This window comes from Mercenaria mercenaria, chromosome 2, assembly GCF_021730395.1.
Source record: "Mercenaria mercenaria strain notata chromosome 2, MADL_Memer_1, whole genome shotgun sequence".
Classification (NCBI taxonomy): domain Eukaryota; kingdom Metazoa; phylum Mollusca; class Bivalvia; order Venerida; family Veneridae; genus Mercenaria; species Mercenaria mercenaria.
In genome coordinates, this window is record NC_069362.1 from 97,551,342 (window position 1) to 97,799,201 (window position 247,860).

At 35.1% G+C, this 247,860-nt stretch overlaps 7 protein-coding genes across 16 annotated transcripts in view; 4 read left to right on the top strand and 3 right to left on the bottom strand.

The window, feature by feature from the left end:
* Positions 1-997, top strand: part of LOC123562918 (collagen alpha-1(X) chain-like) — a 1,401-nt gene extending 404 nt beyond the window's left edge. The window contains exon 2 of the mRNA XM_045355504.2: positions 515-997. Coding sequence (XP_045211439.2) covers positions 515-927 — 413 coding nt within the window. The 3' untranslated portion in view covers positions 928-997. The remainder of the gene's footprint in view (positions 1-514) is intronic.
* Positions 998-10,870: 9,873 nt separating this feature from the next.
* Positions 10,871-240,249, bottom strand: LOC123564663 (zinc finger protein OZF-like). 9 transcript variants are annotated; one of them, XM_053537335.1, is made up of 4 exons: positions 240,114-240,249; positions 26,561-26,607; positions 22,793-22,938; positions 10,871-17,830 (listed from the first exon to the last, which is right to left on the bottom strand). In XM_053537335.1, the coding sequence occupies exon 4, from the start codon at positions 17,390-17,392 to the stop codon at positions 16,166-16,168; it is 1,227 nt and encodes a 408-aa protein (XP_053393310.1). In that variant the 5' UTR covers positions 17,393-17,830; positions 22,793-22,938; positions 26,561-26,607; positions 240,114-240,249; the 3' UTR covers positions 10,871-16,165. The 9 variants fall into 9 exon arrangements, with proteins under 9 accessions (XP_053393310.1, XP_053393306.1, XP_053393309.1 ...); XM_053537331.1 differs by having other exon boundaries at positions 26,437-26,607; XM_053537334.1 differs by lacking the exon at positions 26,561-26,607 and having other exon boundaries at positions 240,114-240,244.
* LOC123564652 (neurotrypsin-like) lies at positions 68,614-105,188 on the top strand. The gene is made up of 12 exons (XM_045358389.2): positions 68,614-68,768; positions 69,151-69,245; positions 69,717-69,901; positions 74,346-74,480; positions 76,170-76,379; positions 79,906-80,043; positions 82,204-82,342; positions 87,697-87,902; positions 95,941-96,130; positions 98,061-98,218; positions 102,994-103,173; positions 104,629-105,188. The coding sequence occupies exons 1-12, from the start codon at positions 68,703-68,705 to the stop codon at positions 104,925-104,927; spliced, it is 2,001 nt and encodes a 666-aa protein (XP_045214324.2). The 5' UTR covers positions 68,614-68,702; the 3' UTR covers positions 104,928-105,188.
* Positions 117,627-133,813, bottom strand: LOC123564659 (uncharacterized). Its single transcript, XM_053537338.1, has 3 exons — positions 133,641-133,813; positions 128,269-128,580; positions 117,627-118,298 (listed from the first exon to the last, which is right to left on the bottom strand). Exons 2-3 carry the CDS (start codon positions 128,494-128,496, stop codon positions 118,146-118,148), a joined length of 381 nt encoding a protein of 126 aa, XP_053393313.1. The 5' UTR covers positions 128,497-128,580; positions 133,641-133,813; the 3' UTR covers positions 117,627-118,145.
* Positions 159,302-165,135, bottom strand: LOC123562916 (proprotein convertase subtilisin/kexin type 5-like). 2 transcript variants are annotated; one of them, XM_053537328.1, is made up of 3 exons: positions 165,047-165,135; positions 161,654-164,524; positions 159,302-160,058 (listed from the first exon to the last, which is right to left on the bottom strand). In XM_053537328.1, the coding sequence occupies exons 1-3, from the start codon at positions 165,083-165,085 to the stop codon at positions 159,939-159,941; spliced, it is 3,030 nt and encodes a 1,009-aa protein (XP_053393303.1). In that variant the 5' UTR covers positions 165,086-165,135; the 3' UTR covers positions 159,302-159,938. The 2 variants fall into 2 exon arrangements, with proteins under 2 accessions (XP_053393303.1, XP_053393304.1); XM_053537329.1 differs by having other exon boundaries at positions 159,965-160,058; positions 164,314-164,524.
* LOC123564653 (stimulator of interferon genes protein-like) lies at positions 165,208-190,091 on the top strand. The gene is made up of 8 exons (XM_045358390.2): positions 165,208-165,753; positions 166,033-166,056; positions 171,283-171,383; positions 177,304-177,603; positions 178,390-178,491; positions 179,087-179,134; positions 179,618-179,689; positions 189,441-190,091. The coding sequence occupies exons 1-4, from the start codon at positions 165,330-165,332 to the stop codon at positions 177,520-177,522; spliced, it is 768 nt and encodes a 255-aa protein (XP_045214325.2). The 5' UTR covers positions 165,208-165,329; the 3' UTR covers positions 177,523-177,603; positions 178,390-178,491; positions 179,087-179,134; positions 179,618-179,689; positions 189,441-190,091.
* On the top strand, positions 199,637-236,906 carry LOC128549793 (lethal(2) giant larvae protein homolog 1-like). Its single transcript, XM_053527385.1, has 7 exons — positions 199,637-199,686; positions 199,908-200,015; positions 201,434-201,531; positions 220,523-220,604; positions 223,670-223,785; positions 225,562-225,708; positions 236,822-236,906. The coding sequence occupies exons 2-7, from the start codon at positions 199,932-199,934 to the stop codon at positions 236,904-236,906; spliced, it is 612 nt and encodes a 203-aa protein (XP_053383360.1). The 5' UTR covers positions 199,637-199,686; positions 199,908-199,931.
* Positions 240,250-247,860: the final 7,611 nt, after the last annotated feature.

The following is a 247,860-nucleotide window of genomic DNA, read 5'->3' on the forward strand; positions in this document are numbered from 1 at the left end:
TTCCTAGGTAGATTCTCTACCAGTACAAACATGTTCTCCGCAAGTAACTGCCAACTTCCCCACATGAATCAGAAGCGGAGGACGAATTATTTCAGACACAATGTATTTTATCAAATCGTCACGGAGAACATACGGTCCGCCCGGGGATCGAACTCACGACCCCGTGATCCGTAGACCTGCGTGTAGAACTCATTACACTTGTAAACTTTTTCTTTGTTTGCCTTATATTTTTTTTTTAATTTTTATGATACTCTGCTTTCCTAGAATATTATGATTGATACATCCCAATAATGATTTAAGTGTCTTGCTTCAGACAAATTCTAATAGTACTGATGTGTGAACCAAACATTACGTTCTACATTAGTTGTCAAATGCAGACAGTATACTCATGTGCTGTTTTGACTTACGATGTAATTACGATGTAATTTCCATTAACCTAAAAGTATTGCCTTTTTACAGAGGACAGGAATGGCTTTCTACAGTTTTTTTATCAAATGATATTTTCTCTTTACAGCTTTCCTTCAAAGTTCTATGGCAGCATTTACGGTTCTCATGGACCATGTGATTCTTGCCCAGCCCGCAAATACTCCTCTGGTTTTCAACCGAGTTATAACCAATCTAGGAATTGCTTACAACAGTCACACTGGGAAATTCACAGCCCCTCAAGATGGGGTTTACTTGTTCTCTTACTCAATGCACGTCAATAGGATCGGCCAGTCCTTTTTGCAACTAGTTAGAAACGGTGTGCAGATTGTTGGCTCCGTGACCGAGTCGACCAATGACTACGGAGACACGCAGGGCGGAAGTACGGCTGTGATTGATTTATTCGCGGGTGATCAAGTTTGGGTCGAAGTGTTCTATGATGAGAATGACAGACTTGAAGGAAAATATGGCGGAACGTCCTTCACTGGGGCGTTGCTTGCGTAAAACGAGTTGACATTTTTATTATTATGTTCTTGTAAATATTTCACTTTATTAAATAACTATTATATTTTAATTGTTTATGGTTATTTGTAAATATAATCGTGCTAGATCTCCTTTTGGTAATAAAAAACGTCCATCTTAAATGATACAATATCAGGCCGATATCAAATTGATATCAGTTTAGCAGAGATGACGTAATATCGGTCCGAAATATGCAGTTATAGATATAGGTATCTGAAATCAGTTTGCCAACATTTGTCCGATATACAAATGGTTGCTGGTTTGGGGAAATTTAGATCTTTTGCAATATAGTAAATTCTTTCAACTTGGTGCTTATAAACGGAAACTTTATCTATGTCATTGCTGTTGAACCTTCTTGTCTGCAAGTGGACGGTATATATTTATGTAAAGTTGAGATATTTACATGGTTAAACGTTTGCATATTTTGATATGGAGTTTACACGAAATCACGCCAAAATCGAAATCATGTGATCACAAACACTGACCATCTTCCAGTAAGACAAGTAAACCTGTATTAAAGGATAATGAATGGTTAATTTTGTTTTTGAATGTCTGCTAGTAAAATGCAAACGTGCAGGTTAAAGTCACACCTGAACTTAAACGCCACGCTTATGAATGTCAACATAATGGTTATTTCCCGCGCGTTTAAGTTGCCTGGCTAAAAATTGTCATTTCCTGTATTTTCTTTTTACAATAAATACTGACCTTTCCCTCTCAAATGAATCTTCAACGAAACATTTGTATTGCGTGTGTTACAATTCTTCCAAACGTAACTTGCACTCGTGAAAATATTGCATAATATGGGTTTTTCACTCGGTGAAACATATTTCAATCGTAAACAAATATTCTCTATGCATTCTATATAAAATGGAACTGTCACACATAGCTAAACCAATTTCATAGTACAAATGCTTGCCTCATTTTGAAGAATTGTCCTAAAACAGACTTAAAATGAAGAAAAGGGTATGGGACTTGTACCTTCTAAGTCAGATTAAAATAAAACATAATAAATAATAATGAATTTAAAAAAAAAACTAGCATTAATTTAGACTTCTGTGACCAGCTTAAGTGAAAAGTTTGCGTCTAATAACCTCTCCGCCATTATGCGATAGCAGAGATGCTGGCTTTGTTTCAGTCTCCTTTGAAATTAATACTTCTCGTGTGGGACTATTTTTCATGGATTTCGCGGTTGTGACCATCCATCATATCAAATCCCAAAGAACACAAATAATTTCCATTCGTTTTATCTTCATAATTTAAACACAATTCATCATAACCCCATGACCTAGCCGTTTTGTTCAAAATCATGAAATTCATCATTCAGTAATCGCCTCACTCTAGAAGAGAATACTCGCGAATTGACTGATCTGATTCGGAAAACAGTTATAATAGATATAACAGTTATAACAGTTCTGTATATTTAACAGTTATAATAGATACAAGATCAAGTTTTATAACCACTAACATCGGAAAAATATCGACAATTTACCGATTTAGTTGAAAAAAATGCAGGAATTCTGTCGGCCGTAAGATCTGTAAAAAGCCGACTAATAATAAAACAACACAATAAATTTATTTATTTATTTGGGTTTTACGGCGCACCAACACAGTATAGGTTATATGGCGCCAAACAGGACTACAAATTTTGGTTTCATATATCATATACATCGAAATAAAAACAGGAGGTATGGAACAATAAACGTACTGATGTACATGTGTACTGAAATTCAAAAGGGATGTGTAACCTCCAATTTCTTGTAATTTCATCGGCGGGCAATTTTAATTAAACGAATTTGCTTGTTGTTTTTAAAATGGAAAATCAGTATGATTTAGTGTCGACATCACATGTAAATCACGTACGTATATCTCCGTTCCATGCGTTTATATATGGTAACAAACTGCTTCTTTCTTGCTGGGTTTAAAGACACCGACCTCCAGGTTTCGGCTGAAAATTTTCTTTCTTTAAAATTGAACTTTGATCATATAATATTATGAACATTCGAATACGAGTTTTTTTGTGCTCAGGTGCGACTTGAGCATTTTGTGCTCATGTGAGCTAGTATCATTATTTCCACCATAATTAAGTCTGTTAGATATAGTCAAACCTTACATAGAACCTTAATGCTACCATTTGAGACCTAGATCAGGTCCATACTGATTTAACCTTAGAAAATATATTTTAAGTATGAAAAGGGTCATTTTTGGGTAAGAACTTTCGTTGGAAAATATGTGATAGGATAAAATTATCTATATGGTCTCATTAAAATAAAATCTCAGTAAAATGAAACAAAAATAGATATTTATATAATTGTCTTCAATAGCTGTGTGGAAAAGGAATATGCTGTCCCCTTACCGCAACCCACACATCTGATATTAATTTAAATGACGAATGTATAATATGAATGATATTGCCCACATCAATTTAAATTGTGTATAATATGAACGGTATTGTCTAACATCAATTTAAATGATGTATGATATGAATGATATTGCCTACATAAATCTAAGTGATGTGTCTGTAATATGAATGGTATTCTCTAATATTATCTTTTAAATGAGGTGTGTATAATACCAATGGTATTGTCTGATATTAATTCAAAGAGAAATCGAGGGAAAACCTTGTTGCAGAATAAACCAAACAGTAAATAGCAACAAACAACAAGACTAGAATATAGTATACAGAACCTTTAATATATTATCTAGCAAAAATATAATATAATTCACTATACTAAGCTAAAAATGTTTTGTTTCATAAAATGGTTTCAAAAATAACAAAAATGCATAACATATCTGTAAGTATTTGATACGTTATAATGTAATATTATGCTCTAATATCTACAATAATATATAACTATAAATCATTCAAAATTTTAAAACAGCCCATGGAATGTAGAGTGAACATTTGAACAAATACGAAGGCCCATACTATAACACTATAGGCCCAGTGTAGTGAACATCAATCAAGCTGTTTATTTAGCTCTGGCAGCCCCTAAATGGGGTAATATACCCCCATGTATCCACATTTGGGACAGAACACAGGCCAAGTTTGCTGAAGATTCATCATGCAAAGCATGAGAAGTAATTTTTCTATTTTTAGCTCTAGCTGCCACTCAAAGGGGCCAAGTGTCCCAATCTGGATAAAATTTAAAGAGAACCTTAAAATGATGGTACAGACCGAGTCTGGTGAATATCCATCCATCTTTTCACTAAAAGAAGTTGTTTAAAGTTATTTCTATTTATAGCTCTAGCAGCTCCTTAAATGGGCTAAGTGTCCTTATTTAAACAAACTTAGGAGAGGACATTGTAATGATGCCCAAGACCATTTATTTATTTATTTGGGTTTTACGGCGCACCAACACAGTATAGGTTATATGGCGCCAAACAGGACTACAAATTTTGGTTCCACATCTCATTTACATCGAAATAAAAACATGAGGTATGGAATCAAAATTTGCATACCTGCTGGAATCACAGAGTTACTGCAAAACCAAGTGTTAAAACCCTATTAGACCAAGTTTGATGAAGTTTCACAAGAAGTTGTTTAAAGGTCTTCCTATTTTTAGTGACTCCTAAAAAGTAGCCAAGCTGAATTATGCAATTTGATAAAGGTCCATGCCAGGATGCTTCTGACTAAGTTTGGTCTAACTCTGACCAGTAGTTTGAAAGATGAGGATATTTTAAGTAAAGATATTGATGCATGATGACAGTCGATGGCTGACAGACCTATACTAACATTTGTAATAGCTCACTCTGAACAAAGTTCAGGTGAGCTAAAAACACTATCATAATGGTAGGGCCCTTTCATGTGAAAGAAATTTCTTTTCTGCACAAATTGTCATAAAATGGAATGTACACAAAGTAACAAATATAAAATTACTTTTCTGCACAAATTGTCATAAAATGGAATGTTAATACAAAGTAACAAATATAAAATTACTTTTCTGCACAAATTGTCATAAAATGGAATGTACACAAAGTAACAAATATAAAATTACTTTTCTGCACAAATTGTCATAAAATGGAATGTTAATACAAAGTAACAAATATAAAATTACTTTTCTGCACAAATTGTCATAAAATGGAATGTACACAAAGTAACAAATATAAAATTACTTTTCTGCACAAATTGTCATAAAATGGAATGTACACAAAGTAACAAATATAAAATTACTTTTCTGCACAAATTGTCATAAAATGGGATGTTAATACAAAGTAACAAATATAAAATTACATGGCACTGCTTTTACAGTCTTTTTCAGACTTAAAGAAGTATTTTAAAGACAGAATGAATTCAAGGGTCTTCCACAAAATTAATATCTTCACCAGAAAGTATATTAATATAACACTTCTTTCAGAAAGGCATAAATATTTTCCACATAGGAAAATACTGTGTAATATTTTTCGGTCTCTGCTGAAATTTTAATATCAATTTTACTAAAACTTCAAGGTTAAAATTCCAACTCAGACTGACCATCAATACTGAATAGCCACTTGAAAATAGTTATTAACATTAAATTTAGTCTTAAACATGCTATTTAGATATTAATGACAAATACAATTTCATTGTCAAACTCAGCTGAGACTGAAAAAGTTTTGTGAACACCAGACCTGGAATTCATCATTCCACTACCTTAGATAATTGTCTGATTATGTACATGTTATTTGGAACATATATAATATGCATTATTCATTATTACTGCTGCATATGTTACTTAACATAGTAATAAATCTGCACTGAATTTAAACGTATATGAGCAGCATGGCACCTATATCAGAGGTCATGTGACCCAGAGCTCTAAATATCAATATATGGCACAGTTTCAGCAATATTTGGCACACCTCTGGGTGAGCAACATCGCAACTTTATACTTACAATGACATGATGACAAGTAACTAGAAACATATATATCACAAAACAAAACCAGATATAATTTTACAACCATGATTAAATAAGATAAACACGATAAGAGAGCCATAGTTGCACTAAGTCGCTCACCTGAAATTGACTATTTGACCTTGAATATATGTATGGCACACTGAATTGTGAATGACAACATCAGTAAGGATAAACAATCTGACCCTGAAGGACCTGTATTGCTCACCTGACCTAGTCCTTAACCCAGATATCCTAGTGTCTGAGTTGACCTAGATTTCATTGACACAAACATTTTGACCAGGTTTTTTCAATGTTTTTGACCTACTGACACAGTTTTTGACCACAGGTACCCCACTGTTGAAATGGGCCCAGGTACAGACAAATATTCTGTCAAAGATTTATGAGGATCAAGTTGAAAAAGTGGCAACTGAAGTTATATGATGTGAGCTATAATGACCTAGTTTTTTTCTCCAAGTGACACAGTTATAAATTTATCCTAGATTTTAAACAGTTAAACATTCCTATCAAGTCTCATATTGATCAGGTAGAAAATTGGGCCTTCTGAGTGATAACAATGTCTTTCTTTGATCTGACCTAGTGACATAGTTTTTTGTTTAGATAATTCAGTATCGAACTTGACCTAGATTTCATTGAGACATACATTTGGACTAAGTCTTATGGAAATCAACAAGAACATGCAGCCTCTAGAATGATAACAAGGTATTTTTATGATTCGACCAAGTGACCTACCGGTTGTTAAGACCTCATGAAACCCAGTTTTGAACCTGACTTAGATTTCAAAAAGACAAACATTCTGAGAGTTTTATGAAATTCAAGTAGTAAATATAGCCTCTAGAGAGAGAACAATGTTTTTTCTATGATCTGACCCAGTCACCTAGGTTAAGACCTGGATGAACAAAGTATTAAACTTAATCTAGATTTTATAGAGACAAAGATTCTGACAAAGATTTATGATGATCAAGTTGAAAATGTGGCCTCTAGAGTATTAACAATGGTTTGATCTCATTTCCGATCTCGTGCAACTCAATTCTGAACTCAAATCTAGATTCAATAAAGAAAAAGATTCTTACAAAGTTTTAGGAAGATCAAACAGAAAAGGTGGCCTCTAGTGTAAACAAAGTTTTTCTATGATTTAACCTAGTGTCCCAGTTTTTGTCTACTGGTAACCTTGTTCTAAACTTGACCTAGATTTAATAAAGTAAAACATTCTGAGGAAGCTTTAATACGATCAATCATAAAATGTGGCCTCAAGAGTGTTAACAAGGTTTTCTATGACTTTTCCTAGTGACCTAGTTTTTGATCTCAGATAACTCAATTTTGAAATTGTCCTAGATTTCATAGAGACAAACATTTTGACAAAGTTTTATAGGTTAGGTAAAAATGTAGCCTCCTGAGTGTTAACAAGGTTTTCCTATTAAATGACCTAGTGACCTAGTTTTTGGTTTAAACATGTTCTTTGTTCAAGTCATTAGATGAACAATTTACAATAACAGTAATTAGGGAATTGGACAGAAAGGTTGTTCTTTCCCTAAAAAAAGATGTACTTTTTTATCCAGCCAGAGAGCGTTTTTTTTTTTTTTAACATCAAACATTTTAGCGATTTCTGTTTTTGATTTCAGCCCTTTTAACATTCGTTGATGGCGTTATATTTTGTTTCTAAAGTTTTTGGATCTAATTTTCGTTTTGTTCCTTGCTTTTCAGTAGCCGACTTAGCTATCCCACTGTTCCGGGTCCTTTAGTAAGTTGTTCAGCCATGCTAAAACAGTATGGAAGTTGACTTCGGATCTCCCGTTTCTATGCAGAAAAAATAAAGACAGACATTGCTCAATTATTTTAAATAATCTTATTTGTATTCATCAAAGCCCAATAAAGCATTGCATTGAACGAAAGTCACTTTCTTTAATTTGTTTATCGAATACCGACGCTAATTACATAAGCATGTGAAAATTACGCACGCGTCGGTTAAAGGGGAAGCTTGGCAAAAGTCAGGAAGAGGTGTGAAAAACGTTGTAAACACATGCCATTCCGGCGACAAATTGTCTGTTCGACTGAATAGGTGTAATTATCACTGTAACTGAGCCGAGGGGACCACCAAATGAGTTCGAGTGTTCAAATTATATAGAATAAAGAAGGAATTAATTTGGAACCGGGTGAAGACTTCGAGCAATCCCGGGTGTTCGAAAGATCCGAGTTCGAGCCATTGAAGTTCAACTGTATATAAACTAGAAGATGCTTTTGTAAAAAAGTGCATGTCTCCCCCAATGCAAAGTCGTATAGGCAAGAAGTCAATAGGGGTCAGGAGCGAAAGTCAAAGAGGCACTGATGGTTGGCTGCAATAGGGATCATCTACTTGGCATGTCCAGTCATCCCGCTAAGTTTCAACATTCTTGGCCTAGTGGTTCTCAAGTCACTGTTCAGGCTCCTGTGACCTTGACCTTTCATCAAGTGACCCCAAAATGAATAGGGGTCATCTACTCTGCATGTCCAATCATCCTATTAAGTTTCAACATTCTAGGTCAAGTGGTTCTCAAGTTATTTTCCGGAAATGATTTTACATGACAAGGCCCCTGTGACCTTGACCTTTAATAGACTGACCCAAAAATCAATAGGGGTCATCTACTCTGCATGTTCAATCATCCTATGAAGTTTCAACATTCTGGGTCAAGTGGTTCTCAAGTTATTGATCGGAAATTGTTTTCCATGATCAGGCTCCTGTGATCCTGACCTTTAACAGAGTGACCCCAAAATCGATAGGGGTCATCTACTCTACATGTTCAATCATCCTATGAAGTTCAAACATTCTGGATCAAGAGGTTCTCAAGTTATTGATCGGAAATGGTTATCAATGTTCAGGCCTCTGTGACCTTGACCTTTAACGGAGTGACCCTAAAAACAATAGGGGTCATTTACTCTGCATGACCAATCATCCTAATAATAGTATGAAGTTTCAACATTCTGGGTCGAGTGGTTCTCAAGTTACTGACCGGAAATGGTTTTCCATGTCCAGGCCCCTGTGACCTTGACCTTTAATAGAGTGACCCCAAAATTAATTGGGGTCATTTACTCTGCATGTCCAATTACCCTATGAAGTTTTAACATTCTGGGTCAAGTGGTTCTCAAGTTATTGATCGGAAATGGTTTTCCATGTTCAGGCCCGTGACCTTGACCTTTAACAGAGTGACCCCAAAATCGATAGGGGTTATCTACTCTGCATGACCAATCATCCTATTAAGTTTCAACATTCTGGGTCAAGTGGTTCTCAAGTTACTGACCAGAAATGGTTTTTAATGTTCAGGCCCCTGTGACCTTGACCTTTAATGGAGTGACCCCAAAAACAACAGGGGTCATCTACTCTACATGACCAATCATCCTTTGAAGTTTCAACATTCTGGGTCAAGTGGTTCTCTAGTTATTGATCGGAAATGGTTTTCAATGTTCAGGCCCCTGTGACCTTGACCTTTGATGGAGTGACCCCGAAAACAATAGGGGTCGTCTACTCCAGCAGCCCTACAACCCTATGAAGTTTGAAGGTTCTAGATCAAATGGTTCTCCAGTTATTGATCGGAAATGAAGTGTGACGTACGTACGTACGGACAGACAGGGCAAAAACAATATAATAAGCATTCATGGCACGACTGTTTACAAAATATGTGTGTGTTCGGGTTTAACGTCTTTTTCAACAATTTTTCAGTCATATAAACGACGGTTTACAAAATAAGCATAGTAATTAAATCATAAGAAAAATTAGAGATAAATTAATAACGTAGTTAAGCAATCAAGGAATAAAAGCAAATGAAATAACTTTACTATATTGTTGTCAATGTTTGACTCTGAGTGGAAAGAAGTTTTTGACTTCAGATGACCAAGAAGTGAGTTCATCTGAGAGAAATATTGTGACCAAGTTTAATTACTAGTAAGATCAGGCTAAAATTGTGACCTCTAGAGTTTAAACAGTCAAATTGTTGACGATGCTCCCAGACCTTAAAATGAAGCTACTGATAAAATTGTTGAAGATCCATCAAGCAGTTCATGAGAAGCAGTTGTTTAAATGTTTTTTCTATTTTTAGCACTAGTACCAGCCTCCATTTGAAAACATCTGAGAGAGGACCTTATAGTGATGCTTCAGACCAAATATGATGAAGATCCATGAAGCAATTTATGAAAAGAATAGTTTGAAAGTGTTTTTTTTCTTTTTCTTCAGCTCTGCCTACTCCTAAAAGGGACACAGGGCCCCCATTTGAATAAAAATTGGGGAGAAATCTTGCTACATGCTAAGTTTGAAGATCCATAAGTGGTTCATTTAAAGGTTTGTATTTTTAGCTCTAGCGGCCCTAAAAGGGACACAGAGCCCCCATTTGAGTAAAATTGGAAGAAAATCTTACTACAGACTAAGTTTGATGAAGATCCATCAAGTGGTTCATTTAAAGGTTTTTGTATTTTAGCTCTAGGGACCCTAAAAGTGGGCAAACGCCCCCATTTAAAAATTTGGAAGAAACCTTATAATGATGCAATAGACCAAATTTCATGACGATCCCAAAGGCCTTTCATGAGAAGAAGTTATTTTAAAGATTTTTTTTTATTTTTAGCTCCAGCAACACCTAAAAGGGACTAAGTACCCCCATTTAAACAAAATTGAGACAGGGCCTTGCCAGAATTGCTACTGACCAAGTTTGGTATAACTGTGACCAGTAGTCTCAGGGAAGATGTTTATGTAAACTGAGGATGATGGACACCAGACAAACACTTCTCTATACTACAAGCTCACCCTAAACCTTCAGGAAACTAAAAATCTTTTTGTAACACCATAATATTCCAACTTTATACACAATTTGGCCCAACATTATAGCTACTATAAAGTTTGGAGGAATTCCAACCAGTGGGAGAAGTAGCAGAGATATCATAGAATATGGCAAATCATGGACAATAACTCCGTTGAAAATCAATGAACCGAAACATTCAGATACCATGCACAACTAGGCCGAGATACTATGCCCATAAACATTCTGACCATGGTTGGCAAACACTGGGTAAGATTTGTTCATTTATTTTTGAAATACCTATGACACAATAGAATCCTTATGCATATAGGGCTGTAACTCTGGTCTGACAGAGGAAAAACCTTGTGTACAACTTTACAAGCTGAATAACAGTTCTATAATATTTTACATATAATTGTTGACGACTCTAGGTCATACACTTTTTGAAATATGAACATGTGCATAACACAAGAAACAACAACTGTCTCATGACAGCATGCTCAACTATTTAAGGGCTTGTCAGTACATTGGATTTTATATCTAAACATACGTATAATTGTCCAACTGCACCAAACATCTGTGTGAAGTTTCAGTCAAGAAACTATCGGTACATTAGTTTTGGAGATAATAATTTCCATTCAAAACTTAACCCACGTTTTCCAAAATCAAACAGGTGCATAACTTTGCCAAATAAAGTTCAGAGTTATGGGACATGCACCTTTTACCATATCTTATTCACCTCAACTTGTATAAGGTTTCAATTCAATATCTGCATTGACTTTGGATGTATGCAAAACTTCAAGCTAGGTTTTCTTAAGTCCAAGAACAGGGATAAAACTCGTGTAAGACTTATAGCACTTGATGCCGTAAATTTGTGTTGCTACCTAAAAGATGAGTGTGAAGATTTAACAAAGTATCTGTAATGGTTAAAAACATGGTACTGTACTCTTTGAAAAACTTTAACCAATTTTGAAAGTTAAAAATGGGTATAACTCTGGCAATACTGCAGGTACTGTTACTCACATTGTCACACTAATGTACACTGTCACTACGAGCCAATTCAGCAAGTTTCAACTGAATATCTTAAGTTATAAAAGATATAATTGGACTTCATAAACAAGAGGGCCAAGATGGCCCTAGGTCGCTCACCTGAGAAACACACTCTAACAGTGTAAACATGTTTAACCTAGTGATTTCATGAAAACAAATATTTTGGTCAAATTTCATTAAGATTGGACTAAAAATGTGGTCTCTTGAATTTAAACAAGTATTTTCTTAGATATGACCTAGTTTTTGACCCCAGATGACCCATTTTCGAACTCGGCCTAGATTTCATCAAAGCAATCATTCTGACCAATATTCATGAAGATCAATTGAAAAATACAGCCTCTATCGCATACACAAGTTTTTTCCTTGATTTGACCTAGTGACCTAGTTTTTGACCCCAGATGACCCATTTTCGAACTCGGCCTAGAATTCATTAAAGTTATCATTTTGACTTAATTTCAGGAAGATCTATTGAAAAATACAGCCTCTATGGCATATACAAGCTTTTCCTTTGATTTGACCTAGTGACCTTCTTTTTGACCCCAGATGACCCATATTCGAACTTGACCTAGATTTCATCAAGGCAATCATCCTGACCAAAATTCATGAAGATTAATTGAAAAATACAGCATCTATCGCATACACAAGGTTTTTCCTTGATTTGACCTAGTGACCTAGTTTCTGACCCCAGTTGACCTTTTTTTGAACTCGGCCTAGATTTTATGAAGGTAATCATTCTGACCAATATTCATGAAGATCAGTTGAAAAATACAGCCTCTATCGCATACACAAGGTTTTTCTTTGATTTGACCTAGTGACCTAGTTTTTGACCCCAGATGATCCCTTTTCGCACTCGGCCTAGATTTCATCAAGGCAATCATTCTGACCAATATTCATGAAGATCAATTGAAAAATACAGCCTCTATCGCATACACAAGGTTTTTCTTTGATTTGACCTAGTGACCTAGTTTTTGACCCCAGAAGACCCATTTTCAAACTCGGCCTAGATTTCATCAAGGCAATCATTCTGACCAAGTTTCATGAAGATCAGTTGAAAAATACAGCCTCTATCGCATACACAAGCTAAATGTTGACAGACAGACAGACGACAGACAGACGACGGACGCCGGACATCGAGCGATCAGAAAAACTAACCCAACATGGATGCAGAGCCCTTGTTACTCTTTGAACAGTCGAGATAAAAATAAACAGTCAAAAAAGTCCAGAAAATATGCACATGCCCACTTGATGTTGTTTGTTTGTTTGTTTTGGATTTAAAGCCATTTTTCAACAGTATTTCAGTCATGTAACGGCGGGCAGTTAACCTAACCAGTGTTCCTGGATTCTGTACCAGTACAAATCTGTTCTCCGCAAGTTACTGTCAACTTCCCCACATGAATCAGAGGTGGAGGACTAATGATTTCAAACACAATGTTGTTTATCAAATAGTCATGGAGAACATACGCCCCGCCCGAGGATAGAACTCACAACCCCGCGATCCGTAGACCAACGCTCTTACCTACTGAGTTAAGCGGGCAGGTGGTCCGCTTGATATTGATGGTATATACAAGCTTTCATTTGAAATACATGGAAACTGTAGTAGGGTTGAGTAAACAAGATACTGTGACAGATGAACTATCAGACAGTTCAAATACTATCTGCCTAATGGGTTTTCAGCATTGGGGGGAAAGATGGGGGCATAACTAAAAATAAAAACCCTTGTTTCCTAGACAAAAATGCTCATGGCTACCTCAGTACTGATTACCCTTACCGCGTTTCATTTGACTAGATAGAAACTGTAGACAAAATATTTTAAATCCTGAAAATGGGCCATAACTCAAACAAGAGCTGTCCGTAAGACAGCCAGTGCTTGACTATTCGAATCGTTGTCCCTGAAGCAGGAATATTACCCTAATGTTAAAATATCTATAGAGTTTCAATCCAGTATCTGCATTAGTTTTGGAGTAACTTGCATGTAAAACTTAACCAAAAGTTTTCTAAGTCCAAAAGGGGGCATAATTTGTCCAAAATACATGTCAGAGTTATGAGACTTGATGCTATCAACTAGTTTTATAACCCCAAAGATACATGTGAAGTTTCATTTCAATATCTGCATTAGTTATGGAGATAGTAACTTGCATGTAAAACTTTAACCAGAATTTTCTAAGTCCAATAGGGGGCATAATTTGCCGAAATACATGTCAGAGTTATGGGACTTGACCCTGTGAGGATGGTAATTGACCTAGAAAAAGAAAAAATGAAATTTTAAAGCTATATGCCTTTAAATGATAGCCATAATTATGTACTTGCATCCTAAAGGGGGCAAAATTTGGCCAAGAAGTATGTCAGGGTTATGGGACTTGATGCTATCAGAATATCCCCTAGTTTCATAACCACGAAGACACGTGAAGTTTCAATTCAATATCTGCATTAGTTTTGGAGATAGTTACTTGCATGTAAAACTATAGATGTTTTTGAGAAAAGCGCATGTCTCCCACAAATGCCCCTATGAAAAATGTCTAGTTTCTCTAGATGGTTTAGACGAGTGGATCCAATTATATGGTCTGGACAAGTGGATCCAATCAGTAATTCAAGGGCCATAAATCAAAAGTGCCTGGGCTGATTTGGCTAGTTATCGAACTTGGCTCACATTTTGTTCAAGTTTGGTGAAGATGGGATGAGAAATGTTCGACTTAGGGTGCGGACAAGAGTAAAAAGGCAGATTTTTCAGTAATTCAAGGGCCGTAACTCCAAAATGCCTGGACCGATTTGGCTAGTTAGCGAACTTGGCCGAGGTCTTATTGTCAAACACATATTGTTCAAGTTTGGTGAAGATCGGATGAGAAATGTTCGACTTAGAGTGCGGACAAGTGTAAAAAGGCCGATTTTTCGGTAATTCAAGGGCCGTAACTCCAAAATGCATGGACCTATTTGGCTAGTTATCGAACTTGGCCAAGGTCTCATGGTCAAACATATTTTGTTCAAGTTTAGTGAAGATCGGATGAGAAATGTTCGACTTAGCGTGCGGACAAGAGTTAAAAGGCCGATTTTTGGTAATTCAAGGGCCATAACTCCAATACGCCTAGACCGATTTGGCTATTTATCGAACTTGGCCAAGGTCTTATGATCAAACACATTTTGTTTAAGTTTGGTGAAAATCGGATGAGAAATGTTCGACTTAAGAGTGCGGACAAGCTTTGTGACAGACAGACACACACACACACACACACTGGAGTAAATCAATATGTCTCCCACAGAACTGTGTGGTGGGAGACATAACTTTAACTAGAATTTTCTAAGTCCAAAACGGGGCATAATTTGGCCAAAATACATCAGAGTTGTGTGACTTGACCCAGTGAGGTCGATAAATGACCTGGAAAAAGAAACAAGGAGCTGCGTTCAATAAACGCTTGATGCCCCCGGTGGCATCCTTGTCAATACAAAGCAACCTAAGTCCAAAACGAGGTCAAGGTCAAACTGAGGTCAGGTGATGTTTGAAGATGAGGAATGGTCACAGGTTACATCTGTTTTAGTATAAATTCATTCTTGTAAGCGGTATTGATGCTAGACGAAACGGTCCCATTTGGTTAACCAAGAGATGGCCCATATAAAGCAACCTAAGTCCAAAATGAGGTCAAGGTCAAACTGAGGTCAGGTGATGTCTGAAGATGAGGAATGGTCACAGGTTACATCTGCATTAGTATCAAGTCATTATAGTAAGGGGTATTGATGCTAGACGAAATGGTCCCATTTGGTTAACCTTGTACGGACGGACGAACGAACGAACAGACGGACAGGACAATCATAAAAATAAATTTCAAAGCTATAAGCATTTAAATGTTAGCCATATGTACTTGCATGCAAAACTTTAACCAAGGTGTGACGCCGACGCCAGTGTGAGTAGAATAGCTAGACTATTCTTCGAATAGTCGAGCTAAAAATAATTTCGGACATGAAACTACCAAAATTATGCATACTGGTATGTCCAATTTATTTTAATTATATATACCATATATCTATTGGATGGAAACTGTAAGAGAAGTTGAATACACAATGCTCTGATGTGTCTGAATAAAGGCCACAACTCAAGAAAAAATAATTGGACAATATGCACAAGTCCATCTTATTTCAATAGTGTATATCAAGTTTCATTTGAAGCTGTAGGAGAAGTTGGTTATACAATGTTTTGATGCAGATGTAATATTGCAAAGTCCAAAAAGGTCTATAGCTTCACCAAAAATAAGTGGACATAAAAGTCCCAAAAATATGCCCATGTCCACTTCATGTTTATAATGTAAACAAACATTCATTTGAATGAGATGAAAACTACTGGAGGTGAGTATACAAATGTGTGATGGAAAGATGGTTCAAACACTATTATGAATCCATGGTCTTCACAGAGACATAAAAAACACTTGTCAATGATTTACAAGAACTTGTGTACACTTTGGTGAACTTTTAAAACCTGTCCATCTCCAAAGGTTTTACTGCATATGTCACATTTGTATGGACTATGATACTATGGGCGTTCTGCTGTATGAAGAACCTTGTGTCTTTTGAAATTTGATGCCTGTTTAAACTTTTTATTACATACTTTACATTCATACGGACATTCACCTGTATGAATTCGTTTATGAATTTTTAAATGTGTTTGTTGTCTGAAGGATGCATTACAAGTATCGCAGTGGTAAGGACGTTCATTAGTATGCAAACGTTTATGACATTTTAATGTTCTAGATTCAGCAAAAGTTTTCTGACATATGTTACAACTGAAAGGACGCTCCCCCAAATGAATGTTACGCTCATGAGTTTGCAAGAGAAACTTACGTTTGAACGTTTTCTCACAATATTTACACTGATATGCACGATGGTCAGAATGAGAAACCATATGGCTCTTTAAAGCCATTGTAGTGCTAAATGACTTGTTACATAAATCACACTTGTAACGACACTCACCTGAGTGAATAAACTCATGGCATTTTAAATGATACTTCTTTTTGAAAGAATCATTACATGTTCCACATTTATATGGACGTTCATTTGTGTGAACACGCTTGTGAGTTTCTAAATTAACTTTTTGACAAAAAGTCTTTTTACATACATCACACTCAAAAGGGCGTTCTTGGCTATGAGTTATTCTGTGTTTCTTTAAACTATTCTTCGTTTTGAACTGTTTCAGACATACTGCACACTGAAAACATCTTTCACCACTATGAGTAACCTGATGATATTTTAAATTCCATTTAACAGAAAATGTCTTGTTACACTTGTGACATCTATAAGGCCTTTCCCCAGAATGAATATGCTCATGAACCTCTAAATGCGTTTTCTGCCTAAAACTTTTAAAACAAATGACACACTGGTACGGTCGTAACTTTAAGTGAACACGTATATGTCTTTCTAAATTTGCTTTTTGATTAAAAGTCTTTTCACATATATCACACAGAAAAGGGCATTCTCCACTGTGAACTAGTCTATGCATCTGTAACTGATGCTTTAGTTTGAACTGTTTCAGACATACTGCACACTGATAAATTCCACCGAAATGGATGCGCTCGTGTGTTTTCAGATTGGCTTCAATGCTGAATTTCATGTTGCATATGTCACATTTGTAGGGGCACTCCTCAAAATGAATATTCTCATGCTTATCTAAATGTCCTTTCTGTGTAAAACTTTTAAAACAGACATCACATTGGTACAGTCGCACTCCAACACAACTGACTTTCCGTACATTTTCTTCCTCCATTAATGTTTTCTAACTGGTTTTGCATCCATAAACATGTTTGAGGTATGAATGCTTTCCATGAAGAATTAAACCATGACTGACCCCTATGAATACATAGTTCTTGAATACACCATACTACTTTTCAGAAAGTCATAAATTACTCTGGCATTTGTGACATTCAGCTGCAATTTCATCAATTTGTAAGCTCATGTATATTACATGTTTCTATGAATATTAAAATGACATAATCCATCTGTGTATTGTATTTCCTCCGACTATATGTATATTTTTTTAGTTATATCAAATGTACTCTGGCACTGCATGTAACTTTTATCTGCCTGTTTCTGTAATGCACAATCTGTTGTTAATGGTAGTGTCCTTTCTTTTAAATAATATCCACTCAACAAATATCAGTCTTCTAAACCATAATCACACAACACAATCTGGAAATGTTTAGGCCTGAAAGTGTATAAGGAGTATTATATATACAGAAATTCAATGTACTATGTATAACTTAATAAATCATGAGCAGCACCATGTTTGTTGGTGGCATTATTATATTATATCAAACTGAAAAATTTATCAGTCGCATACAAGTGCTAAGTTGATAAACAAACAATATGGATGTGCACTGATCTGGGTCCTTGCTGGTCGCAAATGTTGGTTTTCCCACAGTGGCACTCAATCAGTCAGTGCTTAAGTTTAATAACGGCCCTTTCAGACACAATGAAGCATAGAAATTTCCTGTAGAGTATAGACCACAGCGGCACTCAGTTACTCTTGCATGACTTACATAGCTATCAAGCACAGTCATATATTAGTTATTACATTTCTGACAGAATTTCTGAAATTAACCGTTTGAATGTTAAAAGATGCCCGATATTTATAAAAACATAGTTGTGTTGTATAAAACAGTCCACACATTCAGTGATACATGAATACGAGTTAATGACTTTTAAATATCTAAAGAATGGAAAGTTTAACTCGGCTTGTCACTCTTATATAACAGACAACGATATTTAGTCACTTTCCCAATTGAAAATAAGGTCCAATTTTTTATCTTACTTCAAAGAAACTTCCCAATTTGTAAAAATGTTTCAGTTTGGGTCAGTTTCAGTTTGTACAACAACCAGATTCAGGCCTCTGTTAAGGCCACACCAAATTGATAAGTTGTTCATCGGATTTTTTTCTGAAAAAATTGAGGCGGCGAGCGAAAAAATAATTTAAATATTTTTTTAGGTTTTGAGAAAATCAGGAGCGAGCGACGAGCGTTGAAATATATTTGTCTTCATTTGGCTCTCGACTGACTAATAAAAACCTTAAAATAGAATGTATAGCCCTTTTATATTAAAAAGTAAGTCCCCAGGGATTGAGAAAATCAGACCTGCAGACGCACAACAAAGCGAACTCGTGAAAAAAAGGTAATAACAGTCATACAGTACACTGTAATCTAATAATGCATGCTTTTGAAAATGCTGTAAGAAAATATGTAATAAACAACAATGCATAGTCTTACACCATACTTATCACATACATATGTGACTTGAATATTTACTGCTATGAACATGTAGCATTCTTAGCTGACTTTACAAAGTTTTTGATACATCAAATATCTATGTGAGTGTTACTAGATCTATTAAAGCTTCTGATTTGACACTTAGAACAGTTATTTACTGTCAAAGTCTACACCTGGAGAAACAATACTCTTAAGTCTGAATCTAGACAGAGTTACGCCCCTTTTTAACATAGAATATTTTTAATTAAGTTTTATATAATGACCAATAGCTCTGTACTTTCAAAGCTTCTGACTATTATGCCCCTTTTACTGGCAAAGATCTGATTTAGAAAAGTCGAGCATGATGTCTATGTACAGCTGTTTTTCTAACTTTAAACTTTCATAACATATTAAATTTGTTGAAACAAAGTCTCAATTAAAGTCTGAAATGGAAATTAACGTGCATTAACATTAGTTTACTAAATGATTGGAAAATTTGAAAACTGTTCTGAAAACAACTCATAATGTAAATTCCTTACCCCACCAACTTTCGTATGCAAATGCTGATCATTTGGACAGGAAAACAGAAAACAGATAAGTGACATGCATCAATAAGTATTTACCCTTACCAAAATAATGAAGATTGATGTTATCAAATAAATTAGTATGTTTTTCTTCATCCAGTTTTCAATGAAATAAATCGATTTTGTAGCATGTAATTTGGTAAACAGGCTGGGCACATCTCCCAATCGGGGTAAATTACCTCGTTCGGGGTAATATACCCCGATCGGGGTAAAAGAAGAACAATAGAAAAGTGCAAAATTTTTGATAACTTTTTTATTAAGGAAGTGCTAATGCTCATATTTTCGGGTCAACTTCGTATGATATAAACAGTTGACAATATGATAATTTTTCAACAGATTTTTGTCAGAATTTCACCATTTTTTAACATGTGCAAAATTGACAAAATGGTACATAGGCATGTTTGTAATGATGATATAAAGCTTTAGTAAAAATATTTATGTTAGCACTTTAAAGAAAAAAGAAATATCAAATTTTTTGTGCTTTTCTATTGTTCTAGTTGTACCCCGATCGGGGTACATTACCCCGAACGAGGTAATTTACCCCGATTGGGAGATGTGCCCAGCCTGGTAAACATTTGAAGAAAATGGCGTAACTGCATCAAGGGGAAACAACTTTAATGCAACTAAATGTAAGTGTTATGATTTATTATAGACGATGTGTGCGTAGTATGTATTTATTTTGATTAAAATCCATTTGAGAACAATCTAGGACTAGAATAATAAGCATTTATACACTTTTACGTCCGTAAAAAGTAGCGCACCAAAAAATTTTGGATTGATTTTTTTCAATGGGGCGTGCGCAAGCCAAAAACAAAAAAAAATATTTTTTTTGTGTTTCTGAAAATATACGAGCGGCAAATCCGATGAACAACTTTTTAATTTGGTGAGGCCTAAAGACTTTTGTCTAGAAGGAAAAAGAATGATGACAGCACTGATGACACATGCCCTCTGACAATGCTTGATAGACTTATATTTCAAGTCCAAAAAGTTGGCTAACTCTAAAAAGAGAGACATAGAACTCTAAACAATATACACATGTCCAATTGAGGTTTATAATGTATACCAATATTCATTTGAACTTATTGCTTATAAATGGAAGGTTGGTGGCTCTACCCAGGTGCCCGCCCATGATGAAATAATGCACAAAAGGGCACCTGGAGTTTTCCTCAACCATCAAAGCTAGAAAGTCACCATATGACCTATAATTGTGTCAGTGCAATGCTGAACCCAACAACAAGAAGAAAATCATTTGGGTCAATTTGAATTGAATGGAAACTAAAGGAGGAGTTGAGTACACAAGGTATAAATATGTGTGTGTGTGTGTGTATTCGGGTTTAACGTCTTTTTCAACAATTTTTCAGTCATATAAACGACGGAGGTATAAATGTATTTGTAACATTGTTAAGTCTACAAAAGAGGCCTAACTCAATAAAATATAATCAGACATGAAAGTTTTGACAATATGCACATGAGTGTGCACTTCATGTTGATGATTTATACTAAGCTTCATTTTGAATCAGATGGAAAACTGCAAGAGTTGATTAAACATACATGTAGCATAAATGTTATTTTAACATTTGACACAGGAGGCATACAAGGGGGCCAAGATGGCCCTACATCGCTTACCTGAGTAACACATAATAACAGTGTAAACATGTTTTACCTAGTGATTTCATGGAGACAAATACACTGACCAATTTTCATTAAGACTGAACCAAAAAACGTGGCCTCTTGTGGGTAAACAAGCTTATTCTTTGATTTGACCTGGTGACCTATTTTTTTAACCTACATGACCCAGATAAAAATTCATTCGATATTTCATGCACACAAACATTCTGACCAAGTTTCATGCACATCAAATGAACAAGAGTGTTAACATGCTTTTCCTTTGATCTGACGTGGTGACCTAGTTTTTGACCCGACATGACCCAGTTTCGATCCAGGCCTAGAAGTCATCAACATAATCATTCTATGCAAGTCTATATCAAATCAAAGCATAAATGAAACCTCTATATATATGGCTGAAAGGGCCAAACTAGAAAATTTTGCCCCTTTCAGGGGCAGTAACTCCAGAACCCATGATTGAATCCAGTTGGTTTTCGAAAGGAACTGAGATCTTATTGTGACTTAAGTTGTGTGTAAGTGTGGTTAAAATCAAATATAAAATGTCACTTCTGTTGTGTTCACAAGGTAAAAATTAACAAATTTTGGCTCTTTCAGGGGTCAATCTATGGCTGTAACTCCGGAACCTATGATTGGATTTGACAGATTCATCATGGAATCCAAGATTTATTGTTGTTGAAGATATTTTGCAAGTTTTTATCAAATCAAACCATAAATGAAGTCTCTATATGGCTGCAAAAGCCAAAATAGCAAATTTTGGCCATTTAAGGGGCCATAACTCATGTTCTGATTACATCCTTCTACTGGCTATCATTTGCCAATCAACATACAGATCATAAAAATGCTGGATATGAAAGGATGGTAAAATGACAATTAGTTATCTTTCTATCCTACAAGACCACCAGCCTACCAATATGCTGTCTTACCACAACACTTTAATTTGTCATTTGATACAATGTGCGGTGTAGTAATTCAAGACTTCAGTGTAACCAGGAGCCAAGAGAACTCAGTCGGTAGAGCCTACATGGCACTTGAAGATACAATCATGGCGACAAGAAAAATTGGAATGTTGTAGGCAAAAGTGGTCAGGTCATGTTAAGCATATTATGGCATTTGCAGTGGCTATATTCTGTTGGAAGCTGAACAATAATTGATTCCACTTTACGTTAAGCTTTTAAAATCAAAATGAGGACTTTAGTGATTTGTAGTTTCTGTGTAACTAGGAGCCTGTTTAGTTCAGTTGGTAGAACAGATGACTAATGCAATTAGGGGACCATGAGTTTGAGTCCAATACTAGGTAGATGTTATGTTTTCTTCTTGAAAATAGAACAGTGGAATAATCTATGCACCCTGTATGGCTGTAGACACAAGCAAGTCATGATTAAAAAAGACTGTAAGTTCATTTATAGAATAAGGGAGAATTGTGTAAGCAAACAGTTAGCTTAGTCATTAGAACATCAGAAGACATGTGACGTAGGCTCCCAAATCAACAAGGTGATACTTGACTTCTTGAAGGATATGACACAGTCACCAATACAAAGGTCCTTGACAAGATGGGACTGCTATCAAAGGCAAGATCAACTCCTGGCTGTGTGACTTCCTCACGAACCAACACACGAGTACCAGGTAGTCAATGGCAAATATTTGGACACAGTCACTGTAGCATCTCCACGGATACTGTTATAGGCCTCTTCCTCTTCTTATACATCAATGACCTACCTGACTATGTAAGTTCACAGTCCCTCTTATAAAGGCTCTTTTGTCAAAGATTTTCTGACCACTTGCCCTTTGTAGTTCATGATGGATGAAGATATTACCAACTGTCTGCAAAATATACCATTTGTGTCCCAGCTCTATTAGTAAATCTGAAAGCACAGGTCAATTCTTGTATTCCTTCAACCTTGTGTTCCAAATCTTAAATTGATAATTAAAATGTAAATAAGGAAATTTTAAAACTTGCTGAAATTATATAAACAAAACATATGTGTTGTGATGTGAAATATGTTTTCTTTGTTTTTAAAGGCTAAATATTATTGGCTGACAGCCGGCCGGTGCAGAGATGAGAAGGGGGCTGACACCTCTCACAGAAATATGTGGCCCAGGTTTTTTTTTTCAGGTTTGGTTACCATGGTTACGGCACTGCTCAGTCTGGATACAAAGTAGGTAATCTTTTAAATATATATAGCCTTGGAAAAGTACAGCTCTGCACCTAAACTAATTCAAAAACAGATAATCATGTCTAAGGAAGTGGTATGTTTACAGATAATTCTACAAATTTTTCCATCTATAAATTTACAGAACTGCTGAAATTACATTAGTGATGTTATGCATAAATTAAGATTTACTTTGTGTTTCAGTCATTCCTGATTACTTTACTTTTTTCTGAAACGGTAAAAAATGTGAACAAAAATTGCTGACACTTACAAATGTCCTTAATTTATGCATACTATAAACACGGGTGGTAAACGCGCAATCCAATTCCCACTGGGAATATGCTTAAAATGGGTTGTGCGACTTCCGGTGCTGGTGTTGCGCATCAATCTATACAAAATCGAGGTAGGTGGGTTTTTGCTTTTGTAAATAATGACACATTTACGAGTGTTTTCGAAAAAAAGCAAATTGCTATTCGCCACAAAAATGAATAAAGATCATATGTTTGAAATACCAACTTATTGATTTAAGAATCAGCCCTGTTATCACGAAAACTCTGCTGGCTCGAATTATCAAAAAAGTATGGAATCATGAAAAATGAAAATTTTCTAACTGCTGTGCTTTCTTTCTGGAAATGTGACGCTTCTAATGATCAAACACGTATAAAACAGTCATGAATATTACATACACTTGAATGAAATGTTGCTTTTGGGGGAAAGATTGGCAAAAAAACAATGGGGAATGGGGTTGCGCCCCGGGAATGGAGGTGCGCGTATAGGTTTTATACATTATGATGTATACGAGCAACTCCATTCCCGGTGCGCAACCCCATTCCCAATGATTTTTTGTCAATTAAGTCCCCGTAAGCAGGATTTGAAGCAAATGATTTTGATATCCATTACTTTATAACAGTTGGGTTATCATAAAATGCATCAGATGTCCTCAGATAAGGCATATGCAGCCAGAAACTGCCATTTTCTTTGATTTCATACATTTTTCATGTTTCGTGTCACCAGAGTTTTAATGATAATAGAGCCGAATCATAAATTACAAACCAGATATTTTACATAATTATATGATGTATCATTATATTTGTGTCGAATAGCATTTTGCTTTTGGCAGAGGCTAGAGAACCGGAATCGGTTCCCTAGACAGCGGACTTATTTGTCCGGAACCGGTTCTCTAGCCAAAGTACCGTGCATAGGCTCGAGAACCGGAATTTCATTTTTATGCATAACTTAGCTGCCGAAATTCACTTTGTTTCTTTTGGTAAGTATCATGCATTTATTATCTTAATTATTTTTACCATTTCAGCAAGCCAAGCCCTTGCATTTACCTGCGCGTTTACTGTGTCTATTCGTCGCATACTATCCGCCATATTGGAATGATATAAAATGCGAAAATCTTTCGGCATGGAGCAAGCCGAACTAAACTTGAAATTTAAACTCAAAGGTACAACAGAGTAAAAGAAACAATCTAAACAAATTAAGTCATTACTGTTAATAAGTATTGATTACATGTTTTTGTTTTTTTCCAATTTGCTAATCACTTGCAAACTTTAATCCAACAAAGACTGATGCATGTGAAATACCGAGGTGTTATAAACCAGTATTTAAAGTGAGCAAAGAATCCGCTGGAATCTATCACGGCAATTTAATTATTTTGTACATCCGTTAGTTTTACTTCTAATGACACATATACAAAACAATACAATTTTACATTTAAATAATTTAAATATAATACATGTTTAAAGCAAATAACAATTTAAAAATGGCAAAGTAGTTTTCATGCATTCATTTGTTTTAGTTATATATCATTCCAATATGGTGGACACTGTATGCTGCGAGAAACTTCTGAAGACACAGTAAATGCAGATAAATACAAGGGTATGGTAAAATTAACATATATGGCCCAAAAACACAACACTTTCCACACCCTTCGTTTTTTGTATCCTGGTTACATAGGGATACACTGTATGTGCAGATTTTTTGTTGTTACCATTATAACATTATATTATTATTCTATCAGTTTATTATTTTTATTATGTTTTATTTCATTCAAACATTATATTATTATTTTATTATCATTTTATTATTATGTTTTATTTCATTCAAACATTATATTATTATTTTAAGCCATACATTTCTAGTTCTTACTTTATTCTTCATTCATTTAAATACTTTATTTTACATTTGGCATATTATTGTCTTTCTGACTTTAATCTTCATTTACTTTACACTTGCCACTAATGGTAAAAGGTGTCAACATTCTGTAACTTCTGTCTGATGTTGCACTAATTAGTTGTAGAACAGTCATAAATCACAAGTGGGGGTTTGGCCATAAATCACCAGGTGGGGTCAGCCAATCAGAACATTAGTTGATATCTCAGCTGATAAGGATTTTTAAGAATAATTACTGAGTTCAAAGAGCTATAAATTTATAGTTCTTTGCTGAGTTTAATTAGCAGAGTGTGTGTTGTCAGCAGGTAAAAATTAATTAAGATTATAATATGCATGATACGTACCAAAAGAAACGAAGTGAATTTCAGCAGCTTTATGCATAAAAATAAAATTCCGGTTCTCTAGCCTATGCACGGTACTTTGGCTAGAGAACCGGTTCCGGACCAATAAGTCTGCTGTCTAGGGAACCGATTCCGGTTCTCTAGCCACTGCCTTTGCTTTTTTGAGAAAAATTATTCTTTTCTCATACTAAGCAAAATTATAACTTCAAATACCTCAATTTCGTCGTTTTTTACGCGCAACACCAGCACCGGACGTCGCGCAACCCATTTTAAGCTTATTCCCAGCGGGAACTGGATTGCGCGTTTACCACCCTGATAAATCAATCCATCTAGATGTGATTTGAAGCCAACTGATATTTTCAGCAGTTTTTGTTCACCCTGTCTGTAAATTCCTTAATTGAAAAATATAAAGATATTCTGCAATTATCCGACTTTCATATACCTAATAATACAGTTATAATTAAAGTTGATTGTTGGAAGAAACGCTGTTAAAGACTGTTGACATTTTTGTCCGAATAAATTGTTTAGACGAACTTCGAGCCAGAGTAATTGACCGATCATTTCCGTTTTGCTGTAGCTATAATGCAATTCATTATTAGATAAATATTATTTAAAAAAACATATTTCTACGGCTTTTAGCGGCCTTTTACTGTGCAAATTTCCTCGAACTTAGGCTTCTGTTTGTGTTTACTTGTCTTGATCTTGATTTCGAAGCCTTCCGGCCGCAATAACTCATCATTGTCGTCCCGATCTCCGGTAAATATTTCTTACAATGTAAATGTCTCTCAGGTAGTGTTTTGAAATTAAACTTTTACATTTAAGCATTTATATGGAGTCCGCTTGTGTTATCAGTCGGCCAGAACTGTGTGAGCATAGGCACCCGCTTTTTTTTTTTTGGGAGTTGCAGTTTGTAGCCGTAATGTTCATTGCGGGAGATTGCACGCGCGATGTTATTTTTAGCGTGACGTCATTACAGTTTTATGTTACGAAGCTAAATATCGTTGTCATCTAGACGTTATATATTCGTCGTTGTGCGGCCTAAATACATAAGCGTACCTTGTGGGGGCGGGGGGGGGGGGGGGGGGGGGGGGGGCGGAGGGGTATATGAACTCGTCTGTGTATGGCCTAAATACAGGGGCGGTGCAGTGAACTGTCATTCTGCGGCCTGAATACACAGCTTTAGCAAAAAGACATGTTGGGAGAGTGGGTCTGGGAAAATACATAAGCGTACCTAGGCCGGCTGGGGTGTACCTCAGGGGAGGAGGTTTATGTGAACTCGTCTGTTTTTGGCCTAAGTACAGGGGCGGAGCAGTGAACAGGTCATTGTGCTTCTTGAATACACAACTTGAGCAGAAAGGTGGGAGAGGGGCTGGGAGAGTACATAAGCGTACCGGGGGGTGGGGGGGGGGGGGGGGTATGTGAACTCGTCTGGTTATGGCCTAAATACAGGGGCGGAGCAGTGAAGACAGGGGGAGGGGGTAGGGGTCTGGGAGATTAAATACAGTGTGTAGCTTAAATACAGGAGGGGTATGAGAACTCTTTACGGCCCAAATGTTATCTGCACATTATATACTTGTCGTTGTGTGGCCTAAATACATAAGTGTATACATGGGGTATGTGAATTTGTCTGTTTATGGCTTAAATACAGGGGCGGAGCAGTGAGCAGCCTTAATACACAGCTTGAGCAGAAAGACAGGGTGGGGTACGGGTCTGGGATACTAAATAGAGTGTGGAACTTAAATACATTAATGGAGCTGGGGGGAGTGAACTAGTGTGGCCTGAATACACTGCTTGAGCTTCCAGAGATGTGGGGGTGGGGGTGGGGTAAAGTAAATTTGTCTGTGTGCAGCATAAATACATTGATGAAGCAGGTTGCGGGAGGATGGGCAGCCTAAATACACACATGGAGCAGGTTGGGGAAGGTGTCTGGATCATCTCTCCCCACCCACCCCAAATTTGCAAGGGGGCTGGATATGCTCCCACCACCCCTATATTTCAACCAAAAAACTGATTTGTCTCTGAACGACAGTATATAACTGATCAGAAATTAACGTGATGTCTCGCCTCCTCAAACGCCCAACGATGAGATATCTGTTACAATAATGAAATGTGATTATGCAATTCCTGTAACTGTTTAAGGAGCTCAACACCATCTTCTTTCTAAGGATGTCATAAAATAGACATATTTAGTATTAATATACTTCCATTATATTATATTATATAAGTAATTTTTACTACCCCAAGACCAATTTTCTCATTAAATACTTTTTAAGAAATCATAAAAAGATTGATATGAAAAAGGAAATACAGATGTCACAGCATGAGAAAATGACCCCTCTGATACATTGAAAGTACTCTTATCAACTGCATGAGTAGAGAAAGTTGGACACTGGACACGTATACTTTCCACTAATGTGACCAATAGCATACAAAATACATTTGTTTATATTTTTAAAAAACTGATATAAAACCAAAAAATTGTAGATATCACAGCGTGAGAAAATGTGTCCAACACAGGACCCCTTGCCTACAAGGAAAGTACTCTACGGACTGTGCAAAGTGGTTACTGGACACATACTTTCTCCTAATGTGACCAATAGCATAGCATGACTTCATATAATAAAATATAACAAATATTTCAACTACCGCCCTTAGAGAACTGTAATAACAAAACTGAGCATGAAATCTTTAAATATCAGCTACATGCTGCACCACAATTTATGAAATATCTATCAAGTATGTGTACAACAGATTATTCTAAAAGCAGCATGAAAGCTCATTGTATTTTTTCTATCTCCTTTCCTGAAAATTAAAACTTGGGAAACACCTTATGACATTTTTCAGATTTTACATATTATGTTAGAGAATTATTATTATAAGGACTATTGGGAATGTATATTTTACTACTTTTTATAAAATTACGTAATTACCTCCATTAAATATTAAAAAAAACTTCAAAAGTGGACTAGTTCTTTTGATTTTTTTACAATTTCTAGTTTTAAATTTGCATTTGTAACATATAGGGATTTTTCAACAACCAGAAACAAAAGACAAGTTTAAAAACAGTTTTTAGCTTCAGTAATGTGCGGGAATTAATCTATTCCCAAGCACCCAAGAATAACAATGGGACTTAATAATAATTTAAAAGACTTGCATTTCTTATTTATTCTGTCCAAATATGTATTTGCCAATGCAATATTTTACAACTTTAATACAATAGTGCTTAGATTCATAGAACCTCTTGCAAAATATGTTAAATTAATTTATACTCATGCTAGACAAACGCTTTCTTAGTCTGGCAAACAGGAAAGGGAAATAAAATACTGAAAATACTTTCAGTAAAATCTGATTTGTATCAAGGAATAGGTGCCACAATAAAATGTAAATGACCAGTTATTTAAGTTTGAAATAAATGTATTGCCTGAGCAAAATCAGATTTGTACTTCTCCTCTTCGTAGACCTATCTGTATGTTTTCATAGCATACCCTGGCTTGCTCTGATGTACGATTCTGTAGCATCATACAGTTATGGTTATATTCATATTCATGTAAAAGAAAACATGAATAATGTACATATATTTCATATTTAGTTCATACAACTACCAAAAGTTCATACCATATCCATTTAATTAAGCCCAAATTTACATTTTGTAATTGTTTTTGTATTTGTTAATCTTACAATTGTATCACTTAGTCAGGAAATACAATAATTAAAAGCTCTTCCAGGAACTGAAATGACATCTTCATGAAATATTTCACAACATACACGTAGATCTAGGCCCCCGAACCAACGTCAAGGTGGGAGATTCTTATCGGGGGATTTTAGAACCTTATGCTGCGGATGAGTTTGTAACTGTTTGAATGAATAAATTTGCTTGTTTCAAATTTGTTCATTTTGAAAGAAGGATATATATTATAAATTCATGATAACTATACTTCATAAATGTTCTAAGTGTGAGCATACCAAATTTCAAAATACTTCATACAGACAATTCTACAGTGCAATTTTCAAAGTACTGGTATAATAGTATGAAAGGGAATTACAGGTTGCATTATTTTACAAATTCACTGGTAACATTTCAGCTCCTAAATGAACATACCAATTTCCTACCCTGTAATTAATTTAACAAACAGGATTACAACATTAATGGAGAGTTGTGAATGTGTTGATGCTTTTTTATTGTGGCTACATGTACTAATCGTGGTTATTTGTAATATATTTTCTCTCTTGTAACATACTCAGGATAGCAGAGTTGACGAACTCACAACTGCTACTGATATAATACAGTTGGAACATTCCAAGATACTTGAAAGTGAATGCATGATGAAATACTTTTAACCTATGTAAACGTAACTCAACCACAGCAGAAGGTGAACCCAAAGTGCGTGTTAGAAATTTTAAATCAAAATACTAGTTTGTGGCTCTTTATACAAAAAATTAAGATTTTCCAAGGTAAGATGTGATTTTTTTTTCTTATGGTACAGAGCAAAACCTGACAAACAAAGATAATAAGTGTAAGTCTGATCATTTACATCATTGCAGTAATCCAGCAGTATGATTTATCTTTTTCTTCATATGGATTAAGGAGGTAGGTTACCTTCATATTTGTATGTGCGCATGTCCAACCGGAAGCTAACGTGACGATTTACGACGACGTTTACGACAAACTAAATGTGTTGGTATATTCATTCTTCTGAAAACAAATCATGAACTTGTCTTCGATCTGATGCTTTATGGTTTAATAATGCAGAAATAATGAATAAATTGCCGCAGAAACGCTTCAAAACTATGTTGCCTTAAAATGACGTCATTGACGTCATGACGTTACGTGTCAGTTACCGCGCAAAATTAATAGCTTTTATCTTGAAAGTACGTAATTCTGTACATTTTCTTTATTTTAACTATTTTCAAGTAACCATTATTTGCTGAAATATTTTTTATGAGTCTTTTGCTCTGAATAATAATCAATATTTTGCTTCTTTTATGTGGTTATATTGAAATGTTATGCGGAATGTAAGAAAATGGATGATGGCAACCAATGTTATTTGGAATATAGTTGGGTGAAAGGTTACTTGTTACGGCCATTTTCAAATACAAAGTCTAGCAGTTTGATTTTTAATACCTATTTTTCAGGTTCCATTGATAATTTGTTACTTACATACTAAAACTAAGATCTAAAATTGTTCAAATTTCAGTAGAAAATTGTGGTTTCTTGAATTGAATTGATGTTACCATGGAAACGAAGCCCGTGACCTATGTATCTAAATGTAAAATTCAAAAGCGTTGACACTGGTCTATTTAAGAAACACAGCTTCGGCTTTTTATTTTCATTTCAACAATATCCATGAGAATAATAGCAGCACGCTGAACGATTTTTCCATGAAAAATGGCAGACGAGGGGTACTGCTGTACGTATTCTAAGCTGTGAAATTTGTTTGAATAAATGCAAATAACACGAAAATGTAACCTACGTTAGAAATAATATGTTTTAAAGCTTCATCAACTAGAAAGATAATCTTATTCAATATTTTTTTTAAAGAAATTACGACAAACAGCAAGATATAAGCTATTTTAAACATCTCTGTTGCCATGGTTACTTTAAAATTTAAGAAAAATAGAGTACCATGTAAAGTGCTTGGTATTTTGCTAATAATATTACCCAAATATTTCATGTTGGTCATTAACAGAATGGCACTGAAGCCGTCGAAAACCCCTATTTTTATACATAGTTGTTTAAAAATGAGAGAAAATGCGCTACCATGGAAACACGAGCCCCGCGACATATACATTTTAAGCTTATATTAGAAAGATAACGTGCATACCAGTAAAATTATCAATTATGCAGACTTCTACGGATATCAATGAATCTAAAATACACTGAAAAGTGTTAAATATTCGTATTTTCCTTCTTCTTTCAATATGAAATACTTTTGGAGGGTCATGTTCTTCTAACCTGGATAAAAATTGAACTTGAAGGGACAGAGACAAACGAAATTGAGATTGTAGCAGTTAAAACTTCATATTACACGAAATACAAAAAAATGCTGCAGTTCAACTAATTTGAATTTACCCTTGTACCAAGGTAACCTACCTCCTTAAGTTGTAACACCTTACATCCCTCTTTACAATGACTTATTTGCATTCATATTGTATGCAAATGTATTTCTTAAGTGTTAACTTGTTATTTTTTTTAAACCATTTTGTACACTGTTTCTTTTCTTCTAAATCTTAAATATCATTCTCCACAGTGGACTACTTTTCCAAGGAATATAGCTATTACAAAATGACAGTTAAGTTAAAAGCATTTAAACTGTATTACAATACTTATACCACCGCCCAGTAGTATAAACACACACATGTCTGAATGAAACATGTTTCATGGACTTTTAAGCAGAGCCAAAAAAACAAAAAAACAAACAAAGAAACATGTCTTCCAGCTAGATGTTTGTGAAAAATTGCATTATTTAGAATTTGATACAGTACTAATAATAAAGGTCACATCTTCTATCAATCAAATGAATATGCTACATTACTGTAGAGATTGTCTTGAAAATCAAAGACAATTGCTATGGTTTGGTTGTTTTGCTTTACTTATAAATGTTAATAAACAAAACAATTTGTCAGGTAGAGTTCTATATAATTAAGCCAAAAGTACACGCTTTCGTTAAAAAAAAAAGCCACTTTTTTGCAGACAGAAACAGTCACAATACAACAGAAATGATGAACTACAAAAGCGTCAGTTCGACTTGCAACCTTCTGCAGTCCAACAAAACAGTCAAACCAACAAGACACTTACAAAGTCACAGTATACTAGTAACAGAAACAAGAGCTGTCACAGGAGACAACGTGCTCGACTATTTCGATACTTAATAGTGAAACTGGGCACATATGAGGAAGATGAAGCTGTCACCAGAGTGTTTAATGACTCCAATGTGGATGAAGCTCTTACAAAATAGCTTCATTCTATGTAAAAATATTCAGTGATAAGAGAGATAAAAATTAATTGTATCAAAACACAAATTAAATATAAGTCTAATCAAAAAAGAGGCATAATTCATTAAATATTGTTGCAACAGTTGTGTCATATGATGTGGGTGATAATGTGGAACAACTACTTCTTCAAGTTTGAATCAGAACCATTCAGAAGTATTTGAGATACAGTGAAAATGCATTAAAATTACCCTTAAATTATAAGTGAAAGGTGCCAAAATTCATGAAAAATTGGTGCCAGAGTTATGTACCTTTTGTCATATGATGTAGGTGGTAAGATGGAACAACTATTTTAAGTTTTAAATCAAATCCATTTAGTAATAACTGATATAGAGTGAAAATGCATCTGAAATCTGAAATAGTAAGTGAAAAGGGGAATAATTCATGAAAAATTGGTGTCAGAGTTATGACCCTTGTGCCATATGCTGGAGTGATTATACTGAACAATTTGTTTTATGTTTGAATCAAATCCATTTAGTAATAAGAGTGAAAGCGCACCAAACCTTTAACCTTATGAACCCTGTGTCATATGTGGGTGATGATGTGGAAACAATTATTTTCAGTTTGTACGAAATCCATTTAATGATAACTGAAATAGAATGAAAGTACATAAATACTTTAACCTGAAACTCTAAGTAAAAAGGGGGATAATTCATAAAATATTGGTGTGAGAGTTATGGGACTTATGCCAGATGATATGGGTGATGATGTAGAATAACTATTTAAAGTTTAAAGCAAATCCATCTAGCAATTACAAAGATAAAGAGAAAAAAAAGAAAGTATACAAATACTTGAACCAAGGTGAGGACGCAATAGATGCCGACGCCAGGGTGAGTAGGATAGATCTCCATATACTTCGTAGTCAAGCTAATGATGAACTACAAAAGCAAGTTTTGTAGTATATCATGACAACATGGACAACATGAATCACATTTTTTTTTTTTTTTTTTTTTTTATATACACACAAACATATAGCTTCCTTAAGTAAACTGTCACTCCAGTAAGTGTTATATTAATCTGGTTGAAACTGAAGTATGTAATGAATTTGTGGAACCAGTCAAGCCATTTCATAGGTCCAATGGAACTTAAAGGTCTAACTACGAATCACTAATAAACACAAGGAAACCCATAACATTTGCAGTGATAAAACATTGACTACTATCATTATTTTATTTATTTTTATATTTGGGTTTTACGGCGCACAAACACAGTATAGGTTATATGGTGCCAAACAGGACTACAAATTTTGGTTTCACATTTCATTTACATCGAAATAAAAACATGAGGTATGGAATCAAAATCTGCATACCTGCTGGATTCACAGCGTTACAGCAAAACCAAGTGTTAAGACCCTATTAGTCGCCTCTTACGCTCATGCAAGGGTAAGGCAGTGGTTCCAATTCTTTTCATACACAGATCGTCCCAGAACCACATGGGGCACTATCATTATTTGAAAAGTCTGAAAAGTCTTCAATTCTCTACCATAAAACTACTTTGCAAAAGTTTTCAGAATGAAGAAGGTTCATGCCAAACTAGGAATAAACTGGTTTTAGTATTTTTTTTTTCTAGTAAGTTGAACAATTTTTTTTTATACTATTGCCTTATCATAAACAAGAGGACCATGATGGTCCTGAATCGCTCACCTATCTCCACATGACCCAGTGTTCAACTGAGTATGACATCGTTATTTCTATTATTTGACATAGTGACCTAGTTTTTGAGCACATGTGACCTAGATATCATCAAGATAAAAAATTCTGACCAATTTTCATGAAGATCCATTGAAAAATATGGCCTCTAGAGAGGTCACAAGGTTTTTCTATTATTTGACCTAATGACCTAGTTTTTGAAGGCACGTGACCCACTTTTAAACTTGACCTAGATATCATCAAGGTGAACATTCTCACCAATTTTCATGAAGATCTCGTGAAAAATATGGCCTCTAGAGAGGTCACAAGGTTTTTCTATTTTTCGACCTACTGACCTAGTTTTTGACTGCACATGACCCAGTTAGGAACCTGACCTAGATATCATCAAGCTGAACATTCTCACCAATTTTCATGAAGATCCATTGAGAAATATGCCTCTAGAGAGGTCACAAGGTTTTTTTCTATTTTTAGACCTCCTGACCTAGTTTTTGACCCCACGTGACCCATTTCGAATCTGACTTAGATATCATCAAGATGAACATTCTGACCAATATTCATGAAGATCTCATGAAAAATATGGCCTCTAGAGAGGTCACAAGGTTTTTCTATTTTTAGATCTACTGACCTAGTTTTTAACCCCACGTGACCCAGTTTCGAAGTTGTCCTAGATATCATCAAGATGAACATTCTGACCAATTTTCATGAAGATCCATTGAGAAATATGGCCACTAGAGAGGTCACAAGGTTTTTCTATTTTTAGATCTACTGACCTAGTTTTTGACCCCACATGACCCAGTTTCGAACTTGACCTAGATATCATCAAGATGAACATTCTGACCAATATTCATGAAGATCTCATGAAAAATATGGCCTCTAGAGAGGTCACAAGGTTTTTCTATTTTAGATCTACTGACCTAGTTTTTAACCCCACGTGACCCAGTTTCGAACCTGACCTAGATATCATCAAGATGAACATTCTGACCAATTTTCATGAAGATGCATTGAGAATATGGCCTCTAGAGAGGTCACAAGGTTTTTCTATTTTTAGACCTAATGACCTAGTTTTTGACCCTACTGACCCAGTTTCAAACTTGACCTAGATATCATCAAGATAAACATTCTGACCAATATTCATGAAGATCTCATGAAAAATATGGCCTCTAGAGAGGTCACAAGGTTTTTCTATTTTTAGACCTACTGACCTAGTTTTTGACCCCGTGACCCAGTTTCGAATCTGACTTAGATATCATCAAGATGAACATTCTGACCAATATTCATGAAGATCTCATGAAAAATATGGCCTCTAGAGAGGTCACAAGTTTTTTCTATTTTTAGATCTACTGACCTATTTTTAACCCAAAGTGACCCATTTCGAACTTTACCTAGATATCATCAAGTGAACATTGACCAATTTTCATGAAGATCCATTGAGAATTTGCCCCTAAAAGGTCACAAGGGTTTTTTCTATTTTCTTCAAACTTCAGTCTATATCTCGTGAACGAGAAACAGCTCGGTTTGTATGGTTGCAATTTAAACTGTTTAGATTTCCCATTTCTTTCTGTAAATACAATAAGACAATATACACATAAAAGAGATAAAAGCGGTTGTTAACACAATGTTTATTTTGCAATTTAAAGTTGTAGACGTAAAACACATATTAACTATCCGTTTTACAAGGATTATCAACAATATAAAATAGAGACCAATCAAATCTCAGTAGAGGAGCGGGGCAATACGCCCGTCTAAGACCTGCTTAAGAAGATCACTTTAGTTATAACATTTATTCAAGAAAAATAAAGAACAATTAACAGCTATCCCCTTCTTGTCCTACCCAGATCCAAACAAGCCGTATACATTGTACACAGATGCCAGCGATAGTCATGTGGCAGTGTGCTTAACCCAAGGATGTAATTCACCAGAATAAGATGAAAATAAAGAAAGACCTATATATATATTTTCTGTCTCATAAACTAAGTGAAACACAAAAGAAATACACCACTTTTGAGGAAGAGGCATATGCCATCTTTTATTCTTTGCAACGTCTAGATTTTTTTACACAATGCTGAATTTACAATCAAATGAGACCATTCTCCGCTCCAGTATTTATTAAAAAGTCCAATGCAAAACAAGAAAATTCAGTTATGGGCATTGTCTATTAGTGGTTACAACTGTAAGATTAAGTATCTTCCAGGAAAAGCAAATGTTATTGCTGATTTCTTTTCACGACCACCAGAATCTGAAAATAAACAAACAGAAAGTGAGCAAGAAATTGAACCAGATATTAATGACAATACCTACAAAGTAACTGACAAATATGCAGTTAAAAGTATAAATGTTATAGATTCTAACAATTTAAACCCGAAAGAAGTAGCTAATAAAGTGTATCAAAAACGAGATTCTTTAGTAGAAACTGTCACAGAATTTGCTGATTTAGATATGAGACCAGAACAAGATAAAGATCCTGCAATTGTTCAGATGAAAATGCAACTTAAGCATGGTGACCCAAATAAGGCTGAATTGAAGAAGTATTTAGAAGAAGACAATGTTCTATACTATACTTCAAACCAAAATGAAGAACCAGTTATGTGTCTGTATGTTCCTAGCTATTTGAAATCATTAGTTATAACAGAATATCACAACAATGGTCACCCTGGCACACAACGTATGTTTGCAACTATAAAAACAAAGTACTACTGGCCAAATATGTTTAAAGAACTTCACAGGTTTGTAACAACTTGTGTTGTTTGCCAAGCTAGACATTTGACAAAGGTTAAAGCGCCCTTAAGAGAAACAAATATTGCACCATTTCCATTTGCTATTGTTTCAATAGACATATGTGGTCTTTATGAGAAAACACTTAGTGGCAATCGTTACATCATTTGCTTTGTTGACACGTTCAGTGGTTTTCCAGAAGCTTTCGCAGCTCCTGATAAAAGTACAAATACAGTAATAGACTTACTTTTGAATGAGATATATTCTAGATATGGATGTCCTCTCCTTATAATTCATGACCGAGGGTCAGAATTTACAAGTTCTGCCTTCAGGGAGGTCCTGAAAGAGTTAAATATTGACAATGTATCATGTACAGCGTACCACCCTGAAAGTAATGCAAAACAAGAACGAATGCACAGAGTTCTGCATGATATTTTAGCAAAAAGAGTTCAAGGTAATACACGAGAATGGGATCTCCATCTTAATATGTCTTTAACAGGCATACGTCACAATGTTTCTTCAAGTTCAAAGTTTACACCTTTCTATTTAGTTTATAACAGAGACCCGATTTTACCTATAGATAATTTGCTAAAGCCTAGAGCTAAATACCATGGCAAAGAGTTTCACGAGATAGTTGTTCAAGAACAACATTCAAGTTTCCTTACAGCTTATAGACATTTAAAACGCTCAAAACAAAAACATAAGGCACACTAGACAAAAAAGCAAAAGACATTAAGTTCGAAATAAATGATCCTGTCTATTATAAGAACTATCAAAGAAAAAACAAGCTTGAAGATCGTTGGAAATCACATTACAGAATCCTTGAACAAAAATGTCCAGTAACATACCTTATTAAGAACCAGCTTGACAACTCTGTTGTTCAAGTACATGCAGATCAGATAAGGCTTGCTGACATTGCTGAATGGCCCGAACGCAAAGCTGTTAAAGGTTATCCAAGACGAAGGGTTAATTATGTAATACCTCCAGATGATTCTAGCTCAAGCAGTAATGATGAATCTGTTGTTTCTGATACTGAAATATCAAACAAAATCAGAAAAGCTAAAATGTCTAAAAGCACAAATAGGGTCCGTCAAGAACGTGGAAATTCTTCTTCAGAAGATTACATTCCTTTAGCTCAGTTAAGAAAACATTTATGAGAACAGAGTAGGGAACAAAATGACTCAGAAACTGAACAAAAAGCAAGCAATACTGGCGAAAATTCAGCTGGTATAGGTAACAATACAGAAGAAAACAACTACCTTGATAATGAATCCCGTATGGAATCAGATGCTTCGCATTCTGATCAGTACATAGAGACGGATGACATGGCTACACAGGCTTTGTCAAACGAATCTGAAAATAATCAAAGTAACATGGTTATTGAAAATGTTACAAGACACACAAAGATACCTAGTCCTGTAAACAAACATGAAGATGATGACAAACAAAAATATCTGCAAATGATATTAAGTCACATGGCTGAGAGTGAAAAAAGCAAAAATGACATGATGCAATGTCTGATAAGAAATTGTTTTAGGCCTAACGGCTAGACAATTATTTAAGGACTTACGCGGAGGTCCTATCTTAGAGAATATTTTGCTCTTTTATAGCATAAAAAGATTTAACAAGAGATTGGTACGAAAAGTAGCGCTATATGATAATGCTGATAAATCAAAATGACTTCACCAAGGTTTATTTACATATACCCTGCATTGTTTTTGTAAATATCTTCGATTAACGTTATTGTTCATACATTTATTATAATTGTTTGATGTTGGTTACATTCCTCATGCAAAGGTTATATATTCTGCATAGTAAAAGGCCTTCCTCTTGTCCATTGTTATATCCTTTTAATATTATATCTGAGTGCTGGTATTACGGTGGAATTTTAATTAAATTTCAAACAAAATTTCTAAAACACGTCTGCACACAATACAAGCAAAAGTACAATGGCCAGTTAGTAACAGTTTCTGCCACGAATGCAAAAAGGGACTGACAAATTCACGGTTGAACGCACGATATTGACCAATCAGAGACAGCGTAACAATAACAGCCCTTAAGGACTTATTATCAGTCAACTATATCAGCAACTTCCTGGTGGAAAGATAAAATCATGAACAATCAACAAAACATGACCTCGAGCAATAATGATATATCAATCTTTCTCTCCATCTATAGTTAAAGAAACTAAGACAGAATTTATGAACAATGTTAAAATGAAAAAAAATCTGAAATTCTGTGTAGAAAACAACAAAGAAACAAGACAAACAAGAAACATTTTAGCAACAGATATATTTACACGATGCCAGATTCTCGTCAGTGTATTATACCTTTAATTACCCATGCTAATTCTTATTGAAAATACCCGACACAGTTTGCAAATAAATTAATTATGAAGACTATATTACCCAGCTGATATAAAGACTTTATTTTGCCCTAGCTGAAAATTGCAAAGATTCAACATATTTAAACTAACTGGTATTTTAGACAATTCTAATGATTAGCAAATTCAGGATGTCACAGACTGCTCTACTACGCCGCAACGAGATGTATGCATATAGAATTCAACAACAACAGAGAATTATTACGGAACTATGGGTCGCCGATGTGAACAACGCGAAACAGCAGACTTGGTACCACTTGCGGACAATTGATGTTTGTACAGTGCAGAGAATTGGCTGATGTTGGAGGCAGATTTGTTTAAAACTTGTATCATTTATTGTTTATTTCATTTGAATATTTAAAAGAAAGAAAGGAAATTTATTAAAAAAATGTTTTCGATGCATACAAATGTATTTATAAAATGTATACTCTAGATACAAGTCTTTCAGAATTTATACTTTTGAAAGTGTGTTTTAAATGTGTGCTTTAGATATCCGACTTTTGGCGTATACACTTGTAGCATGAGCGCAATTAAAAACAAATACATGTTCAAGGCATATAAATACCTTGATCTATTAGCATGTTTCAAAAGATATATCGTATCTATAGAAGGTGTGATTTTACGGCTGTTGATATCTATAAACATGTACATGTAAAAGTTAAAACGAGATATGTAATTTTGCTTTCTAATTTCAGAACCACTTATGTTATATGTGTATGGCAAGCTCTGACAGATGCATCAGAAAGACAGAATTTCCACAAAATGAATGAAAAACGAAACAAACAGACGCTTAGCTGACAAACGTGATACTGTACACTTATATATATTATATTTATATTCTGTTATATACATGTAATTGTGAAAATATAGACAGATGTGACTTTCGCAAATGAAATACTATTTAATTTCAATGTGTAATGTTGTACTATTGTAAAATACAGACGAATGTTTTAAAAGATATATAATGCACTTTATTTATATGAAAGAAATCATCATGATTAAGGAAATTCCACGTTTATATTTGTATTATACTTGCACTAACTATTCTGATGCCTATATACTGAGAAAATTGTAACTATCTGTAATATTATGTACTTTAAATTGTCTTTTAATATGTATGTGTAAAACTACCCACTGTTTAAGTCGTGCATTCAAAAATCTAATTCTGTTTACTAAATAATACCTGGAGAACCCTCGGCGACATTTCTAAACAATCAGTATAAAGGAATTGTTATAGCTAAGATTTACTATTAATCTTTTTTTATTATTTTTTTTGTGGAAGAAATGAAGGGATTTGTAATGTAACAGGTCTGAAAGGTTCGAAATATTGTATATTCTATAAATCATTGTTTAATATGTTACGGAGAAAGATGATAAGCCGTAATGCTTGAATCTAAATAAATATTCTATTCTTTTCTGATCAATAAATTGAAAATATTGAAAGCTTGCTGAATTATCACACCTGGCACAAAATATGTAGCCCAAGGGTTAAACAGGTATACTTAGTTGTTTATATCATATACTTCCGGGATCAAAGTAAATATGTTTAAGGAAAAAGGCACGATGAATTGCGTAATTTTACATAGCGGCTAGACTGCTTGTTTGATATATATGATGAAACATAATTATCTAGAGTTAGAGTTGGAGAGAGAGAGAGAGAGAGCGAGAGAGAGAGAGAGAGATGGGGTAGAAATGCTAGATTGATAAGGTCACATTCACTTGATAATATCTACGTAAAAATGTTATGTTTAAAATAATAAAGACTATTGCTTTGCTTTGTTGTATTTGTTGTATTAAATGGCCACGCTACGTTACATTCTTGACCGGTCAGGCTGTTTTTACAAAACACTTATATCAAATTTCGAATACCTACTATAATTATTTTTGACAATAGAAATGATATTCGACTTCAAGTAACTGACTTAAGCATACTTTACAGACAAGATGTCTATCAATTCCAGTGCAACAACCAGCTTTGCCCTCCAGGCTATGTGATGTAGTTATAAAACTCGTGTATTGTTGTTTTCTCTTTAAATATTTTCTAAATTATTTAAATGAATTCAAAATTGAATCGACGCTTTACTGATTAGTAAGACACCTGATCGCTATCCAAACATACCATAATGATAATAGTTTCAGTTTGAATCGGTATTCAACAAGACATCACAAACCTAAACTGTTTAACATGCATATCATTTTATGAGTCCGTGATTAAACATTTTGGCCATTGCATTGCTCAGTAAAATTCTATGCATGGGTTTGATTCATACTGTTTAGTTTACATTTTAGCTTCTCCCCGAGTCAAAAAGCAACATTGTTATCATAGTCACGTATGCCCTTTTAAAAATACGGACTACTTTGAATATTTCAATAACTGTATATTGATAGCTCATGTGTGTGTGTAAGCTATCCATAGGACCAATATCATCTTAAACAGTCGTACTTATTAGCGTTCGAAAACGTTTGAAATATTCACTTAATATTAGCAGAACCTTGAATGGTTTTATTTTTGAACGTTTTAATATTTGCACAGCTTATGTATTTAAGTGTCTTTGTCTGATTCCTTAGATGCCAGTTTGTTTAAAATTTCATCAAAACATTATTTTCATTAAGAACATCATTCAATACAAAAGTGTTCATTTTGTTTCCAGATAATTCATATTAAATTTTGAAATACCAATAAAATTTATATAACTTGTATTCAAATTATTAAACAACACTTGCGGACTTCAAGCTACGAGATGTATTGTAATATATAAATCTATATATAAAGACATCAATCTCGATCCGAATTAGTTAACATAAATGTCTTGCAAAACTCATGATGGTATCTAATATGATCATATTAGATATCGAAAAGGAAAAAGAACAATAGACATCAATATCAATATTGCTTGATTTGAAGTTCCGTGTCTGACTGAACAGTAAAATGTCACAATTGTTTGTACAAGTCAAGCAGTTAAATTATTAAATTATTTATTTACAAACTCTTTCATGTTCCAAATAAGGAAATCAAACCGTCCCTGACCTTTTTATTTGCCCCCAGTGCTTTTCGCGGAACAAACTATCAACAATATTGTTCCGCCGGCACTCCTGCCTAGGACCGGGAACAGTTGTTGAGTTGGGTTCGGACAAAGAGTGATGACATTGTACCTAAATCTCTAGCAAAGAGGCAAAATCAGTGTTCAGTCACACATCTTTTATTCAGATATAAAGTTCTAGCAGTTCCAGTATAATTTATTCAGTAGTTTTCAGAGTATTCATAAATTCCACATATCTCCAGAAGTTACTGTTCTATGACTATTATACAGTATGCTTATGTCAGGATAAATTGATATTTGTGGAGCCGATTTTTATGCATTTAACATATGGGTTACTGTCTTCAGGGTGGAGGAAAGATTGACAAATGAGGAGCCGAAAAACGGGCCTTTTATAGTTTTAGCACAGCCCCGCATACGACAACGGTACGTGAACGGTACGTGACGTACGTGGAGATAGCTACTATCCAATCGAAAATGACGTTACATAAAACGTACAGTGACACCGGATCAACCGGAAGTAAACAAATGTCGCGGAGCAAAAGACCGATATAAGCGATGTATTTCTCGCATATCTTTCTAAATAACAATATTCAAAGCGAATCACCGATATAGATTGATCAAGAACAGGTAGGGCTACCGATTAATACCGTGTTTTAGGTCTGACATAAAATACGTGCGTCGAAATTGTTGATGTAACTTCTGGTTCTATGCGATCAAAAATATACATGTACAAGTCTAATGTTACTAATCGTGTTTAGATCAGTTGGACGGCCTAACATTGCACCCTCCCCTAAAAGAAATTCAGTCCCTGAATCGGAGTGAAAATGATAGAACTCAGTAAGGAAATCTTATCTAATAGATAAAAGATGATGGGGGAGTCTAACTGATCAAAACTAGATTGACTATAACATTCATGTTATCATGAAATTAAGAATGGCATGCATGTTAAATCACACAAATATACAATATTGTAATAATGGTAAAAGATAGCGACTGTTTTTCAAATATTTTATACAAAATCCGCGGCTAAACATTTTACTGAACTACCTAAACTTGCCCAACTATGACAACAAACAAGTAATAATACAACTAGCAAATTCAGCAACGTATAAGTCTGTAATTTCTTACTATTCTTAGAACTATGTTTATCAAAAGTAATAAGTAAGTATCCTATCCTCGGCCGAAAGAATAGTTTTCTTTAAAACAAGGCATAAGGTTAATATTAAATTTATGGTTACAATTTGACGAGATACTTTTACAACTTAAATATGTCTTGCTCACTAAAACTATCACACTAAAGGTATTCTGCTTTAAAATAATCACATAAACAGATTAACAAAACTACACCGTATAACCAAATTACACTGTATAACAAAATTACACCGTATAACAAAATTACACTGTACCCAATGTAAACTTACTCTTATATTCCTCCATATTATTTCTTGGTATTCTCATTTATATTCATACTAAACTCTAAACACGGTATCCTTATCCTAAGTGCCAGGCCTACTATAAACTGATTTGTAAACTAAAAAAGGAATGTTAATGTTCCAAAATAAAAATCTCAATCACAGTGGCACATTAAAAGTACAAAAAGAGTGGGGAGACAAAAGGGCTTGCACGACCCTGGGCGCCAATATAATAATACAGTAATAATACCTGTCGGGATCCCAAAAAGTGACTGCCTATTAAAGGAGGAAACGGAGTTTTAACCCCCGGCCCACCGGCGTATGTCAAACAACACATGTAAAGGTGTGTGAAATGGCACATGTAAAGGTGTGCAAGGTACATGTAAAAGGTGTACCCGCAGGGCCTCCAGTCGGATATTCTTAATCAACTTACATACCGAGAACCCTGCTAAGGCTCAGGAGCAAATAACAACAGGACAGGATTTAAGTCAGCAATAGGTGTAGGCCTAAAAGTAGTAACATCTCCTGGTTACCATAAACAAGTCTCCCATAATATTTAAGTATTCTATTAGTAATAGCAAAAATAACGCATGTGCTGACAATGATTTATATGCATATAAAAATGTGCAATAAACAACTGACCGTACGGAACCTTTACACATTTCATATAAAGTTGACTCATGGATACCTTTAATAATATTCAACATCTATATACTGCAAAATCCCATATACATTTCTAATATAGCTATAGCAATATGATCTTTAAGTAATAGTGCACTATTAACAGAATGAACATTTCAGATGGTAGTTAGGGTACAGTTTCAAAATAAAACAATACAGACTAATGGCTAAAAATTAAAATCAATTAGTGATTAAGAAATAGCATTTAATTAATAGGAAAAGTTATATACTGTAGTTTAGTTTAAATAGACATTTATGTATAAACTAGACTGTATACTGGTAACACTATTTTAGCATAAAACATTAACTATAATTAAACTTCTATTTTCACAAATTTTAAGAACAGTATAACACCAATAGTAATACCAAAAGTTGATTACACTACTTAATTCTATTACATAACAGTTCATCAGACAATCCTCTTCTTCTGTTTCTTAGTCGTAGTACGTCCTCCGTGGTGTGTTTTGTGTGTGGTCGTCATTCTCGACAGTGCACTGGTCAATAAATAAATCCTCGTCTAGGTTAGCCTCTGGATACTGGGCCATAAATGAGTATTCACATGGAAATTGGGAGTTAAGTATCTGTAACTGTTCATGGCATCCAGTAAAGGCACTGTAATTTCCGTGATCATTGCCCTTCAATAAAGGGTCTGGGAGTTCATTCTAGGAACTGTCATTTTCACGTCCATCATACGTATTTGTGGCAGTTATGGGTATCATCCGTTGTCAGAGGGTTTCAGCTATGCGTAAAGCTTCAAACCTGGTTGCGGTTATCTCAGCTTCCTTTAAATTTTTAGGTAGCCGCTCCAGTAAACGTAATCGAATGTCGGAATCACTGATAGCTTCAATGAATTTGTCTATTGCAAAAGTTTCAGTCAAGCCCATGGAAAAATTAGGATGTGCCAGTTTGGTCAATTTCATAATATCTTGAGCTAAGTCTGAGATAGACTCTCCTGGAAATTGTCTTCTGTTTCTCAGTTTGACTTTAAATATCTCTTTCTGGTTAAAGGTTCCGTAGTGTTCATTCATTGTTTTTACTAAGGTGTTATAGTCCGATTTCTCATTCTGGTCTAGTTCTAGAAGAACTGAGCTAGCACTTTTGGTAAGACAACTTGCTAAATAAAGTCCCTTTGTCTTTTGATCCCAGCTGTTTATTTGGCAGATTATGGTAAATGATTCAAGGAATTCTTGTAAATCTTCTTTTCCATCATAAGTAGGTGGTTTAAGAACTACATTACAGTTTGAATTTGTACTGCTATCTTCTTCTTGGTTTACTGATTGGTAGTCATTTTCTGTCTCAGACATCGTGTTATCTATATAGTGCATATGAAGAAGTGAATTTCGATTTGCTTCTGGTACGGCATTCTCACAAGGATATTTCCTCATACTGTTCTGTTGTAACTCTTTAATACTCTGAAGGTCATGTTCTAGGACTCTTAATTGTTCATGGATTTCATAATGGTATTTTCTATGGGCTTCAATACTACTGGAAAGATCTTCCACCAATTTCTCAAGTCTCTGTTCAATCTTAATCATTACAGAAGTTTCTGGGTTTCCACCAAGTTTCCACCAAGGCGCATTCCTCCTTCTCCTACGCTTTCATATGGATTAATATCTTTTTCATGATTTAGGTATGTATTTTCATATTCAAGCTGAAGATCATCATCAACTGCTTTCTCCATTTCAGTTGTGTTACATTTCAATGTATTGGAACAAGCCATCACTTTTGTCTATTTCAAGGTAATTTTCAGGTATTGTGATGTAGAGATTCTCTTATATTTGTTAACAGCGGTCCCCCTAACAAATGGTCCTTGGATCTAATGGAACCAGCCAATAGAATCCGTGGAGCTAAATTCTATCACCCAGGAGTGTCGACTTAAACTAGTAATAGGGTGATAGAATGGTCACTCATTCCTTTAATGTACTGTATTATACTCGAGGTAGATGGTTGCTTATGGTTTCTGCGGAGCTAATGTCTTCATCGGAGTTGATTGTGGAGCTTCATTCCTTGTGGAGCCAAAATACAAATGCTGTGGAGCTATTTCTGTGTGGAGCCACTTTATGGCTATGCAGCAATATTATTGTTACGGAGCTATTTTTTACTGGTCGCTTTGTTTGTTGTGTTGATTCTCTACAGTCAGTCTTGAAATAAATATCCTGCACTTCTGACACCAGTTGTTCCGCCGGTGTAATGAAGTATTTCGACCCCCCATAGAATAATGACCCCCCGGTCATTATTCTATAGAAAAAGTGACCCCCCGGTCATAGTATTATGACCTCCAGATCATAGTACTATGACCCCCCACGTGAAGTAAACTGAACCTCACGAAGAATATTGACTCCCATAAAAAAAACGACCCCCGGTCATTTGGTCAAATTTAGTGATAACTCATGTATCTAAGGCCTAATTGCTGGATTTTATAGGGGGGAGGGGGACATATAGATTTGCCCTTGTCCGTCCGTCCGTCCGTCCTTCCGTTTGACAATTAGCCCCAGATACCCTCACTTGAAACAGAAATCAGAGCATTCCGCAACGGGAAAAGGGATTCTATTCTAGACGCTGTATCTTGGTGTATACATTTTGTTCAGGAAAATAACAATTCACAATACGTTCACAAAACACACCAGTGTCAATAATCCCTGCAAACTTCGGTATGAAGTAATTCTTCAGAAGAAAACTGCACAAGAAACTGCTAGCATAGAACTTAGTATTAATAGAAGTTGCAATACTTAGCAGTGGCAGTAAAGTACGGTAGCGGCAACAATAGAAAGTAGTAGTAGTAGTAGTAGTAGTAGTGGCAGCAGCAGCAGAGGAATAAGTGACAGCAACAACAGCAGCAGGAGAAGAAGAGGTAGATGTACAAGACGTATTAGTGGAAGCAGGTATAGTAGTATCAGTAGTAGCAGTTGTAGTAGTAGTAGTAGAAGTAGTAGTAGTAGTAGTAGTAGTAGAAAAAGAAGAAGTACATGTAGTAATAGCAATAGAAGTAGCGGCACCAGTAGTAGTAGTACAATCAAAATGTTAACTATTGGCAATGGAGGGTATTAGAGTTGTAGATCTAGTAAAATTGTCCGTTAGGTTTGGTGGGGATCACTTTTTAATAGATATTATCGTCTAAGTCATTTTAGGAGCTGGTGTTTTACACGGAAATAGTAACTTTTTTTAAATAAAATAATGTCCGGGAATCGATATTGTATGAGAGTTCAAATGTAGTAATTTCGGCAGTGAGTATTTTACATGGAAGGAGTCACTTTTTCTATAGAATAATAACCGGGGTCGTTATTCTATGAGATTCGAAGGGTGTCATCTTTAGGAAGTCAGTATTTTACTTGGAGGGGTCAGTTTTTCTATAGAATAATGACCGGGGGGTCGTTATTCTATAGAGTTTTCAAAGGGAGTCAGTATTTTATAAGGGGAGTCAATATTTTACAGGAAAGGAGTCACATTTTCTATAAAATAATGACCGGGGGGTCGTTATTCTATGGGGGTCAAAATACTTCATTACACCGGCACTCCTGCCTAGGACCGGGAACAGTTGTTGAGTTGGGTTCGGACAAAGAGTGATGACATTGTACCTAAATCTCTAGCAAAGAGGCAAAATCAGTGTTCAGTCACACATCTTTTATTCAGATATAAAGTTCTAGCAGTTCCAGTATAATTTATTCAGTAGTTTACAGAGTATTCATAAATTCCACATATCTCCAGAAGTTACTGTTCTATGACTCTTATACAGTATGCTTATGTCAGGATAAATTGATATTTGTGGAGCCAATTTTTATGCATTTAACATAGGGGTTACTGTCTTCAGGGTGGAGGAAAGATTGACAAATGAGGAGCCGAAAAACGGGCCTTTTATAGTTTTAGCACAGCTCCGCATACGACAACGGTACGTGAACGGTACGTGACGTACGTGGAGATAGCTACTATCCAATCGAAAATGACGTTACATAAAACGTACAGTGACACCGGATCAACCGGAAGTAAACAAATGTCGCGGAGCGAAAGACCGATATAAGCGATATACGAGTGTAAAATAATCAAGGATTATTTTATTTGTTTTAAATTGTTATATAAGGTTAGACAGTACACCAGCTACACATCTGTCAAGTTGATAAATGATGCATTTATGTAATAGTTTATTATATCAAACCAACACGTTTTATACGTCAAATTGTCAGACAGTGCATATAACTGACGCTACAGAATTGCTATATATTGCTGTTTTAGATATCTCGGATGGTCAGAAAAGGGTCGAAGGGTCGAAGAGAGACCAGGTTTAGGCCGGTTGTCCGGCCTGAGACCTAGGAAATGGGTCTGGTAGATATTAAGATTAAGTTAGGCTTTAGATATGACACTTGTTAAGATCAGACTTAAGAAGTTACAAAATGAATTATGAAAGTTATGTACGAAATATTCTACTGTGTAAATAAACATCAAAAAGGTTCAGACTCGTGTTGTGTTACGTTACAATGGCCAGTCCAACTGGCTTAATTCAAATATCAAATATATTCTTACAGTACTCCAGTTGGGACTACTTTAAATATATTTCCCCTTAGTGTGCCCTAGATACTGTCACTCATTGCGATAATAAATTCAGTAAGAGAAGTTTCGGGTGTACAAATAAAATTCAGATTGAAACCAAGTTTTCCTTAGTTTTTAGCTTCCGCCTCGCTGTGCGCCGTATATGAACAGAAACAAATAGTATTGTAAGGACCTACCCCCTGGGTAGTTGCACATCCTTATTAATCAGGATACCGATCTATTTAGTAATAACTGGTATTTGCACATCAACATCTACCCTTGATAAAGCATGCAAATACAAGTGTATGTTGCGATTAACACCAGATGCGTTGAAATATATACCTGGGACAACCTCTTTGGATGCGTCGATATTGGACAATCTCTGTAGATGCGTCAATATATATATCATATACCTTGGGAATACCTTTTCGGTCCTATCTAGTCAGGATATCGGACCATAATGATAACCAGTATACATACATCACCATCAGTTTAGATGAAGTGCATATATACAGGTACTCCTTTCTGGTTTACATCAATACCTTCCAATTTACCACAGGAACTCGGATGAACGGTTAAAAATAGCTCTTTAATATTGCGACATCATAATAATCGTGTAACGCTTGTAAACATAACACAAAAGTACGTTCCAGAAGTTGACAATAGGGCATCGTAAAAATGTTTTTACACCGGAGAAATAAATACATCGTCATAGATTAACAATGGAGGACCTAGGCCTATGCAATGGGATCTTCTTCAGTCAAAGCAGTTATATATAGAATCTACATCAGTACAAAGCATTATAATATGTGAATATAAGTAGAATTACGGAGACCAATGCATCTCTTTGGTTCTGCCATAACGTGGTAGTTCAGACTAGGCATACTGCAAGGTTCGGTTTTACATGGTTTTGTATTTACTTCATAATATTGTTGTTGTTGTTGTTGTTCTGTAAGGCTAAAAGTGCCTATTCTATGAATTTGACTTTCTGCTCTTTAAAATAAAGTTAAGACTGCCTAATAAGTGTTTCTTTTACCTTGCTAAAGAGCTTTTTATGTATTTCTTAATAGAAAATGTATTTCTGAATAGAAATGTCTCGTCTGTGAGTTTTACTTCTCAAGGTTTTACAGTTGAGAAGAAGATAACCGACTGAACGCAGACACCCGTATTTATAGCCTTTGGAGTGCCAATGGCAACGGCTTTGACCAATGAAAATCCCGGCTTAAGACTAGGTAATGTGATACGCCCAAAGCAACAATTAACAATGAGAGCAATAAAAGTGCATTACATTTCAGGCTCGAGTATTTCAAGCACGGCTTAAAAGAAAAGCCACATAATTATACATGATATACATTATGAAATAACATATCGACAAAAAGCCGGAGCATTATATGCTAAGCGTAGTGATACATGTAGACGAAATTTGTTACGCTAACAATATATAGTACATACATAGTAAAATGTTAGAATTGATGTGAAATATCCGGCTTACATCAGGCTTTAAGTTATTTAAGCATAAATATGAATCCCTAAAAGTTTCATTCATAACAAAGATACATTCACGAAAAGCCGGACCCTAAAAAGGTAGAAGTAGTCCAAAGTTCCGTGTCCGCCATTTTTAAATACCGTAAATGGCACAAGGCAGCATCGTCAGAAATGTTCCAATACGTCTGTAGATAGTCTGATGTGGTAAAAATCTCTTCCTGTACGTGTCGGGAGTAATTAAATTTATTCGTTAGAAGAACCATCTGCCTCCTGTACTAATTATGACAAGAGTTACGTATCCTAATGTAGAGTACTCTCTCACAAGGAGAAATGTCAACAATGATGACATTCTAATTTTTATGAAGAATCTTTGTAGGAAACAGTCCATTTGAAGGAAATTTACTTAGGTATGACGTATATAAACACTTTATATATTGAAAACAGTCCTGTATTAAGTTAGATTACTCTAGTTCAGCAGTTACTTGTATGCTAAATGTTTATTTGTCACATAATTTCATGACGTTCATTTTGTAAGGGAGAATTCCTTACACGCTCCCCACCTTAAAGAATTAGATCTCCTGTATCTGACAAAGTCCCTAATAAACTTGATAATGTAACTACGTAATAAATTACGTCGCCTTTAAAACTTTTATTTCAGGCTGAAATGTTCATATTCGAACTGGAATATGGCTCAAGCTGGCAAGGAAGTCGCGATAAGGTCCTGGCTGTGCACTGAAACTGTTTGGATATCCGGACTCGTAGATAGCGATAAGAGAAATGGATCCAGTGACGGGTTTCTTCTGAGAAATTTTCCTTACAATGGAGAAGTTCGCATGACGAAGACGGGATTCAACTGAAGTAAGATCAGACTCCTTCGTTCCTGGAAGGGCGAGAAACTGGAAGGCATCCATGATGAAGCTTCGGTCTAAAGGCATGTCCCATTGAACAGCTAATGATGTAGAAACTGTCTGCCACATAAGAAGGCGGTTGTCGGGTGAGAGGGTTCTCCAGTCGGCAGGTGGCCAAGTTCTTATTGGTCCTGGTATTGGTAAGTCGATGGATGGTGCAGTGTCCCAGTCACGTCGGGCAGGAGGGAAAAGCGGCATCTCACCAGAAAGAAGAAGCAGAGATGCTAACTCAGCAGTAGGTATCTCACCGTCGGAATCTGTGGTAGTAGGAGTGGCAGTATAAATTTCTGGTTCCTTCGTCACATCATTTGGTAGGAAAACTGAGGAAGATAATCTTGGCAGAGAGACAGTAGGAAGGAAAAGTCCTGAAGCGCTGTCCATGGAAGAAATGACTTCGGTCTTCTTGCCAGAAACAGATGATGATGAAACAGTGGAAGTTACAGACTTCTGTCTAACTGATGAAGTACGGGGTGTTGTTCCAGATGAAGAAGAGCACACGGTTGTTGTAGTAGTAACTGTAGAAGTAGCTGTGGTCAGTAGCCCAGTAGTACCAGAAGTTGAGAAGACGGCAGATATGGATGAACAGACAGAAGGAGACGTTGTACAATAAGATGACTGAGTGGTTCCAGAGGATGATGAGGATGTAGTTGATGGAGAAGACATCGTCATACTTGAAGAAGTCGATCCTGAGAGAGCAGTGGTTGAAGTGCTTGAAGAAAGGGGACGGATGAACACACAGAAGACGTTACACAAGAAGATGACTGTGTGGTACCAGACGATGATGTGGACGCAGCTGATGAAGAAGACATTGTTGTACCCGTGGCAGTTGTTCCTGTGAGAGCAGTAGTTAAAGTACTAGATGTAGTGATGGATGAAGTGTTGGTTGCTGTAGAGGTCGTAGTGGTGGCATCAGGAGACTCACTGAAACTGTAGTCCAGGTCCGGCTCATGCAAAGGAGAAAGAAGAGTCGGCATAGACAGCATTGGTGATGTGAAGGATAATGCAGGTGAAAAACGCTAGCCTTTTTCTAGGTGGGCTGGAGCTCAAGTCTGCCGGCTTCCAACGGTTGACCTCAGTTTTTATCACCGTCATCCCATCGAGTCCAACCGCCTTGAGGATCTTGCCCACTTCCGGTGTTACTTCAGATGTCGACCACTGCTTGGGCTGGAGGTTTGGTATCTCCCTGATCGCTCCCATAACTCTCATCAGTCTGTCCCGGCACCTTTGCTCCGCACTTTCCAGGGTAAGACGATGATGCAGCCCACTTCCACCATATGCAACTACCTTGGAAACGAAGCCTCCAATTTCCACTGACTGGACCGTCCAAATCTCAGGCTTTGTTGGAGAGTAAGATCCAGCCTCTGGCTTACTGACTTCAGTGGTGCTGTATCTTACTGTAGAGTGGGGACCATGCTCTCCCAACCTCGCTGCCACTCGTCAGGTGTTCGAGCGTTACCCTTCAAATGCTGCTCCTTCATGATCAGGACGTTTGGGAGACTCGACAGGGACTCCTTTCATACATGTCCGGAAGGCCCTAGGTTCAACCGCTGCGTAGAACGCTTCTCCAACTGATGGAAAGTCATTTCCATGCTCTTTCGCCACAGCTCGATGCTTGGAGACAATGTGTGCACGCAGATCTATGGGTCTTCTAATTCTGGCAGAGCACCACGCACAGACGACCTCCAAAAAGCGATGAGGCTTACTCATAAAGTGGTTCCTCAAGCGGTCCTTTTTTGGGAAAACCCCTAGGCCACACGACCAGCAGTTGAGTACCATACTGAAAATATAGTGGTAAAAGAACTTTGTTACTTGGGCCATCCTTTACTCATTAAAGGATCCACATTGCATAGGCCTTTATGGTCACTGACTCTGTCATCCAAATGGTTAAGATTGGTATTATTGTTATGGATTCGCTGAACGTTTATTGACTGAAGTGTGCTACCGAAGCAGTTTCGCAGGAAACGAAAAATACGCGTCGCCTATAAACGTCGAAAGTATTTCCGCTGCGATAACTAATGATGTTAAGACTTGTATATATCATCTAAGAGTTTTATTGGTTACCTCATCTACCCAACCTATCACAACCGTGAGGTAATTAACAGTCTTACTTTTGCGCAACAAGTAAGACTAACACATGTATATTTCCAATATACATAAATGACACAGAACCCACCCTGGGCTCTGTTACTCATATATTCCAAATATATGAAACACAAAGGCGAATCCAACATCAGCCTTTAAATCACCGTACGCTACCAAGCGTATGAAACATAGGCGAGTTAAAACCATATCATTTAGAGCATATATATAAGAAAAATATAAGGCAACTAAAGCTTGCAACAGTAAATATCATCATTTTGTCTTCTGCCTCATGTCTGTTCAAGTAATCTGTTTCAAGTCTCGAATCCACCGTGGTAGATTTGTGCCTCGGTAGGGAAGAAGTCTGTCAATGTGTACCGCCTTCGGTACCATTTTAGTTGAAGTGCGAATCAGGTACGTCAAATCATCAAGTCGTCTCACCACTAGATACGGACCTTTCCAATTGTTTGTAAGTTTGTTACACACACCTGCTTCTAGTTGTATCATGCAACCAGACAGGCTGGTTTTCTTCTAGTCTCCTAGATTTGGCTTTGGAATCATAGTATTTCTTCCTGTATTTTGCTTGTTTTTTAAGTTTTCTTCTTGCTATGTTGTGACAATCACGAAGTGTGTCCTGTAGATCAGATACATACTCATTGCTATCTAATTCATCTATCTTTTCCATATCTGGTCTCCCAATAACAGCTTGGCCGGGTAAAATGACATTGCGTCCCAGTACCATCATATTATATTTGGTGAAATATTTGTAGTAGAATGCTCAGTAGCTCGGTAAGCCATCATCCCCTGTGGAAGATGAACGTCACTAGCTTTTGGTTCGACTGGCAGTATGCTGCCAACATAGTTGTAAGAGTTCTATTGAACCGTTCGACTGTACCATTGGCTTGCGGTCTGAAGCTGTAGTTCTTGTCTTATGAAGTTTAAACAGGTCACACATCTGTTTAAATAGGTTGGACTCAAAGTTCCTGCCTTGGTCTGTATGAAGTTGTAACGGTGTTCCAAAACCTGCATATGAATTCGTTAACAAACGCTTTTGCTACTGTAAGAGCTTCTTGATCTGGTAGGGCTACGGCCTCTGTCCATTTTGTGAATTCATCACACATCACCAAGACATACCTGTTTCCTTTCTCTGATATTACAAAGGGAAACCCAGTATGTCCATTGACACCTTTTCCATTGGACCACCTGTGATGCGCTTACCGAGAGGAGCCTTGTTTGATGCTCTGCTTGGTTTTCTTGCACTACATATGTCACAGCGTTGACAATAGTTTTGAACGTCGGTTTTCATTTCTGGCCAAAAGAAGTCTTGTTGTACTCTCTTCAGTGTAGGCTTTTGTCCTAAATGAGCTGCAGTAGGTATGTCATGGTTGAGTGTAATGACTTCATTTCTATACTTTTCAGGTACTATCAGCTGTATAGATTTCCTCTGAGCAGTTTCTATTGTACGGTATAACATACCTGCATTGATGAAAGTCTGTTCCATTGCGCCCATAATATTTTCGTATGTGGTGAAGCGTCTGATATGTCCCGCCAGGCAGGCTTGTCTTGTTGACTCTCTATTAAGTTGTAGATTGGACCAATGTCGTCATCATTGATCTGTTCCTGTCGTAGTGTTTGAGAATCCCACCCATCTAACAATTCTGGCATATGTTTTGTTTTCTGTCTGTGATCTAGTGACTACCCTCAGATGATTGCTGGGCCAAAGCATGGAAATCTGAGTCATTTGAGCATTGCTCGAGCTCTTCAATTTCTTTAATGTCTTTGGTTTAGCAGCATACTTATGACACACCTTGCATGGTACCCTCGATAGAGCATCGGCGTTTGAATGTTTCTTTCCCTTCCGGTGAACTATTGTAAGGTCATAAACACCTAGCTCTTGAATCCATCTTGCCATTTGTCCTGTAGGTGTCTTCAGGTTTTTCATCCAGCTTACAGCCGAATTGTCAGTACGCAAGAGAACCTTCGACCGTAAAGGTATGTATGAAATTTCTTGAGTGCTACAACAACTGCCAGCAATTCCTTTCTTGTTACGCAATATGCCCTTTCATGAACATTCAGACTTTTGCTCATATATGCTATTACTCGCTCGGTCCCATCATACTCTTGTGACAGCACGGCTCCTGATGCAAATTCACTAGAATCAGTGTCTAAAATAAATGGTTGTCCAAGTTTTGGATATGCTAATACAGGAGAAGTTGTAAGTGCTGCTTTCAGTCTTCTAAATGCTTCTTCAGCCTCATCTGACCATTGGTACTTTACATTTTTTCACAGAGTTTGTGCAAAGGTCTGGCAATTGAAGCAAAGTCATGAACAAAACGTCTATAATATGAGCATAAACCGAGAAAACTTCTCACTTGCTTTTTGCTTGTCGGGCGACTCCAGTCCTTTACAGCTTCAAGTTTGTCAGGATCTGTTTCAACACCTTCTCTGAAACTACATGACCAAGAAACTTGACACTTTTCTAAAGAACACGCATTTTGATGGTTTAAGCTTTAAATTGGCCTCTTCCAGTCTGTGGAAAACATGTTCCAACCTTCTAATTCCTCTTCAAATGTTTTTGCTGGAACAATGATATCGTCCATATATACCAAACACTCCTCCCAGTGAAGGCCTCTGAGAACGTTCTCCATCAGACGCTCAAATGTAGATGGCGAGTTGGCTAATCCGAATGGCATAACTGAAAACTGGTATAATCCAAGGCATGTAGAAAATGCTGTTTTGTGCATATCATCAGGGTCTAGTCCAACCTGCCAAAAACCACTATTCAAATCCATGCAACTGTACCACTTGGAACCTGAAAGAGCATCTAAACATTCATCAACACGGGGTATAGGGTACGCATCTTTAACGGTGACGTCATTCAGTTTTCTATAATCGACACAAAAGCGTGTTGAACCATCTTTCTTTGTTACTAAGACTATTGGAGAAGACCAGCTACTCGTCGAAGGCTCGATAACGCCTCTTTCTAACATTTTATTTACTTCTTGCTTTTCTATTTCTCTTTTGCCTAATGGTTGACGTCTTGGTGGTTGGCGTATAGGCGTTGCCGAACCTGTGTTAATTCTATGCTGTACAGATGTGTTCATTCCTAAGTCATCAGATGATTTTGCAAAAATATGTTGGTACCTTATCGGTAAGTCAGCAAGTTTCTCAGCCTGTTCTTCTGTCAGTTCTGTTTTACTTCTGTCAAAAAGATCTTGAAGGTACTCCGGCATTTTGTCTGGGCCTGTCTTTTCTTTGTCACTTAGATTTATATTTCTGTTGTTATATTTGGGTAACTCCTTTGTCTCATAGTATGATTCACAGATGCCAACAGGTACATTCTTTGGTATTCTAATTTCTGTGTCACTCGTATTTACCAGGAAACAAATTGGATTTCAGTATGGGGTTGTAGAACTCCTTCAACAGCTATAGTTGACTTCCCGTTTACCAGAGACTTAGATGCACACATAATAGCTAGATCAGCTAATGTACTGGCATTCTCTATTTCCACTAGCGCCTTGACAAGTGATGACGGTGGTATTGTGACTTCTTGGTACGTTATTACTCTGCATCGTGCTTCAGCTTGTCCACCTATCCAACAGCTAATGGGCGTTTGATCTGTGTATTAGTTGATTTCCTGTAATCAATATTGGAAGCATTGCGAAGAAGAAAATCTTGTCCAAGAATACCATCTGGGACTATATCACATATAATAATAGATGCCTGAAACCTTCCTTGACCTAACTCAAGCATTGCATTGATCTTTCCAAAAATTTCAATACCCTGACCATTTGCACCTTGCATAGTGTTGTTTATCTGACTAAGCTCTGGCCTCTTTCCAGACTCTATTGACATGTATACACGTCTTGAAAGCAGCGTAGCAGATGAACCATTATCAACCAACATATTAATTTGTTTACCAAACACGGAACAACATGTATAAAGACCATTGTCCCATATACCCGAATCAAGCAAATGTCCAACTCTCTTTTCTTTGTCTGTATACAAATTTATTACATCATTTGGGCCCTTTCATCATCCACTAACCATTGGCCACTCAAGCTAGCGGTCTGAAGTTTTCCGACTTCTGTCCACGTTTTGGGCAATCCCTTGCATAATGGTCCATACCCTTACATAAGAAACAACCAGAAAACCTTCGTTCATAACGGTCACCCTGCGTCTGTCATCTTTCTCATTCGTACCCACCTTCTCTATCTTTGTCTCCATTTTGTCAAGTCGACTCAGGATGTTTTGCATTGGTTCATTATCTCACCCTCTATAGTAATGTTGCTATTAGCCCCCTTTGTTGTTGAAAAAGTACTTGGCTTGCCAGTGTTTGTAATATTACGTACAGTTGACCTCTTTTTGTCATCAACTCCTAAGATTGATTCATATCTTTCTACAATTTCTACGGCTTGTTCAATTGTGTTGCAATTTCTGTCCATACATCTATACTTCAGATCAGGGCTTATATTCTTGTAAAGCTGATGAAGGGCAAGGGACTCTTGTGCCTCTGTTCCAAGGTCTGGGTAAGCTTTTCGTGCTAAAAGTCTCAAATCATCTCCGTAAGATGCGACAGTTTCTCCTAGATTACGCCTTCTAGTTTCAAATTTGGTTAAATATCTGGTCTGCTGTCTAGTACTTCCAAATCTTTCTGATAGTTTCTGCACCAAGACTACATACAGTCTTTGCTCTCTTGTTCGCAGTCCTAAATAAAACGTTCTTGCTGAACCCCTTTAAACAAGATGCCAAAGTAAGTGCTTTTTCTTCATCTGACCATTACCAAGGTCGGCACAATTTAAGAAATGTGAAAAATAACTTTCCCAATCTTCAGTACCATCATATTTCCAGGTTTAATTACAGGAAGATGTGACCTGGTTCTCTTTGAATTTTCTCTGCGGATAAGAACATCATTTTTCTCTATCTGGTTCATAACCATCATTGAAACCTCTGTAGTTACCTTCTTCAATGATACTAGGGCCACGTCTTACCTTCTGTTGTTGATTCACTCTACATGGTCTCTGTAAAGCCTGACCATCGTCGTCTTCACTTTCGTCAGAGTCACTATATTGCTGTCGGTTGTTTGTATACCTTGATGTGGTCCCACGTCTTCTCTGTCTTCTGTCAAGTGCAACTGTTTTTGTATCGTCAATATCGTTTAATATTGTCATCATGTTTGTCAAAGTTTACTTTGCGTCTAGTTCTGCGGTTTTCAACATTACTCTGTCGGTGTATTATGTACTGCTCATCATCTGGTTTTATCTCCACTTCCAGCTTTGTTACTATTGACATTGTTATCCTGCGGAACATTACTACTATTTCCTTGTCTAGTTAAATCTTGTACCTCATCATCTACGTCTGTATCTGATGCTGACGGCATAGTGTAGTAGGCCACTTGGTCCACTTCATTTGCACTGTCATCATTCTGTGTACGATCAGGTTATCGTCCCCATTCTCAAAATATTGAACTGTACTTCGGAATCGGAATCAGTCATGTTTGCTATTTACAAATATAAAAGAATAAATAGATTAGTAGTACTGTGTCAAGGGTCCTATGATACAGACAAATAAAAAAAAACTACCATTGCATAGGTCTTCGATTGCCAAACTAGTGTATCTGCATATGATGCCTCTTCATATGTCTAAAAGTAAAAAGGTATAGTTAATATACATCTTGAACTTCTATGGAGTTCGTGTCCAAATTCTTGACCATCTGGTATTCGCTCCATTCCACCAGGATGTGTTCGTCTCATGGATACCTTAAAAGAAAAGGTATCCCACTTCTGACACCAAGTTCTAAGGACCTACCCCCTGGGTAGTTGCACATCCTTATTAATCAGGATACCGATCTATTTAGTAATAACTGGTATTTGCACATCAACATCTACCCTTGATAAAGCATGCAAATACAAGTGTATGTTGCGATTAACACCAGATGCGTTGAAATATATACCTGGGACAACCTCTTTGGATGCGTCGATATTGGACAATCTCTGTAGATGCGTCAATATATATATCATATACCTTGGGATACCTTTTCGGTCCTATCTAGTCAGGATATCGGACCATAATGATAACCAGTATACATACATCACCATCAGTTTAGATGAAGTGCATATATACAGGTACTCCTTTCTGGTTTACATCAATACCTTCCAATTTACCACAGGAACTCGGATGAACGGTTAAAATAGCTCTTTAATATTGCGACATCATAATAATCGTGTTAACGCTTGTAAACATAACACAAAAGTACGTTCCAGAAGTTGACAATATGGCATCGTAGAAATGATATTACACCGGAGAAATAAATACATCGTCATAGATTAACAATGGAGGACCTAGGGCCCATGCAATGGGATCTTCTTCAGTCAAAGCAGTTATATATAGAATCTACATCAGTACAAAGCATTATAATATGTGAATATAAGTAGAATTACGGAGACCAATGCATCTCTTTGGTTCTGCCATAACGTGGTAGTTCAGACTAGGCATACTGCAAGGTTCGGTTTTTTCATGGTTTTGTATTTACTTCATAATATTGTTGTTGTTGTTGTTGTTCTGTAAGGCTAAAAGTGCCTATTCTATGAATTTGACTTTCTGCTCTTTAAAATAAAGTTAAGACTGCCTAATAAGTGTTTCTTTTACCTTGCTAAAGAACTTTTTATGTATTTCTTAATAGAAAATGTATTTCTGAATAGAAATGTCTCGTCTGTGAGTTTTACTTCTCAAGGTTTTACAGTTGAGAAGAAGATACCGACTGAACGCAGACACCCGTATTTATAGCCTTTGGAGTGCCAATGGCAACGGCTTTGACCAATGAAAATCCCGGCTTAAGACTAGGTAATGTGATACGCCCAAAGCAACAATTAACAATGAGAACAATAAAAGTGCATTACATTTCAGGCTCGAGTACTACAAGCACGGCTTAAAAGAAAAGCCACATAATTATACATGATATACATTATGAAATAACATATCGGACAAAAAGCCCGGGGCATTATATGCTAAGCGTAGTGATACATGTAGACGAAATTTGTTACGCTAACAATATAAAAGTACATACATAGTAAAATGTTAGAATTGATGTGAAATATCCGGCTTACATCAGGCTTTAAGTTATTTAAGCATAAATATGAATCCCTAAAAGTTTCATTCATAACAAAGATACATTCACGAAAAGCCGGACCCTAAAAAGGTAGAAGTAGTCCAAAGTTCCGTGTCCGCCATTTTTAAATACCGTAAATGGCACAAGGCAGCATCGTCAGAAATGTTCCAATACGTCTGTTAGATTAGTCTGATGTGGTAAAAATCTCTTCCTGTACGTGTCGGGGAGTAATTAATTTATTCGTTAGAAGAACCATCTGCCTCCTGTACTAATTATGACAAGAGTTACGTATCCTAATGTAGAGTACTCTCTCACAAGGAGAAATGTCAACAATGATGACATTCTAATTTTTATGAAGAATCTTTGTAGGAAACAGTCCATTTGAAGGAAAGTTACTTAGGTATGACGTATATAAACACTTTATATATTGAAAACAGTCCTTGTATTAAGTTAGATTACTCTAGTTCAGCAGTTACTTGTATGCTAAATGTTTATTTGTCACATAATTTCATGACGTTCATTTTGTAAGGGAGAATTCCATTACAGTATTATTTAGTATGGTTTGGACATACCAGTAGCTGTATCCGTACAAATAGTGAAAGGGTCTGTTCTGTAAGTCTTCTTGTACCAAATGTGAAGATTTTCGGGCATATTCATGTACAGCCTAACAAATACTGTCAATGAATAAATACATTACAATAACATTATATTGCAGGCAGGTAAACAAATAACCCATTTTCTCATTCAGTGCACATATCCGCAGCAGTCAATTTTCTCCGACTGTCCGATTCCAACTACCCGTTCAATGAAACATTATCCGCGTCCGCTATGCCCTTGCTAATTGTGACAAGAGAGTGTTTTTTTGTACACGCCCAAATAAAGAGAACAAAAGCACTTTACCCTTACCATGAATTAAAATAAATACCGTATTTGTTTCCGCCACTCGTGACAAGCTCTCTTGGTGAACAAAAACTGCATACACCATACAGATCAGCTCACGCGGAAAACCCACTTTCGTTTTTCCTCGAAGGAAAAGTCTTGCAAAGCGAGGAACCCCTCCGAGTACCGCCTTATTCTGACTCGGAGTACGATTGTTATAGTTTTATTACTTTAGCGGAATTTCGTCGAGTCACTTCGAGATATTACTTGACGGAACTCCGAGTCGAAATTATACAGGTAACACTATAATTATTTCCGGTATTTTATGGCCTCTCCGCGCGACTCCGAGTCTGTAATAAACAAGTTATCGGTCATTTCGAGTGACACAAGGTGATTTCACGAAACTCCGAGGCAGAATTTCCTTACCTTGATTGAATTTTTATATAATTAGCTTGTTCTTTTTACTGTTTAAAATATGTGAATTTTGATATTGAAATAGTTTCTAACCATACGAATTAGATGAAGCAGCACATTTATGTAAAATGGATTAAATTATTCATCATATATAATTAAATAAACTTTCAAATGACCGCCATTAAAGAAAAGTGATTTGTTAAATTTTGATATTAAAATAATTTCTGACGATGTGAATTAAATTTAGAAATAAAGTTATGTAAAATGCACTAATTTAAGCATATTTCATAACAAGATAAACTTTAAAATAACACCCGCTAAATTGTTAATTGTTAAGTATGATATTGAAATACTTTCTGACTATGCTTAATAAGAAATACTTTATATAAATTGGTCTAAATTTAAGAATTATATAAAACTAAACAAACTTTCAAATAACTAAAGTTAAAGAATAGTGATTTGTTAAATACTATATTGAAATAGTTTCTAACCGTGCAAATTAAATACAGAAACAGATTTATGTAAATTGAACTAAATTCAGAACTATATAAAACAAGATAAACTCTAAGATAATGGCCGTCAAAGAATAGCAATCTTTTTATCGAAACTTGTAGGAAAAATTATAAATTTTCATTATGAAAATGGTCTTTCATAATTGATTTGGAAGGAATTATAAAAAGGGCAAAAGAATTGCTGCCGTATTCACTAAAAAGTCATAAAATGTTTAAGTGAACAAAAAATCTTGTTATTATAATTATTCATTAATTACTTTGTTGTTTTTTAGCGTATTACTACGTAAAATACAATCATCTTGCTCCATCTGAAATCTGTCATCGAAGGTATTTGAAGACCCAATTAGATTTGTGTAGGTGTTATTTATTTGTCTCGGAGTCACTCGAAGGAATTCCGTCAAGTGACTCGGGAACAAAAGAAACCAATACAGGTGTGAACTGTGCTAATTGGATTTCATGTCGAGTCACTTCGAGGCTTTCCTTCGGGTGACTTCGCATAAATCCTCGGAGTCAGATAGCGAAATTCCTTGACGGAAACTGGTTGACTCGAAGAAACTACGAGTCGGAGCCTTGGTACTCGTTTTGGCCATCCTCCGAGGATCGAGTAGAATGGGTTTTCCGCGTGAGCTGATCTGTCCATGAGTTAACACAATTAACAGCGACACGAGAATCCCAATATGTTACGAAGGCAAGAAACACAAGAAAATGCATTTATTTTTTTAAGATTAAATTATCTCGTGCGCACGACATCTTATCTCGAGCGCACGACATCTTACCTCGAGCGCTACACATCTTATCTCGTGCGCACGACATCTTATCTCGAGCGCACGACATCTTATCTATATATATATATGAAAACCCTTTGTGTGGTTTCAGATCATCAGTAAAAACATACGACTGCCATTGTTTTAGCTTTTGTTTTGTTTATACATATTACAGTTTCACGTGTTTGCAGGACAGTAATTTAAATACACAAACTGATAAACTGATGACGCAAAGGAATAACTTTATGTCCTTGTCTAAAAAAAGGATTTAGTATGTAGGCTTCGCCTATGTATCAAAGAATTTCCCCGTTTCCCCTTAATTCATGCATGCAACTTTTCTGACAATGTGCGAATTGAAACTATCAGTCGAACTGCAATTTGTTGCTATTCTAACATGAAATAAGCATCATTAATTATGTTCTTTTAATTTTGAAGATAGGATTACCAATTATGTGCACTGCTCTCCCAAATGATGTGATAAACTTGTACTTGTGGGAAGTTTAAATAACATCTGAATAGGCGGGACCCTAATTATCTAGTTGTTCGTATGTTTTTACTGATGACCTAAATACACACAAAGGGCCTTAATATATATAGATAAGATGTCGTGCGCTCGAGATAAGATGTCGTGCGCCCGAGATAAGATGTCGTGCGCACGAGATAAGATGTCGATCGCCCGAGATAAGTTGTCATGCGCTCGAGATAAGATGTCGTGCGCTCGAGATAAGATGCCGTGCGCACGAGATAATTTAATCTTAAAAAAATAAATGCATGTCCTAAACATACCACCGTAAATATAAGCCTCAAACGATCAAATTTGTAAAATACTTGTTCATATACAGCGATGGCGCACTTCGGACAGTCCAGTATTTTACACATTGGATCGTTTTCATCTTATACAAGCACTTTACATAATAAAGTAAAAAACACAAATTATTTAAATTGTTTAATAAAGGATGCAAATAATGCACAAATTCGTCTATTCTGTTTACTTGTAAAATAATGGAAAATGTACGTCATAGAGAAAAAATGAAGAAACTGAGATAAAAATGTACATCATACACAACACTGAATATTGCAAATCTTCCACTTAGGTTTACTCTCGTGAAACCCTTTTTATAAAATGTTAACCTGCAAATCTTACTGAAACAAATGAGTTTACATTTTAAAGGAAATTTGCTTCATATATTATTGTTGATGCATCTTAAAATATTTACCCGAAGATTCCCTTAGCAATAAATTGCTAGTTGATAAGTGTGTAAATGGATACTATCTGATATTTGGACGTTTAATAAACATATGTCTGTCTTGTCAAACATCAAAATTACCAAACGTGTTATACGAACTATCATATCGAAGATTTATAAACTCTATTATGCAGCATCTGCGTTATTTTATATTCAGACAAACTTCGAAGTAATGAGTATATAACTGCCTGTAGTCAAATACGTTATTTCCGATGCTGTAAAGTTTCTCCCGTCGCGTACAAATTTTTAGCAAGACACCTTGTTAACTTATCTACTGAGATCTTCACACATTCTTCTGAAGTTTATTCGTTTTAATTAAAGTTTAAACATATTATATATATGTATGTATAAATATTATATTCACACAGATACAACAAGCTAATGTGAATACATTATATGTGAATATACAAAAAAAAAATGGCCAGAAGTTACTGAGGGCCCTTCCATTCATCTTAAGTAGGTGTACCTTTGCCTATAATAAATAATCACCTCTCGGAGAAGGCATCAGGGAATATACACTAACACCCTTGACAGTACAATATAATACATTACGGAAACATAGGTAAAACTCTTGTCATTTTTCTATTTATTCCGGAGTACAGATAAGAAAAATTAAACGGAGGACAGAATAAATTATCATAAATGAGAGGCTGTTTGAAACAAAATTAATTTGAAAAAAGTAAATTTGTGCAAAATTGCGAACTCGTGTATTTTAGCAAAACGTAGTGTAGCTTGATTTTGTTTTTATTTAGGTAGTTCTGCACGTTTGATAAACCGGAAGTAATGGCGCGGATAACGTAGAGTAAAGCCCGGATTCGGTATACGGAACTGAAAATCGTTTAATGAATAAATGGCAACCCGTGAACGGGAACGTTACTATAGAAGATAGGATATGATGTTAAAACAATTGACACGTTAAATAGTTGAAAATATGTGTCTTATAATTAGAGTATGACGTGAGGATCTCTTTAATCATGGGCAAATATCTCAATAACAAACACATGGTCCTATGCATTTTGTTCCACAATATTATAGACCATATGTTTATTTACAACTGTGAGAAGTGTCATTAAAATCTCCATAATCCCATTATCAAAACTTGAGCGAGTTTCAATTTTTTCAAATCCGTCTAGCAAAAAATCAAGCACACGACCCTATGTTTTTTATTTGCCCAATTTTCAGAGTATAATCTATTGTATACAGTTTTGAAAAATCAGGGTTTAATCAAATTCTACAAAACAGAAAGAAATTTTGATCCAAACATGCAGTACTACCTTAAAACACATATTGTTACCACAGTTGAGAACTCCGATCAAGAGTCTTTCTCTTGTGAAAAACCGGTGTCATATAATTCGAATTTAGAACGATGCATACCATTTATATTGCAGAAAACCAACTTTTATATATATCTTTGCTACATATGATTATTTGTAGTCCAACAGCTTAAGTCAGGAGCCTCGAGTATAAAACGCATACGGTAGTAATTGATGGCCAGTTTAATTGTTCACGACATAAATAATCGGTACTTTTCCCAAATAATGGATAACACATACATTTTTTTCTGTAAAGTGTTCCGGTATTCGATACAAAACTATTTTTAAAGATCTAGACACATTCTCCAGAAACAATTAAGATTATTTCATATCATGTTATTATTTACGCTAGCAAACACTCTAACATACTATTTCTTTTGACTTTATTCATTCATCCTTGGAATGAAATTGTGTCCCCAACAAAATGAATCAATTGGAACAATTGAAAATTAATAGGACAAACCGTAGCTTTAAAGCAATAAAATATTCATTCCATAGTCTTAACGAATATATAACTCCCTCAGTCGTCATAAATATTACTCTCTTAAAGAAGTAGAATACTGCTTATACAACCAGACAAATAAATATATCAATTATATTATTATCATTATTAGTATGTCTACTATCTGAATTGATAGATACAATATATGAATTATTATTCCCACTTGCCTTGTCGAAGTAGTCCTGAATTTAAGTAAAAATCTCGAAAATCCTGAAAGTCTTTTATGTTGCGTTTTAAGGTTATGTCATACGGTGACTTTTCCGCTATCAATGGCAGAAACACACAAGGTGCCCATCCGGGCATTATTTTACGCACAGTAAGGCACCTAGATAGAAACACCGACATTCCGTAAGCCAGTTTAATGATTCCCGCACATGAAAACATTTTCAAGCAAGCCATCAAACCCACAACGGTGAGATGCAAGTAATCCGAAGTCACCAATCTTAACCACTAGGCCACGGCTATCCAAACGTAAAGGCCAGTAAATATTGATGGTAATGATTCTGTGGGAAAATGTTAATTGTAAGAATAATCTTAATCTGTGAATATAACATATATGACTCTGTATATATCAAATGTCATATTTTAATAAAATGTTTCCCTTTTTCCCCACGAGCACAGATCAAATAACACTATTGAAACCTTTCTGTATAAGGGGGTTGCATGCCAAATCCCGAATTCTAAGATGATTACAACATTGAAAATATGGAGGTCGGTTACTCTAGCTTTAAGTTGTATTATGTCCAATAATCCTTGAAAAAAAGATGTTTTTGAGTAGGAGTTTTTATTAGCGTCCTAGACCCTTGTAGGAAGTGGTACCTTGGATGATTGTTTCAATGTAGAAGTCTAGTGAGCTTTTAGGATAAAACTGTATATTCTTATAAATAAGAAGGAAACAAATGTACACTCAAAAGGTGGTGCTCCCCTCCCCCACCTCCTGCTCTTATGCCTATGTGCACAGTATAAGTTACTGTTCTTACATTGACATAATGCAGTCAAAACTACACCTTACAGCTTTAATGCTTTCAATTAATCTTGCACTCTTCTTCAGCAGTGTTTCATATATCCTTAGGACTACCGGCACATTTTTATGCACTCTCGCCAGGCATACGTATGTTTTGACAACACAGAAAATGACGTCAGACGACCTTCAGCTTTTTCCGGAAGTAGAGAAAATGAAATTAAACAGGCTAAACTTGAAAACGAAAATCGCATTTGCATTGGTCAACAGTCAGGGTCACGCGCCGGGGTCACCCCGTCTAAATGTATGCGGGTGGACATATTTTTGCTAATGGGGAGTCAATTTGCAGCCCTTTCTAATGATTTGAAAATACCTGGGCTTTAGCATGACATGTCAGCTTTTCATCTACGAAAAAAATATTTGAACTCGGGATAAAGACAAATCCCATAGGGGTCCATAACGGAGAAAGGGTATATGGAGATTTTTGGAACTTCGTCAAATCGTTCAAAAGGTCCTTTTTGATGTTGTCTGAAAGTGTCATTATATGCCTCAAATGTAAGATATTTCCGTATTTGAGAGCTGCAGACCTAGACATTTCAGAAATATTTTCAAAATTAATTTCGTACAATAAATGTTGATTCTACGGACGCGTGAAAGGGCCATCAGACGATAATACGTTTTACTAAGTTACGGTAGCGGAAAGGACATAAGGTTGTTCGCGGGTTTCCTACGAAAATTTTGAAGTAATGAGATATAAGACTGATATCAGGTCTGTATGTACTAACATCTCCTTTCTTTCGTTTTGCGTAAAAATAAAATTGTTCCGAGACCACAGTTCCTTTGGGGAGCGCCCTCTGGCGGCACATGTATTTCTTATGGAAAATAACCGTTTTTCTGCCATAATCGCGGTGAAATTAATACAACGTCATTTTCCAGACTCTAGGTTATATGCAAGTCATGGCACCAATTGTTTAGACATAAAGGTTGGTACTTTGCATTCGAACCTGTGATACAATTGTTAGAAAAATGTAAGATTTATTATGTCTTTATAAAAAGATTAAACGTACTTAAAGTATCGTGATGACGAACACGAACATATTAAAATGTAACAAGTACTTTGGCGGCATAAATAAAAATAGCATCACTAACAAAGAGATCTTGTTTATAGCACTTCCTAAGTCATTCATATGCACTTACACATCAAGCATAACAATACAGCATGCTCTTGAGATGCATTTTACATTCGTAATGTCGGTCAATTAGACTGCATGATTGTTGAAGAACACTTAAGGAATATATCTTTTTTTATATATATACAAGTATTTTGTTTGTTTAGAACGCAGATGTATTTCTAAATACAACTTTTATTCGGTCATATACGGAATTAATTTTCACAATGCAGTTTGTTCTTCTATATTTACTCTATATTTTTCTGCTTCTGTTATTTTGTGAGGAAGCGCAGGTATGTGTAAAATTATAACTTGAAAAAATAATTAACTTTTCTTTGATATCTTTTCATTTTTGGACACAAACGTAACTTTTTGCCATTCGTATTTCAAATTGTACCGCTTAATAGGTACTACATTTTACTGTTTTCGTGCTGTCATTGTGCATTATTTAGTGTTTCATTTTTCATAAAACTACAAAATTTCGGTCATCAAACATTTCTCAGTGTGAAAAGAGACCGATGTGTAAAGAGTAACAGTTTCGCGTTTTATGGTATAATTGATTGTAAGGTGGCCGGTCACCGAATAAATTAGAATTATATGTCAGGCCAATCTGTTCATAAATGTGCGCATATATTTACAGTTAAAAGGAGATGATTTTAATCAGATCAATTTCAGGCTAATGCTGGCTTTAATGATAACACCAGCAGAAATGAAGTTTCTTTAAGAATACGGAGAGCACTGCGTCAAAATGGAGACATATATATGTCACGGTAGGCGTTATCTGTTGTATAGAACTTCCACTTTAACATTTACATAGAACCTAATAAATAAATGTGTATAGTATCACCCTTAAGAAAAGTTGTCGAAGAGGATCCTTACCTACTAATAGACATTAAAGAAGAAAGGCAATGTGTTACTCATCAGAAAGCTTTACTTAACTTTGTCCGGTATTTTTCAATGCTTTTTGTGTAATATATTTGTAATGCACAAGAACAGTTGATCGGTGAATTAATTTGTTTGTTTGTTTGTTTTGGGTTTAACGCCGTTTTTCAACAGTATTTCAGTTATGTAACGGCGGGCAGTTAACCTTACCGTTGTTTCTGGTTTTTGTACCAGTACAAACCTGTTCTCAGCAAGTATCTGCCAACTTCCCACGGCACATGTCTTAAGGAGAAGGTTTAGAAAGTGTACAGCTATTTCAATCACTAACAAACAGAAATTATTCTCTCTTTTTTTCGCAGAAGCTTTGCAGGATGTCCATACGGCTGGACAGCTGGTGACGGTGGATGTTATTATATGCCACTGCAGAAAGTGACAAGTCGAGATACAGCGATGCAGAAATGTTTAAAACTTGGAGCTCATTTGGTGACTGTCGAGTCGGAGAAAGAGAATGCGTTTCTTTCTTTAAAGTTCAAATATATAAGAGGTATATTTTTACATAATTATAAAGAGGCGAATATAAGCCAAATGATACACCTCTGCGAGTGACATTACTTTAATTATTTTGATACTTGTTATTAAGATTGGCAAAGTCTCTTGAAATACCAATTAGATAAACCTTCTTTGCTTAACTTTTCGAAATAGAAGATATGATTTAAAAAAAAAAACATGTCCGAATTGTAACGGTTTCTTTGTTACGCATGCATTGTCTGCAGAAAATGCTGGTCAAAGGGAAGCAGTGTTCGCTCGGTTGCAAAAAAGTGGTGAATTGGCTGATTGTATGAAGCATATAAAGCTATTATGTAAACATTTGCTCCTGTAGTTTTACATTTACTATCAATGCTTCATAAACTAAAAATATAATCTAAATTAAGTATCTCGTAATTTTAACTGAATAAAACTGAACTACCTATGAATTCCTGGTATTGATCGAAGGATTCTTATCTAATCCTTTAAATGCCACCAGTCACGGCAACTGACATTTGCTTGTTAATGAAAATTTGATCAAAATCAATATTTATTGCACGGAATACCGATTCGGGGGCGGATACTAGCTATGTTTTGGCGAATGCCACAAGTAACTGCTATTTAAAACACAAATTATACAACCATTGTGCAATGACCATGCCACAACCATTATTTTCTAATATTTGTGTAAAAAATTGTATCATATACGACAATCCGACTACAGATAAAAAAATCTAAAACGTGAATACTCTAGAGTCAACTTGCTAGAAATGACAATTTTCACTGTACATGCATTCTGTTTAAGGAAAAAACGGCCCATTACATAGAGTTAGATCTTAGATATGTATGTTTTCTAGTTTATTTTAATGAAATTGTGTAATTACCCCCTTTAATATGAAATCATTCAAAACACCGAGCATTTCTTTTGATTTTGATATAATCGTTGTTTTACGTGTGCATTTAATAACCACTGGACTATTTTAACAATCTGAACCGAAAGGCGGGTTTTAAATTGCGTGCGGCTTCGGAAGGAATTCATTTACTTCCAAAGTATCTTGATTGCGTAAAACATATAGGCAAAGACAGGAAATCCTAATGTCACAAGCTTGCATTTGAAGTGATCTTCAGCTAAATACTTGATAACCAATGCAGACATTTCACATATATAAAAATATAGCGGGTCTTATATCCATATCAGTGCTTAAGCATAGTATGTTTATGAAGTTTATACTAATGCCTAAATAACTTCTCTTGGTTTGGCAACACAAAATAGGAAAATATCTGAAATTTAAAAACCTCCAGTGAAAATCTAACCTGTTTAAGCGCTTTGTGAACATTTAAACGGCGAGAAGCTTCGAATATATATATATTACTTGACCAAAAACAGGTTAACCATATCTAAACCTGATAATGCCTCTACAGAAAACAGTATCTCAGCATTTTATGTATAGAAACTGTTAATATAAAGTCGCCGAAATGATTTGACCCAATACTGAACAAAACAGTATCACCCAACAAGATGTGTCACAATTTTCAGGCATTTTACGTGACTCTCCTTCTACCTTAAGATTACAATAACATTATTTATGTTATGTTAATTGGCGAAAAACTGAAAATAGTTCTTTATAATACCCGCTGTGCCGAAACAATTACTTTTTTCTGATTTTTTTTATTTCCATTGAAAAATGTTCTTTAATCACTTCTCGTTCTTGCCTTTGGATGTACACAATAACAGCAGAAAACCTTTTGTTATCTCGAAACACCTAATAACATTTTCCTAGTGAATGCATATCTTATGAAAAATAACTTTTCAGAAAGAAAAAACAACGACCAGGCTATATGGTACCGTACAATGTACGGTTATCCTGCACGAGTCATATACAGCAAGACAATCAAGTATAGACAGATAACAGTAATGCTGTAGAAATGTCACTTCTATTGCTTGAACTTGCATCAAGTCAACTGTATGAAATCACATTCATTTTCCCATTCACTTACAATCATTTGGTTGCTTTTACTGGCGGCAGCACATTTAGTTGTATGTCTTAGATCATATTCGCAAAGCATAACCTAAAACATTACATATTGTGTGCAATTTAGTCTTTTCTTCATTTCTGAAGAAATTTCGTGTGTTACTTTCAGCTGTGTTCTATTCGTTTTTGCGAGTTTCTGTTGCGCTTCGCAGCTCCTTATTATCCCCTCAATATTTCTTAGTCATTTCTGTTAAAACTATAGATAAGATATATTTCTGCAGTTTGATTTATCTAAGCATTTAAGTTATTCCTCAAAAGTTCATGATTTTCATTCTTTTCAATCTAACCTGTCCAAACAAAGCAGGCTAGCTTCCTGTGAACTGGAAAGTTAGTGTATGGTATCACAAAACTATTGTACATTGGTCGATAGCTTTAAAAGTTTTAAAACCTAAATGTTCTTTTGCTGCTTTCACGGACCGGATGACCAAAAATCTACATCAACGTTTTTATCATGAAGTATTAGTCGTATTAGCTCGTCTGATGTTTAAAAAAAAATCTACAAGGTATTGTCGTCACTTAATCGTCAACGTCGGCGTTGTTGAATTTTTTGTTTAGGTCCACCTTTTCTCAAAAAGTATGAGTTACAGCTTTGAAACTTTGCACACTTGTTTATCATCATTGGGGGACTATGTAGGCAAAGAATCATAACTCTGATAATCCTTTTTGTCTGAATTATGACCCTTTATGTATTAAGAAAATTTGAGTGTCTTGGTAATTTTGTTTACGTCCACTTTACTTGAATACTATAAAAACACTAGCTTGAATACTATAAAAACACTAGCTTTGAAACTTTGCAGGCTTGTCTAGCATCATTAAGTGAAAACTTAGGCCAAGAGTTCATTTTGTTTGAACTTGGCCTTTGTTTACTTAGAATATTTGAATTTCCTTTTATTTAGGTCCACGTTTCTTGAATTCTATAAGAGCTGTAGCTTTGAAAAATTTGTACACTTGTTTATTATCATTAGATTAGTAAGTAGATCAACAACCATGACTATATCTTGCATTTTGGCAGAATTATCGGCTTTTTTAACTTAAAAATCGGTTATTTTTGGATTGTTCTTTTTTTGTTTAAGTTCACTTTTCCTGAATACTTATTATAGCTTTGAAACTTCATACATTTTTGTCATCAATTAAGATTAATAAAAAAGCCAAGAACCATAACCCTTATCTTGCATATTGTCTAGCACTTGCAGACGAGCACCGCCTGCTCTTGATTGACTCTATTAGCACTTAATAAACAGAAAATTTATTTAATTTCACTAATTAGTATAAAATAGAAAAAAAATGTTTTCAGTGAGATATCGAAATATATCATCATATTAAAAATAATTCATCATTCTCACGAATGCTATATATAGAGGATATTTGTTTGTTTTAGTGTAAGATTGAAATATATTTCACCGAGTGAATACTATAATGCAATATTTTCACGAGTGGCGCAGCCACGAGTGAAAATGTAAATTATGGTGTTCACGAGTGAAATATATTTCCATCTTGCACTGAAACAAACAAATTTTCTATTTATTTTTATGCATTTTTAATGGTTTTAACCAAATTATATTCAGTTTGCCCGCGCAACGTCGCGTGCATCGCATCATAGCGTGATAATGTCGTGACGTCAGGATGTCTTTGTAGAAAAACTATAAATAGTTCTATTACGTTTTCTGATTTCTTTGACATTTTATTATGATAAAATGTAAATATTTATGATCCTTTTATTATTCTTATACATCTTTACCTTTACTGAAGAATAGTTTGCAAGGAATTTCATATCATTTATAAATCATATCATTTCGCATTCAAATGTAGTTCCGTACCAGTGAAAAATAAAAATGATATTTTCACTGTTTGAAACAGTGAAAATATCAATTTTATTTCACTGATAAATTTCAATATTTCACAGAAGAGTATAAAATAAATTTCGATACAACTCTGAAACAAACAAATATGCTCTATATAGTATATAGCGTTCATCCACCTGGACCTTGTAAAATATAGTTTTAGAAATTTCAAACTTGCAACTAAAGTGCCTTTATCATATTTGTTTTTTTCTTAACGCGTGTCTTTATGTGACGGCAATTCTAAGCAAGACATAGCAGATATATTAAAGAAAAATAAATACACTTATGGAGTTGTAAGTTATTAAAAGTATGATAAAAAGGTTTGCTCCTGATTTATATATATAAAAAAAGAATGTTGAATGATACGTTTTTTTTTAGTTACTACAGTGTAACTTTCAACCCTCTATGCTTATCATAAATTAACGTATTTTGCGTTTCATATGCAGAAAAATAACCTATTTGTTCCCCTATTTGGAGACTGCTAATAATTTTGAGTAGTTATCAATTTATTAGCTGGCTGATATCACGTGAAGACTTTCATGTTATGTAAACATGAATGACTTACTGAATAATTTTCTCTTTTGTGCAGACCCTATTTTAACTGGTGGAATCAAAACGTCCCAATGGGCATGGGAAAAAATCAGCGACAGACAACAAAATTCCAGAATAAATTACGGACATATAATTCAGGTTCCAATAACACACTTCTTCAACTGGTTTCCAGGTAGATTTTAGTTTTACATATATATATTGTAAATGTAAATGTTTTATTGTATCTCCCTAAAATTGAATATTGTAAATATCATTACCCTTGATACATCTGCACTCTGAAAAGCGCAAGGACATTCTGCTAAAAGCTGTAAGTAATTATAGATTGTTGAGATTTTAACCCGTCGCTTCACGTCTGAAGCTGTCAAGATAGGTAGATGCACACGAAGAAAGCACGATTTCAGACGCATGTTTTGCAAGGATTGCCTTGTACTTTGCTTTTACATTATACAAGTATACAAGAACTTCCGTCGAGTGGTCAAGGTTCGTGACTTCGAATTACCCGCTCCTCACCGCTGTGGGTTCGCAACCTTGCTTGGGTGTAGATTTCATGCAAGGAAGCCATTCATCTGACTTGAGGAAGATCGGTGTTTCTACCTAGGTGCCCTTTCGTATGTGAAAAGCTGGAAAGTCGCCATATGACCTATAATTGTGTTTGTGTTTTGTTAAACCTAACAAAAATACATGTATACTGTATATTGAATTTTATTTTATCATACTGAATAAAATTATTTCACTGTTATAAAATACTCAACAGTTGCTTGTGTAAACATGTACTATTGTGCGTTTTAGTCAACCTGGCGTGGCGGGTTTCGCGACCGTCCACTGAATTATTGTGCAGGATATGTAGTATATTCGGCAACCTGATTTCTGATTTAGTGGCCATCTACCTTAAATTGTAACCAGTGTAGCGTTGAATATTGCTCTATCTATTTTGCTCGTTTTTTGACATTACCATTATTTGCATAAGTCAGACATAACTCCGCCCCGCCAGGTCGAATAAAATGCACAATATGCCCCAGCGAAAACTTGATGTTTACAAACATGACTATAAATAGATTAAAATGGAGCATTGGGTGTTTTCATTTTTGCATTAGAAATTTAGGTTACTTCATGTGCTCTGAGACAACACGACAGAGAAATATCTAAAGCCGATATTGCAGATGAGAAAGGTTTAGCATCATATCAAATATGATATTAATCAAATGCATGCACTTAAGCGAATAATGGACATAATATTTATGTTATATAAAGACATATATGCAAATACAAACAACCATGGAAGAAAGAAACGAAAAAATGAAAACGAATAGGGGAAAAAAAAACAATATCTGAAAAAAAAATACTCATGAGGATTCAAACTCACAAAACGATCTGCTTATTTCCAGTTGGTTTTTGCATTTTAACCGACTGAGCTATGTTGCATTTTACTAATTGGAACGTTAAAATGAAACAAATACTAATATTTACTTGTCAAGTAATGTGCAAGCAGTTTATCAGTTATCATAAAATGGACTCGTCATCGCGTTTCGGCGGGAATCACGATATCGTCGGGGATTAGTACTTCATTAGTATTTCATAAAGTTGGCTGTCAAGCTTATCATTGGTTTACTATTAGCCAAAAAATGAACAAATTGAAACTTCTTGTTTCCTTATAATAATCCATTTCAGCATTTCAGTGGTAAACAATTAATAATATAAATTTGAATAGGCAAGCAGAAAAACAGGATTCGGCATGAACCTGTAATTTTGAATTACTAAATCAATCTAACGTCCGTTGTTTCCACTTTGGATACATAGAGCTATTTAGATTGCGAATAGCTATATAGAGTACATTAGCATGTATTGTAAATTTACTCTGAAGGCTGGAGAGGCGAAATAAAATACGACGATCCGAGTGACGGAATTGACGAGAACTGCATATATCTGCGCAGTAGATATATTCACCCTGTGTATGAGAACGAAGCCAATCTTGACATTTTCTACTGGAGTGATGATGTTTGTCTGAGTACAAAAACACGTCTAGAGGGCGGATTTAGATACTTGTGTGAAAAACCAAAGAAAATTTCAAAAGGTACTGAATTAGCATTATCTTTGAAATATGTACATGTGATCGAACGTGCACAAACCACTTTCTTCAAAAATAATTTTGTTTTGTTCAAACTATTTCCATCAAATTAGTATTTAAAAGTAGGATAGATATAAACGCTTTTTTTTCATTAAGGAAAATAGAATTCATTTAAGTTACCGGCCCCTATTCCACGAAAGTAATAAATAGCTTTCAAATTATATTTTGTTATACATGTTATAAAGTCGCATGATGACAAAATCAAGATTATTTTTGAGTTCAATAATGCTTAGTAAATGAAATATTTCAGTACAAAGTGTAAACTTCTTTTTTATTATAAATGTACGCATAACACTTACCTTTCTTCAAAACATATTTTGTTTTGCTCAGGCTATTCCCATCAAATTATGATTTCAAAGTACGATAGATAAACGGGTTTTGTTTTGTTTATTTAGGAAGATATGCAACGACTGTCAGTTTAACTAACAAGTGTACCTATATTCTGCACCAGTATTGGCTTATTCTCTAGAAATAACTGACAAGTTCCCCATATGTGCAAATGACTTCCGACATACTGTTTTCTGTTAAATTGTCACGGGAACAATTACAGCGTACCGGAAGATAAAACACGCGGCCTCTGGATTCACTGTTAAGTGCTCTAGCTGGCAGCTGCTCTACATTTTGCACTTTTTTTGTTCATCATTACATAAATGTTATCGATTTAATTTGGTTTAAGCGGTCTTGATGGTGGTAAAAACCGGTTTTATTGTTAAAATCTACTAAAAATAAAATAAAAAAAGAGATTTTTGTGCCCTGTGCACCCCCCGCCAATATTTATTTTTGTTCTTGGTAGGGGGTCACTTAGAGTTGCCCTTGTCCGTCCGTCCGAATTTGTGTTATTCATATCTCAAAAAATATCTGACCCAGAGTCATCGGACCTCACATGATTATTATTCAGCACGGGAAGCAGTGCACCAGGCATTTTAAAATTCGGATATCACCCAGTCAGATCAGAGTTATGCCCCTTGACTTAGTCTAAAATATGCATAAATAGGGCCTAAGTTTGTGTTGTATGTATCTCAAAAAGTATTTGACCCTGTATTATGAAACATTACAGGAATATTATTTAGCAGGTGAAGTTGTGCATCTAGGGTTTTGTTAGAGATATCACTCAGTCAGACCAGAGATAGGGACATGAAACATCATAGGAATATTATTCAGCATGTGAAGTTGTGCACATGGGATTTTGTTCTGGATATTTATCAGTCAGACCAGAGTTATGGACCTTGATTGTCAAAAATATATGCATAAATGGGATAAAAGTTTGTGTTACTTGTATCCCTAAAAGTATTTGAGATAGAGTTATAAAACATTAGGGAATTGTTATATAGCATGTGAAGTTGCGCACCTGGTGTTCTGTTTGCGATTCATTCAGCCGGATTGGAGTTATTGTCCTTGACGTACTGAAAAATACACATAAAGTACATGTGTTGCATATATCTTAAAAAATTCTGCTAGTGTCATGAAATCATGTAGGAATATTATCCAGCATGTGAATTTGTGCACCTGATTTTTTTTGGATTTTTTTTATTTTGCTTGACCAGAGTTATGGCCCTTGACTTTGTCAAGAAATAAAAGTTTGTGATGCATGTATGTAAAATATACTTGACCTAGAGCTATAAAACATTAGAGGATTGTTTTATAGCCTATGAAGTTTTGCATCAGGTGTTCTCTTTGAGATTTTACTCGGCTAGGCCAGAGTGTTGGCTTTCACTTAGTGAACAATTCACATAAGTTTCTTAAGTTTGTGTTGCAAACATTTTAAAACTATTAAACCTTGAGTCATAAAACCAAGTACAGTGATAGGACAGGAGTAGGGGAACCATGCTGAACAGACGTTAAAGACACGAAATTGGTAATTTCTTCGACATTTTCGTGTTATTATGCGTGAAACCTCACTGCGCAGAGGGCCAAACTTGTGCGTAATTCGGGGCAAAAAAATGTGTTTGTTGTTTTGATTTCAATCAAAGTCTTTAATTTTTCTCGATGTTGAAATAGAACTTAGTGTTGTTTTTGTCTGCGCTTTTTATAGAACGGTATCAGGTCATGCGTATTTAATGAAATTAGTCCGGCAACATACAGTACAAAAGGTACAATACGGATTTTTTCTGCATTTTCGTACTTACTTGTGAAATACAAGCCGTAGTTTTGACAGAATTTATGAAAGTAATATAGTAAATGTATTTATTGAACAGGCATCTGAAATTACAAGATGCATTTTTTCGTAGAGGACATAAACGAAGACAAACTTAATATATCAAATCATTTTTATACGCCCGTTTGAAAAACGGGACGTATTATGGGAACGCCCCTGGCGGGCGGGCGGGCGGCGTCCACAGACTTTGTCCGGAGCATTTCTTCTACATGCATGGAGGGATTTTGATGAAACTTGGCACAGTTGTTCACCATCATGAGACGGAGTGTCATGCGCAAGAACCAGGTCCCTAGGTCTAAGGTCAAGGTCACACTTAGAGGTCAAAGGATACAAGAAAGAAAACTTTGTCCGGAGCATATCTTCTTCATACATGGAGGAATTTTGATATAACTTGCCACAAATGTTCACCACCACGAGGAGGAGTGTCGTGCGCAAGAACCAGGTCCCTAGGTCTAAGGTCAAGGTCACACTTAGAGGTCAAAGGATACAATAATGAAAACCTTGTCCGGAGCATTTCTTCTTCATGCATAGAGGGATTTTGATATAACTTGGCACAAATGTTCACCACCACGAGACGGAGTGTCATGCGCAAGAACCAGGTCCCTAGATTTAAGGTCAAGGTCATACTTAGAGGCCAAAGGTCAGATACAAGAATGACTTTGTCTGAAGCATTTCTTCTTCATGCATATAGGGATTTTGATGTAACTTGGCACAATTATACACCATCATGAGACGAAGTGTCATGCGCAGTTCCCTTCTTTAGAATTACTTCCCTTTGTTTTTACTATAAATAGCTTATATTGTAACTTTTTCACTACTAGTCGTAGGGAAAAATCGAGACCACTTTTCTGTAGTACAACATGCATGCTACATCCAGTTATGAGGTGTATTTTTACCAATCTCTACCTGGTAAAGATTTTTGTGTGGACTTACAATTTTTTTTGGATTTCTTTTTTTTTTTTTTTTTTTAAGATTAACTTCCCTTAGTTGTTATTATAAATAACTTATATTGTAACTTTTTTATAATTGACCGTAGGGAAAAAACAAGACCACTTTTCTGTGGTACAACATAGATGTTACTTTCAAATTTTAGGTGTATTTTAAGGTATCTCTACCTGGTAAGGAGTTTTTTGTGGACTTAGAAAAACAAAAGACTTACAATGATTACTAAACAACCAAAAAATAAAATTCCATTTGCAAATACAGGTGCTAGACTAAAAAAAATTGTTGCGACGGGCGTATATTGTGACATTCTGGCACTCTTGTTTAAAGACTATGATTGGTGTTATAATAGAGCCAAGTCTTCCTTCTTAACAGATGTTGTAAGATGTGCTGATAGTCAGTTTACATGTGGCTCCGGTTTGTGTCTCCTTGCTTCATCTGTATGTGATGGCGTCTGCCATTGTTACCCAGACTGTGAAGACGAAAGGAAATATGGACCATTAAGATGTAACTGTAAGTTCGAAAAACATCTATGTATCATTGGTGTTCTGTTCTTACTTTGCTGATATAATTACTTTTACTGGTGTCATGATACAGATAAGTCATTCTGTAAATGGTTGATGACAAAAAGAGCTTTTATGGTTTTACTATTTCCTAAGACAGGTGGGACTTATAGAGGCGTATTGTTGTAAGAGATGCAAATTATAAAATAAACATTAAACATGATCTTGAGTACTCTATGGGGCATGGTGATGATATTTTAGGTAGTTCTGTACGTCCGAATAAAATAATTTCCAGAATATAAATTTTAACTTTATCTGTCTTTTTAAAGCATCATAGTAATTATAAGTTGTACCTACATATTTTCTAGTGTATGACCAAAAAGATGTATTATCCAATGGTCACAGAGAACCCAGGATGTCAAGCTGAGGTTGATTGATATATAAGTTTCGTAAGCCGTTATCTACGAAAGACCCGTGGTGACATTTCAACTTCATTATTTCACGCTTTCTGCTTCATGATTTCACGATTTCCACTTCATGAATTCACGATTTCTACTTCCTGATTTCACGATTTCCACTTCACGAATTCACGATTTCACGATAAAACTTCAAGAATTCACGATTTCACGAATTCACGATTTCATGATTTCATATCAGTACAATTTTAACTTCTCGCGACTTTATTAGTCACATGACTAATGTATGACGTAGAAAATCGAGGCGGATATTCGTTACATGTAAGGTGGCGTGTTATATATCTGCACAACCAGGTTTAGGTACTGAAAGTGGAAACTGGCCGAAAATGCCTCAACTGATGAGGAAATAGACTTACAAATAATACTTGAGTTTTAGAAAGCATTATTGCTTTAAACGTGAAATTGATCCAGTCCCTTTTTTTCGGTTTTAGAATCTTTGTTAGATATTAACTGAAAAGCGAGGCAACTTATTCACATGTAAGCTATTTCCACCTGCTGTGTAAATGGTATGCAAACTGAGGTGATCAAGAGTACGGCCTTACCACGAGGCCCGTTTAAAACGTAAAAATGCGGCTTAGACGTTTTACTACGTTACAGGCGTGGAAAGGATATACATACAAAATATAAATTTAATCCATGTAAACATTCTTTTTTTAAATGAACGGAAACTAATGTGTCTATGGACGGAAAGACGGATTCCAAAATAACGGAAAGACGGACGGACAACTGCAAGGCTTAATGCCTCGTCGCAATAAATGGCGGGGGCATAATAAACATACTCATTTTGGAATTGTCTAAAAAAGTTTAGCTACTTGGGCATCTTATTGTATTCATACATCTATTAGTGCTGAAAGTATCCAATACTGTGTTGGTACAGGCACCAATATCCCTCCCCAACCTCCACACAGACGTATGCAGGAGTATAAACTCATCCTCGGTAACCCAGGCCATTCATTACGTATACACTTCATTGCAACTGAATGGAGAGTTACGGCATGGATTGGCTAACTGGAAATAGTGAAATCAAGAAATCATGAAATCGTGAAGTTTAATGGTGAAATCGTGAATTCGTGAAGTGGAAATCGCGAAATCATGAAATCGTGAAGTTTAATCGTGAATTCGTGAAATCAAGAAATCGTGAAATCGTGAAGTTTAATGGTGAAATCGTGAAACTGAGAACTCAAGAAATCGTGAAATCGTGAAGTTTAATGGTGAAATCGTGAAATCGTAAATTCATGAAATCGTGATTTCGTGAAGTTTTATCGTGAAATCGTAATTCGTGAAATCGTGAATTCGTGAAGAGGAAATCGTGAAGTGTTATGGTGAAATTGTGATTTCGTGAAGTTTTTGAGTGAAATCGTGAATTCGTGAAGTGGAAATCGTGAAATCGTGAAGTGGAAATCGTGAAATCAGGAAGTAGAAATCGTGAATTCGTGAATTCATTAAGTGGAAATCGTGAAATCACGAAGCAGAAAGCATGAAATAATGAAGTTGAAATGTCACCACGGGTCTTTCGTCACCACGGGTCTTTCGTGGTTATCCAGATAATTGACTTTAAAGCATGACTCCGGGTTTATCAAACATATAGAACTATTTTAAACTACCTTAAGTGTCAAGAAAGCCATAGTTACGTTTATTATTTCAACATTATTTTAACTTTACAATGTCGCTAACTGAAGTATTCTGTTTTATAGATGCGACAATTTCGCTTGTGAATGGGACTGAAAGTGAAGGTCGTTTAGAAGTCACAATAAATGGACAAAGAGGGGTAGTTTGTGATGACTCATTTGATGATAACGCAGCTAAGATCTATTGCAATGTTCTTGATTTCAAGTAAGATTACAGTAATAACAAATTAATTGGAAGGAAATAATCATTCAGGATAAATTTGTATAACAAAGATAAAGCATCAATGGAAAACGAAACCTTTTTAAAACAAAATGTTGTTAAATCACATTCTGATGAAAAAAATATGTCAAGAAAAAACAATGAATAAGACTCTCTCTTGTGGTTGAAGGAAATAAAAAATAAGAAAAGCCTAGATTCAGACAGTTCAAATATAGAGATTTATAGTTTTAATTTGGAAATATATTAAAAGTTATCTTGTTAATTAACGTAAATTAAGTACTCCCTCCGATATGATTATTAAAAAAAAATCATAAAACGAAACATAAAATACAACTTAATTTGAATGTATCGAAAGCCGTTCTATTTCTTAATGCGCATTTATACTCGTCAGTTTTAACGTATTAATTTCGACTTTCGTTTGGCATATCGATGACACGTCTTTGTTTCTTATTGTTCATATTTCAGAAATGATACATATGCTCTAGCCTGACATTTTCTAACATTTTTCTACCGGCAAATTGACAGAGTTGATAATGTCAAAAACTCGACGAGTGCCAGTTAACACTAATTAGCGCAAATACAGCATAAATATTATGTTTGATTTTCTTCTGACAAAGAACGAATTATCAACGACTGCCCTTGCAACGTATGTTCCTACATTTCCTGTACACAAAAGTTCGGATAAATATATAATTAAATCACTAGTACTTAGGAGGAGTGATTTAAGTGTTCTGTTCCGAGAGACTGCACTGAAACAGTTCATATACATGTATAAACGACATATAATAATACACTGGTATGGAGTAAAATGTAACTATCAAGTATAATTAATCGTGGAATAATATATATAGGGTTTCCTGAATGTTCTTATACGAAACCTTGTAAAAAATTTCAATATAACAACTGAAGAAGATTATTAAAGCATTGCATGTTTTAACAAGACTGTGTTGGTGTTTGAATTTAAATCTGTTAGATATTCTATACACTATTCTGTAACCACAACTAAGGTTATTTTGCGTTTTATACTTCCAACATGCAGCCTTCGATAAACAATTAAGCACAACAGCAGTGCTGAAGTGCCACTATGTTGCGGCCGTAAAAAGTCACCCTGTACCTCGACTCAGTTTTTGATCCTTTCTATATTTGTGCATTAAAGAGTTCCGATAAAACCTGTGCTAGGGGGACGTGAAAGTTTTTGCACTTTTCTTTACCTATCATGAACAGACACAATCGAACAGTCTTCTAACATTGTACTACGTTGCGTGCTATGGTTCCAAAGACTATCTATAAATATTTTATTATAGTAACAGAATACAAAAGTTTAAATAAACACCAAACTGACTGAAGACGTTGGAAGAATATCGTAATTGAACAAGTAAACAAAATAGATGCAAGTGGTGTTATCTTTTTTTCTTATTTTCGAAAGCACTTGATGGCACATACCGTTTGAACATGTTTAAATATTTAAAATAATTTAGTTTCGGAATATTCATTTTGAATTCGGTAGAATTATATCATCATAATGCGAACAGTTATATTATATTTCTAATGATGGCATATTCGACTTCTATAACGTAAAAAGAGACAATCCTTTGATGACCCTTTAATAAGTAAACTATGTTTATTCAAACTGTAGCATTTGGCCAAAAACAGGACCGCCAGGTGCAGTGGCTGATTTTCTATATAAGGCTTCTGTGACAGTATACAGTTTTAAAATTTTCATGTCAGCAATCGCTTGCAAGATTGTAAGTTAAAATGACAGGAATGTTTCATGGGTGACAATCTACCAACATTCTTAAATTTATATCAAGTCTTCAAAACACATGTCCGCCTGTGGACTGGAACCTTTCATTTTCCCTACAAGTTTAAAATGGAAACTTTACGAGTCTTATTACACGATACGATTTCAAAACAATTTCGCACAAATGTGTTTTAGGTTACCCACTACAAAGAGTCATATTAAAAACCAAGCTAGACGTGATTAAAAAAATTAGAAAAATCTTCAATCAACATCTTCGACTTATCTGCTAGTCAAAGTTTTAGATAAGTTACTACATTGTTCATAAATAAAATTAAGCCACCGACATTCAAATTCCCCAATTGTGTTTTTGCAAAATTTTAATGATGCGGGTTGAGACATGCTATTTGCTATTTGCTACAATTTATGCTAGTTATCAATTGTTAATCGTTTTTTTCCAGTTTTTATTTGGCGATCGTTCATTTGCTAAATGTCATTTGCAGATTACTTATTTGCTACGTTTCATTTTCTAAATGCCATTGGGAGATTACTTATTTGCTAAATGCGCTTTTTCAGTTGCCGTTTGCTCATTTGCAAAATGCCATTTGCCATGACACGAAACAGACTTTATAAAATTTTGACCTCCAAGATTGATCTTGACGTTTGAAGTATTGGCCATGTTCTTGCATGTGTCACGTCATCGAACTGTGGTATTAAACATTTATACGAAGTAATACCCTTAATATATAACAGAGGTATAGAGTTGATAACCTAAACGCTTGACCATAACCGTTGAGCTAACTTCTGTTTCGTGTCATAGCATATGACAAGTTGCAAGTTGTATGACGACTTTCCATCATTTAATGGTGGAGTAAGACTCCAGGCCCAACCCCCCTGAGCATTATTTCAGACACGGACGAGTACCTAGGTAGAACAACCGACCTTTCGATGGCTTCCACACATAGAAGAAAAATTCATATCACCCTCTCACTATAAGATTTTGTATTAATATTATCATTATAATAAATCGATGTTGATCAAATGCAAACGTATCTGATCGGTACTTTTATTTAACTGTAGCTACCGAGGATGTATAGTATTAACCATAGGAGGAGCTAAAACGCAGCATATTAAGTACATCATCATACAAGTTATTTCAGAATCACATCTATTAGAAGCGAAGAACACAGCGAGCGAACTACTTTATTTTATTCTTTCTAAAGTCAAAATATTATGGAAAAATGCTTCTCCTTAATGCCCGGGATGAGCTATTGTGATCATCCGTTCGTTCAAGTGACATCTCCGCTGAAGCTGAAACTGTTTGGTGGAAGTTGATGACACTTGGCCTAGAGGTTACTTGTATGTTACATTCCATGCAGAATTCTGGTTTACTTGACAAACAGAAGTTTTAAAAATCTTTTCCTCCAAAAGCGCACAATCTAGATCTTAAATATTCGTTATGTAGCATCGTCTAGTGATTCTTTACCAACTTTATTCAAGCCATGACCCGGGATTTATTTTTTTCCATAGCCTTATATAAGAAAAATTTACAAATCCTCTTCTCTACAACCGTAAGACTCAGACCTTAAATATTTGGCATGTAAAATTGTGCAGTGATCTACAATCATGTTTCTTCAAATCATGCCCCTTGTGTCAAAATTGGTCCCGCCTTTTGGTTACTTGTTTTCCATAGATTTATATATGAAAAACTTAGAAAAATATTCTTTTCTAAAACACCAAGTTTAGATATTTGGCATGTAGCATTTTGAATTGGTCATCTACCAATTTTATTCAATTGGGTTCACTTTGTTTAAAAAAGTTATGTAGGATACATCTTCTTGACTAAAACCGTAATGTCCAAAAATATTTTGCGCGTAGCATTATGTAGTTGTTCTCTATCAAGTTTGTTCAAGTCTGATGTCAAATTTGATCCCACCAATGGGGTTCACCTGTATTACATCGACTTATATAGGAAAAACTTTAAATGTTAGAGAGCTAAGACATTTTGCATGTGCTGTTGTAAAAAGATCCTTTTCCAATCAAGTACCAGTTAGAATCAGATAAGCGATATGGGACCATCCTCTTGTATTCTATGGAAACGAGTTACTTACAAGCTATACTCGCTATGCATTTATTATATTTTAACCTTAGCAAAAAACTATCTGACTATGTTGACTAGGTTTGAGTGAAAATGAAATAAGCAACACCACAAGCATACATGCAACTTCATTTTATAGCCGCTATAGATAATGTAAGAGGCTCGGATCGTTTATTTTTTAATTAAACGCGTTTATATCTTTAAAGTTCATGCTGCATGCGTTAAAGTTTTATAGATGTATGTATAGAAAGATAGCATTTTACATAGAATGGAAGCGCAGCATTCTTTTGCACACATAAAGAAAAGGAAGAATTTGAAACTAGTATTAAGAATCGATATAGACTTCCGATGATATATACCTAAATATTTCCCCTAATTTATTTGTTTTTCCTTGTTGTAATACCGGTATGTATATTTGTTTCAGTTTGTGCAGTTGTCAATCATCTATACATTCATATAAACCCTGCTTTGAGGGGTTTTTTTTCGGGTGGCTGCGTCCTTTGTCGCTTTGTTTTTACAGCTCTCAAAGACTAAAGTTTTAAAAACCGAATAGGCTACGATTTGATAAAGTCCAAATCTTGAAAAAGAGACTTGGTGTTGCCTGTCGTATCAAGGTTGGTTTGATATTCGAACAAAATATAATTGTAGACACAGAAATAATGTAAGAGTCATAGTGTTTCTCCCCTATGCAATAATGTCAGTATTAACATTTCGGATAGGAGTACCCAAATACCAGTGAAATGATTTACAGTTTGACATTACTCACTTAAAAAAAGAGAAAATTAGGATCAACTTCTCATTTTCAAGAAAAAAAATCACGTTTAATCTAAACCAAAGAAATATACATAATGAGAGTGAAATACTGCGATCGTAAGAGCGAGTCGCAAACAATGTCGGAGATGAAACCATTTAGCGGTCTGTGGATTTTAGATTAATTCTTTTTTACGTATACACTATAACTCACATACATGAATACGATTTGTATTGTTTATGCTTATATCAACCACACTTTGTTACAGTTATCATGTCAGCTTTTAAAAAAGTGCATTTTTACCCTTAATATCACAGTCAATAGTGGTGTTTATACATTATACACATTTATATTGTTTTCTATCAAAATATTTAGTCCTTTAACCATTAATCTGTGAAAAATATTTTTTATTCCGTATTTAAAAAACCTGCAATCTCAGTGCACCGTACAAATAGCCGCCCCAATAAAGGACCATCTTGAAAAATTACGATTTCGCAATATAATAATATATAATATATAATTGTATAATAATGAAAACATGTAGTTTATGTCAAGCAAGCACTTACGATAGTATTGCTGTTTACAGAGCGGCTTCAAAAGAGACATTTTATTTCGAACGAATAAATAAATATTTTAACCAGAACAAACTACAATGACATAAAATATTAGATATACTAAGTGATTTTACTAGATTTTAATTTTCTTTTTTGATAAATTTACGACACAACGCATATTGTCTACACACATTACAGGTATGGACAGGCAATAACAGGCAGCGCATTTGGAGAAGGGTCTGCTCCAATAGTTTTAGACGATATCAAATGTACGGGAACCGAGTCCTCTACATGGAAATGTAGAAAAAGTGAGTTTGGTACCCATGACTGCGATAGGTCAGAAATTGTTGGAATAAAATGCAGCAATGTGATGCTAAAAGAAACGTCCGCGCAGCCCCAATGTGGTGAGTTTGAGCTTTAGTTATAATTCTTTGGTTGTATTTTAAACTCAATTTAATGAGTAAGTTTTGCTATGTATTGGAATAGCAAGTTTCTAGGGTGTCTATATAGCTTATTGCGAAACAGAAGAAGACGGTTAAAACAAAATACTAGATTGCTTTTATCTATACTGTTGTATTCATGAGGAAACATGTGAACGCCAAGAAGAAGAAGAAGATGAGAAAACATAAGCAGAACTTTCAATCATGAACAACTTTCTGACTGATAACGCCTACATGTATGACCCAGTAAACAGTAAATCGGTACTTTAAGAGAAAACATAGTTTCAGACGTTTCTCAAAGATTTTAATGAGTGTATCACAATAAATGGGGTCGTACTTAAAGGAAATTCTTCCTGTGTTTTATTGGTCAAATCAGTTTTAGTGCGTGTGTTCGTGTGCGTGTGATTTTTCCCACTTATCTGATGAAACTTCTGAATGATATAATATGTCTGCACAATTATTTTGTTCAAGCATTTAATAACCTTTTTAATATTCTTTGAACAATATTCAAGTATGGCATTGATTTAAAAGTGGCAGCGGACAGATTCGTAGTTTTTCTGACATTGATATGATAGGCATTTATATTCAATTGGTTATTTGTAAGGATTCCCACGAAAGAGTATGTTTTTGTAAAAATAATGACTGCATGATTCCGGACCGGACACTTTCTAACCTCTTGCGTCATACTATAAAAAACGTGTCTGCTTAAGGCCATTCATTTGCAGAAAGTTTGTTTGTAATTTAATGCGTAAACTAAGACGGTTTTACATATATTCCATCGATAACGTTTACTTCTTTATTTTAAGAAATGGTAATTTAACAGTGCTCCGTTTCATTACGAATCTGATATATTTATGTAATGAATTTAAAATCTTTTCAAAATGAATTAAATCTATGTGATTTTCCCAAAATATAAAACAATCGTCTACAAATCTTTTCCATTGTTCTTGTACATATTTAGCAATGTTTCATCTTTTTTCTTGTTTGACCTTTTCGTATAGTTGTTCTTCCAGGTAACCAGAGGATTATAAGTTGGAGCTAATTCTGTGCCCATGGCTGTACCTTTTGATTGATTAAAATATAGTTTGTCAAAGGAAAAATTGTTTATTTTCTAAAATAAATTTCAAACCTTCAATAATGAAAGATGTATTAAAACGCTTCAACTTTAACTCTGGATGTTTGTCTAAGCAGAATGGTATGGCTTCTAAGCCTAAATTATGTGGAATATTAGAATATAAACAATGTCAAAAGAAATAAGCTGTGTATATTCTGGTACTGTTTCTGGTATAAAATTACGGAAGTTAATGTCATCTTTTAGGTAACTATGTACTTTCTTAAGAAATGGCTTTAGCAAAATATCTAAAAGACAACTAAGACGACTAGTTTCACATTGTGGGCCTGCAACTATTGGTCGCAGTTGTAAATCTTAAGGATCTAGTATTTCAATATATTTTGACTTTTTAAATATTACAAACATTTTGAATAATATTACTTTTATGAATTTTAGGTAAACCATAAAAATTGCTAGTCTTGCAATCAAAATTCAGTAAGAAGTATTTTTCCTGTTTAGTTAAATTAGAAATATTCCCCGTTAGTTTTCTTATCTTTTCAAAAATTCCCTTTTTATTACTGCTAGAAATAGATGTGTAATACGTTTCATTTGTTAACGTTTCTATAGAATTTTGTATTCATCAAAACAATACCTCCACCTTTATCTGCTTCGTTGATAATAATGAATTTATCTTGTGCTAAGGATTTTATGGCTTTCTTTTGTTCTAAAGGGATATTATGTTTAATTTGTTTGTCTTCAATAGAAATATTTGAGCACATGTTTTTGTGGTCAATATATATGTATCTAACTTATTATTGCGCCCACTTTGTGGGGTAAAAGTTGACTTATTCTTTACTAATGAAATATTTGTACTGTCTTCTCCATCAAAATACTCCCGTAATCTAATTTTGCGAAAGAATTCGTTAACATCAGTATCCAATTCATTAGAATTATATTTTGCATTAAGTTTACGCTTAGAAAGATTACAAATGTTTTTAAATGTTTTATTTCTTTCAGCTAGATTACCCATTTCTACATTTCACTGCTCCAGTTGTGGTCCTCGTCCAGAAAAGAATGAACAGTCTCTGGCATGACCACATCATCTACATTAATTTGGTTGGAGTTATTTGACCTGTCTCTCCAATTTCTTCTTTGTTGTTGATTTCTTCTTCTGTTTTGCTGTTTCGATGAATTTTGATTAAGTTGGGGACAAGTTCTTGGAGTAAAGTGAACACTTTGGGTTTCTCGTTGTTTTTTGTTCTGGTGTCTGTTTGGTACTTCTCACTGCATCTGAATATGATCTCTGACTTTTTTGTTGTTGGCAACCTTTTTGTTGGAACTCGCGATTGAAATTTTCCTTTTTTAAAAAGGGTTTTAGTTTACCAATTATTTTCATATATGTAGCTGGATAACACGTACGTAGGCATTTCGTGAAGATGCAACTTTTATGTGCTATATGTGAAGTATATGATATAAGTAGTTCATTGATGCCGGTAGCCGCAATCCTAAGGTCAAATTAAGGTCAAGAAATTAGGTCAAATGTCATTAAGTGCAGTTTTTTTACAAATTTCACTTACATGGCGTCATATCTTCGCCATTTGATGAAATAAGTGAGCATTAATGGTATTTAATTGAAGCCAATGTATATAACTATGAAATAAAATCATTATATGCAAATTAACTCATTTGCATATTAATTAATATTAATGAAAATCGTGCAAAATTACAACAAAAATTGGCATGTATGTACAGCTGTACAATATTTATTGTTTTATATATAATTTTCATGATTTGAAAAACAGATAGGTAATAAATGATATGTTATATACTTATAACTGTTTATATCGCCATCATATGTGATTTATGTGTAGATACTGCTTAAAGTGAGTGGGGTGAGTTGACTTCTGACTAACAGTTATCTTTAACACAATTGTGTATTTTTTTTCACAAAATCAAGGCATTTCTTTTGTATTAGGTACATATCTGCCGGCTATTTCAAAATGTGAACCTATGTCACACAGTCAATATAGCTGCCATTTTTTCAAAATGGCGGCCGACATGACCACCAAAGGTAAGTATGTTCAAAAGCATACATATATGAGCGTTTACATGTTTTAATGTAATTTATTACAGTATTAAGATTGTCCATCCATCATGAGATATAGCAATACTGGTACTATCTTTGATGTCCTCACTAATTTTTGCTTTCATTTCATCCTGCTTCTTCTCTAAACCACGTACAAGGTCTCTCCTACTTGGTAATTTGTACCTGATAGTGAACAAATCAGTTTAAGTGCATGTGTTGTATTGCTGGTTAATCCTGACCAGTCCATCATAAATCATATATAATCTTCAAAACATCTGAATATAAGGTAAATAAAAAAATTAACAAACTTTTCATCACTATCAAGATGCATTGTTTGCAATAATCAAAACTGCTATACTTGCTAGTGATTTTGTAAAATTTATATGATGTATAAGATGGCCTGTGGTTTACAAATCTGACTGAAGCTGGTGTGATACTAGAGTGCAGAGACTCAGGTACAGGGTTGCCCCTGTGGTCTTCTAGCGCAATAGCATGCATAGTTGCTTTACACAGCCAACTTACAGTGTACCACAAGCCAATCCAAATAACTGTTTCAAGATATTTTTGAATCATTTTTAAAAAACTTTCAATGAATCTGGTCAAGTGTGCTGAAAAACAAACACAAAACTGACAACAACAAAATAACAAGAAACCAGTTAAATTGTTAACTTAAATTACACAAAATTCAGAAGTTGCTTATGAAATTCTTACATGTACTGTACTGTTTACAACTTACAAGAAACTAGTAACATAATTACATTTAGAGCAACATTTGAAATAAGTTAAGTAAAAATAAGTGTTTCACTTTTAAAGCAGCATGCCTCCATATTTGGCTAAAAAATATTTTTTCTTTCAAATTGAAGTTTTGGTCATATTATGAACATTAGAATATGAATTTTTGTTTCTAAAATATCTTAAAAATTCCAAATCAAGAAAAAATGATGACCGCGTCGGGAATCGAACCCCTTCCCGCCGTCGTAACCAATAGCGCTATAGCTGAAGTATTGAATAATGACTTCAAAATATAGATATTTATAATCGAGACAGTTTATCTGGAGTAAAAGCGTGATAAACGCTTTTCGATTTTCATCGTAAAAAGTAGTAAAAACAGCAAATTCTATTGCGTTTCCGTAACATAAAGTTTGTCAGTAATTAAGTTTTAAAGCCTTCTTAAGAAATGTAGCATTTATTTCAAGATATCTAAAAACTATATTTTTTTTGTTGTCGAACGATCTGGAGGCATGCCGCTTTAAAAGTTGAATACATTTAACATTAGTTGCTTGGTGAAATGTAATTTCTTACTTTGAATCCAGAAGACCAACAAACTGCTTAAGATATTCATTGTCCACAAGGCTGACAGGTAACACTTTCCATACTATGAGTTTCATGGCTGCATCGTCCAATGCTTTCGTCCTCTCAACAGAACGCTTTGGCTTTCCAAACGACAATTTAGGTTGCACAAGGTGTTTGTCCTTTTTACCGTCTGACCGACATGCAGCAGAGTGGTCCGGATGCATTGTTTCGATGTGGTTGAGGAAGTTTGGTGTATTAGCTAAAACACAAAGAGATAAGAAATTGTTTGTTATGTTAGATTTCATCATAAAATAGAATTTGAAACAAAACCCCCCTTGCACAATTCTGCCAAGGCAGACACAGCCTCTTTAGATTCAAGTGAAAAAAAAATAGAAAAAGATTAACATAAATTAAAAATTACAATCTTTCAGATGATACTATCAAATTTAAACAGAATGAGGGTGAATGTTTGGATATAACTGAAATGAGAAAAAAAAACATCAGCTAGATTCTATCTCCATCTTTGTCAAATCTAGAGTATTGATTCAGTGATATTTTGTGATGAAATAAAAATACTTAAAACTGCAAAATATGTATTAACAACTTATTTATTCAATCACGTAAAGTTCTAAAACTAAAACTAAAATTACCTTTATTTGCGTATGTCTTGCGACATATTTTACGAACAGCTGTACTCATGTCCAACGTATCTGATGACGGCTTCCCCGGCTCTACTTTATAGAAACCAAAGAGCTTCCAACACCTGGTAGCGGCTTTAGCGCTTGGATGATCATATATAGTTTCCAGGTCTTCCGAAACAGAAGCAGGAGGGGGGATTTTTGATTTGGAATTTTCGTCGCATGTGCTGGAAGCCATATTTGTGTAAGAGTAGTTTCCCTTGGTGTAATTGCCCCCAAAGAACCGCAATTACCAGAAAGAAAGAGGTTACAAACAACTTAATTATCCGTTTGGGGTGCCAAGTAATTAATCGGTCAGGGAAAAGTGAAGTCGGCGATCGCTATCATGAATGTCACGGCGACGATTATTCGATTGTCGCCGATAGTCGGCCCATCACAAATTAAACATGTATACATACTGGCAAATACCGGTATACTGAATATACAGACATGCAATTCTGGGTATTCTGGACATACAGAAGGGCCAACCGAGTTTCCTTGCAACTCTGGATATTCTGTGTATACAGGCATGTCATCCTGGCTTTACAGTTGTATATATAGGCTACTAAGGGTATCTTTGATTTACATACACACCATTTTGGGTATCTTGGGTATATAGACATGCCATCATGGCTATACATTCAGGTCACTTTGGATGGCATTGGTATACAGACAGGTTACCTATGTATCCAAGGTACAGAGCCATGCCACTCTGTGTAGCCTGGATATACAAACATGGCATCGTGGCCATATATGCTGGCCATTATGGATATCCCAGTTTTACATAAAAGCCTTTCTGGGTAAAAAGAAAACATGGGTATACAGGCAGACCATCGTTGCTATACACTAGGCAAGTATATGTGTTGAGTATGCTTGGTATATAGACAGGTCACCTGCGTGCATCCTATGTAGGCCACCTTGAGTATCCTGGGTATACAAACAGACCAACATGACCGTTCACTTAATGTCACCACTATGAATATCCTGGATTTTAAAGACATGCTACCGGTGTACCCTAGGTATAGAGGCAGACCTATCTGGGTATCCTTGGTATACTGTCAGGTCGTTTATGGCTGTAAATACAGGCCACTTTTGGATCCTGGCTACCGCTATTTGTAAATTTGCTATACATAAAGACCACTCTGGGTATACTGGGTATATAGGTCTTCCTGGTTATATATACAGAAAACTATGGGTATCCTAGGTATACAAATAGGCCTCTCGTGGTATTCATTGTATACATACAGGCTATCAGGGCTATTTATGTATACCAATACGGATATCCTTGGTATACAGAAAAACCGCCAATGTATCCAAGGTATACAGGTCACTCTGGGTATCATGGATATACACACAGGTCAGGTTAGCGATACATACAGATACACTATGAGTGCCCGGGGCATGCAAAGAGGCAACTATCGGTACCTTAGGTATAGAAGCAGGCCATTTTGAGTATCAAGGTTATACAGACTGACCTACTGCGTATCCTGTGTATACAGACAGACCATCATAGCTATACATATATGCCAGTTTGGACATTTACTAATTACGCTCCACAACTTTGCATTGATAACTTAAAATAATGGATCTACGTTTGCATGCATACAAAGGATACCACGGGTGACATGTATGACTGTATTTCTGTAATACCCAAAGTAACATATCATATACTAATGTGGATTGCAAGACGAAATGTGGCAGTTCAGTGTGCAAATGCTAGCGATCTAACCAGGTTTGCATGTTTGAATATGCATGCGAGGCTATTTATATACCAACTGTAGAAATGTACATGACAACGAGGACAATAAAGTTGTGACATTTTTAAAACAATGTCCTCTGGTATTGTGTATAGAGAAAAGCCTATGAGCAAGATTGAACTGTGTGAACTACGTTGTGCAGTATTTGAGTGTTAAATACTAATTATATTCTTAGTTTTCATGAATATTCATAAGTATGTAAATGAGAATAAATGTAGAAAGCCCTGGCTTCATTTTGATACCATTGTTGTTATTCTACACCGATAAATGACCAAGATACAAGGTATCTTATGTGACACACATGACAATCTGCACCGAATGACCTTTGACCTCGTTTATTTTACTATAAAGGGCCTCTTAAGGGCGGCGACTACCGGGCAAGTCTTTCTTGTGGCACCTAGTAGATAACGTTTAACATGGTAGTCGTCCATATTCAGAGAATGCCTACGCAAGTCACAATTCTGAAAACTCTAGGCATACTATTTTGAATTCTCATAATTTATAAAATTGCAATTATAAAATTTCTCTGTCATATTTCTTACTCGCTCTTTGCATGCGGCTACTCTCAGCTTTGCATCTCAAACTACGGCCCATTCTCTTAATATTCTCTGCTCTTCAATTTTCATTTTAAAATTCAAATTTTTGAAATTTACGCGGTATTATTATATGGTTTGCCGCTACCCACTTTTCATAAAAAGAAGTATTGCCGCTGTTTCGAACCATTCCCCAATATGCATCTTTTCTACTATTTAATTTTCTTTCCCAAATTGAAGCAATGCCCGCTTTAATTCTTATTGCTTCCGCTTCGAAAAAATTTACATTTTCTTGCATTTCTAAATTGTTACTGTCACTTTGCTGGTTTGTTTTTGTGTTGATGTTTTCATCAATTACCTTTATTGCTTTTTTAATTTGATCTACTGCTGCTTCAGTATTTACTGGAGACAGGCGCTCATTTGTTTCCCTTACCGCATCTGTGAGGTCTTGAATGGCAGTTAAAATTAATGACAATTTTGCGCTAATTTCTCCCAGCTGTTTATCTCCTTGTTCTGTGTTCATCGACGACTCTGACACTGACGGCGAGCTGTCCGAGCTGCTGTCATCGGGTTTTGCCCGATCATATTTATTTTATTTGATACAGGTAAGCGTCCAAGAACGGAATATTTCAAGGAAGATATTGCTCCATACATCATTGGTGGGATCAGACCGCCTAGACACGGACTATTTCCATGGCAGGCCGGTATAAGAAAACGGCACAAACATTTCTGTGGTGGAACCATAATCAATAGACACTGGATTTTAACAGCAGCACACTGTTTTTACGAGGAAAGGTTAGACGTTATTTAAAGGAAAATAATCATAGGTCATATGGCGACCTTCCAGTTTTTCATGGTGAAGGAAGACCCCAGGTGTATCTACGTGCATTTTTTCAGACATGGGTGGGCATCCGGGTTGAAAAACCGATGTCCTTCCATACGCCAGCTGAATGCTTTCCGCACATGAATAAAAATCTGCACCTGTAGAAAGGTTTCAAACTTACAGCCGTGAAGGGCAAACGTTTTGAAGACCTTAACAACTCGGACATGGAGGCCCCTCATACGACAAAAGAGTTGTTATGTAATATTTTATAGTTGGGAATACATTTACGTGTTTTTTTATATTTCAGGATTTATAATAATTATACGAGTGTTTATATATTATTCTCAGAGTAGTAACTTCATGATCAGAAACAACAAATGATAAAAATGGACTGAATCTACAAAGATGATGCAATATAAAATTATTGAAATATTATCATTTTGCAATGATATATTGAATTTGATATGGCATTTACTCATTAAAATGTTTAAAATGATTCAATTAAATTTAAGTTAACGCCCTTGGTTGGATGAGTGAAGTGGTAAATGTTTATCAAAAGATGTATGCCTAAATTCTATAATATCTAAACTAGTTAGCAACACGGCCTATAAAAGCAGTCATTATTACATGAGTATTGAGAATAGAAACACAGACTGTTGATGTTCCAAAGTTTATTTATATAAACAGTAAAGGATTACGGAGAGATACTTTTAGAATTTATTTACAGCTTGGCTCACTAAGGGAGTAAACTTGATTATTGGTTTTATCAAAAGTCATCAAAACAAACATTTTTGACTGGCCGCTCTAAAGCCGTAATAACATGTCTCATAATGTTGCAAAAGATGATATACCTAAAATCGTATATTACTTTTGTAGAAATAATTCATTTTTAACATTTACTACTTCTCGTCGTGCAGTTATTGCTTTTAGAAAATGGCCTTTGTATGCAATTGCTGTCAAAATATTACGGGATATTTTGATAACTGAACACAGCTTCAGTCATTGACCAATTGTTATTCTTCTTAGTAAAAGTATTTATAACGACATTATGTACAATTGGCATACCTCCATTTCAAGGACCATTTGTCAAAAGAAAAATCGCAGATTAGTAAATATTACGAAACAAACTTTTACAGCCAAGAATATGTCCTTGGTGTCTCAATTAGTTCTAACCATAGTAAAATGCATGCACAGTCTTGATATCAAGGGGGCTGAAAAAGGCTTAGGTGTAACACTAAAGCAGATCGCACGGATTGACTTCGGTTAACAATATCAAATATTACAAAATTAAACTTGTTTTGGATTTGACTTAGTTTATACGAAAGTATTTTAGCCGAACTGACGAGGAAAGGTCATATGAAAAGATAGTATCATTACCTCAGTTTGATTTGATCGGATGACCTCTAAGTTGCGCAGCCGATGCTTATTACACGATCTTGTTCTGTCATACGTTTTAACTTTATCACATATATATTTTATATTTATTTTGCCATCATACCTCGGAAATAACGTTTTTACGACATGCCTGTTTCCTTTAAACCAATGATCAATACCATATCTGGACATTACTCTAAAGATATATCATATTGCCCATGCGAGGATCTCTTTACTTTCGTTCCTCAAGATCAAAGTAAATGATCACTTGAATAGATGCCTTCTACAATTTTCCCTTTCCGTAATCGGCTTTAGGGCTTTCCCTTTCAATTGCATGTCTTATTTGTTGTTTCTCCGTGTTTTGAGCAAAAATTGATGTCCTCTTTCTCTATCAACGCATTTATGCAAAAACGCAATATTTTATATCGCAGAGTTTCTCTATGCTGTTTTATGTCAAATATATTTGGAAATTATAGTGTAGACTTTATAACACACCATTATCAAATAATTGCATGTATATCTTTATAGACGGACATGGTACTATAGCTACTTAAGACAATATGAAAGGGTAGACAATGACGATTTTGTAATACGAACGGGCGATTACGACAACACGAAACGGGATAAATATGAACAAGAATTCAACATAGCGCATGTTGAAATCCATGAGTTTTACGACCCAGAAGGTAAGTAAGGATATACATATTCAATCTCGTATGATTCGTTTCAGGTATCAAAGTCATGGTTTAATAGACCTAATGAACATTCCTGAATCGTCTCAGCTCTGACATTTAAATATTCTTCACTAAAATATGAAAGCTTTTTCGAGTTTCTATATGAATTAGTGAAATGTTGTAATATGCTATCGCTGCTGTTTTATGAAACAGTTTAACAAAGAATAAACGTTGTATATGTAAATATTGAATCAGTTCTTATCTGTAATAAAATTTGGTTTGTATTGTTCATAAAGCAGAAATATTTTTTCTAGGTTAGCGGATTCGTTACTGACTACGTAACTCGTCTATATTGATAGGCGCTCTATCGGACTGGATCTGGTTTATCATATATGCAAACATATCGCCACAATAAAAAGATACCAGATTATTTGCGAGTACAACCAAACGTTTAAAGTCTACAGCATATCCGCTTTCTCAAAGAAATAAGTTTCAATGCTGCTGTATATTTGTGAAAGTGTTTACAGACATTTTTTAAAGTTATTCCAATTTTATGTATAGATTTTTTAAACCAAAGAATGGCAATGACATGATCCAAAATAGAGGTTGGCTGAAAAATTTAGGATTAAATGTAAATTGTACTCTTATCAATTTCTACAACTGGTCGCTTTTCTTGCGCGAAATAGAAATAACAAATATGTTACACGCGGATTTTGATATCACATCCTCTTTCAAAAGTAAAGCAAAGCAAAGATACGAGTACACATGTCTAAAGATAGAAAGATTTATACGGTTCATCTATACTTGTATGTATTCAGCAGCATGCCGATAATTCCACTTAAACTTGAATTTAAGCAAAACGTACTACATTCGAATTAACGGTTAATCATTAAATCGGGTAGAAAGTGTGTATGCAGCAGGGTAGCTCAGTCGGTAGCGCTTCGGAGCGTATTCCGAGGCCCCGGGTTTGAGTCTCGGTCCGGCTGCACATATTTCTCGCCCTGTTACATTTGAGGCTTAACGTTGGACCGTGACAGTATTTCACTGGTTAGTCGCTTACGCATGTATTGCTTGATTTACAATGTGCCGGCTGAAATTCGAGGAAGAATTTCAAAATGGTGGGGAAATATGTAACGGTATTGGAGTTGCATTACGGCACGTTCATATGCGTTTATGCATATTTGGTCTTCCGTAATAATTCTTTGGTATAAATTATTTTTAAATACATTCTCAAACAAAGTTGTTACATAAGTTACATGTTCTTCCATTTTATGGTGTGTTAACAGTTCTTGTACATCGACCAGTTCCCATGAAAAGTCTATAGCGTGACAAAGAGACACACAATTTCTTAATATTAACAATACTCAAATACGCCATTACCAACTTTTAGTAACATCGGTCTATTGGAAAATCGATAAATTTGCCTATATAAACAAAGAAGGAAAAAAATACTTAAACTTAAATAGAAAAAGTTCTATTTGGAAATCAAAAATTCGATACCCCACAATTTAAAGTTAAATTTATTCCGGATATTATGAATATTTTTTTTAAAAAATATTTTAATATTTGGTTGGTCCTTTTTGACTTTAAATAGACCCACCTCAGTTCATATAGACTCTGTAGGAAACGGATAAAAAGAAACTGACTTTTTCAAATATAACAGATAAAATGAGATATTTTCCGCAAAAAATAAAAAATTCGATACCCCTAAAAATGTAGAAAAATTATTCAATTTTCGTTATGTGCAATTTGTTTCAAATTTTATAATGGTTTGTTTGGTCCTTTTTGCATTTTAGTGTGTACAGTGAACATTTCTTAAAATATTCCGGCTTTTTCCGCCGTCATTCGTAAGTACTCGGAAGCTGTTACGGAAAATATTGTCGTCTGCTAGTCTGACTTTGTCGGTATAAATTGTTATAGCTCAAAGCCTATAAATTGTAGGCAACTTCACATTGACAAAAAAAAAGAAATTGTAATTAGACAATTTAAAACAAATTGATTGTTGAACTCAGAAACGCCGAAACCTAGATCCGCTGTCGTTTAAAAAAACGCTAGGGAGGACTTAGTGTTCAATTCGCATTAAATATACAAATGCTTTTAATTTTCATCACAAAATATACTTAAAGCAACTAATTCTCATGTCTTTCCGTAAAATATAGTCTGTCAGTAATTGAGTTTCAAAGCATTCTTAAGAAATATAACCACGATTAATTTATTAATTTCCAGTTACCTTTATTATTTTTTGCCGAAGGATCTGGAGACGTTTTTACTGCCGCGGCGGTCCGGGTCCGATCTCCGACGCGGTCATCATTTTTTCTTCATATAGGATTTTTTAATAAGTTTTTTAAAAAAAATCATTTTCTATTATTCATAATATGACCAAACGTTAATTTGAAAGATAGCCTTGATGAACTGATAATTCTGCTTCTTTCTGAACCTCCTTTGTATATATTATTCTGTATTCTTAAATTAATGCATGTTTTTGGTTTATTCTTTAATCATTCGTTTAAAAAAAATGCACTATCTATTATTTTATTTAATTGTAACAAATAACTTAAAATTACCCTTCGACTTTTATTGTGTATTACAATATTGCCTAGGGGTAAACAATATCCGGTCAGTGTTGTTTCAAGTTGGGTCATAAAAGATATGTTACCCCACTTACTATAAGTGATAGGGTTTTTTTTATGGTTTTATGGTTTTGGCGTTGTAATATATGTCTTTCACTTTCTTCTGTCTTTATATAGTCTTTTCCCTTTATTTCATGAAATTTGTTTTTACGATTTTTACTCTTATTTCATGAATCGTATGACAATAGAAAGAATCAGTACAAATTTAGAATTCACATCGTTAACAGAGTTGTTCCGTAAATATTTACTGAGTAAGATCCTGGCCCAAATTTCACGAAAAATATTAAGTTATTACTTAGTTAAGTCTGCTATTCTAAAATTGAGATATTGATGAAGTTATTGTTATTAAATGTTGTAGTTGTATTTGTCAGCAGTACCTATTCAAGTCACGCAAATATGATATTTCTATTTAGACACGATATAAGAAACTTAATCCTTACCATGCTAAATTACAATAATGAACTTGTCTGTCTTTCAATTTGGATAGTACTATTAATTATGAAAAGGGTGCATACCAAAAACCTTACTGGCTGAATGGCAGACAGTGCAGATCATGATCAGTCTGCACGGATGTGCAGGCTGATCATGATCTACACTGATCACAAAGGAAGAACTAGTCGCGTCCAGCATGGTAAGGGTTAAGTATTTCCTTTTAAAAGTATAAGTCTTATTTCTATACTTCTTTTTCTTTAAAGCGACCGGCCTCCAGATCGTTCGACAACAAAAATACTTTTTAGATATCTTGAAAAAAAAATACTATATTTCTTATGAAGGCTTCAAAACTTAATTACTGACAAACTTTATGTTATGGAAATACATGAGAATTTGCTGTTTTTACTACCTTTTACGATGAAAATCGAAAATGTTTAGAATTTTGAAAATATTTTAGAATCAAAAGCTCATATTCTAATGTTCATAATATGTGAAAGAAAGCGCGTATAGAGGATGTATATACGCTTTCTAAATATTTTAGATAACGTATTCATATTCTTGAATATTTATTTTATTTACAGACAGTTTCTTGTGCGTAAATATTTCTTTTCTGTACATAGATATACGTTAGCATGATGTTTCACGTATTAAAAAGAAAGTAAATCTATGTGTTCGATGTATAAAATGTAACGATTTCTAAATATTTTAGATAACATATTCATAAATATTACTTTTATTTGACAATTAATAAAGTATTATATAAATTTTCGACTTGTTCCGATTTTCACTTTAATAATTATCAAAACTTCATTCAATTCAAATATATCGTTTAGCAAACCGCCCGCCGTAAATGCATCAGATAATGATCAAAGATGTTAATTATCGATTTTTCCTCCGTGTTAATACAACAACAACAATTAGTACGGCAATCAACGAATCCGTCCGGTAGCGATGATATTGGATTATTGGTTTTATTGATTTTTATGATAGGTAGATCTGTCCCGCTTTATCGGTTTCGAGATGTTACTAAAAGTTGGTAATGCGCTCGAAATAAATCCATAAAATAATGCGCTACTTGATTCTGAAGACATTTGTCAGAGGAATACAACGAGGCTTGGTTATCTTCCGTTTGGTGTTGGGTCATTTTTTCCATCATTCTTAATTGCATTGTAGCAATAACGAGTTCCTGTACATTTAAAAACTATATATTTCGTTTGAAATTTTGTCAGCCATTTTTTTTTGACATTTTTATTTTTTGCCGAATCTGAATCAAACTTCCCAAATATCTTACATATAATAAAACCTACATAGTGATCTTAAGAATCCATTTGCAGAGATACTTTTGCCACTAACATTTTGCTAATTATATATTTTTTTTACGTAAGACTGATTCAAAGTTAGTTCCTGCTACTGAGTTGAGAGACGTTTAGAACGATGTTTAGTCTAGTATTGTTTGTTATTATGTTTACACAATGAATATTTAGTTAGAATATACTACAGAATATATAAATCAGAGTAACAAAGTTCTATATATATCATGATCAATATATATCATGGTCAAGTACATTTTAATGATTTATGGTCAACCTTTTAATATTTGACATACAGTTATTGTCGCTTTCCCATATGAAAATCAATTTGGCAGAGACAGTATGAGCAGATACCTATTTAAATCAATAGAATGGAAAAATATCTGGAAAACAAGCAACCATTTTACTTATACAGAAACAGGTGATTATGACATTGCATTAGTGAAGATCAAAACAGACGGTAATGAAGGTATTGACTTCAACGATCATGTTCAGCCAGCTTGTCTTCCAACGACCTCAACAGAATATAAGCAAGGACACAAATGTTATGTATCCGGATGGGGTGCTAGTAGATACTCTAATGTATTAAAAAAAGGTATTTTATTCAGTAAGATTATTTAGCAAATACAGAAAAACAATAAAAAGGTGTCTCGGCGCTTTCCAGTCACATTTCTGACTGCGTTCAGGTATTTGATTATTTTTTTGTTGTCTTTTGTGTCTGTTTTTTACATTTGCGGTGTTCCGTTTCAAAATGCTTGTTTATCATATTTACATGTGGTATCTTTTGTATAAGGAATTTTCCTAGCGGGGCTTTTACTGACACTTTCATGTAGCTTTTGAACACAGGAGGGTACACAATGTGAGACTTTGTGTACGCTTTACCAGTTAACCTCAGACGTATTTTTGCCACTGACCGTTCAAAGATGGTGTTCCACTGTGTACAAAAGGGGATATACTATCAGAATAAAGCAAGATCTATGACAAGTATGTGACCCTGTTAAATTATGATGGTTTTCTTTTTTGTATTCAGATTATTGATCGGACAGTTTGTCACATGTTCGCGACTTAACATATAGTCTTATAGTGGCTATCTAGAATGATTTAATTTGATAAAACAGTCTCTTTCTGTTCTTTCTGTTCCCTATAACTGGCAGAAGGTAGAACAGCAAGAGTTGATAGAGTGAAGAATCAGCTCCGAAAACAAAATCAAAGCAGTTCAGCCTCATGGTGCTTTAAGAACTACATTACATGTTCAGTTAGACAAAATAAACGAGAAAAGCGTAACTTCCAGCTGAAATCCAAACATGCGGGTTGTCTTAAAGGAGTCGGATCATGACATTAGCAAAACCGAATTTTACCGAATACATAAGGAAGATTTCATGACCCGGAAGACTGTAAATAATTTGCTCCAAAAAGTCGGGTTATGATATTTCTGGTCACAGAAGTGTCATTGACGATGGTGAAATTCAGTAAAATGTTTACGCATGGTATGATAACCGTATCGCTACTGAAGGCGTTTATATTTAAGTGATGTATTGATTACTCCCATTAAAGTCTTTAGTATGGCTACACGCTCTGGCAAAATGAAAAATGTAAATCCATCCGATGGAGTACGCGGTGCATTTCTACCTACCGGTAAAGGAGGGGAATTAGCATAATCTTTCTTGTCACTATTACATGTACTGTTATATCCACGTTTCTAAATTCTTATCTTTTATCTAACTGGTGTTTCTGAAGATAAACAGTATCAACAAATGGAGAAAATATCTAATTATTACTTTCAAGTTGTCAGACATGCAGAATAATTTTGTTTTTGTAAAGTAAATTGAGCTAACTAAATTTTCATCATAGATGAAGTTGCAAAGTTTGTACACGTCTCTTTAATATGGTGATCGAGCAGTTATAAAAATGTCATGAAGTTTTTCATACCTGCCTTCCAACGTCAGACTGAGCTGCAGATAGCACAGTGTACGTAGCCGTATGCCGGCTCAGCAGATAGTTTTTATACATACAAAACATGTTATTCATGATGTGTTATATTGAATTTCAGTCACTCAATATCCAACCACTCTACAAGGTGCAGAGATACCACTTCAGTCGGACGAAACTTGCTCATCTATCTATGAGAATCGTTTCACTACACGCATGGTTTGTGCTGGAAATCTGGAAGGTGGAGTAAATGCTTGTTATGGTGACTCAGGTGGTCCACTTGTTTGTATGGAGAACAGTGCTTATGTAGTCATGGGAATAACATCATTTGGAAGTACGGAGGGATGTGCTTTACCTGACCTGCCGACAGTATTCACAAAGGTTTCTCGTTTCGTACACTGGATAGAGACACATTGGTAAAACATTCATAAATTGTTTGTACATGATAATAAGTCTAAGGATGAGATTATATGATAAACATTTTTTCACGTAACCATTTTACGGAAGGTAATTATAAATCAGCCTTAAAGATGGACGAATTATTATGTTCTTGTAGCATTTTGATTATCCCATTTGGACCAAATGGTTTTATCCAGTTCGTATTTTATGTTTCCAAAAAAGTATGTTATATGTATATGTTTATCATATGTGTAATTCTTACCAATAAAGGGAAAATGATTATATCTTCGTATGAAAATGTTTTTCGGCATGTCATGCAATTTCCGTTTTCATTATATTATTGAAAGAAATGCATGCAGGTAATCGTCGCAATTCCAAGAATCTGGCTATTCAACGTAAAACGGTGTCTTACGACAATGGAGAACTGTAGTAAAAAGTAAAACACATCCGTTTTTTTGGCAAATTATCAGATTTATGTGTAGTGTCGGTGTGATAATAACCGGCGTATGGGAAAAGGGATAAAACTGAGAATTACATATAACGGATTACGGGACGCATTTAATACTAACTGGAAATTTCTCCGATTCGAGGTGTATCCTTGTTCATTTGTGTGTATTCATATAAAACACTCCACGTAGTAGGTTTTACATCCCTCACGCACGCACGCATGAACGTATAAACGAGTTTGTCCCTGTACAGCACACATGTACACACAATAAAATCTGTAAAAAGATCCTTTGGAAGCATAGAATGCAACCAAGCAGAATAATAGCAGACTCAGTTTGACTGAGTCTGTTCATGAGAGGTAATGAAATGTGCAACACAAGACACCATGATTAGATTGTCTTTTTTATGTAAAATCCTTTTTAAATTACAAGTATTTCTTACAGTTCTTGTTTTTCTTTTCCTTGCAATTCTTTTTAATACACATAATTATGATTCGTTGACAATATACGATAACAGTGCTACATTTCGTTCAGCAAAAGCCGATACAGTTTTTATACCAAACATTATATATATATAGTATATTAGAGGAAGATTCCATTTTATGTGCATCTGTTCAAACGCTTACCATGCGGACGATATATTGGAGAATATAAAAGTAAAAGAAACCTTGCTGAAAATGGCAATATTTATTCTGCCAAAAATACCACAACAAAAAAAAATATATATATATATATATGTATATATATCACATATCTGGGCCAAAAATGCCGTCTTTTAACATATCTGGGCGAAACATTTCGCCTTAACATATCAAGCAAAGTAAACCAAGTAAAAACAAGAGCTGTCTCCATAGGATGACACATGCCTCCCGATGGCACTTTGAATGAATAGTTATGGCCGATGTTAGAGTTTAGGACCTTTGACCTACGGACCTGAGTCTTGCGCGCGACACGTCGTCTTACTGTGGTGCACATTCATGCCCAATAATTTTAAAATCCATGCATGAATGACAAAGATATGGACCGGACACGCCCATCAATGCACTGTCATGAAATATGACCTTTAACGTCTAAGTGTGACCTTGACCTTTGAGCTACGGACCTGGGTCTTGCGCGTGACACGTCGTCTTACTGTGGTACACATTCATGCCAAGTTATTTGAAAATCCATCCATGGATGACAAAGATATGGACCGGACACGAATGCACTATCATGAAAAATGACCTTTAACGTCTAAGTGTGACCTTGACCTTTGAGCTACGGACCTGGGTCTTGCGCGCGACACGTCGTCTTACTGTGGTACACATTCATGCCAAGTTATTTGAAAATCCATCCATGGATGACAAAGATATGGACCGGACACGAATGCACTATCATGAAAAATGACCTTTAACGTCTAAGTGTGACCTTGACCTTTGAGCTATGGACCTGGGTCTTGCGCGCGACACGTCTTCTTACTGTGGTACACATTCATGCCAAGTTATTTGAAAATCCATTCATCGATGACAAAGATATGGACCGGACACGAAAATTGCGGACAGACTGACAGACCGACAGACTGACAGACAGACTGACAGACCGACAGACGGTTCAAAAACTATATGCGTCCCTTCGGGGGCATAAAAATAAATATAATAGTAAGAGAGTTATGACAAATGACAATTGAAAGAAAAGATGAAACTCTGTGCGAAAAGTACCGCCTTTAACATTTTAAGACATGCAGATCAACTAGACATAATTTAAATGTTGTAGTAAGCCCATAAGTGAGTTACAAATCTGCCAATTGAAAGAGGAACCGGACAGGGAGGAGATGGTAAGTTACACCCAGATATATTAGCGAAAATAATCATGGAACAATGAAGCGTGCTTTTCACTTTGGATTTTTTCGGAGAAGGGAGATGCCGTAACCTAACTGGATAAACGGTATCACGTGGAACAAATGGACTCTCTTATTGACTGTAACCAAAATGCATACATTAACATAATTTTAAATGGCCTGATCTGCCAAATTGTACAACAATAACATAAATAATTTCAACAACCTATAAAATACTAGTACACTTATGTGCATCTATTTACATCCAAGACTGGGCTATGTATGGTAAAATATAGCAGTTAACTAACTGTTGACTGAAAAAAAGTATTTATTTATATTTGTTTTGCCGAAGATACTATAACACATGTATATTTTCACATATCTGGGCGAAAAATACCACCACAAAGGACCAGGCAAACCTAATGATCTGTGATGCCGCCCAGATACAAAGAGGCCGGTGCTACAAAGCTCTGAACAATTGTTAATAATTGTACAAATGCTGTATAGAAAACACTGCTCAAAATCTGTTTTGCTGAAACAAGATCTTATTATAAAGTACACAAGATTGCTTTCTTTAATGTAGCAGAGATCACTGAAATGCATTATGTTAAATAATTCGCCACCTCAGACAGTCGACCAAGCAAATGAGAATGCCATCTTCGAATGATTGCTGCCTCAAACAGACGTCTTATATATACTAAAATAATCAAATGTTCAGAAAATCGTAACACATTAGTAATTGTCCGTGGTATAATTTGTATGTCTACAAAGATTTTACAAAAACAATTACAAGAATTGTATACAAACACAAAAGGTAATATTTACTTAATTCAAATGGCAGATCACTGGTTTAATATAATACTGATAAATACCAGCGTAGCTATTGCATTTAAAATGGTATGTTTGTCCTAGAATAATGTCATACAAGCTTGCTGCCTAAGACAGTCGAGCTATATCAAAGCACTTGAGTTCTCGTTGTGGTCAGTAAAGTGGAGCTTGTCGAGCAATCCTAACATAACCATTGCCTTCATAACCAATCAAGTGAAACAAAATTGTAAAAAACTATAAATAAGTCCACCAACCATATCAGTTGGACGAGTAATATAAACACTTTGGTAACAATGTCGACTTCAGTCACTATAGAAGTGCCAGACACAGTAATGATAAATTCCATTATCGCTGTTATACTGAATATTTAACGCTAGCAGCCTCAGTCAGATGAGCAATGTAAAATCGTTGATTGCCTAAATATGTTGTCACATTAAATATACTAAGTTCATTGCCTCAGTCAGTCGAACAATACAAAAACACAAAGCTCGCAGCCTCAGTCAGTCTAGCAATATAAAAACACAAAGTTCGTTTCCTCAGGCAGTCAAGCAATAGTTTACCGTAATTGCGAATAATCAGCCGTTGATATTGTCTTATATAGCTGTCTCTTAATTTCCTCCATGTTATAGCCTTGAAAATGTCACCATAAATATATTCAACTTGCTGCCTCAGACAGACAAAGAAAAGTTTAAGGAGAACAAATGGTAAGCCCCAGCTGTTTTGTGACTAAATTTTAGTAGACCTCCAACTAGACCAAGTTCATCTATAATGTACGTTACATGGTTAGAACTGATTGACTGGGTCATCTACTGGTTCTGGTTTATTTTTTATCATTTTTACATTTTAGCCAAATTTAGTTGCTTCATCTGTATCGACATGATGTTGAATATGATGGACTGGTCCAGTATGCTTTATGGACCGAGATGGACGGATATAATCATTATTCACTTAGTAGACCAACCTCATCCGAACAAATGAAATTTGATATTGCCCTGCTATTTGGGTAGTACCTGAAACACAGTCATGGATTGCTATTATTATATAGAAGATTTCTGAAAGTTATGATAACAAAATTGCGGCAGTATTATGCTGTAAATAGGTACCGTAAATATAACATGTCTGCAAATATAACACAGACGCACTGGTAGTACAAGCATAAAAGCATTATAACTCTTGACTCGTGCGATAAAGAAAAGATATGGGCCTTTTCTTTAGAGTGCTTGTATATCAAAACTGTTCTATATTTAAAGAGAATTCACGGAAAAACCTCGTTATGGACAATGTTGATGAAACTGTAGGTATATTTACCTTGAATTTACAAAAAAAAAGCCCATCCGCATACATTTAGACGGGATGACCACTGCGCGTGACCCCTGACTATTGACCAATGCAAATGCGACTATCGTTTTCAAGTTTAGCCTGTTTACTTTCATTTTCTCTACTTCCGGAAAAAGCCGAAGGTCGTCTGACGTCATTTTCTGTGTTGTCAAAAACAAACGTATGTGCCGGTAGTCCTAAGGATATATGAAACACTGCTGAAGAAGAGTGCAAGATTAATTGAAAGCATTAAAGCTGTAAGTTGTAGTTTTGACTGCATTATATCAATGTAGGAATAGTAACCTATACTGTGCACATAGGCATAAGAGCAGGAGGTGGTGGAGGGGAGCGCCACCTTTTGAGTGTATATTTGTTTCCTTCTTATTGATAAGAATATACAGACAGCTTTATCCTAAAAGCTCACTAGACTTCTACTTTCGAAACAATCATCCGAGGTACCACTTCCTACAAGGGTCTAGCACGCTAAATTAAGTAAAAACTCCTACTCAAAAAAATCTCTTTTCAAGGATAATTGGACATAAAACAACTTAAACCTAGAGTAATCCACCTCCATATTTTCAATGTTGTAATCATCTTATAATTCAGGATTTGGCATACAACCACCCCCCCCCCCCCCCCCCCCCCCTCACAATACTGTTATTTGACCTATGTTCGTGGAGGAAAAGGGAAACATTTCATTAAAATATAACTTTTGATCTATACAGAGTCATGTATGTTATATTCACAGATTAAGATTATTCTTACAACAGTCAGTGCCTCCTAACATTTACCCACAGGATCATTACCATCAATAGTTTGCCTATGACATTTACTAGCCTTTAAGTTTTGATAGCCGTGGCTGGTGACTTCGGATTACTTGCATCTCACCGTTGTGGGTTTGATGGCTTGCTTGAAATTTAAAATGTTTTCATGTGCGGAAACCATCGAGCTAGCTTCTGGAAGGTCGGTGGTTCTATCTAGGTGCCTTACTGTGCGTAAAATAATGCAATGATATGCACCTTATGTGTTTCTACCATTAATAGCGGAAAAGTCACCGTATGACATAACCTTTAAACGCAACATAAAAGACTTTAATGATTTTCGAGATTTTTACTTAAATTCAGGACTACTTCGACAAGGCAAGTGGGAATAATAATTTATATATTGTATCTATCAATTCAGATAGTAGATATACAAATGATGATAATAATATAATTGATGTATTTATTTGTCTGGTTGTATAATCCGTATTCTACTTCTTTAGGGGAGTAACATCTATCACGACATCTATATTCGTTACGACTATGGAATGAATATTTTATTAGCTTTAACTTTCACCCTTTGCGACAACATTTCGGCTCAGGGTCTTAATCAAGTCACAAGTCTTAGATTACATATTTTGCAATTAATACATAAGATAAGTAAAGTTATATGGACTTCCGTGATTCCATATAACGTTATTTATCTTATGTATTTGTTAGCCATAATAATTGCAAGGGTTGCCATTAATTCATAAAACGAGTTTCATTTCCGTATACCGAGTCCAGGCTTTACTCTACGTTGTCCGCTGCATTACATCCGGTTTATCAAACGTGCATTGCTACCTTAATAAAAACAAAATCCAGCTACATTACGTTTTACTAAAATACATAAGTTCGCAAATTAAGGTTTACATCTTTTAAAATTAATTTTGTTTCAAACAGCCTCTCATTTAAGATAATTAATTTTGTCCTCCGTTTAATAGTTTTTGTTAGGCTGTACATGAATATGCCCGAAAATCTTCACATTTGATACAAGAAGACCTTCAGAATAGACCCTTTCACTATTTGTACGGATACAGCTACTGGTAATTCAAAACCATACTAAATTTGTTTCTGTTCATACACGGCGCATAGCGAGGCGGAAGCTAAAAACTAAGGAAAACTTTATTTCAATCTGAATTTGATGTGTACACCAGAAACTTCTCTTAATGAATTTATTATCACAATGAGTGACAGTGTCTGAGCCATCCAAGGGGAAATATATTTATAGTAGTCCCAACTGGAGTACTGTTAGAATATGTTTGATATTTTTCACTTTGAATTTATCAAATATATTTTTCACTTATATCCAAAAGCATAAAATAAAATAGAATATACGCGTACAAAATTCCAAAAATTCGTGACAAAACTAATGTTCATGTAAGTACATGTGTTTAAAAAACTGGGGCACCTTATTTGCAGTTTTTTTTATTCAAATAGGCAGTCTGAAACAATGTGAGCAAATGCTTCTGTTCTGTTTCGGGCATTAAAGGCTTTAAATAGGTTTGCTAGGGCATGCAGGCCCACATCAATTTAAATGCACTGACAAATAAAAAGAGTGTTCGTTTTTCAATATTGATATCGCAAAGTTTTCGACGGGAAATTTAGGGTATTACAACAACTTGTGTGGATAAAATATGTTCGGAGGACCTAGAATAGTCATTTAATTTATTAAATGAATGGTGTAGTTAGAAATTTTCTATAGACAAGAGAGTCATAATGACCCTGGATCGCTCACCTGAGTAATATGAGCTACATGTATCAAATGTCAAATTGATGCTAAAATATTAAGAAAGTAGGTCAGTAGGTCACATTCATGGTCACTGAAAGTCAGTTTTAAGATCAGTGTGCAAAACTGTACATGTCACCCAAATTTCAAGGCTTTATTTAAAAAAAACAAAAAGTAGGTCAGTAGGTCACATTCATGGTCACTGAAAGTTAGTTTTAAGATCGGTATGCAAAACTGTAGATGTCGTTCAAATTTCAAAGCTGTAGCTTAAAAAACAAAACAGTAGGTCAGTAGGTCACATTCATGGTCGCTGAAAGTCAGTTTAAAGATCGGTGTACAAAGCTGTACATGTCATCCAAATTTCAAGGCTGTATCTTAAAAAACAAGAAAGTAGGTCGGTAGGTCAAGGTCGCAGTCAGGTGACCCCTTACCACTTGGGATCATCATGTAATTATAATTAAACAGTCTAGAAAATATGATCTGATAATTTTTGAAGTATTTTTTCCTATATAACTCATATAACATGTGACCCCTTGGGCGGGGCCTCTTTTCACCCCAGGAGCATAATTCGAACAATCTTGTTAGAAATCAACTAGGCAATGATACATACCAAATAGCAAATGCCTACGCCTTGAACTTTTAGACAAGAAGATTTTTTTAAAAAAAATTGCCTATATAAGTCTATGTAAAACTTTGGGCACCCTGGGTGGGGCCTCTTTTCAATTATGGGGCATAATTTGAATAATCTTGGTAGAGGACCACTAGGCAAGGCTACATACCAAATATCAAAAGCCTAGGCCTTCCAGTTTCAGACAAGAAGATTTTTAAAGTTTTTCCTATATAAGTCTATGTAAAACTATTGACTCCCAGGGTAGGGCCTCTTTTCACCCCAGGGTAATAAATTGAATAATCTTGGTAGAGGACTATAAGGCAATGCTACATACCAAATATCAAAGGCCTAGGTCTTGTGGTTTCAGACAAGAAGATTTTTAAAGTTTTTTCCTAAACAAGTCTATATAAATCATGTGACCCGGGCCTGGGCGGGGCAATATTTGATCCTAGGGGGATAATTTGAACAGATTGGTAAAGAACTAATGGATGATGCTACATACCAAATATCAAAGCCCTAGGCCCAGCGGTTTTGGACAAGAAGATTTTCAAAGTTTTTCCCCATATAAGTTTATATTAACCATGTGACCCCTGGGGCGGGGCCATATTTGACCCTAGGGGGATAATTTAAAAAACATGGTAGAGGACTATTTGATGATGCTACACACCAAATATCAAAGCCCTAGGCCCTGTGGTTTTGGTCATAAAGATTTTCATTTTTTTTCCCCTATATAAGTCTTTATAAACAATGTGACCTCCGTGGCGAGGCCATATTTGACCCTATGGAGCTAATTTGAACTAACTTGATAGAGGACCATTAGATGATGCCAAATATCAAAGCCCTAGCTACTGTAGTTTTGGACAATATTGTTTTCATTTCGGTTGCCATGGCAACCAGAGTTCTGCATGGATTTTAATTTTTTTGCAATTTCGATAGGGGGCCACCCAAGGATCATTTCTGTTAAGTTTAGTGTAAATCCAGTGGTTTTGAAGATGATTTTTGAAATTTACAATAAAGCCATATAGGGAAAATAAGCCCCGCCCTCTGGCGGTCATGTATTTCACCGAAACAGAACGCTTAGGCAATTTCAGCTAGAGATCATTTCTACAAATATTTTTGAAATCCGGCTAACAGTTTCTGACAAGAAGATTTTTAAAGATTTCTTAACCAAATTTCTGCATGGATTTTAATTCTTTGGGCAATTTTGAAAGGGGGGCATACAAGGATCATTCTTGTGAAGTTTGGTGTAAATCTGCCCAGTGGTTTTGAAGAATATTATTTTAGAAATTATTGACACACGATGCACGACGGACATCGAGAGGGCACAAAAGCTCACCTTGTGCTCACCTATGTGTTTCGCATTTGCCACTTTGTTTGAAGGTACATTGAATGTTATTTTGTTTATCTGAGTATAACATAATCTGAACATAACGGTACATAACTCTTATAGTTAAAGCTAAATATTCGTCGCAATAGTAAAAACAAAAATACAATTTGCAGGCATTAACATAAACATTCAGAAACGTGTACGAATGCCGTGAAAGCATTAGTTTAGATTTTCTACCATATAGGGATAAATTTGGACCATGGCATAAAAATGGACTATGTATGAGGATGCAAGTATCCACTCAACTTTCGTTAATTATTACTATAACTTTTTGTGACTGAAAAAAAAAGGTTATTAAACTTAAAACAAACACTACCAAATTATTACGTTGGATTTTTGTCAGTTGACGGTTACCATAGTGCCACAGTTAATCTTTTCTTTCCAAAGTTAATGCAAGCAGTAGATAACCACTTCGTTCAATATAGGGGACTAGGGACTGTATGACCAGTAGGTCCACCCTCGTCGCGAAATCCAGGAACCTACTACAATGCAGAACTATCGTCATTGCTCTTATAAAACTTTTTTATGCAGAGAGAGATCAAATTCTTATACAATTCTTAAAACTAGAAACCTTAATAATATTTTTCAAGGAAAGTTTTTTAGGAAATCCAGCTATTGCTAAATATTGGACTACACGAGTAAATTGGATGTGTATATTAATCGTTTTCCCCGTGTAGTCCAGTATCAAATAAAACGTCAAATATTAAACAAGTATTGGACTCCACGTGGAAAATACAGTACTGAGTCCCATTGAAAGCGGTCCAATATTAAAATTACAGTACTGAGAGTCATGGTAGTGTTTTAATTATCATTAAAATTTTGATGTATGTTCATTATTTATTTTCATATATCAACCATTATATTACTTAGACAAGGGAAAACATGTAGACGACGCAGGAGAAACAAAGAAATAAAGGAGCACGGTGGGAAACCAAATCAAAACGGTCAGTATTAAAACACCGTTTTGATGTATAAAATAGAGACGTCCGCAGTTGTAACACAAAGGCACGATAGGCAAATGTTCATGTAAATAAAGCATCAGATATCTGCAGAAAGGACAACCGGCGATCTTATAGCTGTATAGACCAAGTGATAGTAAATGATAGACAATAAACGAGCTAAAACTACAAGGGAGACAATGGAGCAGATGACTCCAAAAATGAATGAGTAATAGTTGAGGTTCTTTAGTAATATATTGGTGCGACTTGAAGGAAAGAACATTGTAAATGATATTAGTCATTAGTAGGAAAAATGTCGTTTATTAGTCAATGAATTAACAATGGTTTTCTTACTATGACTGCATGTCGTAAATCTCTTCTTATTTTTAGCATTTCTTACAATTAAGAGACAATCTTTTTTCTTTCGACTTTGTTTATGAACGTATTATATCTAAGTTAACATAAAAGCAACATTGCCATTATTAATTGCAATAAATATTTTTCTTGCAATTTTCAAAAAAGGAAAATACTTTTTCTGCCGTAACATTTACATTATTTAAGATATATTTAAAATTTAAAAAGGTCCGGATATAAACTATGTATCGTTCTAAATGTATTTGAAGGTGAAAGTATGAACGATATAAGTTTATATATGGATCTTTTAAATCCTGTTATGGACAGTAAATCTGGAGTCATATCCGTGCTCAATAGTTTTAATGACATTATGAAAGACCTATATTCTTGCTCTACAACATGAGTGAAAAATTATAACTCTTTTATACTCACACTGTCAGTATGTCAGAGTTATATTTACAGATATGCGACGATTGTTTACAGCATAATGCAGCAAGTTTATTAACATATTCTTCATGGAAAGATTGTTATTTGGCAATCCATGGCGCTGTTTCAGGTTCTACCCAAATAGCATTTAACCAAAGTTATTTCTCATTGAATTAACGGAATATCTAGTTTCATATAATGAAGCGTTAAACGCAATTATTTGGCAATAAGAATAATCTGGAATTGTTCACTTTTTAGATTACTAGCAACATGAATCTTAACTAGTTTAGTTAGAATAGAGATTAATATTCATGTTTACGGAAAAGCAAATGTTAATTTACTTTTACATAAAAAATACAGAATACCGTGCCATGATTCAGCAAAAATGTAACTAAAGAACAGTATATGAATCAGACACTTTGTAACAGAGGTCTGTCAATTTTACAAACGCATTTGTCTTTATGGTTTGTTTGTCAAAGCTACTGTTCTATGTAATTTCGAGGTTCCGGTAAATTCTACTTCAAACAGGTATTTATGAAATATGTCAAAGGCCAATAATACAACGTACTGTAATAGCGGATCACAACTGCGCACATGCAACATAGAAATCATTCAGGATAAACATTTGTTTAAGGTTATTATGCTTCAAGTGTAAATATTTGTTAATTTCAAATATTCAGAATATTTTCTTTTGTACCAATACTATATGCATTCACGAATGCTTCCGAAATATCAGAAACAACCAGGGTTTTATTTGATCAAAAGATTTAGTGTTGTTTTAAAGTTTCTAATGTTAAGCACTGCGTCATAATACCCAATCACTGTGTATGTCCCAAGCATATATTCTAAAGTGGTTTCCGCTGCAAGTATGCAAACTAAATGAGATATAACGCTTTCATTAGCTTTTTACTGGACCTTCAATTTATTGTCTCTTGTGTCCAACCAGTCCTCAACCAGAAGACATACGCATTTAGCACCGTTGTACATGTAGTGGTAACATTCTGTACTTGAAATCCCTAATTGTTCACTAGATTTGCTCAGGAATTCATCAAATAGTCTTAACGTACATTCCTGAAACAAAAAAGGAAACGCATTAAAACGAAACAAAAACATTTCATACTGAATTTTATCTTCCTTTATCACAGAATTGGTAAATCAGGTGGGTGCGACGTCGAACTGCTTCGCTACTTCACTGAATGTATTAGATTACCCCGGCTAGAAATACAAGTACATGTATTTACTTGGTTAACTGTAGTCACGTGATTATTTGGTTTTGCAATTTATACCATCAATACTGTAGAAGTCATACAAATATGCAAAATAAAAATTGCGCAGAAACTATTGGTTGCATTTCTGATGATTCTGATTTCTAAGTTTAGAAAGTTGACAATGTATGCAATAAATAATTTACCTCATTGCTTTCTCCTAATTTCTTTAAATGTTCTCTTTTATCAAGGTATCGTGCAAACTGCATCTGTAATATATAAAAATTCATTTAATTATATGAACGTCAGCTGGTACTTAGATAATGAAGCAATGCAATTAGCGAAATTTTGCATAAATTAGACTTAACATTTAATGCAATGTATATCATAGCAGCTTAAAAACTAGTGTATTTATTGTGTATTAATGGCTAGTACCTTGCATTTTTTAAAGTTGTAACGCATGATGCAAATCGTTCGCCATTTCGTTGAATTGTCAAGGAATTAATTGACACATATTGTAACACCAGAGTACGAACATTTGAAATATACTGAATGGCTTCAGACATAGCTAAGGGTTTATGGATATGACTGTTGACCGGCTGATCATTCAATAAGTGTTTTATTACATAACACTAGAAATAAATTTCAAAGTCTAGCAAATCTGTGTTGAAGCATAGACTGATAAATAACACAACTGGCCAGCCATTTACTTAACGAGTCATGTAGTAAATGACAATGAAGGCAGTATATAATGAACTCCTTAGCCCTGTATCAAACGGAACCTAGCGTTTGTTTGTGCATATGGAGTTTAGAATAAATGGATATCAAACTCGTGTTGATTACTATGTCAATATCTGACCTGTACTCCGTTAAGAAAAAATCCTTACCAATTCAAGGCCATTCAATAAATCCAGCAACCTTTGAGATTGTAATTATATTATACACGAGTCTGTAAAACTGAAACTGCTTTATTTGATTAAACGCCTAATTTTACACATAGTATATTCACCGGCGTTGTACATTAAATTATACCAGATTTATATAGCGCCAAAGGCGCTTTACATAGTTCAAATGCAGCCACACAGGGCGCATAATTCATCCTCTACTAGTACAGACACAGAGCGATCTGACCAGAGGGACAGAGTGAGACAAAGCCCCCACGACAGAGAGATCAGAAATCAGATACAGGCTTATCCGGCTAACTTAGCCTAGCTCGTTTCGAATAGACAGCCTGGTTCTTTAACGTGCCCAGTGTATAGCACTGATACACGCAAGGATTGCCTGGGTTCCTGACCAGTACACCTCTAGTTAAGGGTTTATGTACTGTACTGACTGTGCCCATACCTTCAAAATGACATGATGATAAATTAATAATGTCCCAATTCATGCTAGTATTACACTTGTTGTTGCTGCTTTTGTTACAGAAAAGGATACAGGTTTAAAGATGTCATCATCCTTTAAGAAGAATATCACTCCGGTTTGCGAGTTGTTTTGCTTGCTAATTTTCCAAATGTCAGCGTCCAAAATTCTGCCTGCCTGTTCCAAAATGCAATATACTGTTATGTACAGTTGCTTTTAAACAGCGGCCACATTTGAATGTTTTCTAGGAAAGATATAATCAAGCTTCATTTCTATTCTTTACATGAAAATTATGAGCAACATTCAAGTTGCACGGAATAAGTTTTTCTTAATTATAAACTTGTACATGTCGTCCTGAGTAGAATTTATCACAGCATTTATGTAAGTTATCATCATAATTCAAAATTCTTAGTGTGATCGTCATATTTTGTAAAAATGCTACTAACTGACATATCAAATGCAATTTTGTTGAGGCCATAAAATTGTTTTAAAACCTGGAATATTTTCAACAAGAAATGAAAAGGACGCATTAACGTAAGTACGGTCTGACAGATAAAAAAAACAAAGTGTGTGTGTGTGTGTGTGTGTGTTCGGGTTTAACGTCTTTTTCAACATTTTTTCAGGCATATAAACGACAGTGTCTACTTGTAGCAGTGAGCACAATGCCCAACTTTATAGTGCTGCCTCACTGGAATATCACGCCGTAGACACGTGGCATGATACCCCACCCAGTCACATTATACTGACACCGGCCTGGCTGACCAGTCCTAGCACCATCCCCTTAATGCTGAGCGCCAAGCGAGGAAGCTGCTAGTACCATTTGTTTTACGTCTTTGGTATGACGCGGCCGGGGATCGAACCCACGACCTCCCGCACTCGAAGCGGACGCTCTACCACTAGGCTACCGAGGCAAGTAATTGCATGAAACTTTGGCGGCCGATTTGTACTACTTTTTCGTCTTTTATCCTCACGTTCTTAACAATTGTAACGAGAATAATGAATTTTAAATGGCAATTGGCACATAATGAACAGGAGAACGGAGCAAAAGTCGAGATTTAAGGTTTCTAAATTCGAGATTTCTATGCATAGAGATCACTTTCAAGTCACTCAAGACTTTTCGTCCCTGTTGCTATTCGTTTTACTTTTTCCGCGTCGCAATCGTTACACTTCTAAATCTCGACTTTTTTGTCTTGCCATCCTTAAATAAAAACAACTGGTAACAAAAGTATGTGCTCAGACTTATGTCCGTTTGACCACTTCGCCTTGAAGGCAAGACGGAAACTATTAAGTTTCCAAAACACTTATGCCCTCATGATAGCATGTCGGAGGGATGTGGGTATGTCATTTTGTATGTTATGACCTTCACCTTTAAATGATCACAACAATTAACCCATTTGATCCATGTTCGCTAATGACATTCACCTTGTAGATGGAGTAATATAAGTATAGAATGGTATGGGTGATATGGAACAAGACAATATAATATATATATATTACAATTTTGTTCCGATCCTTTTGACAGATTTTGACGATGGACATTAAGTATCGCACATCAAAACAGTGTAATTTATATTGCTATTATGTTTATACAAAATTAGCTTTATGGATAATAATGTTATAGCCCAGACTCTAAGATTTTGACCCCTCTAGACACTGACATCAAAGATAGGAGTAGCATTGCATTGAATTTGTTTATTCGAAATTTGTTTATTCCATGTAAATGTGTTAAGAAGAGCTCCGCCTAACGGGGCATTGTATGCCCGTTCACAAGCAAAATTGGACAGAGCAGTAAAGTTGGGCATTTTACATAAAAGCAACTTCGATTACTTTGATGGCATGTAATGATGAAGAGGGACGGCCTGCTAAAAAAGAAACAATAAAAAACACTAGGTGGTGGCTAGGGAAGAGGTTTCTTAGAAACATGAAACTAAACTAAAAGGTAACAGGAGAAGAGGGGTGCGGTTTGAGGGTAAGAGATACAAAGATATAATATAAAGAAACTTGACTGAAAGTAGAAAATATATTGAGCTAATAACAGAGGGATATCTGGGGAAGTGTTTGTGTGGGGGGATATGACTTAGGGATACAATATTTAGAAATTTAAATACACGGAATCAGAAGGGCGTAAATGTGGGTGGGTAGGGAGAGAGGGTTTATACGTTAAAAAAATGTTCTCCTCTGAACCGACATGCCAGTTGATAAAGTTATTTGGCAGAAATATTTCTTGTTAAATTGGAAAGAATAAATTACCCAATCGTTGTTTTCCCTTCTACTCCTCCCCCACTCTCCTAGTAAGTTTTTTCCTTCCTTCCCTTGTTAGTTTATCAGCTTTAGTTTATGTACACAAAGTAGGTGAAAAACTATTTTCTACAATGCTGATCCCTGGTTACATTTTGCCCTGTCTATTATTTTCTTGGGCCGTAATAATTAAATCATTACTCGAGTGTCATTCTCGCACACCATTATTTTTCATGCTGCCTCAGTTTATTTATATACTTTTTTTAAAGATAATGTACCTAAGTACCCTTACTGAGTTATTATCCATTTACACAATAGACGAAAAGCTGTTTCATTTTAACTTTAATCTCTGATTTTTGTGTTTATCCTTTTTTGATAAGTTTTGGATAATAATGTTGCAATAATTTTTCTATAATTTTATTATGTATGTATAACCTGGGGGTGGGGATGGGGTGCAGGAGGATGGAGGGAGAACTAACTTTCAATTATTTAATATGTAGATATATGCACATAACATTGAAAGAGAACCAGCTATTCAGATTTTTCTCCCTTTCCAATCTATTATTCAGCTATGTAGATTTATACATATTTGGGGCATTTGCTATTCATGTATATAGATATGTACATACTATTGGGGGCCAACTTGCCAATTTATCTGTGAATTATTAAAGTAAGGGGATATACAGCTCCGTCGCAAATTTTAACAACATAGCGAGTTGTCTTACAATTTTTCGCATACTCCTATGCCGGCTAAATCAGGATCACGTTGAAAACCATATATTATTTTTGCAAAAGAAATATCACTTTGCTTTAACGAGTGTACTAGATGAGTTAAAGTGGTACATCATATATGACTTTGCTTTAACGAGTGTATTAGATGAGTTAAAGTGGTACATCATATATGACTTTGCTTTAACGAGTGTATGAGATGAGTTAAAGTGGTACATCATATTGAAATGGTGAATACTTAAAGTGAGTAAATTACTGAAATGGGTGATTACCAACTAGTTAGTTTCCTGCCTCTTCACCGTCTATTATACAGGTATCTTTTCTTTGGGGAATTAACCAATCCGGGGAAGAAGTGACTGGGAAAACACCAACATCACTACCAGAGATTAAGTCAGGTCCCTGTGACCTCGAAGTTGCAGTCAATGACCACAAAATCGATGCAAATCTTAATTATTGTGTTAAGTTTGATAGCTGTATCTGTTATGTAAAGGAGAAAAGCCGAAAACTGTCCATTATGTGAAAGAATGGACAAATCGAGGCGCAACGCGCCGAGATTGTCCATTCTTTCACATAATGGATAGTTTGAGGCTTTTCTCTGACTTAAAACACGGTCCTCACGAAAAATTCAAGATTGTCGTGATATTATATAATGTCCCTAATATTGTCCTCTTTGAGGCAAAGACAATTCATTGATTTGTGTCTCTGTGCTAAGTCAAAATACAAGTCAAATAGAGTTTAAATTAGATTGCATATAAAAATGTATTGCAATAAAAAGTGTTTTAAACACTAATGATATTCTGTGCTGATTCTTAGGAAAGTTTCGATCATATCTCGTTTTGTCTTATTTACGAATGATTTTAAGTACCTTTACAAAAAGTAAAATTTAACTTGGCCGTATGATGTATGTATCACTAGTTGTCCATGCTTTGTCCGTGCTGTGTTTGCAATTTTATATAAATGATGGGTCCAGGTGAAGACATTCTAAAATGTATGTATGTATTTTATATCATTATTACAAAGCAATCGTTCTTATCTCGTAATCATGAGATATCCTATCAATTTTATTAGAAGACAATTATACTTATTACATGGGGTATTTACTAGTTATAACTCGTATCGCGTTTTTACGAGAAAATATTTTGTTATTACAACACTACACAATAAACAACATCGTTATTGTAAAAAAAAACTGTACTGTTAAATTGAGATCATTATGGCCAAATTTTACGGTAATACCGAAACATGCAGGAAAACTTTAGAGAACTTAACGTTTTTCTTATTTATTTATATTATTTTTTTTTTCACTTTTTTTTTTCTGTGTGCTTGTAGAAGAAGGTGAAATTGCTCATTTCTGGGTAGGACTGCAACAAATGTCAGTTTTGGCAATAATTTAACCAATTTTACACGAACACCGCATGAGAAAGTAGGTCTGCAGCATTTGAAAAAGAAAGGAAAATTATGCTTTTTAGCTCGACTATTCAAAGAATAGGTAGAGCTATTGGACTCCAGTTTGATATTTCTGTCCATTGTTTTCTCGTTTAGGGCCCAGCCATTATTGTATCCGCTTTTCATGGAATTGCACTCTGTGCATCAATGAAGGTTCCGTGTGCACCGCCGTATGAACACATCTGCGGATGTCTCTAAATTACATTCTGGTACATGTGTAAATGTTGAGTTCTGCTCAGCCCGGGGCTAGAGGGCGCGGACGGTAGCTTGCACTTCCACTACCGTCCATGAACAGGTTCAAGCAAACCGAGCCTGCAACAATTTCGTTTATGTCGTGTTGGGTGACCTGCAGTTTTCCACTATTTTATTTCATCTATGAGTCTGCGTCGGCTTCCCGATTTGGTTAAGGTACATCAAAAGTGTTTGGAGACCATCCCTCAGGTGAATATAAATTTTGGAAATTTATATCTCACAGACCATTACCATTTATAATAAATACACTGAAATGTTCAGAGTAAGTAGGAAATACTTTAAATAATAAAAAGGGTAGATTGTTTAGGAATGTATATTTTGTTTAATATCGCGTGCACTTCGGTTGTCAACGTTCTGTTTTGTAGAAAATATGTAGAATAAACTTCTTTTTCAAACGTATTTTTCTTTGTTTGTTTTGGTTGTGTGCGCTTTTATCTGGGTACTCCCAGTAATGAAATATGGTTAACTTACATATTTTCTTAAACATAGCAGTATTTTGTCATTTTGACAGCTATACTTTCACTTTCATGTCGCAATTACTGCAAAGTTTTGAAATGTACATGCTTTTAACATTTTCAACACTGGGAGTACCAGGAGAAATATGTTAGACACACAATAAGTATAGACATTATGTCAAAATATTTTTGAAAAGAAAGTTTAATATTTTCTACAATTTGACAACAGAATATGGACGAGCAAAGTACATGTGATATAAGAGAAAATTTGTTATTCCAAACATAACAATTCTCTTGAAAGACTCTTCTACATATTCTGAACAGTTTGGTATACATTTTATGAAAAACAAAGGCCTATGATGCCTAAAAACATAAAACAAAAATTCACCTGAGGGGCAGTTTCTAAACACTTTACATGAACCTTATTCAGTGATACATTGGCTTACACTGCACAGGTACCATAACTCTGGATTAAAACGTCACACACTTGTTCACTGTGATGATCTGATATGCAGTCCTCAGGTGTCATAACTCTACTTTGCATTTTCATAAAATTATGCTATTTTTTTCGACTAAGCAGTTGTTGGTAAAATGTTTTGTATATAAACTGGTATCTCAGTACCTTCTAATAGAATGGATTGAAACTTGCATAATTGTCCATTGTCATGAGCTGATATGCTTTGCACATCTTCCATAAACATTTTTGAAATTTTATACAAAATGATACCCCCTTTTCGATTTTAATATTCATTCAAATGACACGGCTGTTGAATAGTCGAGCGTTGCTGTCCTCCTACAGCTCTTGTTTTTACATTACGTTGCCTATTTTCATATCTATTTTCGACTGGAAATGCCATACCAGGTGTATATCTGCGATACTTTTCTATTGCGATTCAGGAGTACACAAAGAGGACTTTACGACTTTCTAACGGTTGAAGATTTAAACTAACTGTCGGTATATATATGATTATTTTTGGCACATTGTTTGATTTTCATTTGACTGATAATTTGTGGGGCGATTTAGGTCAAAATCATGCGTTCCCCTTCAGGGTTATTTTATTAAGGCCTATGCTATTTTGAAATTATGAATTAGGTGGGTGGGGTACATGATATTATTTCTGATTAATTTCGAAGTTACTGTAAAACAAACGTTATTCCAATGTGACAATACATCAAAACCATGAAGTGCTGAACTCTTACTTTAATTTAAAAAGTAAAGTGGGAAAAGTTATCAGTATGTTCGTGTCACAATTTTCGGGGTAAGTATTCTATGTCATCGTGCATAACTGCGAAAAACTATAACATACATAATAAAGCTAAACTATCTGTGTAAATGAGCTGAGAGCTATTTTTCTATTTCCGTTTATTACTTTTCTAAAAAACACATTACAGTTTACCAGGTGTTGGCAAAATTTGTCATTTTTGTGCACATGCCTTTACACATTAAAGAAGTCCGAACTATAGGTATGGTGTGCGAGAGGGGCCTGAGCGCTTACGTAGTGCTCATTTACAGGAATTGTACTGCTCATATAAATATGAATTTTATAGGTAGATAAAATTATTTATGTCATTGTTGTACATTTGGAGCAAATCGGTCCTATTCTGAAATATGTTAATTTATATACTACGGTAAAAGCCAATCAATGAATTCCTTTTATACCGTTGAACCAATCGTGAAACGGTATCTTCCTTCTTCGTCAGCATTCAAGAGTGAATAGCACGCTTCTTTCTTTAATTTTATTTTGGCTAATTTCTGGTTTTATCTTACCACCACATGCCATTCCGCCTCCTCTTTCAAGTGACAATTTTCTAATTTTGAAAGATTTCTCTTAATATGCAAATTCATCTACATTTCTTGATATGCTTTCGGCGATTATATCCGCCCTAATATGTGAATATATATATTTGTTATGGTATTGGACTGTAACTCCATTCAGATATGAGAACATATCTATTTGTTAAGGACGGTATGTTTCGCCCAGATGTATGAAAATATAAATTTGTTACGGTATTTTTCGGCGGTATTTTCTGCCCAGACATGTGAAAATATATATATATTTTTTAATGTATTGTTTTGCAATGGCGGTATTTTTCGCCCAGATATGTGAAAATATATATTTGTTAAGCGGTATTTTTCGCCCAGATATGTGAAAATATATATTTGTAATACGTTCGGCAAAATAAATATTGCCCTTTTTCAGTCAACACTTAGTTCACTCTTATATTTTCCCATACATAGTCCTCAGGGTCAGTGCTTCGTTGTGAACAGATGCACATAAATCACTTTATCATAAGTCCGCAAAGTGCAACAAAAGAAATAGCAGTATTAATTTTGTAATAATATTATTTATTTACAAGGTATGTCTGACAAATGACATCGAGAATTCTAACTTTAGAAAGCTGCATTTTCAAGTACCTGAATTTTTCCACTTTGGTTAAAAAGAGTTTTTTTTTTACAATAGATAATGACTGACTACAGAAGGTAATAAAAATACCATTGACCTAGAGAATGCTACAACCTACTAAACTTTAGAGTTTGTTTATAATTATATTGAACACGTTTGTTTTAATTTAAGGTGAAAAATCGAATAAATCATTTCCTTTACCCTTTATACAATAGGAATATATTTGTTTTACCTGTAAGATTAAAGCATAACCCCTCGTGAACAAAAAATGCATGTGGCGTTCACTGTTGATATATAATTGTAATATTATATTTTGACGTTACACTGAAACAAACAAACCCTTTTTGCATATTCATTTATATAAAACAAACAAACAAAAACGGGAACAATGTTTATTTTGTTTGATTGTGAGTAACACCGAAACGACACAATGAACTTTTCCCAGGTTTTGTTGGTGGTGAAAGGCTCCAGGGGTCCCTCCAGACATTTTTTGAGGCTCAGACTAGTACCTAGATCGAGACACTAACCTCAGTTGGATGGCTTCCTTACGTGAAAAGTTTCACACCTCAAGTGGGTTTTTGATCCCACGTCGGTGATGGGCGAGGAATTCGAAGCCAGCGACCATGACCATCAAGTTTTTCTTTTGCAAGTATAAAACATAAATATTCAATTAAATTTCGTAAACATAACTGACAATGACATTTACCACGTCGGAAGTTACAAATGGTTTGCCGAATACACCATACTTTTAAATACAGAAGTTTACACACCATGTGGGTCGGAAAGCACGAAATTTACGTTCTTGGACGTATATGTGAATAGTTACTTTTGAAATGTAAACAAAGGCATAAAAGTAACTGTTTTCATGTTCGTGGTAAGGATCGACTTGTGATTGTCAATGTTCCCGATACGGAATATATATGAATGTATAAACACGAGCCGTTTCATCTTACAGGACTTACAAGAACATAGTAAGCGGTTGTTTATTTATTGTATTTATGTTCTAGTAACCTTTGACACTGATTTCGAAGACAGACCAGGTTTGTGACATATACATGTCTGTTGTTGGGCTGGAAAAAGATAGATCCAAAATTTATACTAAAAGCTATATTGCATAAATGTTTCGTTATTTCTGTGCATACAGTTCGGTTGTTTGAAGGTTAGAATATCAGAAAATTACAGGAAATAAAACATGTCTTTGAAAAAGTACCGATCTTTCATCATTTGTTTGGTTGGCGCATGATTACAAATTTAATGTTAGTAGGCCGTGATGTCCATGAAGCCGTGTAAAGTGATAATTTTGATGACACGTTGGTTTTATTTTGTAATTGTGAGTGATCGTTAAGTGATCAGAAAGATCGGACAGTGGGATGTTATAAAAAAGTGATGTTTTATTTAGATTAGAAAGTCAATCGTACTCTACAATAAGGAAATCTAAGGTAAAATACTCCTTTTATTTCGTTCATTGAAGAAAACATGGCGGACACAGTTTTGTAAAAGAGCGGTGCACGTGTGATTCGTGTAACATAGTTTAACGGCGTTTTCTTAGAAAGCTAACGCTCAGCTCATTTACACTGACATATCCTTGATTGAAGAATAAATATATTGTATATATATGAGAGACTTACGGTACCAAATACTTACCCCGAAAATTTCTATGCATTTTCTTCTAGCGCACTGTTGGGACATGTTTTTGAGTGTCATTGATACTTTATAATTTATTCGGAGATACATTTTCTTATAATTATTAGTTTCTTTTTGATCCCCGTGCATTTCTCGCGTTGTTACGACAATCTCAGTTTTACATACGAATTTTGCATTGTCGAAATAGCATAGTCCTTAAAGCTACAAATTCTGAAAAAAATTGTTGCAGTTTATATTTCGAAACTTTCGGATTTCATAGGTTGATGTACTCGCACCTCTCAACGTACAAGGTTGTTACTATACCTGTCCATTATTAACCTGTATCTGTCCATTCTTAAAGTATCCATTATTTTAAGAATGGACAGTTACAGGTTAATAATGGACAGGTATAGTAAAATAATCGTGTGTATAGAGCGGTATCGGTACAATAACCTATATAATGGACAAAACAAACAAAGGATTACATCACAACCGTGTTTTAAACTGTATGACTTCGTGTCCGTCATCTAATTTCGGTCTTCATGTCTTTTAACATTAACCTATTGACCCCCTAAACATTAGGGGTCCTTCCAAAATAGTGCTGAGTCATCCTGTAAATATTTTTAGCTGTAGCTATTAGTTCCGGCTGAGTATGCTTCTAATTTTAAAAATAATCCTGATCTGAATTTATTATAAAAGCATTTTCTTATGCTAAGAAGTACTAAGAAATACTATACGGCCATAAAATAGTTGGAAGTTACGCTTTTGAAGCAGCTTCTTATTCAATGACGTCCCTATTGTTAAATTGCATGTCATATCACTGTAAAGACCGGTATTTTTACTTTTAGGTTATCCTCAATTATTGTGCAAGAAATATATTAGACAAAACATTATACTTCATTTCTAAAGTCTACATTTAATGTAACGGGTATTCATCTATGCTGTAAATACAAGGGAATATATTTCTCCTTTTCTCTGGAGTTACATTTTCATACTTACCTTTGTGTATACGCTGTGTATACCTTTCCTATTAATATCAGTGTAGAAATTGACAATCACGTTGATCATAAATAACAAAAACAACGTCGGAAGGCCAATAGCAAGTGCATATTCAACTGGCTGAAACCCTTTAACTTTCTCCTTTCCGGATGTTGCAATAAACAATATGAGGCAGACAATGGTCAGTAGTACCAGGAGAAGCAGGCACGCCATGCACAGCGTCAACATTGGATTGTTCCACACATGGAAATATTTCACAAATAAAGACCCGTTTACTGTGTTTTCTAGTGTCTGTAGTATTTCAGCTGATACCTGAAATATTACATGTTCGTAGTTTGACTTGAATAACAAGAGAAGGGATGTTATTACAGCTTTAATATACTTGATTATTCAGTATCACCAGCATTTTAAATAAATACAAATATGAAAGCAAATTATATGCTAAAACGGAAAAGTAGCATTCCTGGAAGCAATTATTCTAATATGTAAAAATGGAAATGTAGAATCCTTAAAAGGAATTATAAATATATCAAAATGGAATAGTAGAATCTCTAGAGAATTATAAATATATTAAAATGGAATGGTAGAATCTCTGGAAACAATTATAAATGCATCAGCATGGAAAATTAGATTCCCTACAAGCAATCATACATATATAAACATTGAAAATAGAATCGCTGGAAGCAATCATGAATATATAAGTGACAAGTAACGTCGCTGGAAGAAATAATGTAATAGATACCGACCGAAATGGAGGTATGCATCGTATAATAACATGAGCCCGTACAATGCGTGAATACCGAACCGCATAGCGGCGAATTATTTACGCTTTGAACGAGCTCATGTTAGTTAGCGATGCATACCGAAACTGAGGCTCGGTATATGATTTAACCGCTAGGTCGAGTACAGTATAAATGTGTAATAGAAATGGGCCGGTGGAGGTTGTGAAATTCAGGGAAAAAAAGCAGGTTTTAATATTATCATTTACAGCAATCAGTTTGATGATAACAAAATAATTATAATGTGCACGCTTAATTTTTATCAGTTGTAATTGCTACTATCTAATATTTTGTTGTACAATTCTTTACCAATCTTAATCGATGCAAAAAGTAATTAAAACTATATGAAGACAATGCAACCTTAATCGCTTATAACGCTCAGTGAGTTGACCACAAGACGTTGAAAAAAGTTGTCGCGAGTTCGTTACAGGGGCGCGGCATGTGTTCTTGATAATTTGACAGTAGACGTTGCAACTTTACGGAATTCAGTAAAATAGAAAAGGTGGAAACTCCACAGGTCGCTCAACACGGCAAAAACGAAAATGTTGCAGTTTCGGTTTGAATTTATTGAGCCTGTTCATGAACGGTAGTGGAAATGCATGCTACCGTCCACGCATTCTAGCCCCGGGTTGAGCAGAACTCAACATTTACATAGGCTACAAGTACAAAATAATTTAGAGACATCGGGTTTTTGTGCGACTTGCGAAATTTTCGATAATCAAAATTGCGTGTATCGTATCGTACTGTCGCGCGACGCTCAAGATTTTGTACCGCGGCGCGTGACAGTACAATGACACCATTCCATAAAACAAGCTTTTATCATAGAAAAGAAGTACATGTAGTATCTATACCTATCGAAATTATGTTCGTCAAATTCCAGTCAAGCATACATATTCCGGAGTCCGCCCGCTTAGCTCAGTAGGTAGAGCGTTGGTCTACGGATCGCGTGGTCGTGAGTTCGATCCTCGGGCGGGGCGTATGTTCTCCGTGACTTTTTGACAATGGACATTGTGTTTGAAATCATTAGTCCTCCACCTCTGATTCATGTGGGAAAGTTGGCAGTTACTTGCGAAGAACAGGTTTGTACTGGTACAGAATCCAGGAACACTGGTTAGGTTAACTACCCGCCGTTACATGACTGAAATACTGTTGAAAAACGGCGTTAAACCCAAAACAAACAAACAAACATATTCATGATATGCCCAACATGGTAATTTGTTGTGTTTTTACACGATCATTTCAAATAAGAAGAATTTATTTGTATATGCCAATACATCTTTCGTCTTGAAAGAAAATTTTTCTTCAGATCGATACTTGTAAATTTAATCTTTCATGCAGATTTTCGGATAGAATTTCATGTCGTCCCATCAGGGAACATGCCTTCAGATGTATTTAAACCCATGTCAAAGCCTGAAAATAGCATATTTGCAAATTAACATCAAAATAGTTAAATTGATATCTTTTAAATATGAAATAAATTGCTGCTGCATTTCTTCTGTTTTTTCAAATCGTTACCGCGTTACCATCGCAATAGAGAGCTTAGTTTTGTAAACAAATTATGTACAAATTCACTAAATCATTTAGTGTCATTTTAGCGCAAACAAAACAGTACAATATGTAACTACTGAGGTTGTTTTCTTTTTACAAAAAAAAAACGGAACCTGATTAAATTAAAGTAAAAATGTATGTTTGGTTGTTTGTTTTACTGGGTTTAAAGATTTTTTTCAACATTATTTCATTTACCCAGCTGTGGTCAGTTCACCTAACCAGTTGTTGTGATTCTTCACCAGTAATGACATGGTCCCCTAAAAAATAACTAACAGTTGGGTATCCATGGCTGAGTTTTTATGGTCGTTGACTTCGAGTTTCTTGCCCCTAATATCTATGGGTTTGAAACCTCTCTTATGGTTAAGAATTCTTTCATTTCAGGAAGCTATCGAGCTGGCTTACGGAAGATCGATTGTTCTACCGAGGTGTCCGCCCGTAATGAAATATTGCACGGAGGGGTACCTGGAGTCTTCCTATACCATCAAAAGTTGGGAAGTCGCCATATGACCTATAATTGTGTCGAGGTGGCGTTAAACCAAACTAAGAGAATAACTAACAATTTTGTATGACTGGAATGTGTGTGTCAATAAGTTAAGGAGAACATACAGCGCTCCTGAGAACCGAAATCGCGTCCTCTTGTGCTCTACTTTCTGAGCTAAGCAAAGGGGGTTACAAAACAAAATATGTGGCATATATTTGAACTTCAAAAAAGAGTAGTCAAGTTCCAACATTTTTTGTTAGTGTGCCTCTTTATTCTTACCATTTAATCTACTATGTTTATTAGTTTAATGACAGGGAAATCACTAAAAGAATATTTCAGCATACTTCTTTAAAGTAATTGCTGGGAAGAGTTTGATTTTGTATATATGTATTGTGTGTACCTCACTTGCAAAAAATGACCTCAGGTTGGTGATCAAGTACTAACCTACTAGTCAGATTAGTATTATAATAAAGTTACCAACCTGCGCTTGTACGCTTTTCAGGCTGATACGCTGAATAATAACCTTATCAAAACAATGGAGTCATGCAGTAAAAAGATATAAAGATGGAAAAGTAGAACCCCTGGAGGCATTTAGCTGATCATACACAACCCTGGCAGACAGTGATAAAGAAATGCAACCGACGGGAGTGCTTTGTTGATCGCTGGAGTATAGACAATTTGACATCACTACAATAGACAATTACTTTTTATTATATGCCCGCCCGAAGGGACGTATTATGTTAATACGCCGGCGTCCGTCCGTCTTTCCGTCCGTCCATCTATCCGTCAGTCCGTTAGCAATTTCGTGTCCGTTCTGTACCTCTTGAACCCCTTGAAGGACTTCGAAGAAATGTAACACAAATGTTCACCACACCGATACGACGTACAGAGTGCATGTTCTGGGTTGCTCGCTTCAAGGTCAGTGTCACACTAAAGGATCAAAGGTCATATAACTTTGTTTCGTGTCCACTCTGTAACTCTTGAACTGCTTGAAGGATTTGAAGGAAATATTCACTACATCAAGATGACGTGCAGAGCGCATGTTTCGGGTGGCTCGCGTCAAGTTTAAGATCACACTTAGGGGTGAAATGTCATACCTGAAACACTTGAAGGATTTCGAAGAAACTTGACACAAATGTTCACCACATCGAGACAACGTGCAGGTGGCTCGCTTCAAGGTCAATGTCACAGTTAGGGGTCAAAGGTCATATGACTTTGTTTCGTGTCCACTCTGTAACTTTGAACTGCTTGAAAGAGTTTAAAGAAACTTGGCACAAATGTTCACCATATCGAGCCGACGTGCAGAGCGCTTGTTTCGGATGGTTCGCTTTACGGTCAATGTCACACTTAGGTTTCAAAGGTCATACCTTTGGGCGTATATTGCTCCGCACTGCAATGCTCTTGTTATAAAATAGACAGTTTCACAAGTCATTCATGCACTTACCGAATATTCCATCACTTCCATAGGTGCTTAAGCGGAACAAATTAATGACAATGTAGCTATACGAATTGGTCTTTTAATTTTGTTCTCTGGTGATTTGAATTAAAAGTGGAAGGAAAATGTACGGAATCCTGTTCGCGCCACTTTAATTCCCTCCCCACCAACACGCGACAGTGATTGTCGCTTTGTTCAATAACATATATACATGCGAGATTTAACAATCCTCGCGAGATTTCTTTTTGTCGATGACTTTCTTAATTTTCGCATTAGAAAATTGAAAATTCTGCGAAAATCAATTTCACTATGCGAAAGTAAAACCTCACATTGTCGCTTGGATTAATTTTTTTTTGGACTAATTAATCGACATAATTCTTTCTAAGTTTAATTATCAATACACCGAAACAAATTTCTAATGACAGTCTTTGTTGAAGCAAGTTTCCTTTTTTTAACGGTGTCACAGAAAATTTCATCCACAGTGCTATATTAAGGAATAATCCCTAACAGCGGGCGACAATGCGATTATTTTATTTACACTGTCCCGTGTCTTTGGAACATGGTGGGGGTAAGAGTGAAGTTGGGTGCGCACCATAAACCGGTTTAAGCTCCCCAGTGGTGTTTTTGCCAGTGACCGTTCCAAGCCGGTGCCCCACTGTGTTCATTTGTTTGTCCGTTTTGTCCTCTTGTGAAGGCTTTGTATGTGTGTGTGTTCCTTTTTTCGTTTTGTCCTCGTGTGTTCGCTTTGTGTGTGTGTTTGTGTCTGTGTATGTGTGTGTGTGTGTGTGTGTGTTTGTGGTGTGCACGTCTGCGTGCTGTAGGTTACGTTTTGGGGAGGCTGCGATTTTGGTACGTGGCATTCCCTGTTTGATATTTGTCTTTGTTTTTTACTAATACTCGCAAATATGTATCATTTTTCAAGAGGAATTTCAATTTCCCGATGCGAGAACTAAGAAAGACATGCGACAATTAAAACGATAATTATCGCCCTAAAACCTTCGTATTAATATAACTTTTTAGACAAGGTGACAATGCGATATCACATGTCTCGTTTTAGCAGGACGTGATTTAGTGTGGCACGAACAGGATTCAGTATAGATGTAGGTTCATTTAAAATACATGTAGGTACCACAAATTGGTTGTTCCAAAGTTCAGCTCTCTCTGATTCTTCGAACTTCAATCTATATCTCGTGAAAGAGAAACGACTCGGTTTGTATTGCTGCAATTTAAACTGTTTAGATTCCCCGTTTCTCTCTGAAAATGCAATAAGGCAATGTACATATAAAAGAGATAAAAGCGATTGTTAACAATGTTTATTTTGCACTTTTAAGTGTATAAACGTAAAACGCATCTTAGCAATTCGTTTTACAAAGATTATCTACATTATAATCTCAAGAGACGAACACGGTCATTGTCTTCTTTTATTATTTTATTTCATCAAATGAACAACAATAAAGACGGAAGAAATTCAAAAAAGAATACATCATTTAATATAAGATATTGATTAAGTCAGCCGCTCAAATGACTTACACTCAGTCATTGTAACAAATTTGACGCCCAATGTATGCATACATAACACTATTTTTGATACGAGTTATAATAATAGAATAGAAATGTAGAAGTGGAAACTTACTTCTAATGAAGCCCACACGCTTAGTTCGGTAGGTAAAGCGTTGGTCTACGAATCTCGGGGTCGCGAGTTCGATCCCCGGGCGGGGCGTATGTTCTCCATGACGATTTAATAAAAGACAATCATTCGTCCTCCACCTCTGATAATTCATGTGGGGAAGTTGGCAGTTACTTGCGGAGAACAAGTTTATACTGGTGCAGAATCCAGGAACACTGGTTAGGTTAACTGCCCGCCGTTACATGACTGAAATACTGTTGAAAATCGGCGTTAAACCTAAAACAAACAAACAAATACTTCTTATGCTTCGGTTTCCCCAAAACTATAAAATTGAACCCCGTGTTAAATGAAAATGAGAATGTTTAATGTTTTCGCTCAGTATATAGAAATAAACACCTGTTTGGTTTAAACAGTATTTATTTCAATCAATCAAGTACACATAACATAAACATCATTGTAACAAATACAGTTAAGGTTAGGAAAAAAGTTACAAGGTAACTTATATGAATCCATTTCCTAATACATACAAATAAATTTTTGTTATGACAGGTTGCAGCAAGATTAGTACTGTTAAATGATTAACGTCGTAGAAAAGTGAACTTAGAAGAAAATTGAAGTAGAAACTGGTAAAAACTGAGTATTTTTAAACCTAATGTAGACGGATGAAAAAAATACGAAAATAGAAGAAAGTAATGTAAAAATATATATATATTCAGCTACTCGGGGACCCCCACTCATCAACCGTTGTGACTCGGATCAAAACGACCTGTCGCTGCTATGAATTGGTGAGCTTTGATTATGACATGCTTATTTTGTTCAAAAGACAGCTGCTCGTTGCCGAACAGAAGGTTGTCAATCGTAGCGGGACAAGGGAGGTTAGTCAAAAGATTTTGCATTTGCTGGGTGTAGTTGGGACAGAATAAATAGAAGTGACTAACTGTTTTGACTAAGCCACAACTACACAATGGAGAGTCAATCAGTGAACGCCGATGGAGATCAAAGTTTAATGAACTACAACCCAGTCTTAGGCGAGTATGAAGCATCTGGAGCTTCGCTGACCAATTTTAAACAGAGCGTTGGGTTTCAGATTGCTTCTATCATTTAAAGCATTTTGAAAGAATGGATGGTCGTTTGGTCTGTAATAAAAACTGGTAAACTGTTCCATTCCCGTATAGCAGAGGGTAAGAAAGATGTTCTATAGAACTCTGTTCTACATTGTATCAACGGTAACCTATGATCAACTCTGGGAGGAATCAAATTGCATAAGTAGCTCGGCACTTGTTCATTTTTCATTTTAAATAAAAGGAAAAGTTATGTTTTCTACATCTGTTAACTAAGGGCTCAATACTGGATTCGTTGTAAAGTTTATCTAAGTTACAATATTTAGTTGCTCCCGTTATTATTCTTAATGCTTCAATTTGAACGGACTCTAATTCTGATTTTAAGTAGTCGGAACAATTGTCCCAGACGACATCGCCGTATTCAAGTAGAGGACGAATAAACGAGACATATGGTCGTTCAAAATTCTGTCTAGTTAAAAGGTATTTAAAGAAACGTAGAAGTGCAAGCCGTTGCCAGGTTTTATTGACTGTGTTTGTGATATGTGCATTCCACTTGCAGTCTTCCGACAGTGTTAGACCTAGATGTTTATGTGTACTTACAGGATTTAACAAAACATTATCAAAATATAGGTCAGTTGTACAGGTTTTGTCGTTTTTCTAGAGAAGGTGAGAGTCTCAGTTTTGGAAGGATTAAAAGTGACCAGCCAAGTCCGAGACCATTTTCGAACTGTCTCGAGATCTTGGTTTAAGGTTGCTGCCGACGTAGCAAAGTCATCGACCGTAATGTACATACTAGTGTCGTCAGCGAACAACCTCACATTTGAACGTAAATTGAGAATAATGTCGTTTATGTAGACAAGAAATAGAGCAGGTCCGAGGACTGAGCCTTGAGGGACACCAGCATTGATTGATGACCAATCAGACGAGGCATTGGCAATTACCACTCTTTGTTTTCGAAGAGTGAGATACGATTTGAACCACTGAAGTAGGTTACCACAGACACCAGTTGTGGAAAATTTAAAAAGAAGACCTTCATGCCATACTAGGTCAAAGGCTTTGGAGATTTCGCAAAAAACTACTCTTACTTCTTTACCGTCATCCATAGCCTTGCAAATGTCATTGTAGATATACACAAGCTGATTAATTGTGGAATCACCACATATAAATCCTGATTGATAACTACTGAGTATGTTATTTTGTGTAAGAAAATTGAAAAAATGTTTGTGTATACATCGTTCCATAAGCTTCCCAACACAGCTAAGAAGAGATATTGGTCGGTAGTTTTGAGGGTCTGATGGATTAGACTTTTTGTAAATTGGAGTAACATTTGCTGTATTCCAGACTGAGGGAAAGTACGACTTGGTAATTAGCTTATTAAAAAATATAGCAAGCGGTGCAGCTAGGACGGAGGAGCCTTCTTTTAGAAGCCTTGGACTGACCATGCACGGACCACAGGATTTAGATGGATTAATAGTCGATATTGCATCTGTAACATCTTGTTGTGAGATATGAATAGATGAAAGAATATGGGATGGTTGTTCTGGGCTAGCAGGTAGTGATTGGTTGCTTTCGTTAATGTTTGATTGTTCGCAAAAATACGAATTAAGAATATTGACCTTGCCTGTGTCTTCAGACGCTATCCTACCATTGTAAGACAATACAGGCAAAACAGTTGACTTGGATTTATTGGTAATTTTCTTAGAAAGTTTGAACCATGTTTTAGTATCAAACTTTTCTTGATTAATTTTCTCAATGATTTTATCTTTAAAGTCGCTTTTGGCTTTTCTTAGTTCTCGAATGGTTTCATTTCGTTTTTGCTTGAACTTATTCCAGGCTAATTCGCTTTTAACCAACTTTGCCTTTCTGAATAGTCTGTGTCTCTGTCTGATTAGTTTTCGAATTCCGGAATGAAACCATGGTATATCTGCAGGACGAATAGTGACAATTTTAGAAGGGATTGTTTTAGAGGCAGCATCAAGTATAGTATTGCTCAAGTCTTCGGCTGCGGAATCTAAGTCATCGATATTTAAAAGGGTAAACGACTTGGTCAAGTTCTTCCCGATAACTATCGAAATCGGCCTGGTCGTATTTCCATATTTTTCTTTTAAAAGCGGTGATTTTTGGTTTCTGAAATTTAAAAACTACAACGGTTGGACAATGGAATCTTGTGAGATCAGGTATAAAGGGATCTGCGGTTAAACTTGGTATGACATGCTGCGGATTGTTTACAAATACAAGATCGATAAGAGATTGGGATTTTTCAGTAAAATGGGTTGGCTCAGAAATTAGTTGCACAGAACTATATAAACTCATAAGTCTTGATATTTTGTTTGACTGGTCGTTTAGTACATTAATATTAAAGTCACCTGTGATAGCGACATTATTATAATGATAATGGGCTCTATCTATGCTCTCTTCTAGGAGAGTCCAATATTCGTTGTTAGAATCGGGAGGTCGATAGAAGCCCCCAACTAAGAGTTTTTTGTTACGTAATGTAAGTTCTATCCATAAAGCTTCTAGAACAGGAATTTCCAAGTCCAGCCGTTGAGTAGCACAGAGACCAGATCTTACATAAATCGCAACGCCTCCTCCAAGTCTATGGACGCGATCATTTCTAAAGGGCGGATCAAAATTCTGAATGAGGATATCTTCGTTTGAAGTTGTATGAGAAAGCCATGTCTCAGTAAACACAAGATTTCATAAGGCTGAGATTCTGTCTGGAGAAGGTCTATTTTAGGAATGATACTTTGAACATTAAGGTGCATGATACTAAGACCAGAAATTATTACATTTGAAAAAGGAGGTAGACATCTCTGAGGAGGAAGTTGTATCTAAGCCAGAAGGACCTGGATTCGGATGGATGTCGCCAGCAATCAGTAAGAGAACGTAAAGAAAATACAGCAAAATACTGCACAGAGTGAATGTGACAAAATGAACAAAGAACATGCAGTTGTCGATAGAGTGAGCTAACTGTGTTTTCCTGTAAGAATCAGTTTGAACTGAATAAGCTCTTGTGTTATCAAACGATAGTGTACTCGTTATAAAAAAGCATTGGAAGCCCGATGGATCTGCTAGGCTGACATAAAGTAGAAAAAAAATGAAACGATAGTAGCGACAGTTTATATATTTCCAAAAATGCAAAGCACGACTTCGTTTTACTGAGGATCTAATCTTGACAATAGAGGTCGTGCATAACAGATTTGAGTGCGTCCGTGTCAGATAGCTGTAAGGAAGGGGAACCCCGAGTAGCAAATCTAAACTGGTAGACATTAAAATGATAAAAATCGACATTAAGTTTAAATTCTGTGAGATGGAACTTTATGGATATGTAGCGCTCTGAGTGATGTGCATGATTGTTCAGAAAAAATGTTCAATATTAATACTGCATTAGATTTTAGGATAATAATTTTGGCAAATAATTATCGTTCATTATGATCAATGTAACATCATATGGATGGTAGTAAATAGAACATTACATTCAATGAAAGTGAAAGTGGCAGAAAGAATGCGGACTGACGGACAGTTACCATCAAACCAATTACATGCCAAAGACTTAATATCATACATATTAATAGACAGATAGGCAATCAGTAGCAGTCAATGCTTCGCCAAAAAAGAAAAAGAAATGAATAGAAAATCTACATATAAAATGTACATATACCAGCTCAAGAGAGATATTTACGTGATAAACAAATATAAACACCTGTTTGATGATGGAAAGACGTTTACAAAAATAGTACATTATTTCTCTTGAAAGAATACTAGTACATGCATATAAAAATGCCTTTCTTACGTTTGTGCTCTATCTGCTGAAGACTATAGTACCACTAGAAAACACGAACACACCTTCATTTTCTTACTGGTATTACTTATGCAAACTTGCACCATTGCTAATTATACACTGATAAATTTATTTTTATTAGATTACCTTGTTTTAAATCTATCCGCATATCTGGAATGAAAAAGGAAAACATAAATAAAATGTAAATTGTTTGTAGAATTTCAAAAAGTGTATAAAATTGTCTTGAGGTTCCTCTGGAGACAACATAATATTACTTTGTAAAGAGTTAAAATATCGGTCCAAATGATGAATATATACATTTTAATAGCATTTAAAATACAAGAGGGCCAAAAATACCCTACTTCGCTCACCTGGTCTTGTATAATTGACCTTATATACACATATCACATACTAAATCATGAATCTGTGTTTAGCATACAAAAAAGGTAAAGTGCCTCGATTTGAACGAATCTGATGAAGGACCTTACAATGATTCCATATACTTAGTTTTTTGGAAATCTATCACTCAGTTCAAGAGAAGAAGTCGATGATTTATTTTTTTTAGCTCTAGCGGCCAGTACAAGGGAAAAAGTGCCCCAATTTGAACAAATTTTAGGGAGGACATTAAAATGATACTTCAGACCAAGTTTAATGAACACCTATCTAGCGGGTCGCGAGAAAAAGGCGTGTAAAAGTGTTTCTATTTTAGCTCTAGGACCATGTCCCCATTTGATCAAACTTGACAGAAGACCTTACAGTGATGCTACATACCAAGTTTGATGAAAAAGTCGTTGAAATATTTATATATTTGATGTTACATAACAAGTTTGTTCAAGCGGTTCATAAGAAGTCTCACTCTAGCTGCCCTTTAAAGGGCCAAGTGCCCCCAATATGAGCAAGTTTGAGCGGGGACACTGCCAGGATGCTACAGACCAAGTTTGGTGTAATTCGTACCAGTGGTTTCAGAGGAGAGGAGTTAAATTGTTGGCAACTGGCCATCCGCCTATATTTATAGATCACCCTGAACCTGTGGTTCAAGTAAGGAAAAAATCGAAAATTGATTGATGAGAGAAAACAAAGTACAATAAAGTAGTGTATGGCTCGGTAATGAGTCATTTTGGTTTTAAGTTCTCACTTTTCATTTGAGGAATTTTCGAATATTGGAAACAACAGGCATTTTATACCTATGTCAAACTTTCGATTTAGGGAGAACTATAACCCGACTTGTAGACACTGGCTCCCTCTCTTTATGGAGGTGAGCTGAAAACAGAGCCAGTGATGCTTCAGAGGCGGCGCTAATGATCGGAACTATAGGAGGAATGTTAACAAAGAAAGAGGGCGTGTTTAATGTTTACTTTCTGTAACAAATTAAAGACCTTATTTCAAGAAAAGAGGCAATGTTGTTTCACTCAGAAATTGTTATACCTTTTATGTATACGAGACGATTTGCAGAGCGAAGGCAATTTATGACTTGAGAACTTTTGAAAGTTGTGAAATAGGACTGATTCAAAACCGAAAGGGGACATATGTCTATATATTTCGCCTTACTTACACGTCAGAGATATGAAAAACATCGTATGGATCTTGTTGAATAGAATGTCTTTTTACTGTATAACCTATGTAATTTGTTGATATGATTCGCCCACCTGTGTTTATTTATGACCAAGAGAAGGAGCTAGCGCCGCAGAGGAGGCGCTAAGAACCAGAATGGGAACCAATGCTCTTTTAAGCTATCAGCAAGCTATTCGTTTTCATTATATGATATTTTTAATGTAAAGGGAATTTCCTATTTGACAACAGTTATCATGGCCAATGCTTTTGAAATTAAACTGAGTAGGGTAAACTATGTGGCAATGGTTTTGTTTACAAATAATATCTACTCATAACATCACTTTTTTTTTTTGAATATTTGTCTTGTTGTGTGTAAAGCCACGTATAAGTTTTACTGAAAATCTTATTGATGGGCATGTTCATTACAGTACAATAGTATAGTTTGAGTACAGACATATGAAAATAGATTACTAAAAGTTACCGCTAAAATTAGTATCACACATGTTCTAAAAGATATCAAATTAAAATTGTCATGTTTTTGTGATATTTATTCACCTTTATAACTGAAGGGAAATAGTTTTGACATTGTCTGTGTTCATTTCTTTGTCGTTCTAAAGCTGTATATAAAAACGATAACGAACTTTACAACTCAATATGACTTTTGAATACACAGCTATGGCTTCAGAACAACAGACAAACGGACACGGAAAATGTCAAAACAATACTCATTTGCTTTTAATAGGTGAATAAATAAATAATAACCATGTCACGGTTTTACATCAATTTTCGCTTTCATTTTCATGACCCTGATACATATTATAAAAGTATTTAGCTGTGTCATTATGAAGCTTTTGAATTCTTAAAAAAAATATCTTAATTAATGCTTATTTTATGATCAAAACTTTATTTTTCAATGTGTAAAATTTTGGCCCGTGGATTCCCAATTAATTTGTTCGAAAGAACAGATTTTAAAGAAAAATGTTGTTTTATATGTCGTTTAAATCGCGTTACGGAAAAGGTTGATCGAACAGGGTCTTCATGTAGCATAGTACTAACAGATATGTGTAAATTAACAGAACAATGTAGTTTAGAGATGAATAAAGCTCCAGACCCCTAGACGTAACAGGAGTGACGAAAATATACCATATTTCGAATGTATGACACAAACATTCAAGGATGTCAGCATTTAAATAACAAGAGTCCATTAAAAGAAATCTTTAATAAGAATCAAAACTGATCTGCCGGTCCTTAGCGACATGCATAAATCATTTCTATATCTTTGTACATGGTGCAAAAGTGTAAAAATCATTTAAAATTGTAACACGTACTTAGTACAGAAACCAATACTCCACTGCAAACCATCCGCCCGAAACCAAAGTATTACGCGATCTTTATATTTTCTTTCTCGATTCTTTCATCGCATACTTTACAAAAAAAAAATGGCTAAATTTCAGTATCTTTGATGATTAACATTTTAGAAAACAAAATTATTACTGAGCTCTCATACCAAAACTATACTACAAATTCATCCAATGGAACCAAAACCAAACGAATTTGATATACTAGTAACCACTTCTGTACATGCAATTAAGATGAAAACATCATCCGACCGGAGCAAAAGTAAAACTTTATCTGACGAGCCCATGGCGACAAAATGTGCAGAAAAAGAACTAATGACAAAGTGTAAAAATAATAATTTGCTATCCGACCGAAACACAAGTATAAGTCGGTCTTTATATTTCCTTTCTGTTTACCATGAATGCACAGTTTACAACATTTGCTCGATTTCACTATCAGTTGTGACTCAATCTTAAGAAAGGGAAAATATTACTGAGGTCTAATACCAAAACGTTATCAATAAACCATTCGATGGAAACGAAAAACAAGAGAATTTCAATATATACATTCAAAACGAAAAATTTTATCTGAAGACCCCATGGCGACAAAATGTTCGGAAAACGAAACAATGACAGAGTGTAAAAGTCATTACTCTGATAAATAGAGTTGGTTAGCTCCAGTGAAGGGCACCACATACATACGAAATCTTCAATGCTATAATTGTTTTGAGTTCAAACACAAAGCATAGAATTGCAAAGGAGAGTGCACTTGTTCTAAATGCAAACAAAATGGTCACTCGCATGAAACTGACACATGCAATCATCCATTGTGCTGTGTGAACTTTTGCTAGGAACATTTGGCCATGTGTCGAGTTTGCAAGACATGGAAGTTCAAAAAGGGGGTCTTTCCTGTCATGTTAACACAGCGCATCGGATTTCCAGAAGCCAGACTAATTGAAAAAAAAGCCATATTAACACTTCCAACACTCACAATTACTAATTCTAACCTAAGCAAATAAACAGTGTATTGATACGTCTATTCTATTCTATTATACAAAATTATGCAGCTTTGGTGGCCAATAAACAAACAACACATCTTTCGAAAAATATTCCAACCACAGCTAGATCTTCTGTACAAAACTTTCAAGGTAACAAGCCTTAATATCAAAGTATGCAATGCTTGCAATTTAACTAACAAATCAACTGGTGATTCAAATATAAATTCGTTCGCAAATGTGAATAAAACACCCAGACAAAACTAAATTGAATATCGGTGGTGTGCTGAGGGAATATAATGATCCCATTAACCGCTACAACCGTTTCAAGCATTTATAAAAATGTGAAGGTATGGGGGAGAAGGAGGATGAACGTACGTTTAAACCTCCTACCATTCTTCATATACCAATTAATACGGAGAAATCCCTTCTGTTTAAAAGACTGATTAATGTATTCAATTAATAAAATGTAATAGAGGCAAGTAAAGTAATCCAGTGGAACTGCCGTGGACTAAGGGCTACTTATAATGAAATTCTCCTCCTTCTGTCAAAATATAATATCCCTTGATGTGTTTAAGTGAAACCTTTTTAAACGAAATTGACACCAAACCCTTTTAAATTACGCAATGTATAACTTGTTAATAAAATTACATAATTAGCTTCTGGTGGAGCATCTATTTTAACAAATAATGCATTTCCGCATAGAGAAATTGTTTTGGATAGTACTATTCTATTTTGCCCGTTGCATTATATGTAACTATGCATCGACCAGTTACATTTTGGTCAATACATATATTTCCTAAAGTTTTACTTTTTTTTTTTCTTAATCTTGAAGACCAAATTACTGAATCATTTGTTGAGAGATATTATCTCTGTTTGTTAAATAGCAAATACAAAATATATCTTCATCCTTCTTTTCTAGATTTATCACTTTGCCATCGAAAACTTGTTTTAGATTTTAAATAGAAGGTGTTGGATCATTTTTCAATTATTATATCAAGTATTCAGCAATCGTCAGATCACCCTCATATTTTAAATTTAAAAAGAGCTGATAGGCAGTCGCTTTGTGCTCAGCAGTTAGAGGATAGTACTAGGACTGTTTTGTTGTTTTGCTGGGTTTAACGTCGCACCGACACAATTATAGGTCATATGACGACTTTCAAGCTTTGGTGGTGGAGGAAGACCCCAGGTGCCCCTCCGTGCATTATTTCATCACGAGCAGGCACCTGAGTAGAACCTCCGACCTTCCATAAGCCAACTGGATGGCTTTCTCGCATGAAGATTTCAACGCCCCGAATGAGGCTTGAACCCACATCGGTGAGGGGCAAGTGATTTGAAGTCAGCGACCTTAACCACTCGGCCACGGAAGCCCCTAATACTAGGACTGGTCAGTCCGATGTCAGTATAATGTGACTGGGTGGGGTATCATGCCATGTGTTTATGGCGTGATATTTCTGTGAGACAGCACTATAATACAAAGCCGGGCATTGCGCTCACTGCTACAAGTAGACACCGTCGTTTATATGACTGAAAAAATGTTGAAAAAAAATACTAAACCCAAACACACACTGATAGGCACCATTATCTGTCTTTATGTAAAAATGTTTTGAGTTTGGGAGAATTTCACATTTGTTATGACCTTGTTGGTCGATTTTTTGTTATTCTTTCTGATATTGCCGACAAGACCATACCAAAATCCTCAGTAAATGGTTAACATGAAATAAGCCATGGTATATTGATGATTGTGAGACCGCTGATCGAAAACGTAGAGTGGCCATTAAAATATAATTCACGGCTGACTAAAGACAATCTACATTCAGTTAAGATTTTGACAGCAAAAACTCGCAGCAAAGAAGAAGTTAAGAAAAAGTTCTAGCATTCATACGTTTAAATAATAACAGAATACGTAATACCTTAAATTCTCCCAGATATTATTCTAAATGATTGGACAATATTTTGTATCGGATACAGTAAGTCTTTGCCAGCATAATAATGGTAATATATCATGTGCTTTTTATTCTACATTGCATAACTGTCGACACTAGATTTAATACCGGTAATCATGAGTCACTTGTTAATAGTTGGTTTGTAAACAAAAATGAATTAGTAGCTTTATTTTTTTTTCTGTGATCTTCTATTACTGCATGACGGTGTCTTTAAGCATTTTTCTTGCAAAAAATCTGCAAAAACATTTTAGTTGCCTTAGACAGTTTTTAATCTACTGGTTGCCGACCCAGATTCGGACAATTTCACAACCTTTTCATCTGTCATATTTTAATTCAAGATTCATGAAATGATACCTGAATCAAGTTCAGTTCTTCGGTGTCGCTAAACACAAATTTGTTTGTATATAAAAATAAACTGAACACGTCACTGAGACCCGAAAGAGGGTACGTAAATTTAACGTTTTCAGCGTGTTGCAGGACCCAGAAATCGGATAGTAGGAAAATACTAATTATCATCACTTGTGTTTGGCAGAATCACGTTTAGGTCGGTTTTAATGACAAAAAGACATTTTAAGTATTGTTAACCTTGTTTACATTCAACTGTAAATATTTGATGCTACTGAGTGTTTGAAAAATCCAGCTGGCCTACATACGACACAAAATTTTAGGTAAAACATTGCAATTTGGTTTAAATGCATTTAACTCGTGGTATTAATGGGAAAACATTGATACTTGTTTTATAACACGCAATTTTCTCGTCGGCATTTAGCAGATTGTAGATGAGTTCCCCTTGAATAATGTTGGGGCATCAAAACATGAATGCGCATGCGCACTGAAAGCACATGCAACTTCCCCCTGTGAGAGCTGTCACAACATTTCGTGAACGAATGTAAATATTCCATTTTTGAAAGTTTAACTTACTGATTTGCAATTATTGCAGATGGTGTTGCACATAATGCAAACGTCTATGTACTTGTCAAGCAATGATAAAAAATACGCCAAAATAAGCGTTTACGCGACTGTTCGATTTTCTGGGTCGTCCGAAATTCTGGGTCGCCAACCAGTAAATCGATCTACAAGGCTTGCAACAATTTGATAGAGTATTTTAATATATACAATAATCAAAATTAAATATGATAAAACTTAAAAGAGATAGACATGTTAGTTAACCCAATCTTTGATACTCTGGGGGCACAGAAAGCAAACAAACAAAATAACTGCAGTGTCGGTTTCCTTAAAAAGTAATGTGATGTACAGCACCACGTCACACTGCCTCATAAAAACAAATTGAAAGAGTTGTATACTAATCGTTACACGTCAATGACAAGAAAGGTTAGCGCTTAAACACATTTGGCATTGTTCTTCAGCTTGTTTCTTAATTAAGCACATTCTGACGGAAACTAAATATAATCATGAATTTTGTTCTACTCATAACATTTTTTTTGAAATATGCTGAAAATAGTGTACACGTGTGTAATGTGTGTTCGTAAAGATCAGACAATAACTGGAAATTATACAAAAATATATCAAAAAATGTTCCTTATGATACTTAGTAAAGTATAATGACAAAATTATACAAGACATTTTTTTTTCTTTTGGCAATGCCAGAAACTGTTATACAAAAATATTCTTCGCATAATTTGTCTTTCAAGAATTTTTACAGTGATTTGCTCACAAATAAGGGTATATTTAAGTCATAGCCCTAAATAATGTCATTTTCATATTGACAGAATTCATAGATTTGAATTTCTATTGTATCAAGTGTATAGGTCAACTCTAATAATCTGGATGTCAGAGTGAAAATTTCATTTTAATGCAGGATACATTTCTGAATAGAAAGCATACAACATATGACTTTGCTAAATTTACGCAGATTTATTTCCCCAGTTGCAAGCAGAAGGCAGTACCTTATAATTACTCATTTATAATGAATAAAAAGCTGTTACTGCTTAAAATAGTGTACAAGATATTTTGTTTTGGTATAAAATTTCTGAAATATGACCGGTCAACAGCTAATAACATCTGTGCTTGAGCTTTTAACCGCCACTATTGTGCTACCAAAAATCATGGCATCCATGTGCATTAGACAAGGCCTAGATGTTTGTATTACCTTTTCTTTGTTGATTTATTGCTGATTGGTGTGCTTGAACAGGTATCGACAATTTACAAGTAATTATGGTATCCACAGATAGTGACCAGAGTTCTGTCCACATGTAAAATGTGGAAGCGAATATGTTTTAGTAATAACGAAAGTATTACAAAAATACACAGTTGACGGTAATACTTATTGAAGGTAAATGGTTAGATACCTCATTTAATATTTCATTTTCTAGGAGACAGACATTGTTTCCGTTCAATTGCTCCATGTGGTATTCTGATATATCTTTCCATTTTTCACTCCAGGCCGGAATAAATAAAAAAATGACACGAGTTTACTGTCTCAGTAAGGTATTTTATTATTTTGGTATATCAAACAGTTTAGTATTCTAATACATTGGGAGTGTTTGGCTACCAATAGCGGTATGTAATTATTTCTAATCGGCACATATACACCTACTTAAAACGAGTAATCTGCTGACAAATTTGTTAGGATCTCTGAACAAAATTGTTCCTGCCATAATGTCAATAAAGCATTTTGTAAGAAATATATACGAAACGGCGGAAACATTAAAGCATTTGAAATAAACACATTGATGAGTAAGAAGCTGAATACCTCCATATTTATGTATACAAATTATTGGGAAAGAGATTGAATATATGAAAATGCAAAAGCTTCATAATAACGCTCACAAGTTTTCGATAGTGTACTTAGAGTAAGACGTATGGTAATTTTTACGGCTGGCAGGACAAACGGTTGAATTATTTTATTTGCGAAGTATAAATACATGTGTCTGATTTCATATCCATTTACACAATTGTCTGCCAACAATTTACTGCCTGCTGAATCCTTGTTCAGACTAATTAAGGTTTTGATAATATTCTTACATATAACGTTTTGCAAACAATGAATCAGTACAATTATACTTTTCCTTTCCAATAATTTCATTGTTGAATATACGGTGAGCTGAAAAGCAAACAGATATGCAATTCTGAGCAAATGCGTACATATTCTCCGGATACTGTAAAATAAAAGTGGTGCTGTGAATGAATAACTCTCGAGGGCACTCGTCAAAACACCTAGGTGTAAAATATGTACCTTGTTTTGGAAGTATCACCTTTGCATGATTCATTTATCACATAACGTGCTGTAAAGGACACATGCTATGCATTCATTATTTGAAAAATCTGCTGTATAATTTATCATTCTGTTAACAGCATTCTCCATCCAAAAATGTATGCCATTACTGATCCATGTCCAAGTTGTTATTATGGTATTGGCGATGTTTCATAATATGGTGCACTTTCTGGACGTGATGCAACGCAGTGAAAGGTAGGTTACTAAAACTTACACCCATTCGATTGTTTATGAAAGACCTTTCACGACATTTTAAAATAAAATCTGTGAAAAGATCCGTTTGAAGCAAAGAACGCAACCAAACAACATATTAGCAGACTCGTATTAATTGAGTCTGTTATATGTGTGTGTGTGTGTGGTGGGTGGGGGGTGGGGGGGGGGGGAGGGGAAGGGGGCGGGTAATGAAATGAGTAAAACACAAAACACCTCACGCTCTCTATCACCAGTTTAAACAGAATTCTATCACAGTTCGAATGTATGTACTCCATGATTCCAATGAACAACACGGAGAGACTTTTAGCGAAGCCACTTAAAGACTGTTGTTGTGATAGTTAATAATACCCGTTAAGCAAAGAACACAACTAAACAACATAATAGCAGACTAAGATTGGTTTATTCTGTTCTATACAGACAATAAAATGTAAAACTCCCCTTAAGCCCCTAAGCAACGGCTTAAGCGGAATTCTATTACAGAATGAATTTACTCCACGAGCAAAATAAAACAGAAAATATAGCACATGCAGTCCTTCAATATGATATTGCCTAAGCAATAATAATTGAGTTTGTAGCCAGTATGCCAAGTATGGCTTTTAGGATATTATTTATGGCTTCGTGAACATTGTTCTGGGCAAGTTCCATGCAAAGGTTTACAATACCTACGAGTTGTTTAAAAAAATTCTAACATATTATGATATTGGAGATGTGTCGGTCATGGTTAACACTGAGCATATTTTGATATTTTTAGATGCGTCATCCACAATAAATGAACGAAACCTTTGTATACTGTCGGGATTGAAAACTACTCCTACACAATACAGTATAGCATAATTATGCAATACATCTTTTATCATTACATGTAATTAGGGTAAATGTAATGAATAAAATAAAAAAGTGGAAACTCCACAGGTCGCTCAACACAACAAAAACGAAAATGTTGCAGGCTCGGTTTGATTGAGCCTGTTCATGGACGGTAGTGGAAATGCATGCTACCGTCCACGCCCTCTAGCCCCGGGTTGAGCAGAACTCAACATTTACACATGCTAAAAGTACAAAATAGAATTTAGAGACATCCGTGGATGTGTGCATACGGCGGTGCACATGGAACCTTCAATGCTACATCAGTGTGTAATTTCATGAAAAGCGGCGTATGGTCCCCGCTATTGCCTAAATGTAATTTCCTATCTTTGTGTACCAGACAATGTTACTCTTTGTATGTTAACATGTTTGCAAATAGGGTTTATTTACAGTATATTCTAACACGACTAAATGTGTTTTCCTATTAAACAAAGAAGGTTGAAAATTGTGTATCATTATACAATAATTCATTTTTCTGACGTCACATTTATTACGCCATAGCGTCAAACGGCACAGCGGCGCGCTGGAAAAGAAGCAACAGAAAACGAGCTCTTGAATAAAATTCTTTGTCGTTTAGATCACGAATACGCAGCCCGAGTGATAAAATATTACGCATCTTAACTCCAAACAATGATTTTATTCAACAACAAATCACTGTTTGGGATCATATATTATTTCTTAAATAAAAAGTAACAAATTCCTGTAATACAATTAAGACTGTGTTGCAAATCTTTTTCAGAAAAAAATGAATTGTTGTATAACACAGAATTTTCAAACTTCTTCGTTTAATAGGAAAATGAATCGGGTCGTGTTAAAATTCTTAAATGAATAAAGCATCCAAAGTAATTAAATAGAATGTCGTGATGCCTGATGTTTGTTTCTTCCTTGTTATCTCTTAGACTATGTTATATTTTATTAATGTTAATCATTTATACAACTATACATACACTACTGTAGAGTTTCATTAACTGTATACTGTGTCATAAGAACATGGCTATTCCTGTTTGATCGGTGTCATTTTATTTAACTTTTATTCACGTTTATATACTCCTCCTAAAAACATAAAGACAGTTAAAAAAGAAATAAATCTGAGACGGCGAAATGACAGATGTATAAATCAGTCGATTATGAAGATAGTAGATTACCCTTGTTACCCGGATAATACAAAATGATGTGATAACTCCAACATGCTATAAAATGGCCGATCAACGATTTTGAAAACTTCACGTTTTTCGGTAAGTTGCTGTGGCTTGATAAGAGATTTTAACCCCCAGATGTTGCAAAAAGAACGAATGGCGATTTGTTTCCATGGAACTCAAACTATTTTACTGTATTTTTGTGAATACAATACACAATATGTTACATAGTTTACAAAAACCATGTAAGTTTAGTTTGAAAAATCATAAAAAAATATTTAGAATTGTTTTTCATGCTTGTAATTCACTGTATATACGACTCTACCATTTCACTATCTGACATAGTTTACAGTAAGTTGTTTACTTTTGACGTTTTAATGTCAAAACCATTTATATTGATCTGTGTATGAAAAATGGATTATAGCCAAAAATGACCATGGATAATGCCCTACATGCGTTGTCTTTGAAAGTGGATAATAGCCAAAATTGATTTTTTTCCATTGACATCCCATTACAGATTGACCAGTTTTGTATGCGTGGACATGTTTTGATAAATTACTTTGTAACAACATGATGATATGAGCCTGTTAACATTTCTATGTGGGTAACAGGCACAGTGTACAACTTGCACCTTCCTGGTATCAAGTACACATGTGCATAAGTATTATCCCCCCCCCCCCCCGCTGTCCCTTTTTACCCCACGGTCTCCATATTCCATATAAAATACATACATGTATTTGAGTATCAACTACCTTTTATATAGGGATGGCAACGAATAGCAATTTTGGTATTCGAATATTCGGTCAACCTTCCGAACGAATATTCGAATATTCGGTCATCAAATGATCAACAAATCAACTCAAAAGCTTATGAATTTATCGTATCCTTAGCAGCGATCTGTATTAATTCTACTTTCGTTTACGCCGGAAGTAATTCAGACATTGGCGAATTAAGATTGACTAATCGTTCTCATCGCTTGTTCATCTTTTTTGAATATAAAATATTTGATATTTGTCTTCATTTAAAAGTTTTATAATCACTAATAGCACAAACCCTGTTCACATTCTGAATACCTAGGTGTACATAATGGTACACCAAGATCTCTCTTACACGCACACGCACACGCAATCCACGCCATATGTTGTAATTGGAAATCCCGGACGACCAATTCACGGTGACACAGTCATAAATTGTTTGCGTAAACACGGGATTCATTTCCGTCGTCCAGCTCGATGTCAGGCTCTTGTCATCGTCAAGAAAAGCAACGCTGGGCTCTAAATAACCGACGACGTCAGTGGGGAACAGTTGTTCTTAGCGACGAATCAAGATTTAATCTCCATCACGCTGACGGATAGGTCAGAATATACAGACGCCGCAACGAACGTTTCGCAAATAACTGTGTGCGTGAGGTTTATCCGTACAATGGTGGCAGAGTCATATTATGGGCAACAATAAATTCCACATTCAAGTCCACCCTTGTATAGGCTGTCATACAGAGCAATGGTGGCTATACGCGTTATTGACTGCACTGACGTTGAAGCATGGAAAGAAATATGATCTCAGACGATATTTTTTGATGATAAATTTTTTTTCTGTTATGTTTACTTTGATTACACATATAAATTTGTATGGCTAAACATCAGTAGGTTATAAATATTGGCTATTACGATACTTGTTGCGTTTCTTTTTTGTGTCAGTTTACAATGTTGACTATTATCCATATAACATTTTGGGCTTTATCTTCGAAATTTCTGTGAACACTTTGGTCAGTATCCATCGACTAATACATATGCTTATATATTTGTAAATTTGGGTTATTTGATCTAAGATAAAAACTTCCTAACATGTTCATATTATTGTTTATATAATAACTGAAAATTACAAAATAACAGTCATTACCAAAATTCCATTAAATGAGGTTGACAACGGTTTGAATCGCCAAACTCGTTCTCAATAGCAAAATGTAAACATTGTTAAAGGGTTTCCAAAGTGAATAATATGTCCCATATGCAAATTGTTTAGTGCAAATGGTACAGCTTGTAAACTATTTTGAATCAGTTATAACACTTTAAACGATCAGAATGAGTAATTAGAAAATATTGAAATAAACAATGTCCTTACCAAGTTTGACAGTTCATCCAGTTTGTAGTATTTTGGAATTATCATATCATTTCGTATTATCCGGGTAACAAGGGTGTAGATGATATGAGTAAGATTCGCAGGATGTGTTCCGTGGCCGAATGTAGTCGATTAATCTACAGTGTCATTTTTCCACCTAGTTTAGGCAATTTTCATGCCATTCATAATAAGCTTTATTGTATTTATGCTTGACTTTAAAGGGGATTTTGTGTGGATGCTTTTAAGCAACTTTATGCTTCAAAGTTTGTCTCTGGACGGCTGCATAAAACGATAGCGAACGTATGTATTTCCTGGTGTCTACCTACGCAATATTAGCATTTTTTTCACATGACTAGAAAAACCTTCAAGACAATGATAGTCTTACAAGAAATGAAAGGCTAGATGGCAGTGGAAATATTCAACCCCTTCTTACGTATAATGTGAAATCCAGACTTCGTGGGAATTGTTTGAACACGGATAAAACTAATACTGTTTGATCAGCATTTTATAATAAATAACATTTAAAAACAATTTAGGTATATCATTTGAATATTTTGTTGCATTTGAGCTTTTCCGGAAAGTAGATTATTTTTTTTTATTTTACTGTGGTTCCCCAAATCTTGAATTGACATTAGGAACATCCCTTCACATACGAGTGACAGATATTGGTGACTTTTGTGTACCTGTTGTTATTTCAACAGAATAATGGAGAAAAAAACACTAAGGGATCTGGTGCTGAATTTAATGAAACTGATGTTTGTTTGTTTGTTTGTTTGTTTGTATTTGTCACATATTTTGAAGGAATATGAGGCAGTCGGAAAATATCCGGACTTTTACCTCTTTTTTAAAAAAAAGTTTAATAATGTTCAATTTCTTTTCTCAAAGTATTCCCTACCTACACTTTTGCAATCTTCGTTGGAGCTTTTCTATTCTGTGTAGATCTGCTGCTGAGGTACCGATTTACAGCTGAAATCAAAGCTGTTTCCATCGAACCTTTTTGAGTTTTTGAAACAAATAAAATTTTGTAGGAGGCAAAGTCTGAGACGTACGGAGGGTAGGACAACAACTGCCACTTGAAAGACTTGGAAAGTTCTACTGTAGATGAGGCGGTAATAGAGAGGGCATCGTCATGCAAAAGAAAGACATTTTTCTGGGCTAGCCTGGGGTGCAACGTTTTCAGTTTTTCTCTGAGTTTTAGTTTTTAAATTACTTCTGAATAGTATATAGCAATCACATTTTGATCTTTTGGTATAAAATGAGCCAGTGAATCCCAAAAAGCAACCAGCATAACCTTGCCAGCAGAGGGAGACATCTTAAACTATTTGAGGGACCAGCTTGTTTCCGCTGCTTTGACTGAGCTTTTTTGCTATGGTCACCCTGGGTGCATTTTGGTCTTCTGTCTGCTGTTTCGGTACCCATCTAGCACTAACCTTGCTCATACTTAATTTTGCGTGTAAAATCTGATATGCCGACACTTTACCGATCACAAACTGGTAAGCTACTAGTACCTCCTGCAATGTTACTCTGCGATCTTTGTTAACAAAACCTTTAACATTCTCCACCATTGTAGGGCTCACTGCCTCAGCGGGCCTCCCTGGCTTAGGCTTGACTCTCACGCTTGACCTGTCCTCCATAAATGTGAACCCAGCTATAAAAGGTTGAACGGGATATGCTCGCTGTCGAAAAAGTTTTCTGCAACCTTTGAAGAATTCCCTTCAAAAGCAGGAACTTACAGATCTCTGTTCCTCCAATTTAGAGTCAATATTAGCCATAACACCTAGTACCTTGTTTAAATACTCAAAACTTGGTGTATACACATTTCTCATTGAAAATAAATTGCGATAAAGTTTAGATAGCTGCACGTGGAAAGACAGGAGCATGAAAAGTCTGCATATTTTCCGATCGCCCGTCGTATGTTCCGACATTAGCCATTATATCAAAAACTGTTGATTATAGACATATGTGCAATAACTGGCTTCGGCAGAATTATGTCTATTCTTACAGACAATTACTGATAAACGCAAGATAGAAATATAAGGGAGGCAATACAGCAGATTACTCAGATATAAATAAGGAGTAGTAGCGGTTCCTTGTTAATAGGTAATAGGATAAAATATGATGATGTTAGTTATATTTTAAGATAAAACTTAACCATTACTCAGTGTTGTTGTTCACGTTGAAACTTCATGGCGTCATTTTTGTTTCCCATTCTTCATTAAAAGAAAATTGTGCTATAAAGAACATCAAATATGTTATTTTATTTGTTCTCTTATTTGTAAAATACGGTATACAAGAAAACAATTTATCTGTGACTGGAAAAGTAGTTGTAGATGAAAATGTTTGCGGGTAAACAAGGCTCAGAGGTTCTGATTTACAGTAGTAATTCAATTGTTAATTACACCATTTGGTCCGATGAAGGTTTTCATTTTTTCTTGAAAGGATAAAAATCTTTATTGTTATACTGGTCTCATTTTTCATTAGCTTTGATACCACATTTTTAACTATGTGTTCTTGTCGTACAGGGTTTAGAGCCAAAGTTAAAACCAAGTAATGAATGACGAGAATGACTGTTGCTACATATTGTTGTCAATGATACTTTTTTTACTTAAAAACATTACAACTTAAACGTGATATGACAGGAGCAATGCCTGGATTATGCACTGGATGGTAATGCTTGCGAAAGCAATGTATAGTAGTACTGTAAAGTGTCGATCATTAAGCTTGTGTATGTGCCGAACCTATTTTCATCACCGGCATATTTCCTCAAATCTAGTCAGCTTAGAAAACTACACAGTAAAGATATGTTGTTATGTTTCATGATGGTGCCCGCCCGCTTAGCCCAATAGGGAGAGTCCAGATCTATGGAATGCGGGGTCGTGAGTTCGATCCTTGGGCGAGACATAGCTCTCAGTATCGATTTGATAAAAAAAACTCGGTCTGAAATCATTCGTCCTCCACCTCTGATTCTTGTCGGAAACCAGAAACACTGGTTAGGTTAACAAAACGTATCATAACTGAACAACCGTAACAAACAAATATTTCATGGAATAGTTCAGTTTCGAGTTCAGCGATGATTTTGTACTTTTGATATATAATAGAACGGTCTGTTATTTATGTAACGTTTACAAATCAATATATTTCAATTCATTTTGTGTGGGATAATGACTAATTTTAGCAATATAAACATGTTTCGCATTGAAAGTTGTGATAAAACAACAAAGCATAAATATTGTAATATAATGCGCGATCAATATTTCAAGGGGACCATCTCAACATAGTTTAATTATATTACACCCCCTATAAACAACTGTAGTTGCGACCGATCAAAACAAAAAGCTGACCGCTATAAGTTGGAAAAAACTATTTTAAAGTGATTGATGTGCTTTGTTGGTGTGCATATTTATATTTCATTGGAAGCTGAACATGATTTGTTTCTTTATATAATGTGTAAAGGTAAAATTATAGCAAAAACACGATTGATCACTGATTTTGTCCAGCAACTGCGCATTGTCTGCGTCAAAAGAACATATTTTCTTGCTTGAAGAATGATCTACATATAAATCCCACTGTTTCGTGGATAAAGAAACAATACTAGTTTGGTAAAATTTAATAAAGTCATTGCTTAAATCTCCAATTTGTTTATAACCGTCAATGAAAGAGGACTCGGTGTGATGTCCTGACTGTATTCATATTTGTTTGCAGTACTGTATAAATGTTTGCAACTTTCGTTAAAGAGAATGTATGCCTCTTAGCAACTGACTTATTCATTAGATATTGGCTTTTCCCTTGCTCCTGTAGTATTTTTTCGTAATTATAACCCGCATCTGAAGGAGGGGTGTATATATGAGTCACCATTCGGTCTGTCTGTCCGGTCTGTTTGTATGTGTGTCCTCATAAATTTGGTCATTCAATTGCTTGAATACTGTTACATCTACCTCTGTGAAACTTCACACACACAGGCAAGAAGTAGTTAATCCCCGTCCTCTTCTTTTTCTTTTCTCTTTACAATTAATGTCACACTTAAGAGGTCAAAGGGAAAATAAGGTTAACTTTTCGTGTCCCAGCAATAACTTCTTTATGCATTAAGGAATTTTAAAGTAACTTGGCACAAACTTCAACCATAATTAGACGATGTGTCGCGCACAAGACACAGTTCCCTAGCTCCAAGGTCAAGGTCACACTTAGAGGTCAAATGTCAAAAATAGGGTCGGTTCATTTTTGGTGTCCTGGCCATAACGTTTTATGCATGAAGGAATTCTGAAATAACTTGTTACAAATATTCACCATCATGAATCGATGTGTTTTCTTTGAATATAGACACATTATACAGAAAACATGCTACCTGCCCGTAGGCCTACACATAAAAGCTTGAACACATGAAATCGGAAATGTGTTTTGTTACTGGTATCAGCAAGAGTGTTCAGACAAAAATCACCAAGATGGTCCCTGCTCCAATGTCAAAATACAAAAATAAAAATAAACGTTCGATTTTCCGTGCCCGTACCATAACTTGTGTTACTTGTTCACGCATCCAAACAACAATTGTATATAGCAATCATTGTCTCCGCTGGTACTTTTTATCTTAAATAAAAATGGTTGCCAAAGATTTGTAGTGAAACAGCACCAGATTGAAGCCACTGACCCTTTGTTTATTTTATTAGTTTATATGTCTGTAAAACCAACACGGAGTACTTGCATGTAAATGATTCTGAAGCATTCAATTGCATTATATAATTAGGTAGAATAGCGAGTCACAGACCCCCACCTTCAATGGATTAGTCAGGCTTGACATTAATTGACATTATATACATGAAGACTGATCGATAGAGGCACTTCGGTATGTATTTTTATTTCATTTACGCCCGTAAAGGACACAAATCGTATACTTAAGTCGCAAAATGGAATACAGTGTCAGTCGCAAATAAGAGCTCAAATCAAATATCAAAATTAGCAAGTCGGCATACAGGTGAATGTTTTTCACCGTCTAGACAAAAAGTAATTTCTTTCAAAAACGCAACAGCTATGTAACATCTTATTTACATATATTTTTGGAGTATGCATGCTTATTTCAGAAAACAACATAGATTATTGGATTGCAAATCAATTTGACATATTATTCACCTACCGTCATTACACTTTACTAATTATCTTACATTAGAAGTTGTGCGTCTGTGTTAAAGTGGTCAAGAGAGCTAGTGTGATCCCCCGATGTCCTCTGAACACTCAATAGATTACAATTCTGGTCCAATCGTAAGCGACTTGATCAGAATATTTGTCTTAACAAAATATTGAACGGGTTTGAAACTGGGTCAAAAGCAGGCGAATAGATCTCTAGATGGTATGATTTGACACAATGACCTAGTGTTTTAAATCCCAGATAATGCAGTATTCAGATCGATCTAGACTTCATGCAGACAAATATGTTGACTACATTTCATATAAATCAAATAGAAATATTGCCTCTATAGTGTTAATTAAGAAGATATTTCTATGATTCTACTTAGTGAAAAAAGGCAAACTTTCTGACCAAGTTTTATGTAGATCAGATGAAAACAGGCATTAAGGCATTAAGAGTGTTAAGAATATTTTGTTATGATATGACCTAGTGACCTGCTTTTATATCCAAGATAACCCTATATTCAATCTGTTCTACAGTTTATAAAAAGAAATGGTCTAACAAAAGTGCATGTAAAAAGTATCGCATCTACAGCATTTAGAATGTTTTTTTCAAAGATTTAATTTACATGAATTACCTTTTAACGACAGATGACCGAGTTTCAAACGTTACCTGGATTTGATTGAAATAAACATTATGACTATGTTTCATTTATCAGGTAAGCAATTTTGTATCTAGAATTTTAGCAACGCTTATCTATTATTTGACTTATTAACATAGTTTTTCGCCAAGTTTCAGAGTACATTTTATATAGGCAACTATTCTAAAACTATTGCCTCTTGAGTGTTGACAATGTTTTTTAGAATCTCTTGGCCCAGATTTTGATGCCAGATAACTAGTTTGAAACTAGATGCAGATTTTATTAAGTCAAGCATCCTTACCACTATTCATAAAGATCGAATATAAATCATGGCCTCTAGTGTGTAAACAATGTTTTCCTATAACTTCACCTAGTGATATTAACTTTTGATTCTAGATAATCCACTTCCAAACTTTACGTCGATTTTATTAAGACAAAAATTCTGACTAGGTCTTTTTTGTTTGTTTTGGGTTTAACGCCGTTTTTCAACAGTATTTCAGTCATGTAACGGCGGGCAGTTAAGTAACCGGTGTTCCTGGATTCTGTACCAGTACAAGCCTGTTCTCCGCAAGTAACTGCCAACTTCCCCACATGAATCAGAGGTGGAGGACTAATGATTTCAGACAAAATGTTGTTTATCAAATAGTCACGGAAAACATACGGCCCGCCTGAGGATCGAACTCACGATCCCGCGATCCCTAGATCAACGCTCTTATCTACTGAGCTAAGCGGGCGGGCTAATAAAAATGGAATCTAGAGTGTTAATAAGGTATTTCTATGAATTAACCATGTGATTGAATCAAATGACCTAGTTTTAAAATATGCCGAGATATTCCTAAAACAACATTTTAACTAAGTTTCATTGCTAAAATCTCCGATGCACATCTTCTAATGTTGAATTATATTACTATACAACTTCATGACGTTCGTTCAGTACTTTTGGCGATATGTGTAACACCTTTTCTCTGACGGACAGAGGGACGGACGAACAGAAGATCCAAATCTAAATCCCCACCGCATAGGGGTGGCTTAATACCCAGGCATTATCACCGTTATACACCGTTTTCATACCGCACACAATATAATCAAATTTTGTTGAGATGACCCCGTTGAAGAAAAACCACATTCCTCTTCGCAAATGACTTTTTATTTTGTATTTTCTGGGTGTGAGTAAGATATCCAACAGCGTCGCTATATTTTTAACATTTTTTATTCTAAAAATTTTCATCTTTAACATAGCGATATATGCATTCATGTATTCTTATAAGAGGTATGGGTAAGATGAAATCATACGGAAGTCTGTTGCGTATTGTAATGTTTTTTCTCAAATTTAGTAGATCTATAACATATTTTATTGAATACACAATTGTGTCTATCGCTTGGATTGGAAACTTTGTGCTTGTCACGTTGACTCCAGGGATCACAGCCGGCAAAACTACAGATACCGCTGACGAAGCATTATGAATGGTAGTTTGCACTGAAATGATATTTACCAATACATGGAAGTAATAACGAAAAAAATTAAATCATAAAATGAATGACCTCATTTTTTTTCAATAAAAAGTAGCACTGCGTGAATACTGAACCTCAATTGTCTGACGGGACACCATGTCACCACAAAGCCGTTCTGAATGGATATTACAGACAATGGTACAAAACAAGGTAATTTAAAAGCAGATCATTCTGATATCTCTAATCGAAAGGCGGGTCTAAAAACTGACCTTTCGTGCGTCAAAATCAAAATGTATCAATATCAATGAAGGTAAATTTCATCGTACAGGCATTTAGGTTGTAGTCTATATTTTCAATTTCAATTTTCAGGGTGCAGAACAAACTCTTGAAGTGAGATTTCGTCGTCCTTTTTATTCATTTTGTGTTTGGATTTCGAACACTGGTGCTGCAACTGCTTTTCCATTTCTGCTATCTTTTCCTACAATACACAAATATGTTAAATTCTCATACACTTGTCTCTGTTAAAACACGCTTACGCTAGAATGACGTCACGTTAACGTGCGGTGACGTCAATATTTTTGTTGCGACCAAGAAATAGCGCTACTATATTTTATCTACTGTTTTAGATAAAGGCCAAATTAGAATCGAAATAATTTATAGCAAAACCGTGTTTTAACACTATTTATGTACTAGGGCGGTAATACGTCGTACAAATAATTTCACTCGGGCTGCGCCCTCGTGAAATTATTACGCCCGACGTATAACCGCCATCATGCATAAATGTGTTAATAAAATCTGGAAATTAGATCCCTCGGAAGCATCGAGAACAAGGCAAACAGTGAAAACTGCAGACTCGGTTTGATTGAGTCTGTTCATGGGCAGTAATGGAAAATGCAACACTGCCCACGCCCCCTAGCACCGGCTTAAGCAATATTCAATCTTCAAATCTAAATGAGTTGAAATCAATGATCCCGAAGGACCAGAAAATATAACAACACTGAGATGAAGTCGGGGCGACTTTTTACGGCCGCTACACAGCACTTAACACCCGCTGTTGTGAAGTAATTAAAATCTGGAAATTAGATCCTTCGGAAGCATCGAGAACAAGGCAAACAGTGAAAATTGCAGACTCGGTTTGATTGAGTCTGTTCATGGGCAGTAATGGAAAATGCAACACTGCCCACGCCCCCTAGCACCGGCTTAAGCAGTATTCAATCTTCAAATCTAAATGAGTTGAAATCAATGATCCCGAAGGACCAGAAAATATAACAACACTGAGATGAAGTCGGGGCGACTTTTTACGGCCGCCACACAGCACTTAACACCCGCTGTTGTGAAGTAAATAAAATTTGGAAATTAGATCCCTCGGAAGCATCGAGAACAAGGCAAACAGTGAAAATTGCAGACTCGGTTTGATTGAGTCTGTTCATGGGCAGTAATGGAAAATGCAACACTGCCCACGCCCCCTAGCACCGGCTTAAGCAATATTCAATCTTCAAATCTAAATGAGTTGAAATCAATAATCCCAACGCTCTTTTGCTATAAATAATTTCTTAAATTGTCAATGTTTGGACATACGAAGAATGAGATTCATAGATTAAAAGCTGAGGCTGGTTCTGTTAGCCATTGTACCTTAATTGACCAAACATGTTAAGCATGTTTAGTATAATCCTGTTACATTGACGTGAAAACTAAAATATGGCATAATCTTTATTATTTCTGTAAAAAAAAAATGAATAAATATCGAACATAAAAAGCTATGTTCCAGAAACGGACGCGCACACAACCAGCACACGAACACTCAAACACACTCATATACCCAAACCAAGCAGGGACAAAACAAACAAATAAAGTAACACATTGGGACACCGCCTTGAAACATCGATCACTTCTGATCACAAGGTTTCTAGCGATCCAAACATTACTAATACCACTAAAACTGCCAGGGACCACAGGAATTGCTAAAGTATACCTGGGCGCTCGAACAAATAATAGTTTAGCCAGTAGTAATTCCCTGTAGTAATAAATTATTTTAGATAAATATTTAGTTCGTAACTATTTTTAAAATCTCACCACTGAAAGGAATGTTAGCCTCAGAACGTGTGCGAAGTCCAGTAAACGCTGTCGACTTAAAGCAAATAGTAGTCCAACTAGTACAGCCAGAACCGCTAGAGCAATCTTTACCGGCAATGTATTTTTGCAGTTGTCAAACCATACAAATCCTTCGGGACATCTATGAAGACATAGTACACCGTATTCAAACATTGGATCTTCACATTCAGATATATACACACATTTCCCATCTTTGAATAGTTTTAAATCTCCACATGACTTTCGGCATATAAATCTATCTTCTTTCAAAGCTACTGGGTCGGAGGATGGACACTGTGAAACGCATCTTGAATCAAAAATGTATCTGACGGTTTCTGGACAGTTATAATGACATGATTTATTAAAATATCCTGTATCATTAGCACAATTATCCACACACTGTTTCGTTCTGATATCAGTTAATTTACTTTCTGGACACTTCTCAACACAAGTATTATCAACTAAATATGGACATTCGCCGGGACATTTCTTAATACAAGAGTAATTAAATTGTAACGGATAGTTATTTGAACACTGTGAAACACAATTGTTTACTTTATGATCTTCAGACATAATGTACCATTTGTTCCAAAACCTATGCCCTCTTGTCCATTTTAAAATCGATGTGGTAGCCGGCTCGGTATATGGATGAGACTGTGGGCAAATGGCAACACAAGTGTTTTTATATATCGAAGTGTTGATCAAACAAATGTCATGGCATGTGTTATTAAAAAGAAACTTGTTTTCAGGACAATTTTCGCGACATTCCTTTAGGTCTATAACACCCTTAGCACACAAACCATATGTACAATTATATTGATGATTTACAATGGTTTTAATGTTAATTAGGCCGTGTGTTGAAGGACATTTAGTTATGCAGTTCCGAGCTAACACGTACATATCATCCGGACATTCTAAAACGCATTTTGAATCTAATATCAATTTATCGTCTGAGCACTTTGCTTTACATTTTACGATGCTTTGAACAACATTCTCTTTCCAAAAATGTATACCATCACTATTAAACGTCCTATTAGTAACTGAAATAGACGATGTTTCTTGGTATGGTGCACCTGTTGGACATGATGCTACGCATTTATTTTCAGTGGTAAACAGAGGTGTGTGACAAAATCTTTCACATGTTCCATTGTATTCGAAAAATCCATCAGGACATGATTCAGTGCAATTCAGTATGATATTACCTGTGCAATAATTATTGGTTGAGTGACATGTTTCATTTACAACAGAAACGCCAGTATAATTATGGCTTCGTGGACAACGGTCAACACAAGTTCCATTAAAATATAAGTAGGTATCTGGACAAGTATTCACACATGTTTCGTTCAAAACAAACTGGTGAGGTTTGCATTTTTCGACACAAATTATTCCAGCTGAAATATTCTCAGAGTATTTCGTCTCGCACTTTTGTTGTGAACATGATCCATTCTGAATTATTGGATAATCTTCTGGACAAGAAGTGATGCACGTGAAATTGAAACGCACCATTTCTTTATCACAGACAGTGACACATTTCTGCATAATTGTGTTTGATTCTGTTTGAGTGTATTTTCGGCTGTAAAAATAATAGTTATGATACGACCAGTTATGTAAGGTAATTGTTACATTTTGTACTAATGGTTCTGATGCAGGACACTTTAACACACAGTCTCTTTCTTTATGAAATAAAAAAGAAGGGCAGTAAGAGAGGCAAGCATAGTTTGATATGTAATTTTCCGATGGACATTCTTTGATACATGTTAAAACACTTTCAACTTTTTCACACCACCTGCTGTAGCAATTTGTTGTTTTTGAAATATTTCGTTCATACGGATAGTCTATTGGACATTTCTCAGTGCATTCATTTTCAATTAATGGAACCCCACGCGGGCAGGAATATACGCAAGTTTTCCTCCATCTTAACATTGGCCGAGGACAGACATCTACACATATCGCATGGTCAAACTTTTGCTCCTGTTTTTCTCCACATTGAAATCCCTTTTTAATCACACACGAGTAAGAAGTATTCCTAGGGCACTTTTCAAGACACGTATTATTAACTGCTACAGTACCTAAAGGACAAGTATCAACACACTGATCACTGAACTTGAACTTGTATTTATTCGCACAATCTTTTACACAGTATTTAAAACCACCATTGCCATTGTAGGTTGAATAAATAAAATGAAGTTCGCTCGGGCATTTATCAACGCATGTGCTATTAACAACAAAAGGTCTTTCATCTGGACATTTCCGATGTACACACGTTTTACTGTCAAACCCAGCAGCAGGAGCATCGTCTGTGCATTTTGTTTGACAAGTTTTTGAAGATATGAAAGGGCTTGACGGCGGGCATTCTTCATAACAAGACGAATTAAATGCAACTTTATTTTGGGGGCAACTGTTTCGACAGAAGCCGTCATCTTCCAAACGTGGACATTTTCCGACGCATGTATGATGAAGCAAACCAGAGATAGTGGTATTCATCCTAAAAGATTGGTCGTTTGGACATTCCGAAACGCAATTTTTTTTATCGATGTACCTTGAGTCAGAAGGGCATAGTTTAACACATGATGCATTGGAAACGAACTCGTCGAATTTGTTACACCTGACACATTTTCTTTCTAAATACGGCATGGACATACCTTGTTTGAGAGTTTCTTTATAAAATGTATTTTCCGGACAAGAACTGATACAGTTTCTATGTTCATCAACAAACATTTCACCACAATCCGAGACGCAATTATTGCCGTTGATGTAGAATGGCTCTGGGCATTCGGAGATACACCCAACAACTTCATTGCAGTAGGGCTTATCTGGTGGACAAGCTGTGTTGCATTTAGATGATGCAGAACTCTGCAAAAAAAATGTATTAAACAAATAAGTGTAAATTAAAATATTTAAATATGTTATTTTTTGTAAATCAATTGCATATGATACAATAAAATAGTCCAAAGCCAGCCGTACATAAACTTAAAAACCTATAACTTAACGAACCAGTAATAAGACCGGTAAGACATTTAGTGCGAACTTCAATGGAAATACAGGGGCCTTTGTGGCCGAGTTTTTAAGATCGCTGACTTCAAATCACTTACCCCTCACCGATATTGGTTCGAGTCTCACTCGGAGCGTTGAATTTCTCATGTGAGGAAGCCATTCATATGGCTTACGTAAGGTCGGTAGTTCTACCAAGGTACCCGCCCTTGATGAAATAATCCACAAAGTGTCACCTGGGGTCTTCCTCCACCATCAAAGCTGAAAAGTCGCCATATGACCTATAATTGCGTCGGTTCGACGTTAAACCCAACAAAAACAAAACAAAATAAGTGAAAATTTATTTTGTTTTTAAAATACAATATATGTTAAATATTTACTTACTTGGTTACTTGAAATAATCAAAACAATAAAAAGTAACATGGCTGTAGTTAAACGACAAAAATGAATATAAAAGGTCTTATTGATCGTTGAAAATGTGTATTGCGTAAATAAAGGACGGTTTATACCCGATCGATAATAAACTTTACCAACTTCGTACTTCAGTTCGAATATAATTGGTTTGTTTCATATGTTTTGAAATAATAATGGAAATGAATGATCAAGAATAACGCTGTGATTATTTATAAAACGTAAGTAATAATAAATCGAATAACAGTACGTTAAAATGGCTTCTCGTGTACCGGAGATGCCACACGACAAAACATATCATATATTTGTGTGTTATGAAAAAAATTCAGTGGACATTGTTCGGATAATTGTTGATAATTTAGAGAATAAGGGGATTATGTGCTGTTACTATGATAGGGACTTCACTCCTGGACGCTCAATTATAGAAAATATGTATGAAGCTATTGAGAAAAGTTTATATATGTTGATTGTTTTGTCAGAAGATTTTGAAAACAGTCATTTTTGCAAAGACGAACTGGATAAAGCATCCCATCTTAGAGCAAAGGGAGAATATAACATGATACCTATAAGGATAGAACCATGTTCCGTCCCCGAATGTCTTCGGTATCTCGTGTACATAGACGTGGAAGATAGCATCGACAGAGCACATGTTAAAATCATAGACGCCATGTCGAAGAAAGGTGAGTTTTGTGTAATTTTTTTATGTTTGATTCCATTTAAAGCAGATAGTTTTTATGGTACAATACTACATCTTGCTGCAAGTATCGTAATTTTTACAAGGCGATAAATATATCAATAAAACGAATATATTTAATGCTGATTAAACAGAGCAAATGTAAATCAGGTTAGGTAAATACATGAACATTGAAATGAAATAAAAATACATATTTTTAATTTCTCTTATTCTTCAATCATACTTTCTAGACATTCTATGGATAATTCTGAAAATTTCGTTTCAGAACTTCGGATAGAATTTAGAGAAGGTAACATAACATTGGTCATATGTTGTAAACAATAATACATGGTAAGAAATTCGTTTATGTTGAAATAGTTTGGTTCCTGTAAAGATCATACTCGACTGCAAACTGCACTGTATACACTGTGGCATTTTCAGATACCATTCTTACAAAGAAAGTTTTGCTGAATGTAAAATATTGAGACACTATATAGAAGGGTGAAGTTGATTTCGTGTTTAAGGAAAGTTAGCATCTTCTGCATGAAAAGAACAAGAACCATGACTCGACCTTGTTTACGCTGTATTCAACTTAATTGTCATGGGAATTACCTTAAACGTGATGAAGGGACTTCATTACTGCATACAAAGATATGACATTAGTAGAAATTGCAATAAGTATAAATTCATCTTGCTTGCTTTTTACCGAAACACTGTTGTCCGGGAAATTGTCCAAAAGTATAAACTCTGTTGAACTATCATACATTGATAGCGGATATTTAGATAAAGTACAATATACAAGAACGATAACAACACTTTGCTTACTTTTAATAAAATCTAAAAAGTAGCCCCCTCGGAAGCACCGAGAACAAGGCAAAAAGTAAAAATTGCAGACTCGGTTTGATTGAGTCTGTTTAAGTCATATTTCCTCTTTTGGATCTAGTTGTCTAGGGCATTACTCTAAAAGAAATGAAGTGAATCCTCTCAAGCTACTTTCAAGGATAGAGGACCGTAATGGGAAGAATTACAGGTTACATTATACAAATTTTGTTCCTTCTTTGTTTCATATAAACATTTAAATCTTGCGACATCGTTTTCAATACTTTAGGGCATTTCCCTTTCTAACTGTATTAGATTTTTCACATCTTCAGTATGGAGGAGAATAATTTCACTGAAAATTTGATTTTGATATAATTTGATACAGTAACATGTCATATAAAAGAAAGCAAGAGCTGTCTCCATAGGATGACACATGCCCCCGATGGCACTTTGAATGAATAGTTATGGCCGATGTTAGAGTTTAGGACCTTTGACCTACGGACCTGAGTCTTGCGCGCGACACGTCGTCTTACTGTGGTACACATTCATGCCAAGTTATTTGAAAATCCATCCATGGATGACAAAGATATGGACCGGACACGCCCATTAATGCACTATCCTTTAACGTCTAAGTCTGACCTTGACCTTTGAGCTACGGATCTGGGTCTTGCGCGCGACACGTCGTCTTACTGTGGTACACATTCATGCCAAGTTATTTGAAAATCCATCCATCGATGACAAAGATATGGACCGGACACGCCCATCAATGCACTATCCTTTAACGTCTAAGTGTGACCTTGACCTTTGATCTACATACCTGGGTCTTGCGCTGGGTCTTGCGCGCGACACGTCGTCTTACTGTGGTACACATTCATGCCAGGTTATTTGAAAATCCATCCATCGATGACAAAGATATGGACCGGACACGCCCATCAATGCACTATCCTTTAGCGTCTAAGTGTGACCTTGACCTTTGAGCTACGGACCTGGGTCTTGCGCGCGACACATCGTCTTACTGTGGTACACATTCATGCCATGTTATTTGAAAATCCATCCATCGATGACAAAGATATGGACCGGACACGAAAATTGCGGACAGACTGACAGTCGACCGACAGACGGTTCAAAAACTATATGCCTCCCTTCGGGGGCATAAAAAACAAAATAAAAGGAATAAATACCATTAATCTGCCTTGAATAATGATAAGGTTATATAAATTATAATATATAAATCTGCCTTTTGTATTTCCTTTCAATACCTTTAAAAAGTAAATTTGTCTCCACTAAAGAGAATTTAATGTGACTTTACGCAATGAAAGATGACAATGAACGGAACGACTGAAAGGAAGAACAGAAGAACCATAACGTATAAGTTAATGTTGTTGTTGTGAAAAAAATCTATTTGTACTTACATTTTCACATTTTATGATTTAAGATGCTATTTCTTTAAATTCAAAGAAGGGAATTCTATATAACATGACAAAATGATAGATTTAATTTAAATAAACTGCAAAGCACAAAAACCGTAGGCCTTTCTTGAATGTCACAGATTATACATAAAAGGTACAGTGAGTAGTAATCAAAATACAATATTTTTATTATCCTCACACAACCTAATTCCGAACACAACCTCTATCCGAACACATGCATGTAAACAGAAAATGACGCAATACAATGACAGCTCACACGATTTTTTGTTTGTAAACATGTAGTGAAATGTCACGTAAATTCAAATGTAGATAATGGAAGTACGAAAGGTAAGATACATGTCAAAATATGATGCCCTTACCTATTTTCAGCCATTTTGCTAATACCAAACAGGTATAAACTTCAAACGTCTCAGAAATAAATTTTATGAGCACTCAGCATTTTGACAGCTACCGTCAGCTGTCAAGTTAAGTTGACCTTATTCCCAGATATACGGAATAGTGTTAGAATGTGTACTACCAGTAAAAAATTACGTTACAAATTAGTGCATATGTTATGAACTGTTAAAAAAGTTTCAATTCTCTTGAAGTTTCTTTTTCAAATGTCAATAAATGTTGACCAGAGGGGGTCTTACAGGTCGTATGATAACCAGTATTTGTCAAGTGCATATATAGCAGGTTTATCCACAAGAGTGGCCGGTAAAAATATGGCGTTCCAGTTACAACACTCATTGACAGAGTAAATGTTAAAGTAAATGTTGATGTTATTAAGTCTGGAACATCCTACACCCCCCCCCCCCCCCTCTCAACCCCTGTTTACCATAGCACAAGAATCGTTATTGGCTGGTCATTTAACTACAATGGTAGGGGTAGGATATGGACATAGCCGCAGTGAAACTATTGATTTGGCCACAGATTATGCTGTGTTCTGGGTTTAAGAGACAAAGACCATGCACTTACTGACAGGTGGCCCTTAATAGGTGGCCAGAATTAAACGTTAAAAAGCCAAGAAGTCTTGAAATATGTAGGACCGAAAGTGCCACTAGAAGTGCTATTGACAATTACTTCTCAGACTTTGAGAAATGTATTATGTGTAAAAGTTTCCAGCCTGCAGATCTTAATAAGTATCCTCAGTTAGTACTAGTTAACTGGGGCCAATATGATAAATGTAATGGCTGGGTACATTTGAAATTGTGCAGTTCAGTCAGGGTTCTTAGAAGGGGAACCCCTTCTATTGCCCGCACTGTACCACTGAATAGTGCACTATGCAATGTTTGACAGTGTATCTTTGTTAATACAGTGAAAACACTTGTTAATTGTTAAAACTGTTTCTGTGTTTAACCAATGTGTTTCATTGATGGAATACAAACGTTTTACCTGAAATATACTTTTACAACACGTGCCATAAAATGTTCGGAAAGAGGTTGGAAATCTACATGGGAATACAGTAAGCATCTGCCATATTATCATATGAAAACAATTAAAGTTGGTCATCATTTTAATGTCAGTCTAATACACCGATACACCGATACGGTAAATAGAAATGTTATACTGATGATACATACGAATCAAATATATTGGATATGTACATTCAGGTACCAAAGGAAAATCCTTTAGGTGTTCGGAATTAGGTTGTGCCGTGAAACCATTATAACATTTTCAAACAAGGCTTTTAGTGGAAGTATGAATCACATTTAGTTATAGCTCTATTTACTGTTAGGAATAACTAGAATTATTTTAGAGGAATTTATTTAAACTTAAAGACCGTGTTGAGGAATAAATAAAGGGACTGTACTGTGTATAAACTACAACTCCTATGCATGCATATTGAACTCGATAGTTAACTCTTTTTCAGGAAAATGCATTGATCAATTCCTCTAACTGATATGCGTTTGACTCAGTATGAAAATATTTCTGGTTTTTGCCACCTTTTTCATGAAACATTTGATCCGGAAAGGGATGCCTTGATCAAACGCGGCTCTTGTTGATACTAAACCTTCTTGTACAGACGTTTGTTTTACTCATGTCTTAAGCTGCATAGTATATCGAACAATTTGGCGGGGTCCCAGAGTACTGATGTTATGGATTTACAAGTATTTGTCGAGTGTGAGTTTTATACATTTTCCAAAATTAAGACACTTTATACGAAACTGTCAACAAGAAGGGCCTCGCATTATGAAATAATTAAATATCATACTGCGTTTACAAATTGAAAATCATGTGAACATACTAATCTTAATTAGCCGTTATAAAAGGTCATCCTGTTGATATTAATTATATGCTTTGGTGTTTACTTTTGGGCTCACCTGAACTTTGTTGAAGGTGAGCTCTTACCATATTGTGGATGGTCCGTCGTCCGTCATCCTGCGTCAACAAATTAATATAAAGCATCTTCTCATTTTAAACTACTGATCAGAAGTATTTCAGATTTATTCTACAGTATCCTCTGTCCAGTTTCTCTAAATAATTTTTCTTGACATTTTCTTGGGGTCACCAAAGCTAGAAAATGTGAATATAATATATTTAAACAACTTCTTCTCATCAACTACTTGATTGACCTTCACCAAGCATTCTTGTATTGTCCTCTCTCAAATTTGTTTAAATTGTTTCGCCTAGATTGTTCAAAGGACTATCACAGTTAAAAGTAGGAAAACATTTATCTTAAACGACCTCTTCGCGAGGACCACTTGATGGATCTTTTAGAACATTGCGTTTGTATCATCTCTATATATCGTTCTCTGTCAAGTGTTTGGCCCTAAGCATCCTGAAAACACCTCTCTCCACTTTTTTCAAATTATTGCATTAGCCCTTTCCAGAGTCCAGCTAAAAACAGGACAGAATTTTAAACGACTTCTTCTCACGAACGATTTGATAAATCTTCACCAAGGTTGGACTGTAACATTTTTGTATATTATATGATCCTTTCACAGTTTTGTTCATATTGTTTCGCTTGGTCCCTGTCTGAATAGTGAGATGAAACTTTTCTATAGCATCCCTACATGGCCTTCTATCAAGTTAAGTCAAATAGTTTTGCTTTGTGTCAGAACTAAAAATTGGAAATAATTGAAACGACTGCTTCTTATGAACAACTATTGTAACATACTTAAATTTACTTCTCAAGGCTTTGTTCAAATAGTTTCGGTTGTCCCCTTGTAGGGGGTCACCAGAGCTATGATGATTTCTTATAATGAACTGCTTGATGGATCATTAACACCTTGGCCCAGCCTGTAGTATAGGTCTCGTCATGTTTGTTAAGATGGATCCATTTTGGGCCTCTTATTTACTTTCAGATAGAAACGGGGAGTATTTACAGTTTGAAATGCAGGCTTTTGCACCAAGATTAAAGTTTACAGAAACAGATACGGCAGAAATTTGGAACAACCGATTCGAGGTTACATTTTATCTAAGAATAAAAATACTCGCACTAGCATGCATGTATACTCTAATTTATGTTCTTGGGTTACTGCAATACGTAGTATACGAAACCGCAATTATTTTAAGAGCAGGATATTAGAGAGCTGCAGCTTTTAATGTCCTTTTTTATTTTGTTAACTTTTTTGATCTTGACCTTTAACTGGGTCATGACCTACCTAATAACATAACAGTCATGTGACTGACCCCTTATCACATTATTTTGTTATTTGGACTAAAGTAACTTTCACTCTAAATAGTTTGCTGCTTCAGTGATGGACAAATTGCATAAATGCCTCGATCGACCGAGCGCTGAGCCATGTTACTTGAACATTTTTATCTTATTTTTAAGGTGTATAAGCATTCAATTTTAAACATTGAACAGTTCTAATTGCAATACTTTTGTATTTTATTCTTTACTTAATTTTTCAAAACAATGTATATAATAATAATAATAATTTAAACATAATTGTTCTCGGCTCATCGTTAAATAACTGTTTAATCAATGAAATATTTGAATAGGCAAATTTGAGATTTGGGACCTACCGGTTGATATTGTTTGAAAGCGGTCGGTCTGAGATCAATTTGAAAAATAAATGTTATTTTGGATTTGCTGGAAAAAGATATTCTGGATTTAACATATTAAAGAAAAAGAAAATCTTTCTCCCAAATCACAGTCAACACCGCCTGGCTTATTGTCAGATATTTAAAAACAAAAAAATATCCACTCGTCTGATCACCGTATTCTTTTCATTTGAATTGATTTGAAATTTATTGCCGTATAGTTACATAACAGTGTTAGTATATCATTAAATGGCACTCTTTGTTCATAATTAAGGAAGAACATCATTTCCATCCACGTTTTATTAGTAAAAAGTAGAAAGGTTGATAGTTGTAAGGTGTAATTTTGACTGCATTATGTTGCATGAATTATTTCAAAGTCTGAACTATAACCTATATAGTATATTATATACAAAAGTAGTATAGGCATTGGTTTCGGGGCAAACAAACTGGCACCATCTTGGATGACCTAGTGACTATAAATAGTAACTCATTTGCATATAAGAAATGAACTCAGTACGCATGCGCAGCGGCCATTTTGAACTCTATTTTAAGAATGACTTCACAATGTTATAAATATGAATGATCTTTATAAATCTATTTTAAGACAGTCATACTGAAAAGGACTAAATGTCTATATAATTTGTATATAATTTGAATAGAATATGTCTCTCTGAAGTATACGGAGCTGAATCGCATACCTATCTAGGGCATGGTCGCGCACATTGAGGGTCAGGTGCTCAGCCCTAGACGGGGAGATAACATGAACACAAAATATTACAAGAAAATCAAATAGAATATGAATTATATTTAACCATATATATTCATCTCAGATCTAAATGAACAAATGCATGTTTTTAATCTAAACAGATTATATTAAAAAGCAAAGAACATTACTTTCTAAATCGAAATATTTATCACATTAAAACTAAAACATAAGGCATTGTTTAAGATAAGTACATGTTTAAAGAAGCAAGCTTTACTGAAGATTACTTTTTAGTCCACGATGTGTACCCCTCGGCGTCCACTAAGTAAATGACCATGTATCTGTTTTAAGCAGAGGTCATTCAAATGAACTCATAGTCTATTTTTAGAATAAACTTTCGACGTCGGTGCAACTATTATTAGGTACTGTATGCTCATAGCGATGGTCATTAATCAAACGAGTCTTTGATGGTTGAGCTTTGGTATTCACGCGTAAATTTATACCGGATGAAAAAGTCATTAAATTCTCCATTTGGCACTCAGCCGTGATAGTGCACTTTCTGCCTCTCTGAATCCATGTGGAAAACTCATTATCTTTTTCGGAATAGCGCTGAAGCGTGATAGTGCACATTCTGCCTCTCTGAGTCCATGTGGAAAACTCATTATCTTTTTCGGAATAGCGCTGAAGCGTGATAGTGCACTTCTGCCTCTCTGAATCCATGTGGAAAACTCATTAAGTTTCCTGAACTGGAATTCACGCATGACAATGCACGCGATGCCTATCGGAGCAAGTATGGGAAAAACATATAAAATTTCTCGACTTGGAACTCGGGTGTTATGCCTTTTTCATACCATCAATAATATGATGTTAAAGAAGATTTTGATAGTTTTCTTAAAAATTTGCCAACATTTTCAATGACCATCTAGAGTTTTAGAACCGGTAAGGTACTTTTTGAGAAGGTTGCTAAAAATCATCAAAAATAAGACGTTTTAGGGTCCATTTTTACATTTTGGGTATCTGACATGTTTGAAAAGCCTATAGGGTGCACTTTACTATAACCTAGTGCCAGCCGGAAATGAAGTCATTAAATTTCAAAGTCATTGTACAGGATCGGGACTGGTACCGTTAGAAAGATCTTTTCAAGTAGGTTCGGAAAATATGTACTATTATGGGTCTATCTCTGTCCGTTTTCAAGATATTGAGGTTAAAACCGGAATCATTCATCCGGAAACACCCGGCTTCACGCCTTTATTATTAACGATAACCTAGGCATGTTGGGTATCTAACCGAAGGTCTCGACGAGCACTATAAGTTGGTACAATCAAACCGGAAGTTAAATCAATCATGCGTAAAATTCATATTTTCTGCATGTTCCTAGACTCAAACCTTGTCAAGTAAGGTATCGTTGGAAAGGTCTCGTCAAGAAGATTCGGAAAATGTATACTTCGTATAGTATTTTCAAAAGGGACCGAATAATGAGCCAATATTGGGTCAAATTTTCTTTTAAGAAAAATTACAAAAATAGAAATGGCTTTGTGTCTAATTTAAGGCCAGATTATACATCAAATGTAATTCGGAAAGCATCATATGAGGAATACTATCCAAACATTTACCGATAGAACTTAATAATAACGAAACCTTGGAATTAAAACTAAACGAAATCTTCTCGCCTGTATTTGTGACGTATGGGAAAAACCCTGGGAGTAGTTTATACCACGGTATGGGGCCACAACTGCGCATGCGTGAGAATAACGTCATAGCAAGTGCGCGGCAGCCTTTTTAAATTTCATTTTATAGAATGATCTCACTTTGTTATTAATAGAAACGATCGTTATGGATCTATTTTTAAAATGACCTCATGTACTATTTAAAGAAAATGTCTCCCCTGACTCATATACCGACCTGGGGCGTGGTCTTGAGTTTAAAATACAAACTTTTTTAAGTACTGCAGTTACTTTCGTTCTAGTTGGAACAAATAGATATATTATTTTACAGAAATACAGTTTAAATAAATGTCTAAGGATGAATTAAGTCTGCCCTTTGTTTCATGCTGTCATTTTGATCAAACATTGTAATGTTCATATTTTTCATTTTAAGGACGATTTTGAACATTCTTTCACCTATTTTAATGTTTTAAGATGTTCTCACAGACGGAATTAACAGAACGATGTTGCCTTTCCCTTTAAGATAGATAGTTACACTACGTATAGAGCGTGTAATTTAAAATCGTTCTTCTATAATATTCTGTAAAGCACAGTGTTAATAGTATTCTTAATTGAACGAACAAAATGGGGTGGTTAGGATTACTGACGTTGAATTACTTGGTCCTCACCGATACGGGTTCAGAACGTCGATTGGAGTGTAGAATGTTAATGTGATGGCTGAAGGAAGGTCGGTTGGCCCCTTTCATCGTCCTACACCATCAGAAGCTGGAAAATAGCCCAAACAATATGAACGGGTTTACTCAAAATAGTAAAATAATCCAGCACCGATTTCTTTTTATTTTCCTCATACGCATGTGTCTAGAACATCATATTAAACCATGCAATATTTTTCAACAAATGATATATGTTATGTTTATTACTGAATTATTCATTTGCATAACTAACAGATCACATAATTCTAATTTAATAAAAGAGATTATATGAATAAAAATACAATACTCGGTGCATGAAATGTGCAACTTGCACCTGCTTAAGCGAAATTGTATTATTATAAAAGAGAATGGATTTCATGATCCATTAGGAACAGAAATTATAACAACACTGAGTCTAAATACGGGGGACCTTTTGCCATCCCAATCCAACACTTAAAGAGTTGATAAAATACAGAATAGCTCCATTTGAAATATAGAACGCAACAAAACAAAATAATATCAAACTTTGGTTTGATTGAGTCAGCTCATGAGAGGTAATGTCATGTGAAACACCCCTCATGCCCTTTAAACATGTAGGAACGAGTTTTTTCTAACGTTAAGAATTTTTTCATACTTTGTGAGTTTGAAGAACATTAGTTTCCAAGAAAAACAAGAGAAGAAAAAACACAGGTCACCGTACTTGTTTTAATTTTATAGGGCATTTTCTTCACCCACTGTTTAAGCATTTCTGAAATTTTGTAAAATTGAAAAAAAATGGTGGTATTTTATAAAACATATAATATCCCACTTACTGTTATAAGGAGTTCATGTCTTACAGGTTAATATGAATACAAGGTGATGTCAGTATTATTTAAGCATAAGTGCCACTAATATATTTCTTTCATTTTTACATGTTGACATAATTACCCCGCCCACTTTATTTTTATTAGAAAAAAACGTATTTAGATCTAAAAAAATTTCTGACGTTACGGATTTTCAAAATATTTTGCAGTTTTAATGACACACAAAAATGCTTCAAACTGGAAAGAAAAAAGTTGGGGTCACCATGCATCTAAGAGATTTATTAAGAAAAAACTGATGAATTTGGGTATTTTTTGTTCTTTTTGTTTTAATTTATATTGTCTTGATTATATAAAGCGCTACCTTGAAAACTTTTATTCTAATTATAGCTTATCATTTCTTGTATCAGTCAGGAAAATATCAAAACCAAACCTGATCTACTTTAATAGATATTTGACATTACATACCCCTACCCCATTGTAAATCTTGCTTCAATTTTAGGCAAATGCCAGCCAAAAATAAGGGTGAAAAAAATCGCAAAAAGTAGAATCTATTTTGTTAAATGGTACATTATTAGCCATATTTTAATGCTTTAGCATTAAGTTTTGGCAAAACTTTTGTTAGAAAGCAATATTCGAAGAAACACCTTTCAAAATGGCGGACATCCTGAAAAAAAAACGCTCGTACATCCCTAACACCCTAAACAATTAAAGCAAACTCTATTGATATTCAAGGCACCTATGATATTTAGAAAGATTTTCTATCTTAATGTACTTTGAGGAACATCCACTGATAATTTTAGTCATAACTGTAGAACTCTTTTTTTAAAGATTTTTAGTCAAATAACGTAAGATTAGAAGAATTTTACTGTGTATTTATGTTAAGACGACAGTATCAATTAATATAATTATGTAGCTACTAGCAAATAATATACTTAAAGTGACCTTTCCATTTTAATAGATATGTAGAATATGTTCACACTGTTTTAAAAAGAAGTCATATTCTCAAACATTATTTTTCTTGCTTTTTCTCTGGCGTGTTGTTCGTGTTAAATGATAATTAAGGTGCCCATAGATGGACTAAGAAGTCTAAATGCAACATAATGCACACTAAAAGAAATATTCTAAGTAACTGTGGTCAGTAAATATCTAGATATATAAGTTCTTGATACACGTTTCCATTAATACTGAAAAAAAACTTAAACCAGGTTTTACTTTTTTTCGGAAGGTCAATTTGTTAACAAATGGTAAAAATTAGAAAGAAATAAGCCATCGGTCTAAAGTTTCAGTAACGTTTTCTACATATCCATCATTAATCATTATTTGTTTTAAAACAGTAACATGATGTTCAAACCTTTATAAATACCAATACACAAGAGTGAATATTATTTTTTAATATTTTTCACAATATAATGAAAGAGTAATAATTTGTTAATGTGTACATGCACTACAATCAGTATTTATTATAACCTTTCAGGTATCAGCTGACCTACTGCAGGAAATCGAAACTACTGTAAATAGTTCCTCCTTTGTGAAGTACCAACACATTATTGAGCACCCGTATTGTGCCATATTCCTCGCCTTCCTACATCTCTTGATATTGTTAATGATCCTCTTCCTTGCATTGCTGCTGAATACCGGGAGAGAGAAAGCAGGCAGTTTCCAACCAGTTGAATATTGTCTTGCTGTTGGTTAACCGGCTTGGTTGTTGTCCTTGTGCCTGTGCATGCTGAATTATTTTATCTATAACCAATGCACTGGAAGTGTTTTCTCAAAGGTAAAATTATTCACTTTGTTGGAAAAATAGTGCAAATGGAAAAATCATAAAGTAAACTAAACAGACTATGCCACATATATTCGAGTACTCAAACCGTTGTAATTTATGTTCCCCCTGTACTTTTTCTCATTTCCACGTTTATTTCGACAAGGTCTGAAGTAATACAGTCGTTTTGATTTATTCTATGCGTCGGGTAGTTCTACCTATCTTATTTGCATATGCATGCCGGGTAAAAATACTATAAAGCAAGGCGCGAATTGTTACATGGTATCAGTACTATGAGATATTAGAATGATTTTCAGCCCAATATCAGTTCAGTAGATACAAGAAGTTGAATAAAACAGCAAAACTACTATTGTGAAATTAGTATAGAATTTATATACATGTATATATTGTGACAAAATAATGAACAGTACAAATTTATGCTATTCTTCATAGTATAAAAAGTACATGCATTTGTGAATATTTATATGTAAGTTCTATATGTGCATGTTATCTTAAGATTTAAAATATTGTCTGAACTGAATCTTATATAGCAGAAGATTATACATTAGCACATAGTTATATTTACGTAATGTCTGATTGTACATAAATGTTCCAATAGAAGCATTTGGTAACATTATACTAGTGTATATATGTTGTGCATTAGTTCCAGTCATTGTCATTGTTATATATCATGTGCAAATAATTGTTGTTATGGGCCGGTGTCCAACATCAATAAATAAATTGTCATTGTCATTGTCATGTTCAACAACAGTCGGATTTTTTTTCAATATTTATTGATAGACATGCAGTGTGTTGAATGCTAAGCTTTGGTACATAAGTGAACAAAACATCAAGCAAACTGGTGTGATATTCTTCATCAGAGGTCACATAGTGTATCGAGATGTATCCTTTACTATAAGCAACCGCAAGATTTTACATTTTCACGTATGATGTGTATTCAAAACTGTAATATCGATTGATTTATCATTTTATTTATAAGTCATGATATTCAGTATAATAAAAAGTATTGTGAATATTCAGTATAATAAAAAGTGTTGTAAATGTTTGGATTTCGATGTAAATGAGATGTGGAACCAAAATTTGTAGTCCCGTTTGGCGCCATATAACCTATACTGTGTTGGTGCGCCGTAAAACCAAAATAAATAAATAAATAAATGTAAATGTTTGGAATTTTTAACGAATATTTGACACTTACATGAAGTCATATATGTATCTAAAATGTGGTAATTTTGTGAAAATCGTAGGTTTTACTTCAATACTCCTTAGACGGTTGTCACTAGGACATATATGAGGAAAGGGTGGCTATTTGGGAATCAGTGAGTTTTTTCCTTGTACTTATTTTATCGTTATTCAAAGTGTCGTGACACAAGTTTACTCTAACAGAGTATACTTTGTTTTCCTTTTAATTTGATGTTTAGGAAAGTTTGAAATGCGGTAAGTATTTTTGAATTGTACATATTTCCTTGACGTTACTAAGACTTGTCTACGGCTTTACATTATGCGCTACAACTTTAAACCATGCATGGTAATATCAGTTTTCAATCCTATTTATTTTAAACAAAACTAAATCATTTTTATTTAATATTAATATATTGTCTAGATATATATTTTATATTAGATTTTAACTGGTATTAATGGAAACGAAAATAATTACTGCAGAAAATACCTGTGCAAGAATGATTTGTAATATGATATTTGGTTGGTGAGATCAGAGTCATTAATTCATCTTTTTGTTGGAATGAAACGATTAGATCAGCTGTCGTATAATTAGATTTATTTTGACTACAAATACGCCAACTAAAAGTTGTTCTGAGCATGTATTGGATATACAGATGTACAATGGAACTTGTCTGTCATCAAATGGTTGTATTTAAAAGTCTTATCAAGGTATAAAATTATTTATAATTCAGAAATAAGACAAATGCATAATTTTCTAATGTGGTTCTTAAACGTTATTATCAATTAATTTATAATCAATTACAAATCTGTTTTATATCTTTTAATACAGGCTTACTTTGCAAGGCAGCCGGAGAAAACGGAATATCTTAGGAAATTTCGTGGGAAAAACGAAACAAATAAGGTTACTTTTAACTCTCAGTAATATTTATGCCTAGATGCAAAATAAATTGAATAAATTGTTATACAGTTATGAATTTTGAGGCTGATGTGCATAAGAAAAATATTGACGAAGGTGGTATCATTGTTGCATTCATATGGTAAATCAAAGACCTAAGGCCGGTTTAGCAGCAAATCATTAAATTAATAGTTATCACATATATCACTTTATAAAGTTTTATTCGCTATTTTCTTCAAAGGTTTGTATTTTTATATTAAAAAAGTACGTACATCTATGCATATTTGAAATGTTCTTTTAAATATCTAAACAGATGAAATATAACTCATCATAGAGATTATTATTACAGAAAGGTACAGGCCACGAAAACAATAAAATATCTTACACATCATTAATATTTGAACAAGTCTCACCCTGTACCCAAAGGTTTTACTGCATTTTATACAGTAAGTAATAAGTACTTAATGTTCATACTAAATGTTAGAATTCGGTTCCTTTTCAGATATTTTTTTCTTTTTAACATGGTTTCTTTACACACAGAATTAGTTCACAATGTACGTATAGTAAATAGGTTAAACTTGACATCTTCAAGCGAAAAAAAAGACGTAAAAAGGTTCAAGCTTAATTAGCAGTCATTTCAAGTGATATTGCTTGCAAAAAGTATGATATTGCTTCCCTTATTGCTAAGACGACACATTAATCTATACTTTCCTGATAACTGTATTTGCATGTTTGATGTATATCAATGACTAAAGCCGTTACTTGCTAAGATTCTGTTAATAAAAACAATGAAAATATTGTAAACACCAGCGGGCCGCAAAATTTTGATCAGTTACAATTTTGTACAAATTTATGGAAGCCTCCTGATTCAAGCGAAGAGGTTTGTAGCAAGTCCATCGCAATGACACCAGATAAGAAAAAACAGAACATTGTACATGTTATACCCTACCCCTAGGTATACTTTTTGAACCATGGTACCCGATGGGAAATATACTAGCAATCGCGTATTTCTCTCCTAAAACGTGCAGTTTGGCTCAAGGGTATTATGCATATTGAACAGTTGGTACTTTACGATAGACACACGCGTATTTTATGTTTTCGTCAACGTTACAGATAAGAACGTGGAAGTTACTATGTATAGACCGATTTACAACGCTATTTGTTGCCCTAATGTTTTACCGGATGTTTTGATTTTAATGCGCTCTTTACGTGTGGCAAAAAGACCACCCAACAATAAGTAAACCTACATAAAATCATCATTATATTATGCATTGTTTTGCCGTAATAAAGAAGATTTTGATCACACAATTTATCGTACAGAATGTGGTGATTAAAGGCAAATATGTTATTAATAATATCTTACCTGAGAAGCCGGCTTTATTCTTATTTTCGTCAGAAAAGAACAAGCATTCCTAAGTCTATATTCCCTCACAAAACAAGACCCTTGTTTGTAATTTCGAAGATATCACCTAATTGGACCTGATCATAAAAGTTACTGAAGCATATAAGATGTCTTTGATGTGACTTATTTTAATGCCCTTCGATCATCATTGACATAATTAGTACGCACTCGGATTCATATATCACATGGCGTAAATCGAAGATAAACATATCACACGATATCTGAAATTTTAAATAAAATCTAGAAGAATGTCCTTTGGAACTTTGATGGACATTTACTTTTAAAACGATGTCCATATAGATATAAAAATCTAAATTTGTAAGATCTAGATAAAATCAAGGACTTAAATTACAATTGGAATTTATTTACTTAAAATACCTTACATATCTCTAATGTTTATATTCTGGATCATTTTCATATTCTTAATGTAATCGAAAATATACCGTGCGCAAAAATATCATTAAAATTCAATTAATAGAATAATTATAATAAACATGAATCCCGCAAACAATAGATCATGGTCTGACAACAAAGAAAGATCATCAGTTATAATGCGCATTAGTTGTTTACATATATTATCCTTTGTCCTGCGGTGGTAATTTATTATAATACAGTAGAGATGGTACCTAAACAATTCAAATTCATCTTTACAGATTTTTTTTCAGAGTGAAATGATAGCTAAGTGCACCGATTTACTAAATGTATTTATGGTTTTCCTCTTCTCCATGTAAAAATAGAAATATTTGATATTTAAAAAAATGAGTTTTTCAAAATATCTGAGGCAAAATGGACAACTCTTGTATTGACCTTTTTTCAATGGTTTTAGGATTTCCCCAATTATAGTCTATATCAATAGTTTCCACAGCTGAATCAATTCAATAGAGTATAGTGTAAGTTTACTCTACTTTCAACACTTTGAAAGAGCCTATACTGAACTTCCTTTTGTCTTTTAATAAAGTCAAATTCCAAGACAATCCAAGAGTCTAAAACTCATAAAAAAAATCTGAGTGAAAGAGAATGACATGCTCTTTATTATAAGCTTACCAAAAATTTACCTGAAATAAGTTATTAAAGATTTTATATATTGTAAACAAACCCCTACGCCATTTTACCATCAGTATTTTCCACTCATGAATGCACTCAATTCAGGTGATAATTGTTGATATGATTTTAAATGAGAGGCCCCAACAAAAAATCTTCTTTTTTTTCAAGTTGTGTAAACAGTTTAAGTTGTAAATTAATGTTGATATCTGAAGTTACCCGCTTGCTTTGTTAACAGCAAAAAAATAAAACACCTTATAGTTTGTTTAAGTTAGTTCACCTGTAACGGAAATCATCAAATAAAGTAATCTCCATATGCTTTTTCAGCATTTATTCGTATTTCATGGAAAGCAATGATCGTGATAGTTCCTTCCAGGGAATATTGAATTGCTTAAAATACATTGCATAGAGTCATTACCTATCAGCTACCTTAAAATGTTGTAATTACAAGCACTACCTTTAAACATTTTAATTTTATTTGATGACAATGACTTTTTGTGCTACATTATTTGCAGCAAAGTACTCTTAATTACACAAACGTGATTCCAATTTAACTTTTTGTTATTTCTCATTGTTGGATATATATGTTTTACATTTTAATATATAAATTTTGTGTAAAACAATGTATCGTCATAGAGAACAATAAACAACTTTGGCTAAAAGATCAAAACTTAATAACATTTCTTAATGTCGTAAAATTTCTTTAAAGGAATTTATGCATTATTTTACTTTATCTTCATGCACTACTAAACTTTCTATCAGGGCCTCACTACAACTTATAAAATAACTGCCAGTGTAAGCCATGAGAAATGTGTGCATGTTGTATATTGAATACAAAAAGACTTAAACAAATGTAGGTCATATTTTGTCTGCCTGATCAGTTGTTGGAAAAAGGACCTGTTTGATTTTTCTTACACTTTTGACCAATGTTTTATGTTGGCTTCAGTTTATTGGTCAATTCAAAGTTGTTTTCCTTAGATTTTCTTGGGTAGGTACTATCTCTAAATACAGACTCATTTTGATCGAATATATTGAAATGTGATATTACTTAAAGGTGATGTCACTTTTTGAATTTCCGGTGAATAACAAAAAAACAAAGAATATTCAGTTCTTTTCAAAAACCGTTATATTATGATTCAACCAAATAGTTTCCCTTGTCTACCAGAAAGGAACATTTCTTATATCTTAATATTGAGATTTGGTACCTTTATAACAGACAATAAACTAAAACAATAGACATTCATATGTGACGTCGGTGAGCTCAACAAAGCAATTTCAAGCACAAATATTAATGTGGAATGTAAAGTAATATCCGTCCAAGATACTTTCAAGAACAATGCATTTGCAGAATAGAGAAATAAAAATAATTTTGACAGCCCGTGAAAACTAATGACAAATTTTGACAGGTATATGATGACTCATTACCTAATTTTTTTTCTGTTATTTCTAACTTCCAGTTTGATTTTTATAAAATGGGCATTCTTTATTGTAGCTTACAACTCATACATTAAACCAATAAAAGAATATATTGTTACCTCACTGTCGTTTTGTCTATCCATCTCTCGTACGAATTCCTATTGTTTCAGTCATTTGTCAGTAATTAGAGCAACTCACAGTGTTGCAATCATACAAAACACATCCCTTATTTTCACATAGATATTAAGAATTTATCTAATGAGCACATATGTATTGAAAACACAATTTCAATACCGACTGTATATTGTAATAATGCTAAACTATCTCAGCCGTGACGTGTCCTTAACGTAGTATAATTGTGCGGTTATGTCTTTTTGCCCTACGTAGAGTGCGCATGCGCGAAATTTTACTTCCGATGCTAAGGATCGCGCATTGTGTAAATCCACCTGTATATGTGTCCTACGTAGAAGTTACTGAGTCCTATGTAGGCGTTAGTAAGTAGAACATAGGAGTAAGTAAGACATACGTGTCTAGTAGACTCATACGTAGTTAGTCTTAAGTCGTGTGTAGGAAACATATGAAGTCGTATGTAGGAAACATAAGAATATTAGGCAGAATAAATCCTTAGACGAATTAAGAAGAACAGTTGAGTATTGTGGTTTGCGGAGCTATGACATATATATTTTTCTGTTCTTTTCATGTTAATGTCGATTTATGTACTCTTTTTACGTAATTTTGCATTTAGCTCACATGTCACTACAAGGTGAGCTTTTGGGATCGCCCTTCGTCCGTCGGCGTCTGTCGTCCGTCCGCAATTTCTTGTGAACACGATAGAGAACGCATTTTGCAATTGATTTTAATCAAACGTGCACACAACTTGTATTGGCATAATATCTCGGTTCCTTTCGATAACTAGCCAGATCACGTCATGGGTTCCAGAGATATGGCCCCTTAAAGGGCCAAATGTTGCTATTTTGGCTTGTGAACATGATAGAGACCATATTTGGCAATCGATTTAATCAAACTTGCACTCATCTTGTATTGGCATAATATCTCCGTTCCTTTCGAAAACTGGCCAGATCCCACTATAGGTTCTAGAGTTATGGCCCCTTTTTAAAGAGCCAAAATTTGCTATTTTTGGATTTTGCAGCCATATAGAGACTTCATTTATGGTTTGATTTTATACAAACTTGCAACATGTCTTTAACAACAATAGATCTTGGATTCCATGATAAATTCGTCAGATCCAATAATAGGATCCGGACTTACGGGCCCCTAATTTTTTTAATATACCCCTGAAAGAGCCAAAAATTGTTAATTCTTAACCTTGTGAACACAATAGAAATGACATTTTACATTTGATTTTAAACACATTTACACACAACTTAAAAAGTCTCCCCGTACATTCAATCAGGGCTGTTATATTTCGATCTTCTCGGATCGTTCAGCACGACTTTTATGTCGTGTTATTGGTACTGTTTAGTTTCTCAGCTTGACCATTTCGGCCTAGGTGGTTCCAATACTCGCTTTCATAGCCTTGGGTATTGTATAATCACCCCTTGGATATGGTGCCTGCTTTTTAATTTTGTCTTTTGACAGTTCCTGTGATATGCAGGCTCCATAACCTCAGATTCCCTTTCTAAATTCCAGTTTGTTTAGTTCTGCCCATTGTTTTCTCGTTTGGGGCAAACCCATTACTTTATCTGGGGACCAAACGCCGCTTTTCATGGAATTACACGCCACAACCCGTGTATCATTGAAGGTTCCATGTTCACCGCCGTTTGAATACATCTGCGGATGTCTCTAAATTGCTTTTTGTACTTTTAGCATGTGTAAATGTTGAGTTCTGCTCGTACTTTTAGCATTTGTAAATGTTGAGTTCTGCTCAACCCGGGGCTAGAGGGCGTGGACGGTAGCATGCATTTCCACTACCGTCCATGAACAGGCTCAATCAAACCGAGTCAGCAACATTTTCGTTTTTGTCGTGTTTAGCGGCCTGTGAAGTTTCTACTTTTTCTATTTTAAGTCAAAATAAGATCTCAGTTCCCTTCGAAAACCGGCTAGATTCCATCATGGGTTCTAGAGTTACTGCCCCTGAAAGAGGCAAAATTATCTATTTTGGCGCTTTCAGCCATTTCATTTATGCTTTAATTTGATACAAACTTGCACAGAGATTCTTAAACCAAGTTTGAAAATGGGTCATGGGAGGTCAAAAACTAGGTCACCAGGTCAAATCAAATGAAAAGCTTGTTAACACCCTATAAGCCACATTTATGACCCTATCTGCATGAAACTTGGTCAGAATGTTTATCTTGATGGTTTCTAAGCCAAGTTTAAAACTGGGTTATATCGGGTCATAAACTAGGTCACCTGGTCAAATCAAATGAAAAGCTTGTTAACACTCGTGAGGCCATATTTATGACCCTATCTTCATGAAACTTGGTCGGAATGTTTATCTTTATGATTCCGAAGCCAAATTTTAAACTGGGTGATGTGGGTTCAAAAACAAGGTCACCTGGCCAAATCAAAGGAAAACCTTGTGAACACGCTAGAAGCTGCATTTTAAGTCCAATTGTCATGGATCTTGTAAACATGTTTGTCTTGATGATAACTCTGTTGAGTTTGAAACTGTGTCATCTGGGATCAAAACCTAGGTCACAAGGTCAAATCAAAGAAAGACCTTGTGAACACTTTAGAGGTCACATTTTAAGTCCGGTTGTCATGAACCTTGGTCATAATGTTTGTTTTGAAGGTTTATTGGATGACGTTGCAACTGGGTCTCGTCTGGGGTAAAAAACTAGGTCACCCGGTCAAACCAAAGGAAAACATTGAGAAGACACTAAAAGCCACATTTTAAGTCCAATTGTCATGTGAACTTGTAAGAATGTTTGTCTTGATGACATCTTGGTCGAGTTCCAAATTGAGTCATCTGGGACCAAAAACTAGGTCAGCCTCTCAAATCAAAGAAAAACCTTGTGAACACGGTAGAGGTCACATTTTAAGCCCAGTTTTGTTAAAACATGTCATAATGTTTCCATTGATAATTTCTCGGTCGAGTTCAAAACTGGGTTATCTTGGGTAAAAAACTAGGTCACCAGGTAAAATCATAGAAAACCCTTGTGAACACTCTTGATGTCACATTTTAAATCCGGTTGTCATGAGACTTGGTTTGTCTTGATTATTTCTTGGATGGGCTCGAAACTGGGGTCATAAAGTAGGTCACCCGGTCAAGTTAAAGGAAAACTAAATGCCACCTGTGGAGTCCAGTTGTCAAGAGAAATTGTTAGAATGTTTGTATTGATGATATCTCAGTCGAGTTTCAAACTGGGCCATCTGGGGTCAAAAACTAGGTCACACTCAAATAAAAAAAAACCTTGAGAACACGCTAGAGGTCACATTTTAAGTCCATTTTTTTTGAAAACATGTCATAATGTTTCCATTGATACTTTCTCGGTCGAGTTCAAAACTGGGTCATCTAGGATTAAAACTAGGTCACCCAATCAAATGAAAGAAAAATCTTGTGTACACTATAGAAGCCGCATTTTAAGTCCAATTATCATGAGAACTTCTTGGAATGTTTTTCTTGATGATATCTCGGTCAGTTTTGTACATGGCTTTTCTGGGGTCAAAAACTAGGTCAGCTGGACGAATCAAATTAAAACCTTGTGAACACTCTAGAGGCCACATTTTAAGTTCAATCGTTATGAAACTTGATCATAATGTTTGCCTTGATGATTTCGTGCTCGGGATTGTAATGACTTGTTTATGTTTTAAAACGTATTGTACAACGGCAATGAATATATGCTTGTATAAAATAGGCTTTTAATGAAATAAAAGAGCAATCTGACTAAAGTACTTGATTCTGTGGATGACCATTCACATTCATCTTTCTGTATATTTGGATTTCCGAAATTGCTATGTTTATTTTCGCAAATCTATTTTTATTTGAACCAATCAGACGACTCGTTTCAACAAGCATTTGGCTCAATCGGCGTCGAATGTCAAAGTGTGAGAAAAATGTGCAGTCAGTCCGGGGCTCGAACCCGGGACCCCTCGCTTACAGGGCGAGTGCCCTACCGACTGAGCTAACCGGATGTTTGACATCTTACGTGACCAAGTCCGTACCGCGACATATGATTTCTCTCAAAACACGAGGGCGTAGTCGCGATGTGGTCGTCACAAGAATTGTAAATATGAAAAACCCAGGCTAAATATACATTTTTTAAACTTCTATTTTCACATTCAAAATGTTGCAAGCAAGGCTCTGATGGGCTAGCGGAAGGGTAGTCAGAACGAGGCTATCAATAGCACGTCTTCCGATCCTAAAGCGTAGCGTAATTGGAGATGTACTTTAGTCAAATTGATAAAAGAGTTCAGATTCAGTAAGTAGTACATAGAAAAACAACAAATCTCCCTCTTGGCACCAGGACGCTTCCATTAAAAGATATTTTGGCTGTAGAATAAAAGTTACTGTACCGCTTTTGAAATAAGGAGAAAGTAATGGAGAAAACTTTCTTCTAGCTTTTACCTTTATCTAACGACTATTTTCACTCGCTTATCATTTTACAGTTTCATACATACATTCTTGCTGGAAATGAGCATGTTGAAATATTAACTCCAACTAGGGGCGTGTAGCTTTAATATTCAACCCCTAGATGCCTGTAAGATAATGGAAAACTTATATTGCTCTTTCAAAGTAACGAATAAATTCCTGAAAGCTATGTTACAGAATTGGTTGGCCAAATTCAACATACGTATACTATTAGGTTATTTAACATTGTTCTGTACAATACGGAGATATATTTGCACGAGAACCCAGCTGAGAAAACCATATTGGACGAGCCGCTAGGCAAGTCAAATATGGTTTTCCCAGCTGGGTACGAGTCCAAGTATATCTCGTATTGTACAGTACAATGTTAAATAACCTTTGTATTCTATATCTATTTTATTTTAGTTGAAATTATAAATGATTCACCGCCAAATATTGTTTTTCTGCCTTTTCTGATTTCAAGACACATAATCAAACTCTGTACTAGGCTGATCACTACCAAATAGAATGCAATCCTCCGCAGGTCTAGTCACAAGTAGTCCAAATATAAATAGTACTAATCTTTTTTCCTTTCCTAGTGCATTTTCTCGGCAGCAACGTGCTTACTTTTACCCTACCGCGTTTCAGTATGTATCACTTTGCATTCTAATGAAATCGGCATACGTTCCTATCGCATGCTAGATAAAAATGGCGGCGTAAGAATTTAATGTCACGAAAAGAGAAATTGAAAGAAGCGAAAAGTAGTAAATTAAGCGGGTTGTATTTAACGAACTGTAGTTTTCTTATATATAAGTTAACACCCCCTTTTCTTTTTGTTTTTCTAAAGTAGCGATCTAGTTCTTTATGGGAATATAAGTCTCTGAAAATCTGATATGCTAGAAAATGTCGAAACACCGTTATGAAGTGAGTGGATTTTATATGAAATAAAGAACAGTTGGATTTAGTGGTGTTCAGCCTACATAGAGCGCCTACTTTACCCGATTTACATTCGGAACATTTTCACGCGTTTCGGGCTTTATCGTATGTTTAACATGGGACTGATGAACCGTCCAAATACGGAAAAAATACAGGTTTTTTGGACGCACGATACGGTAATATATTGTACGGCCACGTGTTGCAAATAAAAGTTCACGATTGGATAAATAAAATAGATAGATAATATATATATATATATATATATATATATATATATATATATATATATATATATATATATATATATATATATATATATATATATATATATATATATATATATATATATATATATATATATATATAATACCACGTAGTCTATCCTCAATTAGTGGAACAAAGCTTGTACTGTTTCATGTTTTGTTTATTTACAGGAATGTACATCTAGGCTGTTTGGTGCATACTTGAGCAATTTCTGTGCCCAACTGGCTGATACAAGTCCAGTTCATAGACATAAAATGAAAAACAACTCAAAATGTGTGTGTCTCCTCGTGGAGTGTTGGTTAAAACCAACGAATTCTACCTGAACGAATGCAAAAAGGACAAATAGTTATTACTACACATTGATTCATTTTCTTCATGGCATTTTGGCCAGTGTTAATTTGAATACAAATACGTATTTCACTTCCAGGAGTTCCGTATGTCTGTGTAACGATAAGTTGTATTTGTGAAATTCAAATGGAACTTGAATGTTCAGTAAAATGACACTTCAGTAGGTCTTCTGTAAAATGGATTAGATTACTCAAACATGGCTATAATTTAAATCACCTTTCCCGTCCGTCTGTCATGTGTCCGTTTGTCCGTTGCAATACATATGATATAATAGTTATCCAAATACATGTACTTCGTTTATTCATTTCATTTTCTTTTTAAATTTTATTTAAAGACTCATTCTCACAGACCCTCGACAACTGATGTCGCCAGGGCTTATGATGTTATATTTCAATCTGTATGTATTATTTCTTGAATGTTTTGTACCCGCTGTAAGAACTGTCACCTGCAAATAAAATGAACCATAAACTGAATACCCATGCATGTGGTAAATCTGAATTTTAACGGTTTCAATGGTCCAAGAGTAGCGAAGCCCCCGATGGGTCAAAAACAAATTGATGAAAACATGACAGTATTAATGTAGAGGATGCACCACTTGCCGTATGTTCTTCTTACATTTGAGGAACATTGTGCTAATTGATAAATACACAATCATATTGATTATTTGAGGTTGTTTTCTGAAATTTTCAGTTTCAAACTTCTTTGTCGCAAAAATGCTTAAATCTACGAGTCTAAAACAAAAACGGTATATTAAATATATATTTATTTTACCCATCATAAAATGCAATATGAATGAATAAACGGGTTATATACCAGATACATAAATAACAGCAGTTGATACAATGATTTCGTATTAGTACAAAATATATAGGGGCCTAAATCTAAAAATGTAATTTGCATTTTTCTATTTCTAATTTTCAAGTCTTTTGCCTTCAGTTACTGTGTTCATCAACCGTACTTCAAAGGTTATTGCATGCAAATTGTATAGATGATTAAGCATCAAGCTATCTATAGTATACGCAGTTTTTATTCCATACTAAAATAGTCGTCCACACTACTGACTAGCTTTTGAGAAAACTGTAATTTTTCTAGTCTATGAGATCCTAATTTACGAGACTAATCACATGAAATAAAGTCAGCAGTTCGCTTCAGAGAACTTGATTTTACTATTTTGCCTCTTGGTAACCAACACTTGGTTTGTAAAAAAGGATGGTCTCGTAAATTATGTCCCGTATATTAGTCGTGTTGCACTCTGTTACCAGTGAGATTCGCTGTTTTCATTTAATTGTCTGTGTTCCGGGATACCTACCGGCTGGTCTGTAAAACCGCTCAAAAGATTAGTGCGTGATATTAAATCCGCAACATTGGCGTCATCAACTGTCACGTATATTAGAAAGTCGCATTTCGGAGAAAATCACCATTAAATGTACAATTTCAATCGCAGCTGATTTTTTTTTTATTTCAACTTGCTATACATGTAAAGGTAGCAGATGCCACCGTCTCCCTTTGATTCAGCAGAAATCGACTTAATTTTGAAACATAAAGGTTTGAAAGAAATAAAGCATATAGTTATCAGGTATTCATTTCATTTCTTAAAATCCCTTCACAATATTTGCCATTTATAAGACTCTGTCAGCCGATTACTTTTTTCAGTACTCCTTGCTGAATTAGGTCTCTTTTGTTTTGCCATTTGCACATATAGCCAGCAATCAACATTTTCAGTGCCACATCTGACCGACATCAGGACACAAATTCCTTTAGGGTCAGCTGGATGCTTGTCAGAAGTTTAAAAATGTCAATATCCGGATCACCAAAGCACAAACTCCGCATTGAATATCATTTTGAAGGAAAACAGGGCCTTCAGATTTCACACTTGCCTTTATTTTAACATTTTGACCCCGGTCCATTCGCATCTAAGGCTAGAAACCAACAACTGTTACCTTAAGACATGATGCAAGGGTTCCATGTGCATTTCGTTGGCATATTTTTAGGCAAGTTGTCGCGATCCTTGTGAGTTTGAGTGAAGCGTCATTGCAATGTCCAAATAGTATTAAAATCCAAGAAGAAAATGTTAAAAACCAGGTCAGTATGTCACATTCTAATATGCTTGTCTCTGTTAAAACAATTACGCTAGAATGACGTCACATTAACGTGCGGTGACGTCAAAATTTGTGTTGCCACCAAGAAAGAGCGTTTCTTTTCTGCTGTTTTAGATTAAGTGCATATTAGAATCGAAATGATTTATAGCAAAAGAGTGTTTTAACACTATTTATACACTCGGGCGGTAATACGTCGTACAAATAATTTCACGATGGCTGTGCCCTCGTGAAATTATTTTGCCCAACGTATAACCGCCCATCGTGCATAAATAGTGTTAAAACACTCTTTTGTTATAAATTATTTCTTAAATAAAGAACGCCCTAACAACTCCATCTTATTCTCTACCTAGTAGTCATAAACTGGCGAAATTTTAAATGACAATTTCCAGCAATGACCTAACAGCTTCATAAAAAGTATGCCATTTACTCAAAAAGGTATCTTCTAGCAAATGTTCTTGTGCAATCCTGCAAACAATCAATGTATTTATTTCATTTCATATTAATCATCCTTGCAACGGCATGATACTGGGTCGTTATTGAAAGACTACGTTTAAATCTAGTTAATGATATACGTTGCACCTTTTTCGCTGAGATATTGTTACCGGTCTTTATCCTTCGGCCTGTATTACCAATGAGTAAAAATAAGTAGATACCATGCAAATTTCTTGTATGATGCAGTTATCGTTGTTTTACCTGTTAGTTTGCTCTACTTTTAGAGACATTTACTCGAATTCTTGCATTAGAATGAAGACAATGTGGCATATTAGTAAATATACCGTTGACCAATCAGATTGCAGTTTTTTTTAGAGCTTGTGAATTGCTCCGTTACTTCAGTCTTTAGTAATACTTGTATTGGAATGTAGAATAAGTTTTATGAACTTTGAACTTAACTGATATTTGTTTGAGAATATCTTAGACCTTTGAATTGCTGCCATATGAAATATTTCCAAATGTACTTTTCCGTATTTCAAGGACAGGGCGTGGAGTTTTACAACTGATAATTTGTGTAATCAATTCATTTCCTTGTTTTATTAGCTCACGTAGTGGCAAGGTGAGCTTTTGTGACCGTCCGTCGTCCGTCCGTCGTCTGTCCGTTCACAATTTCTTGCGAACACGATAGAGACCTAATTTTACAATCGATTTTAATCAAACTTGCACACAACTCGTACTGGCATAATATCTCGGTTCCTTTCGAAAACTAACCAGATTCCATCATTGATTCTAGAGTTATGGCTCCTTAAAGAGCCAAAATTTGCTATTTTGGCTTGTGAACACGATGGAGACCACATTTTGCATTAGACTTGCACACAACTTGCATTAGCATAATATCTCGGTTCCTTTTGAAAACTGGCCAGATCCCTTCATGAGTTTTAGAGTTATTGCCGCATAAAGGGCCAAATGTGCTATTTTGGCTTTTGCAGCCATATAGAGACTTAAATTCATTTATGGTTTGATTTGATACAAACTTGCAAAATATCTTTAACTACAATAGATCTTGGATTTCAGGACGAATCCTTCAGACCCAATCATAGGTTCCGGAGTTACGACCCCTGATTGACCCCTAAAAGAGCCAGAATTTGTTAATTCTTAACCTTGTGAACACAATAGAAGTGACCTTTTACATTCCATTTTTACAACACTTACACACAACTTAAGTCACAATAAGATATCAATTCCTTGTGAAAAATGGCTATATTTCTTCTTGGGTTCTAGAGTTATTGCCTCTGAAAGGGGCAAACTTTTCTATTCTGCCCCTTTTAGCAATATAGAGGTTTCATTTATGATTTGAATTGATACAAACTTTCACAGAATGTTTATCTTGATGATCTCTAGTCCAAATCCGAAACTGGGTTATGATGGGTCAAAAACTAGGTCACCGGGTCAAATCAAAGGAAAAGCTTTTTAAAACCCTAGAGACCATTAATAAGATTCTATCTTCATGAAACTTGGTCAGAATGTTTATCTTGATGATTCCTATATCGCTTTTAGAACTGGGTTATGTAGCGCCAAAAACTAGGTCACCGGGTCAAATCAAATGAAAAGGTTGTTAACATTTATGATCCTATCTTCATGATGATTGGTATAAATGTTTGTCTTGATGACATCTAGGTCAAGTTTGAATCTGGGTCATGTGGGGTCACAAACTAGGTCACCCGCTCAAATCAAAGGAAAATTTTGTTAACACCCTTGAGGCCACATTTATGGCACTATTTTCATGAAACTTGGTAAGAATGTTTATCTTGATGATTTCTAGGCCAAGTTTGAAACTGGGTCATGTGGTGTCAAAAGCTAGGTCATCACTCAAATCAAAGGAAAAGCTTGTTAACACTGTTTCTTACCCTATCTAACTGAAACTTGGTCAGAATGTTTATCTTGATGGTTCAAAGGCCAAGTTTAACAAGTGAGCGATATAGGGTCATCATGACCCCCTTGTTGTTCATTTATCCTGTTAAATTGTAGAATTGTTTGTTTTGTGTGAGGGTTAAGATTGAATTTATACAAAAAAAATAGTCTTTATCAATTTTGTTTTATTGTTAAAATGGCCATTATAAATTAGATTTATTATTCTAGCATGCAGTATATAGACTTGAAAAAAAAAACAACTGTAGTCTAAGCAGTGGTTTTAAAAAGGCTAAGAAGGAACACGTAAACATAAGATGCACAAATGGTCATGTAACTATGCAAAATGGGATGTCCGAAGGAAGCATGTGAACATGAGAATAACTAATGCATATTATGTAAATCGCAAGATTGGATATACGAAAGCACAATGCAGTTTTTGCCCTAATTCTGTTCCATATTATATGTCCTGGTCAAGATTAGAGATATCTTGTTTAGGACTCGGGTAGCCCTAGAAGTTTGTATAAGTTGATCGGGCAGTGTCTATGTTTAAGGTTTTCGACCCATGGCAAGGAAATGTGGACATACCTTACGTGAACGTGTATGTATCGGTCTTGGCTACCCTTTAAGACCACCTGGGTAGGTCTACATAAGAGATTAAAGGTGACCAGTCAGTGTTCGAACTATTTTGACTAGTTTTGGAAACTTTATGACATGGATCGAGGACATATAACTGGAACATACTGAACATTTGTATCTAACCACTGAATTGTGTAAAGGGCAATGGAAGTAAAACTAATAGAAATCTATTCTTGTAAGTACTTGTTTGTGGTAAGAGTTGTCATTCTTTGCGAACACTCGGCATTTTAGTTATCGATATAAACAAAAAGGCTTGCACAAAATTCACATTTGTAAAATAATGTTTGATAATTTGAAGGATTTAGAAATCAATTCATAGACTTTCTTAAATGTGATTCCCTGCACAGTTTGATTAATATAAACAATTTCGTAGCGTTTGATCAGAACAACCCCTATAATACAGATGGCCATAAAGCGAAATAAGGTTTGCTTTTCGCTAAAAAAAACACACACAAAAAAACATATGTCTGTCCATACTGCTTTAATTGATTTTAAGAGTAAAAGGATATAAATTATGTGACTGTGTGAGGATAAAGAAAAACTGCAGTGTTAAAGAATACAGTATTTGTGAGGATTTTTTAATAAAGAAAGGAAGGAAGGAAAATAATAAAAAAATAAGTTACCGTAGGATATTGCATACAGTCGCCAAATAAATCACTCGACGAAAGAAAACACTGAAAATATGCAAAACTAGACTTTACTAAGGCAATAAGAAGCGAAATATATATATATATATGAATACCAAGTGTGAGTAAAATCCAATCCTGTTCTTTTTTTTTTTATTATCCCGGCAATATTTCATGATAGAGAGACAAATATCTGCAAAATTCTAAATTTTCTGAACATTTTTCAAGGTTATCTTAGTTTTTATTTTGTTCAGCATTTCGGAGAGGTGGTCAGAGTAGTATTTAATTCTGTCTAAAGGTCTATAACTATGCTATATCATTTAAATGTTAAAATCGAAAATATGCGCAATTAAGCTATGCACTGATCTTTCCCCTGAAATTTGATTTAAATCCCATAAGTAGTTTAAATACATTTCCCAAAAATGACCTATTAGGGGATGTAACTCCACCAAAAACATTCAATTAAAAATACCGTCAGAATGCAAAAGTTGTCTTTAGATTGAACCTTCCTATAACATTTGGTTGAACTCCAACCAGCAGTTATGGAGGAGTATTAAATAAATCCGGACAATTTGGAACAGTAGTCTGGACAATATATATATAGGTCCAAATCTCTGCAAAAAAATCACTGAAATGTAATTTACCCGTAAAATATGCGTAGCTAAGCTTGGTCATTGAAATTCCATTAAAAGTAGAAACCTGGTAGTTTGGAAAATTTCATTTTACAGAATTGCCTTTAAGGTGCCAATTACTTCATCAAAAAACATGTAGAAGTAAAACATTGACAATGTGCGAAACAAATCTTGATACTGAACTTTCCCATAAAGTTTAGTTCAAGTCCAACAGTGAACTAGAAGACTAGTAGTTTGAACATTTCATGTATTAACATGTATTATAGTAATCTGGACATTAGCACATTTTATAACATATTCAACCGTAAAAACCCGTTCAGTATGCTGTAAGTATAGCACTCTGCTTGGAACGGAGTTTCACGGTAGTATGGGAGAAATAAATAGTGCGACAAACTTTTTCCAAATAAGGCAGGGGCCATAACTCTACCAAAACTACTCAACCGGAAAATGCGGAAAATGCCAAAAATACGAAACTAGCCTTGATACTAAACCTCTCTAAATGTTTAGTTGTGATTCAATAATAATATAGTTTCAGCTATGCAATCCTGGCAATTCACAGATATATACTAAAGACATGATTAATATATTTGCGATTTCATAGCCCCGTAACTCCTACGGATGTAACTGAAAATCTTCAAAGGCTGAATCACGACATTCAAATCCCATTTGAGTAGTCCAGACAGTCTTTATCAAAGAAGTCATAACTAAATTAAGAAAATGCCGATATTATGCGTTTAAAAAGCGTTGAAATTGAATCTTCCTACAAAGTTATGTTGGAATCCAACCGTGCACACAGGGGCGGATGCGGGAGAACAATTGATAGCCTTTTGAGCGCCGATGAGTTCTTTGGTCAACGATTTCGGCTAGCTTGGCTTGCATATATCAGTAGTATTTATGATTGATAAAGAGGCGAAAGATATTGCCAGTGTAATTGTGGAAGTCTGAAACTGAAACGCTGAATCAATACTTATTTTACACAACGGCGTTGAACAACAAGTTTTAAAACATAAATATGTCATTATGATACATCTTGATATCGTAAAATACAATTTAAAATATCCAAATTATGTAAAGAGTACATTTATAAACCGAATTTTATTGAATGGCACAACTGAATGCTCCCCTTAGTCCCTGGTATGTTGGACAATGTGGAGAGTCTATGTCAAATAAATCAGATTGAGAGGGTCCAGAGAAGAGCCGTAAGATCTGTCACCAGCCGTTATCATAACACTAGCTCAGTCTCAGACATGTTAAATAATTTGAATTGGCCAACCCTAGAAATCAGAAGAACTAAGGCAAGACTCATCATGTTTTATAAAATAGTCCATCATATTGTAGCTATTTACTCTGATAATAATTTAATGGTCCCTACAGGTTCAAGAACAAGGTATGGTAGCATATACACATTCAGGCACATTGGAACATCCAAACTCCTACAAATTTTCATTCTTTCCAAGGACTGTTAGCCAGTGGAACATGTTGCCTATTACAGCTCATGAAGCAACCACAGTTGACACGTTTAAAACCATCGTCACTGTGCCTGTTATTCAACCATAGGATATTAAACAGCAACTATTCATTCTACTGTACAAAATTTTATTCTAATTTTGAAAAAAAAAGCTTTTAGTATATCATACCGTGAGGGTCGAAAATGCCGATTTAGCTTTAAGACAATTCGATTTAGTATAACCCAGGGTCGGACATATTCCAATTAGTATGACCCTGGGTCAGACATATTCCAATTAGCTTTAAGACAATTCGGAATTAGTATGACCCTGAATTAAGATAAATCTATTTAGCTTTAGGTATTAGATCACTAATAGTAATGTTTACAAAATGGCCTTTGCTTGGTATATTCTGAAAGGTAACCGTGTTTTGCACTATTTTGCAATTTTTAAACAACTTTTACCGTGCCGTTTTTTATAAATTTTGTATAACTTGTGGTATCTCCTCAAGCTCAAGTAGAGACAAATTTCAAAGTGGTGGCCACTATCCAAAACGTTTGCAGAGAACTGATTTTACCATTAATTTTAATAAAAGAAACATCAAACTATTGGTAAACAATTATAAAACACAAAATAAAAATGAAGATATCATTTTTTCTATGGTGCCTCAAGTAAACGGATTTAATGAGACAGAATTCATACTTCAACATTGAAAAAATAAGGTCGAATGCTGTGTTTCTGTTTTGAATTTTACTTACTGCATTAAAAAATAACCTTAGGGTAGAAGTAAACCCTACCTAAATTTCTTCCACAATATATAATCTAAGAGTGAAAGCAAAATAGAGAACTTTCACCGCATGTAACTCAATATTTTTAAAGATGTGTAACTCTACCCCTTCTGTTTAAGTAATAAATTCACTTTTAACACCAAGAAATCGCTTATAAGATTAATCTTTTTCCATTTTTGTACAAGAAATCAGTAATAAGTCTTGATAGAAGTAAAAACTTACTAGAAAAAAAGGAAAATAAGAAGAAAAAAATTTGGTCCCTGTAGGACTTGAACCTACGCACCCCTAAGAAATGCAGTAAAAGTAGGTTTATGGTAGGAATTGAATACTCTTCAAAAAGGAGGTTCTCTATTAGTGATCTAATACCTTAAGACAATTCGAATTAGTACGACCCTAGGTCGGATATATTCCAATTAGTATGACCCTGGGTCGGACATATTCCAATTAGCTTTAAGCTAATTCTGAAATAGTATGACCCTCAATTACGGCAGCCATCTTTAGTACGACCCTGGGTCGGACATAGTTACAATTAGTATGACCCTGGGTCGGACATATTGACAATTAGTATGACCCTTGGCCGGACATATTCCGATGGTCGTACTAAATAGGAAATAGCTTTAAGCTAATTCCGAACCTGGGTCATACTAAATATGATATGTCCGACCCTGGGTCGTACTAAATGAAATAGCTTAGAGCTAATTCTCAACCAGGGTCATACTAATTGGAATATGTCCGACTCTGGGTCATACTAAATCGAATTGTCTTAAAGCTTAATCGGCATTTTCGACCCTCACGGTACGATATACTAAAAGCTTTTTTTTTCAAAATTAGAATAAAATTTTGTACAGTATAATGAATAGTTGCTGTTTAATATCCTATGGTTGAATAACAGGCACAGTGACGATGGTTTTAAACGTGTCAACTGTGGTTGCTTCATGAGCTGGAATTGTCTTAAAGCTAAATCGGCATTCTCGACCCCTAACGGTACGCCATATTTTAGCACTTGTTATTTGCGTATGTACAAACACTATATTTTTAGTTGTTTTAAATTCACCAGCGCCTACACATAATCTTCATTATTATGAGGGAGTGGTGACTTGCCAAAAACAACGACCAAGGGACGTATGCCCCAACCCATCCCACCACCAAACAAAAATAGAACCGCCCCTGTTTACAGAAGAAGAAAAGTATTTTGAGATCACCCCTAAGAATTAAACGGGCACATGTCAGTAGCCGTCCGCGCTAAATGTAGTCCTCAATATTTATATTTTTCTCTCGCCAGTCGATAGTTTCTTTATGAATATAAATACACTGTATTCATAAAAATATATCAAAATATATATTTTTTAATTGTTCTATCAAAAGTACAGAGTTTTTTGCCTTCATACAGAATTTATGACGCGTAAGGATATCTTAAAATTAATTGTCTGTTCGGCACTTTGTAGTGTGTGGGCCCTCTGGCGGGGATTTAAACAGTAGGCGAACGGAAATACTTACCGGTCAGTGTGTTATAAAAATAGACAGCAATTTTACAGGTAGATCTATATATACTTTACCATTGTTTTAGCTTCTAAATTCTGCAGAATTATTACTGTATTTTATCAGATGTTTATTCGTGTCGCGTGTAATTTCGTTGTTACTGCAGTGGCATTGTTGAAGCGGTTACGTGTGCATGTAGCGTGACGATTTTATTTACATCCTTGCTTCCGTAACTTTTCAGATAAGTGTTGAGTGACTTAGAGAAATGTTCAAGTTTTTGAGGAGGCATCCTCCTAAAGAAAGCGAGGGACGTGAAAGTCAGAAAAAGGAGTTATTTGGTTTTCGCAGGGTAAGAGTTTTTCTTTGTCGGCACAGCCATTATTAATTTAAAAGAGGGAGATGACTCACCCTTCTTTTGTTTACACAAGAAATCAATTGCATATTATTTTTTGTCTTTGATTTCTGTAAGCACATACTCCTGTTATTTCAAGTTGAAATGATACAAATTAAACGTGCTTACTATTCTGAACAAACTGGTCACATAATTTGCTTGATTTATGAATAATGTTTGTCATACAAGATCAGAACTTTGTATGTAATTATTTTATCCAAAAGCTGTATGTTAATGGCTGTAATCCATACTGCTAAGAAGAACTTCCATGTTGCTTATCAGGATGGCTTATACTGTTATAGGTCCTATGATCTGATACATTGATCACCCATCGTCAAGAGGAATACAGGCTGACTCGGACCATGGCTGATTCGGACCAGATTTATTTGGCTTATTCAGCCCAAATTGTTTTAAGTTTTCCTGACACTGATGTCATGAGTAAAAATAAAATTTATGAGTATTAAGTTTAATGTCTGATGCAAAGAATAATTAAAATCATTTAAATGCATAAATGATGCATTTTAGTTTGTCAAAACTTCTTACCTGCTTGTACGGTGTATATTTTATCCTACCATCATACAAGATATAGCACAAAATCGGCCTGTCTAAGACTCTAATAAATTTTGCTAAACATCTAGTCAGTGTCAAGATATCACTTTTGCAGGAACTTTTGAAATCACATATTTTATCAAAATTTTGCATTTAAATCATCACCATTGTATTGGAAATGTCTGAACTTAGAAAATGAGGTGTCAAATCAAAGGTTTTATCCTGAAACAAAAAGTTATTGCTATTTTTCACTTTTACAGCACTTCAGCCCAAAATTTTGAAAACATTTATTTTTCGAATTTTTCATTGAAACTGTTATCATTGTATTGGAAATGTTCTAAGAAAATAAATGGTAAAATCACAAGTTTTAATCCAGAAACAAAGAAGTTATTGCATTTTTCCGATTTTCCACAAACTGAATTACACTTGCAAACGTCATATTATATGACGTCAAGTCTTCACGCTGTTGCTCTTTCCAACGTCCTTTTCCCAATTTTCTGAGCAGGTAGGATAAATAGAATATTAGATTACTGTCTGAAAAAGTTTAAATTCATTAGGCTCGTCTACGAAAAAATATATGGCTCGGCAGAGCCTCGCCTAATATATTTTCTTCAACTCGCCTAATAAATGTTTATGCCTTCTGGTTAGGGATGAGGCAGCTCTGAAATGTACAGTACAGAAAACAATGCTTAAATGTAGGGAAATATGCAAGTCTGACTGAAGTTTCTGCATGCAGAGTTAAACACAACAAAAATTATAAATTGTTGGCTTATATATATACGGATGAGAATGATTATCACCTCTAATTGTTTACAATTTATTTTCAGCTGATTGAACATGGATTTCCTAGCAAGCCATCAGCTCTTGCCTTTGACCCCAAGTTGAAGCTCCTGGCTATTGGAACAAAGTCTGGTGCTTTAAGAGTGTATCCTTTTTGCTTACATGTTTTTACAAAGTTTTTATATTTTACACTGCCACTCTGGTGCATAATTATAGAAAATAAAGTAAAAAAATGTACTTCAGGATGATTTCTTAAGATCAGATTAAGGGAGATACTTGAAAGTGGTGGATCCATTACAAGTTTAGTTTTACCTTAGAATATAATCTAGGTCTAACATGATTATTTGTTACAGGAATACATTGTCAGAATTGCTTAACGAGGCACTAAATTTGATTTGTTGAAGAAAAATGTGCATTTTATTACTGATCAATACCGCTCATTCTTTGCATTTTTCAACTGGCAAAATAATGAAAAAATGAACTAACTGATCCATTGTAACTTGTGAATCAATGGGCTTTGTGTATCCTGTTTAAAGTGGTTTTGAAAAAATATTTTCATAGTGCAAATGAAGCTGAATGTTTTCAATGGTCTTGTTTAAATGAAGCAGTCATCCTCTCTGGTATGTTTACTTAGAGGATTTTTGGTTATTTGTGATCGCTTTGTGCCAGACACCAAATGTTATTATAGGGTTGCATGTATTCATATAATGAGGCATTGTTCAGATTGAGTCATTATTTATTGTAGGACTGAAAAGTTGGTTTGTTTTAAATAGAAGCTTAATTTTGGCTTATTGGTATTTTCTAGTCAGTAAACTTGTTAAAAGGGGAAACTGGACTCCTTGTTTTCTGTTTATTAGGGGAAAAGTAAATTGCATGGCCTAGATAAAATTGAATGAATAAAATTCCTATTTTGTACAGTGACATTTTTCCTGGCTTTTGCATAGATCTATTTTAGCAGCTTTAATGTGTTAATGGTTCTATGATGTATTTAATTATTCAAAGATGTAATATGCAACATCTGTTGCTTCTGGTGACATGTTTGTATGGATTTTAACAATAATACCATATGACCAGTTATTCAGTATGTGAAAAATAGCTATATTTACATGATCTGTTAGTTTCAGTTTTGGGTATTTTTCCTGTACAAGGACTTGACTCATGATTTTACCTGTTTGAAATGTTTAAATGGGTAATCAGATTGCAGTTGTTTCGGTGAAATTCACACAAATCCTCTCCCACACCCTCATAATGCGCTGTCATCTGGTTGATCAGAATGAAGGTCTCCCATTAATTCTTAATACTCAGCAAGAATTTGTTGATAAAAAATGACAAAAAAAGGATCATCCATGATGGATTTTATCATTAAACTTACCTGGACATGTTAAATCAATTACTACCTTATGTTATAGGCATATTGTACCCTAATCTTTAAGAGCAAGATAAAAACGTATTGGTTCAATGAGTCATGTGTACATCATGATTTGCGAACCTTCCAGTTTGCAGGTTTGCCCATTAAAAAAAAAAGATTTCCTTCATATGCACAGGTATTATTACTTTTTATCTTTCAGAGCCATTGTTTCAAACTTTCTGGGGTATTGAAGCTTTGTTTGTGTCATTTGTGTAAACTTCGACAGATCCCTTTGACAGTTCATGAATTATAATCTCTTTATCTTGCTTCACATTGCATGGTTCTAAAAGTTTGTTCAGCTCGCACCATTGTTTACCTGTCAAGACAAAATAAAGTGTTAACTGTTTCCCTAACATCTCAATTGAAAGGTTATCGCCCTAATTTGGCCAAAAATTTCTTTTTTGTAAATCTGTTTTTGTGCTTTTAAGTTTAACTGCTCTAATGGTTTTCAGTTAGAATGGTAACTAAAGGGATTTTGTTAAAGACGTTACGATGTATAACTTTAAAATTTTAATGTGATATTTGTACATGTTGGTTTGTAATAATTGTATTCTGTTAAGCATCTTAAGCTTATCAATCCAGGGGTCGTGGGTTCGAGCTCTACTTGGTCCTCTCATATGACACCAGTACTGGTTTTTCCAGGAAGCGGACTCGAGAGTGGTTCCAAAAAGCTTGAAGCTTTCATCACAATCAAGCTAAAACAAATTAGTATAAACTAAGCTTTCGCTGTTTTTTTTTTTTTTTTTTTTTGTTCTAGTTTTGCTTGCATACATACCTGCATGTGTACATTCATCATTTAAGAGACATAAATTATAATTATTCAGTTTTAATATATAATGATGACAGTTACAGCTGTCTATTTGGCTTTGGATGATGAGTCAGTCATGCAATGAAAATATTTCATGAGATATTTATCAGAAATAGTTTTGATTTAGATTACATTACAACTGGCTCTTCTCTGTCAATTATGCTTTGATGTCTCTGGCTTTATCTTAAATACATTCAAGAAAAGCATATTTGCAAATAAATGTTTGTTTATTATAAAGTCAAATGCACTGAGGTGAACTAATTGAGGTCAGGCATGTTGTGTATAAATTGGGACTTAATTAGAGTGCACACATGGCAAAATTACAGGACATTTCTTTAATGAGGCAATTAAGACATTTTGACACTTTCTTTGATGGTAACTAATAAGGCCACATTGTGGTAAAGCTGTTAAGTTGTGCAAAAAAATTGTTGAAAACTGCAAAAAGCTATCCAGGGAAGTGGTTTTTAGAAAGCATGATGGCTTTCACGTCGCTCATTTTGATTTTAAAGTCCAATTTGTTTAATTATAGTAAGGTATGATATAAACAAAGGAATATATTTAAAAGTGATGGTTCATATATATTTGGACAGAATTTATACCTCTCTCCTTATTCAAGTTATTGAAAGGTTGAAATTAGGTGAACTATGAAGCATTAAAATTGAGAGAAAGTTTAGGAAAAAAATTGCAGACAAGAATTTTCTTACAGTCTTGCATGTCACACTGCAAATAATATTGATTGAATCTTAACTAAATGATAATTCTTTTGTTTTGTTCACTCTCGCATTGCTATGCATGTTTAGTATATTTTAGTTCTTATAACGATGAACTGTACATGTTCAAGTTATATCAATTATAAATTACTGTTCTGTTCTGTTCTGTTCTGTTCTTAATTTCTCCAATGGTTGGAATATTATCCAGTATAGGCAAAATTTATGCTGAAGTTATGTTAATTGAAATTCAATTATAGATTATTAGATGATAATTAACCAGATGTGGTATCTACACCTATTGTTACGCTATTCTAGACAGGTGCATGCACAGTTGGCAGTTACTCCATTTGTAATAATATGTTGTAATTATATCAACCAAGAGTAAATTATCAACATTCCACGCATACATTATTTTCATCGGTTGTAAACATTGCCAAAATATATTTGTAGTAGTTACTACAATAATTGAAGTTGGTAGAGTTTCAAGATTTATATACCCATCATTCACACCAACTGTGATTATTGCTAGATAGTTTTTATACCATATAAATGTAGTTAATGCCTATTTATTTTAGTTGATACACATAAATTGCAGTATACTATTGTGCCTTTGAAAATAATTTTCATAGTAATTAAGTTGGGTGTACATTGTGTAGTGAAACATCATTCAAGGATCACTTGAAGAGCAATTCTTGTGGTCTACGGTCGTTTTCCTCCGAATGTTCTCTTCTAGTTTGAGACCTCAAGCAGTCTGCAGTTTACTTTAAAATTAGACTGCATTTTATACATTTTTATTGGGTCGATTTTCTAGCAGTAAAACATTCTTTGCGCACACTTTTATGGTGATTATTTCCTCCACCTCTCGTTTTATTGAGGTTGTTAAATAGTTGATTGGTTTGTTTGTAATGTCATTCACCCGGCAGTTGGTATTTTTCCTGAAAACAGATACTTCTAGTGAAATGACTGGTAAAATGTACATGTATTATATATGTCATATGGGCTATATCAAAGATAGGTACAGTAAAAGCTGTCTTAAATTAAGCAGCCAGCCAAGGGAGTACATGTATAATGAATTATATATTTGCAATACATATACAAGGCAACCTTTTTGTCTAGTGTTTGACTTGACCATATTCCAAACCTGTTCTGTTGTTATTTACCAGTCTAAGACAGTTCATCCCAGGTGACTTAGGTGAGAAAGTACAGTAGATACAGTCAGATGTCAACAATGATTATAGTTTTATTGCTCACCTGGGGCCTCTAATGAGGTAAATGGAATGTGGTGTCGGGGAGGGAACCTGGATCTGACCTAACCAGTTCCTGGTTCATAAAGCAGTTTTAGAGATGTTGCTGTTTAACTAATCAAGTTCTCTATATCCTTAAAGTGTGTTGTAAGTTTGAAATCAAATGTTTTTCTTGTTGTAAATTTATAGAATTTCCATTACCAAATGCCAGTTCTTGAATAGATAGACTTTCCTCAAACTTCTCACCAAACAGCCACCAACCTCATAATTTGTTTATAACAAATAACATCATAATGGTTTTAACTGGATATTTGTTTATGATAAGTGTATAGGTTAATATCTTTTTTTCGCAGTAAGGTTTATGGTCAGGGTTAGGTTATTAGGTTAGAAGAATGTTAACCCCAGACAGAATTGATTTGGATTGATGGCTTAACTATGGTGTTACCCCAGGATAAAGGAGAAATCTATAGAGAATTTCTGCAATCCTTGGAGAAATGAAATATTTCAAATGTCAGGATTGCAAATTTGATGATACTGCAGATTTTTATCTCCACTTTTCAGATTTATAAATGTCAGAGTCATCTCATATAAAAGGCATCATCTAAGAAGAAAGTAATACTTTAAGGAACCAAAATGTCCATTTAGACTGTCATAGATCCTTGATCTATAGATATTTGATATGTTACTTCACTTTATAAAATTTTGTAATAATTGGAAGTTTTTAAGGTCAGCTGCAGTTCTTTTGATTTTGATATAAACTTGAGTTTTATATATCCATTTGATAGATAATGGGGGTATTTCAGCAATCTTTTATAACTCATGGGCACAAGGGAGGTAATAATGATTGATTTTACAAACTTGTGAATTATGGCTGAAATACCATGAAGATGCAAATCTTTGATAGAATCTGATGTATTAAAATTGTTCTTATATTATTATCATTCCTAATTAGGCAAAGTATGATTATGAAATTAATACTTACTCTTAAAACTATTATGAATTGGCAACCAGGATAGAAAAATCGAAGTTTTAAAAATGTCTCTGATGAAAATCTTATATGCATTCAGAGCTCACTGAACATTTTTAATATGAAGTTTCAGACAAATTCATAACTTTATGAAAATCATATTGACCATCTTTAAGTGAAAATGGTCTGTTTCAAATTGGTGTCCATGCTCAGTTAGACAGTAGAAAGAGTCCATACAGACTGCAAGTTTGAATTCTGTAGTTTCAGCTCTCTGACAAAGCGCAGTTTGACATTCCCATGTCTTTGTCAGAAGTCAGTCAAACCCAGTTCATTTACTCTGTATATAAAAATATATGATTGTTTTTCCAGAGGACATTTAAATGTAACAGACAATCAAACAGATGCCATAGTTACCAGACTGTTGGGATCTAATAACTGTTCCCATAAATATGTAGTGCAGTTCTTGACTTCCTGATTGTTGCACTAGTGATATATATCCATTTTGTCATTATCTCAAAAGGAGGACACTGGGTGACATAGTTTAGCTCATGGATTTTTCTCTTCAAAATAGTTGTATTTTAAGATGACTAAGTTCAAAGAGAAGAGTTGAAATACTCTCAGTGGATTTCCTGACATTCAGATATCAGCCTTAGCCCTACCTGGCAAGTTTACTCTTAATCATACATATGTCTTACCTGTGGGTTGTAATTGATACAAATAGAACTTTGGTTCAACCGTTGAGTCACTTAATTACTCAGTATCAACTGGACATTGTGGTTTTTTTGGTACTTTTACCTATTGGGGGAAAAGTGGGTGTGAATTACTGTAGTAAATAACTATCTTATGTACATACTTTGACCTGTATGCTGGCCTGCAGCCAAAGAACTTTCATTTCATTCATGTCATTGAGTGTCATTTTAGTTTTAAGAAATTTGAGCCAAGTGTATTTTCTTTAATTTGTATAGTGCATAATCATGAATGCAAAAAATTAAAATCACAGTAAGTAACTTTTAAGAACGTTAAAAATCAAAATTTCCAGATATTTAATGCATTCCCCAATTTTGAAATCTTTTACTTACTTGTCATAGGTATGGAAGGAGGGGGAGACATAAAAATTATGGTGCTCAACCTCTGACCCAAATACACTTCCCTCCAAGTTTTTGGCTCAAAAGTTTGGCTCAAAAGCATCATCTTGAAGAAAAAACTGTAAAGATTTCAGTAGTCGGCTGGTTTTGCATTTGAACCTAAACTTTGATTTAAAACTCTTACTAGTTAATGTGTTTGGCACAAAAATTTATGCTTGTGTTTCAGTAGGGGGTGTCTGTGAAAATGCGGGCTTTAGTTTTTTTGCATCCCCTGAAAAGTGACCAAAACTTAAGCGTGAGATTTCTGTAGAACAGCATATAAAAATGCAGCAGATCTGGTGAGCTAGATTGTAAGATTTTCTGAGTAATGATTTCCGAGGTTTATCTTTCACTACAATAATACATGTATAATGAATTAGTGAAATCTTGTGGCACAAAGATCAATGGATAGGTGTTGTGATGAATCATTTGATTAGATTATCAGGGTTGCTTACCCCTTAATCAGTGTTATATCTAACCTCTGGACCAGGAGAGTTCATGATTTTGGTCAAGGAAAGTTTTTCTGCCTTCAAGCTGTACATATTTTGTTTACAATTTCTTGGTGTAATTGCATAGAAGTTCTCTCCCTTAGGAGACTTTTTGGACTTGGCAAAAGTTCTAAAAACAGTTACGGATCACATGGACCTTTTTAGGGTATGATTATCTGAATGAATTACATTTTAATCTAACTTACCATCAGATGGATTGCTTTGTTACAAGAAATCATTTTTAATGGAAATCACTGTTATTTAGTTGAACAGTAGGGAGGCTGACATGTTAACGTTCCAGTCTCCCAGCAGCAGTATCAGCCCTTGTAATACACACAGGTAATGTTTTCTGAAACAGTGTATTATCAAAGGCTAGGAGATGGGGATCACTTTTGTGAGGGGCTAAGGTTTGGCATGTGTCTGTTCAGGTGTTATAGTATGGTTGTATATTTGTACAATTTTGTTGTTTATGTTTATATATAAAGTTATAGATACTCTCCAGCTCATATTTCAAATTTCTCATAGCCTTATTATGGCTACAGTTATTTGATAAGTACTGAATAACAGATAGGTAGTGTAAATAGAGTAACTCATCCCTGAGCTTTTATATACATTCCTTTGCCTACATGTGGTATGTGACCTGGTTTTTTCTCTCCACAATAAAAACTATGAAAAAATCCAGATTATGCAAATTTCAAAAGTTTAATCTACCGCAAAATTGTCACATTGACCGCATTATTTTTATAATTCGAAAAAATAACTTGTCAATGTTGTTTTTGAAAAGGTAGAATGTTTATACTTAAACAAATGTCTTGAACTTAAGTCGATCATCTGATGGGATAGGTGTTATGTTAAATCTGCTGTACCAATAAATAGCTGATATACGATTCCTTGAATAATATATACCATTACTATCGCATTTTATGGAATATATTGACTTTTTTTAACCAGTTATATGACATACCGACTAGCTCTTCACTGCTGTGGGTTTGAAAGTTGGGATGTAGATATAGTTCATTTGTCAGCTGGCATACAGGGTCTTTCCTACATCCACAAAATCCAGCTTACTGGTTAGCTTGATGAAAAATAATCAAAATTAAAACCCGCACTGATCCAGTTCAGTTAAAATTTGATTTTTTTCTAGTCCTTCAGAGTCATTTTGATTGAAGAGACCTTATTTCACAAAGTTTCAAGATTGTTATCTGTCATCAGGCATCCAGATGTTTCATTTTTGTGTCTAGTTGCCTTTGTTGTTGAGCTTGTAACTGCCTGGAGGATGTTGGAGGCAAAACATGACAGAGATATGTAGGGGGAGGACAGCTTGGGAGCAGTTTAAAAAGTAGCTAAGTACATGCAAACAGATACAACAGGAAGATAAATTTTGGTTTGAAACTGAAATTTTATACTTAAATTCAAATATTTAATTGTGAAGTGTTCAAGGGCATTTTTTGCAGTTAACCTTCTCAGTTTTTAGCTCACCTGTCACAAAGTGACAAGGTGAGCTTTTGTGATCGCGCAGCGTCCGTCGTCCGTCGTCCGTCCGTGCGTGCGTGCGTCAGTCCGTAAACTTTTGCTTGTGACCACTCTAGAGGTCACATTTTTCAGGGATCTTTATGAAAGTTGGTCAGAATGTTCATCTTGATGATATCTAGGTCAAGTTCGAAACTGGGTCACGTGGCGTCAAAAACTAGGTCAGTAGGTCTAAAAATAGAAAAACCTTGTGACCTCTCTAGAGGCCATATATTTCACAAGATCTTCATGAAAATTGGTCAGAATGTTCACCTTGATGATATCTAGGTCAAGTTCGAAACTGGGTCACGTGCCTTCAAAAACTAGGTCAGTAGGTCTAAAAATAGAAAAACCTTGTGACCTCTCTAGAGGCCATATATTTCACAAGATTTTCATGAAAATTGGTCAGAACGTTCACCTTGATGATATCTAGGTCAAGTTCGAAAGTGGGTCACGTGCCGTCAAAAACTAGGTCAGTAGGTCAAATAATAGAAAAACCTTGTGACCTCTCTAAAGGCCATATTTTTCATGGGATCTGTATGAAAGTTGGTCTGAATGTTCATCTTGATGATATCTAGGTCAAGTTCGAAACTGTTCACGTGCGGTCAAAAACTAGGTCAGTAGGTCTAAAAATAGAAAAAACCTTGTGACCTCTCTAGAGGCCATATATTTCATGAGATCTTCATGAAAATTGGTCAGAATGTTCACCTTGATGATATCTAGGTCAAGTTCGAAAGTGGGTCACGTGCCTTCAAAAACTAGGTCAGTAGGTCAAATAATAGAAAAACCTTGTGACCTCTCTAGAGGCCATATTTTTCATGGGATCTGTATGAAAGTTGGTCTGAATGTTCGTCTTGATGATATCTAGGTCAAGTTCGAAAGTGGGTCACGTGCCGTCAAAAACTAGGTCAGTAGGTCAAATAATAGAAAAACCTTGTGACCTCTCTAAAGGCCATATTTTTCATGGGATCTGTATGAAAATTGGTCAGAATGTTCATCTTGATGATATCTAGGTCAAGTTCGAAACAGGGTCACGTGCGGTCAAAAACTAGGTCAGTAGGTCTAAAAATAGAAAAACCTTGTGACCTCTCTAGAGGCCATACTTGGGAATGGATCTCCATAAAAATTGGTCAGAATGTTCACCTTGATGATATCTAGGTCAAGTTTGAAACTGGGTCACGTGCCCTAAAAAACAAAGGTCAGTAGGTCAAATAATAAAAAAACCTTGTGACCTCTCTAGAGGCCATACTTTTCATGGGATCTGTAAAAGTTGGTCTGAATGTTCATCTTGATGATATCTAGGTCAAGTTTGAAACTGGGTCAACTGCAGTCAAAAACTAGGTCAGTAGGTCAAAAAATTATTAAAATCTTTTGACCTCTCTAGAGGCCATATTTTTCAATGGATCTTCATGAAAATTGATCTGAATGTTCACCTTGATGATACCTAGGTCAGTTTCGAAACTGGGTCACGTGCGGTCAAAAACTAGGCCAGTAGGTATAAAAATTGAAAAACCTTGTCACCTCTCTAGAGGCCATATTTTTCATGAGATCTTCATGAAAATTAGTGAGAATGTTCACCTTGATGATATCTAGGTAAAGTTCAAAACAGGGTCACGTACCTTCGAAAACTAGGTCAATAGGTCAAATAATAGAAAAACCTTGTGACCTCTCTAGAGACCATATTTTTCAATGGATCTTCATGAAAATTCCTCAGAATTTTTATCTTGATAATATCTAGATCAAGTTCAAAACTGGGTCACATGAGCTCAAAAACTAGGTCACTATGTCAAATAATAGAAAAAACGACGTCATACTCAAAACTGGGTCATGTGGGAAGAGGTGAGCGATTCAGGACCATCATGGTCCTCTTGTTTAGTTGTTGTGATTTGAATTATTATGCTAGTGATGGGTGGTTGGGGGGAAAGGACCAGTTAGTATGGGTAGGAAAGTGAACTGGGAAAACTGCATTTCAAACTATGATACGACTTGACTTACCTATAACAAAATGTCCTACCAGGACTAGCCGAAGAGCATTTTTTTTAAGACAAGAGCATGGTTTTTGCCTCGGAATTGGATATACCTGTAGAAGCTTGTTACATTATTCATTCATATGGCAAAGTCCATTATCCTAGTGCCCTGGTTTCAGTTTGTGAAATATTGATCATTACAGATTTAGTCATTAGGCTATAGATAGCAAAATTACCTAGAAACTGTGAGGCCAGGTAGAAATGTCATCATTTCCTATTGATTTTAACTTGATTACTCATTAAAGAGAACAAGATTATGTGCATCAGGCCAAAGGTAATATTGATCAGTTTTCAGAGTGTCAATTTTCTCCAATTTTCAAAGACTGATTATTGATTAGAAATGGTCTGGTTCTATATCTGGAGGTGTTAAGTCATCATGCAAGTTCTGAGATTAACTGCATTTAGAGGATGAGTAGAGTTTAATAGAATAAGAAGTCAATAAATCCTTGAAGCGTAGGAGTCACACAGAGTAAAGACTGAATTTTGATATTAGGATTTATAAGCATATCTTTTTCAGTTCATTTTTGGGGATTTTAACGCCCACTGTACACTCTTAATGTCACCAGTGTCTGTGGTAGTGTTTAAGAATGTTCTGCACTTGACGAATTCTTGGCACAGTAGGTCCTTAATTTATTACTAGCAGATCTATTGCTGTAGATTATATGTACCAGGCTGTCTAAAACATTCCCAGCACTGTTTTCCAGAAATTCTAGAAGGTTTCTCAGCAGTGTATACCAGTATCTCTAGAAGGTTTCCCAGCAATGTACCGGACTGTCTAAAAGGTTTCCCAGCACTGTACCAGGCTGTCTAAAAGGTTTCCCAGCACTATATACCAGGCTGTCCAAAAAGGTTTCCCAGTAATATGAACCTGAGGCTGTCTAAAAAGGTTTTCCAGCACTGTTTATAATATCAGGCTGTCTAAAACATTTTCTAGAAGTTCTAGGTTTCTCAGCACTGTATACCAGTATCTCTAGAAGGTTTGCTGTCTAAAAGGTTTTCCAGCACTGTATGCAAAGTTGTCTAAAATGTTTCCCAACACTGTATACCAGGCTGTATAAGACATTCTCAGCACTGTTTACCAGTATTTCTAGAAGGTTTCCAAGCACTGTACTAGGCTGTCTAAAAGGTTTCCCAGCTGTCTAATTAGGTACACAGTACTATGTACCAGGCCGTCTTAATGGTATCCCAGTACAATGTACCAGGTTGTCTAAAAGGTTTTTATCAAGTTGTATACCAGGTTGTCTAAATGGTATCCCAGTACGATAAAAGGTTTTTCAGGCTGTCCAAGACTAAATTTGGACAATGCAGTCTGTCTAAAAGGTTTCCCAATATTATGTACCAGGTTGTCTTAAAGGTTTCTCAGCACTATATTCTAGGGTGTCTAGTTGTCTTTGACATTTATGTGTTTGCTGCTGTTTTATGTGCTAATCACTATGCAATTTCTTTGTTGCATCTACCAATAAATAAGGAAATTGCAGAATTCCAGGAAACTAAAGGTTATAGTTGGATCAATAAGTCTGCATTTTACAGTAATAGGTCTGTAGTGAAAGATACTACAATTGATTCTGTCATTTGGGAAGATGGTGCAAGGAGAAAATTGTATTTCCATAAATTTTTGTGTCACTGGTTTCCCAGTCAAGCAAGTTGATATGTTCATATATTTGATGTCTTTGTAATCTTTTCTTTTGAAGAATTTAAATATGCACTATTTGTTACAGATAATTTGTTGCTATGCAAGAAGCATGTAAGTGAAAAAGAACCAGTAAAATAATTTTTGCATTGATTTGGAGGTAAATAGAGTAGTATATTAGGTCATCTGAGCACGAAAATTTGTGCTCAAGATGAGCTTTTGTGATCGCCCTACAGTGTCCGTCGTCCATCCATCGTCAGCAATTTGACTGTTTATATTTAGTGTTAACACTCTAGAGGTCACTATTTAGGCCCAATCTTAATGAAACTTGGTCAGAATGTTACCCTCAATAAAATCTTGGAAGAATTCGATATTAGGTCATCTGGGGTCAAAAACTAGGTCACCAGGTCAAATCAAAGGAAAAGCTTGTTAACACTCTAGAGGTCACAATTTTGGTCCAATCTTAATTAAACTTGGTCAGAATGTTATTCTCAATAAAATCTTGGACAAGTTTGATTTTGGGTCATCTGGAGTCAAAAACTAGGTCACCAGGTCAAATCTAAGGAAAGGCTTGTGAACACTCGAAAGGTCACTTATATGACTGTATCTTCATGAAACTTGATGATCTTTAGGTCAAGTTTGAATCTGGATCATGTGGGGTCAAAAACTAGGTCACCAGGCCAAATCAGAGGAAAAGCGACTTAACACTCAAAGAGGCCATATTCCTGGCCATAGCTTCATGGAAGTCAGAATGTTAATCTTGATGATCTTTAGGTCAGTTACGAACCTGGGTCATGTGGGGTCAAAAACTAGATCCCAGGTCAAATCAAAGGAAAAGCTACTTAACACTCGAAGAGGCCCCATTTATGGCCATATCTTCATGAAACTTAGTCAGATGTTAATCTTGATGATCTTTAGGTCAAGTTTAAATCTGGGTCAGGTTGGGTGAAAGACTAGGTCACCAGGTCAAATCAAATGTAAATCTTGTTAACACTCTAAAGGCCACATTTATGACCTTATCTTAATGAAACTTAGTCAGAATGTTAATCTTGGTGATCTTTTGGTCAAGTTCAGACCTGGGTCAGACGGGGTCAAAAACTAGGTCACCAGGTCAAATCAAAGGAAAAGCTACTTAACACTCTAGAGGCCACATTTATAACCATATCTTCGTGAAACTTGGTCAGAATGTTAACCTTGATGGTCTTTAGGTCAGGTTTGAATCAGGGTCATGTGGGGTCAAAAACTAGGTCACCAGGTCAAATCAAAGGTAAAGCTTGTTAACACTCTAGAAACTAATTTTAAGTTTGAAACTCATGGGAATTGATCAGAATGTTTGTCTTGATGACCTCTAGGTCAGATTCGAATCTGGGTCATGTGGGGTCAAAAACTAGGTCACCAGGTCAAATCAAAGGTAAAGCTTGTTAACAATCTAGAGGCCACATTTGTGACCATATCATAATGAAACTTGGTGAGAATGTTAATCTTAATGATCTTAAAGCTAAATTCCAATCTGGGTCGGGTGGGGTCAAAAACTAGGTCACCAGGTCAAATCAAATGTAAAGCTTGTTAACAATCTAGAAGCCACATTTATGACTGTATCTTCATGAAACTTGGTCAGAATGTTAATCTTGATGATCGTAGGTCAAGTTCGAATCTGGGTCTTGTGGGGTCAAAAACTAGGTCACCAGGTCAAATTACAGGAAAAACTAGTTAACACTCTTAAGGCCACATTTATGACCATAAATTAATAAAACTTGGTCAGAATGTTAATCTTGATTATCTTTAGGTCAATAAGTCAGGTGAGCGATACAGGGCCTTCATGACCCTCTTGTTTATGAATCTGTTAGGTGCTAGCTGAAAAAGTGTTTGATCAGCATTTTTTTCTGCTTTCAAATTATACTGATGTCAAACTCATGCAGTGTGTGAAAAACTGTGAAATTGTTTCATAATGTGTGTGAAAACCACAACTTATTTAACCTTTAGCATGCTAGATAAATTGTCGTCTGCTGGAAATGTCGTCTGCTAAAATTGTAATGTTCATTCAATTTGCTCCAAAATTGGAAGAAATATTGTCAGAGTAGCAAACAGCTTGGAACCTGATCAGACGCCAATTTAATCGGTGTCTGATCTGGTTCCAAGCTGTTTGCAAAGGCTGTTAAATTCGCCTGCAGCAGGCTAAGGGTTAATGGTGGTTGTGTATGTCATTAAAATTATTTCACAGTGGGACTTAAGATCTTTATTAGTGTTTTGGGTTATGTTATCTTAAAACGGACTTTTAATGTCATATTTATATTCTGTAGTTTTATACCCCACATGTTTTTCTGTGGTCAAAATCAAGTTAATTGGTTGTTTAGATAAGTGGGTGTCATAAAAAATAAACAGTTATTGTTTGAAAATGTGAAATTATTAATAAAGATGATTATTCATTAAAGTCAGGGATGCTGTTTTTTTTTCTTCTAAATATTGGAATGGAGATTGATGTGGCTGCATGGGGCATTGAATTGACAGTTTTGCAGGAATGGATACAGAAAAAGATATTGCACTGTGAACAACTAAGGAATTCTCGTTTCAGCCACCAGTTGTTATATATATAGTTAAGATAATCAATGGGCTTGGGGCTGGGAAAACAACTGACTTGTAGCAAAATTTTCAAAACCAGTTATTAAAGTGTGATCTTCAAAAACTTCAAGTACAAATTTTTGAGGTAATTATAAAGATAAAGACTGTTCAATCTCTATGTATAGGCTGATGTTCTGTTTTCTGGTTATTTACATATCTATTCAGAAGATATTCATATCTACAAGAGGTTGTACTCATTATATATTTATACAAATGTTTATCTGATAACCTTGAGATTTTAGGACTTAAATTGTCTCCTCATGTTTGGTGATCTTTCTTATTATGTTTGAAGTGGGGCACATTTTGGCTGAGTGCTGATTGTAAGAGGACCTGATTTAGAATTTTTTGCTCCGCACCATTTTCAGCTGGACGATGGACTTCTCTTGTTCAAAATGTCAGCATTGTGTTGATACCCTAGGTATTCTTGAACCGTCAGAACCAATATGACTATATGGCAATAGGTGTCATCCCCTTAAAGACCCACCACAGCATAGTGACCTACTTTTTCCTCCCACATAAACTTCATGAAAATCCTTCTGATAATATTCAGGTATATGGGTGGTTTTCAAAATAATGAAGCTTTTTCTTTTCTCTCACCTTACTTTAATTCAGTTTAGTTTTAGAATGTATATTGGGACAAATTATATCCAACTCAATGTAGTCAATAAATGTGTGCAATTTCAGCTTAATGACTCAAACAGTTTTAAAGTTATTTTAAATTATATAGCTAATTTTGTCCCCTGTGCACCCAAAAAAGTGTGACATTTTAAATGAAGTATAGTTTTCAACTGTGGCTTACTTTTTAAAACCATGCTTTATTGTTACAGCTTTGGCTTTTTTGTGTAACTTAAACTCTGCACATTTAAATAAAATACTTCTTTTCATTACCTACATCTTATTGTTACCAATATTTCACATCTTGTGATGGAACCCCCTTCACAAAAAATAGTGAAAAAAATACTAAATTTAAATGTTGAACACTACAATTTCATAACCCTATTACTTTTCTAAAGTCTTAATGTTTTTCTAAGATCTTTATCCTTTCAGCTGTGAAGACACAGTATGATTTTTTTCTTTAATAAATCAACTTTCTCAGAAACTTGATGGATGTCTATACACCTAAAAATGTCCCCTGTGCACCTTTTCAGTTGTTAAGAGTCAGATTTCTTTTATTCTTTAAATAAAATGGATTTTACTTTATTTTCCTTGAAAGGGAGTAACAACAGATACAAAAGCAGCGTTCAACTTCACATATTACTGACTGTTAAACATTCACAGAGCCAAAAGTGATGTCCCCTGTGCACCCTTTTTTGACATATATCAATTATCATAGCATTACAGTAATTTGTAGTGGCAGTTCTATATTCTTAGCAGTGTGAATGCAAAATTTAGGCATTACTTTATAATTTAGCATTATATAAGAAACCCTGGACAATTTAAAATTCATTGTTTGCATTTTCTTCTGAAGTTGCCAATTTTCAAGTTTAAAAGTGGAAACATCAATTTTATTGCTTCTTAAGCTCTTAAGTTTACCTAAATATGTAATGTTCACTAGTAAATATTGTGTAGTTAAAAGAATTTTACTTACCATGAACATATTCTATGAATAAATATTTTGATACAATTTGTCCCTGTGCACCCTTTTTAGTAACATTATAAAGTATGTATGAATTTTACTATTCCATTTTATCATGCATGGCATTTTGTCATTTTTCTACTATGAATAAGCATTGCATGTAAACTAAATGATTTCAATGTGTTAGTTATGTATAAAGTCACTTATTTTTCATTTAAAGCATTACATTCTGTTGAATTTTCATGTTTTTGTAGTGAAATTTTTCAATTTTGTAGTTATTATGTGGAATAAACTATTTTTTAATAGTATTTGTCTAAAGTTGATTACCATTAGCCTTTTTATGAATAGAAAACTAATAATGGATGAATATTACACTGATCTTCAGTATGTGTCCCCTGTGCATCTGTAAAATAACTCAATTTTGAGCTGACAATTCTAGAAATTAGAATTACTGGACATTCTTGAAATTTGGCATGTGGTTTATAAACATGCAAAGTGAGAGAAAAAAATAGGTTTTATAATTATATGTTAGTTATTTTGCATTCAGCAACAACTTTTCTAGGTAAAGTTTTATTTTCATGTCAGATTTGTGCAGAAAGGGTGATTTTAAAAACCAATGTCCACAAACATATGATTAAATAAGTTTCAAACCATACACATACACCCATTACTTATCATTTATGTTGAAAAAATTACTGTTATACATATTTCCTTGTCATAAAACACTGCAACATTTATCACCCATCTTATGGGAAAATCACTGAACTTTCAAATTAAAGGCTGAAATATTTTCTTATTGGCATGTCTCAACACTTTCTGAGAGTTATTTCCTTCAAATTTGAAGTATTTGCTATCATAAAAAATAGGTGACCACCCTAAGAAATAAGTTTGAATTTTCAACCCCTATGTCACACTTTTGCTTCATTATTTTGAAAACCACCCATATATAATACTGCGCTACACAACAAGTTTTAAAACAGGTTGACAATTTTGTCCTTTCCTGTCACAGCATCAGAACTTATTCAGTAAAAAGATCTTAAAAACATATAGATGAATAACTATATACTAATAAACTTTGATAATGTGGCAGTTGAGTCCAATAAGTCCAGGGGTGTTCAAAGATAATCCGCCATAGATCTATTGCAAAGCAATTACTGGATTTACCTGTATTGGACAATAAACAGTGTCGATTGTATTCAGGTCAACTGCCACATTATCAAAGTTTATTAGTAACATTATAGAAACAAAGTGTCATCTAAACTTTAGCCTAGATAAACCAAGTGCATACTTCTAAATTAATTTAATAAAATATTAAGATATTAATCATGCTTTCTTTGCCATATACGATATTCACTGTCAGTTCGTAAATAAGATATTTGTATTAAATTTTCTCAATTTTTTTATGCAAATCATGTATAATACCATCCAGAAAACACAAAAGAATACAGTTAGACCAAGTGATATAAAATAATATTTTCGTAATGCACCTATTGTTCGACAGGACAATAAATCTTCTAATGAATTAAAAAAAAAAGATAAAATCTTATCTTGCAAGTGTTACATATTGTTATGTTTGAAATCCCAGAGGCAAAGAAACAAGCTAGACATTATCTAGGGCAATGATTTGCTCCCATTGTCAAGGTAATGGCCATTAAAATAGATCCTGGCAGTCACTATTGAAGATGACACCTTTATCTGTCACATGTGAAATATGATCATCATTGATGCAAATGTTGTTCATTTGGCTGTGGGAGAGGTAGAAGTTTTCCCAGAAATATATACACCTTTGGATACCTTAAAACTTTAAGATTAGTTTGAATTGTTATGGCATAACTTTTATTGAAGCTCACCTTCAGTTGTTAATATTTTGATATTTTTCCCATTTAAATGCAAAATTAATGTACATTGTTGCATTCTTTGGAGTTTTCATGAAGCTGAAGCAAACGAACTTGTCCTTCTCGACAGTTAAATTGCACTTTTAAATATGATATATACTGGCACATGATTCCTGCATTTTAAATATATATACTGAGGAATAAGTGCACTGTTGTAAATGAATAATGGTGATAATTTATAGTATGGCTATGTGTAACTTCGAAGGTGTACTGTGAGTGTCATAGGTGGTGTCATACTAAGGTTTTATGCTTTGTGAATTGAATTGTCTGCCCTTAGATTTTGCAATTTAGTCTACAATTAAATTGAAAAATTTTGCCTTCTTGCCTGAAGTAACTGACTCATTTCTGTCTAATTAATGTCATATTAAGTCCAGCCTGTAATTACAATGTAATCTGATCCAGTCTTTGGTCAAGATTGTTATCTTGTATGGTTGCTATCAGGTAATGGATAATAACTAGTATTGTTGACAATGGGTCATTGTCTTGTGGGATAAAGGGTATAGGGTTATAACTGGACAAGGTTGTTGAAGTTGTTATAGTTGAAATATATCTTAATCTGTGTTATGACAGTTTTTATGTATATTTTGGATCACCCTTTGCTTTAAATCACTGATTTTTTATAAAAAAGAAAATGAAATTGATAATATAGAAAACAGTGCCAGAATGATGCTCACTTTTTAAAATACAAACTAAAGACCCCGTGCTTTAATAGCTATAATCTGTAAAAACAGATCTGTTTTGTCCGGTAACTACAGAGGAATTAGTTAAAAAACCTTTAATTGTGGATAGCAAATTGATTCTTTGATTCACTTGCCCCTCACCACTGAATGTTAACTTTGAAAGTTCGCTTTTGGTGTAGAATTCTTCCATGTAAGGAGGCCATCAAGCAGGCATTCAGAAGGTCTGGGCACTCCCCTGTCTGAAATAATGCCTGGAGTGGCACCTTTGGGGTCTTCTTCCACCATCAAAAGCTGGAAAGTGACCTAATGATATAGAATTGTCTCAGTGTGGCTTAAAACCCAGGTAAACAAACAAATGAATTATAATGACAGTATCTGTTTGTCTCTTCAAAGGAAATTATATGAAAATGACTAGAATTAAATTGTATATTTCCTTGACAGTATGATACAGGTTTGGTGCACCAGGTGCAGAGTGGACAGGACAACACAAAGAAGATGTACAGGTGGCACAGCTTTTCTTCTTACCAGAACAGGTATGTGGGTGACTTGCTTCTTGCAAACTTTTAAAAACACGTTTCATCTATGAAATATTCCAGAAGTAATATCTGGCAAGTTCATTTGGACAGGAAAGGGCTTTCAGATGACAGCTCTAGGTCTAGAGAAGGTGGAACAACTAATGTAGCACACTGGTCTCTCATAAGAACTAATTAAACTTTACACAAGCTTACAAGCATGTTCAGCTGCGTCCAAAATAAAAACTTGTAGTCACTCTCAGAAACAGTCCTGAATGTTGCAGTGGCAAAAAACTTAAACATTTCCAAGTACAAATAGTGTTTTAGGCTGCTGTTTTTTTCACGTTATTGGACATGTCACAGTAAAGAAATATTCCCATGGTAATTGATTGCTGTGTCTAGAAAACTAGAGCACCTTTACTTAGGCCGTCAGTCAGACAGATTATTAAGAAAATGTAATTACCAAGCAGCTAAGTAATATCCTCTGAATTTTTTTCTATCAGCTTGCCCGCATTTGAAATTGCCTTGATCTTAGTCTGTGTCTCCAGTATAATTGCATGCATACAGAAAGAAACAAGGCTAGTAGGTCATTGAATGATTTTTATTTCATTCTTAAGTTTACATCTTTATTTCTGTTTAATTGCATATTATTATGTAAAACATTTGACAACTGAAATATATGGTGAAACCTGTCTGATGCACATGCCTCTAGAAAGGCTAAAATTTATCCGTTGTATAGAAAGGTTGTTGCTGTTGATAGGTGTCGTTTAATAACAGAGGTTACAGTGTAATGACCAGATGACCTTAAAATTTAGTAGGGTCACAAATGACAGTTCATATTTGGCTTTCAATGACTGTATAAAATGCAGACTGGGACATGACTGCCGGTCAAGTTGTCACCAGTAATAAAGAGACGTAGAGAAATAAGAGCTTGCTGTTAAGGTGATAAAATGAATTTGTCTGAAGGATTTACAATAAGGTTTGCAATAGTAGCGGCCATAAAAGACAGAATTTTATCACAGTTTATACACAGTGTGCAATTTCTACTATCGCGCCATTATAGGAATAGCTGATAAAAGTTGTTGGTACTTAGATTTCAAGATGTGGTTTCGAGAAAAATAGTCATTGAAATAGTTAAAATAAAGTACTTGAAAAGTCCCTGAAAAGTACTTGAATTTTGTCTTGGGTGTTCTGTATGAAATATGCAAATATAATCGTTTGTAAATAAATACTGAGTCAGTTACTTCAGGCAAGGAGGCAAAATTTATCAATTTAATTGTAGACTAAATTGCAAAATCTATGGGCAGACAATTTAATTCACAAAGCATAAAGCTTACTTTTTTCAAAATTTTGCATCTAACTGTGAAATGAAAAAGAGGGAACACCTTTCATATCACAAGTTTTCAATAATTCATGCATTAAGAGAAATTTTCTTGCAGCTGATCTTCATAGGTTTGAAATGGTAGAGTTCTCTCGAAATAGCAGAAACAGTAGATTACGACCAAGTTAATAGCGGAATTACTCTTGTCCGGTTATTGTCTGGTCAGAGTAAATGATTGTTTGAGGACAACAATGTAATTACAGTCGATAATTGGTGTATGGGAATACAGGACTGCTTTAATACAATCTAACATATGGTCATTTTAGAGGAATGTTAAATATTGCCTCTGGTTTAGGAGCAATACAATAAGGCAATAAAGGCTAATTTAACGGGAGTAAATCATTATAAAAGCTGACTCGTAATTGATACCCATTGTAATGTAAGTTGAGCGCATGTCAGGGTAATTGATGGAAAAGCAATAATGGTTGTCTTTTCCTATGTTTATCACTGGGTACATATCCAATTTATTAGGAAGGTGATACCCAAGTAAGAATCATTCATATAGAACATATTAAATGCAATTCTTTCTGTAATAAAATGGCAATATTATATATTCTAAAAAAGAAGTCAAATTGATAACTTACTTTAAATACAGTTCGATCCCCGGCCGCGTCATACCAAAGATGTAAAAAAATGGTACTAGCAGCTTCCTCGCTTGGCGCTCAGCATTAAGGGGATAGTGCTAGGACTGGTCAGCCCGGTGTCAGTATAATGTGACTGGTTGGGGTATCATGCCATGTGTCTACGGCGTGATATTCCAGTGAGGCAGCACTATAAAGTTAGGCATTGTGCTCACTGCTACAAGTAGACACCGTTGTTTATATGACTGAAAAATTGTTGAAAAAGACGTTAAATCGAACACACACACACACACACACTTATCAGGCAGGTTATTTTTCGAAAAAGAGTTCAAACACATTTGCCAGCATTTTGACATTTGATTTGCATTAGTTGTAAATGTGAACACAGTTTTTACCACCATAAAATGGGTGATATTTTTGTGAAATCATACCATCATTATATTTGTATGATTGTCACTGTTGGTATGTCATCAAGTGTAGTGTTCAGATTTTATGATAAAAAATGAAAATAGGAAGGCAGTTAAACTGAAATAAAATGAAAATAAGATGACTTTTAGATACTCAGTACTTAGCTGTATCGTGATATATGAAGCTGGGTTGTCGGGACATGTTTTAACATACTGGTTGGCAATAAGTTTTATTGATATGCAGGGAAAGAAATTTGGATCTTCAGTTTTTGCAAATCAACAAGTGGCCCAGATGGAAAATACTCCATAGGTAGAAGTAAATACCTGACTGAATAATATATATTTAATGCAAGTTGCCACAAATACTGTAATACTATATTGAGTGGTGGAAGCAAAACAAGCCTCATTATTTGTATTGCACTAAGATCTCTGTTGCTCTCACTATGATATACAAACTACAATGAACTAGAAACAAGACACTGTAATGGATTGCGGTTGGGTTCAAAGTACAACCTCTTGTGTGAATCACATTGGAATTCCAATTTATTTAAATACACATACATTCCAAAAGATAACAGTGGTTTGATGTTATTATAAAACACTGAACAAGCCGTCTTGAATTCTGTCAGACAAACTTGCCAGTTTCCAAAAATCTATGCATTGATTGCTTATAAATATATTTTGGCAAATGACTGTAAGATATTTTCTCTATTTCAGGGTCGTCTTATTTCGCTGTGTTCGGACAATAGCCTCCACCTTTGGGAGATCAACAACAGCAGAGATGGCAAGAGCTCCTCCCTGGATGAAGTTAAGCAGTTCTCCATTGAGAATAAGTAGGTTTCTGTAATTGAGGCATTACATTTACTGCATAGACAAAATAGAACAATTGAGCTCCTACTGAATATCGAGCAGCAAGAATAATAAAATGTGGCTGAGTTGTTTTGGTCACAGACTACAAACATAACTTGGTTGGGTATCATATCACATGCCTGTGACATGATATTTCATTGAGGCAGAACTATAAAGTTGGGCATTATGCTCACACTGTTGTTTAACCTTTAGCCTGCTGGCAGCAAGTTATTCTGCCTTTGCGAGCCTACACGGATGTGAAGGCTGATCTTGGTCTGCACTGTTTCCTATTCAGTCAGAACATTTCAGTAAACACCCCTTCAAATAATGAATGGAACTGCCTAAATTGAATGACAGACCAGTCCATTTTAGGAATTTAGCAGGCTAAGGGTTAAATAAACACAAAGTTGTTGCCTCTTACTGCTGTTGGTTCGAAACTGCATTTGGTAGGTAGAATTCTTCCATGTGAGGAAGCCAACCAACTGGCTTGTTGAATGTGGGTGGTTCTATAAAAATGATTTGCAGTAGGTCAGAAATATTGCAGTTATATGATACTAAGATTACATTGATATCTTCAAATTAGCATAGTCTTGATGGGTTGTCTGGCAGCATTAATTTTTTACGTTCTTTTTAATGAACTCAAAATGTATGTTACATATTTTTGTATTACTATAACTGTGAATGAAGTATTCATGCTGGAAAACTGTGCTTGTGCATATAATCGGCTCAGAAACCATGAATATATTGTTTACCTGTTAAACACATTATGCAAGAGATAATCATTCAAGTGATTTTGTGAATTGTCAAGGAACAAGTTCAAACAACATGCATTTATCTCCGTAAGGTGTAAACAAAGCAAACCACTAGGGGGAAACAAAACTATGTACAAAAAAAGCAAACTATATAGAAACACAACTACATGCTGAAAGAAAAACTTAATTCTCTTAATGGGTAACTTAACTCGTGTTTGTTTCTTTGTACGTATTTACCTAGTCAGAGTTTTGAAAAATATCTAAGAGGTATTGTCACTTGATATATAGTGAGGGTTAAGATTTTTGTTTTGATCCATTTTTTTATGAATACTAAAGAGCAACAACTTTGAAACTTTGCACTCTTGTTTATGATCATTTGGCAAGTACCGGTAAGTAGGCCAAGAACATAACTCTCACATGCATTATTACATTTTGTATACAGAAAATTAGAATATTTGTTTAGGTCCACTTTTTATGAATAATATAAGACCTATTTCTCTAAAACTTTGCACTCTTGCTAATTGTTGCAAGATTAGTTAGCAGGTATTAAAAAGAACCGTAACTCTCTTGCATTTTGCATTATTCCATCTCTTTACGTAATGTCTTGCAAGCATTTTACATTTTCCCCCACTTGGCATATCAGGCTCCACATACATCATATTATATTAATTACTAACTATTTCCACACACCATCATTGTGCAGAATTAATTACCAGTTCATATAGTCAGTGATGACTAAATTCTTGCTTTTAAGGCAGGCCTGGCTATAGTTCCTTAGGTGGTACAAAACTTCCTTATCTTTTAAGAGCAATAACACTTGTTTTCTTCACTCTAAACATAGTCTCTTTGCATGTATAGGCTTTTGTAGGCTATTTTAATTATTGAGTACCTCGAGATATTTGCGAATCTCTTCCCCCCCCCCCCCCCCACCGGCAGTAATAGTCAGATTGATGATGCCATTAATGAAGAAGAATTGAAAGCATTAATACTTTTCTTGTTTGTTTTCAGCAAAATGAAGACAGTATCAGCATGTTGTCTAACAACAAACCATGAACAGCTGTTGCTGGGTACCGAGGGAGGTAACATTCTTATCCTTGATGTTAAAGCCTTCACTCTTATGGACCAAATTATTTACCAAGATGTTGTCATGCAAAAGTGAGTATGATTAGGAATGTATTGATTTGAAGTATTAGTCATAACCTCACAAAGTGAAGTATGAAAATGAGTGTAGAATTTTTCTAACTATGAGGTGGAGTAAGGCATATTTCTGCTTGAGGCCCCCACTACCCCTATCAAACTGGGGCACTAATGAAATATCACAACTTGCACAATTTATGAACTAAATGCCTTTAAAGGCACTCGCTACAGTTTTTCCGGACGGGTCGATATTTACCCCAACACCGTGCCAATTTGGTTGTGTTTCTAATCGATGTAGCTCATTGCAGAGTTGGAGTGGTCTTCTGCACATGCCTGGAAGTGATTATTTAATGTCGCGTACAGCAAAAATTCGCAAATTATTGTATGTTCACATGCATTTAATGTATAATATGTATAATATACTGACTAAAGGTTAGGGTTAGTATCACCATAGTTACAAAATATATACATTTAAAGTACTTTTAGTTTAAATTGCTTCAATCCGACATATACTGGAGTCTGTAATTTATAATTTATACCGGCGCTCCAACTCTGCATTGAGTCACAGCTGTTTCTAAGGCATAAAAAAAAATATGTTTGTTTCCTGTAACATGCTGAAAAAAATGGGGGTCGGTAGGTAGGGATTTTTTTTTTTTTTTTAATTTTTTTTTTAGTAGGTGTCAGAACATTTCAGTGTTTAGTAACCTTATTATCGCCAATTAACTGCCTAATCAGGCCTCAACCTTAACTTTCTTCAGCAGTTGCCAGCAGGTTCACCAACTGCTAAAGTCTAGTAGACCTGCTCAGACTTTAGTGGACCTCCAATTCTATCTCATAAATTGTGATGCTGTAGACGTCATAACTTCATATGACTCAAAGAAACAGGACTTATTTCTAAATAATTAAAAATGGAAGACTGTAGCAATCTGTTATCCCGAAAAATAATTATTTTGAAAAGTGTCCCAAAATATGGACACAATCAGCACCAGTGTTGAAAGTGAAAAAAAAAAACATCAGCAATTATCGGTAATCATTCTGATGATAAACTAAGTAATTGACCTCGTTTTCATCATCAATTAACACCCCCTCAAAGAGCTAAAAGAAGTGTGTCGGTTATTGTGGCATCTGCAGTGGAGATCAAAGCGGTATAGTTTCCACGAGATTGTCATTGCAATACGTCATGTTTTCGCGCCATGTGACACATCACTGTCTGATCGTACTTTCTCGATTCCTTTAATTGTTGAGAAGAAATCAGTAAAAAAGTTTTTCTTTAATTTTTAGCTCGACTATTCGAAGAATAGTCTAGCTATTCTACTCACCCTGGCGTCGGCGTCGGCGTCGGCGTCACACCTTGGTTAAGTTTTTGCATGCAAGTACATACAGCTATCATTTAAAGGCATATAGCTTTGAAACTTATTTATTCTTTTTCTAGGACAATTACCAACCTCACTGGTCAAGTTCCATAACTCTAACATGTATTTTGAGCAAATTATGCCCCCTTTTGGACTTAGAAAATTTTGGTTAAAGTTTTACATGCAAGTTACTATCTCCAAAACTAATGCAGATATTGAATTGAAACTTCACATGTGTCTTTGGGGTTATAAAACTATTTGATAGCACCAAGTCCCATAACTCTGACCTTCATTTTGGCCAAATTATGCCCCCTTTTGGACTTAGAAAATTCTGGTTAAAGTTTTGCGTGCAAGTACATACAGCTATTACTAAAAGGCATATAGATTTGAAACTTATTTTTTCTTTTTCTAGATCAATTACCTACCTCACTGGGTCAAGTCCCATAACTCTGACATGTATTTTGAGCAAATTATGCCCCCTTTTGGACTTAGAAAATCCTGGTTAAAGTTTTACATGCAAGTTACTATCTCCAAAACTAATGCAGATATTGAATTGAAACTTTACATGTGTCTTCGGGGTTATAAAACTAGTTGATAGCACCAAGTCCCATAACTCTGACCTTCATTTTGGCCAAATTATGCCCCCTTTTGGACTTAGAAAATTCTGGTTAAAGTTTTGCGTGCAAGTACATACAGCTATTACTAAAAGGCATATAGATTTGAAACTTATTTTTTCTTTTTCTAGATCAATTACCTACCTCACTGGGTCAAGTCCCATAACTCTGACATGTATTTTGAGCAAATTATGCCCCCTTTTGGACTTAGAAAATCCTGGTTAAAGTTTTACATGCAAGTTACTATCTCCAAAACTAATGCAGATATTGAATTGAAACTTTACATGTGTCTTCGGGGTTATAAAACTAGTTGATAGCACCAAGTCCCATAACTCTGACCTTCATTTGGCCAAATTATGCCCCTTTTGGACTTAGAAAATTCTGGTTAAAGTTTTGCGTGCAAGTACATACAGCTATTACTAAAAGGCATATAGATTTGAAACTTATTTTTTCTTTTTCTAGATCAATTACCTACCTCACTGGGACAAGTCCCATAACTCTGACATGTATTTTGGGCAAATTATGCCCCCTTTTGGACTTATAAAATCCTGGTTAAAGTTTTACATGCAAGTTACTATCTCCAAAACTAATATAGATATTAAATTGAAACTTCACATGTGTCTTCGGGGTTATAAAACTAGTTGATAGAATCAAGTCCCATAACTCTGACATGTATTTTGGGCAAATTATGCCCCCTTTTGGACTTAGAAAATTCTGGTTAAAGTTTTGCGTGCAAGTACATACAGCTATTACCAAAAGGCATATAGCTTTGAATCTTATTTATTCCTTTTCTAGGTCAATTACCAGCCTCACTAGGTCAAGTTCCATAACTCTTAACATGTATTTTGAACAAATTATGCCCCCTTTTGGACTTAGAAAATTCTGGTTAAAGTTTACATGCAAGTTACTATCTCCAAAACTAATGCAGATATTGAATTTAAACCTAACATGTTTCTTCGGGGTTATAAAACTAGTTGATAGCATCAAGTCCCATAACTTTGATATGTATTTTGGTCAAATTATGTCCCCTTTCGAACTTAAACTCTTTTGATATTTAACATTTTGGGTAATAATTTCCTGCTTCTGTGACAATATTTCGAATAGTCGAGCTTGGCTGTCTTACGGACAGCTCTTGTTTAAAAGCGAATGTGCAATATCCCGAATAAACTGACATGTAAATGTGTCAGATCGTGAATGATACTGACCTATTTGCCCTCAAGAAATTTACATTATTGTTTGAGAAGAATATCTAACAAAGTGTTGTGTCAAAAAATATATGTACGAAGACTCATTTAAAACTTATTAAAAATCGCAACGACATCATACTGCCTCATTTTAAAACCACATTTCTATTTACGTTCATGAGGTCACGTAACCTATTCTGCCGTGCTAACAGAAATCTGTTTGCCAAAAAATCGTTTTACTCCATGTATTTAAATTGCTGCCGCTTTTTCATTATTTAAGATTTTTTAATTGTGTTTTTAGCTCATCTGATTTTTTGAAAAAAAATGATGAGTTATTGTCATCACTTGAGCGGTTGTCGGCGTCTGCGTCGGCGTTGCTTAGTTAAGTTTTATGTTTAGGTCAGCTTTTCTCCTAAACTGTCAAAGCTATTGCTTTGAAACTTGGAATACTTGTTCACCATCATAAGCTGACCCTGTATAGCAAGAAACATAACTCCATCTTGCATTTTGCAAGATTTATGGCCCCTTTTGTACTTAGAAAATATCAGATTTCTTGGTTAAGTTTTATGTTTAGGTCAACTTTTCTCCTAAACTATCAAAGCTATTGCTTTGAAACTTGGAATACTTGTTCACCATCATAAGCAGACCCATTCTCGCATACCAGAGGTCTACCGTGGTTCCCCGGATGAACCTCTGGCACATTTCGCCGATATTTATGGTTTGGTTACTTTACAGGTAAAACGTTTCAGCCAATCAGAGTCGTTTCGCGACAAAGCGTAGCGAACCAATCAAAATCGTCCGTGAAAAGCGTGACCGCGTCCTTTCCATATTATCGAGGGAATGCGATGTCCATTTACGACGAATATTATTATTTCTTGATGTAAATCTCTTAACGTCGAATTACAGTAATAAATCTTTATTTATCGCAATCATGGAATACAGCCTTTATCCATCGTAAGCAAGTATCTTGTTTACATATTTTTTGAAGTTTCAATTCGGAGTTCCAAATAATGGCGAACAATGATTGGCTGAAACCACTCCCGATAGTAATTACGAGTGCGCATGCTCACCAAGTAAACGATGGAAATAAATCAGAGGTTTGTCTCGGGATTTTGACGAACCTGTGATGGATGAGAATGAAGCAGACCCTGTACATCAAGAAACATAACTCCATCTTGCTTTTTGCAAGAATTATTGCCCCTTTTGGACTTAGAAAATCAGTTTTCTTGGTTAAATTTTATGTTTAGGTCAACTTTTATCTTAAACTATCAAAGCTATTGCTTTAAAACTTGCAACAGTTTTTCACCATCATAAGTGGACCCTGTACAGCAAGAAACATAACTCCATCCTGCTTTTTGCAAGAATGATGGCCCCTTTTGGACTTAGAAAATATCAGATTTCTTGGTTAAGTTTTATGTTTAGGTCAACTTTTTCTCTTAAACCATCAAAGCTATTGCTTTAAAACTTGCAACTGTTGTTCACCATCATAAGCTGACCCTGTAAAGCAAGCAACATAACTCCATCCTGCTTTTTGCAATAATTATTGCCCCTTTTGGACTTAGAAAAATCATTTTCTTGGTTGAATATTATGTTTAAGTCAACTTTTCTCATAAACTATCAAAGCTATTGCTTTAAAACTTGCAACAGTTTTTCACCATCATAAGTGGACACTGTACATCAAGAAACATAACTCTATCCTGCTTTTTGCAAGAATGATGGCCCTTTTTAGACTTAGAAAATCATTGGTAGGACAGATGAGCGTCAGCACCCGCAAGGCGGTGCTCTTGTTTGTACTTTCTGGTCAAAAGTCTGAATTTTATTACCATAGTAGGTACCGTTTATTTACTTTAAAAAGGAAATAAATAATCAAGATCGCGCTGTTTGAAATTTTACAAAACATTATATGAAAATTTGATCGTTTTAAAAGAATTTTGCCTACATTCCTGTCGGTATCTTATTAAAATTGTTATAGAATTCAAACTGTATTAGTTCTCAAGCGGTGTTGAATATCTGAAGCGAATATATTAAAAAATGAATGCACTACGCGCGTTTTTTGTGTCAAAAGTAACTGCGATGTAAATTAAGTATTACGTAGGGCGCACGTGCTTGTGGAATAGAAAATTACCAGCATGACGTTTTGATATTTTTACGATTCGCGGGTAAATTCCAGTCATCCAGGTAATTTTGCCTGATGTAATTACTCAATTTGGTAAAGTTACCACGTAAAAACCACTCACCCGATCGGTGGAGTAGTCCATTCGTGCTATCCTGACTTTGGGCCATATTCATAGTCGCCACTCAAACTCACACTTGACTCAAACTTGGGTAAGTATCAGTCAAGTAGGCCTCGAGTAGACCTTGCGGGAGTGTGAGTGGAAGTCGAATGTCATATTCATAAAGCCCACTCAATCTTAACTTTCGGAAGGGTAACTCAAGTATTGGTTTCATTGTACACAATATATTTATAGGATTATAACGGTATATATGACAATAACATCAAAGGTATGCAAAAGTGTTAATCGTTATTTTTGCAGATCTATTTGCCAAGTCGGAAGTTGTCGTTTTATTGTCTGTCTGAATGTTTGTCCGTCCGTCTATTTGTTTTATATAACGTATTAATATTAGTATTATTAGTCATGTTAGTAGAATAAAATTTATACTTAAAAATACATGAGTTTTTTTCCTGCTGTATTGAGATTTTATTACAACTGAATAATACTCGTGCCTTTAACTGTTGGTGTTTCCGAAAGCCATGCCACGTAAATTCCAATCATTACATATATATCATTTGTGAAATAAATGTTTTCGAATGAGATTTGGTGAATATTGTTTTTAGCTCACCTGTCACAAAGTGACAAGGTGAGCTTTTGTGATCGCGCGGTGTCCGTCGTCCGTCGTCCGTCCGTGCGTCCGTGCGTCCGTAAACTTTTGCTTGTGACCACTCTAGAGGTCACATTTTTCATGGGATCTTTATGAAAATTGGTCAGAATGTTCATCTTGATGATATCTAGGTCAAGTTCGAAACTGGGTCACGTGCCATCAAAAACTAGGTCAGTAGGTCTAAAAATAGAAAAACCTTGTGACCTCTCTAGAGGCCATATATTTCACAAGATCTTCATGAAAATTGCTCAGAATGTTCACCTTGATGATATCTAGGTCAAGTTCGAAACTGGGTCACGTGGGGTCAAAAACTAGGTCAGTAGGTCTAAAAATAGAAAAACCTTGTGACCTCTCTAGAGGCCATATTTTTCATGAGATCTTCATGAGTATTGGTCAGAATGTTTATCTTGATGATATCTAGGTCAAGTTCGAAACTGGGTCACGTAGGGTCAAAAACTAGGTCATTAGGTCTAAAAATAGAAAAACCTTGTGACCTCTCTAGAGGCCATATTTCTCAATGCATCTTCATGAAAATTGGTCAGAATGTTCATCTTGATGATATCTAGGTCAAGTTCGAAACTGGGTCACGTGGGATTAAAAACTAGGTCAGTAGATCTAAAAATAGAAAAACCTTGTGACCTCTCTAGAGGCCATATTTTTCATGAGATCTTCATGAATATTGGTCAGAATGTTTATCTTGATGATATCTAGGTCAAGTTCGAAACTGGGTCACGTAGGGTCAAAAACTAGGTCATTAGGTCTAAAAATAGAAAAACCTTGTGACCTCTCTAGAGGCCATATTTCTCAATGCATCTTCATGAAAATTGGTGAGAATGTTCAGCTTGATGATATCTAGGTCAAGTTCGAAACTGGGTCACGTGGGGTTAAAAACTAGGTCAGTAGATCTAAAAATAGAAAAACCTTGTGACCTCTCTAGAGGCCATATTTTTCATGAGATCTTCATGAATATTGGTCAGAATGTTCACCTTGATGATATCTAGGTCAAGTTCGAAACTGGGTCATGTGGGATCAAAAACTAGGTCAGTAGATCTAAAAATAGAAAAACCTTGTGACCTCTCTAGTGGCCATATTTCTCAATGGATCTTCATGAAAATTGATCAGAATGTTCATCTTGATGATATCTAGGTCAAGTTCGAAACTGGGTCATGTGCGGTCAAAAACTAGGTCAGTAGGTCTAAAAATAGGAAAACCTTGTGACCTCTCTAGAGGCGATATTTTTCAATGGATCTTCATGAAATTGGTCAGAATGTTTACCTTGAATATATCTAGGTCAAGTTCGAAACTGGGTCACGTGGGGTTAAAAACTAGGTCAGTAGATCTAAAAATAGAAAAACCTTGTGACCTCTCTAGAGGCCATATTTTTCATGAGATCTTCATGAATATTGGTCAGAATGTTCATCTTGATGATATCTAGGTCAGATTCGAAACTGGGTCACGTGGGGTCAAAAACTAGGTCAGTAGGTCTAAAAATAGAAAAAACCTTGTGACCTCTCTAGAGGCCATATTTCTCAATGGATCTTCATGAAAATTGGTGAGAATGTTCAGCTTGATGATATCTAGGTCAGGTTCATAACTGGGTCATGTGCGGTCAAAAACTAGGTCAGTAGGTCGAAAAATAGAAAAACCTTGTGACCTCTCTAGAAGCCATATTTTTCACGAGATCTTCATGAAAATTGGTGAGAATGTTCACCTTGATGATATCTAGGTCAAGTTTAAAAGTGGGTCACGTGCCTTCAAAAACTAGGTCATTAGGTCAAATAATAGAAGAACCTTGTGACCTCTCTAGAGGCCATATTTTTCAATGGATCTTCATGAAAATTGGTCAGAATTTTTTATCTTGATGATATCTAGGTCACATGTGCTCAAAAGCTAGGTCAGTATGTCAAATAATAGAAATAACGATGTCATACTCAGTTGAACACTGGGTCATGTGGAGATAGGTGAGCGATTCAGGACCATCATGGTCCTCTTGTTTTAATGACACATTAAGTCGGAGGGAAATATTTATATTTTTCAGTATGAATTTTCAGATATCTAGGCTTGTAAATATTTGTTACTAGGACGTGTGTTTTTTTTTTTTTTGGATTGACTGATGAATTTGCCACCAGCATGGATCCAGACCAGCCTGCGCATCGGCGCAGTCAGGTCATGATCCATGCGGTTCGCTAATAGTTTCTCTATTCTCAGCATAGATCCTGACCAGACAGCAAACGTACTATGTTGGTTTTCTCATGGCGCGGCTCATATCTTTTATAAAATAAATGTTTCCGTAATGATGGGTTCTTCATGACATTAAATTGTTATATTTTTTCAGTATGAATTATTGAAGAAGAAAAAATAACCGATATCTAGGGTTGTGAAATGTAAATATTAGTTACTAAGACGTGTGTTTCTGAGAGTGACTGATGAGCCCCGTCAGATTAGGTTTAGTAGATGTATATTTGATTTCCTGTATCTATCTTTAACCGTTTTTATTAATTCAACAGTCTTTTAATTTGTTGGGTAATTTTACGTTTTCGTCGTCCTCAACAACATGTATTTAAAAAAAGAACTAAATATATTTTTTTCCAAAATACCTTGCACAAATATGAACTTTCGCTTTTAAATGACACTGTTATCTTACCTTCAAATTAATTAAATATTGTAAATTTATCATCTAAACTTACATTATGACACCTTGAGAAACACTCAAGGGTCCCCAGGACCTCCCTTAACAGTCACTCACTCTTGGGAGTTGACTCGACTGTCACTCACCTTTATGAATACAAATGGAATCTTTCCTGAGTGAAGACGTGACCGTTCGGCAATTTATTTGAGTATACTCAATGAGTGGTGTTGGAGTTTTGTCTATGAATATAGCCCATAAACTCGCCAATGCTTATAACTGTAGAATGCCGTACTATGGCAAAATTAACTTTCGTTTTGTGAATTCACCGATATGGGTACGACCCCCCACCCCCACATCACCCCTATTTTTCCACTTTTAAGGGTTTTATTTTATTTGCAGACCGTGACTGAAAATTGGTTGACAGTCGGTCTACCCAACTTTTGATAGTGGACCTGCCGATTTTGGTGGCGTCGGTCCAACGGTCCACCGCTAAGGTCGAGGCCTAAATTACTAATCAAATAAAATTGTTGAAAATTTGCTCCCGCCTTTCAATAACAGATGTTGTTCATACAAGTTTTTTTTCTACAGTGATTCCTTATGTTCAGTAAACATTGTGTAACAGGCAAAGTTCATAGTTTTGCAGACAGACATAGCTTCGGGCCGTTTTTGCCAATTAGAGATTTTCGGGGCCACAATTAATCTTTTGTTGCAAATGGCTCAAGTGCAACCGACAGCGTGACCCCTGAACAAGTGGTACAAACATGATAATAGACTGCTCTTCTACGAATTGTTTATCAGTTAACGTTTACACCTTGATCAATAAACACCTTTCATAATGAAGTACTAAATACAAACCGCGAGATAACCACGTGTCAGTCGGCGCGTGGCGTGATTGACATCTGTCAGTAGCTAATTAGTATATGACGCTCCGCCTACTGCCATACTTCCGCTTGTGGCGGCGAACAGTATTGAAATTCACCGAGATTTTGATTGACATGGGGCAGAGCTTTTGAACTCGATATGCATCAAAGAAATCCTCGATTTTCGCGGGTGAAAACCCGGAACCTCGAGTCTACCGACAAACAGGCTTTTCGCCATGTTGTTTCATGTCGACAGAACCAGGAACGTTCATGACTATGCGCGACGAGGTCGGGTGCAACTAAATAATCCCTATAATCAATAAAGATATGATCAGAATCTCGAATTTCAGCCCATAAAAAATTTGCGGTCGGCGGTAAAAACTTACGGTCGGTCGGGTTACAGGAAACAAACATATTTTTTTTTTAGGCCTAATCCCGTACCGTACCCATACCGTACATCCGTATTTGTAAACTATAGGTTTTGTTTGGAGAAAGGCGGAAACTTTCATCTTTCTATGACATCAGAATGCTTCAGAAACACCTTAAAATCCGCTTATTAAGAAATCTGCCGTTTGATAATTTGATACATCTCTAAGTCATTTGCTCAAACACTGAAAGAGTATTTCGTACCAACCTGCGTTGTATAAATGCCCGCACCACCCCACCTCGTTGTAATTTGATTTAAGCGAAATCTAATATGGTGACCTATCAATTTTCTTTTTGTTTTAGATTAAGTAGACATAACCAAAGGTATGTGCAGAGTTTGATTAAATTCTATTATGTGAAACTCGATAAAATAGCAGAAGTACCAACTTAAAATTGACAAAAATATGCAAAAATAGCCCTTGGGTCTGCTGAACAAGTATTCCTTTCTTTACAAAATCATTTTCTTTTGATTTCTCTGAGCATGTTTCAAATAGATATATTGTTTTCCATTATAAAATGCTTAGATATCAAATTTATGCTGATTATTGTACTTTACTGAAATATATTTTAGGATTATAGAAATTTTGAAAAATGTTAAAAATAGCACCATGTCTAGGGGCAAATTAAATTGTAACAAAGCTAAAGACCTAGTATTTTTATTTCATTTTTCAATACACCATAACATGGTCTTTTAATACAAAACATTTCATCAAAATCTATTATTGAGGGAAAAAAAATGAAACTGTAGCGAGTGTCCTTAATAGAGACCTGAAACAGAATTCTTCAAGGTAGCAGCGAGTTTCCATTTACAATCTTTGTTTACGTATTTGAAAATATTAAGACCTAGATGCTATAAGGGATAAACTTTCACATATATATATTGATTTGTACAGTAATTGTTATGATTAATATATATATTTTTAAAACTTACAATTCAAAAATAGGAGTGACTGCGATAATATCACGTTAGAATGTCAATGCTTATCATGTAAAACAAACACTCACAAACATGATTCTTTCTCAAGGCTAACACGATTTAAATTGCATCACGAAAAACCTCTCAGTAAGTGACATAAAGTGCTCTTTTCAAGGCTAAGTAAATGATAATAGTCTTGGGAGTATTTTTTCATGAGGGACTTTCTCAAAATGATCAAAGTCCTAACTAGAATACATTTTGTCATTACAGTGTACCAGATGATTTCAAAGTGAACCCAGGGGCAGTGGAGTCTGTTGCTGTGCACTCAAAAGATCCAGACAAGGTATATATTTAATACTTATTTATCATTAAGTCAAAACAATAGATGATATGCCAGTCTTTATCTCAGTTAAGTTTAAAGATATTTGTGGTTTTTCTCCAAGACTGGCTGTAAACAATGATACACCAGTGTAATGTCTTTAACATCTGACAGTAAGAACATGACATTTGTTTCATATGACTGTATAAGCTGTTCTTTATTGTGAATTGTCTGCATTCCTAATTTATCATGCAAGATCTCTAATCAATACAGCTTTGTTACATGGTATTACGTATGCAGGTTTGCATGTAAATAAAACTTTTTTCTTTGGTATGATGTCTGATAAAAAGAAAAGTAATAAATATCTTGATGCAACAGTTGTATCCCAGTATACCTACCTAGGTATGTGTGCATAAAATAAGTATAAAAATGTTGCATTGATTCCTAGATTTCTTTCTGATTCCTCTCCTAGTTGGGAACTAGTATCCCAAATGGACCAGTATCTGGACACTTGTTATAATTGCTTTATTTAGGCTTTATTAGCTCACCTGTCACAAAGTGACAAGGTGAGCTTTTGTGATCGCGCGTCGTCCGTCCGTCCGTCCGTAAACTTTTGCTTGTGACCACTCTAGAGGTCACATTTTTCATGGAATCTTTATGAAAAATGGTCAGATTGTTCATCTTGATGATATCTAGGTAAAGTTCGAAACTGGGTCACGTGCTGTCAAAAACTAGGTCAGTAGGTCTAAAAATAGAAAAACCTTGTGACCTCTCTAGAGGCCATATATTTCACAAGATCTTCATGAAAATTGGTGAGAATGTTCACCTTGATGATATCTAAGTCAAGTTCGAAACTGGGTCACGTGCCATCAAAAACTAGGTCAGTAGGTCTAAAAATAGAAAAACCTTGTGACCTCTCTAGAGGCCATATATTTCATAAGATCTTCATGAAAGTTGGTCAGAACGTTCACCTTGATGATATCTAGGTCAAGTTCGAAAGTGGGTCACGTGCCGTCAAAAACTAGGTCAGTAGGTCAAATAATAGAAGAACCTTGTGACCTCTTTAAAGGCCATATTTTTTATGGGATCTGTATGAAAGTTGGTCTGAATGTTTATCTTGATGATATCTAGGTCAAATTCGAAACTGGGTCACGTGCAGTCAAAAACTAGGTCAGTAGGTCTAAAAATAGAAAAACCTTGTGACCTCTCTAGAGGCCATATATTTCATGAGAACTTCATGAAAATTGGCCAGAACGTTCACCTTGATGATATTTAGGTCAAGTTCGAAAGTGGGTCATGTGCCTTCAAAAACTAGGTCAGTAGGTCAAATAATAGAAAAACCTTGTGACCTCTCTAGAGGCCATATTTTTCATGGGATCTGTATGAAAGTTGGTCTGAATGTTCATCTTGATGATATCTAGGTCAGGTTTGAAACTGGGTCACGTGCCTTCAAAAAGTAGGTCAGTAGGTCAAATAATGAAAAACCTTGTGACCTCTCTAGAGGCCATATTTTTCATGGGATCTGTATGAAAGTTGGTCTGAATGTTTATCTTGATGATATATAGGTCAAGTTTGAAACTGGGTCAACTGCGATCAAAAACTAGGTCAGTAGGTCTTAAAATAGAAAAACCTTGTGACCTCTCTAGAGGCCATACCCTTGAATGGATCTTCATGAAAATTGGTCAGAATGTTCACCATGATGATATCTAGGTCAAGTTTGAAACTGGGTCACGTGCCTTAAAAAACTAGGTCAGTAGGTCAAATAATAAAAAAAAACTTGTGACCTCTCTAGAGGCCATACTTTTCATGGGATCTGTATGAAAGTTGGTCTGAGTGTTCATCTTGATGATATCTAGGTCAAGTTTGAAACTGGGTCAGCTGCGGTCAAAAACAAGGTCAGTAGGTCTAAAATAAGTAAAATCTTTTGACCTCTCTAGAGGCTATATTTTTCAATGGATCTTCATGAAAATTGATCTGAATGTTCACCTTGATGATATCTAGGTCAGTTTCGAAACTGGGTCACGTGCGGTCAAAAACTAGGCCAGTAGGTATAAAAATAGAAAAACCTTGTGACCTCTCTAGAGGCCATATTTTTCATGAGATCTTCATGAAAATTAGTGAGAGTGATCACCTTGATGATATCTAGGTAAATTTCAAAACAGGGTCACGTACCTTCGAAAACTAGGTCCATAGGTCAAATAATAGAAAAACCTTGTGACCTCTCTAGAGACCATATTTTTCAATGGATCTTCATGAAAATTGGTCAGAATTTTTATCTTGATAATATCTAGGTCAAGTTTAAAACTGGGTCACATGAGCTCAAAAACTAGGTCACTATGTTAAATAATAGAAAAAAACGACGTCATACTCAAAACTGGGTCATGTGGGAAGAGGTGAGCGATTCAGGACCATCATGGTCCTCTTGTTCATACATTTGTTTCGTTGTTTCTTCCATCAACTTTGTAGTAGCTTTTGATGATCAGGTTATCTTAAATATGCATTGTGGGAAAGATTAATGATCAAGAGATGCTTAAAATATTTTAATTACTTATTTCGATTTCAAAGTAATGGCAAATACTTGAATGCCCAGCTTCCGGGAAACTACACGGATATGATTTGAAATAATTTATGACTATATTAGAGCCCTTTCGGAATATCCATATTTTATGTCACTGTGGTGCTGACTACAATACAGGAATGTGTCTGGCTTATGATATATATTATGTTGGTAATACACTGAAGTATTGCTATAATTTTTTCAAAAACGTACTTAAAGGAGGAGGGGGGTGGGGATTAAGCACGGGAGGGAGGATGGGGGGGGGGGGGGGTAAATTAATCCCAAATACAGCAGCATTTCATTTCTTATGAATGTTTTGATAGATACTTGAAAGAATGCAACATCAATTTACACAGAAGACTACGTCTATATTTTACATACAATTGCGTTAGTATACTTATAAGGTCAAATCAAACATATAAACATATATACACAAAATTTATCGTTAAAACTATCACCAGAAAGCAGAAAAATACGTTTCCGCACAAAGAATACATTTTTGCGCCCTTTGCAGCCGCCATTTTGATCAGCTACTGATCATGTGACCACAGCGCGTGCAATCTCCCGCAATGAACATTACGGCTACAAACTGCAACTCCCTTTTTTTTTGGGCTACGCTCCTGCACCGCAGAGCGCGCGCGCGCCGACATATATCGTACCATGTCATGCACTGTAATTCAACCTACCTATATAAAAGGTGAAAAGTCCACAAATCTCCCGTTTAAGAAATGGCATATTTTCTCCTGTTACTTAAAAAAAAACTAGCGGTGCAGGAGCGTAGCCCAAAAAAACAGGTGCCTATGTGTGTGAGTGGTGTGTGTAGATCGTTTCCGCTTTTGTTGTAGGTTAGAGACCACCAATTGTTTTCCCATAGACTTACATTGTAACATTATGGCGTGTACGGCCTTCCATACATCGAAACATGTATATCTAATTACAAGTTTTTCAAGAACTATCTTAGTTCTACCAAAATATCGGACGGAAAACATATGAATAGTGATACTTTATTTAAGTAATTTTCGTGTGAATGAGATGACCCCCTGTTTACATCATTGACATGGCGGGAGAAATTCGTTTGATAAAACTTTTTTTCAATACACATAAAATGTAGCAAATTTTGTCAAAATGTATGATAAAATACTGTAAATGCAGTGAAAAAATATCAATTTTGAAAAAATAATCACTTCCTGGGTTTGTTTACATGACTGACCAATCAGAACGCACAGACGTTACCTTATTCCCAGGTATACACTTACCTCATTCCCAGTAAGTTCCCTGACATTTTTGAATTGGTGGTCTCTGACCTGTAGCGTTGACCACTATGTGCATTATCGTTGTCATCACAGGTTGCTAACACAATGTGCTTTTTCACTTTTGCTTCTTTATTAATATGGAAATATTGTATTGAATTTGAGAGAAGTTGTTTTAATGTCATTTAATAAAATCTGCCTGATGATTCTATAAATGCTGCAAAAGCTTTGACAAGTTCTTCTTTTGCAGTGACTGTCACATCCTCTATTTCTCCTGCCAGTGTAGACGGCATGGAAATGGTGCTGCAGTCTATTCTGTTCCTGTATAGTATGTCCTCGACTGTCCTTTCAAGTGTATCTCTTCTTGATCTTGATTTCGTTCGAAGCCTTCCGGCCGCAATAACACATCGTTGTCGTCTCCGTCTCGGTTAAATGTCTTGCAATGTAATGTCTCTCGGGTAGTGTTTTGAAAATTTACATATTATTTTTACAATTAAGCATTTTAGTGGAGTCCGGTTGTGTGATCGGCCAGAACTGGCTTAAAAAATCTTTTTGATTTATCAATGAACTGGCTAAGTTCGTCTATTATAACTGATCTTATATCTTTCCATGGGTCAATTTCTCCTGAACTTAATTAACAGAATTTTCAATTCAAGGTCTGTAATTGGGCATTCCAGCAAGTCTCTTGATCTTGATTCGAAGCCTTCCGGCCGCAATAACACAACGTTGTCGTCTCCAATCTCGGTAAAAAGGTCACAATGTAAATGTCTCTCCCGACAGGTATACGCTGCACCTGCATGTCCTAATTAGAACATTCTTAGTGTGCGATCCTGTCTTCCCAATTTGCGTCTCCTAATGACACCATATAATGTAACGACAAAAAAGAAATGTCACCTATCAAACCAATAAACGGGAAAATATTAAGTAAAAACCTATTCATAGCTAGTTTTTGCTATAAACAATGTTGCTAACCAGTGGTGCAGGCCCGGATACAAGATACAAATTTTACAACGTTAGCTATGTATAGCTATTGACCGACATAAATAACAAAAGTATATTTATTTACATAATAAAAGTGTACCTGTTAAATAGAGTTACAACATTAGCAAATCACAGTTAGTGAATACATGAGTTATACATGTATACAAATTTGTTTAAACCTGAAATATGTCTGTTAATCTTGGCCTAGGCCGAAAAGCTAGTTAAAAGCAAACAGAGGTTAAAACACTAAACTTGAAAAAGAACACTTAAATACCTGAGCAGGGCTCAGGGGTCCCATGAACCCTGACCTCTCTCCCCTTCCCCTTGGCTGATCAGGAGTGACATATAGCCTACTCATCAAAGTTCCACCCAACTATTTTGACAAAGGAATAATATTTTCTCAAAAATAATTGTACTCCCTCCCGTACCTCAAAATTTAGAGAGAGAAAATATGCCAGAGACCCCTAGACCCCCTTTACACGAGTGGAGGACCGCCTAACGTACCTATCCCGCTCGGCGCTTTGCAAATCGCCGGTTACGCCTCCGTTCTAAACTGGTGCCCCCTCTCCCAATCAAAATTTTCTGAATCCGGGCCTGTAGGTTTAGACCTACATTCATAGCCTACACAAAAAGGAGTTTTCAAGAAACTAAAACTTACAATACAGAACAATCTTGTCTCCCTTTCATGCATTACGTGTGATCTGTCTGTGGTTATATCTATCTATTTATACTGTCACGCCCTCTTTTCGAGTATTACGTGCAGGTGCAGAAGAAATGTACAGGAGGGTAAAAGTAATACTAATGTATCCGTGGTGTTGAAAATCAAAGATATGACAGTGTTGTTAAAGAAGTGTGATTAAAAACGGCATTTTTCTTTTTCATAAAAAAAAGTTATTCATTTAAAACACAATATATACACATATGTAGACTAGCCACTAGAAAGATAATAAAGATATTTTCACAAATTTTCTTTTTCTACCTATTTCCATTTAACAGGTCTACACAAAATCTAGCCTATTCTAGAGATTTTCTTTGAGGAAAGATTTTAAAATTGGACATAGGATAAACACTTACTAGCTCAGTTTACTACATTAAAGCAAAACAAGAGGGCCATGATGGCCCTATATATCGCTCACCAGAGTTGATCTGGCCTACTGACCTAGTTCTTGATCCCACATGACCAAGAGTTGAACTTGACCTAAAGATCATCAAGACAAACATTCTGACTAAATTTCATAAAAATTTGATTACAACTGTGACCTCTAGAGTGTTCACAAACTTTTCCTATGACTTGACCGGTGACCTAGGTTTTGACTCCACATGACCAAGATTCGAACTTGACCTATAGATTATCAAAACAAACATTCTGACTAATTCTCAAGAGTTTCAAACTTAAATTGTGATCACTAGAGTGTTGAAAAGATTTTCCTTTGATCTAGCCTAGTGACCTAGTTTTTGATCCAACATGACCCAGATTCAAACTTGACCTAGAAATGATTAAGACATGCATTCTGACCCAGTTTCATAAAGATTGAGTCACAAATGTAGCCTCTAAAGTGTTCACAAGCTTTTCCTTTGATTTGACCAGGTGACCTAGTTTTTGACCCCACATGACCCAGATTCAAACTTGACCTAGAAATCATCAAGACTAACATTCTAAGTTTCATAAATATTGGGTCACAACTGTGGCCTCTAGTGTTCACAAGCTTTTCCTTTGATCTGACCTACTGACCTAGTCTTTGACCCCACATAACCCAGTTTCGAACTAGACCTAGAGATCATCAAGACTAACATTCTGACCAGGTCCCATAAAGATTGGGTCAAAAATGTGGTCCCTAGAGTGTTCACAAGCTTTTCTTTTGATCTGACTTACTGACATAGTTTTTGACCCCACATGACCCAGTTTCAACTTGACCTAGAGATAATCAAGGCTTACATTCTGACCAAGTTTCATAAATATTGGGTCAAAAATGTGGTCTCTAGAGTGTTCACAAGCTTTTCCTTTGATCTGACCTACTGACCTAGTCTTTGACCCCACATGACCCAGTTTTGGTCTTTACCTAGAGATCATCAAGTCTAACATTCTGAACAAGTTTCATAAAGATTTGGTTACAAATGTGGTCTCTAGAGTGTTCACAAGCTTTTCCTTTGACCTGACCTACTGACCTAGTTTTTGATCCCACATGACCCAGTTTTGAACTTAACCTAGAGATCATCAAGACTACCAAGTTTCATAAAGATTGGGTCACAAATGTGGCCTCTAGTGTTCAAAAGGCAAATGTTGACACACGAACGGACGCCGGACAATGACCGGTCACAATAGCTCACCTTAGCACTTCGTGCTCTGGTGAGCTAAAAATGTAAAAAGATATATCATGGTCTAGGAGCTAGTCTAGTTCTTTATTTTATCTAAATGTGCTATCCATGTGTCCTTGAAAATTTCCCCCAAATCCTAGATACCCGAACACTCTTCAAAGCACTTGGAAATTCCACGAAAACACGGTTTTCAAACTTTGCATCACGCCATCATGTTCTGTTTTAATAAAGGCATGTTCTGTTATACATATTTTACTGCATCCAGTCATACTTCTCAGAAGTAAAGATAAAACAAGCATATATGTTTCATTGCCATACGTCACTCCTGACTAAAGTCATTAATTGCATTTGCTATAATCTTTAGGAATGGTGACTTTGACCGTAGTGACACTATAAGCAATGCCATACTTTCTCCATGCAAGCCAACTACACACCAAGTTTCATTGCAATCGGTCACATTTTCTCAGGAAACTCTGAGCGGAAACAGTTTTTCTTCTAAGTTTAGTAATGGTGACCTTGACCTTATTCCTAGTGATCCTTATGCACCCCCCCCCCCCCCCACACACACACACACACACACATTCAGTATAAGCTAACTTAAACAAGTTTCATTGCCATACGTAATTCCTGACTCAAATTATTGAGAGGATTTTTTCTCAATTGTTGGTAACGGTGACACTGATCATGATCCTAAGAAAAAATTCTTTGTTTCCGGTAACATGCTCAAAAATATTAGGGTAGGTAGGTTGGAAAATGTTTTGTTTTCTTTTTCTTTTATATGTTAGAGCATCAGTAAGTTGGTTTCTAACATCACTGACCATGTTTAAAGCATAAAAAGTGCAGTTTTGCAACATTTTGTTAAAAAGTTAAAAAAAATATTCTCAAAGGCCATAAAAACATTTAGGGTCGGGCCAAAAATTTAGGTTGGTCGGGATACCGGAAACAAACAATTTTTCACACCTAATGACAAACATTCTGTCCAGTTGTCTCAATTTCTATTTTATAAAATATGTATTTCTATTATCTGACATGGCTCGATTTAGATCTCAGATGACCGTCTTTTGAGCTTTACCTACATTTCAAACATTTTGACCAGGTTTATGCACGGGGGAGGAACTGTTACACGAGACTCGGTTGTGGAGGATATCATGTTACAGATTTAGGATGCTTCTGTTACAGTATTCCTGGATAACGTTACAGCATTCGGAGGATAATAATAGCTGTCGGTATTTTGTTTGCCAAAGATGTGGTAAAGATTTATCTCTTTTTCCAAAATTAAAAATGGTTTTTCTAGATCAGTGATATGCACGTCTGTTGAGACATGGCTTAACCTGCGAAACACAGTATATTGATGTCAATCAAGCGTTTTATGAAAAAATTCGAAATTTTGATAGAACAATAACTAAAAGAAATTGATTAAAAGATATTCCAACCGTATTTCATGCAAATTTGCATTGATTAAAACCCTCCTCAGGCATGGACTTATAAAACGAGGTAGAAAAATTACTGTTGATCTAATATTTAGTGGTTATTAGAATGTTGCAGTTTAGCCGTATATGTTACAGTTGTGGGGTCCTGCTTTTGAATGAGTTACAGATTTAGGATGATACTTTTTCCTTCTTCAGGATTCTGTTGTTAGATGTAAATACTGCTAAACAACATTTATTTTGTCATTTGAGGCAGTCAGTCATGTACTAGAGTGGCGTTGCTGTAACGACGTTTAAAAACACAGGAAAGTCTACCTAACGGGAGAAGATGTCGGTTGTGATATGTCAAGAATCACATATGATGAACAGTTGATGATACAAGTTATGCAGAGCAAATCTCCCATCCCTTTTCCATGCAAATTGACCGATCGTTTGAACAATCTGTAAATACATCGGTTGTTAAATGTTTTTCCATAACCTCTAAATAAATTACCAAAGATATCGCGGAGCGAAATCGAAAAATGTTTTAAGTGTGTATTTATTTATATTCGCATAGATTAATTACTTTCGTTCAAATCTAAAAAGAGAGTGAGTTACTATGTTTATAAGGTAAGTTCTAATTTTTGAACAACCCGAATTTAATGTGCTCGTGCTCGCGTTTACGCAATGCCTATAGTCCTGAGACATGCCTTCTAATGGCGCACAGTCCTGAAAAGCCCTTGCCACCGCCATACACACAAAGATAAGGACTTTTAGATAAAAATCCTGAAACATTATCCATTTTAACTATGAATTGCGTATAAAATCCTCTGTTAAATGATTTAGGCTCCTAACTGTGACCAAACAGATTCAATGTTTCAGATTAGCCTATTTGATTGTGCATGCGTGCGAAATCTTCATTGCGCAGATGCATATCTGCTTGTAGGCTGCTACGCGCCTGCAAGCAGACTATGATTCGAAGGTTGTTCCAACAGTAAACACGTATACATGTTTAACAAAAAAAGAATCTTCGTTATTTGAAATAAAGTTTTATTGCACATGTACGAGTTGTCGTGAGAAAAGCCAATTAATTTCTTAAGCTCTCCATTACCGATTCCGAGTGGATAATTTCTTTTAAGCTTATTAGTAATTGAAATCGTTGATAAAGACACGCATTGCCAAACTCTTCTGAAGCTAGGACACATCGTTTGCTAGCTTAATACATGTAGCATAAACAGGTACTATTTATGAAAGAACAGCTTATTAAAGTGCGAACGACGATTCAATGCGAATTGGTGATTATGGTATCATATAAATTAGATATAGAACACTAGCTTTCCATTGAAAATGTTTATATATCATTTATTATATATAGCTGTTGAATCAGATTTAGAATTTCGAAATTAGAAAAAAAATGCACTTCGTATAATATATTTGTTACATCTTACAAAAAATCCCGCATAATTCATGATATCTAAATTTTATTTGTTATCCTGGTATTGTATATTGTCAAAATGTATTCCAAATAGTATCATCCTAAATCTGTAACACATCCAGAAGAAGCACCCCACAACTGTAACATTCTATAAAACCACGAAAAATTAGACCCACATTGATTTTTCTACCTCGTATTATAACTGCATGCCTAAAGAGGGTCTTTATCGATGCAAATGAGCATAAAATATGAATGAAACATATTTTAATCAACTTCTTTTACATAATTTTCTATCAAAATTTCGGATTTTGTCATTAAACGCTTGATAGACATCAATATACTGTGTTTCACGTGTTAAACCATGTCTCAGCAGACGTACAAACCATTGATCTAGAAAAACAATTTTCACTTTTGCAAAAACGAGATAAATATTTACTATTTTTTTTTTTGGCAAACAAAACACCGACAGTGATTTTTATCCTCCGAATGCTGTAACGTTATCCAGGAATATTGTAACAGTAGCATCCTAAATCTGTAACATGATATCCTCCACAACCAAGTCTCGTGTAACAGTTCCTCCCCCGTGTTATGTAGATCAGGTAAAAATACGATCTCTTTACCGTTTACTGGAACTTTTTCTATGTTTTGAAAGTGTTATACATTTAATCTAGTTTGAAATTGATATAGATTTCATAACAGCAAACAGTTCGACAAGGCTCCATGAAGATCAGGAGGAAAATCAAGATTGTTCAATATTGTGTCCACCACCACCGTAGAGTGGTAATAACAGTAAAATTGTACGACGACGCCAGATCATTCAACGATAATAACAGCTCATTTTGAACATTTGGTTCAGGTGAGCACTCATTTTTGTATGATTTCGTACTCCTGCATCGGTGAAATGACAAACAACAATTCCAAACACAGCAGCATAGAAAATGTACATACTCCATGGTACAGGATTCAAACATAAAATGGTCAAAATTGCAGCAAATCGTTTATAAGGAAGGCTCCATTGTGAAGTTTAAAATCATTGGCCAAGCAG

Bases quoted from the DNA above. Each gene is read 5' to 3' on its own strand.
- LOC123564663 (XM_053537335.1), bottom strand. From the start codon at position 17,392: ATGGAGGAAGAAAATGTACGGAAAGTCAGTTGTGTTGGAGTGCGACTG.
- LOC123564652 (XM_045358389.2), top strand. From the start codon at position 68,703: ATGCAGTTTGTTCTTCTATATTTACTCTATATTTTTCTGCTTCTGTTA. The intron at 80,044-82,203 runs GTAAGTTCGAAA...TCTGTTTTATAG, and splicing joins TGGACCATTAAGATGTAACT to ATGCGACAATTTCGCTTGTG. The intron at 87,903-95,940 runs GTGAGTTTGAGC...TATTTGATACAG, and splicing joins GTCCGCGCAGCCCCAATGTG to GTAAGCGTCCAAGAACGGAA.
- LOC123564659 (XM_053537338.1), bottom strand. From the start codon at position 128,496: ATGTTGACGCTGTGCATGGCGTGCCTGCTTCTCCTGGTACTACTGACC. The intron at 118,299-128,268 runs GTAAGTATGAAA...ATTTTGGAACAG, and splicing joins TACACAGCGTATACACAAAG to GCAGGCAGAATTTTGGACGC.
- LOC123562916 (XM_053537328.1), bottom strand. From the start codon at position 165,085: ATGTTACTTTTTATTGTTTTGATTATTTCAAGTAACCAA. The intron at 164,525-165,046 runs GTAAGTAAATAT...TTTTTTTTGCAG, and splicing joins TGATTATTTCAAGTAACCAA to AGTTCTGCATCATCTAAATG. The intron at 160,059-161,653 runs GTGAGATTTTAA...TGTGTATTGTAG, and splicing joins GGCTAACATTCCTTTCAGTG to GAAAAGATAGCAGAAATGGA.
- LOC123564653 (XM_045358390.2), top strand. From the start codon at position 165,330: ATGGCTTCTCGTGTACCGGAGATGCCACACGACAAAACATATCATATA. The intron at 165,754-166,032 runs GTGAGTTTTGTG...ATTTCGTTTCAG, and splicing joins AGACGCCATGTCGAAGAAAG to AACTTCGGATAGAATTTAGA. The intron at 171,384-177,303 runs GTTACATTTTAT...ATAACCTTTCAG, and splicing joins TTTGGAACAACCGATTCGAG to GTATCAGCTGACCTACTGCA.
- LOC128549793 (XM_053527385.1), top strand. From the start codon at position 199,932: ATGTTCAAGTTTTTGAGGAGGCATCCTCCTAAAGAAAGCGAGGGACGT. The intron at 200,016-201,433 runs GTAAGAGTTTTT...ATTTATTTTCAG, and splicing joins AGTTATTTGGTTTTCGCAGG to CTGATTGAACATGGATTTCC. The intron at 223,786-225,561 runs GTAGGTTTCTGT...GTTTGTTTTCAG, and splicing joins CAGTTCTCCATTGAGAATAA to CAAAATGAAGACAGTATCAG.